Source organism: Podarcis vaucheri (genome assembly GCF_965113315.1).
Source record: "Podarcis vaucheri genome assembly, chromosome: 14".
NCBI classification, from domain to species: Eukaryota; Metazoa; Chordata; class Lepidosauria; order Squamata; family Lacertidae; genus Podarcis; species Podarcis vaucheri.
Genome location: NC_138752.1, coordinates 27,711,312 through 27,921,084, shown reverse-complemented (window position 1 = coordinate 27,921,084; position 209,773 = coordinate 27,711,312). Strand labels below are relative to the sequence as shown.

Genomic DNA, 209,773 nt, shown 5'->3' with positions numbered 1-209,773 from the left:
ATCAGGAGATGGGAAGGGATGGAGCTCTCTGCTTCTCGCTAGCCCTGCGCAAGGAAAAAGGTAAAGCTAAAGGGACCCCTGACAATTAGGTCCAGTCGTGACCAACTCTGGGGTTGTGGTGCTCATCTCATTTTATTGGCCGAGGGAGCAGGCGTACAGCTTCCGGGTCATGTGGCCAGCATGACTAAGCTGCTTCTGGCGAACCAGAGCAGCGCACGGAAACGCCGTTTACCTTCCCGCCAGAGCGGTACCTATTTATCTACTTGCACTTTGACGTGCTTTCAAACTGCTAGGTTGGCAGGAGCAGGGACTGAGCAAGTGGAGCTCACCCCGTCACGGGGATTCGAACCACTGACCTTCTGATCGGCAAGCCCTAGGTTCTGTGGTTTAACCCACAGCGCCACCCACAAGGAAACTCACTGCCAAAAGCCATGTCATTCCAGCATTGTGCGTTGCAGGGAGAAAAGGGTACCAGACTTTTAGAAGACATCTGAAGGCAGCCCTGTTTAGGGAAGCTTTTAATGTTTAACAGACTATTGTATTTCAATATTCTGTTGGAAGCCACCCAGAGTGGCTGGGAAAACCCAGCCAGATGGGTGGGATATAAATATATTATTATTATTATTATTATTATTATTATTATTATTATTATTTGTATTATTATTATTAGCCACTTCTCCATTGCCATCCTGGAGACCATCAGCAGGAGCGAGTTCTGACACTCTTATCTCTCGAGGAAGGGTGGAGATAGTTCTGCTTTCTCTGCTCTGACCTGTGCAAACTGCCCAGAATCTGGTACCTGGCACAACATCTGGATTCCTGAGCATGTTCTTTGCACATGAAAGGGGGAAAGGAGAGAAATGAACTGAGCAGAACTGTCCCAGACCTTGGAAGCCCACTCCATCCAAACCACTGGATGTCCATCCTTCTCCTTCTGTTTCCAAAGGAGATCAGGCAAATGCCATTGGGGAACTCATGAGGACAGCATGACAGCAGCAGCCTCCTCTACTCTTGGCTCCAAGCAGAGGTGGACTGCATCTGAACAGAGAGGTTCCATTTACATCTCATGACCAATAGCCATTGAGGGGCCCATCCTCTGTGAATTTCCTAAAGCCTTTAAAAATGTAATCTGAACAACTTCAGAAAGTGGTGGACTCACTTTCATTGGAGTTTCTTAAACTGACGTTGGATGGCCATCGGCCAGGGATTCTTTAGCTGTGATCCTTCCATTGCCAAGGGTTGGACTAGATGACCCTTGGGGTCGCTCTCAACTCTACAATTCTATGATTATATGTTCTGCCCCTAGGGCTGAGACCCATCTTATGCCAGTAAATGCCTATAAGTACCTATAATTCTGATATAACACCATTCTTTGTTTCAAAAAAACAGATTATGTAATGTGAAGGTATGGAAAGAACACCATTTAGATTACTTGAAAGATTAGTACAGTGGTACCTCGCAAGACGAATGCCTCGCAAGACGGAAAACTCGCTAGACGAAAGGGTTTTTGGTTTTTTGAGTTGCTTCGCAAGATGATTTTCCCTATGGGCTTGCTTCGCAAGACGGAAACGTCTTGCAAGTTTGTTTCCTTTTTCTTAAAACCGTTAATACAGTTGCGACTTGACTTCGAGGAGCAACTCATAGCACGCGGTGTGGTAGCCTTTTTTGAGGTTTTTGAAGACTTTGGTGATTTTTGAAGCTTTTCCAAAACTTTTCCGACACTGTGCTTTGCAAGACAAAAAAAATTGCAAGACGACAAAACTTGCGGAACGAATTAATTTCGTCTTGCGAGGCACCACTGTATAGGAAAGGACATTCTCTTACAAATAGAATAGAAGAGAACCATAGAGCTGGAAGAGACTCCTAGGTGACCCTCGGAGTCTCTTCCATCTCTATGATTCTATTCTATTCTAATCTAATCTATTCTGCAGCAAATATGCAAATACATTTAGAAAATAATCAGTTTTCATGGCTGTCAGTTGAGATCATTTCTTACAAATACACAGATTAAAAATGAAGCCACGATGTAAACTAACAGAATATGAAAAGATAGCAATAAGAGATGGTATATTGACTAAGGGATTAATTTCCCTTTTATACAACCCCCTTTTTAAGAACCAGTTTTGCCCTGACAAAATCTAAAAAGCTGATGGGATATAAACATTGAAAACGATAAATGGGACAATTTATGCACAAAACCACCATACAAATCTTTGTCAGCAACAGCTAGGAATTGTTTACTAAAAAAATGTGGGTGGGTGGTATTTAACACTGAGGCTCCTATCTTCTATAAAGCCCAACAGCTCTTCATGATGTTGGAGAGGATACCAGATTCTAGGTACCAGCCAATGTCTGTGGTGGGAATGGTGCAACTTGAATTTATTTATTTATTTATTTTGTAGGGTCCTAGTTCACAGCCAAAGTTTGCAAGATCTTATAGATATAAATAAAATCCATCTAGATTGCCCTGGTGCGGGGGGGGGGGGCTTAGGAGCGGCACACGGGGCCCAATTTGGCCAAATTGCTCCAATTGCACCACTCATTAGAGCACTTCTGTTCCTCTGTGTTTCCCAAGTTGATTTATTGAAGAGCTCACTTTGCTAGTTTGCTGTAAGCACCTACCATTGCTATGTACTGCAAAATAATATCTGTAGTATTTCACTCCTTCCAGTGACCTATATATTGTTGGTCATGCCATGTGCAATTTTGTAACAAGAAAATACAAAAACGTCTTGTTTTTAAATGCCCGAAGGAGTGCATTCTTTAATCAGTACGGAACCTGCTCCTGCCAATAAGATTCATTAGGTTTTGAGACGGAGTGTGGGCTGTGCGAGGTTTCGCCAGCTCTGCCAGGTACACATCGCACAAAACTCCTCCGCTCTCCAGCCCGATGTTAAGTAAACAACCATGCGGTACTTGGGAATAGTCAGGCGGGCAAGGCTGCCCTCTAGTGGTAAACAATGCACATGACCTTGGGTGGCGATTTGGTTTGGATTTGGAGAACCAGAAATGTGATTCTTCTCTCTCTCCCTCCCAGCACATCCTACACCGGTGCAGGCGCCCCATTCAGCGAAGTGGGACTTGCTTCCAAGTAGAAAGCATGCACAGGACCGGGAGGAGCTGCAGGAGGCGCACATGTGGCCGAGAAGAAGCAACCTACCTTGGAGCCACTGGCTAGCATCCTCCTCATGGACTGGGAAACTATATGGGCAGCAGCAGCAGCCAGGAGGAGGCGGGAGACCAGGGACATCACCATCTCGCAGCCACCGGGAAAGAGGCACTAAGACGGCCACCCCTCCCCGCCGGTCACGTTTCCACTGGAGGGAAAAGTGGGAGCGAGGCAGGTGGGAGGCTACCAGGCCCAACCTGTGGTCCACAGACCCGCCAAACCCTCGTCCTGACGTTACAGGTCCGAAGGGAGGGAAGGGGAAAGCCCTGCCTGTCGCCCATAGCAGTACAAACAGTTGTAGCGGCGGTGCCTCCTCCGACCCCCTCAGTCCCGCAGCTCTGGGCTCCTTCCCAGGGCTGCCCTTCCTCTTGAGGGCGGCCTGCGGAAGGAACCAGGTGGCATAGGCGGTGGGAGGCGAAGGGTGACACTGGTGGACCCAGCAACTTACCACTCCAGAAGTTCTCCCGAGCCAAGCTGTGGCCCTCATCAAGCGGTGCACCTCTTTTTTCAATGAAACCTGGCTCCAGGCTGCTGAGACTGACGCTGACGCTGCCACATTTCCTGGGGACATTTAATGAAATCCAGGGACATTCCGGGGACAGAATTTCTCCAGGGACGGATTTGCAAATCCGGGGACTGTCCCCGGGAAACGGGGACGTCCAGTAACCCTACCGTAGTATAGAGGGCTGTGTATATTTGGGCTTTGCTTCAGGCAGTGAAAGGTCTTGAGCCGGCCCTATCATTATTTTAATCTGTAACTGGGACATTTGTCCTGTTGAACTAAAGATAGGGGATGCAGATACGCAGCTGGACTAGGTCAAAGGAGCCAGCCAAGTCCAGCATCCTGTTTTCACAGCAGCCAACCAGATGCTTGTGGGAAACTAGCAAGCAGGATTCGAACACAAGAGCACTTTCCTCCCCTGTGGTTCTGGAACTCAGAATCATTGCTGCCTTCAGTCATGGAGGCAGAGCATAGCCATTGTGGCTAGTAGCTATCAATAGCTCCCTCATCCATAAATTTGCCCCATCCTCTTTTAAAAGCATCCAAGTTGGTGGCCATCGCTGCCTTTTGGGGGAGTGAGTTCCATTGTTTAACCATGTGGTGTGTGAAGAAGGACTGTCTTTTGTCTGTCCTGAATGATTAGCAGAAGAATGAGACTACACAAAAGGAAGCTATTCCTCACACAATTCCAAAGTAAATTCTTTGCCAGCCATTCAGTCTCAGCTGGTAGAAAGAGCATTGTCTAGGCCAAGGCAGGAGAACTTGAGGGCCTATCCTGGGATATACCATATATTTATTTCATTTCTATCCTACCTTTTCCTCCAAGGAGCTCGAGGTGGTGCAGATGGTTCTCCCCATCTTCAATCACAGTGGTACCTCGGGTTACAGACGCTTCAGGTTACAGACTCCGCTAACCCAAAAATAGTACCTCGAGTTAAGAACTTTGCTTCAGGATGAGAACAGAAATCATGCTCTAGCAGCGCGGCGGCAGCAGGAGGCCCCATTAGCTAAAATGGCACTTCAGGTTAAGAACAGTTTCAGGTTAAGAACAGACCTCCGGAACGAATTAAGTACTTAACCCGAGGTACCCCTGTAATCCCCACAGCAACCCTGCAAAGTAGGTTAGGCTGAGAGAGGCAGCGAATGGCCCAAAGTCACCCAGTGAGCTTCATGGCTGAGTGAGGATTCAAACCCTGGTCTCCCAGATCCTAGTCCAACACACTAACCACTACACCACAGAAAGGGCAGGTGCATGCCATACATTCAAAGTCCACCCAATGCACATTTCAAGCACATGATTCCCCCCAAGGAAATCCTGGGAACTGTAGTTCATTAAGGATGCTTGAATCTTGGGGAGGGGGAAACTACATTTCCAAGGATTCTTTGGGGGCAAGTCAGGTGTTTTTTAATGTGTGTTGGGTGTTACACATATGGTGTGGATCTTCCTGAAGGCACCCACACAAGCTGTTTGTACTGACCTCATTAGAAGGCAGGACTTCTGCAAGGCTCAGGCTGAATCCTGTAAGAGAACAACACTCTGGTGCTGTTCCAGCAACAACCAGCTTTAGCTTGAGCCTTATATAAAAGCCCCCTGCTCCGCAAGCCATCACCATATCTTGCGAAGCAGTAATTATCACCAGCTACTCAGAAAAAGAAAAACCAATCCAGCTTTGGAAGGGAAAGAAGCACACTTTTGATACCCTGGGCAGGGCAGTAGTGTCATCTCAGGGACAATGTTTGATAGCTGAGTGTTCACAGGCCTCCGCCAGAAAGATTGCGCCACCCTTTAATGGGACACACACACACACACTTTAATGATTTATCATCTGCCTGAAAGATTAATAAAGATAAAATATGGCAAGGCGGTTGAAAGCAGGAAGAGCAAGGATAGAATGTCCTGTTTCCTTTTAAAAACCTGTAGATCAATAAATGGCTTGTTTTTCTAGAAAGAAGGGGTGCGGGAAATAGAGAGAAATGATTGGTAGGACCAGGTGGGCAACTGGAGGGCAGAAGTGGCCTGGATCTGCTCCCATTTCTCTTAGATGAGAGGAGATCTTCCTTTGAATTTGCCCTGAGCATCTGGCAAGCACATTGGCCAGGAAAGGACCCACCAAAGCAAGACACCCTGCCAAAAGTGTTCTATTCATGTGACTCCAGACTGGCTCTTATAGGGGGAGAAAGCCAGTGAGGGGCCTTTCCAGATTATCTATTTTTAGGAGGCTAAATACACACAGTTGTTTCCCATTTGCAGCAGCCTGTCGAGACACCTTCCCATGGTGTGGGGAGATGGCCTTTTTGGAATGCTCCAACCACAACATTTTATAAATTAGGAAAATGTTATTCTCTCCCCCCCCCTCCAACTAACCAGATCGCCAGATGTTGCAACTGCTGTATACAATATGAGCTGGTGGAGAAAAGAGGCTGGTATGAGCATGAGTTGTGCATTGGAAGTGCTCTGTTCAGCACTGAGTTTTGGAATCTCTCAGTGCATGAAGGCATTGACCCATAGCCCTAGGGAAAAGTTTTAAGAATATCATCATCATCTTAATTTATTATTATATAATGTATATTATTTATATTATATTATTTATACCCCGCCCATCTGGCTGGGCTTCCCCAGCCACTCTGGGTGGCTTCCAACAAAACACTGAAATACAATAACCTATTAAACATTAAAAGCTTCCCTAAACAGGGCTGCCTTCAGATGTCTTCTAAAAGTTTGGTAGTTATTTTTCTCTTTGAGAAAAATCTGGTGGGAGGGTGTTCCACAGGGCAGGTGCCACTACCGAGAAGGCCCTCTGCCTGGATCCCTGTAACTTGGCTTCTCGTAGCAAGGGAACCGCCAGAAGGCCCTCGGCACTGTACCTCAGTGTCCGGACTGAACAATGGAGGTGGAGACGCTCCTTCAGGTATACTGCACCGAGGCCATTTAGGGCTTTAAAGGTCAGCACCAACACTTTGAATTGTGCTCAGAAACATACTGGGAGCCAGTGTAGGTCTTTCAAGACCAGTGTTATGTGGTCTCGGTGGCCGCACACAATCACCAGTCTAGCTGCCGCATTCTGGATTAGTTGTAGTTTCCAGGTCACCTTCAAAGGTAGCCCCACATAGAGTGCATTGCAGTAGTCCAAGCGAGAGATAACCAGAGATTGCACCACTTTGGCGAGACAGTCTGCGGGCAGGTAGGGTCTCAGCCTGTGAACCAGATGGAGCTGATAAACAGCTGCCCTGGACACAGAATTGACCTGCACCTCCATGGACAGCTGTGAGTCCAGAATGACTCCCAGGCTGCACACCTGGTCCTTCAGGGGCACAGTTACCCCATTCAGGACCAGGGAGTCCTCCACACCTGCCCGCCTCCTGTCCCCCAGAAACAGTACTTCCATCTTGTCGGGATTCAACCTCAATCTGTTAGCCGTCATCCATCCTCCAACCGCCTCCAGAGGATCCTGCTGGATCAGGCCAACGGCTCACCTAATCCAGTACCCTGTTCTCACAGTGACCAACCAGTGGGAATCCTGAAAGCAGATCCTGAACACAACAGCGCTCTACACACTTGTGATCCCCAACAATTGGTATTCAGAATCATTACTGCCTCTGACAATTAAGGTAGAACACAGGCATCAGGACTAGTAGCTACTGATAGCCTTCTTCTTCATGAATTTGTTTAATTCTCTTTCGAAGCCATCTGAGTTGGTGACCATCATTCCTTCCTCCTGAGTCAAAATCTGGAGAGCTGCCGTCATCCTTGTGAGCCTGGCTTTTCCTCTCCTGAAGCTGTGTGTTTGTATAGTTTAAACCTAAAAAAGGTTTTTTGTGACCATAATCATCTAATTTGGGAGCTAGAAAAGCCACTCCTAAAATGTGCCAGTCAACTTGCATAGGCATATATGGATAAAAGCAGTGCCTCCAACATAGATTTACAGAAACATAATGGATCAAACGTCCTCAACCTGTTGCCTTCCAGATGTTGAAGACAGCTGAAATGGCATTATTCAGAAAAGTCAGAAAGTCATTGCTCTCAAAACAATTGCCCCCTTGCTTTTAAAAAAATGTGTTACAAAAAAAGGGAGAAATATACTGCTTTGCCTTTTTGGTTTTGCTTTTTAAATAATTTCTTTTTTTAAGAATTAGGAGCAAGAGAGACAATGGAATGCCTCGTAAATGCATGTGATGCACATATTCTGATTAGCAATAAAATCATGGCTTAAAAAGAAACTAGACATGGAGCAACAACATAACTGTTAATCCTATCATTCACACCACATGCAGGAGACAGAATAGCATCGCTGCAGTAACTTCTCTGCCTGGACACTGATGATGATGATGATTTTTATTATTATTTTGTAATACTTCCTGCCTATTTGTTGAAGATTAGCCAAAGCAAAGGAGGAGGGAGATGTCTTTCTGAATGGACATCTCTTGTCTGTGTTTTGGCACCTTGTGTTAACTCTGGCCTTGGAGGGATGGGCACCAAATGAGATGATTTACCAGAGAGACAGGTGTCCCGGTCCTGGCTGAGTCCATTGCAGAGTCTTCTTTGCAGAGCCAAGCTCACAATGAGAGATAGATTGAAGGGGGAAATGTAACCAAAGCAAACAGACAAGCCGGCTGGAAGGGAATTCATTTGCATATCCATCTCTACAAACACTCCCCAAATAGTCTTCTAGAAGCCATGTTGGGGTCAGGGGTTTGTGCTTCAAGACCCCCAAGCCACCTCCACTCTAAGATCAGTTAATAAGAAGCCACTTCAACTGCATCAGCTGAAAATGCCTGTAAGCGCTTGAATCCCTTCTGCGACAGAGCCACCCTCGCCTTTTAAAGATTTTTAACAGAACCACTCCATTCACGGCAGGAGAGCGACAGAACTTCAGGCAACACACACCGCCAAACGGGAAATACCAGCATCTTCCACAAGAGGTCGTTTTGAGGATGCTGGAGGGAAATGTGTCTGACCCAGTGGTGTCCAAACATTTTTCAAATAGGGCCAGATTTGATGAAATGAACATGCATGAGGGCCGTCCAAAGTTATTGAGCTTTTTTTTAGGATTGTTCCCCACAGAAATTGTCCGGTTTATTTTTTTTTTTATAAAATTTTTATTGGTTTTACAGAATTTTTTTAAGACAAACAAACACTTAAAAAGACATACAAACACGTATAGTTTCATAACATTTTTTCATAAACCTCTTTTCCGAGACTCCCCCGTACCCCCCCTTTCTGCATCCCAATGTCCATAATTTTTAGCAACTTCTAAATATTCCTTTCCAACCTCTGTCATCTTAATCTTATCTATAATCTGGTCTTATATCGCTGTATCCCTTTTTTCCCTGAAAACCTCGACATTCTAGCATTCATCAAGTTTATAGTAGTCCTTAAGATAGCTTTTAAATTTTCTCCATTCTTCTTCCGCCGTCTCTTTTCCCTGATCACGGATTCTGCCTGTCATCTCAGCCAATGTCATATAGTCCATCACTTTCATCTGCCATTCTTCCAGAGTGGGTAGATCTTGTGTCTTCCAATACTTTGCGATGAGTATTCTTGCTGCTGTTGTAGCATACATAAAGAAAGTTCTGTCCCTCTTTGACACCAATTGGCCAACAATGCCCAAGAGAAAGGCCTCCAGTTTTTTAGGGAAAGTACATTTAAGTACCTTTTTCATTTCATTATAAATCATTTCCCAGAAAGCCTTAATCTTCGGACATGTCCACCAAAGGTGATAGAAAGTACCTTCAGTCTCTTTACATTTCCAACACTTGTTATCAGGCAAATGATAAATTTTTGCTAGCTTGACTGGGGTCATGTACCACCTGTAAACCATTTTCATAATGTTTTCCTTTAGGGCATTACATGCCGTGAATTTAATACCGGTGTTCCACAACCATTCCCAGTCAGCAGACATAATATTATGACCAATGTCCTGTGCCCACTTAATCATAGCTGATTTAACTGTTTCATCTTGAGTATTCCATTTCAGCAGCAAGTTATACATTCTTGATAAATTCTTAGTATTGGGTTCTAACAATTCAGTCTCTAATTTTGATTTTTCCACTTGAAAGCCAATTTTCCTATCCTGTTTGAAAAACTCCATTATTTGATGATATTGAAACCAATTTTGTACTTTATGTTTCATTTTCTCATGACTTTGTAATTTCAGCTTACCTCCCTCCTGTTCCAAAATTTCCCAATACTTCGGCCATCCGACCTCCATATTGAGTTTCTTCACTGCCTTAGCCTCCACGGGAGACACCCATCTGGGGGTTTTGTTTTCCAACAGATCCTTATATCTTATCCAAACATTAAACAATGCTTTTCTGACAATATGGTTTTTAAAGGCCCTGTGCAGCTTAATTTTATCATACCATAAATATGCGTGCCAACCAAATGCATTATTAAAACCTTCCAAGTCCAAAACATCTGTATTCTCGAGGAGCATCCACTCTTTCAGCCAGCAGAACGCTGCTGCTTCATAGTACAATTTTAAGTCCGGCAGGGCAAATCCCCCTCTTTCTTTAGCATCTGTCAATATTTTAAATTTAATTCTGGGCTTTTTGCCCTGCCAGACAAATTTCGAAATATCTTTCTGCCACCTCTTAAAACATTCCATCTTATCGAGGATCTGCAAGGTTTGAAACAAAAATAACATTCTAGGCAATACATTCATCTTAATCACTGCAATTCGGCCTAACATTGACAATTTCAAATTTGACCATATTTCTAGATCTTTTTAAATTTCTGACCAACATTTTTCATAGTTATCCTTATACAAATTCAAATTTTTAGATGTCAGATAAACCCCTAGATATTTCACCTTCTTAACCACCGTCAGCCCTGTCTCCTCTTGGAATTTCTCCTTCTCCATATCTGTTAAGTTTTTTCCTAAAACTTTAGTTTTTTGTTTATTCAACTTAAATCCGGCTACCTGGCCAAACTGATGGATTATTTCTAACACCTTTTTCGTACTAGTGTTTGGCTCTTGCAGAGTCAATACTAGGTCATCTGCAAATGCTCTTAACTTGTAATGTTTAGCTCCGACCTGTACACCTTTGACCTGCTGGTCATTTCTGATCATGTTCAACAACACCTCCAGAACCGAAATAAAAAGCAATGGGGAAATTGGGCACCCCTGTCGTGTTCCTTTTTCTATTTTGAGTTACTCAGTTATTACATTATTTACAATCAGCTTAGCTTTTTGTTCAGAATATATTGCACCCATACCATTCTCAAAACCTTGGCCTACCCCCATCCCATGAAGATTCTTTTTCATAAAACTCCAAGAGATATTGTCAAAGGCTTTCTCCGCATCCACAAAAATCAACACTGCTTTAGAGTTTATATCCACCTCTAACTTTTCCAAAATGTCTATTATGTTCCTTACATTGTCTGCTAGGTGCCTTTTTGGGAGAAAGCCTGCTTGGTTCTTATGAATCTTTTCCATCAACACTTTTTAAAATCTTTTTGCCAAAATGTCTGCAAAAATTTTGTAATCCACATTAAGTAGTGATATTGGGCGGTAGTTCTTCAATTGAGTCTTTTCAGTCTCTGTCTTTGGTATGAGTGAGATATACGCTTCTTTCCACGATTCAGGTGCCTTTTTTCCCTCTAGAATCTCATTACAGACTTCTTTTAATGGTTGAATCAACCACTCCTTCAAAGATTTGTAATATCTGGAAGTCAGTCCGTCTGGTCCTGGAGATTTACCCAATTGCATATTCTGAATGGCAGCCTCTATCTCTTGTTCTGTTATTCTCTGATTCAGATCCATCTTACTTTGATGAGAGATTTTTTGTAATCCATATTTATCAAGGAATTTGTCTATATCTTCTTCATTTTGTGGTCCTTGAGCATAGAGTTTTTTAAAATAACTCAAAAAGCAATTTCTAATCTCATTAGGTTTAGATATATTCTTTCCATCCACTTCTAGGCTTGTAACTGTATTTAATTTCTGCCTTTTCTTCAGTTGCCATGCCAGGAGTTTGCCGCATTTATCTGCCAATTCAAATGTCTTTTGTTTCATTTGCTTTATCTTCCATTCAATCTCTTGGTTCATCAATTCCATATATTGTGCTTGATATAACTTAATCTCTCTCAAAATCTCCTGGGACTTTGGTTTTACTCTTAATTTTTTCTCTCCTTCCTTTATCTTTTCCAAAATCTTTTCCTTTTTCTCATTCTGTTTCCTCCTCTTTATTGAATTTTGTTGAATCAAAAAACCCCGCATCACAGCTTTGCTTGCATCCCAGATCACTCTTTTTTCCACATCGGCCCTTAAATTTATTTCAAAATAGTCCTTTAAAGATTTTTGGGCCTTCATGAGGATCTCCTTATCTCGAAAGAGGGTGTCATTCATCCTCCATCTGAACTGACCAGTTGTTGTAAGTTTCATTTCCATCTTCACGGCGTTATGGTCGGAGCAAGTTTTTGGGCAGATTTCTACCTTCTTGATCTTTGGAGCCATCCCACTAGTAATCCAGATTTGGTCGATTCTGGTCCAGGTCGTCATTGCTTGGGAGAAAAAGGTTCCCTCTCTCTCAAGAGGGTTCCTTATTCTCCATATATCTATTAAGTCCATATTTTCCGTCATTTCAAAGAAAGTCTTAGGAAGTCTCCCTTCCTTGGTGACTGTCAGTCTTTGTGCCTTGTCCATGTTAGTGGAGACCACACCGTTCATGTCTCCCATAATTATCATATTATAATCCAGATAGTCCATCAGAGTTTCATGAAGTTTCTTGAAGAATTCTGCTTTACCTTCATTTGGTGCATAAATTCCAACTATCAAAAATTTTTCTCCTTGTACTTGTATCTCAACTGCCAAATATCTTCCTTGTTCATCTTTAAACATCATTTTTGGAGCCCACTTCTCTTTTACATAGATCACAACTCCTCTTTTTTTGACTTTGTCTGATGAGATAAATTCTTGTCCTAGTCTTTTGTTTATAAGTAATCTCCTGTGAGCTCTGGTTATATGGGTTTCTTGTAGGCATATCAAATCCAGTTGTTCTCTGTTCAGAATATGAAAAACTTGTTGTCTCCTCAAAGGCATATTGAGCCCATTACAATTCCAACTAAGGAATTGCAGGGCCATCTTGTTATTTTTCTGACACTCCTCCAACAGCTCCAAGTTGTTGCTCTTCCTCTGATGGTGGTGGAATGTGTCCAAACGAAAGATTCAAAATGTCTATTGCTCTCCTCTGTTCCGCAATTGGGTCCACGGTTCCCTTCTGTAGGTCCTCTCGATTTCTTTCCAAAAATTTCTCTTTATCTTGTATAGTCTTTATTTTCACCTTCTTCCCCTTGTAATCGAAGGACAATCCCTGTGGAAATTCCCACCTAAAAAGGATGGTGTTCTTCTTTAACAGATAAACCAGGTCCTTGTAGAAAGCTCTCAGATCCAAGATGTATTTAGGGATGTCTTTAAAAATCTGTACAGCTGAATTTCCAATTTGCAAGGCCTTTTCAAAATGTAGTCTTAATATTTTATCTCTTTCTTCCTTGGATCTAAGGGTAATCAAACAATCCCTCGGAGTCTTTCTGTTCTGTTTTTTACCCAGTCTAAACGCTGTTGTAATTTTAAATTTGTCTTCCTCCAAATCTTCCCAGCAGTCAGCGAACTCTTGTGTTAAGTACTCCACTAGATTGTCACCTTCGTTCTCTGGAATTAATCTCAATTTCAAATTTCTCTCTTTTCTCTGTAATTCCCACAGAGCCAGAGTTGCATCATGCTCGTACACCTTTTTAGCAATCGGTTCTAAGCTCTCTTGAGTCTCTCCAGCAATAGTTCTAGCTTCTTCCGCAATTTTACGTGTTGCAGAATTTTCCTGGACCAATTTATTTATAGATTCTGTGTTCAAATCCAACCTTGCTGTTAACTCCGTTAATTTTTGTGTATTTTCTGAGCTCTGCTTTGTTAGAGTCTCCAGGGATTGGTTTATCTTAAGTAGAGCTTGTGTCACAGCATCCATGGAGACAGCTGTCACTTTTTCTTGTCCTGTTGTTCCTGTAGGTCCTGTAGGGGTTACGCCTGTAATCGAGCCTCTCTTCTTTTGTTGCTGTTGCTGTTGTTGGTGCTGTTGTTGTTGTCTGGTCTTAGCTCTTGTGGCTATCTCTTCTAGTGGACCACTCATGTCCCAAGGTCGTTTCCCACGGGAACCGTCTCCCGATGGAAAATTCCACTGTCTTAAGCTATATCAGCCTTTACTTTGCCCTCTAGGGGGAGCAAATCAAAATGTCCAAGTACAAAAACAAAGAAAATGTCCAAATACGGAAACAAGGAAAGTTTAAAACAAGTATATCAGGAGGCTTGTAAATATAAATTGCAGCACTTTTCCAGTAGATACTGTCTCAGCCTACTCTGGTATACTGTAGCAAAAGAATCCAGGAACTTTGTATCACAATGTAACCTTCACAGGAAAAAGTCAGTTCAGTGCCCTGTTGTCTTATTTAGCAGTCCGTTTCAGGTTATTGAGGCAGCAGAAAATTTTTCCTTTTAAATGAATCATGCAGTTACTAATGTCTCTTTTGCCTCCCCTCTGCCCTGCTAGCTAGAGGAGAGGTCTAAGGTCCAAATGTCAGATTTAATTAATCAAAGACAATGTCTCTTACGGACGCAGCTTTAAAGTTTCGTTGCTTTCACTTTCATGCAGTCGGGGGAAGGCAGACTTCCTTAATTTTCACCTCCCCGTTTTCAGCCAAATTTCCAGACTTTAGTTTCAAATAGACGTTCAGTCTTACTCACGGGTTATTTCAGTCCGTAATTTACAGGAAGGAATCGACGCTCTCCGCTAATAGCGATGCGGCTTCACCCTGCGGGCTGGGTAGCGATTCTCAGCACCGCGCTCCCCCGATGTCGTTCCGGAGCCTTTAAAAAGGCTCTTTCTGCGGTAAAGGGGGGGCGCTCCTGGTGCCCACCGAATCTCCTCGTTCACAGGCTTCAGCGCCTGTGATTTTAGGGGTCCCCCGCTTGCCGTAGCGGGTCAGACCCGAACTCGCAGAGCAGTCCTCCTCCGGAGCTCGGAAAGAGGACCGCCATTAGCGCTGGCGCCGACCGGAAGTCGAAATCGAAATTGTCCGGTTTAACTTACATTTAAACTTAGGTGTTGAGGGGACAGAAGAGAAGAGTGACTGTGGTCAAACTTCAAAGAAACAGGCTCTCCATTATTACTGGCATCTTCTTTCCTGGGCGGCTCCTTCAACTCCTGAGACTCTACAGCAGCCTTTGTCAACCTGTTGCCCCAGGTGATGGAGACTACAACATACAGCAGCAGCAGCAGCAGCAGCAGCAGCAGCTACAGACAGCATGAGAGCTGAGGCATGATTTGATGAAGTGAACATGTGCGAGGCCCGACCATTTTGCCTCACATTCTTAGAATCATTAAAATTAAATGCAAATTTTATGCGAAGATTTTATGCAAAGTTTATTTCAAATGGCATACTTTTCATTTTGTCACATGGATGACAAATCTATTCAGGTGTTAAATCACTCTGCTTCTCATATCTGAAGGCCAGCTGAAAAATAAATCTAGAAAGCTGAAATATATGTTAGGAACATTGTAAAGTACATTACACAGTAATAAAGGTTGTATGTCAATTTTTAAGTTCACAACATATGAACAGGAACATAACACCAGGTATACTTGTTGTGTCCAAAATATATTGTTGTGTCCAAATATATTTATACCTGATTTAGACCAACTGACATTAACTGAGATTTTACAATGTATTCATCTCAATTGAGATGGGCAGGCTGGAGGCCTGGGCAGGCTGAGTCGTCCTCTTATATATCTGTTGGGATTGACAAGGCATCTGACCCTCACCTGAATCTCATAGCTGGGCAGGCCGGGCCGTCCGGTTATATACCTGCTGGGATTGACAAGGCATCTGACCTTCACCTGAATCTCACAGCTATCCTGACGAGTGCTTTTGTTTGCCTACCAGATACCAGGCACTCTACTATTCAAATTAGGCCCCAGTGTTTTTGTTACAATCCCCTTCTCAATTAAGTAATCTACTTTAAATTCTCAAAACTTTCTTATTTGTTAATTCAAGCAAGTAAACTAATGCTCTCACTTCATTACAAACAGTATTTCTACCTGTTTTCCTATAACTTGATATTGTTGGGTAATTTTGATGAACTGCAAAAGAATTTTTAGTTTGCTTTCTGTTGCCACCCTGGAACTTTCCTTAATTAGTGCCACTTTGTTTTGTATGATTCCTTGCAAATGAAGGAAAACATCTTTTCTGCTTGTATATGTTGATAACATAATTTTGGTTACTGAGGACAAACAAGATTGTACAAAAACAATATGGGGTGTAGACCTGGCCAGGGCATAGGCCTCCTGACTGTGACAAAGGTGACCTGTGTGCTTGCTTGCTTGCTTAGCAGCTGTTGTGAACTTAAAGGTCCCTGCTCTCCCTTCTTATAGTCTTTGTACTGGACATGGAGACTCCAATAGAGAGCATTCCATGTCAAGAAGGAGCAGAAGTAGGCACCCTATCAAATGACAGGCAGGAGCTACACGGAGCAGGGCCTTTTCATTGGTGGTGCCCATTGTATGCCTTACTCTTCCCAGACCTGCTCTCTTTTGGCCTGTATTTAGGAAGACTTTGGAAGAACTGGTTGACAAGCCTTATCAGTCACTGACGTACGAGCGGATTTTATTTGCTGCTATTCTGGGCTTCTGGTGCACCAAGGCTTACACCAGTGTAATAGAGTTGGCCAGCATGCCAGAAGGGATACAATTTATGAGCTTTCTCCATTGTCTGCACAGCAGGGGGTGTTCAGCCAACAGTGCAAAGGCTGAGCTGAAGCATTCCCTGCTGGTTACCTGCTTTCAGCAATAGGAGTCACTGTTTGCTAGTACCCAATGGGTTAGCTGTAAGATTCTAGAGCTCCCTATTGGTGGCTCTTAGGTAATTCACAAAATACAGAGTCCATTCATAAAACACAGTGTTCATTCATAAAGCAGTAACATAAATCTCCATTGCTACATATGGGTATATATTTCAGCGGTTGAACATAGAGGTTTTTGGCCATGCTGTAGTGTAATGCTTATGCGACTGTGAATAAAAGGTGGCTGGGCTCATTGTCTTGGGGTCTGGTGGGGAAGAGATGACAAAACTGATTTCCAATAAGTGCCCCCCCTTATTTCCGTAACAAGTCCTTGAGTCTGTACTCTGAATAGTGACACCAGGGACCTAAAAGGTGCAGGGCTTGTCAGTCCAACCCCTGCACAGTCTCATCAGGGTCAACCTTAAGGCAATTGGAGCAGTTTGGCCAAATGGGGCCCCGTACACTACAGCAATCTAGATGGATTTTGTTTATATCTATAAGATTTTGCAAACTTTGGCTGTGAACTGGGGCCCTACCAAAAAAAATAATTCAAGTTGCACCCCACTGCTTCAGTTTGGGACCCACTGGCTAGCCCTGAGTCTCATAGTTGCTAGGCCTGAGTTGCCTTGCCATTGCATGAAGTCTTGGGTTTACAATTTTGGAAGAGGGGAGACTGCAGAACTAGAGAGCAGGCAGGTTGGTGAGGCCCCCTAGATTTAGAGACCGAAGTTGTCGTGCCCTCACATGAAGTATTAGGTTTGCAATTTTGGGAGAGGGGAGACTGTGGCACTGGGGAGAGGGCAGGGTGGTGAGGCCCCCTAGACTTAGAGGCCCAAGTTGCCCTGCCCTCGCATGAAGTCTTGGGTTTGCAATTTTGGGAGAGGGGAGACTGCCCGCTGGGGAGCGGGCGGACTGGCGAGGCCCCCTAGATTTAGAGGCCCTAGGCTTCAGCCTACTTATCCTATACATAAATACGGCACTGGGTCAAGGCAGCGGCAGCAGCCCCTCTGCCACCGGCATCACTGCAGCATCAACGTCCCAAACATGTACTGTAGTATTTATTTATTTATTTATTTAGCCACGCCCCCTGGCCGACCAGATTGGTCGACCCAAGGAGTGATGCAGCCGGGACTCCCTAATGATTCGGTGCTAGCCACACACCCCACACAGAGGGGAGAGCTTGTGATGAGCCACCAAAAAGAAAATGGCTTTGGTGGGCAGGCACTGGGAGCCGTTTGTAAGTTGCCTAAGTGGCCCCTGGGCCGGTCTTCGGACATGCCTGGTCTGACCCAAAGCGTCTGGATTCTGAGACTGCGTCTCTGCTCCAAATCCAGAAGCATTTTCAATGTGGGTTTTTTAGGTTGAGCTCATCAGGGGCTCGCAGCCAAGACAAATAATCTCCACCATTCTTCTTGAGTGGAATGAAGCTCCACTGCCTTTGAAATTGACGTCTTGCGATGGAAGAGCCGTCCCACCGCCTGCTCCTTGCCAGTAAAGACGGCGCTGAGAGTCTGGTGCTGCATAATAGATTCTTTCTCGCAAGCCAGGCACGGGGGGGGGGGGGAGCGCAGATTAAACAATGTGAGGCTGAGACAGGCTGCCAAAGGCTTACGGCAGGGAGACCGATCACTCGCCCGTTTAATGTCTCTAGCAGACCCCGGTGAGTTCACGTAGTGTCATTATCTTTATTATCATTATTTAGAGCTCTGCTAAATGGCTTTCAGGTGCAACAAGAAGGCAGGAGGTAAGATCTTGTCGAGCTCCGCTGCTTTCACTCACCAGAAGACATAAATTCCCGAAGTTGGAGAGCAATAGAGGAGGAAAAGGTGGGAGAGGATTTGGGTGATCACTCACACCCTTTCACGAATTTATTCAGTATTGCATTTACAAAAATTTGCAAACCTCAAATAACAAATTTTCATAGTGGTGCACAACTTTATATACACACACACACACACACACACACACAATCAGTAAAACAATGCAGGTAAAATTCAACTCTGTATCGACTGGCAGAAATAAGACACCAGGTAACATTGAAAAATAAGCATTGAGGAAATAGCGAACATGCATCAGAAATCAGAGATGCATGTTGCATGTGCAAAGGGACTGTGTCCCATAATGTAGGCACCATTGTGCTATATGGTGTCTTCCCAGGAACCACCAAGAAGACCTCTTTGGATGACCCCAGTGGCTGCAACCCCCAATTCTACAAGAGGTGAGAAATTTCAGCAATGCCGTGCTTGCTCAAGTTTTATTTCCCTTGGAAGGAGATTACTGGAAGCTTCCTAGCATTCTGTAACATTTAGGTTTATTTATAAATATACAGGTTGGACACAGGGGAAGGTGCGGCATTAAGCCGCTCCAATAGACACCCAACGTTTACTGCAGCCTCACCAGGTTTTCTATGCAGTGTTCTTTGATAGGCCTCTGGATGTTTTTGGACTACAACTCCCACCACCCCTGACCATTGGCTAAGATGGCTGGGAATGATGGGAGTTGTACTTCCAACAGCGCTGGTTATTCCAAGGCAATAGAATGCTGTTCTGGGGAAACAGAAGGAACCACAAGGTTTTGTTAGTATATTCAGAGTCCAAACGCAGTCCTCAAACTCCTTCTTCCAGGTCCTTCAAAAATTGTCAGCCTGTTTTTTGTTTGCTTTGTTTTTGTAGTTTGTTGCTCCCACAGGTCCAGGTCATGGAGGGAAAGGGGCACCCTATTCATTTCTTTACCAACCATTGATAAGGACAGCCAGTGGTGTAGCGTGGGTTGCCAGCACCTGGGGCTGCACAGCGGGGTGGGTGGGTGGGAGAGAAATGGGTGGAGTATACAGGCACATTCAACTGCCTAACAGGACCCACGTCATCCAGGAGATTGCAGCTTGCAGAGATATGAAAAGAAGAGTTATTCCGCTGTCTGGAGAGGTCACTTTCTGGTTCGCATGGAGAAGCCATTTTTAATGGAGCCCAGCGATGGAAGTGTGAAGCTGTACAGTAGTACCTCAGGATGTGAACGGGATCCGTTCCGGAGCCCCGTTCGCACCCTGAAGCAAACGCAACCCATGACTGCGCATCTGCGCATGCGTGGGTCACGATTTGCCGCTTCCACGCATGTGCATGACATCATTTTGACCGTCTGCGCATGCGCGAGCAGCAAAACCCGGAAGTAACGCGTTCTGTTACTTCCAGGTCGCTGCGGAGCGCAACCCGAAAGCAATCAACCTGAAGCAACTTCAACCTGAGGCTGTATTAAGGCAGCACCAGGTGCTGAAATTTTGCACCCAGGGCAACCGCCACTGTGTCTCCCACCCCACTCTATGCTACCGAGGACAGCAAATTAAGAGCCACCAGCCAATTATGGGGATCTGCCTGCCTGGCTGGACTTTTTCAGTCAGTTTGACCCACTGTAGTAGACTCTTTTTACAATCACATAAAGGGTACTTTGTCCAAAACCTGGAGTTGGCACTGAAAATAGAGACAGAACACTGTAATGCATCATCAATATAACAGCAGCAGCAGCAACAACAACAGCAGCAACAACAACAGTTCCTTGCTCAACGTGGTGTACATATTCTCCCCCTCCTCATTAATCCCCACAACAACCCTATGAGGTAGGTTAGGCTGAGAGACATTGACCAGCCCAGAGTCGCCCGGTGAGCTTCATGCCTAAGCAGGGAAATGAACCTGGGTCTTTTCTCAGGTTCTGATCTGACACTCTAACTAGTACATCACACTGCACTACCTTGAATGGGCAGCCTTGAGTTGGACCCAGCAGAATCTCCCATTCTTTTCACAGGCAGCTCTTCCACCCCTAGCCAAGGGCCCCTTCCATGGTTTCCTTGACATGTGATGCCAAGAGGGTCACTAAGAACCCAAAAGGATAGAAGGCAGAAACTTGAGTTGTTCTGCAAAGCTGATTAAAGGAGAGCGTGGGTGGGGGTAAGGGGGTCCTAGATTGATAAAACAGCAAGCCCCCAAACCCCAGCTGGCCTACGGTTTCTTTTAAGAAAATCTAACCGAGTGTGATGCTTGTCTGGCAGTTTTCTGGAACTGAGTAAGAAAGGAAATCCATCTGGGTGCTGCCGAGAGTCCAAGGTCCTAAATCTTGCAATCTTGCTCATAACTTGGAGTCGGAGCTGGTACCCGAGTTGCCTGTCACTCATTCGCTTTCTGTGCAAGACTGTTCCTGTGCAAAGAGTTCAAATGCTGGTTTAATGGTCGCAAGTTAACATTTGTTCACCTCAATTTTTGTTTCCATGTTATCATTTCCTTGGTTTGGATTATGGAATGGGGCGCGTGCGTTATCCTGATAAGGCAATCAGGAGGAAATGTCTACCTTTCAAGGCAGATGAGAACAAAAAGGATATGGCTATGTTTAGCTTGAAGAAGATTGAAGACCTGAGCAGGGTGGGGGAGAGCCATGGCAGCCCCTTTCAAAGATCTGAAGGGCTATCACAGCCTTCCCCAACCTGGTGCCCTCAGGATGTATTGGACTATAACTCCCGCACCGCTGGCTGTGTTATCTGGCTTGGGGCTGATGGGAGTTGTAGTCCAAAACATCTGAAAGGCATGCACAAGGTTGGGAAAGGTTGGGCTATCAGATGGGAGAATGGCTGAATGGTTCTCTGCTTGTAATTTGCAATGGAAGCTTTCAGTTGAACATTAGGGGAACAAATTCTGAATGGATTAGAAATGAAAGCTTTCTCTTGACTTAATTCTGGGCCTGCCTCTTGTAAAGGGGACACAGAAATGTGGTTTCTATTGTTGTAGATTTGGGAGGTCAGTCTGGATGATGATCTGAGTCCTTACCAATTCTTGGGGTCCTGTATTCCGGGAGGGTTAGACTGTAATATAGGATTCTATTGCTGAACAAGTCAGACAGGTTTCCTTGTGAGACAACTGTAGCTGGCCACTTAAGTGTCCTCATCAGCATCCCATAAGAGTGAGCCAGGTTGCAAGAGCTACAACTAAGTGATGGGGCCCTCCAGGTTAGTGGGTGGACTTTTTCTCCTGGTTAGTAGATAGAAGAACAATTGTTGTTGTTGTTGTTTAGTCGTTTAGTCATGTCCGACTCTTTGTGACCCCATGGACCAGAGCACACCAGGCACTCCTGTCTTCTACTGCCTCCCGCAGTTTGGTCAAACTCATGCTGGTAGCTTCGAGAACACTGTCCAACCATCTCATCCTCTGTCGTCCCCTTCTCCTTGTGCCCTCCATCTTTCCCAACATCAGGGTCTTTTCCAGGGAGTCTTCTCTTCTCATGAGGTGACCAAAGTATTGGAGCCTCAGCTTCAGGATGTGTCCTTCCAGTGAGCACTCAGGGCTGATTTCCTTCAGAATGGAGAGGTTTGTAGCCATTGTCATATATGTGAACTGAGCTAAAAGCAGACTGGAAGCTGGAGACATAGAGACCTGTTTGCTCTGTGCTGGACCCAAAGCTGCAACTAATGGAGAAGCAAGATTTGTTGGGGGCGGGGGTTAATGCTGTGAGCATCTCCATCTTATGCTTAGCTCATATATCTACGTGTAAATAAAACCATCTATCCTAATGACACCACAGTCTCCTCTGACCTTTGTTCCAGGGAAACCGAACTTGGGTAGGCACCTGGAACTCCTGGGATCTGTCACTGCTCAGAGATTGGGCTGATGTGCAACAATATGAATAAAGAGGCCAAGATGAGCGAAAGTGCTAATGCCATCCTCCCCCTCTCTTTGGTTCTCCCTGCTTCCAGGTCACAGGAGAAGGTGGCTTGCAGCCTCTGCAAGGGGTCTTGGGCAGAGGTTGCCTTTTCTGCCTCCCTCTCAAGTACAGTCAGCTGAGCATTCAACAAGGTTTCCTCCTTACATTGCATGGCTTTATGAGCTGCCGGCGCAGAGGGTTTGCCTGGGCTTCGGGATTTCAGTGGCTTTTACGTCTGCCTTTGGGACTTAACCATGTGTGGAGCTTTGCAAGGATTAAACAGGCAAATAGCAAAATGTAAGTCTCTGTTTCTGTTGGATGGCGGATAGCCTTTACAAAAGGGGTAATTCCTCCAGACAGACAAATGGCAGTAGCAGAAACACCACTCAGGCGAATGCTTCCAGGGAGAAAAAGATAAAACCATCATAATTACAACCATACAGTGCACGGCATTGTATCCACATAAAGGATTTTATGGAAAGCATTTCCGGGGGTGGGGGGTGGGATCCTGTTTTATTAATGGAATATTTAATTCCCCCCTTTTCCCCCAGACTGAAAGTGTATGGGCCATACTTCAGACTGTAATGACTCTGAGTGTTAGTGCACAGTGGAAATTATAAGGCTCGGATTTTCCTGGCAAGGTATAATCCACACTTGATGTTATACAGGTGGGACTTGCAACGAAATGCTGTAGTGCTGAGTGTTCCTAGTCAGCCAGATATGCCGCCTCCAAGGTGGTTTATAATCCGCCTCCCAACCGATTTTCCACTTTCCCCAATAATCAGCCAGAAGTCTGTGCACATTGAGCACAACGGGTTATTCCTTTTTGGAGTGGAGGGTCCCTCTTGGGTGATTTCCCTTAAAAAACTTTTTTTGAATTTTTGCAAACTTTGGGATTCCTCTGAGTCTGTGTTCACAACTGTACCTTTAAATAAAGCACATTCCCCCCTCAAAGGATCCTGGGTATTGGAGGTTGCCCCTCACAGAGATCCAATCCCCCAGCAACCCTTAGCAAACTACAGTCCCCAGAATTCTGTGGGGGGTGTGTGTGCTCCAAATGTGCTTTAAATGTAGGGTGTGTATCCAACAGAAGTAGAGCTTCCTCAGCAGATTTTAATGCCTGGAAAGATGGGAGCATTGGAGGCTGCTTATATCAAGAGTTTGAGGTCACTCCAGCCAAATTCCAACATGGCAACCACTATGCTACCCATTGCCAGTTCACTATTTTGTGACAGTCATAGGTTTGTGCAGCTACTTGCATTCATAGGCTGCCCTTGGGAGCATATGAGAGCTGTCGTCATTGGCTCTTGCATTCCACAACTGATCATGGCACTACTGAATGCAAGACTGCAGGTAGGACAAGTGGGAAGCCACCAAGGTCCATTTAAAAGCATTCCAGATGTACTATTTTGCATTTTGCTGATACTGGGACTCCATCTAGCCAGTCTAGTTGTTTTGGGAAGTTTTTAATGTTTGAAGATTTATTCTGTTTTTAGTCCTCTGTTGGGAGCCGCCTAGAGTGGCTGGGGAAACCCAGCCAGATGGACGGGGTATAAATAATAAAATTATTATTATTATTATTATTATTATTATTATTATTATTATTATTTAAGGCAAATGGGGTCTTGCCTTCAATCAGCCTTCAAAGCCGCCTGCTTTCTTACTTACAACCTGCCCAGAGGGTGGCCCTGCCTGTCAGCTTCCTCCTCTGTGTTGCCCTTGCAGAACTCAGCATGCAGTATGCAACAACACTAGAATTAGTTGACTTCAACTGCCATTGGCTTTGGCATCACTTACTGTGGGCACCTCTGTCTTCTGCTTTATCGGTGGTAATAGGCACCAGTCCACACAGACCACAGAATCATAGATTTATAGAACTGGAAGTGACCCAAAGGGTCATCTAGTCCAATCCTCTACAATGCAGTAACCACAGCTAAAGAATCCCTGACAGATGGCCATCCAACCTCTGTTGAAAAATCTCCAACCAAGGAAAGCCCACCACCTTCTGAGGCAGTCCTTTCCACTGTCCAACAGCTCTTACCATCAAAAATGTTTGGTCCTAATTTCCTAGGGACGCAGGTGGTGCTGTGGGTTAAACCACAGAGCCTAGGGCTTGCCGATCAGAAGATCGGCGGTTCGAATCCCCATGACGGGGTGAGCTCTCGTTGTTCAGTCCCAGCTCCTGCCAACCTAGCAGTTTGAAAGCACAAAGTGCAAGTAGATAAATAGGTACCGCTCCGGCGGGAAGGTAAACGGCATTTCTGTGTTCGCCAGAAGCGGCTTGGTCATGCTGGCCCCATGACCCAGTAAAGCAAGATGAGCGCCGCAACCCCAGAGTCGTCTGCGACTGGACCTAATTGTCAGGGGTCCCTTTACCTTTAATCTCCTTTGGTCCTAATGTCAGAATCTCCTTTCTTGTCCCTTGAATCCACTGGATCAGATCCTGCCCTCTGAAGCAACAGAAAACAACCTTGCTCCATCTTCCATGTGATAGCCCTTCAGATATTAGAAGATGACTATCCTATCACCTCTCAGCCGTCTCTCCTCCAGAGAGGAGTCTCGGTGCCATTCAAAAGCTGCTTATGAGGCATGATCAGAGAAGCCCGGAGTGAGGCATTGCCCTGGAAGATATATTATTTCAGGAGTAGAGGAATCCCCAGGCAGAGCTCAGCCTGACTTACATCACCTGCATCCCCTTTCTAGCGCCAAGATTCCTTGATGGGATCCCATCATGAAACCCCAGTCTCCGGGCACATGCTAAAAGCATCAAAGGGAGCAGAGTGTGCCTCAGGATAGTGAAAAGCTTTCCAAAATGAAAGAGAGTTTGCCATTATTGTGGGCTGGAGGAAGGCAGGGAAGTCAAGATGCAATTTGCACCCGGTGGAGTTATGCAGTTAATTTTTTTCTCCCTCTGCAGCCAGCCTTGCTAATGAGGACCATGTGAATATCCCAGCCACTTGCTAGATCCCCCTCCAACTTGGAAGGAAAGACTCTCCTCCCCACCCCTCCCTCTTGGCACCGATTTGTCATCAGACTAACTTTGGAGGGAAAAATGGAATTCCATTTGTTCCCTCGAGATCTGGTACGCAGACCCTTAAGTGGCCCCGTCAGACTGTCAAGGGTTACACTGCGATTTGTCTGGCTTTATCAATCTCTTAGGAATCCTCCAACTCATTTGAGATGGTCTAAAAAGAGAGAGAGAGAAAGAAATGGATGTGGATTGTTTAGGAATCTTGGCAGGGTCCAAATGCTAATTCTCTGAAACAATATTATACAGCTTATTCTCCTCTTTCCACTGGAACAGGTTCACAGTGGAGACATTTCCAAGGGAGCCAGCTTTTCAGCTGTAGGGCTTCTGCAAAGAAATAAAATAAAAGGAGGGTATTATGAATGTGCATGGACAAATGTTTAACAGAATCCTTTGCAGGTTGCTCAGCCAAACTGGGAACGGGTCTCCTGTCTCAAAAACAGGTCTGGTAAAGGTATTTCCAGCATTTGCCATGAAGAGTTTGAAAGATATTCATTTCACGGAGGAAATCTAGACAGGGCTGTGGAGGTTTGGCAAAACAGCCCAGCCTGGAAATCCATCTGTTGCCAGGGATCGGTTTTGATTATTGCATTGATAGTTGGCAGGTCAGACAGAAAAACAGGATCAATTCTTCAGTAGAAGATGGCTCTTGCTCAGGGGTCGGCAAGGTTTACCTCGCCTGGGCCGGTTCACTCCAGCGGAGATCCCTCTGTGAGCCGGATTGTATGTGTGTGAGAGTGCGCAAGCCCATGATTTCCAGCGCCTGCACCTGTGAAGATGCAATTTTCAGCATCTGCATATGCGCAGGCATGATTTCTGGTGCCATGGAAGCGAGTCCCCATGCTGTGCTGTACCGGTTTAGCGCAGTGTGTGAGGACTCGCTTTGGGGGCAACTTGTGGGCCGGTTAAATGATACCTGTGGACCTTAGGTTGCCTACTGCTGCGCTTGCTTGATCTGCATCCTGGGCCTTGTCACATGCAAGAACATGCCAGGAAGTAACTACGAATGGAAGGCATGCTGGTTCCTCACCAGGAAAAATCTCAGCTGGGGAAAATATTGGCTGGTGGAGTGGCCTGGCTTTGAGAACAATGCTTTCTAAACTGTTCTGGGGGAAAGCTCCTCGAGCACTTATTGGGAGGTTCTTGATAAGATCAGTGATGGGAGACAAGCTCCCATCTTCCCCTGTGAATGGGGCTGAAGGTACAGCATCTGCTTTAAAAGAAACATAAGAAGAGCCTCCTGGATCTGGCTGGTGGCTCATCTAGTCACAGAATCATAGAATCGTAGAGTTGGAAGGGACCCAAGGGTCATCTAGTCCAACCCTCTGCAACGCAGGAATCTCAGCTAAAGCATCCATGACAATCTGGAGGAGAATGTTTCTTCTGAACCAGCCTTTGACATTTCTACCTCCTCAGAAGTCACAGCGCCAAACGAGTCCATGATGCCAGGACCTTTTCAGTCTTAAGACGTTATGGATTCCAGCTCATATGCCATAATAGACGCCCCCCCCCCGCCAGAGTCCAGAGCTTCTAAAATAGGCTGGGCCCTTTTAAAAGTGGATGCCCCACCCATTAGGGGCTAGCTGTTCAAAGGTCTATTTAGCGCTCAGTCTGGGTTTGCTGGTTGTTAGAACAACATTCAAGCCTGCCTTGGCTGATGGCTGATCTAGGTGTTAATTGGAGCTATCCAAGGTACTGCTCACCTTGCTGGCTTCTTTTTTGGAATGTGACCTCTGCTTTGCCTGATCTTCCTTATTCAGACTTGCCCTCTGCTGTGTTGGCCTTGCCTTACTGGGTCTTGACCTGACTTTGCATGTTGGATTTGGAAGCGGAGCTAGCAGTATATGATCTGATGACCCTGTACTGTGCGCCTAGCTCAAGCCCCCTCCCTCCCCAACCCTGGTTCCCCCCAATGAGCCAACTGTCTAGCATAAGGCTACCAGACGTCCCCATTTCCTGGGGACTAGTCCCCGGATTTACAAATCAGTCCCCATACAGAATCCACTGAAGTTGAAAACTGTCCCTGGATTCATTGGAAAAAACCTGGTAACCTTAGTCTAGCACAGAATGGGCACCTGCAACATGAGAGCATTAAAACTGTCTCAGACAATGGCCAACTGAATCCTACTCAGAGTAGGCCCGTTAAAATGAATAGATTCAGAAAGGAATGCCAACTTGACCCCACAACCATGGGTGCCTGGGGCTATGGGTGCCATGCGACATGCATGGCCCTGGCACCAAAATTTGTGGGTGCCCAGCCCCTTCATGGGGAATTTTGTGGGTGCTTGGGCACCCAGGGCCCCAGGGAGTTGGTACCTATGGATGAAGGTTAATTTTAGTGGATCTTTTCTGAGTGGGACTAATATTGGACAACAACTTTGATGGCTTTAAAAGAAAAACTGGACACATTCATGGAGGAAAGGGCTATCAGTGGCTACTAGCCATGATGGTTATGTTCTTCCTCTATGGTCACAGGCAGTAAATGCTTCTGAACACCTGCTGCTAGAAACCACAGAAGAGGAGGAAGAAGAAGAGTTTGGATTTGATATCCCACTTTATCACTACCTGAAGGAGTCTCAAAGCGGCTAACAATCTCCTTTCCTTTCCTCCCCCACAACAAACACTCTGTGAGGTGGGTGGGACTGAGAGACTTCAGAGAAGTGTGACTAGCCCAAGGTCACCCAGCAGCTGCATGTGGAGGAGCGGGGAATTGAACCTGGTTCCCCAGATTACAAGACTACCGCTCTTAACCACTACACTACACTGGCTCTCTTGTGTTCACTTGTAGGTTTCCCTTTGGGGCATCTGGTCAGCTACCATGAGAACAGGCTGCTAGACTAGATGGGCCCCTGGTCTGATCCAGCAGGATTTTCTTATGACACAACCCCAATTTTTTCACACACACCCCAATTTCCTGGGGTAGACACCATAGTTTGAAATGATGCATCCATTTTCTTGCCCTTTCTGGAATGATGCATTCCACCACAATTTGATGCTGAAGCTGGTGCCTTCAGAACGGCAGTCACTGCCTCTCAGCCTAACCTACCTCACAGAGTTGTTGTGAGGATTAAATGAGGATGTGGAGAGCCATGCACACTCATTTGAGCTCTTTGGAGAGAGACAAGGCGAGATGCAAATGCAGTAAAGGGGAAAAAATGAATTCCCCCAAACAGAGCTGACATTTCTGAACACATTTTTTAAAAAAGAATAAATCTGGAATTTTGAATGCAATCCTTTTCAGGTTTTTAAATTTCAATGACCCCCCCCCATTTATAAAATTCCCCTTCCACCTCATTTGAAAATCAATTTGAATTTGCAAAAGTCAGAATTGTATGCCTTGTTCCCACCCCCCTTAGAAACACCCTCAAACTCAACAGCATGCATGCATTGTGGATACTGCGGAATTAGGCTGTTTTGTTTACAGTTGCAATCAAAAGCCCCACTGAGTGAAGTTGCTTCAGATTCTTTCCTTTTCTCTCCTAAAGTTCTTGCAAGTCTCTGCAGCCAAGGGAAATCCCGGCAGCTCCCAGGGTGGCCCCTCCAGGGTGTGGGGAATCTGCTTCTCGCCTGGTCCTTTCTCCACTCCTCTCCCCCTGCACCTCCTACAATTTATTCCCTCCCACTTCCTTCTCAAGAGCTGCTTCTGTCAGGGAGCAAAGAACGGCTTGTGGGATAAGCAGAAAGCTGTTCCCCCCTCAGAGTGGAGCTGCCACACTGCCTTGGCGTCTCAAGCGGATGGTTTGGGTCGGGTACCACCAGGAACTTCCACCACCCACATGGACTTCTACAGAGAGCTGGTGGTAGCCTGGGCTATCGGCCTGCTATCAGGTAAGGCAGGCTGTGTGTGGTGCTGAATCTCATACAGGAGCATAGCAGTGCACTGTGGCGGGTGAGAAGCGCAATTCAGGAGGAAGAAAGTGCTTAGGTCAGCAAGAAGACGCAGTTGCCAAATTTTCATTATTATTATTATTATTTATGCAGCAACTGAGAGATTTGCCTCCAATGCATGTAATGATGGAGCGGTCTGTGTCCCCTCCACTTTTAAAATGCAAAGGGTATAAATTCTTGCAAAGTTTCAGAGGGAGGAAGTCGAGAAGTTCTTTGCATCTCAAGTACATTAAGCTTTTGGCACCTAGACCCAGTTTCGAATGCTTCAGTCTGCTTCCTTTTTAAGCTCCCCCCCCCACAAGCAGCAAAACGAAGTAACTTTGTTTTGCTTTTTCAACTTTCAGAGAGTCTTTCTTTGCTGAAAACTTTTGCAGTCCAGTTAACGACTTGATGGTACCCGTTATTATGTTTAGGTGCTCAGTCCTTGATGGTATCCATTATTATGTTTAGGTGCTCAGTCCTTTTATTTATTTTAGGAGATGCAGCCTGGCCCCCACATATGGTTTGATGCGTGGCTGCTGGCGTGCGTGTTGAGTTACAGTAGAGGAGGGAGAGGGTGAAATTTTGCCTTTTTGCTGGCTGCATTCCGGCAAACTTAAAAACTCTGTTATGTATGGAGGGGGCTGAGCTGATGGAAGGGGAGACGTGTTTGCTTCAGTTATGTTTGACATCGTTCTGTGCCCAGTTCCAGCTCAGAAGCAAAGGGAGGGGACGGAGGGAGGGTGCTCTGCTGTGAGATTTTCAAACAAAAGAGAAACTTTTCCGGCTTGTGAGTGGAACTGTGGCTCTGGGACAGCCCTGGGGCTTTAGGAGGGGTTCCAGTCCATTACTATTTCTAGGAATGTTTCAAATATAAATATGTACCTTTCTCCCAAATTGAACAAAACTGGCAAGACCTGAAGGCAGCCACAGCATGACAAAGTGTGGCTGATGGAGAGAGCTGGTATTGCGCTTTTCCACGTGGACACGTTGCTGTGTTGTGCCTGCCGCAACCCAGCTGCACGCAGCGACGGGCTAGCCTTTTTCTTCCAGGGGTGGCACTTGATTCAGTCATGACTCTCGCTGTGCTCTTTGGAGAAGTTGCCCTGCACATTACACCCCAGCGGCAGGCAACAATACTAACTAGACAGGAAAGTTGAAGTTTTGTGTTTTCCTCCTGCATTTAAAGGGAATCAGCTATAAGGCTGCAAGTTGGCTCCTTGCTTTTAATGTTGCAGTACCATGGAATTCGTTCCCACAAGAGGCAGTGATGCCCACCAACCTAGGTAAAATAAAGGGACCCCTGACCATTAGGTCCAGTCATGGCTGACTCTGGAGTTGCAGCGCTCATCTTGCTTTATTGGCCGAGGGAGCCGGTGTACAGCTTCCAGGTCATGTGGCCAGCATGACTAAGCCACATCTGGCGAACCAGAGCAGTGCACGGAAACACCGTTTACTTTCCTGCCAGGGCGGTACCTATTTATCTACTTGCACTCTGCCTGCTAGGCTGGCAGGAGCAGGGACCAAAAAATGGGAGCTCACCCCATCATGGGGATTCGAACCACCGACCTTCCAATCGGCAAGTCCTAGGCTCTGTGATTTAACCTACAGCGCCACCCACGTAAATTCATAGAGGAAAGGGCTGTCAGTGGCTACAAGCCATGATGGCTATGCTCTTCCTTCACATTCAGAGGGAGCAGTGCTTCTGAATACCAGTTGCCAGCAACTACAGGAGCGGGGAAGGCTCATGTGCTCAGGACCTGCTTATGGGTTTCCCAGCAAGCTTTCCTTCTATTCTTACAGAAGGCTAGTAAAAAGTTGAATCTGAAGGATAGGTGGAGATTTGCCTGGGACTGGCTCCAGCTGCATGGGTTACTGTCCTACCAGTAGGCTGGGAGTGGTCCCTTTCGATTCCACACTTCCGTTGTTATCGGAACCACCTGCCCCAAGTGGTGAAGTGCCAAACTGCAGCCTTTTCAGAGAAGAACTTTCTGGGTTTTGGTCTGGCTCTGCCCATCAGGCTAGCTATTGGTTCCTCTAGGGCAGGAAGGAGTGTATACTTCCTGTCTCAGTGGTGCCCATCTTAAGAGCTTGGTCAGCCTGTCCTATGGTTTATTGTCTGGTTTTGGGTTTTGGTCTTGACTCCAGGGATATCTTCTGGTTCTGACTTCTGATCCCAATTGGTCTTTGGTCCTGCCTTCTGCTTCCGCTCTCACTCAACACTGCTGCCCAGGATAGTTTGTGTCCAAATGTTCCTAGATGGAGACATTTCGTTCCTGCAGTTACAGTGGTACCTCGGGTTACATACACTTCAGGTTACATACGCTTCAGGATACAGACTCCGCTAACCCAGAAATATTACCTCGGGTTAAGAACTTTGCTTCAGGATGAGAACAGAAATCGTGCTCTGGCGGCGTGGCGGCAGGCCCCATTAGCTAAAGTGGTGCTTCAGGTTAAGAACAGTTTCAGGTAAAGAATGGACCTTTGGAATGAATTAAGTTCTTAACCCGAGGTACCACTGTACTTATATCAGTTTTTGGCCACCCAGGGGGCATAGTTCCAGAATGTCATGCTAATTTAGGACAGGTATGGATTCCAAATCCATCCAACCCCATCCTGCATGGCCAGTGAGCAGGGACGAAGGCAGCTATAGTCCAGCAATGTATATTGTTCTTGTCACAGTGGTGCTCAGTGGCTACAGTCCAGCAATGGTAGCTATTAGCCATGATGGCTACGCTCTATCTACATTCAAAGACAGCAATGCTTCTGAATACCAGTTGCTGGAAACTGCAGACAGGGAGAGTGCTCTTGTGGTCGGGTCCTGCTAGTGAGTTTCCCATTGGTCCAGCGGGTTGGCCACTGTGAGAATAGGATGCTGGACAAGATGGGTCATTGGCCTGATCTAGCAGGCTCTTCTTAGGTTGCTCCAGCTGATTATTTACATAGTGCCAACAGTGTGCTCGGTGATTTACAGAGAGCAAAAGGTCTGGTCCCTGCCCCACAGGAGCTTACACTCCAGAGTTTGGCATGGGAGAAAGAACTGAGGAAAGGGAAGGAAATGAAGGCCACAGCTATACAGAGAAACGCAATGTGGCTGTTTCAGTTCCACATTCTTTAATTTAGTTATAGGCTTAGTTGCAGCCGGGCCTGGGACCTCTGGGGTTGTGCCAAAGGCTTAATGGAAAAGGTGGTTTTGTGGAGGGATGTGGAGGAAGTAAGAGAGGCTTCATCCCAGCCTGGGCTGAGATATCTCAGGAAAGTGTTTCTCTTAGCAATGCTTGAATATTTTCTTTCTGGGGGATCTCTCCAAACTGTTGGAGAATTTCAGGAATCCCAGAGAATATTCTGTAAAACGCCACCACCACCCATCTCAAGTTCTCTGCCTGTGATTGAAGCTATGGATCCTGTAGTCCTTGTCTCTTAGCCCATGGCTTCTTTCATCTGCGAGTATAAACTACCAACAGAATTTCATTCAGTATTAGAAGATATTTTTATTGAGAATTTATCATTTTCCTGCTATTCCAAAACTGTTTGATAGTTTTGCCTCCCTCCAGAGCAAATGCAATGGACATGCATACAATTTTACTGCCCTGAAAAATGGATGGATGGATGGATGGTTTTTGGGGGATTCTACTGTTGTTGCATCAACGCAGATGAAAGGAAGTCCTTCTTCACCCAGTGCATAGTTAAACTACAGAACTCCCTCCCACAGAAGGCAGTGATGGCCGCCAACTTAGATGGCTTTGAAAGAGGATAAGACAGATTCATAGAGGAAGATAAGGTTGTCAGTGGATACTAGTAGTTGGAGGCAGTAATGCTTCAGAATACCAGTTGCTGGAAAGCACCAGAATGGAGTATAAATCATAGAATTGTAGAATTGGAAGGGACCCTGAGGATAATCTAGTCCAACCCCCTGCAATGCAGGGATATGCAGCTGTCTCATATGGGGTTTGAACCTGCAACCTTGGCATTATCAGCACCACGCTGTAACCAGCTGAGCTATCCAGGCTCCAATGTGCCGTTAATTGTTACTGCTTTGAATTTTATTGTGCTATTATCGTCCTTAGTTGATCATGCAAACTGTGAATCTGAATAGTGCTTTTTAATAGGGTAGGGGATGCGTTTTTGGAAACAAGGGGGCAGTGGCCCCCCAGAAAATTTGCAACCACTGGCATGAAAGATACTCTTGGGTCTTTTAGTTATACTCTGAGCAAGTGCCAATTTTGAGGAGCATTTTGCCCTCTGGGGTCCCACTTCTCTGCTTCTCTGCTGTCACAGCCTGGCTTTTAAAAAACCTTTGTTTTTAAACTGTGGTACCAATACTCTTTTCCTCCCTGGTTGACTAGCTGGATGAATAAGTGTTAACCAGGCAGGCAAGGTGATGAGGGAAAGTCTCACTGGCCACAGATGCAGCACCAGCTAGCTGTGCCAATGGTCTAACTACTGGCCATTTTAATTTAAACAGTGAGACCAGCAATCAGGCCCCATCTCTGGGGTTGTGGGGCCAATGAGGATTCTGGAGGACTGAAGGGGTGGGCCAATCCCCCTCAACCCGCCCTCTTGCTACTCTTATTGACCCCACAACCCCACAGGAGGTAACTGATAGCATGAGCTGGCTGTCACTCTTGCCCTGGCATCAGAGATGTTTTTAATTAAAAATGGTGGGCAGCTGGAGGCTTCCTGTCATGGCCTGCTAGGCCACCAGCTGTTCTGATGTGAGCACTGACCTCAGTAGAGGTAGGTCAGGGCAAGGGTACCCTGGACAGCTCTGTGCAGGGCTCAAGATGAATATCGCCTGGGAGCAGGGCTCAGGTGTTGCTTCAGCAGCAGGCAGGCTGAACCTTACATAGGTGCTGCAGCTCTGTCCCAGTAGCTAGACTAGAGCAACCACCACTGAGTGGTTCTTCCCCAGCCTTTTCCAGCAGATGTTTGATCTCCAAGCAGGGCTGGGAAGGATGCTCCCTTTGAAACTCTGGAGAGCAATGGCCAACCAGTGCAGACAATGGATGGGCCAATATTCTGGCTGCAGCTCCCTGTGTTCATGTGTGTTAAGGGAAACGTGGTAGCTCAGTAGACGAGCATCTCTTTTGCATACAGCTAGTCCTAAGTTCAAATCCCAGCATCTCCAGGTAAGGCTGGAGCCGCAGCCAATCAGTGTAGACAATCCTGAGCAATATGGACCAATGACCTGCTAGAAGGCAGCTTTCTATGTTCCACACCTACTTCTCTGCCCAGAGAAAGATACCTGCAAAATTCTGTGGCCTCAGTTATACCCTACCAGAGACCCTAATATTGCAACCTTATTGCTGGTAAGATTGACCTTTATTATATTTGGGCAGGCTAATTTAACCATTTGAATTAATGTCACTATTTAATATTTCTCTCTGTTTTCTTAAGAGTTTTCTTCTGGTGATAATATTTAATGTACTTCCTATCTGCTTAATGATATTTACCATGTATGTTAAAATAAAACTTAATAATAATAATAATAACAACAACAACAACCACCTTTAGACCCCCAGTAGTCACACATATTAGCTTTACTATTCCAAGACTGTTCAGAAACAACCCAAATTCAGGGCTAGACATTGATGTTTATTATAAACAAATCAGACCAATATGTCAGCATAAATTAATCCCTACAGAATTTCCACTGGCTTGCTCGGCCCAATTTGAACTTTTAAAACTGCTGATGTACGAATTCATTGTCCATAATTGTGCATGTCACTTTCTACAATTTATGTGGTTCCTCAGTAGCGGGATAGATCTCCTCTTCTTAAAGGAGTTGCTATAGTGACTTGTTAATAAATACTTAAGTTCCAACCATTACGTAGATGCTAGGAAGGAAACGTTCTCTTTTTCATAAGCATACTTGCTCACTCTGTTAATTCTAGGCACTCCCCACAGAACCGTCCAGAATTTAACAAGGAAAAAAAGAAAAGAAAAAGGGAGCTCTTAAAAAAATGGGAACAGGGAGAGATCGGCAGAGTAACCCAAAGTTACGCAGTATTTTTAGCTTCACATATGGAAGTGAGTGGGTTGAAATCTTGATGATCGCAAGCCATAAATTTCAAGTCTGAATGGCATGTTTTGGGTGAATGTACATCCTTAAGATTCCTGTAAATGTGTGATTCATTCTGGAGAGTGAAACACAGGAAACCGCCTTATGCTGAGTCAGACCCATTGGTCCATCTATCCCAGTATTGTCTACACTGACCTGCAGCAGCTGTGGGGTTTCAAGCAGGGAATCTTTCCCAGCCCTACCTGGGGATGCTCGTGGGGATTGAAGCTGGGACCTTCTGCATTCATGGGAGATAATTTCTACCACTGGAGGACCAGGCACCCCATTGAGTGCCAAAAGAAGTGGGGATTCTGGCTGGGAAGGTGGCTGCATTGCGGCAGTTTGCCAGGAGAGGGCGCCGGTCTATTCTCGGCTGTATTTGAGTGCCACCATCAGTGCTGCAGGTGGAAGGCAGCACTGCAGCAGCCAGCTTATCAGCAGTCAGGTGACACAAAGGGCCAATAGGATTCCACCTGGCCCTATAAAACCTCAGTCTTAGGGATGGCTCCTTGCCATTTGCTCCTTGCTGCCTGCCCTGAGCTTGATTTGCCTCACCTCCAGGCACCCAGCCCTTCTGTGACATATCAACTGGCCAACAGCAATTACTCCTTCTTACAAGGCATTATATTTTTTTTTTATATATAATCATATTTATTAAAATTTCCAATAATACCAGAATAGGAAAATAAGAAAGATAAAGGAAAGAAAGAAAAAGAGAAACTAATTTAGAGCCTTCTTTTCATAACCTTCTTTCTGGGACTTCCTCCTTCCCCTCCCGATTGTATTCCCCTTTATCTAAGTTGGTTCCACAAGTTCTCATCCCCAATTAAACCTAATATATTTTACTCATAAACCAATTTAAATTTACACCATCTTAACATCACTCCTCGTCTTATAATAGAACAAAATTTTCCCCCAAGATCCGCTCTCATTCCTTCCACGAGTTCCCCCTTTCTAAGAAAAAAGAAAAAACAGAAACGTAAAATATCAAAGTTATAAAGAATATAAGATAGAAAATATAAAGAAATTCAAAAAGTTGGTTACAAAGCCTTTGGATTCTAAGGTTCCCCCTCCCTTCCTCGGTTTTGATTCCCCATGTCCATTTGTCTGTATGTTGTCGGCCTGGAGATCTTAAGTCCACAGCCAAATTTATCTCAGTCCATCATGCTGGTTTCTTCGAATTTGGTTGTTTTAATGATGTTTAACTTCAAAAATCCAATCTAATAGAGGCCTTTAATTTTCTTTAATCTTTTGTTGCTCCTCCCATTATTCTTTCCGTGTCGTATTCAGTCATCTACTCTTTTATTTCTTGGTTTCTCAGGTTTCTGTCTTGTTCAGCTGTCAAAACATTCTTGTTCCAAAATTTAATGTCTCTACAGAGGTTTGTTTTTCAGGGACACAGACTAACGTCCAGTTCCTTTCTTGCTTCAATAGAAAATTCTATTGTTTTATAGTCACCTCTGTAGACAAAATAATATTTCAGTTCTGCAGCTTTCCCAGGAGATAAGACCTTTGCACATCCCAGAGTAGTTTTCCACATACGACACTTGTAATGTCCCGAATCCCCTCTAGAGGGATTACAATAACTTTGTATCCTCTAATCCAAAAGTCAATTTGTTGTTTCTTTTCCCCGACAGTTTATATCCATATTTGTATCAAATTGTAACAAAATTAACCAGCAAAGAACTTGTAGCAAAGTCCTCTTTATATTTTCCAGTTTTGACAGCTCCTTTGACAGCTGTCAAAATCTCCATCTCTCTTCGCCAGGCTGTCCGAATCGCCCCGGTTCCCGGGGGGGGGGTTGCTTTTTTCCTCCTCACCCTCGACTCCTCTCCTCCAGCACAGTTCTTATAATTCACATCGTGGAGTTGGTAATTTTTATCATCAATAAGCTTCTGAATCGATCTTGGTTTCTCAGTCCTTGTTTTAGCATGTTTACAATCAGGGAGGGGACTGACTTCCTTTTTTGGATCCCCTCCCGCTCGTGCCAGATCCGGAAAAAATTTTCTTTTTTCCTCCTTTTAAACCCGGTTGCCCAATTACTCACGGGTTGTCGATCAATTGTCCGATTTTCCTTTGGAAGAAGCCAGCGCTCTCCGCCGAATGGCATGCGGCTGCGCCCGGCAGGGGAAGCGGAGGACTCAAAGCACCACGCTACTCCCCGGCGCCCGATCCGTAGCCTTTAAAAAGGCTCCTTCACGAGCCGGGAGAGCGATAACGGTGCCAGCCGAGTCACCATGTCCACGGGATCCGTTCCCGTGGTTTCTAAGGGTCCCCACGTCGCCGGCGCGGTAGGACCCAGCCCCTGCCGGGCCGACTCCCTCTGGAGCTCGGAGGGAGTCCGCCATTCGGCGATGGCGCTAACCCGGAAGTCTACTTCTTACAAGGCATTATATCCCACTATTTCCTCCAAGGAGCTCAAGGTGGCAGACGTGGTTCTTCCCCTCCTGAATTGATCTACACAACAACCCTGTGCAGTAGGCTGGGCTGAGAGGCAGCGACTGGCCCAAGGTCATGCAGTGAGCTTCTTCATGGCTGTGTGTGGGATTTGAACTCTGGTGTCTCCCAGTTCCTAGTCTGGCATTCTAACTAGGTCACACGGACTCCCTTCGCACCTTTGGCCTTTCCCTTGAAGGTAGGATGATGCCTTGGTTTGTTGGAGCCATCCTCCTGTCATCCAGAGGAATGGAGCAAAGGTGTGAGCAGGCAGAGGAGGTGTTGCTCCTTCTCACCATCACTTCAAAGGAGAGGGAGCGCACCCAGAAGGTGTTGTCAGGAGCCCCGCCCCTAAACCCTGGAACAAGCCCTGATTCCTAGCGTGGGTTATAAGTTCTCTCATGGCCAAAGATAAAGCACAGCCATTGTCTTCTGGACAATTCAAAGCCACACTCTTTTAAAAGCAAAAGCATTTGTTTCTTTGGCATGAAGAATTTGCACACCAGCACATTTAATGCTTTTAACAAAAGTTGCTCTGGATGGAGAACCAGAAATTGAGAACCTCCCCAAGGATGAACCACGTGAGTGTTGGATGGCTATACAAAACGTGAACTGGATGGTTTGCAAAAGCAAAAAATCATGGAAGGGGGTAGATCTATCCATGGCTACTAACTTGAGTGGTTTTGTACTTGCAGGCAGTATAACTCTGGAATACTTGCTGCTGGAATTTGCAAGGGCAGAGAGTGCTGTTGCACCCGTGCCGTGTTTTGTGGGCTTCCCATTGGGATATCTGGTTGGCCACTGGCCAACCGGACTAGACGGGCGCCCTTTGGCCTGATTCAGCAGGGCTCAGCTTGCATTCTTATGTGCTCTGATGAAGTGCAGGCCTGGGGGTTCCCCCTCTCTATTGCCCCTTGCGACTCTCCATAAATTCTCCAAAATCAATACTTGAAGGAAAGGTTAATCCTAGGTGCTCAGAAGCTGCTTTGCATGGACTGTTGGTCCAATCTAGCTCAGTATTGCCTGCATAGATTGACAGTGGCTCACCAGGGTATCGGGCAGCAAATCTTCCCCTGAAGATGCTGCTGGAGATTGAACCTGTGACCTTCTGCGTGCAAATCAGGTGCTCTCCCATTGAGCTATAGTCCTTCCTCTAGAGGGAGCAGGCAACTGGCCACCTGGAGAGGGTAGGAGGGTCACCTTGCAAGGAAGAGGGTGGTTTCCTTGCCTTATTGCCAGGTATCCCCAGCCAAAATATGCTATGAGGGTTTTCCGAAAGTCCAAGTGAGGAAAAACACCCATCAATCCTCATGTCCAAATGATGGCTGTGAATTCAACTCAAGTTTTATCCCTTCTCTTCTCTGGGCCAAGTCCTTTCTGTTTTGACAAAGACCAGACATTGCCTTGGTCTCTCTTATATTTCCACTATATTATAAGACAGCAATTAGATATGGCAACAAACATTCTTTTGAATCTCCTCATTCATTGCTGGCTGCTTAAAGATCATTCCAGGGGCCAGTGGAAAAGAAGAAAGGGCAATATTTCTGGTTTCTCCTAAATCATACTGTTATATGTCACCCCAATCTCTGAGCGATGAGATAATCCAGGGGTCCCAGACGCTTGCCCATGTTCAGATTCCCTGGAATGTGAAGGTTAGTGGAGACTGTGGTGTCTTTAGGATATACGGGTGGCACTGTGGGTTAAACCACAGAGCCTAGGACTTGCCGATCAGAAGGTCGGTGGTTCGAATCCCCGTGACAGGGTGAGCTCCCGTTGCTTGGTCCCTGCTCCTGCCAGCCTAGCAGTTCAAAAGCACGTCAAAGTGCAAGTAGATGAATAGGTACCGCTCCGGCGGGAAGGTAAACGGCGTTTCCGTGCGCTGCTCTGGTTCACCAGAAGCAGCTTAGTCATGTTAGCCACATGACCCGGAAGTTGTACGAGATGAGCGCCGCAACCAGAGTCGGTCATGACTGGACCTAATGGTCAGGGGTCCCTTTACCTTTACCTTTACCTTTACAACCTGTGCATAGGATAGAGAGGCTCAAAGCAACAGATCTTGCTTCTCTTTTTGTCACAGCTTTGGATCCAGCACAAAGCAAGCATGCCTTTCTGTCTCCTGCTTTCAGCTCAGCTCACACACAACTCTCTGACTCTTGTTCTCCTACCTAGCAACTAGGTGAGGGGGTGGAAGAAATGCCCACCCTTTAGCCTGGAGGGCACCATCCCTTAGCTGTAGCTCTTGCAACCTAGCTCATTCTTTTGGGATGCTGATGAGGACACTTAAGTGGCCAGCTCAGGGCAAACTTGTCCTACTAGTTCAGCAATAGAATCCTCTATTAAATTCTAACCCACAGTGAGTTCCTGATCTCAACAATTGGAAGGGGTGCAAGGCATCATTCCGACTGACCTCCCCCCCCTCCAAGCCCCCAATAATACAAAAGCTGGAATGGTGAAGTGGGGAGCACTGTGAGTCGAAGGGCCAGAGCTCAGTGACAGAACATCTGCTTTGCATGCAGATGGTTCCAAGTTCAAATCCCTGATGGCATCTCCGTGGGGAGCTGGGACCTGGGAATGTCCCTTGCCTGAAGCACTGGGAAGCTGCTGCCAATCAGTGTAGAAAGCACTGCGCTTGATGGACCAATTGCCTGAAGCAGAACAATCTAGTACCTTGTGATCCTCGACAACTTCACTCCTGTCCCTTTTAAATTTATCCTAGTGTTTTGAAATGTTTTAACTCGTAATGCCAATAAAGGTATTTGTATTTGTATTTGACCAATTGTCTGACCTGGCATAAGTCATCTTTCTTTACTCCTATGTGAGTCAAGCAGGTCAAACCTCATCAGGGCTTCAGCTCCAAGAAGTTTTGAAGCATGTGTGGTGATGATGATGATGATGATGATACTTGACTATTTTAAAGCATTCTTGTAACAATTACTAAACTATGTCTGAGGCACTTTGACTATTCAATAGGAGCACATAACTATTATGGTTGTTAAAAAAAATTGTGCAAGAAACTTGTGCAACCTTAGGGCACAATGACACTGGTCTTTCCCATGGGGTGTGGTGTGGGGAAGTGAAGGCAGCTAGGGGGCATTTTCAGCAGAAAAACAACATGAGGGTTAAGAAGACCTTTTCCTTCACCTGTTTCCACTTTTAGTACCCTCTGAGGCTGCATTTTTGTTAACAAAAAGAGTTGCCACACAGTGTATATTGTGGAACAGCCTTCACCAACTGGGTGCCCTTGATATATTTTGGTTTACAAGTCCTATCAGTCCCAACCAGCACAGCTAGAGGCTGTTTTAATTCTTTTGATTGTGCATTCATGATGATTTGTGCTCATGGTGTTATCAGGGGGGTCATACACTCTCCCATTTTCAATACTGCGTATGCCGCAAATGTTTTGGAGTGAACACGCTGCCACATTTCCATCTGGCTTGTGTTCTGTAGCTTCCTGCTGAAATTCTGTCACTTTTTATAGCACTAGTATTTTGGGTTTGCAATTTTTGTTTTGTTGCACTGTAGTGCAAGAATCCACCCACCACCCCGCAGATAGTAGTGTGGTAACATTGGGAAGCATCACCAGACAACTAATAAAGCAGAATGGTGTGTGGGTGGTCCAGTATAAATCAATCACTAATGCAAAATCACTGTATCAGTAACATAGAATCAGAGAACTGTAGAGTTGGAAGGGCCCAAGTATCGTCTAGTCAAACCCCATTAAATACAGGAATAACAACTAAATCCCTGACAGATGCCCACCAAACCTCTGCTGGAAACCCATTGAAGGAAAGTCCACCTGCTTCTGAAGTTGTCAATTCCACTGTTGAGCAGCTCTTACAATCAGAAAGCTCTTCCTAATGTTGAGTCAGAATCTCCTTTCTTGTCAGTTGAGTCCATTGGTTTGGGTACTACTCTCTGGAGCAGTACAAGAAACCAAGCTGGCTCCATCTTCAATGGGACAGCCTTTTGGATTTTTAAAGATGGCTATCATATCCCCTCTGTCTTCTCTTCTCCAGACTAAACATCCCCAACTCCTTCAACCATTCCTCATAAGGCTTGGTTTCCATACCCTTGGTCATCTTGGCCACCTTCCTCAGCACCTCCTTTTGCAAAAGATACCTGCAAAATAAAAAGCAAAACACCCCACCAGTCTTCACACAAGCCCTGAGTGGGTCTCATGAGAGGCTGAAAGCTTCCAGAGTCTCTATTCTGCCCCCCCACCCCCAACTACTTATAAAAGGGAATCATGGAAAGGAGAAAACTGGAGAAGGCAGAGGCTGCCTCTTGATGAAGGAGAAAAGAACTCTGGGGCAGGGAGTGGTGTGCTGGGTCATCTGTTTTCTTTGCCCATGATAGTTTGATGGGGAGATAGAGGGACCGCAAAAGCGGGAGGAGGAAAACTTGTGTTCCTGAAGGAAGGAAAGAGCAGCTGCTTTAAGCTGCAAGGGGTGTGGGATGCAGGGACTTGTGACATCAGGATAGAAGTATTTTAAATCTATATGTATATAAAATAAATCTGATGTAAGCTCTCTATTTTGACACGTTGAAATAGATGCTAGCTGTTGCTGTGTGGATCAAGGAGTGCCAACCGCATGTCAAAAGGCCTCCCTTCTTGCCAGCTCAACATTCTTCCCATTCAGAAACCAAGCACCCTTATCATTAAATAATGTTAATATTGTCTCATCGACATAATAATGGTAAGAGGTAAACACCAGATTTTTGAGATTCTCAGAAGGCTCTGCTCTGGGCAGGAAAAAAATAATAATTTTTGTTGATGAAATGAAAAAGAACTTTATCTTCTGTCACATGAAAATTCCACCCTGGATTTATAGCAGGAAACTTAGCCCAAAAATATGATCACGGTCCTTCTGTTCCAAACTGCAAGAGTTATTCTTTTATTTATCACCACTGTCCAGAAATACGATACGTGCAGAAAGGGAGAAATGGCAGAAACTCCATTCAGAAGATAAACACAGCCAGGTAGACCTTGTCTCTTCCCCTACTTAATCCTCTTGCTAAGTGGCTTGGCCCAGATAAAGACTTGATTCCTGCTCCAAGTCCAGGCACTGAGAAAGAAAAGCAAGGTCTCTCCAGTTCCCTTGGAACCCGCTTCTGTTTATACTGCATTGCACCCTTAATTGATGTAAATGATGAAACAATGAAACATTTCAGCCTTAATTATTACATTGACATTTTCCAGCATAAAAACTTAACTTCCAGCTTTTGAAAAACAACGAATTTTAAAATTGCAATTCAGGGAGAGGAGTATTAAATTCACACTTGCAGCCTTAAAAAAAATCATTTTATTTATTTTGTGAATGTAAAACGGGCATTGTGTTCCCTTTGCGGCACAACTTGATTCTGTTCATGTTTGTTTGTCTCAGGATTCTGCGATGCCTTCAACATTGACACGAAGAGGCCACGAATTATTCCAGGCTCTAAAGAAGCATATTTTGGCTATACGGTTCAACAGCATGAAATCAATGGGAAGAAATGGTAAATGAATACCACATTGTGCCTAAACTGGATGCTTATGCTGTGATGTTTCTTCCTATGCTTTTGGCAAGGCATTTGTCTTTTATTATGTCTCTAATACAGTCCTTAATCAAATGCTGGTAAATTGAATTTCCTTTTTACCTGCTCACACATAACATGAAACCATGGTGAGACCCTACCTTGAAAAACCTCCATGAGCCCCAGCAAAGTGTCAGGATCATGCACCCTTCTAACTCTTTTCCTCCCTTGCAGGTGGGGGAAGGATTTCCAATTTTGCTTTCACAGAATCTTGGCTTAGTGCTACATGCAACTCAGTTGATGTGTTGTACAATAAATGAGGGTTAGTTGCTAAGTGAGTGAACTTCAAACTCTAGGTTATGAATCTGGCTTCCTAACTAACCATGGTTTCTTGTACGCCATGGTTTATATGTAATGTTAAAGCCAGAATTCTTTGAAAGAGAAACAAAACCTTGCAGAAATCTTCCTGCTGGCCATGCAGGAGGGGAGAAGAGACCACATGAGCTTGGCATTTTGCCTGAACCCAGAAAAGTTCGCTCACATAGCAGGAAACCAAGGTGAATGTAGGCATTGTTGTTGTTGTTGTTTTTAATTCAACTTACATACCGCCCTATACCTGGCGGTCTCAGGGCGTTTCACTACAAGACCACAACATATAAAATCAAATCCAAAGCAGTAACCCAATAACACCCCCAAAAAAGCCATATTCTAAAAGGGTGTTGGATTAAAATGGAAGGCCTGGTTAAAAAGGAATGTTTTTGCCTGGAGCCTAAAGGTGTATAATGAAGGTGCCAGGCAAACTTCCCAGGGGAGAGCATTCCACAGATGGGGAGCCACTGCAGACAAGGTCCGTTTTCATGTAACCACCCTCCAGACCTCTTGAGGAGGAGACACACGAAGGAGGGCCTCAGAAGATGGTCTCACGGGCCGGGTAGGTTCATATAGGAAGAGGCAGTCCTTGAGGTAGGTGTAGTGAACACCTGAAATATCAATGCTAAGTGTTGTTTGTCCAGATGGAATCATGTATGGCTTTAACTAAAGGGAAGAAGCTAGTTCAGTTCATGAACAGCAAAACCTGTGCTTCCTTTTTAAGGAAGGGTGGAACAGCACAGGACAAAGGTTCCCATGTTCCTGGTCTGAAGCCTTTAGAGCACAGACTGAACATTGGGAAGCAAAGAGGGGGAAAGATCATTGCATTGGATAGGTCTTTGTGCAGCTGCCTGTTTTGCGACTTTGACCAGTGATGCAGATCTGAGCATCTTTCCAGGCAGCCCTCCAGACTACCGAGGTAGCATTGTGGTCAGTGAGGGCATTGTTTTGCTTGTGAGGATCAGATGTACACAACAGGAGTTCCCCCCAAATGTCTTCAGCATATACTTGCTTTCCCCACCACTCTTTCCTTCCAGTCTCGTCATGTTTATTAGATGCCTCACCAGTTCTCAGTGAGAAATTCAGTCTGTGTGTGATTAAAAAAGAAAGAAAGAAAAAAGCAAAGGTAACTGTTCTGGCCTATAAGAACATCTACCTTGGGGCAACTCATTTCTTAGGCAAACCAAAATGTCACTAAATAGTGTTTGGCTTTTGAGTTCCACAGAACAATTCATCAGTCTAAGTGGTAAACAATGTGGATGGGTGGAGGAACAATAGGCTGGTGGTATAGCCCTTTGTGTCTACATCTGGTCAGAGTCTGAAGATGGAGAATGAGAGCCCCAAATCGAGACTAGGAGCATCAGAAGTTGCCTTGTACCAACTGGGACCCATTGGTCCATTGCCTACACTGACTTACAGCAGATCTCCAGGGTTTCTTCCCCAGGAAATGCAGAGATTAAAGCTGGGACCTTCTGCATTCAAGACACATGTTCTTCTACTAAGCTATGGCAACAATCTGGTTGAGGGCAGGACATGTAGCACTGTCCTCCAACACCTCATTGCCACCCTTCAGCATCTTCCGTCTGAGGCCTCTGCCTCACTTTGCCTAATGGTAGGACCGGCCCTGTTCAAATAAGGTTTTGTTAGGGGCCTTGGAGGTTACTGGTTGCACCAAGGCATATTGGGAAGAAGGAACATATAATGGAAGATCCCCCATCTCCTTGTGTGTGTTCCATGGCAGCTGAACATGTGAATGGATTCCCAGTAACAAACCTTCTCTTTGAGGTGGTGTGAAAGTTTTATCTGTGATGTTAGATCTGTGGAGACATTGCCATCTTTGTGTAATGGGTGTGTGTGAGAGAGAGAGCAAACTCCGAAAGCTCCTTCCCTTCTCCTCAAATGCCTAAAATGAACCCCATGCAATAAAATAAGGAGCTAAGGATTCTTGTTTTTACCCCAAAAGCAAAAAAAAAAAAAAAAGGAAGAAGCCATTGTAAACCCACCATGACTCACAAAGTATGAATCACTAAACAAACAAGCCATCTATACTACAAAACCAACAGACGTATGTTTCGCTACCAAAGGATCCAGTATCCCAGCGATTGTGGTGCCACTGTCAGCCAGCTCTGCTAGATGTGAAATTGGCAGGAGGCAGACGCAGTGGAAAAGAGAGCAAAGCCACAGCGTGATGTTAAGAGGGAAACCAGATGACCATCCCTGAAAGGCAGCCTGCAAAGATTCCAGAATTCCAGCGAGAGGGAAAGCAAAGGCACCATCACACAGCTGAATGGCAAATGGAGAAATTCTGGGCTGTGGAGGGAAGATGGTTATAATAACAGCTCTTACAAATCCTGGCATCCGACCAAGTATTTAAAGAGGAATTTAAGCTCACTGAGCATCTCGGATTCTTTCTTTGGTGTCTTTCCCCCCAAAGATACTTTTTTAAGAAATTCCCTCAGATAACTTATGTGTGTCATATAAATAAAAATCTGCTGTCTTGGTTGTATAAGATGTGGAATCCATGAAAAATTCCAAACTGGTTCTGTAAATGCCATGAGCCTGAAGTTTGGGCCTCCTTTGGGTGTAAGCGTTGGTGGCCAGCAGGCTGAGACGGTGTTACTCACCTGGCTTCCCAATACAGAATACACCAAGTAGGGAAGGGACAAGGTGGCAGGGAGGTTGGTGCAGTGGCAGAGCCCATATCACAGGGACCTCCCACTACCTTGCCTACCCACAGCCCAGGATGCTTTGCCACCAGCCATCACTGCCTCTTCCTCCTCCTCTTCTGCTGCTGCCACCATGGCCTGAAGCGACTGGAGACAGCCCAGGGTAGTTCCAGTGCTGAATGAGTCTGGAGAGATGAGCAGGCGGCAGTGCAGGGGGAGGGGAATGGCCCTCATCCCCACCAAAGTTGTCCTTCAGAACATCTGCAAGGGCTCTTGTACTGGTGGGTGGGTGAGTTTCGCACAACAGAGCATCTCAGTGCAGCAGTCGAGCTGGTAGAAATTCAAAATGTGACAGATTAAGCTATCTATCACTCAACCAAGTTACCAGCAGCCTCTTGTGCAACAACATTCTGTCAGCAGAACAAACAGCCCCCCCCAGACGGAATTCACCGGAACTCAGTTCCAGCACTTGTCAGGTGGGCACCATGGCCATTATAAAAGAATAAGGGAGGTGTTTCTGATGAGTTCTGGCACCTCTTTTTCTAGCACTGGGAACAAGTATACCACTAAGTGACTTTAACTTAGCACTCTGTTGGATGGCTTTGGGGGGGGTGCCCTCTTGCTTGTTCCACCTCCCTCAGAAATTCAGGATAGTGGTGACCCAGGAGAGGGCCTTCTCTGTGGCAGCCCCTTAGTTGTGGAACTCCCTCCCGACAGAGGTGTGTCTGGCTTCTTCACTATTCAGCTTTTGGTGAAGGCTGAAGACACACCTCCCTCTCCTCTGGTTTTTGATCCCCGAGATATGTGTTTTCAGGGCCCACCATATTCCTGTGACTGTAATCTGCTTTAACTCTTTTTCAATTCTGGATTTCAAATTGTTGCAGTCCGCCCTGGGACTTATTGGTGAAGGGCAGGTGATACTGCTTATACTACTATAACTACATTAGTAATGCAACCCCTGGAGGGCATCAGATTGAGGAAGGCTGATTTAGAGGGATTTTGAGAGCGGAAGAGAGGTGGCTGGTCTCTTTCTATTGTGTCTGTGCATGTATAAAAGATCTGTGCAGGGCTTTCGGGGGCAGACAGCCAAGAGTTACACATTTGGAGGAGGGGGGTTCAAATATAACCAAGGTAGTGGAAAGTCTAAAAAGAAGGAATCCAGATTCCCAAATTCCAAGGGAGGGGGTGGGAGACGTAATTTGCACCGCTCCAAAATCCAGCCAGCGCATTAGATCATCTTCTCTCTTCATTGTCTTTCCAGATCGGCAATTTGAGTTCATTCCTTCCTCATTAAGTGACCTTGGCTTTCCCCCACCCTTCAAAATAAGCCTCCTTTTTCTTTTGAAATGAGCCCAGCCACAGTCTGTTGGTATCGAACCAGGTTGCATTGGACAACGCCACTTGCTTTTTCTGTTGTTTTCATGTTGTAGCTACCGAAGTGGTCTGAGACATTTTTGACAGGTGTGCTGTCTGTTGAAACTTGTGTATGGAATGCAGGCTCCACATACATGCTGGTAACGTAAGCAGCTCCATTGGCAAGGGTCTGGCAGGGGATTCTGACACAGGCCTGGGTGGGTTGGAGTTGCCACTGGCATACGGCACAGAGATAAGAAACCAGAGTGATAATCCACTTGTATGGAGGTGGAACTTTGTGGCCCCTTATGATGTCCCTCTCTCCTTACGTGGGCAGAAGGGAGAGTTGCTCATATTTTAAAAATGGAGAAATCCAGGACTTTAGCATGGCTGTGAGCAGGCAGCAGCCTGTTGTGTCCTGCCCCTGAACATAGGAAGCTGCCTTATACTGCATCAGACCCAGAGGTCCATCTAGCTCAGTGTTGTTAACTTTTTAAAAACCTTTATTAACATTGTTAACAACCCCAAAGTGCAGTAACAGGGTATTACATCATACCTTATACAAAACCAACAAACAGTAACTATTAAGAAGTAGAAATGGTGACATCCCTACATTATTTTCTGAGCTGGCGTGGATGGTGAATGCTGAGCATCTAAGCCTGAAGCATAGGAAATAAAATCCCACCACATAACATAAAAGCAGCCTGGATCCACCATCCCCCTGGAAACACATAGTTCATATGTATATTTTTCTCTGCAATAGCCAAAGTCCATAAGTTCTTATACCACAAAGACAGATGTGGTTTTGCAAGGTTTTCCATCGCTGGGCTACTGAAATCCTAGTTGCATCTCACTCACATCCATGTACCAAGCTCTGCAGAGCGACAAGCTTTCATGCTGTCCAACCACATATTCAGTAATGTCAGTTGTGAGGAAGCCCAAACAAGTGATTTAAATATTTTAGAGATTTCTTTATATACTGGGGACCAGAATAACAAAACCCGAAGCCATTTCCACTGAAGATGTAAAGGTAAAGGTAAAGGGACCCCTGACCATTAGGTCCAGTCTTGACCGACTCTGGGGTTGCGGCGCTCATCTCGCTTTACTGGCCAAGGGAGCCGGCATACAGCTTCCCGGTCAAGTGGCCAGCATGACTAAGCTACTTCTGGCGAACCAGAGCAGTGAACGGAAACACCGTTTACCTTCCCACTGGAGCGGTACCTATTTATCTACTTGCACTTTGACGTGCTTTTGGACTGCTAGGTTGGCAGGAGCAGGGACTGAGCAACGGGAGCTCACCCCTTGGCGGGGATTTGAACCGCCAACCTTCTGATCGGCAACTCCTAGGCTCTGTGGTTTAACCCATAGCCCCACCCGCGTCCCAACTGAAGATGTGTTCATTCATAATTCCATTTTATCCAAATTCTGTATTAGTCTGAGGTATGTTCAGGTGATATAATAGTCATCTTCAGATCTCTGAGACACCATCCCATGAAAGATGGAGAAAGCTAATTTTCTGCTGCTCTGGAGGGTAGGACCCAAATCAATGGATTTAAGTTACAAGAAAGGAAATTCCGACTAAACATCAGGAAGAACTTTCTGACAGTAAGAGCCATTCAACAGTGGAACAGACTCTCTCGGAAGGTGGTGGACTCGCCTTGATTGGAGGTTTTAAAACAGGGTTAGATAGTCACCGGTCAGGGAATCTAGCTGTGATTCCTGCATTACAGGGAGTTGGACTAGATGACTCTTGGAGACCCTTCCAACTCTACAATTCTATGATTCTGTGATGCCATATAATCAGAAATAAGATGGCAGATTTATTCAGACAGCTTTTTTGTCCTCATTCTTGGGGTTTCCTAGTGTTGCAAGGCAGAAGACCTACTGAAGATCTTTGGGGGGAAGGAGTGGGGCTGAGCAGCTGAAACTCACTCAGCCTACGATGGAAGCAGGTCTCCTACCTACCCAAGCATCCATCTGGGTTACGAGGGTGGCTCTTGGTGGATCACTGGCCCCAAACCATTGGACTGAGTTCTAAAGATCAGGCTTTCAGCTCTCAAAGGGCTCGTCTTGTTTCTTTTCTCCCACCCCAACCTTTCTTTTCTCCGACAGTTCCATTAAACTTGGATTTCCTCTTCCCCCGGTGATCTTGCTCGCCTGCAGTTCCAGGAAAAGGAAGAGTCTGCCTGGCTTCCTCTCCTCTCCTCGAGCTTCTGCTGCACATGTGTGTTTCCAAATGCTGACGTGACCATTTTCTAATTCTGAAAGATCATCTTTTAAAAATAAAAAAGTCCAACCTAATTGCATACTTTACCCTCGGATATTTTGCAACAGCCCATTTTTCATCCTGAAAAGAAATGGCATCTCCTCATGAGAGCAAAGCAGGCGGTGAATATGAAACTCACCCTGAACCCTGGAGGGTGAAATGAGTTTTTATGTGCAAGGCTGGCCTGCCCTGATTTGATTACTGTTGCTGAAGTATGTGACAGCTGTCCAGGTCATGAGAGGCCTGTCCCCTCCCCCAAATGTGAAGGTTTTTGATTTTTTTTAAGAGAAAAGGTGAATAAGAGGAAACATTTATGTATCTTTATACAGTGGTACCTCGGGTTAAGCACTTAATTCGTTCCAGAGGTCCGTTCTTAACCTGAAACTGTTCTTAACCTGAGGTACCACTTTAGCTAATGGGGCCTCCCGCTGCCGCCGCATGATTTCTGTTCTCATCCTGAGGTAAAGTTCTTAACCCGAGGTATTATTTCTGGGTTAGCGGAGTCTGTAACCTGAAGCATCTGTAACCTGAGGTACCACTGTAGAGCACACAGATGAATTGTGGAACTTGTTCCCACAGGACACAGTACCTTCCAACATTTCTCAGATGAAAATAGGAATGCCCTAGTCCACAAAAACAACAACAATTTTATTATTTATACCCTGCCCATCTGACTTGGTTGTCTCGGTCACTGTGGGTGGCTTCCAATAGATATAAACACATAAAAAAAATTAAAAACCTTTCCTATATACGGCTGCCTTCAGATAAGATACAGATACAGTGGTACCTTGTTTTGAGTCCAGGATCCGTTCTGGAGCCCCAGACACTCGACAAAAGGGACTCTTGACAAAGTGCTGCTCTGCACATGCGCACAGAGCGGTTTGCGCTTCTGCACATGCGTGAGCTGCAAACCCAGAAGTAACCTGTTCTGGTACTTCCAGGTTTGCTGCGGACATTGGCCGAAATGGACGCTCGACGGGGCTGACACTCGCTGAGGTATTACTGTATAGTTACTTATCTCCTTGGCTTGAGGGTCACACAACTTCATACCCTCCAACGTTTCTCCAATTAAAACAGGGACGTCCTGAGGAAAGACAGGACATTCTGGGATCAAATCAGAAACCAGAACAGCTTCTGTAAATCCGGGACTGTCCCTGGAAAATAGGGACACTTGGAGGGTCTGCAGTAATGGCCACCAACTTGGATGGCTTTAAAAAACAATGAGACAAGTTCCTGGAGGAGAAGGCTATGAATGGTTGCTAGCTAGAATAGCTGTGCTCTTCCCCCACAGTTTGAGGCAGTAATGTCTCTGTAGTTGCTGGAAACTACAGGAGGGGAGAGGGTTCTGAGTCTTGTGCTCATGTTTGCTGGTTTCCCAGAGGCATTTAGTTGGCCCCTGTGATAACAGGATGGATGATTAGATGGACCATTGAGCTGATCCAACAGGCTCTTCTTATGTTCTGCAAAGGCAACACAGAGACTGAGGGAGCAGGAAGCTGACGGGAATGGGCTTGAACTGGTTGTAAGTAAGGAGGCAGGCAGGTGGGGGGTGGTTGAGAACAGAGGGAAGCTGGTGGGGCTGTGCCCCACTCTCCTGAAAGGACCAGCCCTTGCTGCCTAGCACTCTTCAGTGTGTGCATTACATCTCTCGGTCTCTTCTCTCTCTAATCCTTAAAATGGCACAGAGAGGCTTCATGGCTGAGCAGGAATCTCAAAGAGGCCCAATCCAGCCTGAGAGCCGCAGGGCTCCCAGGCCTGTGTTGTTGGTTACCTCATGAGCTCGGAGGAGCTGGTGGCAAACCCTCCTATACTTTGGGTAATCACAGGAGCAGACATGACGTCCTCTGTCTTACTGTAATGTGAAAAAAAGGGAAAGGGACTCTGGGGAAGCCGCATCAAATCTGCTCTGAAGATTTACAGCAATAATTGTGCTGATCTGGAAAAGGAGTTAGTCGTTTCCCCAGCTTTCTTGGCTGTCAGTCTTTGGTGGTCTGGCTTGCGACTGGATGCACCAGTTTGGGGTTTGAGAGGGGGAGCGGGAGCGGGAGAAGGAGAAGGAGGGTAGGTAGGATAGACTATTATTATTATTATTATTATTATTATTATTATTATTAGGTTGCATCCAATGTTAGGCCTACTCAGAGTTGACCCATTGAAGTTAATGGACACAACTAATTTTGGTGGGTCTACTCTCTACATAGGACTTAATTGGATACAGCCCTTTATTATCTTAATGTTGTTGTTACTTAATTTTTGTTGTTGCAACTTTTACACACACAAAAACATCTGTGCAAAGAAAATGAGAAAATGAGCCTATAAACCAAATAAACAAGATAGGGTTAGCTATATGAATTGCACTGCCGCCCACCCCCACCCTCACCCCACAGTCTTGGTAGATGTTCAGAAGTGCAAAACCGAGTGGCGATTTTAGCCTCATTTCTTGTTCAACACAGAATTGCATGGTCAAGGGCTTCTTGAACTACAGATGGGGAAAGGGGCTATGTGGGCTTTAATATATATTTATGCCTCCATGTGGAAGAATCTGTGTTGCACATCAGAGACGGTTTACAGAGGGGGAGCAGGCTGTATTAGCCTTTTGCATCAAAAGGAGCAAAGAGTCTTATGACACTTTAACAACTAGCAAATTAATAATAATGATGATTGTAAATTCCTTTTATTTTGTTTTTTAAAAAATGATTTTAATGCTGTAACCCACCCAGGGACCTTAGGGTGGAAGGCTGATAATAATAATTATTTATAACAATTATTTAATAAATGAAGAATGAATGAATGAATTGCAGCATTAGCTTTCATGAAACACCGGCCACTTCATCATGCATTCAGCATAATCCAGAGTTGCAGAGTCCCATATGGATGGGAGGAGGAGTTGTTGTTTTTTAAAAAAGTGAGGTAAGAGAAAAATGAAATGCAGGAAAGTTCAGAGAGTGATGTTTCCATACTTTAACAGCAGCCATTCCCAAGGCTATGAAAGGGACAGAATAGGGTCCCGCTTTCATAGGCGCCGACTCCATGGGGCCTGAGGGGGCCCGAGCCCCCTCAAAAATTCGTTTGGGGGGGCTCTGCCCCCCCAATAATCTCGGGCGCCCCTCCAGCAGAGCGCCGCCGCCGCCCCTCCCCCAGCCCAAAATGCACAGGGTCGGGCTGCATGCCTCCTGCCCTCCCTCCCGAGCAAAAGCTCCACCCAATTTCATTCGGAGCTGATTAATAGGCGCAGCACGCTCTCCCCTATTCGCTCACGAGGAGGCGGCACCACTTTATCTGCATATTCATGAATTTATTTATTATTCATGAGCTTTCGCGGGCTCCCCCAATATTTTTTATAAGTCGGCGCCCCTGCCCGCTTTTCAAAAGGATATGAAAATCTTTGTGAATCACCCTGCTGCCCTCCCAGCCCAGTTCAGCTCAGGACTTAATATTCTACATAGGAAGGAACTCTAGAAATAACAAAGCATTGCCAGAACTGAACTGTTGTTCCTGAATTTGTTTCAAATTGCGGGAGCCAAAGAGATTTTCGACAGAATGCTCTCGCACATATTTTTCCCCACTCTGGAAATTCTGGATCGCCAAAGAAATTGGTTTTGTCTCCTGCTTGGATTGTGGTTTATTGTCATTTCAGTGCTCACTGCAAACTACAAGTCCCATTGTATTCTCCCATGAAAGCAAAGGAGGATTCATTGGCTTCCATAGGCCTTCCTTCTGTAGTAAACACAACTGATATTTCCCATCGCATATGGACTTAATCATACAATTATAGAATTGTAGCATGGGGGGTACCCCAAGGGTCATCTAGTCCAACCCCTGCAAAGCAGGAATCTCGGCTAGATCACATATGACAGAACTCTGCTATTTTTTAAAATTGATTTTATCATAAATATATTGATTTTATCAAAAGCATATGGACACACTAAGACAGGGCTTGGCAAGGTTTTACCTGCCTAGGCTGGTAAAGTCCCACGGAGATCTCTCCATGGGCCAGATTGTGTGCATGATTTCCAGCATCTGGGCATGCGCAGACACAATTTCCGGCGCCTGGGGATGCACAGATGCGATTTCTGGTGCTGCGGAAGTGAGTCTACGTGCCGTGCCAGTTTAGCACAGCACACGGGGACTAGCCAAGCAGGTGGCTCAGTTCGGGGGCGGCTCGGGGGCCAGTTAAATTTCCCCCAATGGGTTGCTTGCAGCCCATGGGGCACAGGTTGACGACCCCTGCACTAAGACATAACCAAACAAACAATAACAACTATACATGGAGCATATTCAGTATATATATATATAAATTACAGAGATGCAGTTACATGTAGTTAAGTTTTTAAGATGAGTCTCTATAGCCCAGCCACATTGAGGAGTGAATGATGGGAGGAGTACTTATATGACTCTCCATCTTTATATATTCAAAAAATGGAGACCTCCAATGAAGGAGAGTCCACCACCTTCTGAAGTAGTCCATCCCACTGTAGTTCACTCCACTACTAAACAGTCAGCTTGACATTGATACCAGGAAAAGTCCTAGAACAGATAATTAAACTGTTGGTCTATGAGCACTTAGAAAAAGGATGTGATTATTAAGACCCAGCATGGGTTTCTCAAAAACAAGTCAGGCCAGACAAATCTCATTTCTTTATCGGATAGAGTTACAAGCTTGGTGGATCAGGGGAATGCTGTAAATGTAGAGTATCTTGATTTCAGTAAGGCTTTGGACAGAGTCCTCCATGATATTCTTGCGGGAAGCTGGTAAAAAGTGGGATATACAAGATAACTGTTAGGTAGATTTGGAGCTTGTTGACTGACCAAACCCAGAGTGTGCTCACTAATGCTTCCTCATTATCCTGGGGAAAAATGATAAGTGGGGTGCCGCAGGGTTCTGTCCTGGGCTTGCTGTTGTTCAACACCTTTATAAATGACTTGTACAAAAGAATTGAGGGAATGCTCATCAAATTTGCAGTTGACACAAAATTGAGAGGGGTAACTAATGCCACAAAAGACAAAATCAGGATTCAATCTAACCAAGGCGGAATAGAGTGGTAATATGACTTTCCTTGATCTGGACACTATACTTCTTTTGATGTAGCATAGAAATACATTAGCTGGTGTGTTTTGTTTTGTTTTGTTTTGTTTTGTTTTGTTTTTGCTGCTACATCACACTATTGATCCATCAACCATTCTATGCAGTATTTTTGGTTCTGAAACACTGATAACATAATGCAACTCATGACTGCCTCCAATGGGTGTTTTTTGTTGGGTTTAGCAAAGCAGCCCTTATCAATGTATCATAACCCCAATGTAGCTGGCACGTGGGGCTGTTTAACTGTAGGAGCATTCCCCCAACTCTCTGCTCTCCAGACGTTCTGAACTACAACTCCCATCAACCCCTGCCAGCCTGTCTTGAAGAACCCATTTTATAGATCAGCTCCCACCCTCTCAAAGCAGTATAGAGAAATGATTCAAAGAAGCTTCCATATGCCAAGCAGTGAATTAAGAGATGCACTCCTCAGAAGATGCTATGTAATTAGAATTATCCCTTCCAAGCCCAAAGCCACAGTCACTGAGAACATCTGTTTAGATTACAGTTGTGTCAGATTTGGATGAGAGGGCTTGATTTAAAACAGGAAGAAAACACTCATTATGACTTGGGGAAAGAAAGCAAAGTCACCTCATTGCTTGTTAAAGATTAAAGAGAATATTTTTGTGGGGATTATCCCATTGGGGAAACATATTTTTTTTAACCTAAGGAAAGGTATGAGCTGCAAGAAGGCAACCAGCTGGAGCCACTTGGTAGAGGATCTGCTTTGCAATCAGGCAGTCCCAGGTTCAATGCCCAGTTTCACCAAGTAGGGGCCAGAAATGTCCCCTGTCAGAAACCCCAAAGTGCTGCTGCCAGTCAGTGTAGACAATACTGAACTAGATGGACCCAATGGTCTGAATCGGTATAAGGCAGTTTCCTGTGTTCCTGAATTGCCAACAAAATGAGAAGAAAGGTCTTCCAGGAAATGGCATTGTATTTTGCACATCCTCTGCGGAAATACCTGTTTCATTCTCGATGTAAACAATTCAGTTAAAAAAAAAGAGAGATGCTTAAGCAGGGGTGAGGAGACCTTTGACCCTTCAGATGTTGCTAGACTACAACTCCCATCATCCCTGCCCATGCTGCCTGCTGGGGCTGATGGGAGTTGGAGCCTGCAACATACGGAGACCCACAAGTTAGCAAACCCTGCTGCAGTCTACCAGCTGGAGGGCCGCAGATTCTTAGAGCATGGAGTTGTAGTAACCAGGTGATACCAGCCCTTTTTGCCGTGGATGGGGCGGAAGGTGGAGCCAAATTGCAGTCTTCATGCCAGAGATGGGGTGGACAAATCCACCAATTCTGGTTTCTCTGTTTTCCAGTCTTAACTCCAGTTTTTCACATTTCCACATCAGTTTGCAAATTACTGTTGTCTTTGTCCATGGAGTTTTCTTGGCAGGGATACTGGAGTGGCTTGCAGGTTCCTACTCCAAATGGATCACGTTTGGTCAAAACTCTCCATTATGGCCTGTCCGTCTTGGGTGGCCCTGCACGGCATAGCTCATAGCTTCTCTGAGTTATTCAAGCCCCTTCGCCACGACAAGGCAGTGATCCATGAAGGAGCGTGCTGGAGGAGACTCTTGAGAGTCCCATGAACTGCAAGAAGATCAAACCTCTCCATTCTGAAGGAAATCAGCCCTGAGTGCTCAGTGGAAGGACAGATCCTGAAGCTGAGGCTCAAATACTTTGGCCAGCTCATGAGAAGAGAAGATTCCCTGGAAAAGACCGTGATGTTAGGAAAGACTGAGGGCACAAGGAGAAGGGGACGACAGAGGACGAGATGGTTGGACAGTGTTCTCGAAGCTACGAACATGAGTTTGACCAAGCTGCGGGAGGCAGTGGAAGACAGGAGTGCCTGGCATGCTCTGGTCCATGGGGTCACGAAGAGTCGGACAGGACTAAATGACTAAACAATTGCAAATTACTGTTTTTAAAAAACCCTGTTGAAAATTCATCAGCACTGTACTGCAAAATTCTCCTAATATATATGCAATTCCCTCTAAAATATGCATTTTTGTATGGCATTTCCACCAATATATGCACTTTTGTGCACATTTTACCATTCTGTATGTATTTTGGTACACATTAATTGCCTGGAGAACTATACTGCAAAATGTAGAGAAGCGCAAATTTCAAAGGACGACTGTGTTTCAGTTTGCGTCCTGTATCAGAAAGTGTGAATTAGGTTGATTTGCATTTACATGTGAACTGAATCAGATTTCTTCCCCATCCCTACTATGCTTGCCTGCACCTGCTCATTCTTTCTTAGAAATGAAATGCTGGTTTTCCCCATTCTGAAATGGAAATAACTGGGTCCTCATCCATCAATCCTGGCTTCTTTTCCCTGTCAATATGAGCCCTAGACATTGCCAGGCCTGAACAAGGAAAGGCTAATTTGTTTTCCACATGGCATCAGTCTGGTTTCACAGGTGTTAGTTAGCACAGCTCAGACCTTGTATTCTGACTTTGTGGTCATGGGGCGGTCTGCATAGCAACTCTTCCAAGCTTGTTTTCTCACAAGGCCTGTGGCTCTTTTCATCTTAAAGGTAAAGGTAAAGGTACCCCTGCCCGAACGGGCCAGTCTTGACAGACTCTGGGGTTTGTGCGCCCATCTCACATCTATTGGCCGGGGGCCAGCGCTGTCCGGAGACACTTCCGGGTCACGTGGCCAGCGTGACAAAGCTGCATCTGGCGAGCCAGCGCAGCACACGGAACGCCGTTTACCTTCCCGCTGGTAAGCGGTACCTATTTATCTACTTGCACCCGGGGGTGCTTTCGAACTGCTAGGTTGGCAGGCACTGGGACCGAACGACGGGAGCGCACCCCGCCGCGGGGATTCGAACTGCCGACCTTTCGATCGGCAAGCCCTAGGCGCTGAGGCTTTAACCCACAGCGCCACCCGCGTCCCTCAGCGCCACCCGCGTCCCTCAGCGCCACCCGCGTCCCTCAGCGCCACCCGCGTCCCTCAGCGCCACCCGCGTCCCTTTTCATCTTGCAAAACCCCAAAACCTCTTTCCCAAACCACAAACAGTTTCTTCACTAATAAGGCTGTAAAAAGTGGCAGGGAGGACCATGTTTCTGCGCACACCGACTTGGGAGCAATTGAAATCAGTTTGGCTCGATTCCAAGTAAACAGGCATAAGCTTGGGCTCAAGGCTCGGAGAGGGCCTGAGCTTGGAACTGGAGTGGAAAAACCCTAAACAATGGAAAAGCAAACTACTTTGTGCTTGTAAGGGAAGGGAAAGTGGGAATTAAAAACGAAAGATGGTTACAAAGGAGAGCCACAATTATGACCTGTATGGTACATAGAATCATAGAATTGTAGAGTTGGAAGGGACCCGAGGGTCACATTTTGCATCTTTAGTTGCAATTCCTGCATTGCAGAGGGTGGACTAGATGAATTCTGTGATTCATTTTCTGTACACTCACAAAAAGAATACCTTGCCAACAAAGGTCCGTATAGTTAGAGGTATGGTTTTCCCAGTAGTGATGTATGGAAGTGAGAGCTGGACCATAAAGGAGGCTGATTGTCGAAGAATTGATGCTTTTGGATTATGGTGCTGGAGGAGACTCTTGAGAATCCCATGGACTGCAAGAAGATCAAACCTATCCATTCTTAAGGAAATCAGCCCTGAGTGCTCACTGGAAGGACAGATCCTGAAGCTGAGGCTCCAATACTTTGGCCACCTCATGAGAAGAGAAGACTCCCTGGAAAAGACCCTGATGCTGGGAAAGATTGAGGGCACAAGGAAAAGGGGACGACAGAGGACGAGATGGTTGGATAGTGTTCTCGAAGCTACGAGCATGAGTTTGACCAAACTACAGGAGGCGGTGGAAGACAGAAGTGCCTGGCTTGTTCTGGTCCATGGGGTCACAAAGAGTCGGACACGACTAAACGACTAAACAACAACAACAAAAAGAATCACCTGAGACAGGATGACTACATGCTCCACTGCAATTGCAGGAGAGACAGCTGTAAGGGCTATTTCTAAAATTCATCATACGTTTAAGAAACAGATTCATTTGATATATTATCCTGCAAGGAAACCTTTGCATAAGAATGTTTTGCAGCAGCACCTGCGTCCCTGTACTGATCTGAACACAGCAAGCACTTGTGGAAATGCAGGTTCAAGACCCCAAATCACAATGCTGTCTATTATATTTTAGGGGAAAGCTGGCTGAGCCAGGGGGGTTGGAGCCGGGGGTGGAATTGACTGAAAGTGATAAGCCCCTAATGTCCCTTTTCAAATCTAGCCTATAAACGCAATATAACACCCTGCCCTGGAATTCTCTTTGCAACGTCCATTGGAAGAATTCCAATTTTTGCTCAAGTCTTGTGGATTTTTAGAGGCCCATTCCAAGAGAGCAGCCATGTTGTTCCATATCACTGAAGAAAGAGGTATTGTACCAGAAAGGCTGGGGAGTGAATCTCACACCCACACACCAGTGCACTTAATACTTACAATATTATTTAATGTGTGTGTGTGTGTGTGTGTGTGTGTGTCTATCTATCTATCTATCTATCTATCTATCTATCTATCTATCTATATCCCACCTTTCTCCCAAGCTGGGATTCAGTTGCAGCTTCCAACACTTACAATCATTCCAAAACACAGATTTTTTAAAAATCAAACTAGTTAAAAAATAGTTAAAATACATCAGTTAAGCACACAATACTCCAGTATATGCAATTTTGTACACATTGCTTGGCTGGAGAACTGCGTCGCAAAATTCGGAGAAGCTGCGAATTTCCAAGAACCGTGTGAAATCAATAGTAGAGTGAAGATAACATATTGCTTCAGATAGTGTGAATTGAGTAAGTTCACCTTTAAATGGAAACTCAATTGAATCCAGGGGTGGGTGGGTGGGTGGGTGTTGCAACCCCCTCCTTTCCAACCAAATCCATTGAAACCCTCCTTGCGACCCACTCCCTTTCTCAGCTCTCATTTGCCGCCCAGCCCCATCTTGAATAAATTAGTGGCTCCAGAGCTGCTGCCGGAGATTAACTGTTCCATTGATTGCAAAGAACGAGCTGATCTTCTGTTGTTTCATGTCTGCTTTTCCAAAAAATACCCGTTTCTTTTTTCTCTCCCTGGTGTCTTTCACATTAATCATACATATTTTTTGGGAAATGCAATATACGTGTGTATTTTAAACATGTGTAACTGTATAGCTCTTTCCCCCATCGGTTTATTATTTCAGTGAGCAGCTGATTAGATGTAGAATTGAAATGCCAATGAAATTCAGGAGCTCTTTGCATTTTGGCTGCTGTTATTGTTCACTTCTGCCCATGGCTCCAGGAACCAGGCCTGTCATCTTCTGTAGAGAAAGGAATATTTAGGAATAAGTGACAGTTGCAAGACGGAGCAGACATCAGTGAAATTTGCCCTGGAGGGCATAGAGACCTTGTCCTCAGCCAGACACAGTTCTTCAGCCTTTGACACATTGACACCATGCATTTAAAGTGCTTTGCTATCACTTTAAATACCTGGGATCTGCAGTTTGTTAAGGGTGCTAATAGTTGTTAAAGTAAAGGTAAAGGGACCCCCCTGACCATTAGGTCCAGTCATGGCCGACTCTGGGGTTGTGGCACTCATCTCGCTTTACTGGCTGAGGGAGCCGGCGTACAGCTTCCGGGTCATGTGGCCAGTATGACTAAGCCGCTTCTGGCGAACCAGAGCACCACACGGAAACACTGTTTACCTTCCCACCGGAGTGGTACCTATTTATCTACTTGCACTTTGACATGCTTTTGAACTGCTAGATTGGCAGAAGCAGGGACCAAGCAATGGGAGCTCACTCTGTCATGGGGATTCGAACCACCGACCTTCTGATCGGCAAGTCCTAGGCTCTGTGGTTTAACCCACAGCGCCACCCGCGTGGTCCTTATTCGCCTCGCAGAGCTACATTTCCTAGAGTTCCCTGCAGGCCTTCCCTGAGCGTAGATGCTGAAAATGGGTCCCTCTGGCTTCAAAGTCCAAAGAGCCAAAATAAGAAAAGTGCTTTTCATTCTCTGTCCATTCATTGCATGCTACACAGCAACTGGAAAAAATAACCAGACCCATCACAGCTGTTTTGGTTTTATGCTAGATATTTAAGACAAAACAGGGGGGGAACTACATTAATTCTGCAAGGGGGGGGAGGCATTGAAACATCCATGCTTTGATGCCTTTACAACAAAAGAATCTGGTTTTGTATATCATCACTCTGAGGTGTCTAATTAGCAAGTAGGGTTTTGCAAATGAAAAGCTTTGCTGCAAGCAAGATTTACTTGGAGGGTCCAGCAATCAGCTAGTAATTCACACCTCAAGCACATCACAGGTTTCCTTCAAGGAATTCAGCCTATTCTCTGGCACTGAGATGTTCCTAAGTAGCCAATTACATCAGCCAGGTGAGCTGATGACTATCTAGGTCAGGGCAATCCAACTTTTCATACCAAGTAGGCTGCAAAAGTACCTCAACACAGAACCCACAGGCCACACGCTGCCTTGTCACATGGGATGGGGGTATGAGCCCACAATTTGGTGCCCCACCCACCTCTTTCCCAAAGCTGGGAACTGCTAACTAGGCTTTGGGAAGGAGGAAGGGGGACTCTAGGACCCTGCCAGAGCCTTCATGCTTCCTTCCCAAAGCCCAACACCTCACTTATCTGGCTCTGGGAAGGCAGTGTGAGCGCAGTGGGGGGGGCACTGAATGTTGCCAAAGGCCACCAAAAGAGGTCCATTCATTGCATGCTACACATGCAATGGCCACACACTGGACCACCCTGACCTAGGTCCTGCAGTTGATCCAGAATGCTTTCCCCCTGTAACTTGTCATTTCTTTCTATAGTTATAATTGATGCCTCTTAATATTTCATATTAAGACCACTTGATAAGGTTTGCCTGGAAAGAAGTATATAAATATCTCAAATAGACTACTTTTTTTTGTTCATGGTAAATACATACATTCACAATTAATGCATACGTTCACAATTAATAGCATCATTAACTGTTCTACTTTAGGTAAGTTGGCTTGTTGTTTTTAAGTATTTTTCATCATCAGTTCATGTTTCTAGACCCTAAGAGTGTGGAAACTAGGATTGGCGAGAGTACTTCTGACCAGGAGACAGTATCTTCTGGCCCTTGTGTGTTGTGATTTTCCGCCTTACATGGATTTGATTGATGATGACATTTTATTGGACATTTTATGGTTTTAATATGCCACTGGTGGGCAAAAGAGCGGCATATCAATATTCTGCTGATGAGTATGGTTTCTAGGCGGTATCAGAAGCAGTAAGATATGGTATTTAAGGAAGTTGTTGTTGGCATCTGCCTGTCTCGAGAGACAATGAAGTACGCCTCTGGGGATGAAGTCAAACCGCTGCATTACTGAAGTAATTAAATAAACATTGATTGTTTAAATATTATTACTTTTCCCTTTGCTGTGTAAGTGTGGGGAACTGCTGTGCTCTTTCTCCACAGTCGGAGGCAATAATGCTTCTGTACCTAGTTGCTGGAAACCACGGGAGAGGGCTCTTGTGCTCAAATCCTGCTTCAGGGGTTCCCTTAGGCATCTAGTTGGCCACTGTGAGAACAGGATGCTCTATTAGATGGGCCACTGGCCTGATCCCGTAGGCTCTATTTATGTTCTCTGACCTAGCATGAATTAGGGAACCCATAGCAGGGGGTGATCTCTGGCCCAGAAGAAAGCTGCATTGAGAGGCCCACTGGTGATAATGAAAGGAAACTTGGCATAAGTCTCTTAAAATAGTGATAATCCAACAGCCACCTATGCAGAGTCTTCTCCTCTCCTGCAGGGCCCTTCATTTCAAGGGGGAATGGATTGGATATCCAACAACATTCTGTGGTTGCCTCTAGAATTTTAATAATGCTGCCTAAGCAAGCCTAAGCTTCTCCCACCCAATTCCAGAGGCATCACAATTCCAAAGCTATATAAAGCATTAAAAAGTGAGTCATTCAAGCTTAGAGCTATGGAGGAAACCAAAACCTTTAACTGTCATGACAATGAAGGAGGCAAGGTCCTAAAATGAAAGGAAGCCACATACATTTTTTTTGTCTTTCTTGGACAATGACACATTGCTTTCCATTGGGGTTGAACTTTAAGTTTTTAAAGAGCAGTGGTGATTGAGCCTCATGGAAACTTAGCGCCCATGGAAATATTTCCCCAGTTACTTTGAAGGTGGAGATGGGGATTAGCTGCTGCAGATGTTAGAGCCTTGACAACTGCTTTTGAGGAGTTCTCCACAAGGTGTGTCAACACGGTTTGTGAAAACTTTATCTCCTCTCCTCCACTAGCTGGCTGGATGTCCTATTTGCAATTCGAAAATAAGATGCTCGTTTCAGTTGCTACCTTTGCAGCCTGGTGGTGATGTTGGGATTGGGTTGAAAGCAAGTGCATTTTTGCTTCTGAGTAAAAAGTAATCCATAATGCCAAGGCCTGTGGGGAATCTTCCCCAGAGGTTTGTCCTACGTCAGGACCGCATGACATTATCGTCATCATCATCATCATTGGGGCAGGCTCAGGCTCAGAGATGAAACTGAGAAACAGTCCATCTATCAGTCCCTTTCCTGCCACTCTCTTCTGGACGCAGAGAGCCTGGACATTTCCAAAGGAAAGAGCTCCAGAAAAGCTGCCTAGCTTGAGCATGGCTAGATCCAGAGGAACAGCTGGCGGTGGTCCCTCATGGATTCCAGATGTGGCACATCACTCCATACAGAGGGATATTTGGCATCCCTGATTGATTCCCTGCAACAACACCAAGTAGAGAAACATTCCTTGGTAGGGCTTTTGCATGAATGATGGATGTATTCCAGTATTAGAGCCAGCCCTATCATTAGACAAAGTGAGGCAGCTGCCTAAGGCAGAAGATACTGAAGGGAAGAGAGTTGTAGGGCCAAACTGTGTGTGTCCTCCCTGCCCTAAGCTAGCCTGCTGCCTTTGAGTGTGGTGGAGGATATAATAAAATCATAGGATTGTAGATAACAGCAGCAGCAATTGTAGAGCTGCAAGGAGCTTCAATGGTCAATCTCCTGCAATGCAGGAATCACAGCTAAAGAATTCCTGACAGATGGCCATGCAACCTCATCTTAAATACCTGCAATGGCCCACCTTCTGAGGTCATCTGTTCCACTGCAAAACAGCTCTTACCCTTAGAAAGTTCTTCCTAATGTTAAGTATACCTGAAGGAGCATCTCCACCCCAATCGTTCAGCCCAAACATTGAGGTCCAGCGTCGAGGGCCTTCTGGTGGTTCCCTCGCTGCGAGAAGTGAGGTTTCAGGGAACCAGGCAGAGGGCCTTCTCGGTAGTGGCACCTGCCCTGTGGAACGCCCTCCCATCAGATATCAAGGAAATAAACAGCTGGCTTTTAGAAGACATCTGAAGACAGCCCTGTTTAGGGAAACTTTTAATGTTTGATGTTTTATTGTGTTTTAAATATTCTGCTGGGAGCCGCCCAGAGTGGATTGGGAAACCCAACCAGATGGGCGGGATATAAATAATAAATTATTATTATTATTATTATTATTATTATTATTATTATTATTATTAAGTCAGAATATATTTTCTTGTCATTTGAATCCACTGATTTGGGTCCTGCCCTCTGGAGCAGCAGGAAACAAGCTTGTTCCATATCTTGTGCTTTGTCTCAGGCAGCAAAATGTCTTATTTATTTATTGAAATTATTAGTCGCCTTTCACCTAACAGGTCTCACACTAAACAACATATATATATATATATATACACACACACACACACACACATTATAGAACAGACAAGAAATCATATGAACATATAGCATATTAGAAAAAGTTGTGTGCTCCCCATATTAGAAAAATATTAAAAAAAGCAATGAGGCTTGCTTGCTCCTCCCCTGTCTCTACCAGGGGACCAGCCTTGGGCCAGTGCTCTCCAGTAGCATACAATGATGCGCTCTAGCAGCATCAGAAGCAGGTCATGAGCAACAGAAGGCAGCACACTCCATGGGAAGCATTCAGCCAAACAAGGCCTGCCCAGCTTGTACAAGTCTAGCCAACCCCGACAAGGTACCAATGGATGGTACCTCATGTTCTTCTGGGTGGGGAGGAAATGCTTGACTGGATTCCAACCCCTGGTTCAGATCCCCCATCAAAGATCCCCCATCTAATCCACCATGTAATATATAAAGACCAACTCTTGTTTCCCAGAAATTACACTGACTGATGTTGCTTCCTGCTCTGCACTGAAACTCTTTTTAATCAGCTGATATATTTAGTCCCCAGACTCTCGACTCCTGCCAGATTTCGATCCGGGTGATTTGAAAAAGATCTCCATTCCAAACAGGAATTAGTCATTGTTTAGATTTCTTTATGATTCCCGGCTGTTGTGGGGTTCTGCTGGAGTTGAATGAACTCTGTCCTTAAATATTAAATGTGGTTGGGGGCAGGGAATGAATCTCCTCTCTTCTCTCATCCAAAAGTGACTGCAAGCATCCTCTACACTACAGCATGATGTGGTCTAGCAAGGCAATAGACAGTGTCCAAATAGTGGAAGGTTTGGGGAGGCTGTTTGTTTCTTAAGGGGAACTGGACGGAAGGTTCAGTGCAAGGATGGGGAACCTGTAGTCCTTCAGATGAACTTGGACTCTTGACTCTCATCAACCCAAGCCAGCAAGGCCAATAGTGATGATGGGCATTGTAGTCTGTCAACAGCTGGATTGCAACAGGTTCCCAGCGTTGGCTTAATGCATGGGCCCTATCCAGAGGTGCATGCACAGCACACTTGAGATATTTATTATCTGTCCTCTACCAAACCCCGACAACGTATTTTCAGTTCACCTTGGTTTAAAATTTAAACCCTTTTTTGAGGGTGGGGACTAATGTGGCCTGTGGCCTGCAAGTTAGCCACTCCTGGTTATATCCAATGCTAGTTCCAATTAGAGAATGCCCATTGGAATCAATGGACACGACTACAATTATAGAATTGCAGAGTAGGAAGGGACCCTAGATAAGTGTTATCTAGTCCAACCCCCCTGCAATGCAGGAATCTCAGCTGTCTAAATTAGGCCCATTGATTTCAATGGATTTTCCTTGAGTTGGCTACAATGCATTGCTATTTGGTGCAATACTTTCATGTGCTTAATGTATCTGGATTGCCAATGTTTTATGGATGGTTCCCCCCTCCCTTTTATGATTTTATTTTCAAAATTATGCCAGTGTGAATGAATGAATGCTATAATGTTTTGGGGGTTGGAGCAGACTGCAAGGAAATGGTGTAATTGTAATCAATTCCTATGCATACACTCAATTTGGAGGATTTCTATGCTTGTTTGATTTTTATTATTATTATAACATATTTTTAAATAATGTAAGCTACAACTGAACATGAAGGACCAACAAAGACAATACAATAATGCACTGCTGCTTCTTTTTATTAGTTACAATTATATGGTTGTATATTGTCTTGGTGTTTGACATTCCAAAACGTCAGAAAAATACTCCACCGTTCTATACTTTTTTAAATAGTTGATCTCTATAAATTATTGTATATTTCAATAAGGTAGCTATATTCTATATTTTGTTAGACCATTCAGTGATAAGGCTTTTCAGTGTTTGTGATCAAATGTGTGATGTTCAGAAATGGCCAATAAAAGATCTCCTCCTACCCCCCCCCTCAAATTTTTGTTTCCCTCCAGGCTGGTGGTTGGAGCCCCTTATGAGACCAGTGGGCAACAGAAGACTGGAGATGTCTACAAATGTTCGGTGAATGGTGAAACCAACAGCACCTGTTCCAAGCTCAATCTAGGTAAACCCATGGGATAAAATTTACCACCTTGAGCATCTTTTCTGTATGTGCTCCACTGCTAAGGGTCACTCAAATGCACACATGTCTTCACATCCATAGCTACCAATGACTTCTCTGAGTTGTGCATAGGTAAGAAAGATTGCCACTAGATCAGCTCTATTTTGTCTTTAAACTCTACCCTTATTGCCCTGGAACATTTTTCAGTGGGAAGTGAAACCAGCAGGCCTCCATGAAATGCCAATCTTGTTGGTTAACATGATTAAAATGAAAAATAGATATGGTAAAATAATAAGAAGGATAATTCCTGGCATGCCTCTATCCAGGTTTGGGGCAAATATTGTTGGTGAGAGAACCCTAGGAGACAATTAAAATAACAAAACATGCTGCAAAGCTTGGAAATATAGGCTGTTAGACCTTTAAAATACCCCCTTCTAAGTTGTTCCTAAAATTCCCGACTTCCTTTAGCATAGAAAGAGACCACATGTTTGGTAAGCTTAAAATTGTTTACTTATAAACTCTTCAAAGGTCAGATTCATGTGCTTTTCCATACAGCAGCAACAAAACACAGGCAGTATAACTTAGGTTCCAAAAATGGTAAATGTTTCTACATAATTTGCATAGAAACACAGAGATGGCTTGCTTTAGTCCCACAGTCTAAGCTTGGAGCATCCAGCTTAGACCTCCTTACTGGCAGAGTTCACATGGAGGAATATGAGAGAACAGAGAGCTTGGCAACCCTTCCTTCTAAGAAGAGGGGAAGTGACCTAGCTAAGCCTGGCAGGACAGCTTACTCTATTGTCTTAACCCCTTCATGCATTAATTAGAGTTAAGCATGCTGGTTAAGCATGTAGGTGACCTAACAGCATGGTGGCAACCAGCTCTGAATGTTCCTTTTCAGTTTCAGACTGATGCTGTTTTAGACTGATGCTACCAGTTACGCGGGTGGCGCTGTGGGCTAAAGCCTCAGCGCCTAGGGCTTGCCGATCGAAAGGTCGGCGGTTTGAATCCCCGCGGCGGGGTGCGCTCCCGCTGCTCGGTCCCAGCGCCTGCCCACCTAGCAGTTCGAAAGCACCCCCGGGGGCAAGTAGATAAATAGGTACCGCTTACCAGCGGGAAGGTAAACGGCGTTCCGTGTGCGGCTCTGGCTCGCCAGAGCAGCGTTGTCACGCTGGCCACGTGACCCGGAAGTGTCTTCGGACAGCGCTGGCCCCCGGCCAATAGATGTGAGATGGGTGCACAAACCCCAGAGTCTGTCAAGACTGGCCCGTTCGGGCAGGGGTACCTTTACCTTTACCTTTACCAGTTAACCAAGTTCTCAGGTTCAAAGGGGGAGAGTAAGTAAAGGGAGCTGCTTTCGACCGAGTCAGACTATTGATCAATCTAGCTCAGTATTGTTTACACTAACTGGCAGCCATTATCCAAGGTTTCAGGCAATAAACCTTTCACAGCCCTACCTGAAGATGTCAGGATTTGAACCTGGTGCCTTCTGCATGCAAAGCAGATGCCCTGCCACTGAGCTATGGCCCTTCCTGTAAGTGCACATTGTTTTCAGTTTTACAGTATACGTGGTCTGATTGCTCCCCCTCTTCCTGAAAAACCAAGCATTAAAACTGGTAGAGGGAAATGCAAAGAGTTTGCACAAACACTTTCTGAAGCTCTCTGTTCTACAGCTGTTCCTCCTTTCCACTACATGCCTAACTCTGGCATTCTTTTCCCAAGGAAGAGTAACTCTTTCCAATGTGTCGGAGCGCAAGGATAATATGCGTCTGGGTCTCAGCTTGACCACAAACCCCAAAGACAACAGCTTTTTGGTAAGGAATGATTTGCATGTAGGCTTACAGATGCTCTCTGAGTTGCTGCCGTCTTCTGTCGTGACAAGCCTAGGACTCATTTTTAATCTCAACCTGCAACACAGGGCCAAGTTTAAAATAAAAATAAAAAGCTACATAGTTCCATCTTTCTCATCCTCTTTCCACCTTCCACCTTCTCTTAGAATAACACATTTAGAGTGGAAGTTAGCATGGTGATGGCAATGTGACACACACACCCCTTTAAATTTGTGTGTGCCCTATCTTTATATGATACCTGACTCACCCCTGGACAGTTAAGTCCAGCTTAATTCGATCATGGGGTGCTGCGCTGAAGCCAATGATCTACAGCAGAAGTGACTAGTCCCTTTATTTTATTTTATTTTGGGTTTGAGGGTTGCATTCAGTCTTGGGGAACCTTATGGGGGCCATTTGCCTATGATAGGTTCAGGCAGCACACATTCTTGTACAGACACACAGAGCCCGCCCACCCCCAGTCCTCCTCTTTCCATTCTTCACAGAATCAGTCCAATGACTGGGGGAATAGGAATGAGGAAGAAATCCAATTCAGTTTGCATTTAAAGGCAAGTTTACCTAATTCACACTGTCTGGAATATATGTAAACTGAAACATTAGCAGCCCTTCAAAAATTCATGCTTCTTTGGATTTTGCAATCCAGTTCTCCAGCCAAGTAAAGTGTGCCCAAATGCATATCCTAGAGTGACAACTCATCTGTTAGCCATACAGAAAATGTATTATATTAGGGGAAATCGCTTTGCAAAATGTGTGTATATTAGGAGAAATTCGCACTAAAATGCAGGTGACTTTTCAGGAGGATTTTAACAAAAGAAAACCCCCAACTGATGTGAATGTAGATTGGAATATATATATTGGTGTATACACACACACACACACACACACACAGTGGTACTTCAGGTTACATACACTTCAGGTTACATACACTTCAGGTTACACACTCCGCTAACCCTGAAATAGTGCTTCAGGTTAAGAACTTTGCTTCAGGATGAGAACAGAAATCATGCTCCGGCAGCGTGGCGGCAGCAGGAGGCCACATTAGCTAAAGTGGTACCTCAGGTTAAGAACAGTTTCAGGTTAAGAATGGACCTCCGGAACGAATTAAGTACTTAACCCGAGGTACCACTGTATACACACACACACACACAGAGAGAGAGAGAGAGAGAGAGAAAGTGAAATTGGCAGATCCATCCATCTCTACTGAGAAGACCATCCCAATCAAGGCACTGTGCTGGAAAGAGAGGTTTAAACTTCACAAGAATTCTAGCCTGTATCACTTTGACTCCCTTTTTTAGCCTTCTGGCCCTGGCTAAAACATCTAAAAGAGACTCCTGGCATGTCCCGTGTCCTGAAGAATTTATCCCAGCAACAACCAACAGTAGCAGTTCTAAAACCTTCCTCCCTGTTTTGTTCCCTCCTTCACACAGGCTTGCAGCCCTCTCTGGTCTCATGAGTGCGGAAGTTCTTACTACACCACAGGAATGTGCTCCAGGGTGAACTCCAACTTCAGATTCTCCAAGACTGTGGCTCCAGCGCTCCAGAGTATGAGAATGCGCCTGTTATATAGACCTTTCTCCCTCCATCCCTCCCTCCCTCTCTCTCTGCCAGAGGAGGGGATTTTGGTCTCTAATGCCTTCAGCACCACTTTGAGGGAGGGGGACTAGGAAACTGCTTGAATGGAAGCAGAACAGCAAAGCAAAGTGAATTATGTGGGCCAGCAACAGTAAAAATTGCAGCGGCGAAGCAAAGACACCTTTTCCTTCCAGACCCAAAAGAAAGAGAAAAGGACATATTTTTGATATCTATGACTTTAGGTTACAGGGTGCAAAATGCAAACAATGTAGTTTTTTTGATTAAAAGGAAAGTTCCTACAGAAGTCTGTTGGTGTTGGGTCCACTTCCCAGTACGCTATAAGTTAGGAGAAGGTTGCTGTAGCTTCAGCCTTCTTTTACTGCTTCTCAAGCAATGCTCCCCCTATGGCCCCTTTATGGGATCAGGTACAGTGGTACCTCAGGTTACATACGCTTCAGGTTACATACGCTTCAGGTTACAGACTCCGCTAACCCAGAAATAGTGCTTCAGGTTAAGAACTTTGCTTCAGGATGAGAACAGAAATCATGCTCCAGCGGCACGGCTGCAGCAGGAGGCCCCATTAGCTAAAGTGGTGCTTCAGAAGGCCTGGGTAGCTCAGATGGTAAGAACGTGGTGCTGATAACGCCAAGGTTGCAGGTTCAATCCCCATATGGGACAGCTGCCTATTCCTGCATTGCAGGGGGTTGGACTACATGATCTGCAGGGTCCCTTCCAACTCTACGATTCTAAGATTAAGAACAGTTTCAGGTTAAGTATGGACCTCCAGGATGAATTAAGTACTTAACCCAGGGGTCTGCAACCCGCGGCTCCAGAGCCGCATGTGGCTCTTTTACACCTTAGCCGCGGCTCCGGGGCAGATACTAGCGAGGGGAGGAGGCGCATTGTGCGCCCCGACACTCCCCACTGTGGCGGACGCTGTACTGGCTGTGACGTCGCATGGGGGCGGTGCGTGCGTTAGTCACGCACGGTCCCAACGTCACCTTCCCGCCTGCTGTCAGATCGCGGCTCCGGAGATATATTTGTTTTAAATGTCGCAATGATTTTGCGGCTGCCAGTTGTTTTTTTCTTCGGAAACGGGTCCAAGTGGCTCTTTTTGTCTTAAAGGTTGCAGACCCCTGACTTAACCTGAGGTATATTGCAGAGGCCCAACCCCAATGCCCCAGTGAGTTGTATGTGATGTTGCCCCTGGTGAATCCAGGTGTTCCTATGCCATGCCAGAGGAGCACACAGCCTTACTGTAACAATAGGTGATTCTATGAGTATATAAAGCCATTAACAACCTGAGACCGGTTTACCTGTGAGAACGCCTTGCCCCATATATGCCCACTCAACTGCTTTGATTGGCAAAACTGGCACTGTTACAGATCCCAGATCACCCCTGTTCTACATTTGTAAGAACTCGATCTTTTAGTGTGGCAACAACTACACTTTGGAACTCCCTGCCTATTGATCTCAGGCAAGTGCCTTCACTAGACTCTTTTTGGCACCTGCTGAAAACATTTTTGTTTAGACAAGCCTACCCAGATGGGATGCAGGTGGCACTGTGGGTTAAAGCACAGAGCCTAGGACTTGCTGATCAGAAGGTCAGCGGTTCGAATCCCCACGATGGGTCCCTTGCTCGGTCCCTGCTCCTGCCAACTTAGCAGTTCAAAAGCACATCAAAGTGCAAGTAGATAAATAGGTACCACTCCGGCGGGAAGGTAAATGGCGTTTCCATGTGCTGCTCTGGTTCTCCAGAAGTGGCTTAGTCATGCTGGCCACATGACTCAGAAGCTCCCTCGGCCAATAAAGCGAGATGAGCGTCGCAATCCCAGAGTCGGTCACGACTGGACCTAATGGTCAGGGGTCCCTTTACCTTTACCGTTACCTTTACCCAGATGTTAAGAAGGTTGATGCGAGTTTTAATCTGCAGTTAGGCGGTTGTTATTTTAACTTTTCAGAAGTCTTTATTGTTGTTATTTTTTCTTGTTGATATTTTTCTCTTTTTGTATGCTGCTTTAAATGTTTTAATTTTTTTTTAAAAAAAAGAATCAAGCAGTGTATACATTTTATGAAATAAATAAATAAGCATCACTATAATTTCTGCAGCTCCCTCCTAGTAACCCTGTGGACTGTACATTGCTGAGGTGCTGAGGCTTTTTTATCCTTCGCCTCCACGCAGAACTGCAGTTCCCAGAGTTTCTTGAAGACTTTAAAACCAATTAAACATGTAATATAGATATATATATACCCTTAGGGAACCTCAATAAAGAAGAAACACAGCAGAACCCAGGAGATAAGATTTCAGAGCAGGAAAGGAGAAAGATTGGCCTAAGATTCAGGACTTTCTTGCTTCAAAGGAGACAAAGAATATATATATATATTGGCAAGCCTTTATCCGCTTCCTGAAAGTAGCCAAGATCTCTTAATGATCTCCTGCCTGTTCTATCCCAGGATGCCAGACATACATGGATATAATTATCGTGCTGGACGGTTCCAACAGCATCTACCCCTGGGTGGAAGTACAGAATTTCCTGATCAGCATCTTGGAGAAATTTTACATTGGACCAGGCCAAATACAGGTGAGAAAACACATGTGAGGAATTTCTCTCATATCAGCACATCCTCATCTTTTGTTTTATAGCTTTTTCCAAGCTGGCGTGCTAGGAACCATCACCCTTGCCAACGCACCGTGCTTTTCTTCAAGAATCAGTCGAATATTGTTTGCATTTGAAAGAGACGCTACCCAGGACGAAGCAAATGCATTGGGCTGCTTTGGGCCAGGGGAGCAGGCAGGGGTCTGACCTCTGGCAAAAGACTTCGCAAAAGTCAAACCTTTGGGATGAATCATAGAATTGTGCTGTTGTAAGGGACCCCCAACAGTCATCTAGTCCAGCCCCCTACAGCACATAGTTAAACTATGGAACTCCCTCCCACAGGAGGAAGTGATGGCCACCAACTTGGGTGGCTTCAAAAGAGGATTGGACAAATTCATGGAGGAGAAAGCTATTGATGGCTACAAGCCAGGATGGCTATGTTTCTGAATACCAGTTGCTGGAAACGGCAGGAGAGGAGGGTGCTCTTATGTTTGAATCCTGCTTGCCAGTTTCCCACAGTCATCTGGTTGGCCTCTGTGAGAACAGGATGCTGAACTACACGGGCCACTGAACTGGTCCAGCAGGTTCTTCTTATGTTTTTATCACAGGTGTAATAAGTGCAACATATCGGATGTAGAATCATAGGACTGTAGAGTTGGAAGGATTGTATGGTCCACCTCCCTGCAATGCGGGAATAAGAGCTAAATGCAGGAATCATGTGTACAGTATAAGACTGCAAGTTAAAATAAATCATGGCAGGTTTGTTCAGAAATTGGAGCTTGTTAACATGTTGTGCGTTATTCACATAGCAATCTGTGCTATTATGCACTTCATTTTACTAAATATGTGTTGTATTAATGTCGTATCAACATATATTAAAGCCGGTGTAACCAGATATTGTTGGGCTTTAGCCTGAGCCAGCATGACTATTGGTCAAAGGTGATGGGTATTGTAGTCCAGCAACATCCAGAGGGCTTCACATTGGCTACCTTTGCCTTAAAGGATCCACAAACCATCTGCTCCTTCTTCTTTTCCCTCATTCCAGGTTGGAGTCGTCCAGTATGGAGAAGATGCTGTGCACGAGTTTCATCTGAATGACTACAGGTCTGTCAAGGATGTGGTAGAAGCCGCCAGACACATTGAGCAGAGAGGGGGCACAGAGACCCGGACGGCCTTCGGGATAGAATTCGCTCGGTGAGCAATGTGGGACAACCGGCTTCATATAACCAACATGCTTAAGTCTAATTAGTGCATGAAGGGGTTAATACCATAAAGTAAGCTGCCCTGCCAGGTTCCATCACTGTGTGAGCAAGGTAATCAAGCTTATTTTTACCCTGATGAACTCAACCTCTCTTGAGTTCCTGGACTTTCACCACTGTGAACTTTCACCACTGTAACTAAGCCAAGTTTTACTGCCTGCGCAACTTTTTGTGACTGCACATGAATCTGACCTTTAGAGGATTTGTAAGTAAACCATGTGTAACTTGCCAAATATGTGGTATTTCTTTATGCTAGGGGGAAAGGAAAGTTCTGGAACTCACAACGGCATATTTTAGAGATCTAACAACCTATATTTCCACTCTTTACTTTTCTGCATATATTGTGATTTTAAACCTCTGCTGGGGTTCTCTCACCGAAGAGTACTTGCCCCAAACCTGGATCTTGGCATCCAGGAAGTCTCCTTTCTATATACCTATTCTTCCCCTTCAAGATCTCCCAAAGGACATTCTTGTGCATGGCTGGTATCTTTTTGTATGCATGAGGTTACTCCATTGTAACAAGACTCTAGTTTGGATAGCTTTAAAATTACATAACCAAATGCATCTTCTTTGTCCTATCAAACACAATTACTTTTCAGCAGCATCAGGTAAACAAAGTGAATGGCTCTATACAAGTAATGGGACACTCTGATCTCAGTAAATCCCTTGCCTGAATGAAAGTGAGCTGGGATGTAAGACTGCATGGATATTTCAAATTCAGATTCTCATTTTTTCATCCTTCAGTTTTCCACACTTGCAAATCAGTTTGCGATTTTTTTCTTAAGTCTTCATGAAAATTTATCTGCGTTTTAGTACACATTTCTCTCAATATACACATTATTTGCAGAGCAATTTTCCCTTATGTAGGGATGCGGGTGATGCTGTGGGTTAAACCACAGAGCCTAGGACTTGCCAATCAGAAGGTCAGCGGTTCGAATCCCCACAACGGGGTGAGCTCCCGTTGCTCGGTCGCTGCTCCTGCCAACCTAGCAGTTCGAAAGCACGTCAAAGTGCAAGTAGATAAATAGGTACCACTCTGGCGGGAAGGTAAACGGCGTTTCCGTGCGCTGCTCTGGTTCACCAGAAGCGGCTTAGTCATGCTGGCCACATGACCCAGAAGCTGTACACTGGCTCCCTTGGCCAATATAGCAAGATGAGTGCTGCAACCCCAGAGTCAGCCACAACTGGACCTAATGGTCAGGGGTCCCTTTCCCTTTCCCTTATGTAATGAATAGTTGTGTGTTGCCTTCACTTGGTGTGCTCACTTTACCCGGGTATATGCACTTCAGTACACAGCACCTGACTGGAGAACTGCAGTGTGGTATAACGGCTAGAGTGCTGGACTAAGACCTTGGAGGCCAGGGTTCATATCCCCACTCTACCATGAAACTCATTGGGTGTGACCTTGGGGGCCGGTGATAGCCTCTCAACCAAACCTACCTCACAGGGTTGTTGTGAGGGTTAAACGAGTAGAACCACATATGCCATCTTGAGCTCCTTGCAGGAAAAGGTGGGGATATAAATGCAATGCAATGCAATGCAATGCAATGCAATGCAATGCAATGCAATGCAATGCAATGCAATGCAATAAATAAATAAATAAATAAATAAATAAATAAATAAATAAATAAATAAAACAAATCCGAATTCTCCCCCATCCCTGGATATAAGGCCACTTTGGCATGCTTCGGTTGTGAAACATTCAATTCAACCTAATAGAAACGGTTCCTTATAGATTTTAGACCATCCCTTTCTCACTTTTGTCTCTCAGTCGCCATGTTTCTCCCCAAGATGCTTCTTCAGCTCTTTAAAAAATCTCCATAGAAACAAGACCAGCCATTGTGAACATGTTGTGATATTCACACTTCATCTGCAAAGGAAACTTCCACAGAACTGAAATGTTAGCTCCCCATAATCTCTTGAATTTCAGCACAGAGGCGTTTCAGAAAGGCGGCCGCAAGGGCGCCAAGAAAGTGATGATTGTGATCACAGACGGAGAATCCCATGACAGCCCCGACCTCGAGAAGGTGATTGAAGGCAGCGAGAAAGATAATGTCACCAGATACGCTGTTGCGGTGAGTCTCCCTTTGGCACCACCTACTAGGAGCTTTGGCCAAAATTGCTCCAGAGTGAATTTAGAGTCAGGATCGGGCTCTCCACCGGTGAAACCATCAGTGCTGGTTTTCAGACATTCTGCTTTTGAGAATCACAATTGACATTTACTTGACTGTCAGAGAAACCCTGGATCTTGCAGAGCTTTCTGGAGTGTGTTCAAAGGTGCACTCTGGGAGCCAACTATGTGTTAGGCTCAAGGCATATCTAGCAGTTCCATCTCAGTTTTCCCTTTCATTAATTACACATAGTGGGGGGTTGCTATTATTATAAAGGGCAGGGAGGCAATGGTTGCTTTTGCATATAATGCTAAGCTATGGTTGCTCAACAAACCATGAGTCACTGCATAGAAAAGCAAACAAGCCATGCTTTTCCCCCTCCAAAGTTTGGTTTGCTTACAGTCTCCCCTTGCCTAAACCCTCTGTAGCTTGGCGAGCATCCAGTGCGAACTGGCCAAACAAACCCTAGCTAAGCAAGGGTGATTGGTTCAGAGGTAATGCCAAACCATCGTTAAAACAAGCCACACTTTTGTAATCCAGCAACATCATGGTCTTGCCAGAAAACAAACCATGGTTGAGGCTGGGTCCAGACTTTCAAAGAAACCTCACTTTGGCTAAACAAACCACGGCTTAGCATTCCCCCCCCCCAGACATAGAAGTACCGTACTTTTCCTTGTATAAGACGAGGGTTTTTTCTTCAAAAAGTATGTCAAAAATTGGCGGTCATCTTATACATGGGTAATGGATCTGGGGGACGTGGGATTGGTTGGTGCTGCGACCCGGAGACTGTCAGGGGTTATTGGGTGCATTATTGGTGGCTGTGGAAAGGGCTGTTGTTGATTGGCTGCTTCTGCCGGCGAGGGAACAGGTTTTGCGATGCGTGTGAGAAGCAGCGTAGCTCAGGCAGGTGAGCGATTTTTGGCAATCCTCCCTTAAAAAAGCTCATCAACTCTGGGCAATCTCCCCCCATTTTCTTAATTTTGAGTCCTCAAAAATAGGGGGCATCTTGTACATGGGGGTGTATTATACACGGGAAAATACGGTAAGTTCATTTTGGTGCCAAAGGTATAGCAGACACATGGCATTGCTTGTAGAAGTCCCCAGTTTTAATCCCTATCATTTCTAGTTTTAAACCATTAGGGATAGCAGGCTTGGAAAGGTCTTCTTCCTATAGGAGCCACTCTCAGTAGACCTTAGGTGGGCAGATTCAGCTCTTTAGTGCTGGAAAAGCCAACTGACATTTGTTCTGATTCATTGGTAAAGAGTGGGTTTCTCTGAGGGAAAGCAGTGAGACGAGCGAAAATCTGGATGAGCCCTTAACCTCGCACTGGAATGTTCTTGACAAATGCCTTTCATTCTGCAGAAAAAAATATGAGGCACATCTTTTTGCTTTCTAATACAGGTTCTTGGCTATTATAACAGAAGAGGGATCAACCCTGAAGCCTTCCTGAAAGAAATCAAATATATAGCGAGTGACCCAGATGAAAAACATTTTTTTAATGTCACTGATGAAGCTGCTCTCAAAGATATCGTGGACGCTCTGGGGGAAAGGATTTTCAGCTTGGAAGGTGAGCTGCAGAGTTTGCTACTGCCTCAAGTTTCTCCATCTCACTTGTCCCACTTTGAAAGGCAGGTCACACCAGTCAGTCCTTTTTACAGCAGAGGCAGGGATAAGATAGATGGGGATCTATTGACAGATCTTTTGGTTAGGTAAAGGTAAAGGGACCCCTGACCATTAGGTCCAGTCGTGGCCGACTCTGGGGTTGCGGCGCTCATCTCGCTTTATTGGCCGAGGGAGCCGGCGTACAGCTTCCGGGTCATGAGGCCAGCATGACTAAGCCACTTCTGACGAACCAGAGCAGCACATGGAAACGCCATTTACCTTCCCGCCAGAGCGGTACCTATTTATCTACTTGCACTTTGACGTGCTTTTGAACTGCTAGGTTGGCAGGAGCAGGGACCGAGCAGCGGGAGCTCACCCCGTCGTGGGGATTCGAACTGCCGACCTGATCAGCAAGTCCTAGGCTCAGTGGTTTAACCCACAGCGCCACTTGTACACTGCTTGATTGTAGAAAACCTCAAAATGGTTTGCAAGAAAGATAAAACCATTAAATTACCACTAAGAAAAATTAACAGCAATAATTTAAACTTTGGAAATGTTACAATGCCAATAGACTAAAAAGAGATTATAATTCATTTCAAATTTCTAAACATCTGGGTGCCCGTACGGGCCAGTCTTGACAGACTCTAGGGTTGTGCGCTCATCTCACTCTAGAGGCCGGGAGCCAGCGCTGTCCGCAGACACTTCCGGGTCACGTGGCCAGCGTGACGAAGCTGCTCTGACGAACCGGCACCAGAGCGGCACACGGAAACGCCATTTACCTTCCCGCTTTAAAGTTGTACCTATTTATCTACTTGCACTTAAGGGTGCTTTCGAACTGCTAGGTGGGCAGGCGCTGGGACCGAACGACGGGAGCTCACCCCGCCGCAGGGATTTGAACCGCCGACCATGCGATCGGCAAGTCCTAGGCGCTGAGGTTTTACCCACAGCGCCACCCGCGTCTGGGTAGGCTTGACTAAAAAATGTTGCTAGCAGGCACTGTAAAGAGTACAGTGAAGGCACCTGCCTGAGATCAATAGGCAGGGAGTTCCAAAGTGTAAGTGCTGCCACACTAAAGGTCTGAGTTCTTATAAATGCAGAATGGGTATTTATGTGGCACTCCCAATTACTTGACAGTAGCATCAGTTGGGGGGGATGGGGTATCTTAACTGGATTTCTCTGTGAAAGAAGGTAAGAACTTGTTTCTGGTACTAAGAATGGGGAGTTGCATTTTAAAGCAAATCTATCTAATTTGCACTTTCTAAAACAAAGCTCAGTCATCCTTCAAAACTCTCCAAATTTTGTGATGTAGTTCTGCAGTCAAGCACTCTTTACAAAAAGTTATATACTGGGGTAAAGCATGCATAAAAATGCATATAGTGGGGGGGAAGCATGCCAAAATGTGCATTATGGGGAATTCTTTTGCAGAAATGTGCATATTGGGCACAGTTGCATGCAAACATGTGTTTCACTAAAACACCAATGAATTTTTATAAGGGCTTTAAAAATAATAAATAAAACCCTCTAACTGTTGCAGAAATGTGGAGGACTAAATTTGAGACAGCTCTTACCCTCAGAAATATTTAGTCTCTTGCTAATGTTTAGTCAGAATTTCCTTTCTTGTCATTTGACTCTGTTGGTTCAAATCCTACCCTCTGGAGCAGCATAAAAGAAGCTATCTCCATCTTCCACCTGACATGACAAGTATTTGAAGGTGACTGTCCTATCACCTCTCAGTCTTGAGAGGTGAAGCTGTGAAGTTATGTGGAAGTTGGTTCCAGATTTCAGAAAGCATAGGTTAAAATTTGATTCATGCGAGTTCACCAGTGTTCTACTTCCTGTTCTGTCAATTCCAGACGCCTAATTCCCCAAACTGTAGAAATTAATGCTGCAAAATTATGCTGGGAAGCGGTAGTTCATTCTTATTATTTTTCCTTTTGCATTGTCCCTATTTGGCATCTGACTGTTTTTTCCCCATGGAAGGTGTCTGACAATTCCTGAAATGCCTTTCCCTTTTGTCTGCAGGCACCAACAAGCATGAGATATCCTTTGGCCTTGAAATGTCCCAGACGGGATTTTCATCCCATATTGTGGAAGTGAGTGAATAACACTCTTGTTTTTGTCATTTCCCCACCATGATTCATGTGGCTTTGGCATGTGGCTTTGGCATGTGGAGAGCTTTTCGGTTGTGATGGATGGGGACATCTAAAGGCCCATGTATGGTAGCAGATGATACCTGGATTATTTATGCACCCAAAGCTGGAAGCCGCTGAGAATTCTCAGCTCCTCCGTGGGCCAAAAAAGCTGAGTTCCTGATGCAATTTGAAACAAAAGCGTTGAGCGAGGGGCCAGGAACTTTCAGATATGTTTTCATTTGGTTCCTCATGGAAAGTGATCCCAAGGAATGGCTCCTCCATTTATTTCTGAGAATGTGTTGACTGAAAATTTAGATGAAGCCATTTTTCGTATATATTTTTGCCATCTCTGGGCTGGATTGTTCTTGGCAGCGTAGACAAGACTTCCTAAGACTGACTCTCCTATGAAGCAGCAGGTTATGAGAGACTTGAAGCGGCAAGAAATGATTGGATGTTGAAGTTAATAGAAAAACAAATTACAAGGGGCAGGGAGTTGCCATTTGGATTTTCACGCATATGCATAAACCCACACCATACTTTTAAAGCACGTGTCTTTAATCCTGGGAACTGCAATTTACCCACCACAGAGCAAACAAACTACAACTCCCAGGATTCTTTGGGGGAAGCCTAAATGTGCTCTAACTGCATGATATGAGTGCACCCACAGATCCAAATGCCTTCCAAAGAAGGCCTGGAAGTTACTGAGAGTTTCTGAGAGTTGCACCTCTTCCTCTTCTGCAAGGACTCAGGGAACAACTCTTGGTTCCTTCTATGTAGCTGCTTGACATGCAAAAACAAAACCAGTAGGTGCATCCCAGTTTCCATGCTAGACAAAGCCACACCAGTTGAATCTCTGCCTACCATACTGCAGCTGAAGACACAGGAGTTCTGGCCATAATGAAAGAAACAGTGACAGCCTTACTCTCAGCCTATGGTAGTTTTTGGCCAGAAGGGGAGCTTTGATTATAAATTGATTTATTTTGCTCTTTTCACAAGGACTGAGCTGATGCTGGTGGGGATTTTTTTCCCTGGTGTGTGTTTTTTCTAGAGTTGCACTGCCAAAATTGACAAGTCTGGAGGAACTGGCAAGTCTCAGAATATTTCACTTGCTGACTTGGCAGAGGCTTCCTTGCACATTCCCAGAGCTCCTTTAAATACTGGAAGCTTCTCTTGCTGTAGCTAAAATGCAGATTATAAGCCAATGTGCTGGACGGTTTTAAATAACAATACCAAAAGCAATGCCAGCGGTCGAATGCCAAGGGAAGCTGTGCGGGTGGCTGTTCCTTTTGAGGGACAGAGACCAGAACATGCGAGGGCCAAGAAGAAGGAAACTGCCAAACTGCTCCCAAAATTACACATCAATTGCCTAATATTCCGGCCATCAATGATTCAGCATCTAATTTAGGACTTATCAACAATGATCTTTCCTCTGCTCTTTCCAGGCAAAGTCCATGGTTCAAAGCTCCATGTTTGAGCACCCTTTTTTTATTGATCTGGAGCTTTCCCTGCAAATACCCGCTCTTTAAAGCTGAATTGGAGCAAAAGGCAATTATGGAAAACCCGAAGTGATGTTTGCTCCGATTGAATGTTAAAGAGCGGGTTTTCATTGGGGAAGTTCGGGGTGGGGGGGAGCATTCAGACACAAAGCTTTAAAGCTCAAACCAGTGTGGATAAGCTCTTTATTGCAGCAAAGGCCTAACACACACCAACATGCTCAGGAAGATGAGCTCTACCACATACAAAGAGTCTCCCAGAATTGCCTGTTAGGAAAATTCAGCACACACCCTTTATACCATAATTCCCCACCCTATTCTGTATGCAATTCTAAATATCTAGATAGAAGAAAGGTAGAAAATGAACAAAGTTTGAGGATAGCGATATGGATAGGGGGTGGGAATTGATTCAGTTCGTATTTGAAAGCAACCCTACATAATTTAGATGTATCAAAACACACTTCTCTTAATTTTGCAATCTTTAGTCAAGTAATACGTGCAAAAATGCATATGCTACAGTAAAGTGTGCTCAAAGATGCATATATTTGTGGAAATAGCATACAAAATTACATTATATTAGGAATTGCTTTGCAACAAATGTGTATACAGTTTTAGGAGAAAATTTCACTGAAATGCTGGTGCTTTCTTGTGTCACAGCCGGAGGTGAGATCTTTAGCATGCAGAAATGTCAAATTTGTCTCTGTGCGTGTATGCCTCAAGCATACATGTACAAATATCTTTCATACTTGTGCTTGACCCATTTTTGATCATACTGTGTACCAATTAATTCCCCTGGTTTGAGAGCTTTTCTCATTGTTCCATGGCTGCCACTTGCAAAAATCCATTTTTATCCATTGAATCAGATCTTATTAGACACTCCAGAGGGAAATTTGGCATAAGTGAGCTTTAAATCAGCAGGTAAAATGGGATTTTTGCAAGTCACGACCAGGGAACAACAAGGAAAGCTCTTGGACCCTGGGGGATTAATCAGTGCACAATATAATCAAAATATAGCTCAAGCAAAAGTGTGGTTGAGCCCTTAGAAATTGCCAATAGCTCCTTTGTCTCCCCCCATGACCAGGATGGGATTTTGCTTGGAGCTGTGGGTGCCTATGACTGGAACGGAGCAGTCCTCAAGGAGACCAGTAGCGGCAAAGTCGTGCCTCACCGAGAATCCTACCTCCAAGAGTTCCCAGAGGAGCTGAAAAATCATGGTGCTTATCTGGGTAAGAGGAATCACCAGCAATTGCTGGGCAAGGGAAGTGGGTCAAGCTGGTTCACACAAGCAGTCCTTCCCTTCTGGACCTCAGACTATGCAATTGCTTAGGGAGGGGCTAAAATGTAAGCAGATCATGGTGCAGAGTGCACCAGTCTCTGGACTGCGGCTGGCATCTGAAGCAACAGTGCCAGGGAGATGAAGCTTGTGTGAATTGCATGATTCTTTGTCAGTTTATCCATTTGTTGTAAGAATTTATATCCTGCTTTTCTGTACTCAGTGCCAGTGTGGTGTAGTGGTTAAGAGCGGTAGACCCGTAATCTGGGGAACCGGGTTCGCGTCTCTGCTCCTCCACATGCAGCTGCTTGGTACCCTTGGGCTAGTCACACTTCTCTGAAGTCTCTCAGCCCCACTCACCTCACAGAGTGTTTGTTGTGGGGGAGGAAGGGAAAGGAGAATGTCAGCCGCTTTGAGACCCCTTCGGGTAGTGATAAAGCGGGATATCAAATCCAAACTATTCTAAACTGGCCAACAACACAGTGAAATAACATATCAAAAATATGACAAAAAAGATAAGATGAAAAATGTATTGAACAGTAGTCAATTATCATAGATATCATAAAATTAGTCCACCCCCCACCCTGCAATGCAGGAATATGCAGCTGTCCCATGCAGGGATTGAACCTGCAACCAGAGTTATCAGCATGATGCTCTAACCAACTGAGCTATCCAGGCATAGTTGTTACCAAAAGCCAGTAAACAGTGCATCAGAATAAAAAACGGATGATTCAGGTTAAAACAAAATAAACCCACCAGGTTATAAGGCCAGGCGAAATAGAAAATCTTTAGCAGCTGGGTGGAAGGGTAAAGCTATTCATGGAAGATGAGGCTGTCTGTGGCTGCTAGCAGGGCTGTTCTTGTGATTCCCTCTGCATAACATGCTACCTTGTTTTCTGTCTGCCTTCCTGTCTTTCTGTCTGTGTGCGCTGCAGGTTACACCGTCACCTCAGTGGTGTCAACAAGACTTGACAGGATTTACGTCGCTGGAGCGCCCCGCTTCAACCACACGGGGAAGGTTATCATTTTCACGATGCACACCAACCGGAATCTGACCATTCACCAGTCTCTGAAAGGAGAGCAGGTAAATTGGGCAAGAGGGGGGCATTGCTTTGGGGTTGCAGAAGATCTAAACAAGGCAGTTAGTCCAGTATGAGACTGATCATTTCTCTATGGGTATATAAAGGTCCATGCCCAGTCTTCAAGGACCGCCTCTTTCCATATGAACCTACCCGGACCCTGAGATCATCTGAGGCCCTCCTTCGTGTCCCCCTCCTCAAGAGATTCAGAGGGTAGCAGACCTTCTCTGGAGTGGCTCCCTGTCTGTGCAATGCTCTCCCCAGGGAGGTTCACCTGGCGCCTTCATTATGCAACTTTAGGTGCCAAGCAAAAATCTTCCTTTTTAACCAGGCCTGTGGTTAATCCGATTTACATCCTATGCCCTTTTAAAATGTGGGTTTTTGGGGCAGGGGTATTGGGTTGCTGTTCTTATTTTCATTAGGTATTTTTGTGGTATTTTGTGGTTTTATATCTTGATTTTATTCTGTGAACCGTCCTGAGACCCTATATACAGTATAGGGCTGTATATAAATTTAATCATCATAATCATCATAATAATCATAATAGTCTGAGCATCCACTGCAACAATTCATAGAATCATAGCATTGTAGAGTTGGAGGGGACCCTGAAAATCATCTAGTCCATGCAGGACTATGCAGCTGTCCCATACAGGGATCAAACCTGCAACCTTGGTGTTATCAGTACCATACTCTAACCAACTGAGCTATCCATTTTCCATAAGCAGAACACAGAATCCAACATCTGGAGAATCTCCAGTACCATTTTAAAGCAAAAAAACCACCCTCATTCCCCTGTGACTGCAGAGAAATGTGTGGTCGTACTTCTGTACTAACTCCTTCAAGAGGTTGATGGAGCATGTGTAGTGAATGCCATCCTTATGACCTCTCCTCCAAGGAATCCATTGTTGCCAGTGGCCATCACTATTTGCTACAACAGGAACAGGGAATCATATTCAACCCAAGGCCAACATTCCATTCTGGGCAGCCTTCCGAGCGCCATGTCCCAATGGTGGATGGGGCCAGAGGCAAAAGTGGGTGGAGCAACACATGTAAATTTTGTGCTTGTACAGTAGGCTAGTTTCAGCACTCACTCAGCCATTCCTCTCTCTGTAAGAGGCATTGCCAGAGATTAGGGGCACACTCTAGCCAGGCAAGACCACTTGGGGGGTGAAGCAGGTGTGGCCTGGGGAGAGTTCTAGGGGCCAGATAGAGAGTCCTGAGGGGCCACATTCAACCCCCAGGCCTGGGGTTTCCCACCCCTTCCCTACACAAATGAGGCCCATAGGTACTTTAATTTGCTAGTATAAGGCCTATAGTCTCTTGGTTTCAGTGAGTGACCTTGAGGTTTTGCATTTTCAGATGCTTGGGACAGCCAAATGGGGTTAGGCAGCAATGTCATATCTTCTAGATACCTCAGCATAAACACAATATTGTCTGTAAAGATGTTCCATCCTGGAGGTCAGTCAAGAAGCTGTTAGACTTGAAGATTGCATTTTACTTGCTGCAAATCAGCTTGGATCCCATCATAAATAAATAAATTAATCATTCTCATCATAGTCTTTGGGCAAAAAAGGAATGAACTCAGGAAGCAGCATCATAGAGACAAGCCATGAGTATGACCCTTAATCTTCCAGGATCAAAGTTTTGAGTCTGCCTTTCTTTGTTCCCGAGGGAGATGTCTAGACAAGGAGATGATAGATTGCTTCCGTTTCGAAATACCTCTCATTCCAACGGGATCATTTAAGATGCCATTAATTTCTCGGAAGCAAATGGAAATATAAAGACACACAACACTCTAGCACTCGTTCCATGCATGCACACATATGTCAATGTATTCTTTTTTTTTCCAGATCGGTGCCTACTATGGAAGTGAAATCAATTCTGTAGATATTAATGGCGATGGCGTCACGGACGTTTTGTTGGTTGGAGCCCCAATGTATTTCAGCGAAGGAAGAGAGAGGGGGAAGGTGTATGTCTACACCCTGAAAGAGGTAATTTACTTGGTCTTGTCCCCTACAAGCACAAAACAATTTAAAATTTTGTTTACATTTCCCACCTCTTATAGGGGGAGGGCCATAGAGGCTCAGCAGCAGAGCTCTTGCTTGGACTGCAGAAGGTTCCAGGTTCTATCCCTGGTATCCGCAGGTATGGCTTGGAGAGAGCCCTGCTGGAGAGCTGCTGCCAGTCCGTGTGGACAGTACTGAGCTAGATGGACCAATGATCTGACTCAATATAAGGCAGTTTCCTGTGTTGGTTCTAAAATTAATTGTCAAAACGAATGAAAAAGGTTCAAGGTTTGATCTCTGGTATCGTGAGAATGTCAAACTGGACATGACTTTAGTTTCACTTATACAATTAATGTACAATGTAATTTATACATTTGCATAATTAAATTTGGGTTGCCATAGGTTCAATTTCAATGGCGGAAGTGTCTGGGGGGAATTTCCAAAAAGCAGATTATTTCTCAAAAATAGCTCAACCAATTTGGCCTTTTTCTAAAACAAGCTCAACAACTTAGGGAAATTTCTCTCAAGAAAGCTCAACGATTTGTTTGTGTGTGGCTTTTCACTTCTTGAAATGTGGCAACCCTAATTAACTTTAATGATGTCAATAGCAAATCAGGGAAGCTTGAGCGGAAGGAGAGGAGAAATCAAACACTTTCTCTCCCTGCTGCAGACCTGACAAAAATTGCCTCACCAAAGGTCCTGTTTACATGTCAAGGGAAACTTCCCCTGGCACCAGTGAAGGCTTCCCTCCAAAGGCAAATAGTGTTTTCCGAGATAGCAGGGGCAGAAAAGCTTGAGCACCCTCTTTCCACCCTCTCACTCCAAGTCCTGAGGGTGCTTAAGCTTCCCTACATCAAAAACATTTACCGTATTTTTCGCTCCATAAGGCACACCTGATCATAAGGCGCACCTAGTTTTTAGAGGGGGAAATCAAGAAAAAAAAATATTATTCCCCCCCAGCCCCAAAGAGCAGCGGACAGGCTGCGCACAGCCTATCCGCTTCTCCCAGAGCTTCTTGGGGCTGCCGGGAGAAGCCCAGGTCCCCCCCCCCAGCCCCAAATAGCAAAGCCAGCGGGATCCCGCTCGCTGTCCTGGCTTCTTCTTTAGCCGCGCACAGATTCTCCGGCCGGGAGAGGCTGTGCGCAGCTATGGCAGAAGCCAAGACAGCCAGCGGGATGGATCCCACTCGCTGTCCTGGCTTCTTCTTTATGGCAATTCTCCCACCTCCCGCAAAAGCCCACAGGAGCCTCGCACCCTTTAAGGAGCACACGGTTCCTGCGGGCTTTTCTACAAGGAGGGAGAAGGGACTGACTGGCCGCATCAGTCCCTTCTCCCTCCTGGGGAAAAGCCCGCAAGAGCCATGCGGAGCTTGTGTGCGGCTCTTGGGGTGCTTTTCCTGCTTGCCTCCCCCCTGCATTCGCTCCATAAGACGCACACACATTTCCCCTTACTTTTTAGGAGGGAAAAAGTGCATCTTATGGAGCAAAAAATATGGTATATATAATAGGAACAAAAGAAGAGCCTTCTGGATTGGACCAATGCCTTGTTTTGTCCAGCATCCTTTTCTCACAGTGGCCAACCAGATGCGAGCAGGACCTGAGAGCAACAGAAATTCTCACCACTTGTGATTCCCAGCATCTGGCATTCAGGGACTCGCTGCCTCCAACACGGGAGGGAAAGCGTAGCCGTTGTGGCTACTTCATCCATACAACTAACAGTTTCCCTCTGAATGTAAAGCTTACATTTGTAGAATGAGTATTTGGTTTCCTTTCCTCTTTCCATCCCTTATCAAACAACGCCAATTGTTGTTTTGCTCTCTTTTTCTGCCCGCCATCTTTACATACTGTATTGCATAACGGTGAATCATTCTTCTGCCCAGGCTGAACTGTCGGATTTCTCTCTCTCCACAGAGTTGCTTATTTGGGGGCATTTGGCAGGAAAAACACAATGTGTGTGGGTGTGGGTGATATATAAGCTCTTTTCTTCAAAGGATCGATTTGTTTCCAATGGGACTCTGGAAGATTTGCCAGGCTACCAGAACTCCAGGTTTGGCTCCTGCATAGCTGCCGTCTCCGATTTGAATCAGGACTCCTACAATGATGTCGTTGTGGGAGCCCCGCTTGAAGATGAGCATCAGGGAGCAATATATATCTTCCATGGCTACAAGGAAAACCTCGTACGGCAATATAAGCAGGTAGAGTTCTCATGTAGGGTGAAGGGCAAGAAGACATTTCTTTAAAATGACCAAAGAATACATTTTTCTGAGGAAAAATTCTGAGGGTTTTTTTTCTTCCTTTGACCTCAGAAAAAGAAGGCCACTGTACAGAATGTTCTCTGAATATTATCCACCATATTATTTTTTTTGTGGCAGTCACCATTCCTATGTGGCAGCCAGGCTCATGCAGTCGGGGGGAGGGACAGCTGGGTACATTTGCCCAGGGCCTCAGAGGCCTAAGATGCTTGGGGTGCCCCACCAGGGACTGGTTGCCTTTTTGTTTGTGTTTATAACTTTATTCTAACAAGACTACTGCCCCGGGTCTCAGACAAGCTCTGCATGGGCCTAGTGACAGCCTCTTAGTTTTGGGACTCCCACTCCACATAGGTATATCCAGTGGCAAAGAAAGGCTTTCTGGCACCCGGAGTGGGGTGTTGAGGGGTGGGTCGAACCACCCACAGGGGCGAGGCAAACAACCCAGCGGCACATGCGCAGCGCCGATACAGACAGCACATGTGCGGTGCCAATATGGATGGCACTCGAGCGACACCCATACCAATGGCGTGTGCATGTTCTCGGCCACCCTACAGTGAGTGTAGGCCTCGGCCGCCTGCCATTTTGTCACACACACCCCTCAGGGTGACACCCGGGGTGGACCAGCGCCCCCCCTCCTACGCCCCTGGGTGTATCTGGCATCTTCACTATACATCTTTTGGCGAACACTGAAGAGGTACCTCTTTTTACCTTGGTGTTTACCTGGGATGGGTGTTTTCAGGGTCCCCGCTATTCTGGTAACTCAGCTATACAGCTGCAAATAGAACATTTTAAGCGTGTTTTAAGTGCATTATGCAAATGTGACACTAGATGCCGATGGTGAGCTTATGGCAAATTCAATAAATTTTTAAAACACTTTAAGAAAAAGCATTTTCACAGCTTTTTTTAAAAATGTGCGTCTAAAGTCCACCTTAATCTGTTTTAACTGTTTTTAATTATGAAATTTAAATGGTGAATTGTGACCTGCTGGTGAATTGTGACCTGCAAGGCAGGAAGGCAGCAAAGTTCGGGGCATCATCAGTGTGAGTGTCGGATTGGTCCCTCCTGCATTCCTGTCCACACAGCCCTGACCTCGCCTCCTGCATCCCAGTTAAGCAGCAGTGGCACAACCTCAGCAAGCTGGCAACTCCTACCAATGCTCCTAAGTACCTGCTGGATTCTTTTGGGTACCCACCCTTGCGAGAGAGAAAATGTGAAAACATGCCATCACTTTTGTACAGCGTCTGCTTGCACCAGGATACTGAACAGGATTCTCCTCTTGTCATTTTTCAGAGAATTACAGCAGCTGAAATTTCTCCAGGCTTAATGTATTTTGGATGCAGCATCCATGGCAACTTGGACCTGAATGAAGACAGGCTTGTGGACCTCGCCGTTGGCTCACTGGGAAATGCTGTACTATTATGGTTTGTTATGGAGGATTTATGGCTGGTGGGGCTACTTTTCAGAGCAAGGCTTGTTTGTAGAATCTGACTGCTGGAAGATTTGGGGCAGATAAAAAGCAAGCCCTTTTCCACACAGTGCATTGTTAACTATGGCACTTGCTTCCACTGGAGGCAGTGATGGTCATCAACCCTGCCTCACGCTGAGAAAGGGCCAAGGGGGTCTTTCTTCAGAGGGAGCTATTCTGGACAAGGTGACTAGGAAAGTGCCTGTACCACTGCTGTTTTACCACAGCAGACAGAAGTTCTATTCAAGCTTAGGTAAAAATTTAAAGTTAAATTACTTTACTTGATCTACTCAAATTTAGGTTACTTTAAACTCTGACCCACACATCTGAATTGATAATTGAATTTCTGGGTTGGCTCAGGATATCATCAAACTTTTCCTCTTCTCCACAAGGTCCCGCAGTGTGGTGCGGATCAATGCCAGTCTCAGGTTTGAGCCATTCAAGATCAACATCTTCAACAAGGACTGCACTCGGAACGGGAAGGACGCGACTTGCCTGTCTGCATTTCTTTGCTTCACTGCCATTTTCCTCTCAGCTCATTTTCAGACGGCAAGCGTGAGTAAGTGGAGATCCCAGATTTCTGTCTAGATTTGCTCTCCTCACAAGGCAACTGTGTCCTACCTTCTCCAAAACTACTCTTCAGAGAGACTTGGGGGGTGTATCTAAGGCAGCACTAAGTTATACCAACATAGAAGTCTGCTTCTTCTGCTGGTGAAATGTTTTGTGCCATTGGAGCCATCTAGCTCAAGAGAATGCATAAGCAAGTTTCTGGTAACTTGGGACTCAGCTACATTAGTCAAAATACAGCATTATAAATGCATTATAACACTGTGACACCAGATGGCGATGCAGAGCTGAAATCACAACTCAGTGATATTTTCAATTGTGATGTGAGCTTTACAACAGTTTTTTGTAGAGCGGTTTTTTATTGCTGTGTAGATCCAGCCTTGGTTGTGCAGTGCATTTCTGCTAGCACAACTGTTGTGTTGGATCCTTCTGTTGCGCCACATTAAAACTGCAAGAATATGCGGCTGTCCCTTGCAGGGATTGAACCTGCAACCCTGGAATTATCATCAGCACCACACTTTAACCAACTAAGCTATCTGCTCTCACTATAGTTCTGTAATTCACTGTGCATGTTCAAATCATTTTGAACCAATCATTTCAGCGCTGAATTACAACATCACCATTGACGAGCGACGGTACATCCCACGAGCCCATCTAGATGAGAATGGAGACAGGCTCACCCACAAGACGGTTACATTGTTTGCAGGGCAAGAATGGTGCGATAAGCTGAATTTTCATGTCTTGGTACGTGCTCAGAACTCTAAAAGTTGAGTTTCCTTGCCAGGAAGTGCAGTTTAGTCTTGAGCTGTGCGTTCAAAATACCACAGACCAATTGTTCGTTAGTGGACCAAGAAATGTTGTCTTATATGCCCAACTTTGTGTAACATCTCTTTGAAAAATATAAAATAATAATAATCATGCGCCAACTACAGAAATGTTTATGAGCCACTGTGCTCACACATACCGTATTTTTCTCTCTATAACACGCAGATTTTTTCTCCTAAAAAGGAAGGGGAAATGTCTGTGCGTGTTATTGAGCGAATGTGTGGTCCCTGGAGCCGACTGGCGCGAGTGGAGGCAAAAATCAAATCGCGCGTCTCGGAGAAGGGAAACCTGAAAAGAGGAAGCGGCTGCTTTCCTGCATTCTGCCTCAGGGTCTTACTGCCCACCCTCCTCTGTTTCGTTGCTGTGTTTGCTCAAATGGAACAAAGAGCAGGGAAAGCCCCTCCCCTCCAGGCAAGCAGAGGGGAAAGCAGAGCGTCCTTCCTTCTAATTCCTCTCCGTGCTCCAGCCGGAAAACATGCAGGTGTGGGAGAGAGAGAGCGCGAGCTGGCTGGCTTGGGTGGGTGGGTGGGGGGAAACTTTTGCCTTCCTTTCCTCCCTCCCGTTATATCCCTCTCCTGCATTCTTAGCCAGCTGCTTCTCTGCACACCCCTCTTGTGCTCCTTGTCCCTTCTGTGTTTTTCCTTCCCTCCCCACTTAAAATGTGGTTACAAAGCATGGATCCACATGGATCCTCAGGATCTTTGCATTGGGTCACCCCAAATTCACCATCAGATCACATGTCTGTGGCCACAGCATGAAGCACAAAAATGATACATCCACTGTTTCATTCAGAATGTTTTTTCCCTTGTTTTCCTCCTCTAAAAATGATGTGCGTGTTATGGTCAGGTGTGTGTTATAGAGCGAAAAATACGGTACCTGTTTAGGTGAGTTTACCTGTGAGTTCACCTTGAGACAACATCTACTTGCCACGGGCAACCAGACTGCATGTCTTTTTACAACTCTGGTGAATATTTAAGGAGAAACTTTCCCCGTTCAACTTATGCTTGTTGCAAAAGTGAAAACTGAGAGTAATTGAGAGGGTGATTGCTTTCTCCTATCCTAGGACACAGCCGATTATGTGAAGCCAGTGACTTTCTCTGTCGATTATGCCCTGGGTAGCCCTGACAATGGACCGGTGATGGATGGCGGCTGGCCTACCTCGCTAAAAGTTGCTGTGCGTAACTGTCGTTACATTGGAGGGAAGGTGCAGAGGCAGCCTTGGAAACATTGCAGTGTATTTTGTCCATTGATCTGTTTGGGAACTTGCCCCTATAGGCCGTGTCCAAGAAATATTCAGGACAAGAATTTGGCCTTCCAGGGCTAGGAGCCCAAGAGTAAGAGGATTGGGGGGGGGCAGGTCAGTGAAGTATAGGGGGCAGAGGAATGTGGAAGAGCAGACCAGGAACCAAAGTGTGTTGTTTTTATTATTTTACTTATTTTTTCACACTTAAATTCTGCATTTCCTCCAAGGGGCTCAAAGTGGGTGTGCATGACTCTCTTCCTCCCCCATTTCATCCACACAAGAACCCTGTGAGGTGGGTTAGGATGAGAGGCAGTTACTGGTCCACCCAGTGAGTTTCTTGGTCGTGTGGGAATTTGAACCCTGGTCTTCCATGTCCTAGTCTGACACTCTAACCACAACACCACACTGGATCCCATGCGTATTCACAGCAAAAATGTGGTTTGAAATTTGTATAAATCAAACAGTAATAACTTGCAAGGCTGCCTAAACATATGAAAGGAGGGCAAGCCTGTTGTTTATGGAAATCACCTGGTCCTCATTTTTCAATGCAGACGCTGAGACGTATGAGCTAACTAAATTGCCTCTCTGGACTTCGCATATTGGTTGGGACAACCAGAAAGCCAGCAAATGTATTATGTGTGTGGTCAACCTTTCTGCACAGTGTCATGCCTGGCACAACATCAAATCCTACATATTGTTTCTATGTTTTTTAAAAAAGTATTGTATTGTAACTCGGGTTACCCAGAACTATCCAGGGTACCTAGTTTATAGACATCTTCTTTATCCTTCCATATAAAAATCAGAGAATCCTCAGAGGCTTGCAGGGTGCCGGTGACCCAGGAGAGGGCCTGCTCTGTGGTGGCCCCCAAGTTGTGGAATGCCCTCCCCACAAAGCTGCATCATTATACAGCTTATGGAGGATGCTGAAGATGCACCTCTTTACCCTGGCTTTTGACACTTGAGGATGCACATTTTTAGGACCCACCTTATTTTTTATGATTGTCAGTTGTTTTAAATTGTTTAAATGTTGTTACCTATCCTGGGAGCTTAGGGCGAAGGTTGGGAAATAAATACTTTTCCTTCTTGTTTCATAGGTACCTTTCTGGAACGGATGCAACGAGGACGAACATTGCATCCCTAATTTGGTCCTTGATGCTAAAACGGATATCCCAACTGCCATGTGAGTAGCTCATCTGGAGTGAGAGGGATTTGGGAAATCAGATTGCAGGGTTACCACTCTTAGAACAGGAGCGGGGAACCTTTGATGCTTCAAATGTTGCCAAACTACAACTGCCATCAGCCCCAGCCAGCATGGCCAGGCCAGGGAGGATGAGAATTGTAGTTCAGCAACAGCTGAAGGGCCGAAGATTTCTGACAATTATCTTATAGGTTATTGTGATGTCATCCTGAATTTGGCCATTTCTTTTCCTCTTGTTTGCAGTACCTTTGGGGACAAAACAGAGCAGGGGAGGGGGGTTGGGGCTGGGAACCAGATTGGGAACACAGATCGGAAGCACAGCATAGGATTTGGGGGACTCTGGCTACTTTTCTTTCAGAGTACAAGTGGCAACAGCATTATAATTTTATTATTTGTTTGTTTTCTGTTCATCCAGTTGAAATCCATGGGTGGTGTCCAGTATAATTAACCGCCATCCCAAAATACTTCACACAAAAACCCCATTTCTTTAACACTACAGCCTAGAATGGGATGCTTAATTCCCAAAGACCTGGCTAAACAAATACAGTTGTACCTTGGATCCCGAAGACCTTGGTACTCATCTGTTTTGGCTCCCAAACACCGCAACCCCAGAGTGTTCCGGTTTGTGAACATTTGTTGGAAGCTGGACGTCTGACAGGACTTCCGCAGCTTCTGATTCTCTGTAGGAGCTTCCTGCAGCCAATCAGAAGCTGTGCCTTGGTTTCCAAACGTTTTGGAAGTCGAACGGACTTCCAGAATGGATTCCATTTGACTTCTGAGGTACCACTGTAACCATCTTTAAGTGGTGCTGAAGGATAGCAATGAGAGGCACAACTGTATTTCCCCAGGGAGGGAGTTCCAGCCTCTGGGTGCCACCACTGTGAAGACCATCTTGTGGAATCCCACCAACTTCCCAGTGCTGGCACTGCAAGAAAGCTTTCTTAAAAAAAATAATGTGTGATTCACATGTGTAATTTGGCCTTGTCTCTATATTGAGCTTGTGAAAATAAATTGGGAACACCCTTTCTAGTTTAAGAGACCCCACAGGACACTGTCTGATAAGAATGCCATGTAGAATATGAATGCCTTCCTTCCAGGTCCATTGTCTTACGTGCTTCACTGTTCAGCCTCTTGCTTTAGTGCTGGGCCCTTGCCTGTTTCTTGTTGGTGCCACAGTGTGACCAAGGCACTTTGGGCATTGACAGGCTGCCCCCTGGGAGACTGTGGGGAGTCTCCTTCATGCACAGTTGCAGGGAGGGTAGACACTTCTTCCTGGGCTGCTGCTTTAATGTTTGCTCTTTTCATAGGGAGTATTGCAGACGCGTCCTGAGAAAGTCGCATTCGGATTGCTCCGCCTACACGCTGTCTTTTGACACCTCCATTTTTGTCATAGAAAGTGCCAGGAGGAGGGTGGCAGTGGAAGCTACGCTGGAGAACAGAGGAGAAAATGCATATAACACCGTTCTAAACATTTCCTTCTCGAGGAACCTGAAGTTTGCCAGCTTGATCCAGAAGGTAAGGAGTCTCTGAATGGAAGGGAGGAGAAATCACAAAGAGAAATACACACGTAGCCGACAGTTTCAGGGAGGAGGTCATGCACGCCAAAGCTCAGGCTTGCAAAAGAGGTTAAAAATAATATTAAAATGTTCCTTTGGCTATTTTCAAAGCAAGAGGAAGAACAAGCAAGTGGTAGCTTCTCTGCTCTCTATTGGCTCCTCGTCCAGGTCTGTCCTGGGCCTGTTGTTGTTCAACACCTTTATAAACCAATTGCATGAAGGAATTGAGGGGCTGCTCATCCAATTTGCAGAAGACACCAAACTGGAAGGGGTAGCTAATGCAGAGGTTGGATGGCCATCTTCTCTGAGATTCTTTAGCTGTAATTCCTGAATTGCAGGGGGTTGCAACCTTTCCAACTTTATGTTTCTATGATTCTGTTATTCCCCTACAAGGAAAGGTTGCAGTGTTTGGGACTTTTTAATTTAGAGATAGGCCTTCTTCAAGCAGTGCATATTTAAACTATGGAACTCATGCCTTTAAAAGAGGATTAGACAAACTCATGGAGACTACAAGCTATTGATGGCTTCTAGCCAGGATGGCTCTGCTCTGCCTCCACAGCTGGAGGCAGTAATGCTTTTGAATACCAGTTGCTGGAAACCACAGGAGGGGAGAGGGCTCTTATGCCCAGGTCCTGCTTGCTGGTGTCCCATAATCAGTATCTGGTTGGCCACTGTGAGAAAGGGATGCTGGACTAGTTCGGCCATTGGCCTGATCCAGTAGGCTCTTCTTAAAGGTCCAGCGCTGAGGGCCTTCTGGCGGTTCTCTCACTGCGAGAAGCCAAGTTACAGGGAACCAGGCAGAGGGCCTTTTCGGTAGTGGCGCCCGCCCTATGGAACGCCCTCCCACCAGATGTCAAAGAGAAAAATAACTACCAAACTTTTAGAAGACATCAAAAGGCAGCCCTGTTTAGGGAAGCTTTTAATGTTTAATAGGTTATTGTATTTTAGTGTTTTGTTGGAAGCCGCCCAGAGTAGCTGAGAAAACCAGCCAGATGGGCAGGGTATAAATAATAATAATAATAATTATTATTATTATTATTATGAGCTTTCACATCACAGGAAGTAAGGACCAAGCAGGACATGATGTTGACTGCAACTGTACATTTTCAATACCCCCGCCACCCGCATGCTAACTTTTCGTAAAAGAAAAATTGCAAACTGATGCAGAAGTAGGGGAAATTGAATTTAGCCTGGGGGTGTGTGAAAAAGCAACCTTGCCAAAGTCATCCGTCCTCATTCCAGACACATGTTTTTACCGCTTACCCACTTCTGGTATTCCAGGGCAGGAGAAAGGTGGAGGAGTTTCAGGGGAAAGATGGTGGGTGGCAAAAATTTGGAGCATCCCTGCTGCTTCTGCTGTGCAAGTCTTCCTCTTCCAGAGTCGCTCCATCTAGAAGAAGCGGCCATCAGGTTTTCATTAAATGCATTTCCTTGTAAAACACAGTCCCACCATCAGAATCTAAAGCATCTGTAACGCATCAACCAGCCTGTCCTCAGCTCTCCATGTGGCACTGTTCTCCTAGCAGAATCCTTTGACCTGTCTTATTCCTGAAGGACCACGGCTTCCTTGGCCAGTTATCCCCAGTTCAGGAAACCGAGGTGGTCTTGGGCAGGTGTTGAGGCTGTGCACAGCCCCCCAGATTGGGCCAACCTGACCCATCCTGTCTCCAACCCCAAATCAATTCAGGGACAGGACTAATGCTTTGCTAGGGTTTTTAAAACCCTGACTGAGCATACAGTCCGGTGAGGGAACAGGGAAGAAGGAGGTGATGTGCCTCCTTTGCATCCCAAACAAGAGCAAGAAGGTTCGGTTCTGCTGTGATCAGGGCTCTCTTTGGAAGGAGATTCCCACGATAAAAATCATATTTGAGTCTTGTATTGGGGAGAGAAATAGCTCTACGGCAACAAGATGATTGACCTTCACTAGTGTTGCCTTGCTGCTAGGCAGCAGAGCCCAGTGAAGACCCCCAAGGTGAGGGAGTGGGGCAGAGCAACTGCAACGCACGCAGCACATGATGGAGACACTTCTTGATATCCCACTTGCTGGAAATCACAGGGTGGCCTGTTGTGCCCAAATCCTTCTTGCTGATTTCCCACAGGCATGTGTAAGAACAGGATGCTAGACTAGATGGGCCATTGGCATGGTCCAGCAACTCCTTCTTACATTCTTATGGCAGTTCCCAGGAAACTGTTCCTGCTGAGGTCCTCTGAGGTCAGGGGATGGGGCTCAACAGCTAGTGTTCACTTAGCTCATGATGGAGGAACAGCCTTCGCTGAGTAGCAGCTGCTGGGAGCGAATGAGGAGATGCCCAACAGCCCTGTGCATCTAGCAGTTGTCCGATATTAGTGAGCCCTTGATCTGATCCGGCATAGGCAGTGATGCATTTCTTCTTAGCCTTTTGAGCAATGAAGTGATGTCTTTCATCAGGAAAACTGCTTCAATAGAGACACTGAGGTCCCTTGAGGATGGATGGATGGGTGGATGGATTTAAACCCAAACTCTTAATTTTTATGAAAGAGTTAATCAGAGTGCTTCCAGGTCCATGTCATCCTCTTCAATCCTTTAAGTTTTTTTCTCTCTCTGCCCTCCACAATTGTTTCCCCCCCCCTTAAGAAAGGGGGGGCAGACAGGCTTTTGCAGACAGGCTGTAAAAGTACCGTATTTTTCGCTCTATAAGATGCACCAGACCACAAGACACACCTAGTTTTTGGAGGAGGAAAACAAGGAAAAAAATATTCTGAATCTCAGAAGCCAGAACAGCAAGAGGGATCGCTGCGCAGTGAAAGCAGCAGTCCCTCTTACTGTTCTGGCTTCTGGGATAGCTGCGCAGCCTGCATTCACTCCGTAAGATGCACACACATTTCCCCTTACTTTTTAGGAGGGAATTTTTTTTTTGCTCTTATAGAGCAAAAAATACAGTATTTCCTGTGCCTTCTGAGTTCTCAGAGCCAATGAGATCTTTGCTTGCAGGTGCTTTCATTGCGCAATACGGGCCAAATAAAAAGCACAGCAGACCTCTGACCACCTTGTCCACTTCTCATGTTTGAGAGTAGTGTGGCTCCCCCCCAACTCCAGCTGTTTGTGTTATTTAAATGCACACCTCAGATGGTGTGTGTGTGTGTCTTTATCCTCATACCCAACCAGCAGAGATGACTTTCTCTGCTCTGCATGGTAGAAATAATATTTATACATGCACACGTGCGCGCACACCCCTCCACCCTCTTAGGTTTTCTTGTTTCCACACGATGCTGCGCATGGAAAAGCTGGTAATCTAGTTGCCCAGAAGCAATTGCTACTTGCCCCAGGAGGGTGTTTTAACTTCAATATACTGCAATGATTAACGACTTTGTCCATTTTCCTGGTGGTTTTCAAAAGCATCTCCCTCCTCCTTTTGCTTTTGTGCTTGCCTTGATGGCCAAGTTTCAGTCAGGGGTGATTTTTTTGCATTGAGTTATTGCTTCTCTGGAAACAAGGGGCTTAGAATGGAGAATGAGCTATAGTTTTTGTGCACTGGGCTATGGATGATGCCACGGCAATTGCTGATCTCGGGAGGGAAGATGGAAGGAGGCTTGGGGGGCTTGCCAAGCATCTGCTCAGCACTTGGGGGACATCATATAGGACTCCGCTGACAGCCAGCCCTCGAAGCCAGCCAGCGTCTGGGAATGCTTTATTGAAAAAATGTTTCTGATTTATATTTTTCATATGGCTGTGTCCACGTCAGCTCCTTTGTCATCCTGATTGTTGCTTGCCTGAACTGTGGATAAAGCAGCTTTTTCTATCACTGCCTTGGCCCTCTAGGGTTTGTCATTTTTACAGTGGTGCTGTAACCATACACATTGCCTCCGCTGAGAGCAGCAAAAGCGACGAGGAGCCATGACAGTGGCTCATCTCATTTCAAGTAGAGAGGAGCGAATCTGTCCATTTTGGTTTCTCGCAGTTTCTCATATTTTTCCAGTACAGTGGTACCTCGGGTTACAGACGCTTCAGGTTACGGACGCTTCAGGTTACAGACTCCGCTAACCCAGAAGTAGTACCTTGGGTTAAGAACTTTACCTCAGGATGAGATCAGAAATCGCGCAGTGGCAGCGTGGCGGCAGTGGGAAGCCCCATTACCTAAAGTGGTACCTCAGGTTAAGAACAGTTTCAGGTTAAGAACGGACCTCCAGAATGAATTAAGTTCTTAACCATACAGCCCTGTATAGGAAAACTTTTTAAGGTTTAATGTTTTACTATGTTTTTCTATATCCTGAAAGTCACCCAGAGTGGCTGGTGCAACCCAGTCAGATGGACGGGGTGCAAATAAATTATCATCATTATCATCATCAGTGCTTTTTTCTGGGGGCGCGCATTCCCCTAAACAGTTTGTGAATCTAAGTTTGGCCTCACTGGGGCAGTATTTCAATATGAGTCAGAAAATGAGAGTACCCCCAAACTTTTTTTTTAGAAAAATGCACTAATCATCATCATAATCCATCAGGACATTACATTCAGAGGAGCTTCGTCTATTAGGCCAAATTAGCCACTGCCCCACCAATATGCCTTCCTATTTACAACCAGCCACAGGGCGGCCCCATCTGTCATTGGCTCTGGCGCCACCTACTGTTGACCTCCCTGCCTTCTGCCCCACCATTCCCAATAAGCCAGCCACAGCGGGTTGTATTTCTTTTCATAGGAATGCCTCCCAATTGTGACGACTTCCTAGCTGGTCCTCTGAAACGTCCTCTTCCCAATGTTGCCGTCTAGACTTGCAGTAAATGGTGAAGTGTTGACAGTGTGTGTAAGCACTTTGCCGCGAGCTTTGGACAAGCCATGCTCTCTCTCCCTCTTTATTAGTAAATATGCTGAGCTTGCTCTAGCCGCCAAGCATCAAGTGTCTTCCTTGTGTTGATTTAAAAGGCTCTGCCAGTGGAAAATTGCAGGAAAGATTAACCACAAAATAGGAAAAGTGCAAAAAGCTTCTCTCTTTTTACTGATGAATTACTCCAAACCTAACCAAAGAACAACATGAACAGACGAAACCAGAACAAACACAGGGGCAGCAAATAAAGGAAATGTTTTGTCGACTTGTAAAAACAGATTCGAGGCTCCCAGCTATTCCATACAGTGGTACCTCGGGTTACAGACGCTTCAGGTTACAGACTCCGCTAACCCAGAAATAGAACCTCGGGTTAAGAACTTTACTTCAGGATGAGAACAGAAATCGTGCAGCTGTGGCGTGGTGGCAGCGGGAGGCCCCATTAACTAAAGTGGTCCCTCAGGTTAAGAAAAGTTTCAAGTTAAGAACGGACCCCCGGAACGAATTAAGTACTTAACACATGGCTTCCCTGGGAACTGTAATTAAGCCCTCACAGAGCTACAGTTCTCAGCACCCTTAACAAATTTACAATTCCCGGGATTCTTTAGGGGGTGCTGTGCTTTATTTTGATAAGAATTTTTATTAGTTTTCAATTGCAACAATCCAACAATAGCCTCATTATAACAATGCCAAATTACAATATAGTTAATAATACCAATCATTGAGATGCTAAATGATACAATTTAGGTGCCCCCCCATATGCTGGAATTGATGGTTTAGTGATTTACTTTGTTTCTGTGTTCCAAAATCTTATAAATTCCAATTACGCTCCAGTCCAAATATATCCTTTATGTCGCAACTGCCATTTTAATGACTTCTATTCGTATTGACACTTTGATTTCTACGCCTACAGATGAAGCATTTAAACACGCTCCTTCTTCTGTATGACAATTATTCTGAGCATAGTGTTTCTTCTTGTCCTTGTAATATATTTTGTCTATCTTTTGTCAGTTGTTGCTGTTCTCCAGCCTGCCTTGGGTGGAGCTAGTGTCCCATTGTTGTTTCAGAAGATAGGGGGTGCTGTGTGCTTTCAATGGACAGTGCCAGTGTGATGAAAGTCACTTGCAATCACTAGACTCCTCTTTTGGGACATGCCAGTGTGACCAATAGTAAAGGTCGTTCCCTACAAAGCACTGTTTCTCATGCCAACCTGCCTGCATGCCTTCTGATAAGACAGCACCCAGCGGGTTTCCAGAACTGTCCTTCCAAGGCATAAGTGAGGGGCAAATATCACGTCCTAAAGAAGCAGAGTAGTTTCATTAAACGCAAGGTAGAGTGGTATACCAGGCAATAAGACTGCATTTCAAAATGCTTTGGGGGACCTCTTTGCAATCTAGCTCCCATGCAAAGCTAGCGTCAATTCTTTCCCTTCCATTTCAGGATGACCTGGACATTAATATTGAGTGCGTGTCTGAAGAGAAGCATCCGAACCGGAGGGTTTGCAATGTCAGCTATCCATTCTTCCGAGCCAAAGCAAAGGTAAGAGGCTCTGGGGCACCTGCACACAAAACAAGCACCAGCTAAAATAGGGAAAGGAGGCAGCCAAGGCAAACCTGAGCTCACAGCCCGCTTTTGGGGACATCCTCAAGGTGAGGCAAAAACCATGGAGCCCTAGGCTCTGTGGTTTAACCCACAACGCCACCCGCGTCCCATTTGGAGCAGAGAGGGGCTACAAAGCTCCTCTTCTATTCTGTTGGGGTGCCTCTGGGATGCAGGGACCCTGCTGCAGAAATAGCAGCGGGTCTTCGACCCCCCACAACCCTGGAGCAGTATGCCAATGACCATATTATAAAATGGTACAGCCATTTGGGATGCGCAACCTTCAAGGGTGGGAGGTTAGCCTTCTCCAGAATTTAATAGAGCAATGTTGCTCTAAGAGATTCATCCTCTCATTATCCACCCTAATCCCAGTTGCTTTCCCAGCTCAGTTTAAGACGTTAAGGACTCCACACATGCACACACAAATAATTGGAATATTTGCTTTTTCAAGGCTGCAGAGCTCCGCCGGGAAGCCAAGTTAGGAAGCAACCAGTGAGCAAAGAAATTTCAGCTGCTTATAGATGGCCCAGAATCCTCAGAGGCCTTTGTTTGGGTAGTCAAAACCAGAAGGCTGATTCCAAAAACGTTTGTTCTAATCCTCTGGAGCACTTTGACAGTGGCTTTTGGGTAATTTAGCCCCCAAATTCCTTTGCTGCTGTATGAGTCACCTTTTTTTCCTGTTTTGCAACCACTGGGTTTGGGGATTATATTAGACTCAGATTTCTCCTGTTTTCAGCAGGGGCACTTTCAGCCCCATGTTAGATTCTTGGAGCTGTTGTGGGTTCAGACCATCTTCTTACGTATTCGAGGAAGGATGTTGGGGGAGACACAAGTGTTCAAAGATTCCACACTTTATAGTTCTTGGTAGGCATGACTGATGGATTCCTTCTTACCTTTTATGGCTTGTTTATGCCAAGGAATAGTTCGTTTCAGTTAAAGCTTCTGGCCAAAAGCCCAAATCCAGATGTGACTGCAGTATGGAATGAGAATAGAATCATAGAATTGTAGAGTTGTTGGAAGGGACCCAAAGGGTCCTCTAGTCCAACCCCTGGCAATTCAGGAATCACAGCTAAAGAATCTCTGACAGATTGGCTTCCGGTTTGTCTGCGAAGCAAAATGGCGACGCAGTGCGAGTCATGTGTTTAAAAGACGATGCTACTGGGATTTCTGCAATATAGAAGAGTCCACACCTTCTCCCACAAAAAGAGGAGTAGGGAGTCAGAGTTAAAACTATGATTGAGTAATTGTTGTGATATACATAAACGAAAATTATAAATAAAAACTTTTTTTAAAAGAAAGAAGAGTCCACCACCTTTTAAAGTAGTCCAACCCACTGTTGAATAGTTGTTACTGTCAGAAAGTTCTTCCTAATGTTCAGTCAGAATCTCCTTTCTTGTCATTTGAATCCATTGGTTTGGGGCCTCCCCTCTGGAGCAGCACCTTCCACGGGGGAACCCTTGAGGTATTGGAAGACAGCTGTCATATCACCTCTCAACTCTAAGTAGATTGTATTAAGAACATAAGAGGAGCTCTCCTGGATCAAGGCAATTACCCATCTAGTCCAGCATCCTGTTCTCATACTGGCCAACCAGATGCCCCAATGGGAAGCCCACAAGCAGAACTTGAGCACAAGAGACCTCTCCCCTCCTGCTGTTTCCAGATACTGGTATTAAGATGCATTTCTGCCTCCAGTGGTGTCAACTTGAATAAAATATTGGGGGGGGGTGACAGGTAAGCCCCACGCTGCATAATCAATCATATGATGTGACACATGCACACCATTTGAATGGCAATGCCCATTGACTGGGGGGACTGGTTCCCTCAAACATTTTAATGGGAGAGGAGCTGAGGAGTTGCTCCTATGTCTGGCTCCAACTGTGGAGGCAAAGCATAGCCATCATGGTTAGTATCCACTGACGGCCTTCTCCTCCATGATTTTGTCTAATCTTCTTTTAAAGCTATTCAGGTTAGTGGCCAGCACTGCTTCTTGTGGGAGGGAGTTCCATAGTTTAACTACGCACTGAGTATTTTTTCCTCATCATTCTCTAGTAGGTCGAGTCTTTGTTCCATTCCATAACGTAAAGCAAACTTATAGGAATCCGAGGCTGATGGGGCTGCGGTCAAAAATGTCTGGTGGGCACCAGGATTACTTAAAATCTGTAAATCTCATAGTGCCAACACTAGCCTGTTCCCCTCTTTTGGCAGCTTCCCCACTCATCACGCTCTTAGCTATGCAAGCTCAAGTCCGTATGCAAAGCACACGGATGGTTTAAGAGAGGCCTCTAGGTCACCTGCCTTGCACACAGAAGGTCAGCCCCTGGCATCTTCAAGTAAGCAAAGGGTTTCTCTCTGCCGAATACCTTGGAGAGTTGCTGCCAGTCAGATAAGACAATCCTACCCAAGATGGACCAGTGGCCTGGCCCAGGAGGAGACATCTTCATCATTTCATTTTCATAACAACTTCCACCAGATTCCTCAGCAGAGACACTGAGAGGATGTTCAGGGCTAGGAACCATGTTGGGCAGCTGAACTCTCCCATCCTAACTCTCCTGACTCCTTAAACAGAAGAAGTTTCACTGTGCTGTCATAGATGATCTACCTGGAAAATAAATTATCCCTCATATCCACCATAGGCTGGAAGGAAAGCCTTGGAAGATCTACAGGCAGACAGAGAAGAAGTCGAAGGCAACGAGAGGCTTCCCAGATTCTAAAGAAAATGTTAAGATTGAAACCGTTGCTTGGCAAGGGATTGACAGTGATGGATTTGATCTAATCACTGCGCTAAGATTTAGCCCTTGCAATAAAGCAGCCCTGTGTGCTTTTGGACCGTGAAATACTATCATAATGCATCTGTATGGCCTCGAATATGTACGGCTCTGCCAAAGCAAATAGAAGCTAAAAATGGAAAATTCAGCCCTCGGAGCCCAAGGAGGGGAATTTTAATATTATAATCAGCTGTGCACAGACCTGGGGCTTTTAAAAAAAAAAATATGTAGTTAGAGCGGGGGGGAGGGGTTGGCAGCCAACCTCCCACTTTCAGCAAGGCAAACCCCCCCCCCCCAGTGTAAGTGAACTGGGCAACACAATGCAACTAATCAGACTTGATAAGTGCCTCTCCAATCGCTGTTGCAATCAGAAAGGTAAAACTAAGGGAGCAGGTCCATAGCTCAGTGGCAGAACATTTTCCTTGCACCCAGAAGGTCCCAGGTTCAATCCCTGGCAACTCCAGGCATGAACCTGAAGAGCTACTGCCAATCAGTGTAGACAATGCTGAGCTAGATGGAGCCCAATGGGTCTGGCTCAGAAACAAGATACTTTGAATGTTTCTATGGCTTTCACATCATACATCAGGGGTGACTGATGGACCTTTGATAGGTTGCTGATTTCAAACGGAGTTGATGGAAATGTTCGCCTAACCTAAGTTGGTCAAGTCCATTAATTTCAATTCAGTTTTATGACTAAACGTTGGCTGCAAGACTCTTGTCCTGACAGTCTAGTGTTTGCTCCAGATGGCTGTGGGAAATGTTCCTGAGTTGTTTTCCTTAATGCATCTGTCTGTTTTCAATCTCTGCAGGTGGCTTTTCGCCTGGATTTCGAGTTCAGCAAATCTATTTTCCTCCAAAATCTGGAGATCTCTTTGACTGCCAACAGGTCGGCAATAACATTATTTTTCTCCTCTTTTTTTACATCCACTCATTTTCCCTCCCCACCACCACTGCCTGCATCCTGTTCTTCCCCAGGCTGTTTCCCTCTCTGATGCTTCTGAGTCAGAACAGAGAGGCTTCCGAAATGCATATGTTTATCTGAGTGTCTAGCCTGCCTCTTCCCAAAGGCACAGCAGTTGGTGAATGGTGTATTTAAAAGAATGAAACTGCAGATGCTAAAACCCCAACCATTCAATAGCTCTGTGGGCAGGGAACTCCGCAATGCTCTGGGTGCACAGAAATTATTTGCCATCCAAGTAAGGTGGACAGGTTTTGGGGGCATTATGAGAGAGTCAGAAAAGCTTTTCTCTGTGAATTTTCTCCACCACATGCATGCATACTTTGAAACTCCCTGCCTATTGACAACAGGTGACTGCTGAAAACATTTCTGTTTAGGCAAGCCTATCCAAACATGCAGAATGTTGACATGCGTACAAACCTGGTTTTTGACTTATACTTGATTTCAATTATTTTTGATAATGGTTTTTAACTGCTTTTTTAAAAAAACTGATAATCTTTTTATTCATTTTTTTTTGTAAACTGCTTTAATATCATTTCATTTACAATCAAGTTCTGCATACATTTTATGAAACAACTAATTCACCAAACCAATAAGATAGCTTACATACCTCTTATTTGTTACAATTCTATCCTGCCTTTTCTCCTAGGCACTTAAATAGCCCCCGTGTATTGTGACCTGTTTCTTCTATTTCAAATTCTATTCCTTTTTTAAAAGGAGGGGAGGGAGGCACAGGTGAGAGGGAACTGAATGGGCATGGCTAGTAGATGAGGGGCATGGCTTCAAGGCCCAGCAATACCTTTAGGAGTCCCAACCCACCCAAACTTGCATCACTGACAATGGGACGGAAGTAAGCTTGGATGTCCCCATGCCAGAGACAGCAAAGTGACCATTTAGACCGTGTGGTCCTGATACTGGTCCTCATCCTTCACATGAGTGGACTCTTGTCCAGCAAGGAGTAAATCCTCGGTTCCCGTAAACTGTGGAAATTGCATACATTTATGCATACATATGCTAGTAAATAGGGGCGCGTGTGACGCTGGGGGTTAAACCACAGAGCCTAGGACTTGCCAATCAGAAGGTCAGTGGTTCGAATCCCAGTGACGGGGTGAGCTCCCGTTGCTCGGTCCCTGCTCCTGCCAACCTAGCAGTTTGAAAGCACGTCAAAGTGCAAGTAGATAAATAGGTACCACTCCGGAGGGAAGGTAAATGGCATTTCCGTGCGCTGCTCTGGTTCGCCAGAAGCGGCTTAGTCATGCTGGCCATGTGACCTGGAAGCTGTACGCCGGCTCCCTCGGCCAATAAAGCGAGATGAGCGCCGCAACCCCAGAGTCGGTCACGACTGGACCTAATGGTCAGGGGCCCCTTTACCTTTATATGCTAGTAAATATCTTTGGCAAGGGGCCTTGTCTAGCTGTGCTGTGAAAATATACAGTGGAATACAGAGGCTATCATTGTTTGTGCATGCACGCGCACACACACACACACACACACACACACACAAGCCCAATAAATGTTGCTTATAAAATTTGAGCCTTTGTGAAACCTGCCAGGTCTCCCTCGCTCCTAAGAGACCCCAGGCGCTATGAAAACAAAGCTAACTTTGGCGGTTAGAAAACCCACAGTTGCACTTGTAAATCACTGCTCCCTCCCGTTGCCCGTATGATGGCAGAGGCACCTTTTCCAGCATTGTGCCAGACCCACTGGAGAAATCGGGCCAGGGGAGGAGAAAGACCTCATATTCCATCCCTTAAAAATGTAAATATCCCCAGTCCAAGGGGACTTCCACACAGTACCTTATTATGGGTTCAATTGTGGGTCAGTTACCATCTCTCAGTTTTGAACTTTTGCTAAAAAGCGGGGGAGAAGAGAATTAAAAGAATTACTTCCCCGTAGGTCCATTTAAGGTATGGATACTAATTGCTATCACAGAAATGGCGGTGGAGGCGACGTTTCACATGTGGATGAAAGTTCCTTAAACTTGGGCAGATTGAGAGAGAGAGAGAGAGAGAGTGCTTAGAGAACCCAGAACTGTGTCAAAAATTGGTAAAATGAGCACTTGGAAAATGACAAAAATTCCTGTTCACTTCAACTGTAGAGTGGATTAACTTCGCACAGCTCGTGAATCATGCTGTGTCAGCCAGAAATCCCCTTTTATATGTCTCTATATCCCACTAGGCCAGCATAGTATTGGCGAGTGGCAAGGGGAAAGTTCTGTCTGCTGCCAAAGTCACCGAGAGTATAAGTAAGAGAAATTGCTACTCTTGGAAAGGGGATGAGCGCCAACCCTGGCATTGATGCCACAGAAGAAAAACTGAGCTCTCTCTGTGTGTGTATATATTTATAAGTGCTAACAGCTCCTAATCTCATTCAGTAGGAACTTCTTGTAAGCAGTCTAGGTCCACAACTTTCCTCATGCAGCTGAATCTGAGCAGGCAGCTGCTTACAACCCCTCCAGGCGCATTCACAAATAATTGTGCTCATGGTGGCATCTGGACAGTTTTCCTCCATCCCAGTTTCAATGCTCTTTGCTCCTGGAACAGTTTTGGGGCAGACCTACTGCTCCATTTCCTCTCTGTGTACATTTTGCAGCTTCCTGCTGAAATCCTGTAGCTGTACCCTGGGAGACCAGGGTTCTAGTCTCACTTGGCCAGGAAGCTCCCTGGGTGACCTGGGGCCAGTCACAGTCTCTCACTCTAACCCTACCTCACAGGGTCGTTGTGAGGCTATAATAATAATAATAATAATTTACACATACATACATACATGCATGCATACATACATACCCCACCCATCTGGCTGGGTTTCCCCAGCCACTCTGGGCGGCTTCCAACACAATATTAAAAACACGATAAAACATCAAACATTAAAAACTTCCCTAACCAGGACTACCCTTGGATGCCTTCTCATAGTCAGATAGTTGTTTATTTCCTTGACATCTAATGGGAGGACATTCCACAGGGCAGGCACCACTACTGAGAAGGCCCTGTAACCTCACTTTTCACAGTGAGGGAACCGCCAGAAGGCCTTTGGTGCTGGACCTCATTGTCCAGGCTGAATGATGTAGTAGAAGACACCTTCAAAAAAGCACCAGTTTGGATGGGCCTTTGCCTTCTCATCAACATTAGCCCATTCCCTGTTAATCTGCTGACTTCTGAGTCCTGCTTTGTCACCTAAATGAGCTTCTGATTCTTCTGTATTCTAGTGACAGCGAGGAACAGGAAAACACCAAAGAGGACAATTCTGCCCTCCTAAAGTTTCCGCTGAAGTATGAAACAGACCTGCTTTTCACCAGGTACTTCTGATGGCCTTGAGTGGAGTTTTTATAGTGCTTTGATTTGTTAACGCTGAAATTTCCACCCACTGTGTGCATTCATGCTCCTGTTTAATGGGCACTCACTATGTTTCCAGTGTGGGGGTTTTAATCTGAGTTCACCCAGCATTATTAAAAATGCAGGTGTATCCTGGACTTACCGCCACTACTACTACTACGAATTACCTGCCCTTCACCCTAAGGTCCCAGGACAGATTAGAGCACATTAAGAACAATATTAAAAACCATTTCAAACACCTTGCTTCTTATAAGGTGCTACTGTTTGGTGTGTTGATTGGAGCACTTAAGCTGTTCCTAATTAACCTCTGGCGAAGGTGTGACCACCTTTGCATGGGATAAAGACATCCAAAGGATGTATACAAACAGAAATGAATCTGACACTAATAAAGCCCTGCTGATGTGAACTAAGGGGCAAAAGGGCTCAGCTGTGAAACATCCTCAGTGGGGAGGGAGGGAACAACTTTATTGTGCTCTAAGGCAGAAATGTGAACACACCCTTAGTTGAACTATGGATGGATGAGTTTTCTCCTTTTTGCCATTATTCAGGAGTCCCAGCCAGAATTACTACGAGGTCAAGTCAAACAATTCTCTGGAGAGATATGACAGCATCGGTCCACCTTTTAACTGTACCTTTAAGGTAGTGAAGGAACTCTGGGTCTGAGGAACCTGGTGGGGGAAGGGGGCAAGGGATGTGCACTTGCAGAAGGGTATTGATCTGGCGTGTGTTTGTCAACTTTCACAGCTGCAGAATCTGGGTCTCTTTCCTGTTGATGCAATGGCCATCAAAATCACAGTCCCCGTGGCCACACGGGGAGGCAATCGCCTTCTGCAGCTAGCAGGCTTCCACGTGGATGAGGTAGCCAGAGCTTTTATTTGTGATTCTTAAGGGGATTTTAAAAAATAGCTTCAAGGGACCTTTAAGGCATGGGTTACAAATCAGGATGCTCCACCAGGAAGCCCCAAAGTAGGGAGTCCCCCCCCCAAAAAAATTTGATTGTGTGATCATAGCAACCTCCAAAGTTAATGGGCTGTCATGATGCTCAGACTTTCCCCTACCCCTCGCAAGCAACTTCCAGTTCTAGGATTGAACCCCTTTGGCTTACGTAAAGACTTGTGGTGCTTACCAGGAAGAGCCATGGCTCAGGGCCACAACATCTGCTGTGCACGCAGAAGGCCCCAGGTTTCATCTCTGGGTGGAGCTGGGAAGGGTGCCTTTCTGAAACCCTGGAGAGCTGCTGCCAGCCCGTGTTGTTGATATTGAGCTAGATGGAACCCAGTGGTCTGGCTTGGCAGTCTCCTATGTCCAGTTTAAGCGCTTTTTATAAAACTGGGCCCCCGATGGCAAATTTGGCAGGCTGTACCGTCCTCCCATCCAGATGTTGTGTCATCTTTTGGTTTCCTCCCATCTGTTCTGCTAATAGTCACCCTCTTGACCCAATTATTACAGTTTTTGGCTCCAAAAGAAAGCTGTCTTAGACTAAAGCCAGGCCATTGCTTCTTCTAACTCAATATCTCCTACACTGACTCACAGCAGCATTCCAGGGGTTTCAGGCAAGAGAGGTTCCCAGCCCCACGTGGAGATGCCATGGGGGATTGAACCCTGAGCCTTCTGCACCCAAGGCAGGTGCTCTGCCACTGAGCTACAGCCCTTCTGCATTAAGTGTGCACTCAGGGCTCCATCCACTTCCACACATGGCTGGCTGGGGAGGTGGAAAAGATTAGGAGCCAGCAGCAGCAGAGAGCCAAACCTCCCACTGGCATTTAATGAGTAGCTTGTAAGGTCATGGAACAATTTTCCTCCTAGAGGGACTGTTGCTGGAATCCAGGTGCCCATTAAATCACAGGGCACATTTTGTGTGCTGCCTTGGGATGGACTGGCTGCACAAGCAGAATCTGTATTTTAGGGGCAAGGATGTATTTTAGGGGGAGCAAAGCCCCCAAACAGGCTGTCCAGTCCAGTCTGTGTCATTCTTTGCAGGATGTTACTTTGGATTTCTGTTCCCAGTGATCTAATCCAGCTTCCCTCTTCTATTATAGGAACACATAACGTGCCACATTGGGGGGAACAACACAGATTATCGAAGGACACCCTCTGACGAGGACTTGGGGCGCCACCCCCAGCTGGTATGTAATGCCCATCTTTCTGTGCTGGACTTCTGAAAACACAAAATCAAATCCTGTGTGCTGAGACAAGACTTGAACATAGGGCTCAAATTCTGGTCCATCTTTTATTTAAAAAGTATGCAATGTCATTGCCAAGGTATTCACAACCTGCGTGGCATTTCCTGTCCAATTAATACTTCTTATGACTGGGGGGAAAATGCCCTTCCTGGCTTTAATGTTACATAGCAAACATGGAGAATGAGGTCAGATAGCAAATTGACTTTGGGCTGATGCACTCAACCAGCCTTTCTGAACCTGGTGTCCTCAGTGGGGGCTGATAGTTGTCGTCATCGGAAATATCCAGAGGACATCAGGTTGTGCATTAGGAAGCTGCTTGACTGGTCTGGAGTGTGGGCAGCCCAGTCTTGCTTAGGATGACACCTGCAAGTGATTTTCAGGCCTGTCCAAAGGAGAGGACTGCAGGGGGAGGTCATTCAAAACAGCAAGGGAACCTGAGTAGGGTGTGAGTCCCATGGGGGGGGCTCCCTTTGGGCTCAAGCATGCTCACCGGTCTGAGCAACAATCATGATAGAGGACAGGGACCCTGCGACCCTCCAGATGTTGAAGGACTCCAACTCCCATCATCCCTGCCCATTGGCCAGGGATGCAAAGAGGCACAGTTTTTGTGGTCATTCCCTGCCTTTGGAGCTGATGGGAGTTGGAGCCCAACAACATTAGAAGAATCACAAATGTTCCCCGTCTCAGCTTATTCCCTGCGGCAGGCCGCCTTTGGACTACCAGCTTGGCATAAGAACGTAATACGAGCCCTGCTGGGTCCTGCCAGTGGTCAAGCCCATCTAATCCAGCATCTTGTTCTCACAGCAGAACCTGAGCACAAGCGCCCTCTCCGCTCTTGTGCTTTCCAGAAACTGATACAGTGGTACCTCGGGTTACAGACACTTCAGGTTATAGACTCCGCCAACCCAGAAATAATACCTCAGGTTAAGAACTTTGCTTCAGGATGTGAACAGAAATCGTGCAGCAGCAGTGTGACAGCAGCATTAGGCCCCATTAGCGAAAGTGGTGCTTCAGGTTAAGAACAGCTTCAGGTTAAGAATGGACCTCCAGAATGAATTAGGTTCTTAACCCAAGGTACCACTGTATTTAGAAGCATTACTGCCTCTGAGAGGAGGTAGAACATAGCAGAGTGGCTAGCAACCATGGATAGCCTTCTCCTCTATGAATTTGTCCAGTCCTCTTTTAGATCCATCCAAGTGTCAGGGACTGGACTGAAGAGGACGAAGAGTGGTAGATGTTCTCCTGTAGCTTCCAGGGAAGAGGAAGGCAGTCTCAAATTACAGCAGGGCTTTGATGAAGATAACAGCTCAGAGACAGGCGAACAGAAGAGTTATGGGGTGTTAGGAGAAGATGGAGGGGAGACAGAGCAGCTAGATGATACGTCACTGGACAGCATAACTGACCCCCCTTCTCCCAAAATGCGACATTTGTTAAGAACAAAGGACACGGTGACAGTTGGCCATGGGCGGATGCCGTAGAAGCAGGTGTCGTTGTTAGAAGGGAAGGAGGAGTAGCTCAGTGCAAGCAACTCCATCACTGACGAATGACTGGATTTCTTTGTCTTTCATCATCATCATCATCATTTTATTTGTATACCCCCTTTCCATAGCTAAAAACAATGCTCAAGGTGACTTACGACATGATCGGATTTACATAATTACCAACATAACAAAAGCCATTAACAATAAACAAAACACATCAAAAAAATACACAGCCAAATGGAAAACAATTTCCACATAAATCATAAAAACTAAAACTAAGAATACAGCATTAATATCAATCACAATTAAAAATGACACAGATAAAAAATAAAAGCAATTTGAAAACAAAACAAAACAAAAATGGAGCCCTCTCTGTCCCGCAGCAGCAGCAGCAGCAGCAGCACTCCTTTATGGAGCCTGCCAGGCCCGCCCCAAGCCAGGTAGAGAGAAGCAGGGCTGGGCCCTTCAGGCCCCCAGCAGGTCAGTCCTGGGCAGCACCATAATAACTGGCCAAATCATAAGTAAGAACTTCCTTGTTTCCTCCCTGCTTCTTGGTGCCATGGGGGGAGGGAGAGGATTCCTCAAGCCTGACACCAAGTTGGTCACTGCCTCATGTGGGAGTGAGTTCCATAGTTTAACTATGAAGAACTTCCTTTTATCTGCCCTGTTCTCAACCTGTGGGTCCCCAGATGTTGTTGGACTACAACGCCCATCATCCCTGACCACTGGTCATGCTGGCTAGGAATGATGGGAGATGTAGTCCAACAACATCTGGGGACCCACAGGTTGAGAAACACTGTGCAGCTAAAAGAAAAGAAAAAGTGCTGCCTTTCATCCAGTATGAGCAGGATCCGACCTCCTCATTGTGGATGCAGCAAATTCAAGTGAATGCCCAGTGGTGGTCACCCACCTGCCCAGACAACTGCAGTAGTCAACCTTTGGTCCTACTTCCAAGTGGGAAGAATGAGCTTCGTTCTGGCCCTCTCCACTTCTAACTCCATTTTTCTTTTCTTTTTTACTCCTTCCAGAACTACAGTAATTCTGATGTGATATCCATAGACTGCAGTGTAAATCTGGCTGCCAATGGAGAAGTCAGCTTCCTCTTGCATGGAAATCTGTGGATGAAGTCACTGAGAGCTGTAAGGGCGAGTCAGCAATCGGTGGAGTTTACAGCGCTATCCCCATTGAAGGCTGGCAGATTATTGTGCTTTTGCTGCTCGGCTGTCTCCCGAGCTAGCCCCTGACTCCAGGGAGTTGGGCCACGAGGCGGTTTTCAAACTTCCTCTTTTCTCGCCAGCTTTTTCAGCTGCTAGTCATTCTCCGCCCGTCCCCAATGGAATCCTCCCTCTCTACGTAGCTGGGAAACAAGATTTGTCATCCCCTTGAGTGCCACATCAACACCATTTGCTAATTACACCAAATAATGAAAGAATTAGGTCAAGCCAGGAACATCTGTTACCTCTTTTTCACTAAGATGAGTGCTGGGTGAGACTCTCCCTGGTTTAAAGAAAAGTGTTATTTTTAACACCTCATAAAGCCAGCCAGCTTGATTTTCTGTTCTTTATTTATTTATACATACCCTTCAATAAATTGTTTTTATCTGTTTTATTTTTTTAAAAAAGCCTAAAAGTGGTTTACAAAAAGAATAAAACAACTAAATTATCAGTTAAAAACAATTTAGGACAACTGTTTCAAACAGGGTTTCCCAAGCTTGGGTCTCCACCTGCTTTTGGACAGACATGATGATTATTATTTTATTTATTAAATTTGTATACCGCCCTTTACCTGAAGGTCTCAGGGCAGACATCAAGGGAGTGATGCTGCGGCACAGAAAAGTTATTTTCCCTGGTGTATCACTTGAAACATTCCAGGCAGGAAAGGGTGCTGCTCTTACAAATGACACAACCCCTGGTTTGCTCAGATCAGTGAAAAGGCCCCCCAAACAAGCCAAGTAACCGAATAGCTGAACTGTCCACTGCTGAGCCCCCTCTTGTGACTCTTATCTTGCCCTGTCTTTTCAAGATGAAATTCAAGTCGCTGAGATTTGTGATTAACGCCGTACTGCAGAGAGGGTTCCGCAGTGCCTTCGTCTTCAGAGAGGACGATCCCAGTCGGCAGGTGAGTAGCTTGGCCACAGGTGCTCATCAGGTCTCATAGAACTGTAGCATTGGAAGGGACCCAAAGGGACATCTAGTCCAACCCCACTGCCATGCAGGAATTGCAGCACATGTTCAAACCCTCGTGTTCTGGGAGGCCACAAGCAACGTGGGCAAGTAATGGTACCCACCGGACCTGGAATTTGTGTTTGGAGAAGTGTGGTATGTCGTGGGGGTGATGGATTTATTGGGAAGAAGGAAAACTTGCTTCTGAAATTGCTGCTAAGTGGGTTCAAAGGAACCCAGCAGCCTGCAGTCAAAGATACGGTTTTTCATCCATAAGTGAACTGCATCTCTTGGCTTGCCTCTTCTCTCCTCTCAGACTATTTTGTCTCCTAATTTGATGGCAACAAAATTTGCCATTGGGTTTAGACAGCAATTGGGGAAGGGCAAATCATCTTTGCTTTCAGTTACCAATGTAACATTTCAGGTTGCATCTACACCCAGACACATAGTGTGAAATAGCCATGCTTTGTTCACTCATTTTTTACAGGGCAAATAGTCATGGACGAAACATCTTCTCGTGCTTTCCCTGTTCAGCGTCTGCCTCCCCACCCAGAGCTCAGAAAAACTGACTTAAAAAAAAAAAGCAATGAAACAGCTGTGCAATTTCCCCAGATGACCCATCATGCAGCTTTCCTGTGGGTTTCGGGCTGGTTCTGGCCTGTATAGAGTGCTCCAGCCATTTCCTTCTCTGGGGTTTGTCTCTCCTGTCTAGCAATTAACTCTCACTTTAACCTTCCCTTTCCAAATAGCATTGCCTTTCTATCAGTTTTCTCCTGCTACCCTTTAAACTGTGTCAAGAGGGCAGGAAACATTTAATCCTTTCCTGCTAAGCCGTAGTCCGAATTAAAATTGTCTCTTCCCCACCCCCACCCCCACCCCCCATATCTGGAATTGCCCACTGGGCTGCAGAATGTCATCTGGATTCCAGGAATCTGGAAGCAAAGTTCCTGATCCACTAGCCGTTCAGAGCAGAACAGCAATGACTGGGTCCTGCTCTGTTGCCCTTATCTGAAAGCAGCAGTTGCAAATCCAGTTTAACCCAACAGGGATAAACTGCAGCTTTTGCATCCAGCATCTCTCCTTCAGAATTAGGCCCCAATGAGGGCCCCTCATGCTCTTGAATAGACTTGTGCTTGCAGCCCTGGAAGAAGAGATAAATAAATGCATATACGACACAGAGCGGAAGAACATTATGGCATGCTCTTCATTTCTGAAATGTCGTTGAAAAGTGGGGCGCTGGTGCCCTCTGCCGGCAGCAGACGTCAGTATGTTCTTGTCATGGGCACACTTCTGCAGAGTGAACCCAAACATATATAACCAAACTTGTTTCTTCTTTTTCAATTCCATACAAATCACACCCGTCACCCTTCTTCTTTTTGGATGCAAAGGGGGTTAAAAGTTGAGGGGGGTTCCATTTGAAGAGCCAGTTGGTAGAATCATAGAATTGGAAAAGAAGCCATGGGTAATCTAGTGCAACTTCCCTACAATGCAGGAATCACAGCTAAAGAATCCCTGACAAGTGGCCGTCCAACCTCTGTTTAGAAACCTCAAATGAAGGAGGGTCCACCACCTTCTGAGGTCATCCATTCCACTGTCAGGCAGCTCTCACCCTCGGAAGGTTTCCCCCCAAAGTTTCAAATGTTCTTGTTGTGTATTCCTCTTGCAGGTCATGTTTGAAATCTCAAAGATAGAGGAGTCCCAAATCCCCATCTGGATCATCATTGGGAGCACCTTAGGTGGTCTCCTCCTGTTGGCCCTCCTTGTGTTGGCGCTGTGGAAGGTGAGTCCCTCTCCTACCAGAGGTGCATTTAGGGGAGCACGACCAGTTTGGTTGCACTGGGAGTTGAGCCATGGGGGCACCACAACTATGCTGTAATGGTCACACAGTGTCACACAAGGGTGCTGCTCATATCTGAGACCCGCCTCCCAAAGTCTGCCACTGCTCCAACCACCCCTTGGCCTGATGGGAGTTGTAGTGCAAAAACAGCTGGAGGGCACCAGATTGGGGAAGGCTGAAAACTGGCAATGGGGACCCCAATGGATGAAAGATGTTCCTCACCAAAAACAGCTTTATATATGAAGTCATTGTCTGCCAACTGCCCTTTCGGTGGGAAGAAGAAGAAGAAGAAGAAGAAGAAGAAGAAGAAGAAGAAGAAGAAGAAGAAGAAGAAGAAGAAGAATAGTAGTAGTAGTAGTAGTAGTAGTAGTAGTAGTTTGGATTTGATATCCCGCCTTTCACTCCCTTTAAGGAGTCTCAAAGCGGCTAACATTCTCCTTTCCCTTCCTCCCCCACAACAAACACTCTGTGAGGTGAGTGATCTGAGACTTCAGAGAAGTGTGACTAGCCCAAGGTCACCCAGCAGCTGCATGTGGAGGAGCAGAGACGCGAACCCGGTTCCCCAGATTACGAGACTACCGCTCTTAACCACTACACCACACTGGCTCTCAAGACAAGAGTAGGAGTTTTTAAAATAATCCATCAACAAAAATCATTACCCTCTATTCCTACCATTAAAGCAATAAATTCATTTCCATGAAAATTAGTCACACTGCTAAACATTTGGCCTTTTCCTTGTTTAACAACTAGGATTGCTATATGAGCCATGTAACAGGCAGAGTCTCAGCTGATTGGGTTTTGTTTTGTTTTGTTGCCTCCCACCTAGTTCAATGTTTGCCCTTTTATGCATTTGCATATTTCTTTATTCAGTTGTAAGTCAGTCTGAAGTCACTGAGATAGGATATGTCTTAATAAACAAACTAATGCCATGATGTCACGTAATGATTTGTGAGTTTGGGCTCGTCCACATTGTTGCCTGTTCTATATTCTGACCATAATGTGTACCCATCAATTCCCCCAGGTCCGAGAGCTTTTCTCATCCTTCTACAGCTGTACCTCGTGAAAATGCGATCTTACCTGCTATACTGAACTCATTTAAGCAAAATCTCCTTTTGGATTTTCCACAAGGTGGAAGACCTGATTTGGCAGGTGCAATTGGATTTTCACAAGGTGCAGCTACAGAATTACAAGAAAAGCTCTCAGACCCAAGGGAATGGATTGAGACATGATACAGTCAAAATACAGGCCAAGCAGAAATATAAGTGAGTCCTGAGTTTGAGATGCAGCTGGAAGAGGCAGGGAGCCTCAGCTACATGTGACCTATCAATACTGCTGTTAATGCCAGGCATATAAATTAATGGTGGGTTTTTCTTTATCTTCCTTTTCCTGCAGCTTGGCTTTTTTAAAAGTGCTAACCGCAAGAGAGATGCAGCCCAGAACCAGAACACCAAGGACTTGGACTGAGGCTTCCATCTCCCTAAGTGACTCACTTGGCTCCTCAGAGCCAAGTTTCCTTTGCAATGATGAGATCCCTCACTACCCCTTCCACCTCTTCTCATGAAAGCAACCCCAACTGCTCAGTGTTACCTGCAAGGGGCAAGATGCAGCTGGCTAAAAAGGGACTTCAAACTGGTTTTAATTGCTTCCTTCAGCCTAAGACACTGGAAGCTATGCAGCAACGGCCAGGAGAGTAAATTTACAGGGACAAGGGACCCTTCAGTGGCCATCGCTTTCTTAAAAATGACAAATCTTGGCTCCACGAGGCAGACAACTACCATGCAAGAATAGCTCTGCAGTGATCTTAAAAGACTCTGAGCTCCAGTCCTTTTTATCCATTCATGGCACAAACATATCTCACTGGGGAAAGCTTTCCACCCCACCAGAAAAAAGGGAAAAAAAATGGATCTGCATGGATACCAGCAGCAGCAAACTTGTAATGGGTCTTCACATATTCTTTTTACAGCAACTGCTTATTCAAGATGCCATGGGAGAACAAACCAGACCAATATATTCTGCACAGGTGGTCTTCAAGAAGTTGAGATATCAACACAGCATGCCTTTGAAACAAATGACGTTGCCTTTACAAAATAGTGCAGCATTTGAAATCATTTGAGGACAGGAGGTTCTTTCTGGACCAGAGGACTCTGTAGCGAGTTAATGCTTTAAAAAGCGAGATCCATTCATGTTATCCATAAAACATGTAAGAGGCTGGGTGACTTGAATGAAACAGAAGTTAACTTGCAGGTGGGGACACATGTTCTCTAGCTATTCCCTTAATTGTCAGAAGAAAGGGACTGCCGCAAGTAAGGGGCACCGTATGTTTATCTATGAATCAAAAAAGTTACTAGATTCTTATCCAATGCTCTACACCAAATGTTTATGAAGAGCCCAAGCAGGAGATAACGCACTGGGCACTTATTCTGTACCTGAAACTCCCATTCATTCCAAAGGGGTGGGTGCAGGATACATGCCCAGCTCAGAGCCAGACCGTCCGCCACTCTGCGGTGCCTCTCCCAGTCTCTAAATGGAGCAGTTGAAGAGAGAGATCTTTATTGCCTTCTTTTAATGCACTGAACACAGATACTGACAATTGTAAGCACCTTAATGCAAGCCTTCAATCCTCAGCTGTATATACTTTTTCTGAAAATGTTTACCTTTCTTGTTTTTAAAGTCGACTAAAACAAACCAGTTTGAAGTGTTTCCCCCTCAAGTTGTGCAATTTCCAAAAAAGCAACACATGGGAAATATGTACTATATGTGTATATACTTTTATACGATGGAAATGTTTTAATTTGACCCTTTTTGTTTCTTTTGCATAATAAAATTATTTATGCTATTGTGAATATTAATGAGAAATCAGTTCCACCGAATGCAGTAACCTATGTAAAATGCTGTAGTAGTAGATTGTGGTTTGTGGGATTTTGTAAAAAGAAAATTAAAACTTTTTAAAGTGAAAGTTTCAGATGCAGTCATTTGTCTAAGACGTGTTTGGGTTTTTTAAAGGAACTAGGAATTTTGCCTCTTGGTTGGAGAAAACCCAAATGCACACTGACATTCATTAGGTGTTTTGGATCACAGCTCCCACCAGCCTGTCACCGTGACTTTGCTGTCTGGGGCAGATAGGAATTGTAAACCAAAACAGATGGAGGGCACCAGGTTGGTGAAGGCTGCATTAGGAGCAGCCTGACATTAACATAGCTGCAGCTATTTTTAGTTGTCATAACCCAGACACTTAACTGAAGTGTTGGCAGTGCAAAATTGCTCTCACAGGGAAGCAGAGACAGGACGCATTTGACCCCGGGAATCTCCCAAAGCACTAGAAATCTGTCTGGTTCAATTCACCAGCAAACGTTTCCTTCAGGAAAGCAAACCCCAGTTACGTAACTACTGCTCCACAGCTGCTAGATCAGAGCTCAGGTACAAAATTCTAAAAGGGTTCTCGACCTTTCCGTGCTCTTTCTCCTAGTGACAACATGCCAGCTTTCTTTCCCTCCCTCGCTCGCTTGAATCTTCTTAGCAACAAGCTCACTGCCTCGAAACCACCAGCTGTCTTTTAAAACCCAATATACCCCCTACGACACATTCCAAATCAAAGCACCCAGTCATCCTTGGGAGTTTTTTGTTTGTTTGTTTGGGGAGGGGGGAACCATGTGACTAATGAGAGTTGTAGTCCACAACATCTGGAGGAGACCAGCTTGACAAAGACCATCAATTTTGCTTTCTGCTTCTCCCACTGAGCTCGTTTGACTTCATGGTTTGTTTTCCAGAGTATTCCAAAGAGACAGATGCTGCCCAGATTAGGATACAAAGCTCCCATATCCCTCCTTCCCTCCCCCAGGCCTTTTAGCAATTGAACTTACAAGGGTGGGTAGAGTATGTAGCATTGCAATAATCCACACTGTCAGCATCTGTAAGGCTGCCTCCTTCTGCAGGCATGTTTATGCTCTGTGAAGGGGGATGTGCACATTTTAAAAAAAAATCTTGTTAAAAAATAGAGCCTTGAAGAGCTCAAGGCTAGCCAACCTGAAAGATCGCCTGCCCCTGTAGAGACCTGTGGTGTCACTTAGATCGTATGGGGAAATTCCACTCTGTGGAACATCATAGGGCAGTGACACAAAAAAGGGCATTTTCCACTACTGCCCCTGTAATTATGGAAGGTCTTTCTCTTTGCCGTGCATGAAACAGCAGCCATCAGCTGCTTCAGACGTCTTGTAAAGACCTAGCATTTTAACCAGGGTTTCCCTGACCTATAAGGTTGAACGCTGCCTATCTCTTTATGAATTCGTTTTTATTCTGTGCTGCAGGCAGTTGGACTAGCTGACCCTCAAGGTCCCCTCCAACGCTACAATTCTATGATTCTGTGGTTTAATATTGCAATTTTGTAGCAATGTTATTATTTACTGTTTCTATGTTGCATGCATACTATACACACACACACACACGCACACACACACACACACTATATATATATATATATATATATATATATATATATATATATATAGTAAAATATTGAAACCTGCAGTATTGGAAGACCAGGGACTTGGTCAGAACTGGAGGTTTCACAGAGCTCATGCCTACTGTTTTGTTGGCAGAGGCCAAAGTCCAGCTCCTAGGCTGCCAATCAAGGTACAGCATCAATCTTATGAAAAGGAACCTTTGTGTGTTATTTCACAGAACAGGAGAACTGGTGGCATTTCATCTAACCACATTAACATTATCTGTATCAAGAGAGGCTGAACAGCTTGGACTGGCCCCGAAGCTTCTTATTTGCACCCCAAAATTAAAATGAGACAACAACATGAATCTGAGAGTTCACACTTTGGTGACTACAACCACACTGCCATTCTTTTTTACCTTCTCAGGGGGGGAAAGCAGCATTTTGAGTTTTGGAAACAAGGGCTTGTGTTCACAAAGGAGGAAGCTTTGGCAGCTTTTAAATCATCCTCTCCCGCACCTCATCGGGAGGAATTAATATAATTTGGCCATCCCTCAAAGCCCCATGAACAACGTGCTGAAATGCAGAATGACCTGGACTTCAGACTGTTCAGAATGAAATCATCCACACAAACGCCACAATATTTGGGCAACTTATTTGTTTAAGGCTCAGAAGGTCAGAGCTTAGCTGAGCGACTTGTCCATTAATCAAACTACAATAAAACGAGAGGTCTGCTCCTTACCAACATCCCACAAGAGCAGCTACCAATCACTTTTCAGCGGGACACATCAGGGTTAAGTTTCACATTCAAGATTTTATTTGTAATACAAACACACATACCTGTGCTCAGAATGCCCCTTTTTATTTGAACTCTCTGTTCCAGTTTTTTTTAAAAAATGACTGCAGAACATTCTTTTCCCAGTTGACAGTTAGAAAGTAGAATTTAAAATCATGGGAAGTGTTTTCAGTAACCTGTCAAAAAAAATGGCATTGGGCTGCTGAAGTTTTCTGCCAAGGAGAGATGTTTTTCACAGGTCAAACATTCTTCATACAATCAAGGTACTGTGAGTGATTTAAAAGATGGCCTTTAGAGAGGATGATTTGGACGTGTGCAGGTGGGTGTGGAATCTATTTTTCCAAAGAGTTCCATAATGAAGAGGGGTGAAAAGACAGAAACTGATTCTCAGGGCAGGGTCCTGCCAACACAATTATTCTTCCCTGATCCTTCCCTGCCAGGTTTCTAACATTTTTTGTTTTTGTTTTTAATTTTTAAAAAGCTCATTTTTTAAAAAAACAAAACCTGTTTGCCAGCTACTTGGAAGATTTCAGGAAATGCAGCAGTTATCATTTCAGGTGTGGGATTAAGATCCAGCCTTAACCACTTTACGTTTTATCTTACCAGAGGGAAGCGGGGACAGGGAACCACGCATAAAACAATACTCAAATAATGCAAACTATTTCTGCATGCTACTTATCTTAAAGCAGCAAAAATGAGAATGAATTTGAGGAGGTATGCCTGTTTTGCCCCCCTCAACAACAACCAAATAAATACTAGTAATTTTAAGTACTGAGAGGCAAGCACATTCACACATCTGAATTTCAAGCTGCATTTCCCTTTTCTGTAGCCAAACAATCAGTTATTTTCATCTCATTGCAAGCAGAAATTAAAACTAAATGTTAATGATGACTCTGGTAGGAACTGAAAGGCATTAAAAACAGGCTGGTGAGAAGTAAATTTCCCTGGATTGCTTTGCATGTTTTAATAAAATCCCAGCAATAAGATCCTTCTCCATTTTCTCTTCCCTTCCTCCTCTTCCCTCCCGCAAGAAGACTTTCCAAACTGCTGCATAGGTAACATGCTGGCTCAATTAATTAAATGTAAAACCTCTTTGCAGGTAGCTGCTTAAAGCATTCTTGGCTGTCAATGGTAAAACCCGTGTGCATCGTAGTATCAAAATATTTTACACTCATTCTCATTTTAGAGTCTGACTCTCCACCCTGCCCCAGTTCATTAAGAGGAAAAAAAGAAACCTGTTTGCTCTGCCGTCGGAAGACAGGTTTTTGCAAATCAAAGCCATGTTAGCCAGTTTACGAGGGGGCTGGTTGGTGTGTGTCTGCTACCAAAAAGAAAGGAGAGGAGAAGGGATTTGTAAAGCTCTGCCCAGTATTTTATTGACAAGAGTTTGACCTTTCTGGGAAGGGAAGAGACACCACCCCGTTGGCGTGGCTAGTGGAATTCAACAAATTCTTCTAGTGTTTTGGGGATCTGGTTGTGGTAGCTGATGTGATAAACCCGCACAGCTCGGGCAGCCAGGCACTTCAGACTCAGCTTCATCTGAGTCTTCAGGAGGATTTCCGACACGCCGGTGGTACTTTTGTCGAGAGGGGTCTTCTTCTGCTTGTTCGTCATGTCCGTATGAGCGCCGGCCTCCACCAAGCTGATGATGATGGAGTGCAAGGTCAAGAAGTCACTAATGGGCCTGTTGTACTGGACTATGACGTGCAGCGGCGTGTTCCCTTCGTTGTCCACAGCGTTGACGTCAGCGCCGCAGTCCAAGAGGAGCTTGGTGACCAGTGCGTTGGGGAAGCTGCAGACGTCATTGGTGTGGAAGTCGTCCACCGGCGTGCCAGAGTTGACGGCGTGGTGCAGCAAGCCAGAGCCGTCTCGCGTCCTGGGATCCAGGTGGATCAAGTTGTAAATCTGCTTGTTGATCCGCGACTGCTCCTCATCCCTGCACTGCGTCTTGGTGGAGATGCACACCAAATACAGGAAGGTGAAGATGTTGCATTCGTAGTTGTCCATGGCTGTGTGGAGCTCAGCATCCTGAGAGCTTTTGACCCGGGCCATCCCTTGCTCTATCTCCAAGACGCTGCACCTCAAGACGCTCTCAATGTCCTTGGCTTTCACCGGCTCGTTCAAGTGTATCATCTGAGAGAAGACTTGAGCAAACCGGAGGAGGTCCTTGTGGGTATTCCTATTGCCTTTCTGCCGCAAGCGCAAGGCGTGAAGCCAGAGCTTGATGCACTGCTCAAACTGCATGTTATCTGCGTAAACAGCACCGCGGTAAATGATGGGGTGCGAGACATCGATGTTGTCGGAGCCCAGAATTCGTTCTCGGACGATGAGGCCCTCCATGTGGAGAGCGTCCCGGTCCTGCCGAATGGATTCCAGCTCTTGAGGAGTCCGGCACTCTGTCCGGCTGCCGTAGGCTTCTATCTGAGGCAGGACCTCCTTCTCTATAATGTTCTCGCTATCTCTGTACCGCTCCAGCATGGCTAAATACAAATAGTGGTAAGTCTTCATTATATCGTAGTTTTCTCGATCGTTGGCAAACGAGGCACCCAGGAGCTCCAGAGCTTCTATCCGGCTCTTGCGGTTGCAGTCGGCGTGCGCCAGCAGCAGCTCGACAACGTCGGCCTTGCAGCTCTCGGCAGCCACTTTCAGAGGTGTCATTCCATGGCCGTTCACCATCATGGCAGATTTCCACTTCACCAACTCGCGGACGATCTCCAGGTGACCAGCCTCCGCCGCAAAGTGCAATGCTGTCGCGCCACAGTGTGCTTTGGCATTAGGGTCCGCATGCTGCTCTAAAAGGTAGCGCACCACGTCCACATGGCCTTTGTAAGCAGCGATCATAAGGCAAGTGTTGTCATACTTGTTGGCGATGCTGATGTTGGCATTGTTCTCCACGAGGTACTTCACAATGTCAAGCCGGCCGTCAAAGCATGCAGCGCGAAGCGGAGTAGAGTTGGTCACGGTTGTGTGGTTGACGTTGGCCCCGTGGCTTACCAAGAGCTTGACGACTTCAAAGTGGCCAGCCCCAGCTGCACACCACAGGGCCGTGGCGCCATCGATGACATAACTGTGGAAAGAAAGAGACCGAATGTTAAAATTGGTGCAATTAAAGAAAAAATCTTCAAAATAATATCCTATAAAACAGTCCGGAGTCAGTGAGTGAATGAATTTCAGAATGATAGGGAATGCAAGGGCTAGGTTCACAATGGGTGGCTGGATGTGGGCAGAAAAGTTGGACAACTACACATAATGAAATTTCTAATTTGGAGGAGAGTACAACTTCTAGCAAAGGGGGCATGATTTTCCAAAGCATGTATAGAATCCAATCTGTAACTGAGGCAGGATTCATCTCAACCCTGCAGTAGATGGCAACCAATCCTCGAGCTTTCTAACAGCTACAGGGAGGACTTAGACCAAAATAATGAATATAGGGGTTTTTAAAAAAAAACTAATGAGGTGGTATTTGCATTCAGCAGCCATACTAAAGAGAACACAGAGTGTTTGCCATCTTGGATACACCTAGTAGTAAAAGTTTGTCACAGGTATCCAAATACTTTGGGATAACCCTCATGACACTTGGACAAATGTGATTTCAGATATTAGTAAAGAGAAGGCAAAAGGAGTTACCAAACATTCAGTTGCAGAAATGGGGCAGTGATAACATCTTTTGGCCTTGGGACTGCACAGCCTACCCCAGGAGAAAGCCTTAAGCAATTTTTCAAACTGTTTTAACCTGTCAGTTGCATCTCACCACGCCTGAATAAAGAACCCCAGGCCAAAAGACTTTTCAGACAAATGTGTTTAAATCAATTACAGCTTTTATATTTAGAGGGAGCTTCTTGTCAGAACATGCTGGGACAACAAAGAAGTAATTGGTTTTAAAGGCAGTTCAAAGGAAAGAAGGAAGTCTTACTGCAGAACACGCAAAATAATTCTGAGGCTGGGAAACAGAGGATTTTTACAACAGCTATGGCTTCCTTGGATGTTTGTTGTTGCTGTTGCTTTGACTCCTATGCAGGCTGGGACAGGGATATTCTTTACCACCCATTTGTTTACCATCTCCTACGTTGCACGTCAGTGTCAAGCACTGTCAGTTGTTTTCAAAAGGGAGATTCTGGAGTTCTCCCTAGTGACTCAAACAGTGGCCTAGCCTCTTCAAACTATCTAAGATCAACAAGTGACTAACACAGAATCTCAGGAGGCTTACATTGTAGTGTAATCTAGAATGAGGTACTCCAGCAAAACTCAGTTAGGAGGGACTTATCCACAAAAGTCTAATTCATATAACTGGAATGGCAGCAGAATAAGTAGGCTGCAGAAAGTAGCTGTCCTTCTCCCCCATCCCAAATCTGATGATGAGTAGTCCCATATGACAACCCCCAGAGTTGGCTTTCTGTCTTCAAAAGAAATATTCTCAGCTGTTTAATTATCTCCAAAAGAAAACATTTCTGTATAGTTTTAGAGCTATGTTGGGATTACTATCCTGTCAACTTCACCAGAAACTGAAACACAATCATAATACCTAGTCCATTTCAACAGGAACAACAGACAGCTAGGAGGTGTGGCTGCAGAGACAAGTTTGGTACAGCCTCTGCTCCCCTCTCTGATCTCTGATGGCGTGTCCCACAGCTCCCAGCAACCTCCTCAGCGATGTCACAGAAAGAAATTATCAAGTGCCTTTGGCAAAAGCTAAAGCACCCCATTCCCAGGTAGATAGGCATATGGGAAATGTTGATCCTTACATGTTTAAATGCTCTGTGCTTGCCCTTTGGCTCAATAGCCTTAGGGAAGAATAAGAACTACTTCCAAAAGTTAGAATTCTAATATACATCTTAAGACCCCAACTGGCATTACTGTCACGCCTTGGAAGACATATGGAGCTGAAATGTATCTGAAATCTTTCATGTGAGGCCTTTGAACCACTTTTTAAATATATTCCTGATTTTACCTTGGCTCTTTGTCAATAGCTGCCTCCAAGCATTACTCACATGGAGGCTCTGTGTGTTAAGTCACCTTCTGATAACAGGACAGTGGTGGGATCCCTCTGCCTCTTAACAGGTGAAGTGTCCCTCGTGTAAGTAACACAGGAAGGGGGTCAATGTATCCAAGCAATGTCCCTGTACTTAAAGGGAATTAGATTTAACCAGGACTTTGAACAAATCCATGAGCTGTATCTTTTCCAGTAGGCTAGATAACTCATGCCACTCATTTTTCACTGTTCCTCACACTGTTGTCTACAAACCACTGCCGCATGTAGGAGAGAAAGGAAGAATTCCTAGTCCTCACAACTGCAATACGATGGCAAAAATTAGAAAGGACCAGGCGCTGGCTAGAGATTGGCAGGAGAGGACATATCTGTGTGCACCTTCTCCTGAAGCATCATCTGGAATTAGTTGGTAAAGTCATCTCAAAAGTGTTGGTCTATACAGGTACCTTTCTGCATTGTGCCTGTTCTTTATTTACGGTCCAGCACAGGTAGGGTTACGTAAATTGATCCAGGGGAAGGTCTTGCCTCACAGCAGGCTGCTTTCGGCTCCTTCCACTTTTATGATTCTTGGAAGATCATTTACAGAAACAGCATATGCCAATCAAATGAAGGCATGATGTAACCTACTATATTCCATTGAGTGAAAGGAAGCACCACAACAGCCAGGCTGAATTTATCAATCTACAGAACCATCCCATCTTCTCCTGTTAGAAAGAAGCCCAAGGCCTCCTCTGTGACCACATGCCACACGTGTACGTACATACCCATCAAAACGGACCGTGCCAGTCTGCTGGGTCTGCACACGGTAGTGCTCCAGGAGCAGGCGCACAACTTTGGCGTGCCCATTGCGGGCAGCGATGATGAGAGGTGTCGACCGTTGCCCACCCTGGTGGGTGACGTAGCCCAGCAAGTAGCGGATGTCGCTCTCCGAGCGGTTCAGGAGCAGGGCTGCCAAGGTCAGCACCCGCCCCTCGCTGGCCGCCTTGTAGACGTAGCCCGCCAGGCTCTCCATGGCTGCCTGCTCCTCCCGGGACCGCCAACGCCAGCCGCCAACCTCCCCAGCCGGCGCCAGGGCCAAGCCGGGATCTTCCTCCTCCGCCTCCTCCGCCTCCGTGGCTCCGCAGTGGGGAGGTGCATGCGGGCCGACCCCCGTGGGGTCAAGGGGGGCACCGGGGCTTCTCGTCGTCCTGCCGTTCCCCGCCACCACCGCACACTGTTCAGGCCGGCTGTGCCACCCCCAAGCGCCTGCCTTTGAGAGCCCCAGACCCCATGCTCACTGGGGGTTGGGGCAGGCTCAGCCGACCCCCCGCGATGCCCCCTCCTGCTCAAAAGGGACCCTGGCTGAGGGGCTCTGCCTGGGTCCGCACGCACAGCAGTTCCAGGCGAGGCTGGAGCCCGCAGCTCCTGCCTCAGGCGGCGGCCGCCCGCGGAAGCCCAAACCCAAACCCGGGGAGCGGGGCAGACGAAGGCCCCGGGGTGCCAATTCCCTCAGCCGGGCTCCCCGGAAGGCCTCTGCGAAGTGCCCGGGAAGCTGGACTGGAGGCCTCTCGGTGCGGCGGCGGCTCCCCGGAAGGCTCGCCAAGCGCCGGTCTTGGCGGCGACGGAGGATGGCAGCGGGAGAGGGAGCGCAGGCGGCTACGGGCCGCCGCAGGTGCCCTTCGCGGCCGCCGGACCGGCTTTCGCTTCCCTCCTTCCCTCCCAGCTTCCCTGCGCCTCGGCTCCCGGAAGCGGAAATGGCCAGGCCGGTCCCCCTGGAATCGGAGCCGGACTGGGGAACCTCCGCCCGGGGGAGAAATGTTCCGTAGCCAAGCAGGGCCGCCGACAGCTAGCTGGGCTAAGAGAGAGGAAGAGGGGGAAGGGAGGAGGGGGAAAGGAAGCCACGTGGATGGCTCTGGCCCTTCTCTCCTCTCTTCTTCGAGCCACGTTTCCGGAAGGGCCCGCCAGAGCTCGACTGTTTCCATATTTCTGCCAGGAGAATTCCAGTTTTGGTTTTGGTTTTGGGGAGGAAAACAAACAAGGTGCCCAAAGGACCCCCTTTGGAGCCGCGCTGCGTTTGCCCCAGTGGACGGTTCTAGTCGAGGAAGCCGAATTGCTGAGTGTTCATTTGAAAAGGATGTGGTGGAAAAGGGCAAACAGAATGACCAAGCGGGTGGGGGGACTTCTCTATGAAGAAAGGTTGCCGCATTTCGGACTTTTTAATTTAGAGAGAAGGCAAGCAAGAGGCGGCATGATCGACGTTAATAAAATCATGCGTGGCGTAGAGAAAGTGGAGAGAGAGAAGCTTTTCTCCCGCTCTCACCACAGAAGAATTCATGGACATCCAGTGAAGCTGAATGTTGGAAGATTCAGGACAGATAGAAGGAAATGAGCCTGGGCAGCAAAACCAACAAAGAATCTTGTAGCGTTTTATATAGACTAAGACTACATGTATCTGATGAGGTGAGCTGTTGTCTATGAAAGCTGCTGCTGCAATAAACCTATTACAGTACTATATTATTCATGTTCTCTTTATGCAAAGATCCAGGATAAGTGCCCTCCCAGGCTGACTGGTTTTTGTATATTTTTTATTTTATTTTTGGAAACATATACAAAAGGAAAGCAAGATACAAGCATATTGAGATATATGTGCCAAAAATGACATAAAAAGCAAATATGAACCAGCTAAACCCAGCATTCTGCTGAGAGCAATCTGTTACAGCAGGTCCAATAAGCATGAGATTAAACTCTGTATTTCGTATTTGCAGGGATGCCTGCAGGTTTTGACAGGAATCACACAATGATGGAATACAAAAGCCAAGGACAAGGAAGGCTTCTAACAACACACGACTTAACCAAAGATTGACTGGGGGCGGGGCGCTAAGAATTCCAAAGCCTAACAATGTGGAGGAGAGGTTACATGATGTTACATGATGTTCATTTGAGTATGTAGTAAAATGAAACCAGCTGCCAGTAACTTTATTTTTGTTGCCCTCCCAGCACTCTGAAGTTTTTGTGCAAATTTTTCCACTAATGCCAGGCACTACACCTTGTTACTTATGGAGAGAATGCTTGCTTTCATTGCATGCAAAAGGTAGCCCCGGGTACAATCCCCAACATCTCCAGACAGGGCTGGGACAGAACCCTGCTTGAAAGCCTGGAAAGCTACTGCCTTTGCCAACATCTGCTGGGGCAGCAATGTGAGTTGTAGTGTATGGACAATATTGAGCCAGATGAATCAGTGGTTTGACTAGAATGCAGCTTCCTCTCTTCCTCGGTTCTGTAAACTGAGGAATGAACACTCAGAAATTTGGCTTCCTCAACTAGAACCATCCATTGGTGTAAACATTAGTGTAAAGCTTGCTTTTCTCTGTACACCCCTCCTTTGGGCTTGCTTCCATCCAGTCAGCAGACACACCCAGAGCAGTGACTCCCACAAAAACACAGCAGGCAGAGAAGGCTCCTCCAAGGGCAAGTCACACTCTTTCAAACACTTAAAATCATTTTGGGTAAAAAAGGGAAATGTGTGTCTCATTTTAAACCATATGCTACTGTGGTCAGAAGTCTAAAAGACATTTGTCTTAAAGGTTTGAAGGTGCCAGAAAAGATTTGGAAGTCAGAATAAGAGAGAAACTGGCAGGTGAATGCTGGAATGGTCCTTGCTGGCTTTATGAGACCACCACAGTATAAACAAACACCTCCACCTCTTTGCACCTGCCAAATGAAGTGGGGACAGGTTTGGTATCCCCTTGAACAGGCAGTTGTGTTCCTTCTGCAGACACTGGCTAGTGGCATTGCTCCTCTTCCTCCTAGGAATACAGGAAGCTGCCTTATACAGAGTCAAACAATGAATCCATCTAGCTCAGTACTGTCAAGACTCACTGGCAATGACTCCCCAAGTTTTGGCCAAGGGACTCTCCAGCCCCATCTAACAATGCCAGGGATTGAACCCAGGACCTTCTGCATGCAAAACCAATGCTTTGCCACTGCACAACAGCCCTCCCTCCCGCTTTCTTGTTGCAGACACAGGTCTCTTGTTTCCTGAGGCTTTCAGGGGGACCCACCTATTGTCACGAACTAGTCATTTGCTGGAGCCAGCTGACACGGTCAGTAATGTGATCCTTCTAATTGGACCCAGGGCCTGTTTGGTGCAATTGTTTTGCCATGGTTTCAGTAACAACAAAATTAATAGTTAATTGGAAGTCATGCAACAGGAGCCGCTGCCAGCTGTGGAAACTGCGCAAGGGCAATGCCATGCATTATGCATGGGAGGAATGGCCTGGTTGTGCCATGTGGTTTTTTGGATGGGGTGCGCATCAAAGAGGTGGCAGCAGGAGGAAGGGATGCTGAGCACAAGTCGCCCTCCTGAAACACAGCATTTGTGTATATTCTCCTACTCCGTTCCTCTGGCCTCTGGCTGTTTACACAATCCTGTTTAGTACACACAGTGCAAACTATGGAACTCGCTCCTGCAGGAGGCAGTCACGGCCACGAACTTGGATGGCTTTAAAAAATGTTTGGACAAATTCATAGAGGATAAGGTCATCAGTGGCTACCAACCACGATGGCTACGCTTTGCCTCACCCTTCAGAGAGAGTAATGCTTTTGAAAACCAGATGCAGGAACCTGCAGGTGGGGAGAGTGTTGTTGTGCTCGAGTCCTGCTTGCAGGTTTCCCACAGCCATCTCGTTGGCTACTGTGAGAACAGGATGCTAGACTAGATCAGCCATTGGCCTGATCCATCAGGCTCTTATGTTCTCCATGCCCAGTGTTGCTTTGGAAAGTGGTGTTCACATGGCATTAACCACACCCCATATCTGTGTTATGAGCTATACTATCCTGCATCTATCCTGTTGCTTCTTACGAAATACTGCACTTGGATGTGTTTCCCCTCAAACCATCTTGGATCTAAATTGCAAAAAAAGAATGACCTCGCGGCATTATATGCCAGCAATGTGTGCATAGCCCTCCGCTCCCTTATCTTCCCCTAATCTCCCAGGGTGGATAATCTGATGGTGATTATCCCGAGAGGCATCAAATCCATCACTCAAAGGTTCAGCCCGGCATGCAGAGACCTTGTGTCACAGATGCAGGGCACAGGCTCAAAAGATTTCCACGCTTTTGATCTACATACTGCGAATACAGCTTCTCTCTGCCAGAAATGTTGCTTTGGGTCATAGGACTGACTGCTCCAATTAGAATGAAATCGTAATAGAATCGTAATAGAATAGAATCGTACAGTTGGAGGGGGCCATGAGAGTCATCTAGTCCAACCCCCTGGAAGGCCTTATTGTGTTGTGAGGGATGACCCTACCATTAGGCAAAGTGAGGCAGCATTTTGTTTGATTGTTGCAACCTGCCTTGGGATTATGATTTCATGATGGGCGGGCTAGAAATTGGAGCAACAGATGCAACTGTGGCTACATGCCACTTAGCAAAAGTCAGAAGCTTCTACTCCCCCCCCCCCGGCATCTCTCTCCATCCTCCATTCAGAGAAGCAAAAGGCATTTTAAAGGACACCAGCCAGACAAAAGGAATGGGTGGAACAGTTAGCGAGGGGTTGGCCCCAAAACCCACATTCACCCCACTCTGCCTTTAGTTCTCCACACTTTTTGTAGAGGGAAGTTGGAAGAGTCTTGGTGGGCCTGGGCTAAGATGTTGCCAACCTTATTTTCCTAGCAGCACTCACATGCCATTAATAGTTGCACAGAAATATACACTAACCAGACCTTTTCTCACACCTACTCTCCATACCAGCAAATGCTTCACTGCTGAAATGGAGCAGGGTGCCATTTAAATAGGGTTGCCAAATATCAGAAAGTGAAAATCCAGACACTAATGTTGAGCCCCTTTTTTGGCAGATTTGTCGAGTTAGTTAGTTTGTTCGTTTGTTTAGCCAAAGTTGTTGAGCCTAAAATCTAATTTAAAAAAGAAAGTTTTGGAGCTATTTTTAAAGAGGTTCGCCCAAATCTACACTTCCAACATGGGTTGCCATACGTCCGGACATTTCAGCAATTTCCACCCAGATATTGTGTCCGACGGCCGAATCCCAGCTATGTCCAGGAAATTCCAGACGTATGGCAGCCCTAATTTAAATTGAATCCAAGAAAGTATGAGCCATCCTGGATCGGACTGGAAGTCCATCTACTTGGAGCTCCTGTTGCCAGCAGTGGTTGCCCAGATGCATCCAGGAATCCCGTAAGCAGGGCAAATATATTAAAATATTTCCAAGTTTGCATGTTAATATATTGTAGCAGAATTGACTGCTCCCTCCTATAAAAGAATTAATTGATTGAAGTCTGCCAAGGCTTTCATGCACAAAAAAGCACATCAGCACTGTGTAATCATCAAAGTATTTACAAGGCTTCTGCTCTGGACATCTGGCATTGGTGGTTCCAAACCCCTCTGGATGGGACAGGACAATAGGAACAAGGCAATCTCTCCCAGATTTACCCTCTTAACTCCTAAAGCCACCTTTGCCAAGCAGGTACCCTCCAGGTACTGCTGAACTACAAACCACAGTTCCTAGGATTGTTTGGGGAAAGCCATGAATCTTTTTATCCCCCAAATCTTTTTATCGTTTTCACTTATTTTCGCAAGAAGCAACAATCAATAATCAACAATCCATCCCACCCTACACAGAAGCACCAAATGTCAATTTAATTACATTTAACCTTTTTAATCATTTCAGTTTTTAAAGAAAGGTATCATTCCGCAAGTTGCCATGTGTCCTTGGAGGCCTATAACCATGCTCTATCAATGTTGCATATGCAGTAAAACTGTTCCAAGCAGATTGAAAAGTAGCGATTTTCTTGTCTGTTTGACTCTTTTGGACACTGACCATCCGTTTGTCCCTTAAATCCTAGAGTTGTGAGATCCCGATCTCAAACAGGTCTGCGTTTAGAGTCTTCCAATACAGTACCTTGCAATAGCAAGCAGTGCAGAAACCGTCAGGTGAGTAATGAGATCCTTGTGGGAAAGTGGCTGAGCAGTTTCTGAATAATAAAATAACAACAGGATGACAAAAGTGCTAGGATCCAAAGGGACAGCTTGTGCTGTGATAAGGCCCTCTTTTTAAAGCGAATCTTAAAGTGGCATAAGAGTGCCTTTAAACGTCTGGCGTGCTTGTCACCGGTCTATGCAGCGGTTGCCAAGGACTCCAACTCCCAACAGCCTCCTCGCACAGCTAATGCTGAGGGATGATGGGAGTTGGAGTCCGGCCACCCCTGGCGGGCAACGAGCAGACCTAGAGCATGTGCAGAGTTCCTTTCCGCCTCCTGGCGTTCCCGCGCCTCTCCCGTGCGTAAAGGCGCGCAGCCACTGCTGCTGGTGATGGCGGCGGCCGGGCGCTGCTGAGCCTCGGAAGAGGCGGGCCGGCCCTGCCCCGGCCGCTTGGCCCCGCCTCGCCCCCTCCCCGCCCTCCTCCTCCTTTCCCGAGCGAGCATGGAGAGCCGCGGCGGAGAGGAAGGCTCCCGAGCTCGGGGGCGCCCGCAGGAGAGGTGCTAGGCCAGGCAGCCCCAGCGTCCTCCCCATGTCGGGCGTGCGGAGGCGGCAGGGGGCCGGGGGGGTCTCGTCGTCAGGCAGGTGAGTCGCCCCTCGGAAAAGGGGAGATGCTCCCAATCCAGCACCCTGCAAGCCCCTCCGCCCCTGGGTGCTGCCCGTTGGTCCAGCCGCTCAGGAGGCGTCTTGGGCTGCAGCGCAGCCTTATGGCTTTGCAAGCGTGGGGAGACGTAGGTCTCTGCCCCGAAGGCGCTGCAGAGCTTCTCTGTTGCGCCGGGCAGAGATTGAGGAGGGCGCCTCGGGAAGCCGCACGCGCAGGGGCAGGCAGGACAGAGAGCGTGGAGCCTCGCAGGCAGGAGGCCACTTGCTCCAAAGTGCGGCCAGAATCAGGGCCTTTTGATCAGGGACCCTCTCCACTTTTGCACAATATCCTATCATTGCTTGTGGTTTAGACGGTGTTTCGCAACGCCGACTTCTTTGCATGGAATCGTTTTAGGTGCGGCGGATTTCCCCCGCCCACCCCACAATTTGCAAGGCTGGTTCTTATCTGTGGTGAAATCCTTACAATACTGTAAAGTACTTTGAAAAAAAAGGATTTCCCTGAGCAGGCAGGTCTCGTCCCCTCGCGGCGGAATATATCGTGCAAGGCATGACAGTAGCAGGAATTAATGAAAGGCCTCTCTTATAAGCCCCAAGGATCAACGACTTTCCTCGCTGATTTTTTTTTTTTAATACTGGATGGATTTAATCCGTGTTCTGAGACAGAATCTCATGCTTTTCCTAGAATAAATTTCTGCGACCCACTTGCCACGCTGTAGCAGAGTTTCCAAACGGAAACATTTTTGTCTTGGTGCTGATGTATATTTTAACTTTGTATTATTATGAAAATTTGTGGTTGCTTGGTAATTCCTATCCTCCTTGGTAATTCCTATTCGGAATGAATGCTGGTACATAAATTCCTTGAACTGACTAATAAATTGTTATGCATTTTTGAAAGCCTTCCACCAACACCAGCACTCTGAAAAATTCTTTATTTCCAGTCTGATGGAAGAAACTGCATCATATCACGTTTTTTAAAAACCAGCTGAAGTTCTGTTGAAGACTTCAGTCCTCTGAGGGTAGTATCTGGGACCTTCTCTGTGGAGTTCAAATTTAAACTAGATCCAGCTCTAGAATTCCAAAACCATCCCAAATACTTAGTTAAGGAATCTGTTAGGTGTCTCTCTCTCACTTGTTATATTTTAATTTAATTCTTCATTCTAGACAATTTGTGTACTGCTTAATTACAATCTTATCTGAGCGTATCTGTGTCTAAATAAATGACAAGAAGGCTTTTATAAGCAAAGGGGCTACTTCAAAGCAGACTTCCCCAACCTAGTTTTAAGTGGGCCCCACCAACATTTTGGGGCTTCCATCAGGCCCAGCCAGCACAGCTTTATTGTAGTCCAAAACATCTGGAGGGCAGCAGTTTGGGAAAGGTTGCATCTAAGCCCAGAAAGCCCCTCTCTTTTGTCTCCCCATAAAACATGCATTAAAGCGGACTTTCCACAGTAGGAGGCAGCAGTGCCTCTGAATAAAACCAGTTGTTGGGAACCATGGGAGCGAAGATGGCTTTTATGCTGGGGTCCTGCTTGTGGGCTTCCAACAGGCACTGTGAGAATAGGATGCTGGACTGAATGGGCCACTGAATGGGCCTGATCCAGCAGGGCTCTTATATGATGAGCTTCTTGAGACAAGAGACCTCTGATGGGGAGGGACAGCCATCTCAAGAGACATGATTTTTGTGGCACTTTAAAGATAGAAGATGTTATGTACTGAGTTGAATAGGATCCAAATGCAGCAGTCTGATTGGTCCTAGAACAATAGGATCCAAAATGCAGCCGTCTGATTGGTCCTAGAACAATAGGATTCAGAATTCAGCAGTCTGATTGGTCCTAGAACAATACAGCAGTATGATTGGTCCGCAGGAGCCAACCAATCCAGCTCCAGGTGGAAGTGAATCCGCAACCTGATTGGTCTACAGGAGAATCCAGGAATTATCCAATCACGTGCGACCCATTGTGTAAATAATGTATATAAAGCAAATATTTTGGGGGAACTTCCATTTCCTCACTACTATGAGCTGAATAAAGAGCATGAAATCCACACTCGACACCAAGTATATTTCAGAGGATGTCTCTCACTGGCTGCTAACCCTGATCCTCCACCATCAGAGGCCGCGATGCTTCTGAATACCAGTTGCTGCAAACTGCAGGAGGGGAAAGTGGTCTTGTGCTCAGGTGCTGCTGGCAAACTTCCCACAGGCATCCTTTTGGCCCCTGAACAGGATGCTGGATGGGGCCCCTGTTGCAAGGCCCTTCTGACATTCACAGTGAAGCTAAAGGCTTTTGTTGACGAGAGCCCACTAAATGCTCTGAATTCTTTGTCAGAGAAGAGCTGGTTTCACCCAGTAAACCTGGACATTGGGGTTAACTGGCAGAAATGGGGAGAACTTGAGTTAACCAAAAGTGGTCCAGCAGGTGACCAGTTCCACTCTTGGTTGGCCAAGGTATAATTTTTTCCCCACCCACCACTCCGGTATTTTGACATAGCCCTACTGCAACTTTCACCAACATGCCTCCCTCCAGAAGTTTCTGAATCTAGCTTCCCTCAGGCCCACATCAAAGCCAGTGAGATGATGGGGGTTGTAGTCCAAAACATCTGGAGGGTGCCAACTTGGGGAAGGTTGCTGTGTTTCATTGAGTACCACAGGTTAACCCTGTGTGGGTGTGAAAACTTCCTTTTGTTTGTAGTTGTGTTTGTAAGTTGCATGTAACATTATTACTATTTGATGTATTTATAACCTACCTTTCTCCCAAGCTGGGATCCAAGGCAGCTTCCAACATTTAAAAACATTGTAAAATGCAAAATTATTTTTAAAAAACTCCTACCTAAAAAAAAAAATCATTAAAATATATCAAAACACGTTTTAGAACCAGCAATTCAAGGGCAATTTGCCCAGTGATCAGCATCGCCTGCTCCTCAGTTTCCAAAGGTCGGGCTGAACAGGAGGGTGGAAGGATGACAAAGGCTGGCAGAAGGATAACAAAGAAGGAGCCAGTCTGACCTCTCTTGGGAGGGAATTTTGCAGTATGGGGGCATCCACAGAAAAGGCACCCTCTCATGTGACCACCAACCTTGCCTCTGATGGTGATGGGACTGAGAGAAGGTGCTCATCTTAGCACCTAGGCAGATTCATGTAGGGAGGTACGAGATTTCAGGTAACCTGGGCCCAAGTCATATAGGGCTTTATAGGTTCTAACAAGTACTTGTGCCCAGAAAGTTGTTTTCGCAGTGGAGTAACCTGTTTCCTGTCACTGGTCTGAGTCAGCATTCTGGGCCGGCTGAAGCTTCCAAACACTTTTTAAAGCTCTTTCTTTACTATTGAATAATTGTTCTCCTTGGCAGGCATGGAGTGGCTCAAGAGGAAGACGCCTGCAGGAACCCCCGGTTTCATTTCGACTTGTGGTTTTATTTCACTCTGCAGAACTGGGTGCTGGATTTTGGGCGCCCCATTGCCATGGTGAGTGCCGCTGCATTTTCATTGCCATCTGGTGGCTGTTAAAAATGTGGGTTGCGGGCAGAAAGAGATTGGTCACTCTATGTGACTGGGGGACAGGGGGCGACGACAAATTTTGGTTGCAGCATTTGGAATTTCCCAGAACCAGGAATTGTCAGTTCCTCACATGTTAGAAGATTTAGGACAGACAACAGAAAGTACACAGTGCCTTAGTTAAACTCTGGAATTCCATATGATGCAGTGATGGACCCCAACTTGGCTGGCTTTAAAAGGAAATTAGACAAATTCCCAGAGGTTGAGGTTACCAATGGCTAGTAGCCATGATGGCTGTGCTCAAAGGCAGCATGCCTCTGAATACCAACGTCTGGGAATCACAAGTTGGGAGAGTGTTGTTGCAGCCAGGGACCTGCTTTGGGGCTTCCCTTTGAGGCATCTGTGAGAACAGCTGGATGAAATGGGCCACGCGCTTGATCCAGCTGCAGGGCTTTTCTTCCATCCATAAATTCCTGGGACAGCATTACCCAGGCAGCCTTTTCTTTGGAAGAGAGAACGCTAGAGATTTTGAAATGCATGCTTTATTTACAAGTAGACTATACACGAAGGTAAGCGTGTGCTCCTGTTAAGCAGCAGATCTGATATCCCTTGAGAGAGAGAAGCCTCTCAAGGTGCCTTCAGTGCAGTGTCTCTACCGGTTCCCAGTATGAATATAAGAAGAGGCCTGCTGGATCAGGCCAATGGCCCATCTAGTCCAGCATCTTGTTCTCACAGTAACCCAAGCACAAAGCACTCCCCCCCCCACCAGCCTTCATTACATGGGCACAAACTTCCGAAAAAGCTCTGTTAGCTGGCAGGAATGCAGGGGGCAATTGTAAGGGGTGGGGGTGTTCATCCTTCCTTGTGCCTGGAGATCCTCCCCCATTGCCCCTGCCCTTGTGGGGCAACATGGGGTTAGGAACTGGTGTTTTCTTGATCCTGGTTAGAGTCTCAGGCTTGGACCTGGGAGAACAGGGTTCAAATTCCCACTTGGCCATGAAGCTCACTGGATGACCTTGGGCCAGCCACTGACTCTCAGCCTAACCTACTTCATAGGGTTGTTGTGGGGATAAAATGGGAAGGGAACCAAGTATACCACCTTGATCTCCTGGGTGGAGTAGAAGCAGGATGTAAATGCAATGAATGAATGAATGAATGAGTGTGGTGGTCTCTTTTTCATTTACTGCAATCACTGTTGCGCTTGGGTTTTGCCGCACAAAAGCAGGAAGGAAATGGCTTTTGTGGCCAGCCTTGACAAAAAGACCATATAATATAATAAAACTTTAAAAAAAGTCCACTGCTCATTGTGGGCTGCCTGTGATGAAACTCATCCCTTCTTCCGTTTTCCATTCTTTCAGATCGTGCTTCCGTTGGAATGGTTTCCCCTGAACAAGCCAAGTGCTGGAGATTATTTTCACATGGCTTACAATGTCATAACGCCCTTTATTCTTCTGAAGGTAAATTTTTGAGCTGTGTTCTTCTCTCATTTCTGCTGAGATCTGTTTGTGTGTTTTGGAAGGCTGAATAGCGGGAATAATGATCAGAGTGGAAAGTGAATTCTCTGAAACGATGGTGCTGAGAAGTAGTGCTGTTCCAAAATTTTTGTCATGTTCACTTATTCATGCTACCAGTTAATAAGAAAAAAAAATTGCACCAGAGGAGATAAAATTTCAAGGAAATTCTCATGGGTGGCATGCGGGGTTTCTGTTGTGCTCGCCTTACTCTTGAGATTGTTCATGAGAGTCTGTTCTTTCATTCTGCAAATCATCTTGCCAGCGGTCTACTTCACAGCTTTCTTAGGTGACCGCTCTCTGGTTAAAAGTTCAGGGGGAAACATCATAAAGTAACTCCTCCTGTGTAGCTTTTTCAGATCGGGAGGCTGCAGAAACATTTACTGGATAGAGAAACACAAATGCCACCTCTCAATGGCATAGTAAGCTCAATGAGGTAGAACTATGAAAGACTCTTGTGGCTAAGGAAGAAAACTTTTACGAAAATGGAGGACAGATTTTGGCACGGTGCTTCTCGGAACACACACTGATACAGTCAAATGTCACTGTTAACATGGTAGAGCTTCATGACTGTGATGGGTGTCATCGGGTAGTGCTGCTTGCATTTCGCATCATCGGTTAAAAAAATGACAATAGCTCTCCAAGAAGCATGTTACTAATGGCAAATGTCAAGCTTGGAGTTGGCATCTCAGAGCCCAGCAAAGTAAACTCAGCCATGATAGCATTCACCAATGACAACCTTCCCCAAGCTTTTGATGTTGTTAGGCTCTGACTACCATAATCCCTAACCATTGGCCGTGGTGGCCGGATCTTCTGGGTTTTGGGAGTTCAGAGCATCTGGAAGGCACCTGGTTTGGGAAAACTGGTCATGAAATATTAGACGGCATAACTGCAAATGCTTGCTATAAGTAAAGCAGCTTTTCTCTGGCAGAAAACTGGGGCTAAGCAATTAATAATACTTAGCATTTTTCTAGCATTTTTTTTTTTTTAGTGATCACATATGTGATCTTGCTGTAATGCCTACAGCAGCTATGCGATGCAGCCCAAATGATTCAGCAAAATAAGCTGCCGGAGCAACCTGCTTTTGAGTGTCTGTTCTCAGAGATAAAACATTCAGATAACAATTGTGTCAGAATAACCACATACAAAGGGTTTTGTTGAAATGCAAGCAGGTGGGTGACAATTGCTTGTGAGCTGAATAGATGCCCATTACAAGGTAAGTTTATATAGGTGTGTGTGTGTGTGTGTGTGTGTGTGTGTGTGTGCAAACACATTCGGGTCTTTGGAACTAGCGAGGATGTTTTCTGCAGTAGTTAGGTCAGTGGGAATGTTTAGGTTTCTGAACCATAGGAACTAGAATTACTCTTTTTCCCTGGCTTCAACTCTAACATAAATTAATTTGGGACCAGTCTCATAATTTCATTCTGCCTTATATGACTTAATGGCCGGCATTGCCTTTTAAATTTGATATGAAATTGCATTTCAAGAGCTTTGCAGAATGGGGTGGGGGTGGAATCAGCCACTGGTTGTGGGGCACAGGAACACTCTCAAATAGTGCAGTGGAGGCAATGGAATTCGCCGCTTCTGCTGAGTGGTGCTTTTGATCCTTCAGGCTAATGAATAACAATCAATTGCTTTGAGTGGAAAGGGTGGCTGGATTAGTTGCAGGTCAGTGGAGGCTGCAGTTCTGCTTTTCAATTTTTAATTTTAAAAATAGTCCTTTCCTTTAGGAAAGAAATGAAATTAAAAACAAATGAAATCAAGAAAATCATTGGAACCCAAGAACTGTGAGTCCTGTCTACAGGATGTTTCCAGCTCCTGCCTGAGGAAGAGAGGGGTGGGTGGGTGTAGGGCAGAGTCTGATAGTCTCTCCATGTTCTTGAGAGGAGTTTCCCATTGCAGCTCATCGAAAGGTCCCCCAAGACTCTCCCACGGTCCATGGTGTACATCTGCATCATCATCTTCGTCATGGGAGCCAGCATCCACCTGGTGGGGGACTCCGTCAACCACCGGCTGATCTTCAGCGGCTACCAGCTCCACTTGTCCGTCCGGGAGAACCCCATCATCAAAAACCTCAAGCCAGAGACACTGGTAACGAGAGGTTTTGGTGCTTCCTGCCTGTTTTGTTTCTGCTGCTGGCTGGGAAACTTTCATTGGCTTGACTCTCATTTCCTTCCTTTCCAGATTGATTCATTTGAACTGCTGTATTATTATGATGAATATCTGGGCCATTCAATGTGGTAAGTAAACTGCAGGGCGTTTCCCGCGCATCAGGTTGGAGTATTGTATTGGTGTTCCTCACTCCCCCCCCCCCCACTTTTCTTGGAGGAGAAAATGTCACTCAACAACAATAATAATTCCTATTTTATTTCATAAAATCTATACACCATTTAATTGTAAAAAAAGCAGCTTACAAAGAAAATAAAACAATAACATCATCAGTAAAAACAACTCTTTAAAACATTCAATGGATAAAATCCGTAATAAACTAAAAACAGATCAAATCAATCACCAACATTTACATCTCTTGGTAGGCTTGTCTAAACAAAAATGTTTTTAGCAGGTGTCAAAGGGAGTACAGCAAAGGCATCTGTCTGATGTCAAGAGGCGGGGAGTTCCAAGTGCAGGTGCTGCCATACTAAAAGATCAAGTGCTTACAAATGTGGAACTGATATGATGTGGCACTTGTAATGGGGCCAGTTCCACCAATCGAAACAGCTGAGTGAGCATTTAAGGGGTAAGGCGATCTTGCAGGTGAACTGGTCCCAGGTTGTTAAGGGCTTTATATACTAATAGCAACACCTTGAACCTTGTGCCTCTTTTTCAATTGGTTCCCAAAAATCATTTATGACAATTAAAATCTTGGCTTGGTTCCCTCTCCTCCACAACAGGTTTTTAATTAAACTCTGCACATCTTTTTTTGCTTGATCCCTTGTGGAGGTGCATTTTACAGATCTCTCTCTCCCACATTTTTTTTGGGGGGGGAGGATTTTCTCACCCCCTATTAACGGTAGCATAAGAAGTCCGTTTCTGGTTGTGTCCGCATTTCGCTCTCAAACAGTCCTGACAGGAGGAAGGCGTGACTTTAGAAGGCACATACATAAATGATCCTCCACTGGGAAGTGGAGCGGGGAGCAGCAGTAAGGACCCAAAATGAAATGAGCATTCTGGATTTAACAGCGATAGGCAGCTTGAACGGATAACCTTTTCTTCTGTTGCGTGTGTTCCCTGGTAAAATTGGTGACATTTATCCCTGGCTAATATGCGGCAGAATTTGGCTCAGAGAGACTTGACGTCTTTGGTTCTGGTTATTGACCTGTGATGCTAGCCATTGCCCTGGGCTGCGGAAGGAGCAGTGAAATGTTCTTGCTGCCTCTTAACTTCTGCATAAGACCTGGAAGACAGCAGCTTACATGAGAGGCTCCCTTGTGCTTTTCTCCTTAAGCCATTCCTCACATCCAGTTCCACCCAGACTTCTCTCGCTGACCTCCCCAGAAGCTCTGTGTTATCTCCCAAATCAATTGAGCTTTCGTTCGTTCGTGTGGCCATGGGTGGTTGCCAGCTGCGATTAGATAACAAACCGAGCATCTAAGCCAGCCCCTGCTTTTACTTGATTAAGAGCTAGGGTTAAAGTCAGCAGTTAGTTAGACCAGCCTCCCCCACCAACTGGGGGTGATGGGAGTTGTAGTCCAAGACATCTGGAGGACAAATTCACAGAGGAGAGGGCTATCATTGGCTACTGGCCACAATGGCTGTGCTCTGCCTCCACATTTGGAGACAGCAGTGCTTCTGAATGCCAGTTGCTGGAAACCACAGGAGGCGAGAGGACTCTTTTTCTTAGGTCTTGCATGTAGGTTTCCCACTTGCATCTGGGTGGCCACTGGAAGAAGAGAATGCTGGACTAGATGAGCCACTGGCCTGAACCAGCCAGACTCTTCTTATAAGGGCAAGGATTGCTTGCCTGCCTGCCTGCCTGCCTGCCTGCCTGCCTGCCTGCCTGCCTGCCTGCCTGCTTGCTGAATGAATGAATGAATGAATGAATGAATGAATGAATGAATGAATGAACGAACGAACTTTCTGGCTCTCAGGGCTGTAAGGAGCAGATTGAAACTGTCTGCAGAGGACCTGGTCAGATCTCTGGGAAAAGGGACAGAGCACAGACCTTTACTATCACAATGCTCTTGTTCAGAGACTTCACCCAGTCTTCATGCTGTTACAGCTGAAGCAAAGATCCCCTCTTTTCTGCATTAAATCTGGGGAGGTGCCTATTGACAGTGTCTGCTGATGGCTCCGTTGCAATTGTGTTCCCTCTCGCAGGTACATCCCTTTCTTCCTTATCCTGTGCATCTATTTTTCCGGCTGCTTCATCCCCATTAAAGAAGAGCAACAGAGGATACCTGTGGCTGCTTTACTCCTCATTGGGCCCAGCAGCCTCTATTACTGGTAGGTGACCCAGGTGTGGCTTTGGAGAGGAGGAGGAGGGGGAAGTCATTTAGATGCTACACAGCTACATGAGGCCACAGATGCATCATCGGGGGGTGGGCAGCCAGTGTTCAAAGGCTACTGCAAACATCCTGAATCTTAACCAAGATCCCTAGTTGTAACTTGGAAGAGTAGAATTTGTTCCTCTTAAGTAACGCTCATCTGTTTTTAATTGTTTTTCTGGAATATTGTTTTTCTTCAAAGTATTGCTGGTGCTGCTTTTAACTGTGGTGTAAAGTTGTCCTAGATAAGTGGTTCCCAAAAAGCCCTTTGCGGGGGGGGGGGAGACACTAAAAGACAGGGGGCACTGGAGGTGTAAATGACTATCATACCTTGAAAAGCTGGTATCCCTGAATCAAGTTCATCAGTCTTGTTGAATTAATTAAGCTAGATAGCTTTATTTGGTTTTAAAAAAATAATTTTTAATTAATTACCATTTTGAATTTCATTGTGTTCTTATCTTCCTTAGAAGGGTCATGCAAACCGCTATTCTGAATCATTCTTTTTATAGGGTAGGGGGCCCACTAGGGATGAGTTTATGGAACCAAGGGGACGGTGGCCCGAAAAAGTTTGGGAAACACTGGTCTAGATCATTTCAAAAGTTATCACAACAATTGTTTGCAACCTGCCTTGATTCAGATTTCCTACAGCAAGGCAGGACACAAACGTCAGAAATAAACTGTGCGCTGGGAAGCCAACCTGGGAGACCTCTTACCTGAGAGGCATCTTCTTCCAGTGCTGAATGTTGTCGCCTTCCCCATCTGCCTGCTTTCTCTTCCCTGCTTTATGAAGAAGCTCTCTGACCTGCGTCCTTTTCCCCCCTGCTTGCAGGTACCTTGTCACAGAAGGGCAGATCTTCATCCTCTTCATCTTCACCTTCTTTGCTCTGATGGCTCTGGTGATGCACCAGAAGCGGAAAGGCTTGCTCATGGACAGCAACGGACGCTTCCTTTTCTACTCCTTCATCATCACACTGGTATTGATCGCCCTGTGGGTCGGCTGGCTCTGGAACGACAAGATCCTCAGGAAGAAATACCCCGGCGTCATCTACATTCCGGAACCGTGGGCTTTTTACACCTTGCACATGAGTAACCTGCACTCTGCAAAGGGGGAGAGCATTTAACTTTGATTCTTTGGTTGGGGGGCGGCGGAGAGAGAGAATTTGAAAATGCATCCCTCGGCCCCAGTCTGCTCTGTTGCAAGCACCATTGAAGAGGGCATGATGTGTGCAGTGGATCAGGCCCACAGTACAGAGCAAGAGAAGTTCCTTTCTCCCCCCCACCACCACCAAAAAAAATTCCATGGCTAATCCTAACGTAGCTCAGATAAAGTGCTGCATTGTGGTCCTATGCAGGTTTACATGGAAACAAGCTCCAGTGAATTCATTGGGGCCTACTCGCAAATGAAGCCAGGCCTACTCAGAAATAAATGCTGTTGAATTCAGTGAGGCTTCATGCCCATGTAAATTGGGTTAGGGTTGCAGCCCATGTCTGTTTAGGATCACAGCCTTAGTCCGTAATAAGGGCATGTGTGGGTTGTACGGAGAATTATTTACACCCATTGGGACCCACCATTGAACCTGAAATATTTGTCTGCTTAAGCTCTTGGTTTCTTCATCCTTCTAGTTCCTATGGCTGATAAGGTAGCCTTGTAAGCACATCAGCAGAGACTGTGAGGATCTCAGAAACCAGAGAGGATCATCTCCAGCAGGCCTCCCATGGTCAGGGCAGGTTCAGCGCTATGCATACCCACTTCTTCCCTGTTTTCCTTCCTGTGTCCTGCAGAATAAACTATGCAAAAGAGAAGTGAATCTGCTTCTTCTGTACAGTCTAGCTTAGTTCTCGCTGCCTTTTTCTTAAAGCCCAGGGTTGGGAGAGGCCCGCCGGTGTCTGCTTTTGGTTTTGAGAGCAGCTACTGTTCGGGCAGGGGTACCTTTACCTTTACCTTTTACTGCTGAAATTTTCAGTGGGAGTTGCTTTTTTGTTTTTGTTTTCTTTATCTTAATGGATTTTGAAATGCCCTCTGATCATTTTGTAAGAGGAAGAATACCGTTGATCCCACTGGGGACCCCACTTCTTAAATCACTCCATAAGGCCCTGCTGGGCTCACCAGCTGAAGCAGCTGGAGGGCACCAGGTTGGGGAAGGCTGTAGAAGAGGCAGTTGCGTGCACGCGCACACACAGCCATGTTCAGAGCCTGATCCTAAAGCAGAAAACCTCAAGAATGGCCACTGAGGCATACTCCACAGCTCTGATCACACTCTGATCAGGAAGGCTAAATTTCTGCCACTTGTCAATATGGATGTTTCCTCATTGCCGCATGCCCTCTTTGTTCCACTGTCTGTTCTCCTCTCTCTGCTTTTCCTCCCCTTTGATACTCAGGTAGAAATTTTTTAATTCTAAGGGAGGTGCACGGTTATTTCTTCAAAACTTTTTAAGGACTTGTTGAGTAGAACTTTCCTTTGTAACCTCAAATTCCTGGACCGAACCTTCATTGACTGTTCGCCTTCCATGACTTTGCCGTGTGTACATTTATCCTGAGTGTGATCCAAACTAAAAGAGTTTGTTGGCAGAGAAATAAACGTTTGCTAAAGTCTTTGTGGGCTGAGATTTTATTTTTTTAAAAAAAAACATTTGTTGATACAGACCAAGGTGGAATCTAGACACATATAAGTAACACACTGTGAAATGCCTTTTTAAAAGCGTTTTGAGAAATATATTGAATTTGCCATAAGTTCACCATTGCCAACTAGTGTGCCATTTGCATAATACACTTAAAACATATTTGCAGCTATATAGCTGAGTCCCAAGTCTCCATTTTCTGAACCTGGCCTGATAGCTAACTGGCAACCAGTGCAAGCCTTTCAGCTGCAGCATTATACAAGTGTTAAATAGCACTGGGTACAGGATGGTGCCCTGTGGCACCCAGCGGCATAGTTGTCAGAGGGTCAAGAAATAATCACCCTGAAATCAACCCTGAGATAGAAGTGGAACCGCTGCAAAACAGTGCCCATTTCACAGAACCTTTTCAGGAGGATACTGTGGCCAATGGTACCAAAAGCTGTTGAGAAAACAGCAAAGAATGGTGGGGTCTCATTGCACCTGTCCTCTCAATAAAAGTCATCCTTAAGGCAATCAAGCCTAATTCAATCCCATAAAGTCCCAGGCCTGAACCCTAATTGGAATGGGTTGATCTGATCAGTTTCATCCATGATTACTTCCTTCTGTGTGGGGTTGGGTGCCACAACCTTCTCAATCCCCTTTCCCCCAAAAGGGGGTATTTGCAACCAAGCGGTAGGGGTCCAGGGACATTCTCAGGAGTGGTCATATTTCCACCTCTTTCAAGGGTATCGTACTTTAGGTTATGCGGCATATTTATTTAGCCAAACTTCCTTGTTTCCACATACAGTGGTACCTTGGGTTACATACGCTTCAGGTTACATACGCTTCAGGTTACGGACTCTGCTAACCCAGAAATAGTGCTTCAGGTTAAGAACTTTGCTTCAGGATGAGAACAGAAATCGTGTTCCGGCGGCACGGCAGCAGCAGGAGGCCCCATTAGCTAAAGTGGTGCCTCAGGTTAAGAACAGTTTCAGGTTAAGAACAGACCTCTGGAACGAATTAAGTACTTAACCCGAAGTACCATTGTACTGCATTTGTTCAGGTGCTGAGAGCAATTGTCCCAAGGTATTGTTGATGCTTGAAAGGAAGATCCAAATGGTAGCCCTCCACTCCCTAATTAATACAGGGCAAAATTCCCGGGAGATGTTATCTTTGCACAGTCACTATTCAGCTCAACTGGTTTGTAATTAAAAAACAGCAACTTGAGACCACATGGGGCAGACCTAGTTGTCTCTCACTCTGCCGCCATTAACCGTCTCTCCTGCCTTCATGGCTAAGGCTCCCTCTGGATAAAAACCTATTTAATCCTAGCAACGTTTTGGGCAGTGCTTTTTTTATTGGGGGGGGGGAGGGAAGGTGCCTGTACTCTCTGTCCAGAAATGGCTGGAGGAGGGACAGCCGAGTGGGGAAAAGGAGGTGACACTTTGAACATGCTCAGCGGACTGCCGCAGATGCTTCGGCCTTCACCTGAGGTTGCGGTGGCAGGGGGAGGCTGCTGCTAGGGCTAGCCACCCTGCGAGGGGCCTCCTAGCGAGAGCAGCGGCTGGACGTGCTCAGCAGCGAAGTGCTGAGGTAAATGTAGAAGGTGCTAAAGTGGCAGATGCAGGGCAGGAAGGGGGTTTTGCTTGGGTGCAAGAAGGGAGGAAGCAGTGGCTCCTGAGGCACCTACGGAAGGGAAGGGGAGGGGAAGCCGGTTAGGGTGGGAGGCAGAGGTGCCAATGGTGATGTAGAGGCCTCTGGTGTAGCTGCACCACCAGCAGCTCGTGGATCACAGCGAACAGCAAAGGGTGAATGACAGGACATGTCCCAAGGAGAAAGACTTCTGGGGAAAGATTTATAATGAGTTGAAAAAAATGTTGAAAAATACATTTATTAAAAAAACCAGAGGCCTTTCTACTTGGAATAATAGGACTGGAACTTCCTAAAAAAGATGTTAGATTATTTTTGTATGCCACTACAGCGGCAAGATTGCTACTAGCTAAAAATTGGAAATCTCAAGAACTACCAACAGTAGAAGAATGGCAGATGAAGATGTTAGACTTTTTGGAGCTGTCTGACCTGACTGGGAGAATCCGCAATCAGAAAGAAGAAGAATATCAAGAAGATTGGAAGAATTTTAAAGACTATTTAGCAAAACATTGTAATATAAAACAATAGAAGTCACTTGAAAGTATCAAAATGGCTTAGGATTAGAGTATGATTGTATTGTAAAACATTATGGATTTAGGACATGTTGAAAAGAAAGGAAGATAGTTATTTGAAGGAGTTAATTTTATTAGAAAGAGGATATTGGAGAACTGTTACAAGGTGATTCAATGAAATTCAGATAGGGGGGATTTGAGGAAGTCAGTTAACAATTGAAATTGGGTCCTAGAGTAATATTGGTTCATATTTTTGTCTTTTTCTTTTCTTTTTCTTTTTTAGTAATGTAATGTCTTTTTCTTTGTGTGTTGTATTTGTTGTAAATTTGGAAAATCAATTTTAAAAAATGAAAAAATGGTGAATGACAGCACCCCGCAAGGCCCCAGCAGGTGGGTGCCTACTGTCTCTGAGCGCTTAAAGCTAGGAAAAGGTAGGAGGGGCAATTCAACACCCACACGCACACCCAACTTTGGTTGAAACCTGTGCGGAGAGAATTCGCTAGGTGTCACGAGAGGAGTGGCCAAGAGAAAGGGTACTTCGTTCCGGCACGTTCCAGCAGAAAAAAAGCACAATTTGGGGGACCAAATTTTTAAAGTGAGGCCTAAGCATCCGGGGGAATCTCTTGTCCTGCTTTCTTCTGCTGGAAGATTCATCCATGCTAACTCCTAGTGGTTGAGTGACCTCCGCGTGTCCTCCTGAAACAATCGCATTAAGCATTAGCAAATGGGCACTAGTTGGTATTTAAACACAGCATGAGGTGTCTTGAAATCTTTTTGGGATTACCAAGCCTTTGAGGCACTCTATCATTTGGGGGATTCCAGGGTGGTAATTGCTGCTTTTAGTATGGTGGCATTTTCTAACAACTGTCACCCTTGTTTGTTTGCTTTTGTTTGTTTGTTTGTTTGTTTGTTTGTTTGTTTAGAAATACCTATGGAGAGGTGAAAAACAGCTTCTAGTAAATCGACATTTCCATGGCCTACTTACTGTCTGTTTAGTAGCTGCTGAAATCCAACACACAGCATGTCCTGTATCCATGACAGCAAAGAGTATTTATTACACCTGCTGCTTCTTGCTACTCGGTGGCACAGGTGGACTTTAGACCTCGACCATACTAAGTCAGACGCGGAAGGCAAAGAGACTAGCAGGCTGGCAGGCAAAAGGAGTGGCACACCCCACTGAAAAGGGCAATTAATACCCAACAATGGTGAATGAAGGGGGATGGAATCTAGCTTGTCTATGTGTGTTGGAGATGACTGGGAGGGTGATGTTTCTTGCTTTGCAGATTACAGTTTAATTTATCAAACTTTCCCTTTTGTTCCTTTTGTGTGTTGCAGGCAAAATTCCTGTCCCAAGATCAAATCAATGGTATGTACCTTTTAACAAAACGCTATTTGCAACTAATTAAATGTTCTTACCTTCTTCTTGTGGGTGTCCTGCTCTGCCTTGGAAGAACGCCAAAGCAGATTTTGAGGAATTCCTTCTAACAAGTTTCTCGTTGAAGCACCGAGGAAGGTCATTCTTACTTAAGTCTTTAAAATATCAGGGAAGCGAGTGCCCATATCTTCACTAGGTATCATGGCACCAAGGATGCCACCATTTAAAGCAGGGTTTCCCAGACTTGGGTATCCAGCTGTTTTGGACTGCTTTCCATAATCCCTGACCACTGGTCCTGCTAGCTAGGGATTATGTGAGTTGTTGTTGTTGTTGTTTAGTCGTTTAGTCGTGTCTGACTCTTTGTGACCCCATGGACCAGAGCACGCCAGGCACTCCTGTCTTCCACTGCCTCCCGCAGTTTAGTCAAACTCATGCTGGTAGCTTTGAGAACACTATCCAACCATCTTGTCCTCTGTCGTCCGCTTCTCCTTGTGCCCTCCATCTTTCCCAACATCAGGGTGAGTAGCAGTCCAAAAACAGCTGGAGACCCAAGTTTGGGAAACACTGGTTTAATGTCTTTTGCAGTTCTTTATAGACGGCTTGTCTATTGATGCATCTGAAGGCAGCCCTCTATAGGGAAGTTTTTTAATGTCTGGTGTTTTACTGTGGTTTTATAATTTGTTGGAAGCTACCCTGAGTGGCTGGGGCAACCCAGTCAGATAGGCGACATACTACTACTACCTTAGAAACAGATAATAAAAGAAATAACTTCAGCTACCAAGAACCGCTGCCTGTTCTCAGCCACAAGGCACTTGTTGATGTGAAAAGTTAAGCACAGCTTCACAGTGGTTCCTCTGCTTTTCAAAGGAAGAGTTGCTGTTTTACCTTGAAATGGGTTAGCATTATATTATTGTTTTCCTGCCATTTTGTCCAGTTGTTTTCCAAGTGTTGCTCCTGCAGTGGTTATAGTAATCTGAAAAATAATAATAATGAAATGATAAGAGGGACTTGCACTATTCCGAGAAGGTAGCTAGCTTCCATCATCTCTTTAGCAACAGCGTGCCACTCTGGGGCCTCAGTAAGCATAGATAATGGCCAGGGGTGATTATGGGAGCTGCAGTCCAGAAACATCTGGAGAGTCAAAGGTTACACACACCTCCTTTAGGATGTGTCAGTGAAACTGGGTTTCTTCCTCTCCTCCTTTTCCCCGACTAGAGTTCAAAGAATGTTTTTCTCTCTATGATAAGAAGCATAAAGGCAAGATCAATGCCAGTGATCTCATCACTGTTATGCGCTGTCTGGGGAGCAGCCCCACCCCCGGAGAAGTGGCCAGGCACCTTCAGCTGCAGAAAGTTGGTAAGTAAAAGGTAGGCATAGTCAGTGCTTTAATAAACACTCTCCAGCAAAGGCAGCCTGTACAAATTACTTAGACCCCACCCCAAAATTCTTGGTCAGGTGCTTCTTTCCAAGGGTTAGAGAGCTAGTGTGTTTAATGCTTAAAGCAAGGTTAGCTAAGGTGATTCTCTCCTGCTGTTTTGGAGTCAAATAATCATAGAATTTTAAAGTTGGAAGGGAGCTAAAGAGTTGCCTAGTCCAACCTCCTGCAATGCAGGAATCACAGCTCAATAATCCCTGACAGATGGGCATCCAAACTCTTTTTTTTAAAAAAAAAAACTTCCAGTAGAGTCCACACCTTCTGAGGGAGTCCATTCTACTGTCCAACCACTCTTACTGTCAGACAGTTCTTCCTAATGTTTAGTCAGAATCTCGTCATTCGAATACCTACCCTCTGAAGCAGCAGAAAATAAGCTTGCTCCCTCTTTTATGTGACAGCCCAGATATTGGAAGATGGCTATCATGTCTCCTCTCAGTCCCCCCTTCACCAGGCTAAAAATCCCCAACTCCCTCCACAGTTCCTCACAAGGCTTGATTTCCCCACCACTGCTTGTTCAAACCCTATTAGCATATATGTGAAATTTGAAAAAAAAGTTTCCAATGTGCATCACTTTACACTTTACTTTGAATTGCAGCCAACATTTTAATGCCCAGTTTGGAGAGGTCCTTTGGGAGCTCCATTTTTCTCCTTACATCTGTGAACCACTTGGTGTCATTAGCAAACTTGCCCAATTCACTGACCATCCCTAAGTCTAGGTAGTTTACGAACAAGTTGAAAATCTCAGGTCCCGATGCTGATGAGCCATGATGGACTGCTTAATCCCCTCCATGGGGCCTGTTAGGCACAAGAAACCACCAATTCAAGCAGACTACCCAATCTTTCTTCTGGTTTCCAGACAGGACTGGAGAAATGGATTTTTCAACTTTCCTGACCATCATGTACAGGCAAATGCAGCAAGAAGATCCCAAGAACGAAATCCTCTTGGCCCTGTTGATGGCAGACAGGAAGAAGACGGGATTCATTTCAGTGGCAGAGCTGAGGGCCAAGTTGATGAATCTAGGAGAGAAACTGTCTAAGGAGGAAGGTAAAAAGTTCTTAGTGGAGAGATTCTCTCTTGGCTGGCATGCATTTCTGACATGTCCCCACAATCTTAATTTTGCCTACAGCGAACAGGGTTTTTTTAACAATATTGTATTGATCAGGAGTAATAGGTAAAGGGTGTGCTTACTACGTGAAGCAGAAACTCTCCAACAATTTCCAGGTTATCTACCATCAACCAGATGTTTCGTTGGACTGCAACTTACATCAGCCCCTGACAGGAGTTGCAGTCCAAAGTATATGGAGGACACCAGGTTGTGGAAGGCTGCTTCAAAGAGTCTGACTTGAGAGTCGGTGTGGTATAGTGGTTAGAGTGTCAGAGTAGGACCTCGAAGCCCAAAGTTCAACTCCCCAGTCAGCCATGAAGCTCACTGGGTGACCCTGGGCCAGTCACTGCCTCTCAACCTAACCAACCTCACAGGGTTCCTGGGATTAACTGAGAACCACGAACGCCACCTTGAGCTGCTTGGAGGGAAAAAAGTGGGATATAAATGCAGTACATTATAGCAACAACTACTGGTTATATTTAAAAGCATTTCCTTTCTATTGACATAGCCTTTTCTGAAACATCTCCAGTCCCCAGTTTGGTTAATTACTAAATTAATCCCATATTGGATTGCTCTCTCAGACCCCTTTGCTTTCCCATTTTCAAAATGGTACTTCTCTTAAGGAAGTTACCTAAATTAGCAGTGGTACCAGCTCCCACGTTTCTTGAGAAAACTGGGTTGACAGCACCAATGTAAATATATGGAGCACCAGAGAGACAGGCGGGTGAGTGGAATAGACACTCAATTTCTGAGACCAACAGGATTGGGAAGGAAAGCTGTTGGGCTTGTGCCTTTGCACAATGTAACCCACCTATTCCTTGAAATGGGAAAACTCCTTGGACCCACTGTAACATAGTTTTACACTTATTTCACACACACAGGTGAAAAATAAAAAAGGTAGACAATAATCTAGATATAATGCACAACTAAACTGACATGCCACAATTACTGTGCAATTGTTTACAGTGGACAACCTCCTGAAGGAAGCCAAAGTGGGCCACAATGGAATAGTCAGGTATGAAGACCTGGTCCAATCCATCACTCTCCCTGTTGCCGACTACTGAATCATTGGAAACAGAAGGGCAACCGTCGTCCTTGTGGCTTGCAGTGCTCCTTCAGGTGCTTGATGGAACTGGGTTCTCTCCCACTTACTTGCCTTAAATGCTTTGTCTTTTGGAATCCTCAAATTTATATAGTAAAGTTCCTATTTTTCCCAGGCCCAAAGTGTTGGTTCAAACAAACCAGTGGAACTGGGCTTGTATAAAATGGAGCACCTATTTCACTTCAATTTCAGTGTTTTAAAAACAAGGTGCCTAGGAATTTGGGTTATTTTTCAGTCCTGTGTTGGTGGGCCAAGAATTTTAAGGTAGCGTACAGGAAGAACTTGCAGGTTATGTACTATTGCTATTCAACAGGGTTGTGTCTCCTGACCTTGGCAGGAGATGTGTGGTTATTTTCCCTGTATTGAGAAACCCCATTCAAATCTTGTTTCGAAACAAGGTGGGCTTTAAAAACCAAACAGCACAGCAAGTGCTGAGCAGCCACCACCCACACAATCAGTGGCTACCACTCTTGTCTCTGTGGGGCATGATCTACCAAGCCAAAAGACAGCCCCCAAGTTGAGCAGGTCTGACTTAAGAGTACTTCCAACACCCACTGGCAGAAATTGAGAGACACAGTATAATCCAGGTGTGTCACATTTTCGCTGGTTACCAATAGGACTTCTCAACAGACATGCACACCTCCCTAATAGCTTTCCTGATGTAAATTTACAGTGTGCAAATTCAGCAACATTTATTCCAGAAGAGACAACGTAATAATGCTTTTTATTACATCTAAAGATGTTTTACATAAACAGGTAACATTCAGTAGGGTAAACCATTTTTTTCCAATGCATGTAATAAATATTTTCACTTGATACTTTTATACAAACTGACATTGGTCTACTATACATTTTATTTAAAAGCCACTTTTAAAACTTGTTTGGCATGCTGTATGGAAAACTAAAAGAAAGTTAAGGCAATGAATCACAGATCTGAGTTTATGGAATTAATAACTTTTTTAAAGTTTCTGCTTATTTACATATTGTTTTCCCTTTTGTTAATTAGAGCAACAAACAGCAGCACAAGCCGGGGGCCTCTGGCAGGTTCTCTCTCAATAAAAATCTAAGCTCTCATTGAAAGGAGAATAATAAAAACAAAGCAAGACATAATGTATTGTGAAAAAGAAAACACCCTGAAATGTTTAATGCAATGAAAAAGATTAACCACATTAAAAAAAAAAACAAGGACTAGCTACAAGTTCGGTGGAAGGTTTCTAAAAGTGCCTTCTTCCAGGGGAGTATGGTATATGTTTGATAGGGATAAGAAAATCTGGGAATGCAGTTATGAAAATATTGCAAGACTTTGCAACAAACTGCTAGTTAAGTCTTAGCAAGGTTTAATTTGGTTTTGCTTTTAGGTAAAAACAACAACAAACTCTGCATCGAGTAATGCCCACAGAAGTGATTCAGAATCACTCTACCCCTGCTATTATACAAGGATCTTGCATCTGTGTGTACTTGTGTAGACACACACTCACTCACTCCCCCAAAATTTTTGTACAAAGGGAGACACACATCCAAGCAGCACACATCCCTCTACTTCTCTTTTGGAAAAACAAGGACAAAAAAAAGTGAACCAACAAGTTATGAAATGCAAGAAGTACGCTTTCCACATTCAAATTTAACAGGATTTGTGTGTTAACTAAAAAACACCCCTTAACTCCATGTTACTAAAAAAAAACAAAAAACTCTGCAATTCTTAAAGATTAGTATTTTAAAGAAACTGACAGACTGCAGGTAATGCCAAAATGGAACCTTTCCCCAATTAACTATTATTGTTGGCGAAAAAACAAAACAAAGAACTTAAAACACACACACACACTGGCCAGGAAATAGCTTTTCAAAAGAGGTTCCCAGAATTAAATACATCAAAAATCCCCTTCCCAGCCCAAAGCCCAAGTTAAGGGAGGCCAGGAAACACTATTCAGTTTGAATTGGGAAGATTCATTGCTTTTACAGTGGTGCCCCGCAAGACGAATGCCTCGCAAGACGGAAAACTTGCTAGACGAAAGAGTTTTCCGTTTTGGAGGTGCTTCGCAAAACGAATCTCCTATGGGCTTGCTTCGCAAGACAAAAATGTCTTGCGAGTTCCTGCAGGGTTTTTTCCCTCCCCCCCTTTTTCTAAGCCGCTAAGCCGCTTATCAGCTGATCAGATAAGCTGATAAGCCGCTAAAAGCCGCTAATAGCGCTAATCCGTCAATGGGCTTGCTTAAACTGCTAGACGAAGAGAATCATGGAACGGATTCTTTTCGTCTTGCGAGGCACCACTGTACTTAGTATGAAGGACAGGAGGAGCAGGAAAAGACATAGAAACAATGGTTTGCTACCTTTAATTTTCAAGTGCTCTCCACATTAAACATTAACTGACTGACGTTTGTTTTTTGTGTGCCTTGTCTCATTTGTAATGCTTTTAAATTTCTCATTCCCAAACTGCAAGTACAATGCCCACTCCCTACTGCCCACCGTGGTGAGAAGTGTCATTTACCTTATCAGAGAGAGAAAAACATGGAAACCCGTGGGCTCAATGTAGCAGGTACCTTTTAATTTCACAATTAACTGGACTTAAAAAAACTGAACCAGTCCTAGAAGATTTCTAGTCTTACACAGTTCTAGATCTTTATCGAGCACCCACAGGCTAAGAAAGAGGATGGGCAAAATCCTCCCCCGCCCCAAAACACCATTCAGTCAAGTCACACTGAAGGTAATTGCACTCTCAGGCAGTTCCCATTTACTGTAAAGGACAATATTACTTCCAGCATTCAAACACACCAAACAGCACTGAAAGCAGAGTACAGCGTTCCTTGAAGCCTGACGAATTGTTGGAAAGTCTCCTAAAATTCTGACTCGACAGTTGTTTTGTCAGATGTAGAAAAATCTTGACAGACATGCAGATAAAAACCATTTGAGTTGCAGTAGATACATTTGGTGAGTAGGGGGGAGCCTTGTGTAGATGCTGTAGCCAAGTGCACACTTATATATGCTTGCATCGCATGACAATAAATGGGTCATAAATACACTCAATTGCAGCCCATCATCTGCATGCACTTGACTGTACCACATATTCCAGGTAACAATATAGGAAGATGCCTCATACTGAGTCAGACTATTGGTCCATATAGCTCATTGTCAACATTGACTGGTAGCAGCTCTCCAGGGGACCTTCCCAGCTCTACATGGAGTTGGCGGAGACTGAAGCTGGAGCCATCTGCATTCAAAGCAAGCTACAAGACCCACATCATACAATGTATTTAGCAGGTGGTACCCAGACTCACGTTTAAGTGCCTGATATAAAGCATTCACCTTAAGCTAAGAAGCAGATCATCAGCTACAGGGTTTCATCAGAACACTTGTCAATTTTGACTCCCGCAACTACACTGTGACCAGACTTTCCAAAGTTAGCAAATCTCCGATTGTTTCAGTGTTTGGAATGATCCTTCCAATTGCAACGAAATGGGACCACATTTTATATTAAGTTGAGCCAGTTTCATTATACTTTAAAAAAAAGAAATCAGTTTCTGATGCCTCCAAGCTAGATTGAACTTAGAAAGGATTCCTCTTTTGTGTTCCTTTTATTTAGATTTTACTGACATTTAATAAATTATAGTCGAAGGAAACATTTCAGCCAGACAGTAATGGAATTCACATGCATGAAACAGACACACTGAGACACACACACAGAAAGAGATCTATAAATACATATATACACACACATATACATATGAACAAACATTTTAAAAATTCAAGTCAGCTTTTAAAATGGCGAAGGGGACATTTGAAAACCCACTTAGAACATTTATACTGTCTCTCAATTAGTTGAAAAGAAATGATTGTTTCCTATTAAAAAGTGGTGGCTTGATATCAATGCAAAGTTTATCTTAAAAACAATTTTGAAAACAAAGCTGGGGGGACAAGATACTAACTTCTGCAGCTATGGTTTAAAGAAATCGCTAACATGGTCTTTGATAAAGTATAGCAAAAAAAGAAAAAAACTATAACCAACCCTGCTACCTCCCTCCTTCCTATCCATTCCTGATTTGTTGTAAACCTAGATTTTTAAAAGCTAGCTATAAAGTATTTTCACAGCAGAGAACAGATCTGCACTCCAATGAGGGCTCTGGGATACATCAACATGGCTGTTTGGCCCTCCCCTTCTTCCTCCCATGTACTATGAACAGTTTCCCTTTCTCTCTATTTACATGTTCTGTCATTTAGTAAAAAAGGAAGTGTTTAAATAACCCCCAAGTTACTCTTTCCTAATTAATCATACAGGTTTCATGATAGTTGGGGGGGGGGAGAGACCCACAAACACTAAAGGAGAATTAAATATAGTTTCACATGCTCAGTCAGAAGAAGCCAAAATCATTCAATAATTATTTTGAAGCCAATAAGCAGGTGGGGGGGGGTGGATCACCCTCAAGATTCTAACAAATTTTGGTAAATTTGAAGGAAAGGGGGAAGGACTTTGAACTTAAAAAAAGAGTTGTGTGGGGTTCGGCCACTAATATAGCCCAATCTGATGCAGGTTTGTTCTGAAGCACAAGTGCGTAGGATTGGAGCCTATAGTTCAAATATGCTTGCAGAAAGGACTCTGCGTGCTATTTGTTATTATCCGCTGCAAAATACATCTTTTTCAAATTATATCATCACATTTGAGTCCTGATAGCACAGTACGATGTAGGAGTTTCACAAAAGAGATTTTTAAAGTCCCGGGGAAGGAAGTTTGAGTGTTAGGCCAATGTCGAATGACCTCAAGAAAGCAAGTCTTTAACACAGAACATTTAACATACAAGAAAGGATCACCGATGCCTTTATGGCAGCAGGATTTTAAGAAGCCATTTTGCCTCATGCAAAAGCGGAGAGACCTTCCAATGGTAATGCTTCCACATGCAGGAGTGTGGGTATTTTTTCCCCCATGAGGAGAACTGATGAACACACAAACAGAACAATATGGTGTCTGGTGAAGGAACAAGGAAGGTTCCGAACAGAAGTTCGGAACCAGAAGAAAAAGCTGAAAGAACATTCCAAGAAGCCACACAACCAGTTTAGCAGGCAGAGAATGCTGTGGAATTGACATAAATTACAAAGAAAGAGAGAGGGCCTGATCCACTGGCACAAGACTAATTCATTTCAATGGTGCTTGTGCAGGAAAATATTCCCAGAGGATTGTGCCCTAAGGAGGAAAACCATTCCCTCCAGTTATTGTGGGTGCCATCTGTCTTCCCTGGAACTAGAAGCCTCCCAGAACTTTTCAAAGCTTCAATCACTCCATTACTTTTCCATTAATATCAATGTGAAGAAACAAAGTGATGCAGTTAAAAATCAAAGCCTTAAAACAAACGAACACTCAAGACAGAAAGGGTGGTGTAAAATCTTCCGTATCCAAAAATCTAGGTTGGGAGCTTTTGTCATTTTTTTTTACCAGTCAAACCATATTTTGTTTATATACAAAAGTACAACTGAAAATATAGTTTTGTTCTCTGTACATATCTTAATATTTTTTTCCCCTACAAAAAGGAAAAGCTCGTCTGCATTTCTAAACAAAATAAGATAAAACAAAACCCCAGATCTCTCCTCTAGCTAGTCCAGTGAAAACTCAACAAGATTCAGTCCAAGGAAATGATATCCGGCATGACGCCAAAGAGAGAGGCTGGGTCTGTGTTACTTCTGTTGGCCACGGGGTGGCCATGGGTCTCTCGCAGGCTGTTGGAGGACACGAGGCTGCTGTTGCTGCCGCTGTTGCTGCCGTTAGTGGCTGGAAGGGTGGCACTCCCTCCTGCGTTCAACTGATCCAGGAACATCTGAGACGAAGCATAGGGGAAAAACCGGGAGTGCAAAAGTTCTGGGTCATCTGAAGCAGACACGGCGGCGGCTGCAGCGGCCAGAAGAGAAGTGCTATAATGCTGGAGATGTGAAGGAGGACAAAGGGCAGCTGTGAGGCACTGGAGAGCAGGTTTTAATAAATGGCACTCATGCATGTTTTTGCTACTACTCCACTGTTTTTATTTCACGCCCTTCACCGTAAGGGTGGGTTGCAGCAATATGCTCACACAATGATAAAGACAAGTAAAAGCCGTTCCAAGCAAAACCAGCACAGAATAGATAAAACAAAAGAGGTGGGTCCACAAGGGTTAAAAGGCCAGGGGGCTACAGGCCAACGAAGAGGGGATTCCAAGTACTTCTGGGCAGCTCAGTTTCTTTCCAGAACTGCCACTGTTACAGGTGCCATGTAATTATACCTGCTCCACATTTGTACGAAACCTGCATTTTAATATAGCAGCACCTACACTTCGGAACTCCCTGCCGACTCACTGTATTCTTTTTGGCACCCACTAAAAACATTTTTGTTTTGTCAAGTCTACCCAGACGTGTAGAATGTTGGTGCATGTTTTAAACTGGTTTCAGATTGTTGCTGGTTTTGTTTTCTTTTTGAACATTTTAAACTGATTTTACTATTGTAAACCGCTTTGATACAATTTATACACTCAAGCTGTGTATAATTTTTTTGAAATAATAATAAATAATAAATAATAAATAAAAGGGTCATCAAAACTCCTGCATGCAGATCACAGGCATGTTGGGTTTGTTGGGTGCAGTAATTGGACACAGAACTAAGTGCCCCAAGAATACTGGTTTTCTGCAGTCATGCTCTAGGGAAAAGGTCAGGCTCAAGGTTTCACTGAGAGGATTACTGAAATCAGAGGAGGCAGTATAATGGGGAGGAAGTGAGACCTTGACTGTGGGGAGAAGCCCCACTTCCTATTTACTGGACTTTACTGGCAAAATGCACACAGACTCCTTTAGCATTTCCTCAAGGAAGAAAAAGACCTGAATGCTTTTTAAAAAAACAAGTTAAATGATCAGTTTTAAGCAATACTTTTGCCGTGCAATCCCAGTTGTGCAGGCTTGCTCCCCTCAGTGATGGAAATCAATGCTAGAATAATGTATTCTGGCAAAGATATTCTAGCACATCAAAAATAATTTATAATACTGCCTGGTGGTTTCAGCCACTTGACATTTTCAATTTGGGATACTGTATTAAGAAGAAATTCTCCCTATATTGGATCAAAACTACTCCCCTTTGTGACTGTTCTAGAATCATTTCCTGCCTCCCATTAGCAGCTTACCTGATTGTCTCCTGGTAAGAAAGAGAAGAAGTCCAGTCCTATTAAAAAGGCAAAATGAAACAGGTTCATTTTCTCAAAACACACACCCCAAAATCAAACAGCTTTAAGCAGAATATAGCACAGATCCTCATCACTCTTGCTAAGCCTCCGGCCTTCCTCAAACAGTGCTTCTTTTAAACTAACCTACGCAAAATTATGTCAGGAAAAAGAAAAATATGTTAAGTATGTTGGTTTTTTTGCTATAACCTTTGGGGACAGGCCTTGTGAAGCCATGAAAAGGGGCCAAACCTTGTAGGGACCATGCTCTGCACATCTTAGATTGTGGGCTCAACCCCCAACACCATCAGTTTAAAAGGACATTAGTAGCAAGGTTGTGAAAGGCTCCATCACTCAAGGCAAATACCTCACACTCAGTAATGTGGTGGCTGCTTCTCTACTACTAATTACAGTAACTAATTCAGTTTATATTCCACCCAAAGAAGCCGAGGGCAGCAAACATATCAATAATATGAAATATGTTTAAAAGCCTTCTGAAAACAATTGAAACATTCTTAAAAAGTTAAAATATCCAAACAGTAATTTCAGGTATTACTATTATCTATGATGTTTGTCCTGTCAGAAACCTACCTTGGAGGTCATAAGGCATGGGTGTCATATGGAACGGGTGCCTGTAGTCTTGTATAAGTGACGTGTTGATGTAGCTTGTGTCAACAGCCGGAAGGCTCGGGGTTCTTGAAACAGGAGAGACTTGATGCGGCATACTTGAAATGCTAAGAAGCAGAAGCAGAAGCCTGAGTTTAGAAGATGGGGCCTGCAGACTCCTCCTGCAGTATCCCTAAAGACTCTGTACAATTAGTTCATCATTAAAGGCATTTTTTTGAAGTAGGGTATTTCCACGCTTCCCAAAACAAAATATATTGTTATATTAAATACACTCATGCCAATACCCTATTGTATTTTGATTAGTTAATCACCTTGGTTACAATGTCAGAGGTGTCATCTAGCTTCCACAATTGCCCCAATACTTGTTATAGGCCCAGAAACTGTACTGCCTCAGGGAAATTCTCAATTATTATTTGTTGTAAAAATGCATTGGATACAGTCTTTTTGCCAGAACCGTAACAACTTTCTTTCTTATGGGTAAAAGAAGCAACAGAAGGGCCACATTTGCCATTAAAATGCCACTGACTGCATTCCATGTTACTCATAATCAGAACACACCTATTGAAATTAATGGATCTGACTGACCGAGGTCCATTAATTTCAGAGAGTCTTCTCGGAACATAACTTCAGCTGAATGCAATACAATGCTTTTAAGCTGAAAGGTTTTGATGGCTTACAAGTTCCATGAAATGAAACAGTGAGCTCTGCCTACACAGCATCATATCGAGGGCTCTGAGCTGCAGCCCACCACTTCCCAAGGCAGCTAAGTGTCTCCTCACCTCTTATTGTTAATGGGTGATGCAGGAGACAGGGAAGGGCAGCTCCTCTTGGCCGATGGCTCCTCCTCTTCTTCATCCGATGAGCTGTCAATGGTTAAGTCAATCACCTCAACTTTCTTATTTTTGCTTGACTGATGAGAGGACACTTGATGATCCACAGAAGAACTTAAGCAACCTAGAAAGAGACCAGTCCAGTGCTGAAGTCCCAATTGGTAATTGCAACGTGTGTGTGTGTGTGTGTGTGTGTGTGTGTGTGTGTGTTAAAATACAGTTAAACAGCCATAAGATGCTGGGGGCTGAAAGGAGTTGTAATCCAAAATATCTGGAGGTCTCCAAATCAACCCAAAGCTAGATAATCAACCTGTTCCAGAACAGTGTGCCTCAAGAGGACTTGATAGCATTGTAAGGTCTGCACTGAGGAATGACACACTTACAAAACACCAAAATCATGAGCCAGAACAAAGAGGAGAAAATGAAAAAGTCAGAAAGCGGGAGCAGAGCAGTTTAGCAAGTCGACTTCAGTAACTCACCTTCCACTCCATTAAAAGATGCAGTCACCTCTTGTGCCTCTTTTTTTGATCTCATAGGAGCCCAGGTTCCGTCTTCCTTAAACTGAATTTCATCACAATCTGTGCAGTACTTCAAGATTTCCATAAACAACCTATTAAAAAAGAGCCTCCTTAGAAACTCACCCATAAAGCATGGAGGAATTTGCACATAAGGAACATTCATGCTTCTGAAATCCATCAGAGGTGGTAAAAACACACAAGCACAACCTCAGTGGTTTCAGACCTTTACATAAAGGGCAAAAATATTTCCAGGCACATTACTTGCTTCACTATACCCAGCTTTTACTGGCTTCCAAAAAGTACTTACCCATCAATTATTAGGTGTTCGTAAGGAGCTTTGTTGTCGCACACAGGGCAAACCCAGGTGGGTTTCTTCTCATTCATTTGAATATACAAAGTGGCATCAAAGCACTGCAGATGTGAACAAGTCAGGGACCTGCAGGGTATCGCCAGCCGCATTTTACCAAGCTATTAAAATAAAAAGCAAAAGCATTCTTTTTATGCCTTGATTTACAAAAAAAGAACAAAGGGCTCTGCTTAACAGAGATGCATTTTTAAATCGTGTAACTCCAGGTAAGTCAAGCAAGAGATTCAGGTTACACATAAGAGTGGAAGACACACTCTCCTTCCACTGTCTGCATGAGCAGCAATCAGTCTACCTCCCCAATATGATCGTCCCAGTGGAGTCTCTTTGATCAACACCTCTGGTGTAAATATTGCCCAATATCTCAAGTCACAATTTGGTCCAAGTCCTATTTTAAAAACCATACACTACAGAACCATTTTCACAGCCTCAGAGTTCACAGGTTTCATCTCTGGGATTGTGTGCTCCGATTGAGAAAAATACCTCTCACCTCTGTAAAGCAACTTACAAAATTATCACTGTCACGTTCAGCATGACGAAGGACAGCCTCTGACACATCTAAGCTAAATTATCTGTCCCATTTACAAGTCAAGGACTGGCAATGATGCCCCACTATCAGGTAGCAGGAAAATGAGATTGCTTTAGGACAGGGTTGGCTACCCTTTGGGTGCCCCCCCCCCAATGTTGCTGGACTGCAACATCCAGCAAGGGGCACAGCAACTTGGACAAGGCTGTCTCTGACATTCACAGTGGAAAGAGATCATTCCTGCTAAAGTTTGACTTGAAACATTCTGCCCCATTCTACAGGCAGCTGAGGCTGACAAGAGCTGTAGGCTATGGGAGACTGCTCCATACCAATTACCTGGCCTTCTCACAAGAGGATATTGCCAGTTTCAGACTTCTGCCCTTCTGAACACCAAGACCCTTTGCATCAATTAACCTTGGGTTTTCAACTTCTATTCAAATTGGCATTGCTACAGCAAATAAAGCCACTTTAGAGAAGTTAAGACTTACTGGGCATAGAAGAGAAACTCTTAAGCTGGTTGTTGCTATTTCACTGTCAGGATCTGCAGTTAGTTTCTCTTTGACTGTCAAGGAAAGAAGAAATGGGAGTGGGGAGAGGAACAAAAGAACTATTAAAAGATCCATCAGACACATTGGTTGAAAAGGCTGGAAAGATCAGCAGCACAGGAATCCTAACTGGAGAAACCATCACTTGCTGTAGGTGGAGTTAGGAAGTTCTGCCACCTTAGAAGCCCCAAGATCAGCTGGCAAGACACCAGGCACTGACCTTTCACCCATGGGATACTGAAGGTGGGAAAGGGAGAGAAAGTCATGGAGGCAGAAACGGTCCTAGACTGAGACCAACTAATGAGCAAAAGGAGAGAAAGGTCTGGAATAAACACCAACCCAGAAAGAACTATAAAGCATCTTGTGGCACCGAAGAGACTAGTAAATTCATTATGACTTAAGTTTTTGTGGACCAGAGTCCACTTCACTGGCTGCATAAAGGGTAATCCTAAATCCAGCACACACACTCATTCACTTCCAAGGTTCAGCAACCCCAAAAAAACAGCATGCAGACCAGCTCACTCCAGTTCAGGAGGCTTTATATTCTGAGGTTTTTTCTTTGCAAAGGAAACTTAAGAGCTGGGCTGCACAGAAGCTGTGGACCCCAGATGCGGCAGAATTATCAGAGCATGGAGAGAACCTTCATTCTGGGCTCCTTGAACATTTCAAGCCCTCATCACAAACAGCAGCATTAACTGCATGAGGAATAGCTATCACTGTGTCTATCTATCTGGACATTTATATTAGGAATATGCATGAAGTGGACATACTTAGTGCTCTAGAATGATCAGGATTCCTGATGCCTTTCGCTCGTAACCTCTGCAACAGGACTGTAGACGACAGTTGCTTGACAAGGTAGACTGCCATAGAATAATTCTGAATAGGAAAAAAGCAAGAATAAATGAGAATCAGCTTGGCCAGTGAGCATGTGTCTTATTTTAACATGTCCAAATCCCACCCACCCACCTGTGTTTTTCCAGCCCTCAGGAACCAGAGGCAAAATTCATTGGCAACGTGTGCAACACAACTCTCATTTATGTCTACACAGTTCCAGAAAAAAATGGAAGGCGCTTTTACTTTTTTGCTCAGGGTCGAAAGACAGACCTTGTGCGAAGAATCAGGATAAGAGTAGGCATGCCCTGCATGAAGCCTTTTACCTTATCAACTCACAGTTGGCAGTGAATTTGGAACAAGAGAACACCAAAAAAAAGTCTGTCCAAATGAGACTTATTATCGCCCAATGATAATAATATTGCAATGACTAACTCAACAATTGTGGCCATTAGGGAAACTCAGCATGTTCCCCTTCCCCACTCCAAAATCTACCAACTGATCGCAGTTTGGCAGGCAGGCAGAACAATGGCATACTGAAGTCTTTGGAGGAGACATAGAGGCATAAGGTGTAAGTACAATTACAAGCATATCACAAATGTAAAAGAAGCTTTAAAAATACTAGCCATAAGCATGTATTACTCCTACAATATATTCCTATAAAAACACTTTGTAAAAAAAAACAACAATCAAGGGCAAAACAAGCCCATTTTCTCTAATAACATTTAAAACATAAAGTTCTTTTATATTTTATAATGTGCTTAAGAAAGATATTCTTGTACCAGCAGATGCAACACTAACATTGAATAATGTAAAAACTGTGGTTTACAAACAGCTTCAAAATGTATTGGCACTGATAGCAAAGTTAATTTAAACATATCTTCAAAGTCAATGCGGGGGAATTAAAAAGTAAATCTGTTACATCAGAAACAAAGTAATAAATATATTGATTTACTCCAAATGCAAGCCTGCTAGCACTGTCTTACAGAATTCCTATGCTGTAAATAGTGACTATATGGAAAATGATTTGTAACTTCAAAGAAGAAATTGGCAGTTTCATTTATTTATTATCTATATCTGCCATTCTTTTTGGCATAAACATCTAAAAATAATTTGGCTACTCTCAGAATACAACAGAAGCGAAAAATAAAATTATCTATTCAGCTAATCCAAATATAATAAGCAGATGGTACAGAAACATCCACTTCCAAAGTAGAAAAACCTATATATGTCACCACCATTTAACAGTTTCAATGAATAGATTGTCAGGTGAATGAATCAATTTGTCTTCGAATTCACCCATATAAAATTAGCCAATTCTGAAGGCATGGAAATCACAGTACTCTTAGTTTGCCAATTACATTTTCCAGAAAACAGAAAAACCTGATTCTTCAAGAGACTCGGCTATTGAGGCAAGATGGTATGTTAGTGGGTTCCTAACGTCACTCCTTCTGTTCAAGATGTTGGTTGTGATGACATTCCATTAAAGGAGGCGTTGAATTTTTAGTGATGCAGTCAAAAAGTTTATTTACTTTTAAAGCTTGTGTTCCACAGATTTCCCCAATAAAGACAGCTGAAGATGCTGATTTCTTATCAAAATATGTGTGCACCTTACTGGCTTTCCCACCTTCCTGTTGTTGGTGTGCTCCTCCTCCCTCCGTGTATGCTATGAAAGTTTGACCAATAGTGCATTGCTCTGTGTAGCAGAAATTACTTTTAAGAACTCCAAACAAGCTGTCTTTGCTAGAGACATTAGAGCTAAATCTCCTGCTGCCTTGCCTGAAAGCCTCAAAACGAGTTGAAAGCAGAGGAGGGTGATAGTGGTTAATTTTAAAAAAATTAACCTGGGGACTCAGGGCTGCCTAGAAGCCACATCCTCTGATCTAAAAGCCTTATTCTCCTGAGCTCAAATCTCTCAAGGCAAGGGTCTTTAGAAGCACAAAGGATCCTGCTGGAATCTGAATCCAATTCTGTCCAGCTTCCATAATTGTAGATACCATTGCTTTTTTAAAAAAAGAAGTGCCAGATATAACAAACTCATACCTTTCTTTATTAAGCATTGCTTAGTATGTTATTAAAAGCGTTTCCCCCATCAAACTTGTAGAGGGCTACATGTTTATTTAATGCTTCAATTAGGGCAAAAGACAAGAGCTGCTAATTAACAGCATTATTTACTGACAGCTTGAATCTACAGAGCGTGGAACTTGCCCACAGCAAGTTTTGATGGAAATTTTGGGGGGTGGGGAAGAGAAGTCACATGGCATAGAAGCTGGAACAAGGTTATTATGCCTTTACCTGAATTACGTTGATCCAGACTGGAAATCTGTGTTTGAAAGTCCCAGATGGTATTGCAAATACTAACACCCACTAGGAGACCTTGTAGAATTAATTACAAGTTCCAGAAGGCAATCATGTTTGAGTCTTGTGGCTACCGGACTGAATGTGCCATGCAGCTCTATGACCCTTTAACTTATGTGGGGGCTCTAAATGTTAACTGCATGGAGTCAAGCAATGGCATTGGGATTGCTTCTTCTTTTGCTTACAGTAAGTCTTTGGAAATCCAATACTGACATCCTTTCTCCATCTCCTTATCTAAGCTTTCTGTTTCTCAATCAAGGACCTACAAAGCCTTATGCGGCTCATACCCATTATCTCAAGGACTGCCTGTCCCCATATGAACCAACCTGGACCATGCAATCGACATCTGAGGCCCTTTTCCATGGACTTCCATGGGAGGTGCAGAGGGTGACAATAAAATAATGGGCCTTTTCAGTGGTGGCTCCCAATCTGCGGAATGCTCTCCGCAAGGAAGTTCGCCTGGTGCCATCGCTGAATATTTTCAGGCACCAGGCAGAAACATTTCATTTTAACCAGACCTTTGGCTTTTAACTGTACGTGGCCTTTGAGAATGCACGGGGCGTTTTAATGGTTTTTCCACCCTGGTTTTAATTTATGTATCTTTTTTCGTAAACAACTAACAAATTTAATACATAAATAAATCTGTCTATATTCCATATCTCTCTTACACGTCTACATACAGTCCATTCAGGGTCCCTACTGAAATGTAGCAAGGTAAACTAAGATATAGTCAGTACATAAAAGCGTAAGAAACTACAGAAAGATTTCCACAAAGGCATTAAATCTTGACAGTACTAGACAAATTCCATGAATTTCTACAGATGCATACAGCCCCAGCTCCGTCCCACCCTTCTGATAGCCAACTGTAACTCACTCTTCCTATTTCTGCAGTCCACGAGACGACGATTGTGTTTGGTACTGTCGTGGACAGCCGCACAAGTGAGGTGATGTTGATTGGTCTGCTAGGTCGCTTTGGTTCAACCCCATTTTTGGTTGGTGGAAGATAGCCCTGAAACAACACACACATCACCATGAATATGCAAAGCAACTTCTCTTTTGCCACCTTGTTTGACCTTGAATGACCTTCCAGAAGTCAGTTATATCCCTTTTATTGATAGGGAACTGAGGTTGAGATGCAGGCACCTGATGCCCAATGACCAGTGCCTCCCCTTACTCACTGCCTTCCATCTCTTAATGAATGGGAAACAACATCCAGTCCCTGATATCCTCCTATAACCTCTCAGGAGGAGCAGCAAACTGGACAGGAAGTACAGAGTAAAACGATTCCAAAGTCCCTCTCAGGATCTCCCACTCCTGCTCTCTTTAAATTTCCCTAGACCCCAGTCTATATGTGAGCGAGGGTGTGAATGGCAAATGGCAATGAAACATTGTTAAGTGGGAGTCACAGAAGAGCTCATTTGCTTTTCTTGTGTGTCACTTGTTGAATCTTTCAATACAAGACTTTGGTAGCATTGCCTTGAATTATCCGGTGCAATTCAAGACACCACTATTCACTTCAATATCCCCCAAACAATTTCTTTCTCCCCGCCCCCAAGAAAACATCTTTAACTATTGGCCAAATTTCTGAGGATACTCACAGGAAGGCTACATGGTTTTCCATTAACTTTCACGCAAAGATTTGGTGGGAAGTGATCTTCCTGTGGGCAGCTGGTCTCAGATAAGCAAAACCTAAAGACAAGACAGTGAGTTCAGGGACATTTTATATTAAATTCTATACAGGGTCCGTAAATACTACAAGTGACATGGGGAAATATCATTATCTGTGAGCCAGTGTCCCATAGTGCTTTGAAGCAGCCTTCACTAATCTGATGCCCTCCAGATAGTTTTGACAACAAATACCATCAGCCCAGGCCAGACAGCTATGCTTCCACCAGCTCTATCACTGTACAGTAAGCCCACAATTTCTCACTTTACATACACAATCACAACTTTACGTGAGTCAATATGGTGGCATAGACCCCACTCCAAGAAAGAAAGAAAAGCACAATTATGTAAGCTAAGAAAATCTACATACATCTTATTTTGCATCCAATTACCAAGTGTGTAAGGTATAATCTGAATTAAATATTTCAGACTTTGAAACTTGGGGGCCTCAAAAGCTTATAAATCAGACAGGCTACAGACTCCTATTGGAAGAGAAGCAAGACTGGGCCCCCAGAGGGGAGCACAAAAGCTTCATTCCCTGAATGACAGATGTTTCTGAAAAGACACACTCTTATCCGCGTATGGAGGCTTCCACAGATTGTGTAGAGCAGTCCCCATCCCGAGGCAAAAATGGGGAAACACCTGTTGTATGCACATCAGAGCGCCATGTCCTCTAGTTCAATCACTGGATGACCTAAAAAGGTATCGCCACCATTGGGAAGAGGATTTGCTTAAGGCCCCCAACCAAATTTTATTTATATCATTTGTATGCCATCTCATATCATAAAACTTCTCTGGATGGTGCACCCAACTAAACTACAGAGTAAAACAGAAAGACATTAAAAAGTATTTCTGAGCCATCCCCTAGATTCCACCATGGATCCTGCATGTAACCCCTGTGGTTAAGGGCTCGTGCCGCAGGCAGCCTGTCACAGGCTTCTTCCACCTAACATAGTCCTATGAAAGCTGCTTACAACCAATGGCTATATTCCTTCCTATTGTTCCCTCTTCCACCTCCACAGCTGCCGCGGCTGCAGCTCTCTCTAATTACTGCTGGCGCACACAGTCAAGATTCTAGAGCTTCAGTTCAGCCACACTCCAATTCCATTCATCTTCCTGATATCAGTGCTTGCTGCACGAGCTAGATTCTCCTCTGTGGGTCTGCAGGCACCTCCCTATCCAAGATGCTGACAAAAGAAAGATCAGACCTCAAAAGGCAGAGGGCTGAATTCAGAGGAAGAGGCTGCTACAACCCTTTCAACAAACATCACTAAACAGAATGAATGAAATTACATGCTCCTGAGGAGACTCAATTATACCCCACATTAATAAATCAACAGCTAGCAAATTGGGGGATGGAAAGAGGGTGAAGTTTAGATTCTCCCCATCACCTGCCTTTAGTTCAATCTGAAACTCAGACATGGATTTAAAAGGCTAATGTTTGCACATGAAGGTGTTAAGCAGAAAGCAAGGTAGCAGTGAACAATCTTTCCCTGTCTCTGTCTTTCTTGAATCCATTGAACAAGATCCTGTTTCAGGGTGGAAAGAGGGAAGAGGAGTTGTGGGGCCACAAGTGAATCAGGGGCTAGTAAAGTGAGAAGCGTGTCAGATGCAATTAAGACACACAGATATCAAGAGGCATAGCTACTAGCACAGAGCATCATTCTGGGGCTTTAGGTCTCATTGATTTAGAAATGGCCACTGGGCTGCATCAAGCACTCTCAACCACAACACATACAGCCTCTCCCCTGAAGGTGCGTACACACACACACACACACACACACACACACACACACACCAAGGTGCAAGTCCTCCTCTGGCAGATAATGACAGAATTAATCAAAGCAGCAGCCAATTCTTCTGCCACTGGCAAGTAAAAGCAACATAGGAAGTAATGAGGAGCTGCTGCTTCTCTGTTTACCAATATTACTGGGAAGGGCGGGTGCATGGAGCTTACAGTGCATAGAGTTATTGTGCTTCTTTCCACAATTATTGGAAACAGAATAATAATAATAATAATAATAATAATAATAACAATAATAATAATAGTTGTTGTTATTATTATTATTTATATACCACCCTATACACGGAGGTCTCAGGGCAAAAAAAAATTATGTAAAATAAGCATGATCATATATGCAAATCTCAACCATCCTTGGTAGAGAATTTAAGGGGGGGGGGACAAAGTCTACCAAAACAAAGACTGAATTGTAGGGAAACAATACCTTAGCTGGACCTGCACAGTGAAGTCACATTTGGTTCCAGAAATATCCCTAGCAAAGACATTAGACATCAGTTAAAGACTGTACATTACAATAAACCAATGCAAGATCTGAGTATTTAAAGGTCTGAAAAGTTAAACATGTCACTCACAGTCTATGCTGAGTCACTGACCAGAACTGGACTTATTTGCCAGGATCATACCTTACTGTCCACACACACACACACACCCAACCTTTGCAGGATGTTAGAGCAAATGAACCTTTGATCTGATCCAGTACATGGGCAACTGACCTCTGCAGTGCTTCCTGTAACTTGTATCACTTTGCCCAATTATACAAACAGAACACATAATAGCAATTCCATAAAGACAGCTTTGGGCCAGCACTCATTAAACGACTCAGGCAATGGACTCTAATGGGCTTTCATATGCTGCTTTGGGAAACAGGCCTACGCTTCAACACACTCAAAAAGCCTGGGATCCATCTTGGGAGGCTCACCAGGCAAGCTCTTTTATTTTCCTGAGCCTTTTAATCCAACCTGTTTTAATTCTACTGATTGCTCTGACACTCCTTGCTTACTTACTTACCTATTTTCTTACATTTTATATCCAGCCTTTCTTCTGACATGGAATCCAGGGGAGCAAAGTTGCGGCTCCCAAGTAGTCTCTCATCCAGGCACTGACCAGACCTGGACCTGCTTAGCTGCAGCCAGGTGGTGGCCTCATGTGCCTTCAGACTATACCATCGGACCACTGGGTCAGTGTGTTGCATGATTAACAGTTCTTCTTGCAATTTTGGTTTGTTGAAAGGGAGGGTATAAACCCCTAAAACATGTAAATAAATAAAAATATGTCCTCACTTCCATGACGGACACTCCATCTCCAAATCCCTCCTGATTTACTCATACAGAAAAACCCTTTTCCAAATTACTGTAACTCTCCCTTGCACTTCTACTCTAACCACTCTCTTTTAGCTCACTTTTGGTTATTAAATTCCAAACATCTGTCTTGTTTTTCAATCTTACAGTTACACACACTCACACTCTAAAATGATTTATGCATTTCAGAATTCAGATGCACAGGACTAAAAGGTGTCAAAAGATCACTACCACTTACATGGAACTGCTGATCTGCTGCACTTGCTGTGGAGTCAGGGCAAATGCAAAGCAGGTTTCCCGAAACCGCTGGCTATTATCGGATGCTATGGGAAAATAAGAGGAAATTTGAGTGTGCAAGAGGAAGGATCACTCTACTCATCCATTTTGGAAAATACAGACACCCCACCCACTCCTGAGAAGCCATGAACACACCCTTCCCCAAGCTGGTGTTGTTGAAATAAAACTCCCATCAGCTCCACCTAACTCGGCCAATGGTCAGGGATGATATGAGTTGTAGTCCAACATCTTCTGGAGGGCACCAGGTTGGAGAAGGCCAATTTAATGCCAGGCCCATGTTTCATCTATAATCAGAAAGAAGATCCACAACCTCACATATATTCTAGAGTTGAATACTTCTCCCAATAATGCACCCTTACCTTCTCCCCTGATCAACTTGAATATTTTTTCAATGCTTCCGAAAGAGAAATACGGTCAAACCTTGGTTCCCAAACGTCTTAGTTACCGAACAAATAGGCTCCCGAACGCTGCAAACCTGGATGCAAGTGTTCTGGTTTGTGAACATTTTTTGGAAGCCGAACGTCCAACGCGGCTTTTGCTTGAGTGCAGGAAGCTCCTGCAGCCAATCAGAAGCCGCACCTTGATTTTCAAACCATTTCAGGAGTCGAACAGACTCCAGGAACAAGTTAAGTTCAAGAACCAAGTACCACTGTACTAGGAAAAAAGAACTGCTATGAAATATATACACTTTTGGAATGAATGGAATGCTCATAAGACAAGGTTTTCCTCACTACAAATGTGTAGTACATAAACCTTTGTGCAAAGCAATCTACAGCAGGGTGGCTAACCTTCAGGTGTGGTTGGACTCCAATTCCCATTTTCCCTGGCCACTGCCCATGCTGGCTGGGACCAATGGGAGCTGGGAGGCTAAAAATATCTGGAGTGCCACAGGTTTCCCCACTCATGTTAATTCCTGTGTAGACACTATGGTAAAGACATACACAACATCCAAATGTTTTCAATGTTGCTATAAAGTGTAACATGCAATATTAAGGATTAGCAGAGATTTGGTGACTTGCTATACAAAACAGTTTCAGCCCCGATACTATACTTACTTTACTTTATTACCAACTTTGTGGTTTCTATTTTCCACTAATGCAAGCACTTAAGTAGCGTAGGACAGAGAACCTGCACCCATCTCTCTAGCTAGCATTGGATATATTCCCCACCTTGCTTGTACAAATATGCATGGGTTTACAAATTTCATAAATATATCAAATAGTAAAATCTGGTACATCAGTGGTAGCCAACAAAATACCGTAGTTGTGCTGGTGTAAGCTACAGTAACAGTATATCCCCACTCTCCTTCTCCCGTGTGCATCCTGTGTCAGGGGAGAAGGGAAAATCATTGTGCTGTTGGAAACATGTTGCTTAGTGCTACGCTGAATAAAACAATAAAGCAAGTTTAGCTTTGACAGGAGACTATGTATTCTCTATATATTTCAGGCTTTCCTCCCTGCCCCCACCCACACCCTGCCAATCTCCATAGCGTCAATATTTATTGAAATCTTAGATTTATATGTAGGCCTTAACCATGCAAAAAGTGACAATTTGATACAGAACTTAAAAACAGTGGTCCTAAGAACCAAAGAGGTAAGCTTTAAGAGTAGCCAACACAGTAAACTTTCAGATGCTTCCAGTCTCTTTCTGAAATATCAGAATAGCTTATTATTCCACTATAGATGTCATCAGGTAATTGCTGTATAGACTTTAGCATTTTTCAAATGACTAGTTTCTTAAACTGCATTTCTTCCCACTAAAAACACTGACACCTGTAACATTGTAAATCATTTCAATGTATCTATTCACTGAGTAATTCACAGAGCAAAAGCATATCAACTCATTCACAATGAATTACTCTGCTTCCAAAATACCTAGGTCTTTTGATTCTGTGAGGCTTTTAGTAATACATCTGTTCAAACAAGTGCTTGCAGTACAAGGCAATGAAGAATTAGCTCAACAAAAAAGGGACTATGTTTCATCAAATAACAGGGTAATTTAATTAAAATACCAAAAAAACAGAAAACAAAAAAGCATCCTGGGAAAAGCTAGACATTCATTTTCCATTTCTCAGTTGGCTTCAATGAAGGATGCAACACTGCAGTGACTAAATAAGTTTCCTTCCAAGCTGGGAATTTTTTAAACAACCACCACGATGTATTACAACCTGCGACCCCAAAGTCAGAGCCTACCACTACACCGGCATATTTTGTGTGACAGCAGATTTGGCAACACTGGGCTGGAAAGCTGCACCATTTAAAGGAACTGAAAGCAAAAATAATCTTCCTGATTGTAAGTGGGAACTGAGAGTGAGCCAAATATATCACTAACAATATATTATTCATCAAGATGGAAGCTAGCCAGAACTCTAGAACCAAAACCATCTCCCCTGGGGAAATGGCTGAGGAGTCTTTTTTATGGGGGGGAGGATTATGGCTCAGTTATTGCTTATTCTTTAACACTGCAGACTATTCTGGGGTCCTGGCTTATTTTACAGTTCTAAAATGCAGAAATTCTTTTAATATAAAGTATTTATTTGAGGAGAAAGATAAAAGTTTCTATCATCTATTTTTATTTAGTGAGTACATCAGCCTTACCCAACATGGTATATTCCGGATGTGCTGTATGATTCCGACTCTCATCAGCCCCAGCCACCATGACTGTGCCAGCTGGGATCTTTTGTAAATACAACACATCTGGAGGGACACAAAGCTGGGAAAGGCTGACGTATACTTTACGTCTCATTCTTCCCCTCAGGAGCTTGACAGCAACACATGGGTGATTCTCCCTAGATCAGCGGTTCTCAACCTTGGGTCCCCAGATGTTGTTGGACTACAAGTCCCTTCATCCCTGAGCTCTGGCCTTACTAGCTAGGGGTGATGGGAGTTGTAGTTCAACAACATCTGGGGACCCAAGGTTGAGAAAGGCTGCCCTAGATCATACAACTACCACGCAAAGTGGCAAAGGCCACAAGAGCCCAAGGAGATCCATGGCTGACTGGACAAATGCAAATCCAACACTATATCCACAACACCACACTGCCTGGCTCTTCTTTTTAGACACATTAAAAGATATGCATGTGAAACACACACAAAGTGTTTGGCCAAGTGAAGGTGTATGTAAATTGTGTATATTGAAGACTGGGGTTAAGAGATGCAATTAGAGCTGCAGGAGAAAATGTTTCAAATGTGAAGGCATGAAAGAAAAGTTGTAAAATCTAGTTGGGATGCCTCTATTTCCTTCCGCTTAAAAAAAGTGAATGTGCTTCTCTCTCTCTTGGTAGTAGCCAGTGGCTAAATATAGCACCACAATCTTTCTCTTTTAAAATATTTCTTGCTGTGTTGGGAAAAGCTCCCCTCCGATAATCATTCAGAAATGCTCTTCTACTGCCTTTGATGAACACTGTACTATTCAGCCTAGAGCAGGCTACACCACTCTATTTCAATGGTCATCAGCTCAATTTATTAGCTAAGAACGCCTTCCATCTTCCCTAGCAAATTGGCCATTGCTAAATAATTAAAGAGCTCACTGCGATGACTTAAGGATAAAATGTATAGGGAAGTAACTGTCTGCTGGGTAGGTTTCATAGTACAATAAACTCCGACTTATTTAAAATGAGAAAGTTCTATTGCTGAATTGATGCATTACATTTCTCTTTCTGAGAAAGTGATGCAAAAGGAATCTCCTGGAGACAGCATAACATTATAGCAAACATATTAAGGTCCATAAGAGATGCAGTGGCTCAACGGAAGTAGAGTCCTGCAAGAACTCTGACACGTATTGCCAGGGCTTGATGCATCCAGATAATGCACAGCCTATGGCACACCTATAGCAACATCATGGCCATGGACACTTGCTAACTGTGGACTCAACAGGGGCAAAATAAATCTGTTCCCTTTTGTGTAGTTATGTGTGTGTGTGTGTGTGTGTGTTGTGTTTTCATTTCCACTCATTCCTCCATACCTTCAAATAGCTTCAGCGTGTCATTTTGAGGACAAAGATCCTATATTTAGGTACAGATACTATTCTCTGCTATGGGACCTTGGAGAAGGGTTGGTGCAACTCCTAAGGATTCTGCTGAATGAAGCCAGCCATAATTCCCACTAGCAGAATCCAGCATTTGTAAATAAGAGCCATAGAGGCATCAACTCTTAGAACTGGTTGAAAAGAGGCAGTATTCTTGAGGATCACCCACGGCATAGTGGAAGGCAATGTGGGTGGCATAAGGCAGCATGGTTTTGTAAAGACCCCAAAATTTCCACTTGGCTTACTAGCCAGCTCCTATTTGTGCTCATCACCAATTCTCTGCACAGAGAGTCATTGAGAAAATGCAGAAGGCTTGGGGGAGATGTGAGATTTTCCTCAAAAATACCAAAACAGTGTAAGACACTCTTGATGTTTCTCAGCTTCTCCAAATCTCAGAGCAAATGAGATCAGACCCACACCACCCTTCTCAAGCCCTCTGCACATTCTCAAGGACTGAGGGATAATTGCTGGTGAGAAAAGGGCTCATGGAAGAGGCATGGTTTTCTGTCATTTGCGAAAAGCTATAACACCCCAAACAATGCTCGTCTCTTATTCTCTTCATACCATGAGGCATCTCAGAGACTAATGGAGGCAAGGCACTCAACAAGTGACCTTCATGCTGTTGGGCTGGGACACTTGGTCTTGGTAAGCAGATGTGGCCATGCTTGTGGCCATGAATACATTAGACAACATGGTAGCTGCTCTATGCAGAAGACACAAACTGCAGACCAAGGAAATACGCACTATTCTACCAAAAACTTATGCTTCTTTGACATGGCATTAATGCCTAAAGCAAGCCTTGTATTGTGGGTACAAACAATGAAAATCCACTGCTGCTTTCTGGCTCATTATGATCTTTCAGTTGCCTCTTGAGGAGGACTTTTCTTTGAAGCAATACTTCTTAAAGTGCCAAACAAAACACCACTAAGTCAAACAGAAAAGCAGCCCAGGGTTTTGGGGACACAAAATGCCTGCTGGATTTATGGCTAGTCGGTCTATGAACAGATGAGGCTCAGATTTTTCCAGAGTGCGTGCTGCAAGTAATGAGTGGCATGGAGAAACCCCCACGGTTTTAGAGCCTGTTACCTCAAGATGGAGAGGAGATAGCAGAACAGGGGAAGCAGCAGTAAAGGAGGTGAAGAGGATATTAAAAAGATCCTAATTTCATTTTTAAAAATAGGGAAAGATTTAGAACAAAATATATTAGAACAATAGAAGGTGGAATCTGAATGTGGTCTGCCAGAATTCAAAATGTAAAACTGAAGTTTTCATTTGAATTTCAGCTTTTAAATGCAAAATATACCAATGAAGAATAAAACAAAAAATTAAAAAAAATTCATTGTTTCCAAGTTTTTTTAAACCGTACGAAAGGAGTAGCTATTGCACTAGAATATCACATCCAGATCAGAAGAAAGCAGCAAATCCTTTCAACTCAAATGTAAAACTTTTGAAATCCTATCACAAAACATAAAACTGTATGTGCATTCTCTTCCATTGCTTCCCACCCCCACAAGAGTTTCTCAGTTTCCCTAATAAAATGTTTGATGTACATGTAGTTTATTAATGCTTGGGCCACAGGCCATTCACATAATAAAATCTTTATTGGTTATGAAAAAGGTAAGTATTATTTACTGACAAAACAAGAAGTGCCAAAAGTTTATGGACTTGAAATACCAAATATTCACACAGCTTCAAGCAGGGTCTCAGAAATTTGGCCTGGATTAGGTAGCCAGCTAGTTTCTAGAAGCCCATAATGCTTGATTTTCTCAAACATCCCTCTCAAAACAAAACATCCCTTTGGTACTTCCTGCCCAGAAAAGGGGTTTTACTGGGGTAGGGAATAGTGTGTTTGCATAGCGATCCATGATACTAATCCCACCAACAACAAAAAAGGCGCTCTCTACATTTTTGCTTTGCCAACTTTAAAATGCTGTTTCCTCTGCTAAACACCCCCCCCCCCAATAAAGTGCTCACTGGCAAATGTATTTGTGAACCCTAGGTTTCAAGTTACCTTGTGCAAGCAGGTTCCTTGGAAAACAGTATTTTTCATTTTAAAACTGTAAATGAATTCTGGTTGCCAAGAACAAAATGTGAATGATGTTAAAATGATAATTGTCCTGTTCCTCTCAAGCATTTTAATATTAGCCACTCTTGGAGACAAGGAGCTTAGCTAGAGTGACCAAACTTGTCTAACCCAATATGGCATGTTTCCACTTGCCTGTTCTCAAAAGTTTCTAAATCTAGCCAAGGTCTTCAATATGAAGATTTTGAGCTGGCGATAACCCAGCTCTGGAACTCTTTCTTGCAGTTTGAAGATACAAATGTTTACAGAAGATTGAAATACATCAGAATATTTTTATAGCAAACCTAACCTGACCAACCAAAACTGTGGTCAATAGGTACAAGACGTTAGCCAGGGTTGTGTCCCTAAGGAATGTGCCCACATAAAGTCTTTAGCCCTCCAGATGTTGCTGCTCCTCAACTTCCATCAGCAAAGATGACTAATGGCTAGGAATTATGAGAGTTGTAGGTTCAGCAACATTTGGAGGGCCAAAGGTTCCCTACTACTGGCATACATGGATGAGGCTTGAGAGCACTCTATTAACAGTGGCTTTGGTCCCTCACAGAGTACGGACTTCAGAACTGGTGCTGGGAGATACCTGCTCAAGATTTTCACCTTTTGTGTAAACAAGCAAGCATAGCCAATGTGATGTCATCTAGATTTTGTGGACTACAACTGCCATGAGCCCCAGCCAGCAAGATGAACACTCAGGGGTGATCAGAGTTGTAGTGCACAACAGCCACATAGCACCCTGTTAGTTCCTCCTGGTGCATATTATTATTTCTTAAATTTATTGGTCCTTTTTTCAGCAGGTTAATTCAAAGTGACCTACAACATATATATAGTGTCACACATAGCTTCAACATCTACATGAAACTGCTGAGAAAGATCACTCAGGGATCTGGAATTGGCAGTCACTAGCATGCAGATAATATGCATCTCTATAGCCATGTTCTGGCATTTGCATTAAAATGGGGACAGGAGCAAGCAATCCTGCCCCAATGCCCCCAGACATGCCGGCTGCTCTCCAGACCTTTGTACATTTAGTGCCAATGCCTGAAGAGTGTGTTGAACATACTTAGAACCCTCACTGTAAGCCGAAACACTACCTTATCAGGGTTTCTGGTCATAGGGAGGATTTCTAAGCATGCTCAACAGAACTTAAAAACTCTCTTCAGATTGTACTGCTAAATGTGTTAAACATCGTTCATAAGTGCCTTGAGTGGCTCATTTGTCAGACATAGAAGGGTGGGGTATAACTGCCCTAATAAAGAAAGAAAAACAGCAGGTAGACGGTCTACATGCCTGAGAACCTGAAATCTTCTTCCAAGCCCTTTACAAAATACTCATTGTCAGTGGAAAATGCTCCTTAGCCTTATTCAACCCTTTTGCATTGTGCAAAGTTAGAGATGTACACCTGAGGCAGATCAGCTCGTGTTTTTAAATCAACTAGAATACAAACAGATTCACTCCCATTCATCCTCGTGAATCATTTAAGTGGATTGCACTGGGTTATTATTAATAGCTAAAGGTATTACACCCAGATGTGGCAAGCTGGGATTCCTTGGGGCATTAAGAAAGGAGGTTCAGTTCAGTTTGTTCTCAACAAGACACCCTATGAGATTTATGTACAACCTCATTAGATAAATCTGCCACAAAAGCATATTCAAATTAGGGAGTGGGGTGGTAAATAAAGACATCTTCTCCAAAGGTTCCTTGAATGGCTTGGAGAAAAATCTCATGCACAAACGTACATTCTTTTAACACCACTGACATTGAAATGGGTCTACAAGCATACATGCAATGGCTTTTCTACACTTAGCTATCTGGGAACCTCTTAGGACTAAAAGATTGCTTTTTCATCTATGATGCTTGTTGTACTAAAACTGTGCTGTAATGTTTGTTCTCCATCTCTAGGTGTCACCACAACACTCTTTTCTAACAGCCTTTATAGCAAAATAGAAACAGAAGTCTTTCATACACTTTCTACAGTAGGGATGCATGAGGCTGAATTGCACTTGCTTTACACAAGCAAGTAATTTGGAAAGCGAGAACAAATCAACTTACACAACAGAACCCATGGAAAATGAGGACTGCTTCAAAGAACAGTTAAATGACATTTTCCGCTACATAGTTTTCAACACAAATGAACTCCCATGTAAATTACAGGAGAAAAAGGAAGCCCAGATGGTTCCTTATAAAAAGTTGTTAGATGTTGTTAATCAGTTTGAATCAGAGAGTTGAACCAGAAGTTGCTAGAGTTAGAAGTAGCTATAATTTTGCTACAGTTAAGGAAATTGTCAAGCAGTTGTGTCCCAAATACTATGGTCCACCAAATCAGGAATGTTTGTCTTGCCTTCTCATTAGGAAACCAGGTCTATCAAAGCTCTCCTGGGGCCAGAAGGAGTATAAATCTGTCTTTGTTGCAGTCACTGTATCCATGCCCTTTTATTAACAGAACTGGCATGGTGATGGGGTGAGATTGATGCTGCAAATGTTTTAGGCAGAATATGGCCAGGACTAGCAAGAAATTTATTCCCATGTTTCTTAGACAATCAAAAATGAGTTGATCATCTTTCAAACAATTAGAGGTTCCAGTGCCTCACTAATCCACAGACAACTGCTATCAGGCAAGGTAAGCATTGGAACTAAAGCAACTTATCATCCTCGTTACATGCATTAAAAGAGAGAGGTACACAGTGTCATTCACAATTATCAGGGCAGAACACTGTTTCTCAAGATATCGAAGAGGTCAAATCCCTAAGCCATTAATGATTCCCATCACCAAACAAGGGTGGGGTGGAGGGATCCGAAGGAAATTCGAATGGTTACCATGTAAGTATTTCAAAAAGGGAATCATCCTGTCCAGAAAGTATTTAACTCCACTGACAAAATAAAATATATCCAAAGAGTAACAATGACCTAGGATCTGTTTCCCAAGGAAACAACTCTTCTTGAGCTATTCCACAAGTCACCAAGATGACAGCATGAAAACAAAAATTCCTGTTGTGCTAGGAAAGGGCCTAGAGATAGAAAGCCAGAGACCCTGCAGGGTTGGCTATAATCCAGGCAGGAAGAGTCACAAGTGACTGGAATTTACATCAGCCTTTTAGAGACTGAACAAGTGCTCCAAAAAAATGAAGGGCACATTCAAAATACTAAGTGCTTCAGACCCATTTGTTTACTACCTTGAGACAGACAGTGTTAACGAATATTTGAGAACAATGCTCTGACAAGGACAGTTAAATGCAAGGTAACATTATCTATGACAATACAAAATAACTTTGAAAAATGCTTATCTTCACATCTATTTTTTAAGGAGCACCTTTTCAAGCTTGAGGTCGCCTTGCCAGATCTGAACTGTATGAACTAAAGAGTTTCCCAAAAGACTAAAATAAATTATAAGCTAACACACAGACTTTTGTGAACTGCCAACTTTTGTGGATCTATGTGAAAGGCTAAATTCATAGATTTTCAGACTTAAATGTTTACCAACATTTAAGGTAGTACTCCACAGCTAGCTTCCTATAAAACATCCCTTGGAGAATAATTTGTGAATGAACCACTGTAAACTGATTATGACAAAACTTCCTGCTCTTCACATTATTAAATAGTAGGTTAACTGCATTCTTGAAAAGGTATCCAAATGACTGCTTCCTTCAAACAATCTCTGGGTGAAATGTTTGACAAAACTGGGCTACACCCATAGTAGCTTCAAGACATTTAATTACATATGCTGGCAATATCTGTAACCTTATTCCCCTCTTGCTTGCCTGCAGATTAAACTTTTTGCAATGGGCCATCCGCCCCACCCCTCCCATTAGCAAATGATTAAGACAAAGACTGGATAAGGCAACCGACAGACCTATGCACCAGCATTCCCAAGGAAGGAAAAGTATAGCTTAATGACCTTGTATTTATTCCCTATACCCCCATGCACAATGAGGGCATTTGTAAAAAGTAACAATCATTGTTTATTATTAATATGATTAATATGATTTACCTGCTCTTCACCACCAGGGTGGGTCACAACAATTTAAAATTTAACATTATACACCATTTAGAACAAATGACAATTAGAAGCATAGGGTGGGTCCTAAAATACACATCTCAAGTGCCAAATGCCAGGGCAAAGAGATGAGTCCTTACCTAGGCTGGTTGGCTTTATCAGTTCGTCCAACAAGTCGTAAAAGGGTAATTTCTGAAGCTTTATGTCTGGATGGACAGGATGGAGTGCTGAGGTAAGGTGGGGCAGTTCCAGTTCATGTTTAGGTCCCATGAGAGAAACAGGGAGCAAAGGTGATGTTGCAGGGTGGCTATCATAAGCAAGCTGTGGAATGGTAGATGGTGACAAAGTACCAGATATAGAGCTTGAGTGGACGCTGGGGATGGACAAGTCTGCAGGGGTCATGATTTTCTGTGGGAACCGCCGCCTGTACAGTTCTTTGATTTTCATTTGGACAGCAGGACTGCAACCAGATTTGAGCAAATGCAGGGCTTTCGTAAGGAGTTCGTGTTTGCGGCCGTGCTTGTTCCTCCCTGCGTATCCAAGAAGTACTTGTAGCTCAGAAACTCGGAGGCTCATCACCATTTGCTTGAAGACAAACAAAAAGCCAAGATAAGTGTTATTAACATCGCACCATCATTGTACAAGGTGTTTTGCAGAATAAGCAAAGCAAGACAGAACCTTGCCCCAAGGAACTTACAGCATAATTTAGGAGGGAGGAGAGAGACCAGAGTAACAAGACACACACATAAGAAAATGCAATTTCACATATTTAGGCATCATTTGGGCTATGGATGAGGAATAATGACTTAAGTCAAAGGCTAAACAGAAGAGATGGTCTTTGAACGTTGGTTTGAAGGGACGGAGTGGTTCTACAGAGTTGTTCTCTGAAAGAGTTCGATATATGAGAGGCTGCCGAAAAAAAACGACTTCCCTACAAGCCCTTTTGGAATGAAATGCCATGTCCCCACTAACTTTGATGAGGTTTGAGAAGCAGCCATCCACAGTGGATTGTAAATGTTCTTCAAACTTGAGGCCTGAGAAACCTTTCGCTACGGCAGGAATAAGTCAATTTGCCCTAAGATATCTTCCTCTCTAAAAATGGTTCTACTCATTCTAGCTTCTCAGTGCCTTGGGATCAGGCTACCTGGAACATCCCACTCTTCCAGATATACTTTCTTAAACCTTAAGAATATATCTAGAGGTCCTGCCCTGGGTGCTCTTGCCAAATGGTGGGCAGCCACCAGGGAGAAGAGAGCCTTTTCAGCATTGGTTTTTCCCTGATATGGAAAATTTTTCCCAGGAAGGTTTGCCTGGTGTCATTTCAGGTGTTTTTTCAGTGCTTTCACTGCATCAATGTAGGTTTCCGTCCCCATCCCCTTAATGGTTTTGTTTGTATTTTAGTTGCTTTTTACTTACTTATTGCAAGCTATCCAGAAAATTTCATGCTATGGAGAGGCATACAAATGTCACAAATAAATAGTGTGCTTCTGTTCTTAATAAACAGAGCTAATGCAGAAGCTCTTGCCCATCCTTCCAGTATCTAACACAGCGTATAGCCTCATATCCCAAACAATTACTTTTCCATGGTTCCATTATACTCCTCCCTAAAGCTTGCCTGATGCATTATATGTGCATAATATCCAAACTGTCAAAAGACTGAGGGTTACTACAGAACAACTGGGAGCAGGAGGAATGCTGATGCAATATATAACCTGCAACTCTCAAGTAAATGGTTGCATTACATCTGCTCTAGCCCCTAGAAGTTTTATACTGACACCTATGAATATGAAAAATCTAGACCTCCTTGGGCCAGGCTGAGCCTTATTAAATCTCCAGAACTGGATTCCAGAAAAACAAGGGTGGAGCTCACAAGTCTGAAATATTTTTCCATCTACGAAAGTATACTTAACACGCCCAGAATTTGTGGAGTTTAAGCTCAAAAGGTTATACACTCTCAAAGGCAGCAAACTGGCTTTTAAATCAACTGAAAACTACCCTGTGTGTTAGACCCAAAAAACTTGTTTGAGGAGCTATCCCCATTTCTTCTATATGTTGTGCAGCAAGATACACAAATCCTTTAAAAAAAACTTAATAAATGGACGAAAATATAAAACCTAAGGAATAAAAGTGAGCAACTGTGGGTTGTGAAGTCTAAAAAAGTATTCAAGAATGCCACATTCACCTTGATAAAACAAGCATCAATGAAACATTTTAAAGCATCATAACCTAGTGATTTATACAGCAAACTCACTTAATTCCTACTAGAAACTGAATAAAGCACAACTATTACTACAATTGTAAAATATATCCCTAAACATGGACTGTGCTGTCTACCTTCATTTTCTTAAAGCAATCTCAAGAGAAGAGTTTACGTTGGACTTATATGGAAGAGATCATGGTGGTTAAGAAAACCACACAAGGCACCTAGACTCCCAAGCTCCTGAGTAGTAGTTACAAATTCAGTATTCCCTCAGTTATGTACATAGTCTGCCCCTCAATTTTTTGAATTTTTACTAGCCTTCACTGGGACCATCAGATATCCCTTAAATTTCTATGTTGTTCAAGGAGCCATTGACAACATGAAGCTGCTCCCCAGTATCACAGATAGTATTACACATATATTGTAAATGGTTTGTCTGTGAATCACCTCTTCATTTAGCCAAAAATTCAAATCTAAAATCTCTGGAAGAAATTCCCAGTGCACAAGAAAGCTCTTTTTAAAAAATCGGTTCTGGGGAAGAAGATGTTGCTGAACCTCGGATGCCAGAGATGGAGGAAGTTGTGGCCCAGCAGGAACATGAGTTGTTGGATTTGATAAATGAACTTGGAAAAAGCCAGATTTGGAGAGATAAAGTTTTGTTTGGTTTCGAAATGGGGGGTTGGATAGACCCCCTTATGCAGGGATGTTTTGACTTTCCAAGTCTGGCAATGGGTCGCGAGATGTTCGGGGTTGTGGGGACTCTTAATTTTGGAGGGACTTTGAAATATGTTCTTAAATACCACATGGAGTTTAGTGAGGACTATGGAAAAGGGGCTGATTTGTCGAGAAGGGTCAAAAACATCGTCAAGCTGGAGTGCCCACGAGTGAAAGGAGCAGGAGACAAAGTAAAGTATAGGTATAAGTATGAAGAAGAGCTGCGGAAGGGACATGGAAGAGACTTAAGGGCCTCGGACATAAGATTACCAGGTTAATGCGCCAGATTGATGGGATAGAAAGGACTGACAAAACCCGGGACCAGGAGGAAGAGACGCTGGAGGAAGATTGGAAGAAAATTTGGGGGAAAAAATTATTAGGATTGCCTTATAAAATTAATGAATGTTAGAAAAATGTTGGAACGAAATTATTCGGCTTTAGCAAAAATGTTAAAAGAATTATGTAAGAATATCTTATGGTTATGAGAAATTGGTATAAATAAGATGTAAGCTTTAAGTTTCAGGGTCTTTTATAGTAAAATAAGGTTAAAATAGACTAAAGTAATGTAATGGCGGGTGGCGCTGTGGGCTAAAGCCTCAGCGCCTAGGGCTTGCCGATCGAAAGGTCGGCGGTTCGAATCCCCGCGGCGGGGTGCGCTCCCGCTGTTCGGTCCCAGCGCCTGCCCACCTAGCAGTTCGAAAGCACCCCCGGGTGCAAGTAGATAAATAGGTACCGCTTACCAGCGGGAAGGTAAACGGCGTTCCGTGTGCGGCTCTGGCTTGCCAGAGCAGCGATGTCACGCTGGCCACGTGACCCGGAAGTGTCCCCGGACAGCGCTGGCCCCCGGCCAATAAATGTGAGATGGGCGCACAAACCCCACAGTCTGTCAAGACTGGCCCGTTCGGGCAGGGGTACCTTTACCTTTAATGTAATGGCAGAATATTATGAAAAATGGAAAGGATTTGCTGTGATAAGGAGGAGTGAGGAGGTCAATGAAAGAAGGTAATGACAGTTAAGAATTTGAGAATATTGGATTTGTTTTTAAAATTCTGTGGCGTATTTTTGTTTTTTGATTGTGTTCTGTTATCTGTTTTGTTGTTATTTTTTGATTTTGATTTTTACCAATTTGTATTGTTTGATTGTGGTTTATTTTTCTTTTGGTCTTTCTTTTTCTTTTTCTTCTTTGTTTTTCCTGTAATAAATATCATTTTTAAAAAATAAAATAAAATAATCGGTTCTGTAAATAAGTAAGGAGAAGTACACCAACTGCCCAAAATGCTGATGAGCCTCCTATGCAAGGGGTTGGATCCAATAACCCTTCCAACTCTACAATTCTATGTGATGTGGAATACACAAAACATGTTTTCAAATATTTTGCTTGGTGGGGACACAGAAGAGGGCTTTCTCAGTGACTGCACCCAGATTCTGGAACTCCCTAAAAACATTAATAACAACAACAACAACAACAACAACAATACATTTTATTTATACCCCGCCCTCCCCGGCCGAGACTGGGCTCAGGGCGGCTAACACCAAATATATAATACATTAAAAACACAAAATCAAATGATTAGTTTAAACTACAATTCGAATCACATTTAAAATCAAAATAAAATTAAGTGAGACCCCATGAATCATAACCGTAGGGGTAAGGAATTAAAAGTTCACCAGGCCCGGCCACTCGTGCTGGTTCCATATGGGCCGATAGAAAGAGCCAAGGAGGCCACTTACATACAGGGTCCCATAGAAAGAAGGGGGTCAGACTGGGCACGGACCATAGGCCTGGTGGAACAGCTCCGTCTTACAGGCCCTGCAGAAAGGTATCAAATCCCGCTAAGACAAGACTGGCTCCATCCTTGTTGTCCTTCTGTGAGCAGGTAAAGACCTTTTTATTCCAACAGGCCTTTAGGGACTGACTGTTTTTAAGCAAAGGATTGCTGCTGTGAGGTTTTTATTGTTGTTATTATTCATATTTCTAATAGGTTTGCTTTTATACGATTTTAATTTTAATTAATCCAGTGACTTCCTGTCAGCTTTTCTATTTTATCTGTGTTTTTTGTTTTTTATTTGTAAGCCACCTTGTGACCCAGTTTGCGGAAAAGGCAGTATATAAATAAATATAATATTTAGTATAATATTTGAGAAAGCAAAACTAGAGAATGAGATGGAAAGCCATTTCTCAGTAAAAAAAAAACAACTAATAGTTTCAACTGGTCCTTTCAGTCTATCTGAAATATTGTTTGTTTACACTCTGTCATCACCTCATAAAGTTAAAGACTAGCATTTAGCCTGTAAGCAAGAACCTAATATTTCCTGTTTGGCCACATTACTTTATATACTAATTCCCATGTGGTGGTTGCCTGCATTATTCATGGCATGACTCTCATCAGATGTAGAACCTAACCTAACCTTGCCTTCTTCAGCCCCCACCTCATGAATCATGTGCATCTTCTTTATTGACCAAGTCATCTAGCATCACTGCATATGAGGATGCTCACAGAAATAAAAGAAGTACAGTGGTACCTCGGTTTAAGAACAGTCCAGTTTAAGAACAATTTGGTTTACAAACTCTGCAAAACTGGAAATAGTGTCTTGGCTTGAGAACGTTACCTCAATCTAAGAACGGAATCTGAATGGTAGAAGGGCACCGGCAGCGGGAGGCCTCATTAGAGAAAGCGTGCCTCGGTTTAAGAACGGTTTTGGTTTAAGAACAGACTTCCAAAATGGATTAAGTTCATAAATCGAGGTACCACTGTATTTGGATTGGGAAATATTCAGTTCTCTTATTCCTCCTGTATCTCTAAGAATTGGGCATGGAAAGGGAACTGTATTCCAACTGAGCAGTGCCAATCTTCACAGGTGTGTAATGTTGTTTTGGAGAAAATGAACTTCCATCTTGCGCAATAAATTGTTGCACTGTGTCATCAAAAAGTTTCCATCAAGAAGCACTACTTTGTTAAAACTGTCAAATTCTGCAACATAGCTAGAAGGACAAGCCTTCCATCCAGATTTTTCAATGTAGAGAGAAGAAGGAACACCTACAAAACCTTATCAGAAGGCTACCCCACACCCAAACTGATTGAGTCTTGCCCATAGTGCACTGCAAAGCCTTGAACACGTGTTGCAGTCAAGGTAGGGAGGTTACAGCAGATGTCATCATTCTGATATAGCTCTATCCAAACCACAAAGAACAATCTTAGAGAAGCAGAGCATGTGGTGTCCAGGATGCTGCCAGTGAACTGTCATATACAGATAAGGAATATTCCACCCTTGCTAGCTGTTTGGTCTGGAAGGAGGACATGTGTAATGCTGCTCATATAAGAACAAAGGAGCACAATGCCTATGATGAGATTGATATTATTTTGGGATCAGTGCAGTGCAACTTTGAGTAAGCAGCACAGCACTCCCTCCAACTTGTTCATGGCTAGAGGCTAAGAACTTGCAGCTCTCCAGATGTTGAACTCCAACTCCCATCAGTCACAGCCAGCATGGCAAATGGTATGTAAGGGGGTTAATCAAGGAATAAAGAGAGGGGAAATAACTTCCTGCGCTGAAATACCCAACATTTTCCTCAACCTGATGCCCTACTGGTGTTCCTATCAGAGCCAGCCAACAAAAAAAAATAATGGTCTGGTATGATAGGAGTTAGATAGAATAGAAGGTGAAGAAATGGAGGCAGTGAGATTTTACTTTCTTGGGCTCCATGATCACTGCAGATGGTGACAGCAGCCACAAAATTAAAAGATGCCTGCTTCTTGGGAGAAAAGCAATGACAAATCTAGACAGCATCTTAAAAAGCAGAGACATCACCTTGCCAACAAAGGTACGTATAGTAAAAGCTATGGTTTTCCCAGTAGTGATGTATGGAAGTGAGAGCTGGACCATAAAGAAGGCTGATCGCCGAAGAATTGATGCTTTTGAATTATGGTGCTGGAGGAGACTCTTGAGAGTCCCATGGACTGCAAGAAGATCAAACCTATCCATTCTTAAGGAAATCAGCCCTGAGTGCTCACTGGAAGGACAGATCCTGAAGCTGAGGCTCCAATACTTTGGCCACCTCATGAGAAGAGAAGACTCCCTGGAAAAGACCCTGATGTTGGGAAAGACTGAGGGCACAAGGAGAAGGGGACGACAGAGGACGAGATGGTTGGACAGCGTTCTCGAAGCTAGCAACATGAGTTTGACTAAACTGCGGGAGGCAGTGGAAGACAGAAGTGCCTGGCGTGCTCTGGTCCATGGGGTCACGAAGAGTCGGACACGACTAAACGACTAAACAACAACAACTGTGAATGAAGAGAGAACATCAAGGGGCAATGCAATAAAAATCCTACTTGCAGCAAGACTTGTCCCCCCCCCCCCAATTTGACTAACATTTGCTCCATCATTCATTGTTTTAAAAGACAAACTGGTAGAAATTAAGATTCATATTAAGACCACTGAGAATAGCAGTAAATGGTTCATGAAGGATAATAGAGATCCTGGGCTATTATATATGGGCTTGCCTTAAATTCCAGTTATAAGATTATAACTTAAGCATCCCATTAGGAAGGGATTATAAGACTATCATCATCCAACTGCTGCAGAACTGCAAAAGGAAAGCAGGAGAGGAAAAAAAATCATGGACACTCAGGTCCTTGACAGACAGGCAGTAACTTACTTCATTTTACCTTACGGTTTTGGAATACTAAAAGCCAAGGGTTGTTCTAATGTGAGGGAGGAGGGAATATATAAACAAATGTTATCACATAGCTTCACCTTTAAGTACTATTCAGGTAGCTGAAAGGAAAGGACTCTTCCTTTCAGATTTTGTATACAGAATGAGAATGCCCCACCCCACCCCAGATCACCATGGCTGGGATACAGAGCATTCACACTTTTCTTCCTTTCAAAAGAACATGATCTTCCTCCATCCAATGAAGTGTGCCTGCAGTTATAAAAGCTAGAACAGAACAGGCCAATCTGTTCAGAGCTTTGGCTGGTTCTCTCCTAGTCTTAGTTCATAGCTCACATATCAAGGATGACGCAGGGAAGGAGGCAGGAAGAAGGTGTAAGAGAAGGATTTTACCAACATACACGCAGGAGATCCAAAACAGAGCACCAAAGTCCAACATCAGCCCACGGGTAAATCAGGAAAACAAATGAAATCCATTAATTCCCTTAGGACATTATCAAAGTAACACTAACAGCACACAGAACAATCCTGATGATTTCCTAACAATATAAGCTAAAACTCCAGCAAAGCAATTGTAAGCAAAATTCAGAGACCAAAATCTAGATTAATTGAGCACTAACTCTTACAAAACAAAACAGAAACAACTTCAGTGGGTTCTGAATACAGCAATCAGATAACTGACTGATGATGGATTACAGGAATCATGCAACTATCTTGTTATACAGCTTACAGGAGCATTATACAACATGGGGCTAAGTTATCTGAAGGACCACTTTCTGAGATTCTTGGGAAGATCCTTCTTTCTTGTTCCAACACTGGAACAAATTTAGCAGGAACTCAAGGAAGGTCCTTCTCAGTGAGTGCTCCCAAGATTGAGAACTCCTTGCCAAGGTAGGCCCAACTAGTCTTGTTTCCAATGACTTCCTGCCAGCAAACAAAGACATTTCTTATTCAAACAGGTATGTGACCTATATGCTCACTTGTAAATATGCTGAAATTGATTTTAACTGATGGTTTTCTTTTGTGCCACCAGCCCAAGAGACTGGACTCAATGAGCTGATGCACATTGCCCAAATACATGTCTCCAAAACTTGTACCCCAAATTCCGCAACCAAGACAGAGTCTTCAGTATGCCTCAGGATCAGGCCAGTCTTTTTAGTAAAATCTACCCACCAACACTTCTGCTTTAAGCTTCATTTAAAATTAATGGAACATATGAATTGCACAGCATCACTTCCTTTCATTTCAATGGGGTTTTCCCCATGCCTATAAGACGTGAGGATGTACAGTGGCACCTCAGGTTAAGAACTTAATTCATTCTGGAGGTCCATTCTTAAAATGAAACTGTTCTTAACCTGAGGTACCACTCTAGCTAATGGGGCCTCCCACTGCCGCCGCACGATTTCTGTTCTCATCCTGAAGCAAAGTTCTTAACCCAAGATACTATTTCTGGGTTAGCGGAGTCTGTAACCTGAGGTGTCTGTAACCCGAGGTACCACTGTATATCCTCACGTCTTATAGGCATGGGGAAAGCCCCATTGAAATGAAAGGGAGTAATGCTAGTGAAGGATGTTTGAGATTTATTTTCTGTCAGAATTTTATTGTTATTTTTTGTATTAAACAAGGCTGTGGGTTTTAACAGTATTCTTTATTTCAGTGCTAGAAAAATAAAGTCATCTTTGCTGGCATTTTCCATCTTTATTACCAGTGTTGTGTTTAGTCATGCAGATGGGAGCTGTTTTACATTGCTATTTGTTAGCCTAGTTTAAAGACAAGTAATTGCAGAAAAATACATTAGCATTAGACACTGTCTTAGTGTATACCGTGGAGTGTCTAGAGGAGAATTAAAAGTGCTTGCAAGAATCAAGACAAAAGGCAAAAAATAAAGATGACATATTTCAAGGGAGTCAAGAAGGGGTTGTCAGATTAATCTTCCTTTTGTTATTTAAAAAAGAGATTGCTCCCAAATTCCCTTCCATTCAGCTGGAGAAATGTTGTCATTACTTTGGCAACCATCACTGGAGTCTACTAGTCCATAAGTAATTTGAAAGAGCCAGTTTCAACATTGATTTCCCCCATTCTCCAATTCCCACATGAGATGAGATGCACATTAATGGCTCTTTCTTTGTATCTAAAGACACAGACATCCAGGTTATTTAAATTACTTAATTTTTTAATTATTTTATTACTGAAGTGTACAAAAAAGGAAATGCAAGCAAGTATAAAGGAAAATACTAGAATGACTTGTCTAATATTATAGTAACACTTAATATATCACTTATACGAACAGTTTAAGCTAATACAAACACTCCCCACTCGCTCCAACTTCACTTCTATCATAATTCTGTTTTTTTATTATACACCATGCCTTCACATTAAATACAACTCCTGACTGTTCCTTGATGTATTTGACCACAAGACCCCAACCACTTAAGCACTTCCTTATACTCCTTTTTATCATCATCACCATCACTTTAATTATCCCTGGTTGTTCCCATTACTTTCTAATCTGCTCAACTTTATTTGGTTTTCACCTATCCTTCTACCATCTGGCATGCACTAACCGTGCTATGACGAAAATATGCGTAACACCCATGTCTTTTGGTATACAGTGGTACCTTGTGTTACAGACACTTCAGGTTACAGACTCCGCTAACCCAGAAATAGTACCTCAAGTTAAGAACTTTGCTTCAGGATGAGAACAGAAATCGTGTGGTGGCAGCGCGGAAGCAGCGGGAGGCCCCATTAGCTAAAGTGGTACCTCAGGTTAAGAACAATTTCAGGTTAAGAACGGACCTCCAGAACGAATTAAGTTCTTAACCTGAGGTACCACTGTACTAATACTTAACATAACTATAATTATTATTCCATAATTATTCCAAATTAAAAATAATGCAAGTATCACCTCAGTTAGCAAACACCAGAAACTTTCCACATTGAGGCATTTCTACCACATATGATAGGGGGAAAAGATTACTGTATTGACAAAAGCCAACAATGACAATTTCCCATTTCCCACACTATTTATTTTTCCAAGATGTCCAGTGCCATTAGGTAGCTATCTTAATATAGTTTTCTTTGTAGGTTATAAACACTATGAAAGCTGTCCCTTTACTAGTTGAAAACCAACAACCAGTACTTCATTACAGAGAGAAATGGAAGAAGGAAACACAAATATAGGTGAAGTTCTCAGTGGCAATGCTCTTTAAGGTTTGATAGATTTTTTTCAATAAGTATGTACTTAATGCATTGTAAGTGTGTACCACCTTGCGAGGCAGTGTAATTCTTTGAGAATAAAGTCAATATTTACATTTAGCTTTTCTAGTCTGGCCTCCATCTTGCCCATGATGCTTGCTACCTGTAGCCATGCATTGGCCAGGATCCAAAAAGTTACCTGGATGCGCCCAGTAAATTTGAAGATTGATAATCAGGACAGTGAACAGAAACTGCCTGTTCAAGTACACTGGAGGGAAAGGGGAAGTAAAGAAACAGAAATGTTATTGGGTGGAAGGGAAGAGATTGTTCTGAGGAAAAGAATTTAAGGAACAGAAACTGATGGTGTGCAGAAAAGAGGGTGGGGCGAGGACTATGGTGACTGTTAGGGCCTGGGTCAGAGAGGGAGGTGGATTCTCCCTAGAAGGAAACAGCTCTTATGGAAGGAAGATGGAGAAGTCCAGGGCAGGGGTTGTGAGACTACCAGATGGCAAGTAGCTTTGCTGGCAAGAAGGTAGCGGAGCTACACGCAGGGGGAACTCAAGAGTGGTGACAGACACAGACTTCTGCCAAAGATATTCAAAGCTGCTCTTGAGCAAGAGCACAGGAAGCATAAAGAGGATGTGAGCCAGCACTAAGGATTAGGAGGGCAGATGGAACTATAAGGAGGGAGATGGGAGGACAAGAAATAAAGCTGGCAACAATAGAATCAAGGCGATGGGGGTGGAGGGGAAAGACACAACTGAGGATCAAAGGGGCAAGAGAAAGGATATGGAGGAGGCACTACAGACAGAGTGATGTTAAGCAGGTATTGGTGGGAAGGCAATGAATCATTGGAAAGGATACAAAATACTTTTAAAGGCCTTAATCTCACAACTGCTAACAACGCCTTTACACTGACCCTGAAAACAACTCTCTTCTTCATAATCAAGGATCCTTTTATGCCCATAAAGAGTTCACAGTTTTTTGTCATCTACAAATAATAGCCCAATGCTGAAGACATTCTACCCTCGGCTTTAACTGGAAAACATGACTACAATAATCTGGAGTAGAGTTTAACTCTGCTTTCAATACTTCTTGAGAACACTCTGAGATTTGCATCATTTCATCCCATAGCAAAAGCATGCCTCTGTCTGGAGAAAAATTATTTGGGCCATGAGGTGTGTTGGGGAAGCAAGTAGAATGCAAAAGCAGCAACAGGAAGTTGCATAAGTACTGAAGATTGCATTTTTATCTGCCACAACACTCTGCCTCAAATTGTTCATTGAACTATTGAGCATCATCTTAGGATTTCTTCCATGGTGAGCCAACATCAGTGCAGATCCCATCAGTGATCTGATGGAAGCCTTTTTCTTTTTTTGATGGCATACAATAACAGTTTAGACACACAAGTAGAGCATTTTCTATACAAGGTTGACCTGTCTCAAAATGTTCCCATGCCTTACAAGCCTAAACCCCTCTTCCCAACGTCCTTCCCTTATTCACACACTTAAATCTCCAGCTTTGCCTGCCTAGCTAACTTTGCATGCAGAACAGATATCATTTCTTCAAAAGAAGCAGCAGAAGAGTTTGGATTTGATATCCCGCTTTATCACTACCCAAAGGAGTCTCAAAGCGGCTAACATTCTCCTTTCCCTCCCCCCCCTCCACAACAAACACTCTGTGAGGTGTGTGAGGCTGAGAGACTTCAGAGAAGTGTGACTAGCCCAAGGTCACCCAGCAGCTGCATGTGGAGGAGCGGAGACACGAACCCGGTTTACCAGATTATGAGTCTACCGCTCTTAACCACTACACCAAACTGGCTGTTTTAGATCATCTGAATTTTACCATCCTATCTAACAACTTGTTTTTTCCCTTCCAGGACTGCAACAATGCAGTCACTATCCATGCAGAGGTGCAAATCCCCCCCCAATACTTTTGACAACTGAGACCTTTGCATCAGGCAGACAAGTAACTTTGCAGTTAGTATGCCCATTACAAATCTAGGTCCCTAAGTAAATAATCTAAAATTAAGAACATAAGAAGAACCTGAGGCATCAGGCCAGTGGCTCACCCAGTACAGCATCTTATTTTCACAGTGGCTAACCATATGCCTATGGGAAGTCCCCAGGGCATTACCCTCAGAGGCACATCCTTCTTATGAGAGGATATCAGTTCATCACCAGAGGGATGCTCATTTTTTAGACATCTGTGCTCTTTTCCTCATTATGATCCCATCTGTCCCAAGACCCCGCATCCCAGAAAACTCACAAGGTGACATCAAATTGACATCAAATGAACACCACCACACCCCTGAAAGTCTCATTATCTCTCTCTTTACCTCTCAAATTATCCAAGTTAGCCATCTTGGCCTCAACATGAAAAGTCAGAAGCTCTTTGCACTGACCACATACTGAGAACTGCCCTGAGATCTTCATGTGAAGGATAGTATACCAATTTAATAAATAAATAAAAAATACCTGTGACTCTGCTCAGCAGGATAAACACTGGACAGTGAACGTACATACACCCACACACCCCAGTAAGCATCTGCTGGCTTTCTACCATCATTAGGTCTTTGGCTAGAAGGCCTTTTCAGTTGCAACATAAAATGTCTTGATTTTAAGTACAAGCAGCACACAACAGGTTATCACCATTACTGCAACTATAGCAGTGCTAATTAGTGCTTCTGAAATGAGTGCAAAACACTTTAAAATGTTACCCTACAGAGATTTGGTCCAGTTTTCTTGAGGAGGGGAAATGAATAGCCTTGTATGGTTTTGAGCAATTCACCTGGAGCAGGAAATAAAGGGGGAACGCACAAGCAACCTTCAAAAAAACTGCTTATAGGTGGCTGAATTATACATTCCCTAGCCTCCCCTGTCAGACTCCAACCTCATTCAGTATAACTGATAAAAGGTATTTCAGTGAAACAGCTCATCAATATTTCTTTCCAGCCTCATTATCCAGCATGCACCCTTTCTAACATGCAGTGAGGGTCCTTTGTAGTGGTCATCAATATACTGTACCCCTCACAATATTTTAATCTCGTATCCATAGTTTAAAAATACAACTTAGAAGTAAGGGATACGCCTGACGTTTAGGAAAATAGTATGTGACAGATGAACAAACAGCTGTTGCCTTGGTGTCCCTCAAAACATCAGATCAAGAACCACTGCAAATTAAAATGTTGTTTTCATTTGGATCAACTTCTGTTGGTGCAAATGCATATGAACATTCAAGCTACAGTGAGTTTACACCCATCAGGTAGATTGGAAGGCCAGCTTACTACTGCAATCATCACTGCAGTTCTACACACACTTTGTGGAATTTTGTTTGAGTGGAACTTGCTATCAAGTAAATCCATCTCAGTGAAGGTGCTTGCCTCTTCAGAGAAACAGAAGCCTAACAACATACATTGGTCAATAGATTGATTAGTCTGCTACATAACAAATGTTGCATTATTACATAACCTACCTCCATTTGTGGATGAGAATTTTTTCACTTTCTAATCTGACTGATGATGTGGACAGCTAAAAAAAATATTACTCAAGGATTGACAAAGTCCCAGCTAAGTTTCCAGAAGCATACTGACAAGTTCTTGGCCCAATTTTTGCTAGACTGTATAGGGAAAATCACTCTTAATAGGTTGCCAACCATCTCTCACCCCATTTTAACTGGATGAGCTGGTTTAATGTCACAGAATGTTCACAAGCATTTTAACTGTTTAAAGGGAAACTGTCAGTTATGACAAAATTTAAATTATGTGACCTGAACTTGCCCGACAATGCTAGGCTGTAGGTTTTGTTGGCAGTTAAGATTATTCCCCTCCCTACTGTTATGAAACCTCACTTTGAGGTTCGCTTTTTTCTGTACCTTTACCTCTCTTCAGAAACAATTGCCCTGCAAAGATTTAATACTACCCTTCACAAAAGGAGTATGCATTGTCCAACATCTGGCTGGACATTACATGAGCCCCTTGTAATACGTTTAGGCTCTCCCTTATCTATGTGACGCCTATAACCCATTAAAGCTTCGTCATCTGGAAAGAATTCTGTTCTATACATCCACATGCCCTGGAGCCTTCTAACAAATCTCAGTGCAGCCAAAGGCCTAGAAAGCAATGCAGCACTTCTTCAAAGGTGAATAGTAAAGAATCTGACAAAGAAAATAAACCTAGCGGCTAATATTGCAGAGGAGACAAACGTAATCTTCTCCCACCTAGAAACCTTTGCCTTGGAGCCTGATGCTCTTGAAACTTGCACTTGTTCTTTCTTTTCCAAAAAGAAAAATGCTAAGTATTGTTTCCTAGCAAGAGTGCAAAATACACAGTAAAGTACACTGATGCTGCTCAGTCAATGGGGATTACAAGAGATGCTTATCGGGACAGGAACTGGACTGCTCTCTCAGAAGACAAGTCAATTAAATATTTCAGCTTTAGGTGTTTTGTCATTCCCCCGCAGCAAAAACTAAATCCTACTACCAAAATTTGTGCAAAGATAAAGTATCCAAATGCAACAAAAAATAATCATAAATCAGTATGATTGAACATTCACAATCTCAAGCAGGACAAATGAACTTCCCTCAAAGGAAGGGGAGGAACTGACATCCAGTCAAATGATGCCTTTTTTGTGGACCAGAACCCTGTGGTTATTATCCAAAGTCTTTCCAACAGGAGGCTGGAAACATGAGATCAGGTCCTTTCAGTTGTGGCCCCCCATTTGTGCAGTGCTCTCCCCAGGGAGGCACATACTATTGGTGTTTTGGTGCCACTGATAGAAAGGGGCTTTTCTTTTTCTCCAGGCTTTTGGTCCTTAACTTGAAGACTGGCACTGTGGCATATTTTAGTCCTTCCTTTCAAAAGTTGCAGAGTATAGAACATGTTCAGGTATTTGGCCAAGGAATGCAATCTGTGATTCTGCCAAGCATATTGTTTCTGCAATATGGTGACAAGGGCTTTGCCACTATACTTACCTACTTCAGATTCCTCCAATAACTTGTCTGTGGTCAGAAATACTCACAGGAAATCAAGAACTAAATTGGCATGTGAAAGGGTATAAGCTTGCTTCAATCTGTGTAAATCTTCAGTTTCTAGATGTCCATGATATATATGGTGACAAATACAGAGAAACAGAAACAGATAGTGATAGCTAAGAAAGAGACTGATTAAATTTCATGTAGTGTTTAGTTCTGTTCACCCTCCTCTTTTTTCAGATCTTTTTATGGAAATAAGTGCATTATGTCTGCTTGATACTGTAGAGGACTAGAGAATACAAATAATTTTCAGAATAAATTATCATTTGTTTTACTATACTATAATGTTGATTTCTGTTTTTACTGTTTTTGCCTGCTCCTCATAAACTGGCAAAACCAAAGATATGCTAGGTTCCTTACAATTCAGCAGTTTGTAGCTTCATTTGTAATGAAAACTTGTGATTTTCAATATGTAAAGAGTACTTTAAAAAAGTATTGCATTTTTTATTTTTTCCATAAATTTACAATTTTCCCCATAGCTTCAAGATTTTCATAAATTTCACATCTCTTGTTGTACAGGAAGCCTTCCTACTTGGTCAGTGCTCTTCAATTGATTCAAAATGCCTCTAGAACCGTCTCCTGTCACTCCTCTCGCACAGCATGTTTGTAGCATGCAAATATTAAAAACCCAATTTTATTAGGACCAACTACAAAATGTCACAAAACAGCGAGCAAGGTTTTGAGTTATTAATCACCTCCCTGGTCCAGTCATCTGTCCCCTCCCTGCAAGTTTTTATCAGCCAAGAGAGACAAGGATCCAGAACGCAAGTGGTCGCCCTGACTGATCCAAGCACATTGTCCACACCCTTGAGCCTTATTAACTGAAACTCATCCAACACAACAGGACTAGACAGTGCTCTGGACATCCTTCAGCTTTCGTAACTGGAGTCAGTCAGGGCCCCACCCTCCCAGGCCAGGTAGAAAAGGCATGCAAGGCAGGGAACAGGTCCTCCAGGACTCACAGCCAAGAAGGTCTACCTACATTCCTGTGTTTTACACATTTGTAAGGGATTCCGGGAATTGTGATTCTGTGAGAATCTAAGCATGATTGTAAGTATAATGGAGCACTTAACTCACCATCAGAGGGTGATAAGAGGAATAGCAAAGAAAGATGGGTTTAACTCCATACGGTCTCTATTTATATTAACTATAGTACAGCAATCTCCCATCTCTTATCATAGTAGGCACTATGGAGAAATTATTTTAATGCTCTAGATTGAAGTATACCCTGTGGGTGTAAGCTTAATCTGTAATGTAAAACGTTTCCCAAGTGTTTTGATGCCATGCAGATGACTGCACACAAGATTTAACACCTGTACATGCATTTATCCTGGAAGATAACACTTTATGCTTTAGTTACAGGTAGGTAGCCATGCTGGTCTGCCGTAGTAAAAAAAAAAAAAGTTCCTTCCAGTAGCACCTTAGAGACCAACTAAGTTTGTTATTGGTATGTGCTTTCGTGTGCATGCATTCAGGTATCTGAAGAAGTGTGCATGCACATGAATGCTCATACCAGTAACAAACTTAGTTGGTCTCTAAGGTGTTACTAGAAGGAACTTTTTTATTTTGTTTCGACTTTATGCTTGGTAATTGTTTTTAAAAATTTCAATAAAGTTTGTAATTTAAAAAGTATAAAGCCTAAGATTACTTTTGGAAACTCATTAAGACTGACTCACTCTCAACCGCACATGTACCCAAAGTATCTACACTGGCTCCCAGTTGATTACCGTGTGACTTCCAACCTCTCAATCATCCTTGTTTAGACTGCTATGCTCTGTACTTGAACCAAACCTTCTCATTCTTCGTCCGTCCGCTTTGCAGTACCTCCTCTCCATGAAATCTGCCCCTCCATTTTCCTTTTCCAACACAATCCCTTTCAACCAATGCATCACTTCCTCGTCTTTCCAAGACTACCAGTTTCATCTGTTCTGCAGTTTCTACTATTCACTCTGTGCTTTTATCAAACCCCATCATCTCCCATCACCTTCCATCTATCCAAAATATGCCCTAATCCTAAAGGCATTGCCCAGAAACAAGCACAACTGACATCCATACAGCTTACTTCATGCAATGCATTTAGGACTGAGAGTGCTTATTTCTGTTCTGCACCACATCTGAAAATTGCTTTAAATAAATGTTAAAATAATACCAACCTAATGGTTACAAATGACTCATGCCTCCTTCAGCAACCACCACTAACATTTTCTGTCTATATGCAATACCTTTAAGCCAATGAAGTTACTTTAAAAAAGAATTTCCAGTCTTTATTAGACAATAGTTACTAGTGTATCTATGAATAAAAATTCCACCCCATATCCCTGTAAATATAATTGATGAGAACTCCTAATGAAGTATAAAACCCTTCACAAACAAGTATGCATACACTATTCATATTTATGTGTGCATGAAATTTGCAATCTAATTTTTATTGGCAAACATACTTAAGTACCATGGGCTGGTTTATTATTTTTACAGTGATGCACAGCTGCTTATTTGATCTTTGCAGCTTCAGCATGAAGAAATAAAAATGTAAAGATGACTTCTCAAAGCGCACTGGAGAAACACTGTGGATTATACAAGAAGAAAAACTGTAAATAGGAAGGTGCATGGTAAGGGCTGCTCATTAAAACAATTTGAATTGTGAAATTATTCTGCTTGCATTCAACACTGAGATTTAGATAGATCTTCAATGGAAATGGTTTGAGCAAAATTATAACTAAAAGCTGAAAATGGTGGCTTCTGCTTATTTGGCTATTTTGCTAGTGCTATTATGAAGTTTCTCCATCCTTGGAGGCCTAATCTTCATTATTACTATCATCTAAAAATCCTAAGTACCTTGCTTGTTAGCAGTTTCCTCACATCCAACAAGCCTAGTATTTGATTTCAACTGAGAGATTTACATTCATAAATTCACCTGTACAGAAGAACACATGACTAGATATTTTAATTCAAAATCTTTCTTTAGCTTCCATCACCATCACTCCTTAAAATCAGGAAACATAACTAACAAGAAACACTTCAAGGATCTTTCCACTTCCCAAAGGCACTCCTTTAAAATGAGAGTGTAAAGACAGAAGCCTCTCAATATGCACTTTTGACATCCGTTCAGAAGACAGCATCAACAATGACAATTTTAGAAATAATTAAACTCTGATCTATATGTAAATGTTATGAAAACCTAGAACTGAAGTAATAAAGACGTTCACACAAAGATCACACAACTTACTACTCCACAACTAGCTGTTTATTTATACGCTTCCCCATCACTTAGCGCAGAGCTTTCCAAACTGTGTGTTACAACATGTTACTGTGTTGGCTGCAGTGTGTAGGTGTCACACGAAAGCTCCCCGTGCTCCACCCGGGGCTGGAAAGGGGTTAGTTTAACGTTCAGTTTGCTAGTAAAACTTAATTACTGAGTCGCAAAATGATGCATGTCTAAAAAGTGTGTAACCAACATGAAAAATTTGGAAAGCTCTGACATAGTGCATAAACTGCGGGACTCACTCCCTTGGGAAGCAATGATGGCCACTCATCTGTAAAGCTTTAAAAAAAGGATTGGACAAATTCACGGAGGAGAAGACTATCAATGGCTAACAGCCAAGATGGTGTGCTTCTGAAAACCAGGGTGCTCCTGTGCTCAGGTCCTGCTTGAAGATTCCCACAGGCATCCTGTGGCCACTGTGATACAGATGGGCCACCAGCCTGATCTGGCAGACTCATTTTATGTTCTTAATATGAGCTATTATATCATCACACACACAAAATCTCATAGGTGAATAAGAATAAGGAACTGGGGAATTCACAACCCTCTAAAAAGGAACAATGCTGGGTAAGGAACCAATGTTTTCAGAACCTGTTTGATTTTAAAAAGTAACTAGATGATATATTAGGACACAGGAAATTTCCAATCGCAGAAGAAAAATTCTGACTCTGGCACTCAAGCTATTTAATGTCTCAGAATGTTTTAGTTTGAATACTACATTTAAAAAGAGGCAGCTCTGATGTTTACTAAGAAAATACAAAGCAAAACGGAAGAACACATCTCCCTGTAATTTAACAGCTTTTAGTGACAGTTTTACACACAATGGGCTGGATCCACACTGACATTAGCTGAACTTAGGTTCCGCTGAAATCAATGGGACAAGTTAGTTATGCTGCCATTTAAATCCCACTGCTTTCAATGAGTACTAAGTGCAACCAACTTACTCTGAATCCAAGCCAGGATTATTTATTTTAATGCCTGTATTTATCTTACTTGTTAAGAATACTAACAGGAGGCTGACAAAATATTTCAGTTTAGACTGCACACAAATGTTAGCAGAAATAATTATTCAAGTTACAGTGGGGGATATTTGCTTGGTATCAAAGCGATTCAACAGGGCTTGGAAAGCCATAAAAGATGGAAAGTCTCCCCTGCCTACTTTCTTTGGGAGCATCCTTAAAAATATTAATTACTTGAAACTGTGGTCATGGTTCTATGACAATTTACAGTGAGCTGTAACCCCTTCATGCCATCCCTCAATAAAGCATTTGCCCCACCTGACACTTGAAGTAGGGTTTTTCACAAGATCTACAAACTAACATTTACTCTTCCCATAACTCAGGAAGCAGAAGGACTGGACATTTTCTGTGTCACAGAACTTCAATTTTTGGTTGAGAATATGTCAAACACAGGTAAGCAGGAAACTTAATATAAATTTCAAAAGGCAAAATATTTTCCCCAGCAATTTGACTGCTAACTTACAAAGAACCTCTTAAGTAAATAAAAGTTGCTTTATCTAAACAAAGGATTGTCCTCGATAACAAAACAGAAGGCATTTTTTTAAGCCTGCTACCTTCATTATGCCATGCCTGCAGATCACCCCTGCCCACCTCTCCAAAAGAAACAAATTAATAAGATTGATGAAACAAGTCAGTTTCACATTTCTGGCTACAAACCAGTAAGGACAGAAAATTGAGAAGAACTATATCAGTTTCCTTATGCTGATTTTTGGGAAAGCAAGGGTAATAAGCAGTAAAGTTAAGCATTATTGGGAGAAATGAAAGTTAGCACATGCATTGAAAAGATATTAGAGGGAGGGGACAAAAACTTGCCTACTCAGATAGGAACTGGAGGTTAGATAGAGGGCGGCCAAAGTAGACCAACATAAAATTCCAGTTTTTAAAAAGAAACCTAGGAAGAGCCCTGCTGTATCAGGCCAAAGGCCCATCTAGAAGAAGCTTGTTGCCAGTGGCCATCCAGATGACTATGGGAAGCTGAGAGCATCAGGACTCTCCCTGTTAGCGATTACCAGCAGATGATATTTAGAGGCATGCTGCCTCCAACAATGGCATCTATTTAAAAAACACAATCTAGTAATTCATCAAGTAATTTTATCAAGCTCTCATGAGGAGGAATTGCACACACATATATGTATTCCCTCTCTCCAGAGAGGCATTGAAGGAAGAGGTAAAAGATTGAGGTGGAAATCTTTTGCCACCCAGATCAACCAAGCTTAAAACAACCACCTAATAAATGTAGCATCCTAGCCAATAAGAGTCTGTTACCAATACCTTGCTGTATTTACTGCACTAAGATTAATGAAGCAACCCCAAGTGTGAAGGAAAACAGATAAACCTTTTTATGCTTTACAACAAGCTGCCTGCAGAAATAGGCACTAGGCTTCCTTAAGTCTCCTACTGCAGCAAGATTCCACACACACACCCCAAACACAAAAGGCAATGGAGGTTATAAACAGGATCCATTCATCTTCACCTCACAAAGAGAGCTGCCATCACTGTGTACACATGTCCCAAAGGAGCAAAGAACCTTTCTGAAAAGCCAGGATAAAAAAGCCATAAAAGCAACATGTGTGATTTCCAAAAGCATTAAGACATTGAGAGACACTGTAAACAAAATAATCCCTTGGTAAATGAATTTTAACTGGAAAGCATTTGACATGCATTTTGACATATTATCTATAAAAAGGTATTAAACACGTGATTTCTATTTTGCTTACAAAGACATCGTGATTATAAAAGTCTACAAGTATGTAGGGAAAATAAACACCCCCTCTCAACCTACTAGACACATTTTGTTATTCAATATTTAACATGTGACTATTGTAATCATTGTTGAATTTTATAGTATGTAAACAGGCAAGTCTTCAAAACAGATTAAGAAATATACTAAATACTTTTTATTTAAAAAACAATCCTTTGTGTTTACCAAGGGTGGGTATGTTGAGCACTAAAAAAAAGGAAATTATGATCTATTACTATAATACCCCCTGGGGAATCACAGCAAGCAACTAGAATTGTAGCAGCCATATCAAACCTCACTCATTTAGCGAGCAGCGCATTTCAAGACTTTCAGAAAAGGCTTTTAATATATATATATACCACCACACACACACACACACACACACACACACACACACTTTATTCGGATGAAGGATTGGCTGCAAAATCATCTCAGATATTTTTAAACTCACTCTTTTTTCTCTAGCTGTCATGCATGGAGGCTATACTAAGAAAATAGCAGTGTATAAGAGGGAAGAGCAAGTGAGATTCAGCACTTTTGGTTTCCTCTCACTTTAAAACAGGAAACCAAGGTGGTGGGAGTTTCCTCCTATCTACTATCCCTCTAGAGAGTTCAGAGCGCTTTAGATTTCAACATGAGAGAATTTCTTCTCAGGAAATGAGCTAAAAAGCCCTCTCCATCACATGAGCTTAAGGATCTAAATACAGCCAAAGTTTCTATTCAGTTTCTTACTCCCATTAAAATAAGCCCTTGATCATTTCATCTACGATTTCAAATAAGATGTAGGTTTAACAAACCTCTTGGGAAGTAGAAAAAATGCATGCACACATGGCTTATAGTTTTATTTACTTCCTCTGAAAGGCAGCTGTTGCTCACACACCCATAATTTGGGTTCCCTGCCTACTGCACTAGCATCTTTGGATGGAGTAATAAAACCTTTGCAATCCAGGTCAAGGATTACAAGAAAAGGAAATTTGAACGAACACCAACATCAAAAGGATCTACTACAAAACCAGTTTCCACCCTTTGAAAGTGAAAGTTTGGGGAGGAGGGTCTCTCAGTTTCCACTCCTTTCAGGCACCCTTCTCTGCCACTGGCAAATACTAAGCATTTAAAAGTCAGGGAGAGCTGTCAAAACTTCGGGATAAGAGAATTAGGGAAAGACACATTTTCCTCCTTGTTCTCTGCCCCTTGCACAGCTGAAGAAACGTATGGAAGAGGGGCAGAAAAGAGGGGGGCAAAAGCTGGGTAGGTGAAAGAAGCCAGATTCTGGACAAACTCCGTTCCACGTAGGCGAATAGGACGATCATCTTTGTCAAAAAAGAAGGGGCAGCTTTGTGCGGGACCCCTTTTTAGATTATTCCTCTTGAGATGGGGACGGAGGAGACGCACATAACCTACTCTGCACTCTTCAAATTCGTGGCCTTCAAGGGGGCGAGGACCCACTGAGCCAGCTCAAGGTGGAGGAGCAAAAAAGAGAGAGGGAGGGAGAGGCAGGCTGATTTGATGCAGGTGTGGGGAGAGAGAAGAGTCGCCCACAACTTGGGCAGCAGAACGAGGTCTCCTCTCCTCCTCAGCCCTGGCCAACCTCGCAGGGCGGGGGGTTGAGAGAAAAGCACCTCGGAGGGAAAGTAGACTCGAGCGGACTCGCTTCCTAGGGTGGGGGCTGATGAGAAAAGCAAGGGAGGCCATACGGGGGGAGGCAAACTCAGTTCAATGGGTGAGCCAAAAGGCGCTCCCCCCCCACAGCTCACTTCTCCCTCCGTCCCTCCCTCAGCGCCTCTCTTCCCTCTCCTCTTACACACCCCCGGATCGCCGCCAGCCAGCCAGCCTTCCCTCCCTCCCTCTTTGCGCTTCTCCACTGGGTCGCCCGGCCGCCGGGCCAGACCTGCTGCGGGGAGGAGGAGGGGGGCCCGGGAGTAGAGAAGAGCCGCGGCGGTGAGGCGGGGGGGGGAGGAAGAGGGGAGGGGGGGCGGCTTGAAACTGCGCCTTTACCTTTAGTTCCGCACTGTCCGCCATCTTGAATCGCGGGGCGCAGGCGCAGTGAACCCCGCCGGGAGGCCGCCTCCCACCACCGCCGCCCCGCGCGCTGCGTTTGAATCAACGGCGCGCCGCCGCCGCCATTTTGTTGGTCCCTCCTCAGGGCGGGACGAGAGAGGGTTACATACACTCTCGTTGTGCCACCCTCGGATATTAACAGACGTATTGTATTAATGTCACTTCTCGTTATTAGCGTGGGGATGTAGAATGTGGGGAGCCATTGAAATCAGTGGGGCAGGAGGCATTTCAAGTCTACCTACTTTGAGCATTACTTATTTCTTTGGATATTATTATTATTATTATTATTATTATTATTATTATTATTATTAGTGCTTGGAGGCCTAAGCGTTTGGTCTCTGTTTCTTGTTCCAGTCCTCTCACTCCACCAATTCGAATATCTGCTGGCAGAATATCTGCTGAGTCCTCTGGTCTGGTGGTGCTGATTCTAAATGCTAGATCAGTCCATAAAAAAATAATAACAATAAATAAATAACAAAAACATATTTGTGCACAATCTGATTGTGCATGAGCTGGAAGATGTGGTTTGCATTACTGAGACTTGGGTGAGCTAGCTGGATAGGCCCAACTTTACACTGCTGTGATCACCTGGGTTTTCAGTAAAGGCAATCCTTGTTTTGTGTGGGGTGGGGGGATACACTCCAGGCCCCCATGCATGTTGGCGGAGCATGCATAAGCCTGCTCTGCCCCATTCCATACCCATTCCTCATAATTTTCGTGACTTATTTGTTGTTATTTATTAAATTTGTATATTGCCCTATACAGTACCCATCAATCTCAGGGCAGTTACAACATTTTGGGGCTACAGTGGTACCTCAGGTTACAAATGCTTCAGGTTACATACACTTCAGGTTACAGACTCCGCTAACCCAGAAATAGTGCTTCAGGTTAATAACTTTGCTTCAGGATGAGAACAGAAATCGTGCTCCAGCGGTGTGGCAGCAGGAGGCCCCTGTTGTTCATGGCCTTCATGACAACTGTGGGTCTCTCAGATGGTGATTGGCCCAACACTTCAGGAGGGGCACACCCTTGATGTGATATTAGCTCCAAATTATAGAAGACAGGGGGATGCAGTGCACTCCCTTGTCATGGTTAGATCATAATTTGGTTAATTTTGAACTGACAATGGCAATTCTCCCTGTAAGGGTGGTGGGCCTGCTCTGTTTGCCCACCCTCGGAGACAGATGGAACCAAATGTATTCCTAAATGCTTGGGGGGGGGGTTCCAGTGGTGAAAGTTGGTGATCCTCCTGAACCCCAAGTCTTGCTATGGGACAGCAAGGTTGACACAAATGCTCCTGAGTGTTTTATGGGGTGCTTTGGAGCCTGAGCAGCTCCTTGGTACTCTGAGGAGCTCTGGACTGTGAAACAGAACAGACAAAGACTATAGCACAAATGGCTCATGTTTCACATTGAAGCTGACCAAACACTGGTAAGAAAACACAATCGTGCCTACCGTGTAGCAGTGTAAGCTGCAAAGAATGCTCATTTTGCATCTCGCATTGTGTCCTCTAGTAGCCAGCCAACAGGGTTATTTTGGGTGGTCCAGAGGTTAGTGTGAGGAGGGACCCCTTTGGCTTTATGCAGTTTGCTGATGTGGACAAGGTGCTTCTGGATACAGCTGACCTCAGGCACTAGGCCTGTTGGCAGACTAATTCTGCATTAAAAAGATGTGTGCAAATGTGACACAAAGGCTGACAACATTAACCCTTCCATGTGGGAATCCCTTGCAGACCTTGCTCAGATTACATCAATAAACTGAAGAGCTATATCTCAAAATATGTGCATGAAGCAATTTCCATAGGTAGAATACCAGAATGTTCAGTGATAAAAGAAATGGGGGGGGGGTGTCTCTAAAGTTGAAATTCCCTCCTGGCAAGTCACATGACTTCATCCCTACAGGTTTTCTCTTTCAACCATGCCAACTCACAAGGAATTTGTAGGTTTTTGTATCTTATACTGTGTAGATTCTTCTTTTTATTTTTATTTTAAAGCAAATGACTTGCTCCTAGGTGAATTCTTATTACTGAGAGCTGAGAAGCTAACAGTACAGAAGAGGAAAAGAATAAAACTGGCAAAAATGTGCTGTAAGAGTTCTAGGTGTTTTAAAGTGAAAGTTCCCTACCCTAACCTGATCATTTAGATGTATGGTGCCAGCTATTTTGGGTACACCATGCTGCACTCAACCATGGTAATTGCACACACTTATCCCATATACATGATTAGCAAAAGTTTCTCACCACCCATGTGGGAGGAGGAATCTGGCACAACCAGGCCGCTCTAATTCCAAGGATAAGGAGCACTGTTTAAGCGCTGCTTCTGAACACCACAGCCCATACATATGTCATTCCCTCCTGGTTCCTATGACTAACAAAATCCATGTGATGTGTTAGTCAGGGTGTCCCTACCACTGGACACAGTGAAGCAGTTGCCTCAGGTGGTAGATGCTGGGTTGCAGGTTGAAGGACAGAACTGCATGTGCGCCATTTGGCCTAACCTGTGCTTTCTGAGCTAGCATGCTGCCCTCAGATGAAGGGGAGGAATCTGTCCCATGGATAACACTGAAGCGCCTCATCGTAGCTACAGTAAATCTAAGTTTTTGCATCTTGAGAATCTTACCTCCCTGAAGGAATTCATACCATGCTGTACCACAGTCCACTAAAAAATCTAGTTCATCATTTTCACCAGAAATCAGGACTCAGACCATAAGTCCTTGCAGTCATGTTTCATTACAGCAATCAGGATCAGTGTGCATTCATCTAAGAGAATATGGCTGCAATCCTATACCCACTTGCTCCATTGAATTAAGTGGGACTTACTTTCAAGTAGGCATGTGCAGGATTACTGTGTAATCCACACATTCTCTGTTCAAAGTCGATCCCCCATGGATGGTGTTGCCCTTGGGGACATACCTCAGTCTGCTTTCGCTTTTAATAAATTCTTCTGCTTTGGAGCCACTTAGACTTTAGAGGAATAATTGTGATGTGTAAATATGATCTATTTCTATTTCCTCCCCTGTTAATTAATGCTTGGAATATGAATGCCAATTCTGTTAGTAGTAAACACTAATTACTACAATGCATGTAATCATCACATGCTCTAGATGAGTAAAAATCCTTCCTGTGTGGCCTTTCATCTTGACAACTTAAACTCAAAGATGGCATCAAAGGGGACCAAGCTGGAATATGAGCAATTTGTCTCACTCGCATGAACACATGCACAGGCATAGGCATACACCATATGGGAACTGGGAGAAGATGAGTGGTTCACCTACTTCCAAAAGAAAACAACAGTAGCCTTAAAAAGCTAAGATCAGTCTCTTGTTTGCATTCTAAATATTAATCATCAAAACATCCACATAATACAGGATGACTGCATCTTATACGGGGGTTACTTTCCAGGGAGTGCACGTACAGTCATACCTTGGTTTTTGAACAGTTTAGTTCCCGAACATTTTGACTCCCGAACACTGCAAACCTGGAAGTGACTGTAAGCCAAATGTCTGACAGGGCTTCCGCAGCTTCTGATTGGCTACAGGAGCTTCCTGAAGCCAATCAGAAGCCGCGCTTTGGTTTTCAAACATTTCGGAAGTCAAACAGACTTCCGGAATGGATTCCGTTCAACTTCCAAGGAACGACTGTACAGTGGTACCTTGGGTTACATACGCTTCAGGTTACATACGCTTCAGGTTACAGACTCCGCTAACCCAGAAATAGTACCTCAGGTTAAGAACTTTGCTTCAGGATGAGAACAGAAATCGTGCTCCAGCGGCACAGCAGCAGGAGGCCCCATTAGCTAAAGTGGTGCTTCAGGTTAAGAACAGTTTCAGGTTAAGAATGGACCTCTGGAACGAATTAAGTACTTAACCCAAGGTACCACTATATATGCAAAGATGTGCATACTCAAACTGCCCTCTTGGAACCGCCCCCTATGCAACCATCCCTAGCCTTCTGGAGCCACCACACTGAAAGAGCCTTGCCCCCGCCCCCCGCAAAGCGAGCACTTATAAGCTCTTTTCGCGCCAGGAACTCCAATAAGACCCAGCTCTAAAAGAGCTTATAAGCTCTCTGCCCTTGTCTTTGGGGGCGGGGGGTGCAAGGCAAGGCTCTCTCAGTGC

General features: G+C 44.4%; 6 protein-coding genes and 1 long non-coding RNA gene across 9 annotated transcripts; 4 read left to right on the top strand and 3 right to left on the bottom strand.

Annotated features, from left to right (window-relative positions):
* Positions 1–28,837: 28,837 nt before the first annotated feature.
* ITGA11 (integrin subunit alpha 11) lies at positions 28,838–118,742 on the top strand. The gene is made up of 30 exons (XM_082198320.1): positions 28,838–29,033; positions 42,954–43,065; positions 66,490–66,599; positions 68,319–68,410; positions 69,871–69,985; positions 72,470–72,597; positions 73,658–73,806; positions 75,802–75,946; positions 77,385–77,550; positions 79,608–79,678; positions 82,292–82,436; positions 83,419–83,567; positions 85,413–85,553; positions 87,559–87,762; positions 89,110–89,240; positions 89,677–89,843; positions 90,453–90,595; positions 91,740–91,850; positions 93,014–93,099; positions 94,425–94,632; positions 100,910–101,008; positions 104,643–104,719; positions 107,997–108,086; positions 108,672–108,762; positions 108,868–108,981; positions 110,163–110,249; positions 112,816–112,926; positions 113,810–113,905; positions 115,616–115,729; positions 117,179–118,742. The coding sequence occupies exons 1-30, from the start codon at positions 28,982–28,984 to the stop codon at positions 117,248–117,250; spliced, it is 3,576 nt and encodes a 1,191-aa protein (XP_082054446.1). The 5' UTR covers positions 28,838–28,981; the 3' UTR covers positions 117,251–118,742.
* A 2,773-nt stretch (positions 118,743–121,515) lies between these two features.
* Positions 121,516–127,354, bottom strand: FEM1B (fem-1 homolog B). Its single transcript, XM_082198955.1, has 2 exons — positions 126,772–127,354; positions 121,516–124,087 (listed from the first exon to the last, which is right to left on the bottom strand). The coding sequence occupies exons 1-2, from the start codon at positions 127,017–127,019 to the stop codon at positions 122,452–122,454; spliced, it is 1,884 nt and encodes a 627-aa protein (XP_082055081.1). The 5' UTR covers positions 127,020–127,354; the 3' UTR covers positions 121,516–122,451.
* On the top strand, positions 127,018–128,965 carry LOC309519219 (uncharacterized protein; the record flags this gene model as incomplete). The annotated part of the gene is made up of 3 exons (XM_082199991.1): positions 127,018–127,138; positions 127,354–128,446; positions 128,752–128,965. 2 exons carry the CDS (start codon positions 127,018–127,020, stop codon positions 128,373–128,375), a joined length of 1,143 nt encoding a protein of 380 aa, XP_082056117.1. The 3' UTR covers positions 128,376–128,446; positions 128,752–128,965.
* Positions 128,966–133,408: 4,443 nt separating this feature from the next.
* On the top strand, positions 133,409–144,873 carry CLN6 (CLN6 transmembrane ER protein). The gene is made up of 7 exons (XM_082198813.1): positions 133,409–133,567; positions 136,931–137,045; positions 138,434–138,532; positions 140,489–140,677; positions 140,771–140,826; positions 142,904–143,029; positions 143,900–144,873. Exons 1-7 carry the CDS (start codon positions 133,515–133,517, stop codon positions 144,189–144,191), a joined length of 930 nt encoding a protein of 309 aa, XP_082054939.1. The 5' UTR covers positions 133,409–133,514; the 3' UTR covers positions 144,192–144,873.
* Positions 144,344–146,618, bottom strand: LOC309518547. The gene is made up of 2 exons (XR_014213478.1): positions 145,020–146,618; positions 144,344–144,982 (listed from the first exon to the last, which is right to left on the bottom strand). It is a non-coding gene; the product is annotated as an uncharacterized lncRNA (long non-coding RNA).
* Positions 146,619–148,923: 2,305 nt separating this feature from the next.
* On the top strand, positions 148,924–154,002 carry CALML4 (calmodulin like 4). Its single transcript, XM_082198896.1, has 5 exons — positions 148,924–149,035; positions 149,166–149,196; positions 150,421–150,561; positions 151,497–151,685; positions 152,713–154,002. The coding sequence occupies exons 1-5, from the start codon at positions 149,033–149,035 to the stop codon at positions 152,808–152,810; spliced, it is 462 nt and encodes a 153-aa protein (XP_082055022.1). The 5' UTR covers positions 148,924–149,032; the 3' UTR covers positions 152,811–154,002.
* Positions 154,003–155,118: 1,116 nt separating this feature from the next.
* PIAS1 (protein inhibitor of activated STAT 1) lies at positions 155,119–205,716 on the bottom strand. 3 transcript variants are annotated; one of them, XM_082198497.1, is made up of 14 exons: positions 205,595–205,716; positions 181,906–182,350; positions 171,610–171,694; positions 170,498–170,545; positions 168,206–168,296; positions 167,482–167,616; positions 164,189–164,294; positions 163,362–163,435; positions 162,291–162,451; positions 161,945–162,075; positions 161,415–161,589; positions 160,600–160,742; positions 159,973–160,010; positions 155,119–158,748 (listed from the first exon to the last, which is right to left on the bottom strand). In XM_082198497.1, exons 1-14 carry the CDS (start codon positions 205,616–205,618, stop codon positions 158,452–158,454), a joined length of 1,953 nt encoding a protein of 650 aa, XP_082054623.1. In that variant the 5' UTR covers positions 205,619–205,716; the 3' UTR covers positions 155,119–158,451. The 3 variants fall into 3 exon arrangements, with proteins under 3 accessions (XP_082054623.1, XP_082054625.1, XP_082054624.1); XM_082198499.1 differs by lacking the exon at positions 205,595–205,716 and adding an exon at positions 205,405–205,502; XM_082198498.1 differs by lacking the exon at positions 205,595–205,716 and adding an exon at positions 196,021–196,217.
* Between the last annotated feature and the right edge of the window lie 4,057 nt (positions 205,717–209,773).

Bases quoted from the DNA above. Each gene is read 5' to 3' on its own strand.
- ITGA11 (XM_082198320.1), top strand. From the start codon at position 28,982: ATGGACTTCTACAGAGAGCTGGTGGTAGCCTGGGCTATCGGCCTGCTA. The intron at 83,568-85,412 runs GTAAATTGGGCA...TTTTTTTTCCAG, and splicing joins AGTCTCTGAAAGGAGAGCAG to ATCGGTGCCTACTATGGAAG. The intron at 108,763-108,867 runs GTAGTGAAGGAA...CAACTTTCACAG, and splicing joins CTTTTAACTGTACCTTTAAG to CTGCAGAATCTGGGTCTCTT.
- FEM1B (XM_082198955.1), bottom strand. From the start codon at position 127,019: ATGGAGAGCCTGGCGGGCTACGTCTACAAGGCGGCCAGCGAGGGGCGG. The intron at 124,088-126,771 runs GTATGTACGTAC...TTCTTTCCACAG, and splicing joins GGCACGGTCCGTTTTGATGG to TTATGTCATCGATGGCGCCA.
- CLN6 (XM_082198813.1), top strand. From the start codon at position 133,515: ATGTCGGGCGTGCGGAGGCGGCAGGGGGCCGGGGGGGTCTCGTCGTCA. The intron at 137,046-138,433 runs GTGAGTGCCGCT...CCATTCTTTCAG, and splicing joins TTGGGCGCCCCATTGCCATG to ATCGTGCTTCCGTTGGAATG. The intron at 143,030-143,899 runs GTAGGTGACCCA...CCCTGCTTGCAG, and splicing joins CCCAGCAGCCTCTATTACTG to GTACCTTGTCACAGAAGGGC.
- CALML4 (XM_082198896.1), top strand. The intron at 149,197-150,420 runs GTATGTACCTTT...TTCCCCGACTAG, and splicing joins GTCCCAAGATCAAATCAATG to AGTTCAAAGAATGTTTTTCT. The intron at 150,562-151,496 runs GTAAGTAAAAGG...TCTGGTTTCCAG, and splicing joins CCTTCAGCTGCAGAAAGTTG to ACAGGACTGGAGAAATGGAT.
- PIAS1 (XM_082198497.1), bottom strand. From the start codon at position 205,618: ATGGCGGACAGTGCGGAACTAAAG. The intron at 168,297-170,497 runs GTATTGTTTCCC...TCTTGTCTTTAG, and splicing joins ACTGTGCAGGTCCAGCTAAG to GTTTTGCTTATCTGAGACCA. The intron at 167,617-168,205 runs GTGAGTATCCTC...GTGTTGTTTCAG, and splicing joins GAAAACCATGTAGCCTTCCT to GGCTATCTTCCACCAACCAA.